Below are 288,358 nucleotides of genomic sequence, written 5' to 3'. Positions count from 1 at the left end.
TAGCACAAGCTTCCAATATAAGCATAGGTAAATAAAATATCTTCCTAAACATTGGAATTGGAGGGGAATTTGAAGATTTTTGTGGCAACACTCATATTTTCTTAATCTCTAGCCAGTACTGCTCTTCCCTCCATATGAACTTTTGAAGTTGTTGCTTTGGGTTACACAGAAAATGTCATCTGGTTGCCCCACTAACCCATTTCTTTGGGTATGTTGGAATGTGTCTCTTCCAACAATGCAGTTTTGTTTTAGTAGGGAACTTGGATAGCCTGGTGAGTAAATAACTTAAATTTCTAGTTTCTGTATAGATCGTATGTAGAACCATGAGACACTTGGACTATGAGCTGGTAAAGCAAAGCAGAGGAGTTAGGAAGAAAACTGAGGAGATACAAAAAGAAGAATGGGACACTAAAGATCAATGTTTCATACTTCGCAATTTTGTCCCTGCTTTGCTGCTAAGTCTGTAGAAAAGAGGTTTCCAGAAAGTTTTCAGAGTACATTAATGTCTACAATACTAACTCCTCTCTCAAATATCTGTTATTAAATATGTGAATGCAAGGTGATATAGTGAAAGTGTGCAGGCTTGGAATAGATAGGTCTGAATTCAAATCCTAGCTCTCTAATATCTGGCACCAAGGCCTTAGGCATCCCTCCCGTTGGCTTACGTGGTGCCTAGTCGTCACACACATGACCCACCTCTGCAACATGAAGTTCAATGTATTTTGTCACCACAACAAGCTCTCCTGCCTTCTAAGTTCTTCAGGATCTAAAACACTATTTTGGATTTGTTTTGCTTTGTTTTGTTTTTTGTTTATTCGTTTGTACTAATGTCTTGAACTTCTTTACACATTGCTGTACTTGCCTGGAAAATAGCTTTTTTTTTCTTTGCTCAATTATTTTCTCTGGGAGGGCAGGAATTATGCTTGTCTCGCTGTCCATGCTAAGGTAACAGACCTTTAATAAATACTCATTGTGCATTTTTCAAGAATACTACTTAACCTCTCAGATCCTCTTTTTTCCTCCTCCGTAAAATATGAATACTAGAAGTAATAGAATTTTTGTGAAAGCTAAAAATGAGATGACTAATACATAAGGCTATCTTGCACATAAAAGGTAATGAAGAAATATTAACTCCCTTTTCCATGCCCTTTTTCCTAAGATGTAAAGCCATGGAAAAGACAAGAAGATAGCAGAGGATTGGGGAGTGGGAATCTCTTTCTCTTTTATGGGCCTCATTATAAAGATTTCATCTAAAGATTATGAAGAAAAATTGGTCATGTCTCCAACATACTTTATTAAAATTTTCTTTTTTCCAATAATGTAAATTCATTTCATTTTTTAAAATAGATTGTGCTTATTCATGCATAATTGTTCCTATATATCCATATAGGTTGTTCATAAATGTAAATGATCAGGCAAGGAGTATGTTTGTGTAATTGACACCACACTACTGAAATTAAACTGTCATATTTACAACTTGCTAGATGGAGAATGAGAAAAGAAAGGGGATAGTGAAGGGAGTTAGCATATAGCAAGAAGCTCTTATTCCTGACCAAGAGGAAACTGTTTTCACCTCAGACTCCTTTCAGAATAATCTTCCTGCAAAAACCTGTGTAAGATGAAACCCTTTCTCCTCTGAGCAATTGAGGGCCCAGGAGCAAAACCCAAAGTGCTAGAAAATCATGTCAGTAGAAAAAGAAACCATTTCAAGATAATAAGTAATTAGGGCTGGCATTTTACAGAGTGTAATTGAGAGATGATACCTCCTTAAAAGCCCCCATTGATTAAAACTCAGTATTTAAAGTGAACTTAGTGAACCCTCATATGCAAAGATTACGAATTTTCCGTAAATAGTGAAAATGGCCCCAAATCAAGAAAGGGAGAGCCTACCACAGACCCATGTGGAAAATGAATATTGAGCAGCAGAGGAAAGGATAAGTAGAATTTGCCAGAGAAGGAAAAGCATTTAAAAAAGTGTCATTTTAACTATACCTGTCCAAGTGTTTATCATTGGTTCCTTAATGAGAGGAATTTGAAATTTACATCAGAAACGTACAGTATATCATTTACATTACATTGCAAATAACTATGCTTAGGTTTACTATATGGTAAAATATCTATGGTTCTCAACTCTTCATTCTCAACTAATTCTTTTATCATCTTAATAGGATTCTAAGATAAAATCTGTTCATGTATTGCTATATTTTTCAAATGGATGGACTATACCTGATCACTGCAGTCAAGGCTTAAGAACCCAGTGGGGGACAACCTGGTAAATAATAACACCAGTAACTTGATTTAATAAAGGTTATTTTTTTCTGGGTATACTTCTGATTAGATTTGCAAATGAAAGAAATAGAGGATATGAAACCATTGTGGCTTCCTAACAGCCCCACGTTCAATTTCTCTCCCATCCCTTCCTTTAATTTATCCTGCACATCATTGACAGATTCAATTTAATTAAATACATATTTATGGGATAAATATGTACTGGGCAGTGTACTGGGCACCGTGGATATAATAATGAATGACAGTTCCTAGCCTCGAATTCTTAGAGTGCCCTTGGGAAACAAACAAAGAAACAGGAAACTAATTTGTGAGTGATAAGCACACATAATGATAGGAGAAGGTTAAGATGCTGTGGGAAGTGCATAAGAGAGACCCCTAAACCAGACTGTTGGATGTAGAGAAAGCTTACCAGAGGAAGTGATTTTTATAATGCACAGCAGTAAAGAACAAAGAGTGGTTGGCCAGGTGCTTGTGGTGAAATATGTTCCCTAAGGGATCACTGGAGATTTGAGATATGAGACAAACAAGGTAAAAATGGGAAAGGTTGTGAAAAACCTTGTAAACCATTTTAGAACCAGAGGGGAGCCATTACTCCACTTAACAATATAATAGAACTTTCCAAGTTACCTATATTTTCAATGAGCCACTTGGTGTTTAGTTTCACTGCTCATCCTGGATCCCCTACCCTGTGAAAGGACCATGAACTAGAAAATGAAGTGGAGAAGGAAAGATTTTCATAAAACTGGGAGCAAGAAGGCCATCCTTGTTGTTGCAGTAATCAAGGAAAGAGATGATGTTGGACAGAACTAAGTCACTGGCAGTGAAGAAGGAGGAAAATAGACAAAGTATAGAGATATTTAGGAAACAGAAACAGCAGAACCTAATGATTTATTAGACATGGTTTTAGGGAGGAAGACTGAGGAGTCAAATATAATGCAAACAAATTTATAGCTCTAGCAACGGAGTGCATGGCGCTACCATTCCCTGCTTACGAGGAATTGTGGGAAGAGAAGATCAATAATTGAATGTTTTACATGTCAAATTTTATGTGTTTTTGTGATAGTCAAGTATAAAAGTCTCATAGACAGTTGGCTATATAAGACTAGACCTCAGGGGAGAGATCTGTGGAAAAGATCTAAATTTGGGAGGTCACAAAGCTTTACATCATCTATGCATTTGTAAGAGTTTGGAAGACTCTATGTCTTTATTCTTCCCATTCCTATTTATATATTCACCTTTCTACTAGATCTCAATGCTTCCCACATGTTCTGGGACCTATCAGTTGTCTATTACCCCGTCTCTTCATCCTCCTCCTCCCTACTGGCTCCTTTCCGTTATCATTTACATATGCTAAAACTTCTCTTAAGCTTACCAACAAGTAAGCAAACAAGCAAAGCCCTTGTCTCCTAGCCACGATCTATAGCCCTCCTTGTTCGAATTGCCTTCACTTCCTCTTTTCAGTTCCTTCTAAACTTTGACTTCTGTCCTTCACTCCCATTTCCATTGCCATTATTCCACCGAAATTACTCTGCCCATTTTTCCACCAAAATTGCACTGCTTGATTTGCTGTGAAATTCAACAACTCTTTTCAGCCCTCATCTTCAGGGCTCTGAGGATCACTTGACACTGTTGACCACTCCCTCCTTCCAGAAGCCCTCTCGAGACTCTCTGGCCAGCTCTTCCGCTTGTCACTGCTCCAAGGTCTCCTTTTACGAGGTTCTTTCCTGTCCCTCAAAGGCTGGTATTTTTCTCTTACTCTATACATATCCCCATGTGATGTGATCTATTCCTGAGGATTATTAATTTGTATTGATGATTCCTAGATCTATATCTCTGGCACACAACTCTCTCGAAGGAGAGTATATGGCAACAAGGTGAGTTCCATTTCCTTCGCTAGGCACTGTCTTGTCTGCAACCCTTTGTAATGCTGTCAGTTCAACTTGTTTATGAACCATTCCATGACACACCACAAGTGAGGACACTTGTGTTCTTTGTTCCCATCTGTTCTCTAATCAAGAATGCCCTACTGCCTTATTCTATTAATTTAGGCCATATGACTCTTTTAAGTACAAGCTCAAAACTTACTTCTCTAGTGGACATTTATCTAACCATTTCTTCCTCTGAACTCCTATCCTACCACTGTATCATCCCCATAGTGCAGGAATAGCAAATAGGTTCCATCTTGAGTGAAAACGCTGATTCACAGGCAAGACCAACTTGGAGTTGAGTGCCAAAGAAGATTCATTCTTCCTCACGTCCATACACAGCAGGAAAGTATCATGAATGGTTATCAATGAGCACAAGAGAGAAGGGGCAGCCTCAAGTCATGCAGTTGCCATCCATATTGTAACTCTTAAGATATGCTAACTTGAATTATTGTTTATCTTGATTGTAAATACCCTGCCCTTACAACCAGATTTTAAATCACAAATTAAACTGATTAAAGACTGGATCTTATTCTTCATATTTCTATGCAAAAAAGTTAATGGTCAATAAATGTTGGAGGAGGAGGAGGAGAAGGAGATGCCAGTAAATTTGAGAAGTAGGAACAAATGTGGCATACAGAAAAAGTAAGCTTCTAAAAAAAAAAATCGATGTCTTATTATCTGTTCTCTAAAGATACATTCCAAAATTAAGTCACCTTACTCTCTACAGACCCAGATGGGATAATAATATTTTTAGAGAACATATTTTCCTTTTGAATCTTATGTAATCTCCCTTTAAAAATCTATCAGTTTTAAAGTATATACTGTGGTTATAATGGCTTCTACAAAACGGTGCATATGGCCTCTATTAAATCTAAAGTCAGGCTCCATTTTTAATATCCCTATTCATTTTCCATTTTAGTAAAACAATAGCTTGAGATGTGGGGTGCATTCAGATTTTAAACATATTTTTGAAGAAATAAAATACGTAGAAAGTGTTATACTAAAACAATGATACAAAAACACATCTATTATTATTTTTCTTAAGGTGTTCTTGAAAGTATTTGCTTGACTGAAATGGGAGAGGACAGGGGCCGGCCCCATGGCCAAGTGGTTAAGTTTGGGCACTCCGCTTCTGTGGCCCAGGGTTTTGCCAGTGCAGACATGGCATTGCTCATCAGGCCATGTTGAGGTGGCGTCTCACATAGTACAACCAAAGGCACTCACAACTAGAATACACAACTATGTACTGGGGGGCTTTGGGGAGAAGAGGAAGAAAAAAAAAAGAGAGAGAGAAGATTGGCAACAGTTGTCAGCTCAGGCACCAGTCTAAAAAAAATGAGAAAGAATAACACCAAGTTTTAAATATAAAAACAATTTTTATAGTAGAAGTGGTAAAATCTAAGTATATTATCTACCACATTGGCTCAGGTGGTGTACATTGTTTTCTACCCCTTTCTTGCTATTTTATAATTAACAGATAAGCAGTCTAATATAAAAGCAACCCTAAAGTTATTTACAACATGCTATTAGAAGCAATATATGTTGTAATACTTTTATAGTGCAATAGTTGGTATTTGGAAAGAATATTTATGAAAGGAACTGTGCCATTTATTCTCAAAAGACATTCACAAAGAAAACAGCAATGTTCAAAATTTTTTCTATTTTCATGACTCGACAAATTCTTAAAATATCTGTCTTTTTCTCAAAAATTAGTAATTAACTAGGAAGAGCATGACTGGCATTAAGTAGATCAGTCTTGCAATTTTTTTTAAAAAATGGATATACTTTTATATTTCTAAAAGAGGTTTTAATAATCTCCTTGTTTGTACTGCCACTGACTAACCTGGGGTTAACAACAGGAGACACTGAGTCATGCCAAAATCTGTAAATAGCTTACGAAATTATTTGGAAGCTAAACTAAGACCCTTGGCCATTAGGTACACTGCGGCTGTCCTTCATCACTTCTAGAACAGGAGGGAGATTTTACAGAGATTTTTTTTTTCGATTATTTAATACAAATTTTAACAATATTCATTATATAGTGATCTCTGGAGAAGATGTGAGGATTCCCATGACATCATGAAGCCTTAAAAGTACGAAAGCAAGAGACAGAAGATGTTGCCTAATGAATTTCAAGGTAATGGAGACTAAATCGATGGAGTAAATAAAATAAAATACAAAAGAAGAATTAGAGTTTTAAAAAAACTTGTATTTCAATAATCTACGCATAAAAGAAACCTTGGGGATTCAGAATATAAATTTGAGAAGATTTCATATCCCATTAAGATCTAAAACAACCTGATATTAGCAGTTTAGCAGCAAATAATTTTGTTTGTTTTAATATGTTCCAGAGTAGGTATAGAAAGTAATATCTTGGATATTATTACTGAACTATATTGTTATCTAGCCTATCTGTCTAAGAAAAGCTACCATGTTCTAGTTGGTAGAATAATAGACTGGGAGGATGTGGTGTTTCTGTAAACAACTGATCATCAGACCCCTTCGATTTTGGTCATTTACTCAGCATTAATTCTCAAAGAAATCACAAGCATTATGTTCTTTCCATTAAGTGATAATAGTGATCTCAAAATACTATTATAAGAATTAATGTGACAGCACATTGCAAACCCCTGAAATGATAGGTTTTATGTAAGACCCAAAATAGTAATAATAAGTTAAAAACCAGAAAATTGCTCTCAAAGGTAAAAAAGACAGGACTTTCTGTATAAAAATAACACCATATTATGCTCTTTGAAGCTGCAAACAATTTGGGAGGGTGAAATTTTATTTTCTCAGCTGTTCCAGTGACACATAATTCTATGAAAAAAAAGTTAGATCTAGATATGAAATAGAGGACACCTGGAGACAGATGAATTGAAAAGATAAATTTGAAATGAATCATTGAGCTAATGCATAAAAGATATGGGTTTAAATGTTTTACTGACGCTTCCCTTGCTAATTGCATTTGTTTCCTGCTGCTGCCCTTATTGTCATGATGTTTTTAATACTAAATCTGTGTGTGTGGAGAATGAGGCCTGTTACCTTTCATGTTTAGATTTCCTGCAGAACGGTGGCCTATATTGAGTTCAGTGGTGAAAAGACTTATGAGAAGGCTGGGCAGTGCCAATGTCCCTATGATTTGCTAAATCACTTCTTATCAGTCTGAGGAACTGTTGATGGACAACCTTGATCTGAGAATCCAGATGTCCTTTCCTCTTCCCTCCCTAAGCTCTCCTGAAGTAGAGCGGTGGTGTGATGATCTATATTATATCTGTAATTAAGGTCTATGGATTCATAGTCAACTCCAAGTCTTAAAGCCATTGTATTTTCCAATTCTGACGTTACAGGAAGGAAAACAAACATCTCACTGTGCCATTAATAAGTATTTGAGAAACCTATGACTTCACTCTATTTTGTACTATTCCAAAGTAGAGCTAAATACTGGAAAGAAAATAATTAGGAAACTGAATGTTTGGGGTAATTTAAATCATTAGCTAACTTGAGACTAAGCACAGAGCTACTTTTCTTTGCATCAGTATAGTTGACAGTCAACTAACATAGTCAGTGTAGCCAATGGCCATTGAAGCCATCTTGTTTATATGGAAGATTGAACTGAGTTTGCACCGATGTCAGAGATCTACTAGAAATTTTAAGGGATAAATAGGTTTAATCTTCATTTTTATCTATTTTTCCTCAAAAATGTCCAAAGTCAGAGGTAGGAAAAAAATATCATTTGTAATAAATGTTTGCAAAAGTTGGATTCTGGTTTGTATGTTTCTGCAATAAGAAATTCATAAACAGAGTTTTTAAATATATTTGTCACTTTCAATTAAGAGAAATATTATGATGATCAAACATGCAAAGAGTTTAGTATATATATCTAAACAATTCTTGCAATTTAACACAGTGAAGCTGTAATTAACATGCTATTCTAATGCCCTGAAAGAGAGAAATCTACCCACACGAAAGGACCCCAAGATTTCTCAAATATTGAACAAGAGAAAGCTAATACTCTAAGCAACTGAGATTTCGTTTTTTATCTTTGTCTTTGTCTCCTTTTGTACTCTGTTCTACACTATATAAATTGGTGCTTACACGAGTAACACTGTGCTGCTACGTAGATTCTGAATCCCACATTTATGAAGTATAATAAACACAAAATGATCTAACTCTAGGAACCAGAAGTTTAGTACGCTTTTCTTTCAGATATGAAAAAAATGTGAAATGGTGCTTTTAAGGACTATAAGCCCAATACTCTGCATATAGTAAATGCTCTATGTGTGCCTACTGTTGATGAAAAAATCTCAAGTATTAATTGATATCTCTCTTAAGACAATACATTCTACGTAGCTGAGAATATATCAGAACCCATATTGTGAATGTTAATATTAATATGATTAGTATATTTATATTATTAGTGTTAATATAAATTGGATAGTATATTAATATTTATTGTTATTGATGTAATATTAGTACAAACACCAAGGAATCTTGAACTGCTTATGTTTGTATCACATAACAACGCCTGGCACACAGTAGGCATTCAGCTGTTACTTAATAACTAAGAAATTGGATGAATTAATTCTTACTAAGGTATCTTATGAAACACGTTTGAAATATGTTCACATATTCAGTAAAATCTTATATTTTGGACTCCATTTACTGTTTTTTATTAATTTGAATGAAAGCTATATTATCAGTCAGAGTCCCAGAAGTAACAGTTGGCACACTTAAATAGGGCCGTTGAGGCAGTTTTTAAAAGGAATTCTTTACACCCCTATCAAAACCAACAAGAGATGATGCAGGACCCTGGACTAGGAAAGCAGAGGGCCTTTACCTCCCAGGGCTGAAGACCAAAGGAAGCAAGTGGTTCCTAGAACCCCGAGAGGGTAAGGATATCCCAAGAGAAGCTGTGGCTTTCAGTACAAGGACACAGTTAACAAGTGGCGGGGAGAGAGCTGGGGAATAAACTCTCTTATTGAACACACCCTGTTTCCACCTTCCAGAGCTCCTGTTGGTACCTCCCATTGGCCAAACCCTACCAGAAGTGAGAAAGCAAGGGCACCTATGGATGCAGACCATAAAGGCCAGCCTCCTGGGGCACGGAGCAGGATGCAGGACCCAACAGGTATCTCAGAGGACCAAGCAGAAAACCTCCAGCACAGCTAGGATGACATTCACTTTGACTCCACATAATAAGGAAAAACGTCGCTTAGCTAATTAACAGTGGTAAAAACAAGACATATACATGATAACTAAAACACTTAAAAAGAAATGATCCTTTAAAGCACCTCTTCCTTCGGAAAGCATTATTCAGGAAAACAAATTCCAACTATAAATCTTTCTTCAAAAATGTAGTAATTGTCTCAGGAAGTTTAACAAGACAACACAGTCTTCATGTAGTTATTATTATCATAAATACAGAAAAGAAATAAAACTGATTTTTTTATAAATTCTCCATAATCCATAAATCTAATTGGCACAGAACTCATATCTCCCTCAATTTATCTGAGTTAGTGAGGTTTTAACATATATCAAAAACGTATAAAAATAATCAGAGGTATTCCTTTTGAAACAGATAGAATTTACCAAAAGATCTATAAAGTTTAGTGGCTTATTATTATGAATACATGTCAAAATTCTTCAGAATTTCTTGTCTGACTTGACTATGCATTACCCTGATTATTTGCTATTACTCCTCAGCATGAACCTTTAGTTACAGAAAAATTTTATTTTATCTTTTATTTTTTTCTCTGCTACCCTCATCCTACATCACACACCTGTTAAGTCACCTGCCTGGATTGATATTCCTGGAACTCTACTCTTTTAAAGCTCATCACTGTCATTCTCCCTATTCCAACCTACACAGATGCCTTTCTTACATGTATTCTGATAGTATTCGCACAACTTCTCATTTGTTTACATTCGCTGGTGAATTGTTCTCCAACTGATTTGTTGTTGTTGTTGTTGTTGTTACATATGTTATTGTCATACGTATATCTTTCACGTATATTGTGTATATTGTTGTTACATGTATTATTAAATCTTCCATCAGACTAGATGTTGCTTTAAGTGAAATGAACAACTCTATTTGTCTTGTACATTCCACCACCTTCAGTTAATGCTCAACTCATAGACACCTCATTTAAACATTGCGTTAACGAGGAAGTCATGCCTGTTTGATTTATTCTTTTATAATGTTGTATATACGTTTCGTCTTAATGTCATAATAGAAGTTTTTGCTAAAAAATCACTTGAAAAACAGAAAACTAAGACATTTTAGATTCATCAGATTAATTATTTAAATAAACATCTTCAAAAGTACTGTGGTCCAATGTAGGAGAGTTATATGATTGCCTATAAGACGGGATTATTTTTTTTTATCCTGATGTGTTTTAGAGATTCCAGGACAAATCATTTTAAGCCCTAAGCGCCCGAATCAAATACCGCTTTCCTGTTTTCTTTCCTTGGTCATTAAATTGTTTTCTAAATTACTTGAGGTATATGGGCTTTAAATATTAAGCAGCCAGTGCAACTTCTCTATATATTAGAACAGTTTGAATTTAGGCACAGCTGTCATGTTTGAAATGTAAGAGCATGATGTCTTTTTACAGCAGGTTTTAAAAGGTCTGTTGTGCTGTTTGTGCCTGGCCACTGGGGAGAGAATCACAGCTGAACCCAGGTGACCCCGTAAATAGAAAGGTTCAAATGGCCAGTTCCCCGCCACTGCTCTGCTCCAGCAGGGACCCTCTCAGAGGCAGCTGATTCTCTCCAGACAGATGAAGGAGGTCCTTGGAAACCAGACGACTGTCCACCAGAATTGACCAGAACAATTCTTTCTTATCCCTTTCTCTGTTCTTAGACTGTCCATATCATCTCTTTACTGGAAATTTTACAAGCTTTCCTTTAAATCGGATTTTAAACAATTTGATTTGTTGAAATATGTGTCTTGAGAAATAAAATGTCAGTAGATATAAAAAAATTAAAAGAAAGAAAGGTTCTACAGACTTGTAAGTTTCGGATATTTTGTACATTATCTTTCTCTCTCGGATATTCACAATGCGTTTAACTTCGTGAAGACTCTAAGGAGATCTGCAATAAAGAAATCTGTCTGACTCAGGTTAACCTTAGTCTTTTCCCAAAATAATTTGAATTTAGGATTCTTTCATTTTCTTCCAGAACTCCTATAAACATATCTTAATATATTCCTGTTTCACAGGACACATTTGGGGAACATTGCCTAAAGCATTTGAAGACTTGACTAATGTTTTATCATATTGAAAATATGGTCCAGATTGAATAACATTTATCAAAGCACGTATCTACATCCCTCCTTCTAATTAAGTATTTTAGTAACTTCTGTTTTTATACCCATATACTTATAATTTTTCTTCAACAAATTAAGAGGTGATAGACAAGAATTACTCTGTTTTTGTTAAAAGGTAAATTTTTTTAAAGACAAAGTCGTACCTCTCACATAAATGTAAAATGAAAACATGCTCAAGATCTTATTTAACTCACTAATTAATGAGGGAACCAGTAAGATGTTGCAGCCAGTTCAAAGAAGAATTCAAAGGATACACATATAAAGGCAATCATGATGCTTAAGTGAATTTACAAGAAGATTGCATCTTCACTAGACACAACTCATTGATTTCTATGAACAGGAATCATTTTGTATTACTAATTTTTCTATGATTTACACAGCTATAAAATAACTCAAAGACAATGAAAGGTGGAGCTAACCTAGAAAAGTGTAGGATACCCAGGAGTAACTTTTTTACCCATTTCTAAGTCTTTCACAACTTCTCCTGGCAATTTTTAATGCAAAATAATCCCATTTAATTTAACCACTGTTGATAAGTGCTTTTTTTTGTATTCATTACCCTTTTTTTTAAAGACCTACATACTTTCTGCTTTCACCTTAGATTACTACTATCTTATTTACTGAGTGATTACTATATATCTAACACTCTGCTAAATGCTTGTATGCAGTATTTCATTTAAACCTTACAAATATGATAGTATTTTATCACCAGATGAGAATACTGAGACTCAGAGTGATTAACTCTTCAAGGTCACATAGAAAATAAAAAACAAAGCTAGACCTCAATCCTGTCTGACTCTAAGGTTCACCCTCCTAACCAATCTGTCAACCTGAACACACTGCTTAAACTATGTCCTTCGAAAGTTAAACAAATTCAGCTGAAGTTTAGCATGGACATCAGTCTTATTAAGCAAAAGTATCTCAACAAGAACCTGAGCACCTATCCATTTCCAGACCTCACCTCTCCCTTGAGGCCGAAACCTATAAAATTCATCTACCTCCTTAACATTTCACCTGGATTTAATGAGCACCTCAAAATTAACTTTTCCTCAGCACCATATCCCATCCAAAGGCAAATTTCAACATCTCCTCTTCCAACATTTATTGCAACGTTGTCTGCTCTTCTTTATCTTTCTGCTGCTCTGGTTAATTCAATCATCATTTCTTACCTTAACTGCTTCAATAACTTCTCTTCCTCCACAGTCATAGCTGGACAATGGAAAAAGAATGGACCAAAACAAAATGCTTTCACAGTTTTCAACTGTCTTAGGTTACTTGTTCACCTTGTCAAGGCAACCAGTCCAAAATGAATGATGAAAAATTTAGTCAAATAATTATTCTGTTGGAGTTATACACCTCCAAATAATAGCTTTTCCCATTGAATAGCATGATTGCTTCTCCAAATAGGTCAAGTCAACTAGTTATCATGTGGAAAGTGAGTCCTCTGAATTTAGGAGCAATGTCTTAGTATCTTTTTATTCCCAACTCCAAACTTAATGCAGAACATATAATAGAGAATCACTAAATGGCATTGAATAAATGGAATGTCATATTAGATGCAGGTCCAGTTGATGGTTTATATTGCCACATGGTACATCCAATCAATTGTATGAATCAACCACTAGTGCCAATGAAAAAGAAAACTCAAGGGCTGATTTAGTTGTTTCTTAGGCAATCAAAAATGTTAAAACCCAACTGGTATGTAATTTTAGATCATTAAAAACATTAATTCACTATATCCAAGAATTGCCACATCTAACTTCCATCCCCTATAATAGAATATTTAAGTATAATGATTTTATTAAATGATGGATGGACTTCAAGGACAGTGGGGGTTGACACACTTTTGGTGAGACTACCTGCTTAAAAATCTGCCTGGATTTTTGCAGGAAAAATTTCTACTTTCATAAAATAATTGACTGTCTTATAGAGATTGAAATGGCTATTTTGATCCATCGACTATACCTTCTAGTATGTTTTCACGAAGGTTCGTAAAATTTTTTTTCAAGATGTTTTGGCATATTACTCAAATCTTCTCAAAAAAGACAAATTATTCACAAAATAGGTATGAACTTACTAATATTATAATGTAAGAAATGATCAATGGGCTCCAAAAATATTTCACAAAAGCACATTGAATGGAGAAACTGAGATAGGAAATCAAGTTAAGACTCAAGCTAATGAGTATTAAGGTCAAGACGTTGAATCCAGGAACAAGGTCATAATGTGGAGCAATAATGAAGAAAAGCTAAGTAGTATTAACACACTGATCTCACGTTCAAAACCAAAAAGCGTAACACATCATGTAACAAATCTGAGTGTACCTTAGGGGTCACAATAGTATGACATGTTGGAAACTAAGATTGCTCTGGACGATCTATATATATGGCTATCCTAAGTATAAAACCAACATGTCAAGATAACACAAGCTAAAGTTACATCTGTAAGAGTCTGCAACCTGTGTGTCTCAGGAGAGCTGATACATTTGTTTGCATCTTCCAAACATCTCAGCTTCAAAATGAGGCCTGCTAGAAAGCAAAAAAATCTAGAAAGATTATTCAAGCCTTGTCACTCATTATCTCCATCTACAAGATCAGAGCCTTGTCCTTCAATCAATCGCTGAAAGTAATTCAATTTATAATAGTGAAGACTACTATTAAAGGCACTAAATGATTGATCTAATAGGCATATATGACCCTAACAACTAAAGTTAACTTTACACAAAATATTTCTTTACTATGTAAAATGAGGCTCAGTTGTACTAAACGAAAACCACCCAACACAAAGTAGTAGAAGTATTATTACTTTTACTTACTTGGCCATTATTATGGGCCAGGCACTCTAGTACATCTATTATCTGTTTTACTTCTCAAAGAAGCCCTACACATATGAGGAAACTAAGGCTCAGAGAGGTTAATAATTTTTCCAAGGTCACATGACTATTAAATGATTACTGAAAGAAATGAATGCAGGTCGAACTGGGACAGTCCAGCAGAAACCAGGATATGTGGTTTCTCTAGGGAAAAAGGCCTCTGTAAACCTCATTTTCATTCTAGTGGATATTATGAGAAATCAAATTATGCCAACTTAGGCCCTTTGAATTTTTATAAATAACAAGATTTTAGGAAGACAGGAAACTACTAAAATGGTTACTTTTTAACTCAATGCAATCATTGCACATGATTGCTCTAAATACAACACTATTTGGCTTGGAATGATGTACTGCATTCTTCATTAAAAGACCCCAGAACCTTCCATGACTATTGTAGTGTCTGGGGACACTCCATCCTCAAGCATCTGCAGCATCCACAGCCATGCCGTCCATTCTCCATTGTCCCTCGTTAACTTCCTCCTTGAGGTGTGTGTCATTGCCTTTTCTCACCAGCAAGAAAGTAAGTATCCAAAAGTAAAGCTAGGGCTCAAACTCATATCCCCAGAACTCAGAATCATAAGTGCTTAATAAATAAGGTTTTAAAGAGTAACCAAAAAACAGAAAAGAAAGAAAAAGTACAGCAAAGAGGAAAAAGTGAGGTAGGGAGGAAGGGAAGGGAGGAGGGAGGCAGGGCCACAGTGGCATTATTCAAAGTTTGTCTTGTGTTGTTAAACCAGTTTTTTAAAAAATAATTTTTCGATAAACGTTTCTAAGAGGCAAGAATCAGTAAAAGCAACTCAGATTTAAAGTTAATAGGTAATGTCAGAGTAATTAATTCTGTGCCATATAGCCTTGCTAGGTACTATAAAGATTTTATCTAAAATGTAAAGAAATGTAAAGATTTAATGTAGAGTATATAATGGCACCAACTCTAATGGGAGAAATGATAATATTTGTAAAAGTAAAAAGAATTGTTCTGTCATTTTAAACTGATTTGTGTGATCTTGGCAGCTTTGAATGAATATACTTTCACTCCAGTTAGCAATTATCTTAAGTGATACATGGAAATTTTTCTAGTTTTAAAAGACTTTTTGAAAGTGAGTCCTGTGTACCTATTTTTAGCTTGATAGCATGCAAAACATGTTGCAAGAAATGCAATGGTCAACCTCTATAACAAGAAGTTACAAATAGAAAAGTATTCTTGATTACAATTTCATTAAAATTTAACATTTAAATGATCACACATAGGTTTTCTGCTTAGATTATGAATCATAATAACTTAGTAAAGACATTTAAAATTTTTATTTTTAATTTTTAACAGTTATATTGAGGAATAAAAATATACAATAAGCTATACATATTTAAAGTGTACACTTTGGTAAGTTTCCCCTTCTGTAAACATCCACAAAATCATCCCCAGAATCAAAATAATTAATATATCTATCACACGCAAAAGTTTCCTCTATCCCCGAGGAATCCCTCTCTCCCACCCCTCCCATACTTCCTCCTCATTCCCTCAGCATTCCTTGTCTTCTTTCTGTCACCATAGATTTGTTTGCATCTTCTAGAATTTTATATAAATGGAATAATACAGTATGCACTCTTTCATGTTCTATCTTCTTTCACTCACCATAACCAATTTGAGATTTTTCCGTGTTGTGGCATACGAATAGTTTAGTTTTTTAATTGCTGAACCGTGTTCCATTGAATGGATATACCATAGTTTGTTTGTTCATTCATCTATGGGTGGCCATTTGCATTTTTCCAATTTCAGGCTATTGAAAATAAAGCTACTATGACCATGCATATACAAATTTTTGTGTGGACATGTATTTTCATTTATCTTGGGTAAATACCTAGGAGTGGTTTGGTTAAGTCATATGATAGGTGTATGATTCACTTCTTAAGAAACTGTCAAACTGTTTTCCAAAATGGTTGAACCATTTTACATTTCCATCAACCGTGTGTGACGGTTTCAACTGCTCTAACATCCTCACTAACATTTGGTATGGTCAGTCTTCTTAACTTTAGCAATTCCATTTAATATGTATGTAATGGTATCTCAGAGTAGTTTTCATTTGTCATTCCCTAATGCTAATCATGTTGACCACCTCTTCATGTACTGATCTTCCATCTTTATATCTTCTTTGGTGAAATGAAGTGTCTGTCCAAATCTTTTACTCCTATTTTTATTGGACTATTTTCTTATTATCGAGTTTAGAGAATTATTTACATATTCTAGATAGAAATTCTTCATCAGATGTGTGCTTTGTAAATATTTTCTCCTAATCTGTGGCTTTTTATTCTTTTAACAATATCTTTCAAAGAGTGCATACTCTTGGTTGTAATGAAGTCCAATTTATCATTTTTCTTTCTTTTATAACTTATACTTTTGGTGTTATATCTAAAATATCTATTCCTAACTCAAGGTCGCAAAGATTTTCTACTATGTTTACTTTAAAAGATTTTATGTTTTGTAGTTTTTATATTTAGGTTCATGATCCATTTTTAGCTAATTTGCATACACAATGGAAGAAAGGGATCAAAGTTCATTTTTTTCCATTGGTATATCCAGTTCTTCTGGCACTGTTTGTAGATATTCTCAGTGTTGTTAATATTTTAAATCATTGTGAGGGGTATAGGTCAATAGTGAAAACTTTCAGTAGATTTTTACATATAAACTTAGAGAATAACATTTTAGCTTATATTTCTTTACTTATCATTCCTTCTATGCTTCCCTGGAAATCAATTTGAAAATGGACAGTAACAAAGTTAGATTAATATTTTCTAAGTAAATATATCTCAAAATACTCAAGAAGTTACAGAGCTCACTATGTTAGATTCCAGATTTAATTGTTAGTGTTAAATCCATAATGTACAAATTAGAAAAAGTAAGAATCAATAATATATGTTTTTTGTACTCTTTATAAAATGGTTAGTCATGGCCGAGTGGTTAAGTTCGTGCACTCTACTTTGATGGTCCACATTTTCGCTGGGTTGGATCCTGGGCACGGACATGGCACCGCTTGTCAGGCCACGCTGAGGCAGCATCCCACATGCCACAACTAGAAGGACCCACAACTAAAATATATACAACTATGTACTGGGGGGATTTGGGGAGAAAAAGAAGAATAAAAATTTTTTTTAAAAAAAATGGTTAACCATGTACTAATTTTTCCTCCAGATCTCCTCTCCCCTTCCTCCTTTCAGTAATGGACTTTCTTCCCAACAGAAACACACAGTCCCTCGAAACAGTGAATGGCAATGTGATGGGATTTGGGCAATAAATTGAGTACAAAGCAACGTGGGCAACTTCCAGATCACATCCTATCACAAAGCTGTTGTTTCCTTTCCCCTTTCTGTTGGCTGATAGAGAAATGGAAACCACATGCAGGGAGGGGTTCCAGGGTGATCTTCAGGAGCGGAGCTCCCCACCTGCCTTTACATGTTACTGCCCCTGAGGTTTAGATCAGACAGCTAACAGTCCATCTCATTTGAGACCTTTGGTCTCTGTTAGATCATCATGGTCTATGTTCTAATACAAAACTTGGTACTGGTTTAACTAATTTAAAATATGTGGAAATAGTGTAATGGTAAGATCAGAAAGCTGGTGACTCTTGTCATGCCACAATAAAAATTTGGCAAAACTGTTACCTATGACAACTCTGGAGACAGACCCTTCATATAAGAAGACCATGGCTCTGTGGGGATGTACTTAGAAACTGTCAGAGTGTTGGTGCTGTTCACTGCCTATGCCGTGTAGCAAGGTACTGAAAAAGAGAGAATGTAAGCAAAAGTTAACTACTTAACATTTCACAAGCAGTGAACCAAAAGAAAGTTCTGCTAAAGAAAATTCTCTGTGAATTTGCTGAGAGCCCAGGAATTTGGGGCAGGGCAGGCTTGGAAAAGCCAACTGCTCTGGACCCCAAACAGCAGGAGATAAGATTACTGCCCTGAACCTTTCCCCAGGGGCTTGGGTTCTCAAACGTGAGCCAGTCACTGGCAACAGCAGATTAAGGATTGCCTCATCACCAATGTCTATTGTTTCAAAGGCCTCAAGGTGACAAGCAGTAAATTGAGAGAAGCAGAATGGTCAAGAACAATGACCAATAAATAAATGACAGCCTGTACATCAAGGAAGAAGACAGGAAGTGATCTTTGACCATAGTGATCCTTAAATGGAACTAACTGGAAGCATTTCACTAAAAGTCTGCACATTGGAGACAAGTGGCATTAAAAAGTGTCCTCCCCTAGGGGCTGATCCCATGGCACAGTGGTTAAGTTCGGTGTACTCTGCTTTGGTGGCCCGAGTTCACGGATTCGGATCCCAGGCACACACCTACACCACTCATCAGTCATGCTGTGGTGGTGACCCGTACATAAAGTGGAAGAAGCTGGCACAGATGTTAGCTCAGGGCTAGTCTTCTTCAAGAGAAAAAAAAAGGATGCCTTCTTGGGGCCACATAGTTTGCACAGTCTGTTTGCTTATAGGGCAGGTTAGGAGGTCAGGGGTCTGCTTTAGGGGTCAATAAATTAACCTCTAAGTCTTTTGCCACTCAGGCTTGTGGTTTCTCTTCTTTATCAATGCAATTCCTTCAAAATTTTGGTAAGAAAAATCTCCTAGAAAGGCAAATCTGGGAGCCCTAGAAGACAATGAAGAAGGTTGTTCCTCACGGATGGTGGATCCAGGGTTTAAACAAGGAACATTCCACATGGTCACAGCAAAGTCTTCACAGTTTCTAACCTACAGAATTTCTCTATTGCTATGGACCAGTGACTTCTGTGTTTTTCCCCATCCTCCATTTTCTAAATGAAAAATTTTATTGGGGCTATTCTGATCCTACTCCACCATTCCTTATTAGTTGTGGCACAGGAGGTAAAAATATATCTTTCTATGTGTCATTGGACATCTGGGAGCCACTTTTGCACCTGTTGGAATGCACAGCATGTCACTCAGAAGCACATCACTTTGAGTTGCATGCAGTTTAATGGATGGGACTTTGTTTTTTCTTACTGTGGGCAAGGATGATGTGGTCTCTGTGGGAAGAAGCATTCACAAGGAAGATTGGGCGGCCGTGGCCATGGATTGGGGCACACAGCCAAAGTCTCGAAGTACTATTCTCCCTTTCTTCCTTTTAACAGTAGAAACTTCCCTTGTGTTTTAGCTAAGCACATGGCTGCTAAGATACAGACTACATTTTCCAGCTTGATTTATATCTATTTCCTTTATTCCTATAAATGTCAAGTTTATTTATTGCACTTAAATACACATTAAGATACCATTCTCAAAGGATGATCAAAGTAGACTGATTAATATATGAAGCTGTTTACAAGGAATGATAGAATGAAGAGTTTAAAAATTATTTGAATAACTCAGGCTGAAGTACCTTCAACAGGTCAAAAGGACAACTGGTTATCTGATAATATTTAACAGGTTCTTTAGAGAATTCTCCATTTAATTCTCTGTGAAGCAGCCACTTTAGTAACATTGCATTGGCTATGATAAATGTGAGAAATGGTCGTATTTCTATAAATAACGGTCACTTAGAGATTTAAAAATTTGTTGCTTTCTCAGCATATCTAAACTAAATCTGGCTTAGTGTGTATGTATGCATATATGTATTTCTATATATTAGCGTTATATATGTACATATATTAGATGTGTGCATACACATACTAGAGTTGTAATTATTTTTTTGAAAGCTAGAAAAATTTTAGCTAGAAAACATGTTAGTATTTGAAAAGATAGTTGATATTTCAATTAAAACAAGAAGTTATTAGAAAAGAGAGAAAAGGCTATTTCAAAATGATTCGTAAGAACTGGCCCAGCGACTAAGATCATATATTCTCCTCATAGCTTTCCTTTTTGGAAATTATTGAATGAATATAATGTTATGTCACAATTAAGAACAGAAAATCATGAAACTAAAATTTAATGTTGCCATTAAAGCAACATTAAGTAGTTTTGGAGTGAGAACAAAGAAGCTGAGAAGATCACATTTGCACAGTTAAGATGGTAATGTTGTGTAACATATCTAAAGTGCAAACGTTGAGCAGCCTGGGGCCCGTGCCTACGAACCAGTGTTATATATTCAGTCTGAGATGAAATAAAGCATTTACTTAGAAAAGAAAAGAAAAAGAACCTGGTATGGACTGTTTTAAAAATGTATAAAATAACAGTAACGAATTTTTAAAATTTTTAAATTGCAGCTAAACAGAAAGAAGAAAATTTTTGCAAAGCCATAATTTTCAGGAGACAAATACATTTTCGTCAACTTTTATATGCAACACGTTCTAAGACTCTTTAAACCCAGGTTGAATGTGGAAGTGTTTTGTGATTTGATGCTATGAAAGCAATTGTTTCATGAACAAAGAAAATAAATCAAGATTACAAAGATAGTGAACTATTAAGGAGATCTGTGATTGAAAAATCCATTTTATTAAATATCACATTATGTTTACTCCTTTGCAGAAATTCTAGATAGAGTATGAAGGACAACATTTCTAAAACGGATTGGGTATTAAATAATTCAAAACCCGAGAGATGTGATCAAACAGATCTCTAGGCATATGTAAGTACCACTGAGGTGAAAGTACCAACTAAAGCAATTAGACTGAAAATTAATGTCTGGAGGTAATCAATGGAAGAACTAGCTGTGCATCTTCATGTCCGCATCATCTTTGCTTATTGCTGTAACTGGGTATCACAGAAAAACCAACTCATTTCTCAAAGACAAGAAAGGAGGCTTCCCTCAATTTAGGCATTCCTAAATTAAATTGGAATCTATAGGAAGTGATTCTACGCTCAGATCTTAAGCTGATTTTTATTAACGTTGCTGGCCAGTAATGAAGATAAATGGCAGGCACATTCCACTTAAGTCAGAAACTACAAATGCAAGGTTGGGACAGTTGGGAGTGATTAATTATATTCTCTCTGCAAGAGTTCATGGGGGACTGGGGTTACCTTCTCCTCTAATCATGCCCCTTCCCCTGACATTAACAGCACTGATGTAGGAGGTGGATATTTGACATTCTCTTCAGCATCCAAATATGACTTACAGACGTAATGAACGCTTCAAGGTGAGACCATCTTGGGCGTGTTCTTTACACTTCATAATGTATACTATATCCACTGGTAAAATTGAAAATCCCAACAGGACCCATTTTAGCAGTCATTTGTATGATTAGGGAATCTCTGTTAACTTCTCACGAATAGCGTTTTTCTGGATAACTGAAGGGTTAAATAGAAAAACCTGTTTTGTTTCAACCTAAGTAGCTGAAAAAATCTTTGTAAAATGCATTAGTCCACTTTACAGCTTTGCTAAGTACAGTATAGTAAAGCTAATTTAATATTTCTTTTATGATTGATGACTGTGTGGTGCCTCGGGGTCAGTATGAATTGTTGTTCAGGTAATAAGCTGTAGTATATTGAGCTCTGAATCTGAACTGACCAGATATTGGTTTATTTCATTGTGCTTCGCTTCTTTCTTCCTAAAGCAGAATACAGAAAAGAAATTCACTGGTGTTATGGTTCTAGTTAGAGCTTTTCACTGTAGATGTATGGCATACATTGTGGTTCCTAGGACAGGTATGGCGTGTAAAACATTAAAAGTTTTCAATGATCCTGCCATATAGTCTCAAATGGACCCTCCCATGACCCTGTTCCTGAATGTGGAAGACTATTATCAGCTCCACTCAATGTACAGGTACCTTAGTGCTCTCAAATTCTCTGAAATTGCCATGATTCCAATCAGTGATGAAATAAGCACAACAGTAATTGGACTGTCAGTGTTGCTAACGACTTCATGGTCAAATTGACAAGCATGACAATTGTGCTCTGAATTCCGATCTTTCAATGAGGAGATAATAATAACAATTTACTGTCAAATTATGCCATCAATATAAAATCATCCTCTATAATAGTGGTACCCAAGTGCAACTCTGCACACCTATATAAGATTTCTCTTCTTATTATTTGGGGAATTTTATATAGAACTTTGGGGAATTTTTCTAGGGGATTTTTGCTAGAACTTCTTCAAGAGATCAGGAGAGGGGCCCATCACTGTTTGTTTTTGTTTTAGGATCTTTTCCCTTTGTTCAGACAAACGAACCACAACTCTACAAAACCTTTGGGGAACAAATATAGAAGCTACATAATGGAATAAGACTGCTCAGGAATACTATTTGCAAGAGCTGAAGGGTCCTTTTTCTCTGCACCATCAAAAATCTAAGACTGGAGATGCCCATGGGAAATTACAGAATGCTGCATGGTAATGGTGATGGGAGATAGGTAAAGGTTATTGCAAATGTTCCCGTAACTTTTCTAACCTAAAGACCCAAAGGCCGTATGCTTTCATTTTGCTAAAGTTTCCACAAAACACAACACACAAAGAGTTGAGAAATTTGGGAAAATATCACTTTTGAAAGAACAAGTAAGTTGCTCCTTTGTTATATCAAGGAAGAAGGTATGGGAACAGGAATGGAGGAACGGACGATGAAAATCATTTGCGGAGCATCTACTCTATGAAGACATTTTGATAGGAACTTTACATATATAACTTAATCCTCCTTTTAGTCATACGAATAATGTAATATTAGCCCCACTTACAGATGAAGAATTTTGAGATTTAATGGTATTGAGCAATCTGCTCAAGATAGTTTTTTATGTGTGAGGAAGATTTGTCCAGAGCTAACATCCATTTCGAATCTTCCTCTTTTTTCGCTTGAGGAAGATTAGCCCTGAGCTAACATCTGTGTCAATCTTCCTCCATTTTGTATGTGGGATGCCTCCACAGCATGGCTGAGGAGTGGAGTAGGTCCATGTTAGGGATCCAAACCTGCGAACCCTGGCCTCAAAAGTGGAGCATGCAGAACTTTAACCACTGGGCCATGGGGCTGACCCCTCAAGAAAACATTTAGGATAGCAACAATAATAGTTATCAATGATTAATATTTATGGAAAGCCTACCATAAGGCAGGCACTGTGCTGAGTCCTTTACATACATTATATAATTTGTTTACATAAATTATATAATTTAATTTCCACACAACCTATTATAGTAATAGAGTAAATGTTCCTCACTTTTTACAGAGGCAGACTGAGGCTCAGAGAGTCCTGACTCCCAATATCAAAGTAAAAGGCAACTGGGATTTCAGTTCAGCTTTGCCTGAGTCCAAAGCCTATTTTCTTTCCACTATGCCATTTAAATGGGGAAATCTACACACCCTGGTTTCCATAAGTATTGGGCAAGCTTTATCGATCCAATTAGGGGGCTGAATTGGAAGTTTTGCCCATCAGTAAAAAAATGGGATTTTCAGAATACATAAGGCACAATTTTAGGCAGTAAAAGAAATACCAAGATGCATACAATGTGGTCTTTGCCTTCTAGGAATTTATGATCTGTAAAATACCTTGAAAAAAGGACTAGAGTGGCAGTTTATGACGTACACCAAATGGCTTCTTATAATAGCAAATACTTATTGCTCACTTGTTCAATGAATGCTGGACATTTGTTTTAAGCTTCATGTGTATTATCTAACTTATCCTGTAAGGAAGCTAGGTAGGTAATATCATTACCCCCCATTTTACACATGTGAACTGAGACACTTCTCTACAACAAAAGCTATGAAGATATTCCGAGGATGAAAAGATCAATTTCTCCTAGGGACATTAGTGAAAGATTTTTGGAAGTGGTAAAGGAGGGGAAACAGAGCTTTGGGTAGGCTTCAAAATGGATAGTGTTTCATACAACAATAAAAATTTTTCAATTTCAATAGCTTGTTAAGTACTTCAGTCACAGTGGGAGTTTATATAGTGGAAAAATTCTGATATCCTTATGTACAAATGGAAAGTAACAAGAATATCGTTTATATAATAATCACTTAAAATCATATATATATATGTGTGTATAGAAAGAGAGAGAGAGACATGAGTTGCTTAAAAACGCAGACATGTTCTGAGAAATGCATCATTAGGTGATTTTGTCCTTGTGTGAACATCATAGAATGTACTTACACAAACCTAGATGGTATAGCCTACTATACTTCTAGGCTATACGGTACTAATCTCATGAGGCCGCTGTCGTATATGTGGTCCATCATTGACCAAAAGATCATTATGCAGCAGACGACTATATATATGTAAAGAGAATAGCCAAAAAATTCCATTTTTGTTTAACTTTTAAAGGAATTATGGGAAAAAAAAAAAACCCTTAATAAAAAGATTGAACTCTTGGTTAACATGACTAAGAAAGAAGTGAGAGGAAGAGAATATAGACAACTTGAAATCATAACAGAGTTAACATCATTTTTCAATGATGCAGAGGGAAATTTGAAGAAGTAGAAATTCCATTATTAGAACTGGGCCATGGGGAAGGGAAATGAATGACAACGGCAATGGAAGGTAAAACTCCAAAACACCACCCTAATTCTAAACAGAGCATCTTTTTTCCCAGAAAATTATGTGGAGTGGAGCTGGGCATGAATCAGGATTACTCTGCTTTGCCTAATGTCTCTTCAGTGAAGAGCTAAGTACTGTATTTCATCTAATCTAAGAAACTGTCAATTGAAAATACACCATTAGTTTAAATTCCAGTAAGAAAGAAAAATTACACTATCATAATCAAACTATGAAAAATACTTGCTTATCATCAATTCTAAGGCCAATGATTTCAATGATGTTAAAATATGAACAAATGAGCAAATTCTAATCAGTGAAATATTACACAATCCAATTCTCAACTAGGTCTTAACCTTAGTCTAGACTGCACATCTATTCTGGATTAATGAAAATCTGGCTATATGACCGGGCATAAATTAAGGCTGGAGAAAGCTAATCAATAATCCACTTTAAAAGGATAATATAGCTAGAAAGAAATAGCAAAGTGTTGTAGAAAGAGCATGGGTTTTGTAATTAAACATACTTGCATTTTAACTCTAGCCTCATGCTGTATTTGTAAGATGAGAAAAATTACTTAATCTCTTAATCTTCAATTATCTAATCTTTAAAATAAGGCTAATATCTGCTGAGTCATCAAGGTTCTTGCAAAGGTTGAATAAAGGCACTCTAGTGTAGCACTGACCACAATTTCCGGCACAAGCAACTGTTCACTAGACAGACCCTCAGTAGAATAAGTGAAGATTTACAGGCTATTAAACCATGTAACCAGGTGAATTGTCAATATTAATATGAAAGGCACAAGGTTATCTCAAATCCCACAAGTAGATGAATTGCCCCTTCCTTCCTCACTGATATCACCATATATTTCTCTATTGATAGCGTACCAAAGTATGAAACCAATGGAAATAAACTTTGAACAAAATAATGAATAACTTTGAAGCTGCCTAACTTCTTGATACACTTGTAAAAATGCATGGATTACCACAAAGGAAAGCAAAAGTGGAGTGTAAAATATTACAATTGATTTAATGAGTTCAAGATTCATGGATAATATTTGGTGTCACAAGTATTTGTAGCCAAAATTTTAACGTATTGGTTTTTCTGAGGAATAATCTGTTGTAAAATGGATTTTGTTTGTTTGCCTGTTTTAATTTGTTCTTCATATCTCTTACAGTTATCGTGATCTTTAGACTTAGATTTTGTTTCTCCCTAAGGATATAATAAATTAAACTTTCTTATACTGTGGCTGATTACATTTGCTTACATTAAATTCATTCTGATCTCTGTTGTACTCTGTTATAGTTTAGAAATGCTCTAGTGGACTTAATTTTTTTCCTTCAGTAGTATATGCTGTCATATTGACTTTTAGCCAATATGAAAAACAAGAAAAGTTTGGAAAAATCAGACCAACAAAATTCAGGAATGTCAGAAACATTAAACAGCCTAATTTCCCTCTCAAAGAAAATGTTTCTATGAAAATAAGGAGGATCATTTCTTGAAGAATCTAGCCTTTTTAAAAAATAAGAGGCGCTGGGGCTGGCCTACTGGCGTAGTGGTTAAGTTCACACGCTCCACTTTGCAGCCCAGGGTTTGTGGGTTCAGATTCCAGGTATAGGCCTAGCGCTGCTCGTCAAGCCATGCTGTGGCTGCATCCCAAATACAACATAGAGGAAGAGTAGCACAGATGTTAGGTCAGGGCTAATCTTCCTCAAGCAAAATAAATAAATAAATAAGAGCCAACAATTTTAAAGAAATACTTTACTTTGGGTCCGGCCTGGTGGCGCAGCAGTTAAGCGCGCACATTTCACTTCGGCGGCCTGGGGTTCACCGGTTCAGATCCCGGGTGTGGACATGGCATTGCTTGGCAAGCCATGCTGTGGTAGGCGTCCCAAGTATAAAGTAGAGCAAGATGGGCACTGATGTTAGCTCAGGGCCAGTCTTCCTCAGCAAAAAGAGGAAGATTGGCAGCAGATGTTAGCTCATGCCTGATCTTCCTCAAAAAAAGGAACAAAAAAAGAAAGAAATGCTTTACCTTCAATTTTATCATTGAAGCAAGGTTCAAATATTGTATTTTATATCATTAAAATTAATAGGCAACTGGAAACTTGAATATATGTTTAAACTTCTAATACTCTTAGGATAAAGCTCACATTGCTGTGATTAGAAATCATATTAGTAATTTTTGTTTGTACAAAGCCAGGTCAATGATAAGCCTAATGGCTACCTCCGGTACTTGTTTAAAACGGACAATTAAAACCAAATTAATCCAAACCAAACAAAGTAGATTACTTGTATTGATAGGCAGTATGGTCTGGGTAATGATTCCATGTAACCACATCCACAACCTTTGTAAGAAATGTGTTGAATTAAAATTAAAGTAACTACCATCAGGCAAAAATCACCTAAAGATTCTATTGCTCAGGATTTTTGTCATAATAATTAAATATTTGACATGTATAAATAAAACTGATATAAAATCTTAAACTCTGAATCTTGGATCCAATATGATATGTTGATCAAAGCAGTGATTTTGAAGGGAACAAAGAAACATTATAAAACTACCCACAAAATTATTCCAGTCTAAACCTGGCTGGACCAAATTTGAGTTTATGAGCCCCATGCCCCCGGATGCATAAGAAAATGAAGATCAGTTACTTGGGGCCTCTTAAACAGGAGATAACCTGAGTTTCTGGGAAATGATTCTCAAGGACCTTGAGGAAATCCAGGGTACAGTTCCTTACTTTATTAAAAAAAAGGCAAAGTCCCCCATGATTGGGAATTATCAGGGGAAGTAGTTGCCTCTCATCTCTGCTAGTTAGTAGCCACGAGTTTTGGCTGGGAGTACTGCTTGGAATAAATCCGAAACTAGTCTTCATCAATTAGGATAACACGTATCTCCTGCAGCAGTCACAGCGTTAAAGGATAGGTGGGCATGTGGTCTAAGATGGTCCAACTGGTTATTTTCTTCTGTGGGCATGAATAAGGAAACATGTAGCCCTAGTTGGTGCTAGTAGGCCTTTCATTCATGCCAACTCATGGCGGAAGGCAGATCCCAAAGTATCAGAGAGAAACAAGACCATCCCCGAATTCTCCTCTACTTTTAAACATTTCTGTTTCATGGCACAATAAATCCCCTTCAGTGTTTAAGCCAATTAGTTGCAAGCTAAAGCGTGCTAACTGAAGCAGGAGGATGGGCTGACCCGTTCATCCAGCACCCGGCTAAAGTCCGTAAGTGTGTTTTCTATTTTCCAAGACAAGAGATAAGAATTACTGACCCAGAACGTGTTGTGCTCTGAGAACGGTGCACCTTCTGATTTTTTATCCCACTGGAAAATTTGGACATATTGAGCTACCTATTTGCGTCCTCTCAGCTTCTGTCACCTAAGCAGACAATCTGCTTTAGGTTATCACATCAAGTTGTTACAACGAAGCAAGTCCCTTTATATCCAAGTAGATCTAGATATATTCTCTTAAAATAGCCATGACTGTCAATTTGGAAGTCGGCCTCCTCACTCCCTCCTCACACTGCTCTCCCCCACCAATGAAAACCTTCGTGCCAAAAGGTGAGCATTCCAGAAAATAACTGAGAATGCATAGCTTAATTCCTTTTCAGCTGAACTACTGAGAAAAATAGAACACCTGGGATTTTGTGCTTTCAGCCACTGCCAATGTTTCAAGGCTATCTGGGCTTACCCAGTTTTCCAAGCAGGAAAGGATGAAGCGAGGGAGAGAAAAGAGAAGAAGCAGACGTAGTCCTGCCTTCCTTGGGGATCACTGAGGTGGCTGATGCAATCTCCAACACAGGAATTCCAAACCAGTGACCAGGGCTGTCTTCCATCCCTCCAACCTCAGATACCGGGGCAGACTGGGAAGCTGTAAGAATCTTCTGATACTCTCAGATGGGGTTGCTGATCCCAAAAAGACAGCCAACAATGAGAAATGTGTGGCTTTATTATTTTGGACAAAAGTTCACATGGATACATAAACAGCCTTTCCTTCAAGCATCCAAAACCTTAGTCCTTCATGTACCTGAAAACCATAAAAAGAAATGTATCCCTCTGTGCTAGTACATAGAAATATAACAGAATGCTAAATTGGAATTTTATTGTGGTGCCAAAATTAACAGATATGAAATTCTAAACCCAGGTGCCAGATGAAGGTATATATTTTAAACATTCAGATAAATATTTAAAACTTGTAATATAACTCAATCACAAAGAGGGTATAAAAGGAGAGAGTTATTCAATTGCTGTGAGCCCCATTTCTCCCCAGGAAGAGATTGGGAGTGGGGGACATCAACTGCTCATCTCAATCTTAGTAAAAGTGGCTTCAAATAGATCACTGGGAAATTTGATCCATGTCTCCTGCAATTGAGGGATACAGGAAACTGTGTCTGACTCTTGCCCTCACACAGAAGCTTCTTCCCCAGTGGGAGAGAAGGACAGTTTGCAGTTACATCAGGCAAAGGGTACATAGTTCCCTTAGGCAAAAAGTAGGCCATACACACAGACGAGAATGGAGGTAGGTCACACTCAGTCCCAACGAAGAAGGGCCACCTAGAGGATGAACAGTCCTTAGCAGAAAGCAGCTGAAACCAGATTCCTAGCAACTGCAGAAAGAGCCAGAGGAGAGAGGATGAAATAAGAATTTCCCAGCACCCTCTTGATGCAACCCCAGACTGATCAGATATCAGTTAGCAAGCTAGAGGAGGACGATCTTGGAAAGAAAGACGATGCTGACCATGTTCATCTTTACCAACAGGTTTCAAGCTGTTACAGGCTCTAGCTGGGGAAAGGAGAAAGGAAAATTTTGAATTTGGGAGTTTTGAATGTTATGTGAGAAATGACATTCACTTTTCAGACTTTGATAATTAAAAGGGTCTCTTGGATCTTTTTTTTACCTAATTCATGGAAATGACCAAGTTTTCAATTGGAGGACTGGGATGGTAAGAACTTTTCTCACTGAGGACATGTTTAAAAGGGATGATGGAAGTCAATATAAAGTTTACTTAATTTTTTTAAATATTACTGAGGATTTTAAAATATATTTGAATGATAAGATCCTCGGGGAGGAGGAAAGATCTCTGTTAAGAACATCTCAGCACTACTAGGAGGCTGAGAGGTAATAGAAGGAAAGGCAGTTAGGAGAAAAAGATTGTTCTTTATCTGACAGGTAAAAAAGCTGCCATCTTTGGAACAGCAGCATCATCCTTACGGCTGATGGTAGAATCTCAATCTGGGCAAGACACAAAGAACTGTAAAGGTGAAAGGCATAAAGAACTCAGCCTTCATAGAGAGAGACACTTATGGAAGGTCTGTTGAATACATGAGCAATCTTCCATATTCAATACCGAAGCTGTTGAAATTTGTTATAATCTAAATGTTTCTTTATATTAATATAATCGGATTTAGTTAACAATGAAACCTCACTAATGCATAAAATAGCACGTTTGTTTACTACTACAAAAGTCTACCATTGTTATCAATATACATTGTACCTCTATAGCTCACGCTCCTTCAAAGAGCTCAAAGCAAAATAATTATCTCAAGTGTTTCTGTTTCTGTGAAGCAGGCAGGAGAGCTTGTTATTATGAAAATAAATAAGCCACACAGATTTGAAATGATTTCCCCAAGTTCACACAATGAATTGGCTCATAGCAGTTAAAATTAACTGCCTCTTTCTTGATTTCTAGCTTAGTACTTAAGAGCATTAGTAGGCCTGTTTACCATTTTTTGTACAATCTTTAAAATGGACAGTCTGCATTCTTTTTCATTAATTCAACAAATATTTATTTGAAACCTACTCTGTCCTGTCCAGGTACTGTGTTAGATGATATCATGAAGTTTTAAAGATTGTAAACTGTCAAAACCAACCATACGTACTAGGAATACTAGTAAATGTGACAAATATCATTAAGTGATTTCATTTTATTACTAATACAAATATTCCAATTTTATGTTTCCTAGGAATGGAAGAAGGGAATATGAAGCCAGGCAAGATCTTGATTGATTCACTTTCAGGTTATTTTCAGCCAACAGAGACCTTATCTCACTGATTTTAAACAACATCAACAAAAATGTTCTATTCTGGATGCTAAGGGCTTATTCTATTTACATTCAAATATTTAATTCTTTATTCAGTTGTGTGGTTTTTCAAAAAGAATATAAACTTTTCAAAAATTTTAGTTGTGTTGCATTGCTCTTGCTTTTTGTCGTTGTTTGCTATACATTATTCTATTTTTATATCACTGTAATCAGCCGAGATGTGATTCTTTCTCTGCTTGTTTTTTTTCTAACCACAAAATAACATTAGCGACAATTAGCTTTAGAACGGATGTATGTAGATGCTGATGGCTCATGTTCTGTGTTAGCTGAACCAGGAACTTTTTATCAACATCGACTGTGTAGCATATAAGTAAAGATGTAAATACATAAATACTTTTAATTGTTCCTTTTTATATGATGTCATAAAAATACCAAATTCATAGACTATGATAGAAAGGCTCATTATGCTGTCTGTGCAACCCAGTGCCACTTCCCCACCTTGACCTCCTCTAATCTCAATGTCTGGAAGCCTGGGCATTACATTTCTTGGAATCCCTTGCCAGTTGGATTCCAGGTTATATTTTGCCAATGAGAGGCACTTGTGAGAGGTTCAAAAGGTGCAAAAGAGAAAGCAGAATTCATATAATTGCTGCTAGGGCAGCAGTGGGTAGAAACGTGGTCTTCAGCACATTTGAGGTTTTGAAGTGACTTCCAAGTGTTTCCTAGTGGTTCACCTACTTTGGTAGTGTAGAAAATTTTGGTAATTACTAGTAGTTTTCCACGGCTTTTGAAATTCCTTGCCCCTTTTTAAGGTAGTGGTGAACCTGAGAGTTGACTGTAATCTTCTATGACCTTTGCTTCTCCAGGCATCCTAGCAATTAGGAAAGCATCTAATGCCCCTTGCTAAATTCTGTCCTGTCTGAAATAATTCAAGTAGTTGCTCTTGCCCAGGTAGGCCCTTCCAAGAAAATACTTACTACTGAAAGTGGTCCTAAAAATAGACCTTGAAAATAAGGAGAATCTGAGATAGCTTGTTTGCCTGGTAAGTTTACAGATAAAATACTCTCTTTGCCATGGTCCAAGGCATTCAAAGATTTTAAAATAATCATTAACTTATCACTTTAGTTGTCTGAAATGAAGTCCCTATTAAACACAAGGATTGTGATACAAAGAGACTGCTATAATAAGACATTTTGTGGTAAATGATGACTAAAAGAACTATGGAGCAGTCTGCCTGCTTCTGACTGAACCACTTCTTTATATAAAGAGAAATTGAAAAGCTCAAGGTTTTAAATTTTAAGCTCAATGCACGATCATAAAACAAAAGAGCTTCCTAAAATTTATCTTATTCTTGTAGCCATGTATTTGAAAACTAGACTCAAAGGCTGATGAGGTGTATTGCAGAATTACAAAGCCCATTGAATTCACAGCCTTGCTTCATAGCTTATGTAAAAGTTTGGGCACTTATTGGGAAAGAACTGGTACTTTTGAGTGGATTCTGATGGATCTGAACCTCCAAATTCCACTGAACCTCCTTGAAGTCAGAAGAGCCCTTCCCCCTCTATTTGAAGAATATGTAAGGGCTATCCTTGAGGGGTTACCTTGCTTGGCCTTACTAATTCTCCACAAGATATGCCCCATCACCTTGCATTGTTTCCAGACACATAACTACACTCAGGTCGCATGAGGGGTTCAAAGTGTGACTTGGGAGGAGATAGCATATCCATCAAAAGAATTGGAAGGTTTTGCTAATTTATATTGGTGGACCCCTGGGGAAGAATGCTACAAATGGATTCTAGGGGGCCTAGTACAGGGAAACAGAAACAAAAGGTTGGATTAAGTCACATTATTAGTGCAATTGCACTTTCCAGATATGGTGGAGTCAAGATGTTTGATGTTTGAGTATACAATTGTGGCTCCCTAGACTACTTGGTCAGTAGACTGAAACCTGGGCTTCATTGTGGCCAAGGCTGAATAAACAGGTGTGAGGATTTCCAGGCACCTCTTTGAGGTATGAAGGTATACAAAGAACGGTAGAAATGCTGCTGCTGATATATCAAGTATGACCTGCTACTCATCTCCCCACTATGTTACCTGGCTGGGCTCTGAGGACATCCCTTCACCAAAGCACTAAGAAACTCTCAGTGAGGCCAAGGATGATTATTGGAAGTCACACCATTTAAATGGACTCCCTAAGTTCGGTGGGGATAGCGGAATCCTGGACAGTAGCAGAGGCCACGTGACTGTGCTTAAGCTTGAAGGCTAGAGACAAGTGGACATGATCCCCCAAGTGGGCAGCATGTTAAAGCAGTCATCAAAATGACTTAAGTCATAGGAATCATTGGTGGAGGCAAATAGATCATAGTGCCCACTGGACTGAAATAGAAACTCTGCCTACTAGCTACTTGATTTTTATACTTTAAAACATCTTGATCTCATTATCAGACTTTTGGCACAATAGAGAGTCATGGCTTCTCACCCAATATCTAGCCTCACAGCCCCTGGAATGAAGAGTATACCAGGTTATTTTGAAGAAGTACTCTGTGTCTTTGCCAAAACAATAAACTCTGAACCTTCCTAGAGATTCCTCAAAGGGACCTGTAGTCATCTGACATTTGAAAGGGATAATTATTAGCCCCTGGAGCTGCCTCCCCACTTCCAAATTTTAAACTAATAGAAGGATGGCACAGATTAATGCCACCAAAAAAGACTAGAAGTATGCAGATGTAGGATTCCTATCATATCCCTATTTAACTGATCTATTTGACCAGGGCTGAAAAATAGATGGCCTTAGAGAAAGAACTGGATTACTGTAAACATAATCAGGAAGTAAATCCAATGGCAGCTGCTTTTCCAAATGTGGCTTCTTTTGGGGAGTAAATCAACACCTCACTGAGATCTGGTATGCAGCTATTGATCAGGCAAATGCTTTTTCAATATGCTATTAGGAAAAAAAACACAGCAAAGAGTTTTGACGTCCCTTAGTAGGGCAGCAATATATCTTCACTCTGCTTTACATCAGGACTAGGCTAATGTCTGCCCTTCTGTCATAATCTAATCCACGGAGCTTGATCATTCAGCCATTGCATAGGACATGTTGTGGATCCATTGCATTGGTTGTGGTGGATTGCATTTTTCAGATGGAAGGAAGTTCTATGTAGGCTTCCCTTAACCTCTGACGAATCCTGTCCAAGACTCTTGGCTTTTTGTTTCAGCAAACACTGTCGTGCGGCTTTTGTTTATGAAAGTTAAGGTCCAGGGCACTAAGACAAGACAAAATAAGCTACGTGATTCTGTTCTACCTTTTTTAAATCAATTTTCCATTTTCTTTTGTAGGCTCAAGAGAGAAATGTTTCAGAGAAACCCCTGGATCTGAGGGAAAGAGATGATGGAGAAAGACTTCTATAGAGAGTGAGGATAGGAATCAGCCACAAGGCACAAAGCGGGGTCTTCAGAAGAAAGCTGGATGCCACAAAGGGAATCCCTGTGGCTTAGAAATCATGATGTCTGCTACTGCTAGGCAGGTGTAACGTCATCCGTTAACCTCCTACATTTGGGGAAATCTCCATACATTGCAGAAATCACAACAGCACACTTAGCTGTTTTTTTCAGCGCTGGATCCAAGGACTAGAACATCACCTAGCACATAATAGGTGCTCTGTGAAAAAAAAAAGACAAATGACTGGATTAGTGGTGCTTTTGGAAATATCCACACGAAGTTTGGTCTGTGCTTGGGATAAAGTATGAGGAGTGAAGACTGCTGAAAAGCACTGATTCAGAGTTCAGAGTAAGAGGGGTAGAGAACAGCACATATTTAGGTGCATGTCCCCCACACCCACTGTAGAATCCTTAGAACGGGAAAGGCATTGGTTTTCCATCAATTATTTGGGATGGAGGCTCATGTGATTGTCTAGGAGTATCAAAGGAAAGGTTGACTTCAAGAAGTCAAAAGACTTGGGGATATTTGGTAACATATAATAGACTCATTTCAGCTAAATCTCATAAATGTGCACTCAGCTGGGGGAGAGTCAGAAATTATAGACCTAGCTATTGTCTGCAAAGACAGACTGCAAAAAGCAAAGGTGCATAGTCTGATTTTAGGCCAAACCAGTGTGCCATTGAAAAGACAAGCCCTACCAGCTGCCTACATATAAATGCCATCTGACGGGCTCTTACATTTTATGCTGGACCCTTGAAAGGAGAGGATCCCACTCCACTAGAGACTGACTCTTGTTATTTGCTGTGGGTACATGAGGCCCCTAAGCACGTCATGAATGGGGCACTAAGTCTGCTCATGCAGGGGCCCAGATGGAGAACTGTGACTATGGGAGCAGTGTTCCCAAGCACACAGATGTTCTGCCTTCTCGTAGCTCTCAGAAGGGCTGTCCACTCAGACGTAGCTCTTATTTTCTCTGTTCTCTGGGGATGCCCAGAGGAGGAGTCACAGAAATGTGGTCCCCAGGCTACAGAAACACCTTGCTTCTTGGATAAGTTAAAAAATACAATGTTGTACAACAAACTTCACTGTAACAAAGGACCAAAACATCCTTTCTGAAGGTTTCCTTTCCAGGAGTCCTAAATTTGTATTTGAATCTTAGTACAGAGTTTGTACTAAATGCTAGCAGACTGGGCAATAACTTTCCCAGTAATGAAACTTAGGTGTGCAAATGGTGAATTTCTTTATTTCTCTACAACTAAACTGAATTTAGTCCTTGAGTACCTTCTGTTGATGGTGGTGAATTTTATGACGAAATCAAGGCTCACTCACTCAAATTAGTAATTAGTACTTTCAAGTGTAAACTCATTCTCTTTTGGGTAATTTTTCTGGCTGTCAGAATGTGTCCCCTTCTCTCTCTCTTTCATTTCTCTCCAGGAGCCATCTAAATTCTGAGTGTGTGTGTGCATAGTGTAGTGGGGGAAGCTGCAGGCATCTTCGTAGGTTTGGGGGAAAGACACTTGGTCTAGAATAGTGCTTTTCAAAGTAGAGGCCTCGGCCAGTGACATCAGAGCCACCCAGATACTAGTGAGAAACGCAAATCCTTGGGCCCCATTCCAGACGCACCGACTGAATCAGAAACTCTGGATGAGGACCCAGGAATCTGTTTTAACAAGGCTTATGGATGATTCCGATGCACATTCACCTTTGAGAAACACTGGGCCAAAGTCATCAGCATCCACCCACCTTGGTTTCTGACGAGACGTATGATCATTGCTGGTCTTTGGTTTCGTGGAACCAGCTCATTGCATGCTTGACTGAAACATACTTCTCTGCTCACAGGCCACCTCTGTGGTCATTCTGTTCTCTCCCTAGATCATAGTGCCTGGTTTGCTCCTCTCTATTTATGTCTCTCAGAGCTTGGAATATTGTTGCATGCTCTTCTCTAGCCATTTCTACTCTACAGCTGAAGTTCCAGGCTCTACACAGCTTCTCTAAAGGGTTGAGGTCTCCCTACTCTATCTTGGATGTGGGGAATTTATCTTTTCCCTGGAACCCCCCAAACATCTGTGGAGTTTTGATGATCCTCAGGATCATCAGGGATTGGTCTTAGGAGAGGGCAGGGTGGAAGGCCAATTCTCGGGCCCCTGAGCCACAACTTATTCCGTTGTTCTCTTCTTTATCTCATTGCTCCTTTTCCTCCACAGTCAGGAAGTTGTTTTGTCTTGGATTGGTTTTTGTCTGTGCTTCCTGTAGAAAGAAAAGAAAAAATCCTGGTTAGGCACATAGATTCTAAACCTACCATTTTTGAAAGGACTCCTGTTCTTTATACAAATCATTTTTTTCTCTAAGCGTGTCCACTGTTGTCATTGGAAACCTTAACTTGCAATTCTATTGGTACTTAAAAATTTGCCAAATCTGTTTTACATTGCAAAACCTTAGCATTGACCAGTTCTCTGCATCCTTGCCTTAATAATCTTCATTTTCTTTAAGACAATCAATGATACCTCTTACTGAACAGAGGAAGATGAAGTATAAGGATGTGTGGAAAAGCAAACAGATTAATTAAAATTTCAAGATATTATCACACCATATCTCCTTTAGAAACACTGGCATATTTACCTGATTCCAATCACTTCACACTAAAATTCTTCTTCTACTAAACTAATTTTCATGAAATACTCTTTTTAGCATATCATTTCCTCCTTGGGTTCTTTCATTCGGTCCCTTTTTAACATAATTTATAGACAATTTTTTACTCTAAAATTTATACTTCCATGCACATGTACAATGCTTGAAAATGAATGAATGAATTCCAAACCATCCGTGACCTGGTCTTGACCCTGTATTAAACACCATTTCTAACATATCACTAACTCCTTTATACTCAGCCTAATTTACATCATAAAGAGATGCATATAAAAACGTAGTCCCCATTTGCCAGCTCAGCCTGACTCCACGATCTAACATCAATTTTTATCTTTGGCAAGGAATATTTAAGCAACATCAAACCAAAGCTCTAGACTCAGAAACAAGTCCCTTTCATGGCCCATTAGGCCCTGTTAAAAGAGAGTTTCTGCTTTATTCTCAAGAATCAGTCCTTACCATATTCCCACTATTTGTTTGGCTATCTTTCTACTGAAACTCAAAGACAACAAAACATTAAGTATTAATAATACTGTTTTAATCCACTGGGATTTTTCATTTTATTGGTACTATTAAAGTGTTTCCATTGACGTTTGAAAAATCAAGTTTTCCTTCATTTACTGTAGTATTAGTACTGTGATATGACACAAAATGTATTCCATTTGTCAGGATTTCACAGAGCTGGAAGACCAAGCCCTCTTTAATAATTTATTCCAACACCTTGGATTCAATAACATAGTCATAGCTAAATTTAGAGTAACTAATCATAATTTATACACTTGCATAATGTAATCTTAGGCTAAAAGCTTTTTTTCATTAAATGTGATATATAAAGGTTACAATGCCAGTTCCTATTTTACATTTCTAATCTTCTGTATTTCGTATTCCACTGCTATGTGAAATTTGTAATATAATGGGGGGAGCTATAATAGTTCTTTAAAATTCCTTGCAGCAGACATAATCAAAGTTTCTACAATTTCGGGTGCTCTGTTTATTTCCAACTCTGGTCCCAGGTATTATAGAGTATTTCATTGTAATGATGCGTCCTCTTCTGTTCTATATCAGACCTCTCAATGCACTTCTGTAGGGGGATTGTGGCAATACAGTGTGCTTCGTGATTACTTTGTGGTTCTCTGTGCCTCCTTTGAAACCCTCTTTTTCTCACTCACTCTCCGTCCTGGCAGCCGTTCAGGTTGGAGAAAGATCCACTTGTTCAAAATTACCCATATAGCCATGCGTTGAATTAGTTATAGAGAAAGGATCTCTGTTAAAATCGAATGACTCCATGATAGCCACATTCTGGTCTCCCGGAGAGCTGCATAGAAAACTAAAGACACAGATTAGCTAACACTCTCTGATAAACATAATCTATAAAATGTACATTCAAATGTTGTGTACCCAATGTATTTCTATTATAGTCATGCTAATTCTTACAGAGTTGCTTTAAGAATCTGAAATAAATATATTACAGTATCAAAAATAATTATAAATAACGACAGATTTTATGTCGCAGAACAACCATTTTTGAGTGTACATATTTTTTAGAGTATTTGTATTCAGTGGATTTTGAAAAGAATCAAGGCTTTTCTTTAAGAATATAAAATACTATGCCTATAGAGAAGCTAATGTGAGTCCATTTTTAACCTACAATGATTTTTACAGCCAAATAATAGGGCTTTGAATATCAGAACTACTATAATTAACCCAGTTGTCAATGAAGGCAGTTTTTCCAGGGCATCCATTCATAGTTTGAAATATTTCTAAATACTCTAGACTTTTGTCATTACTATAGCACTTTAGAAAAGAATACCTACCTGCACCTGGATCTTTTTTTTTTAGTCCACTATTCGAAAACTATTAAAATAATTTCTCGGATGTGTTATAAGAACATAGCATCATGTAACTAATATTGTGACAAGAACTTTTGGAGAAGTTGATGCTTTTTATTCACAAAATCAAAACCACAATTACAGCTCTTCTTTTGTCAACAAAACTCAATTCATTGTCTAACTTAGATCACTGCCTGAACTGACCCAAAGGCCTTTACGCCTATTTAGTATTTCAGCTCCAGGAAAAAAGTACGAAAACGAAAGAACTCACTTAAGTTTAAAAGTAGCAATCAACACATTCAGTAGGCTCACCAGTTCCAGAAAAACTCTTCTAATGATGTTAATTATCAGTTGTACTTCATATACAGTTTATTTACCAAATTATAGACTAATAGGTGGATTTTTTAAAATTCTCTAGAATATAGACAAATATCTCTCCCCTTTTCTTAAAGATAGTTATTTTCTTCAGGTAATTGGCTTTAAAAAATAAATCAAGATGAGATATTTACAGCAGTAAAGTGAAATATATAAAAGTACTAGAGGATACTTTTAAAAGATTATCGTACTTTATACTAAAACGATCTAAGTCTTCCAGTTGTCAGCAAAATCAAAAAGACACTAAGCCTGGCTGAGATAAAGCCTTCTTCATTCTCTGCTGGTGGGAAAGAGCGCTGCTGTTTTTAGCCCACGTTTTGCTCAGGAATGGAGCTGTAATCGATTAGGAAAGGGAGGAGGGAGAGTGTGCGGAGGGGAGAGCAAGGATTCATGTTGCCGGTGCTTGTGCTTCTGGACACACCAACAACCCCACCGGCAGCCTGGCAATACTGTGGTACCTGGGGAAGGTGGCCTGGGTCCCACCCTGGGAGGGATGGGACAGGGTGCCCAGGGAGGTGGCCGGGTTATAGGAGAGCATTCCAGAGAAGGAAGAGAAGAAGGTGCTAATGTGGCAATTACACAAGCATCTAGTTGAGAAATTAGCAAGCAGTTCAGGTTTCAAAAATAAATCCATGCAAACCAACTAAAAGAGCAGTTCAGTTCTGTTAAGTGAACGTAAGAATGTTTTCTTTCACCCCAAGTGTTTAGCATGGTGTGAGAAATCTGTTGATCAAAAGTCCAGTATTATTTTTAAATCAGGAAAGAGAATGTAGTTTGGGTACAGTATGTTCCTGAAAGAGAGAAAAGAGTCTGGCTAAAAGATTTGACCTCTAAACTCTCCCCTTTCCCATGATGCATATGTATAGCATGCAAAACAATGGTGAACATAATTAGGCTGGTGATAATTTTTCCACCTTTATATTCTAAAAGGCACATCAAATCTTTTTGATCATACTAGAGTTAAAATTTATTATTATTTTCTGGCTAAATCTAAGGGTCACCAATCCACATTTAATCTATAAAGGACATGCTTATCATCACAAGGCCTTCTTTACTGCAAAGAGATTTTATGAAAAAAGACTGCATGGAGAGATTAAAATTATTCCCTAAGGACCCCTGACAGTTTTGCTATACTGATTTCCACCACTTTATGAAGTGTATGTCCTCCAGGCAACTTAGCTATGCAGCAGAATTTCCCAGATGCCAGGCTGCAGACTAACATCCTTTGTGGCAAATTTTTACTTATTCACAAAATGTTTATTTCTGATAGGGGCTTGGACTGTCATCATCTGGTACAAACTTGTGGCTCCCCTGCCAGCAGCCTGAGAAGTCCTGGTGGTCAAGCAATAAAAGACAAAGCTCAGTCACCCAGGGCTCAGATGCCTGCTCCTGCAGGGTACCACTCCCTCCTTCCTTGCCCATCATTCTGTCTCCTGTCTCTCCTAAGATTTCCAGGTGCCTCATTCGATATGTATGGTCTAGTATCTGTGCTTTGAGTTTATCCAACATTGATTACAGCTTTACTCTGAGCTAGACACTGCCTAAGGCACAAAGAGACCCATGGTAAATGAGAAATTAGCCCTGGCCTTGAAGAGCTTATAGTAAACTGGGGCTAGTCCAACGCTAACAGATGAGGATGAACTACCCACAGGGAAGGGCCATATAGCACCAGAGCTGGTAGCTTTACCTAGGATTCAATCAAGGCTTCCTGGAGGGGGTGACCTTGAGCTAGTCTTGAAAGATGAAAGCAAGTTAGTCACATAAGGAAAAGTAGGAGGGGCTTTTAGGCCCAGATTACAGCATAAATGAAGGCATCAAAGGTTAGAGTACTGTTATGTTTTCCCTCCTCCCCAAATTCATATGTTGAAGCTCTAGCCCCCAGTATGATTATATTTGGAGATAAGACTTCTAAGAAATAATTAACGTTAAATGAAGTCATAAGGGTAGGATCTTAATCTAACAGGATTAGTGGTCTTATAGGAAGAAGAAGAGAGAGAAACGCCTCTTTCTCTTTCTCTCTCTGCAAGAGCACACACTGAGGAAAGGCCTTGCGAGCACACAGCAAGAAGATGACCATCTACAAGCCAGGAAGAAAGCTTTCACCAGAACCCAAGCATACTGGTACCCTGATCCCCTCCAGCCTCTAGAACCATGAGAAAATAAAGTTCTGTTATTTAAGTGCCCAGTCTACGGCGTTTTCTTATGACAGAGTAGACTAAGGCAAGTACTCTCATGCATTTAGGTTACTTTTTAAAATACATTTATTAGACTATGAAGTTTGGGACCTATAGTGGGTGAGAGGGACTGGAGATGTAAGGACCTGAGAGACAGGAAAAGAAGAGAACAGGGCGTAGAAACAGCTACCACTCCCTATAGAAATTTTGGATAAGGAGACAAGAGAAAAGATCATTCCTAGGGCTCCTGGAAGCATGTCATGAATTTTGGCATCCACAGTGGGGATCCCTTCGTGTCCCTTCTTCATCATTCTGCCTACTGCTTACAGAGGGGCCGACTTCATTCCCTTGAAATGGCTGTCCAGGCCCACTGGAACTCTAATTCACTTCCACCTTGACTTCAAAGCACAAAAACTGGAGAATTTAGGGATTTTTCTCTTGGCCTCCAAAAGCTGTTGCAAAATATGACCATAGCGAATAAAGCTAATGCTGAAAAATCAAAATAATTGACATTATTGAGGTAATAAAAATGCAACAGCTTAAAAACTCCAACTTCTTGAAAAGAGGAATATGTATAGATATATTGATGACAAAGTTGACATAACCAGATTAATTATTGAAGACTGGGAAGGGGGAAGAAATGGATAAAGGAAGCACAATTAATAAACAAGAGCCTCTTTGTTGCTATTTTGATTAATAAACAAAGAGTTATGAATATATCTTAATAATGAAGAGATAACCACTAATAGAATTAAACACAGGATGTCTGCTTTCGAAAGCATTAGAAGATAAAAGTAAACAAAACAGCCTGTAGAACAGAGGCCAATGGTGAGCAAACACCAGATAACAAACTCATCCATCAGACCAACAAAATTAATGAACATAGATTAAATTCTCCTGTTAAAAAGGCAAAATGCATCCAATTAAGTAAAAAATAATCCAATGACATTACTTTTAAGAGAGAGATCTAAAAATAATAATACAAATAATTACAGAAGAAGTGGTAACTTACATAAAGAGGACTAGAAAGCGTTGTTATATATTGCCAAAATCACAAAGAGTAAGAGAAATAATACTACTGAGTACCTAAAGCTGAGGAGCATAAAACATATACAACAAAATTGTTAAAAATATAGGAAATGACATTTTAAACATTCAGCCTTATCCATCTATCTATAGATCATGATAGATAGATATAACAATCTATTATGTTACAGTATATATTATATAAAAATTTTTAGCAAAGTGTTGAAGAAATTCAATACTCACAATTATTGAAAACACGAATAGCATAGAATACGGCATCAATATGATTAAAAATAGTCACTATCATACATTTCTAATGGTTAAACCCAAGGAAGATAGCTATTAAATGTGCAGAAAAAACAATAATGATGTCTAACATCCTTATTAGAAGGCTTTGGTCAATGCTGGAAGACATGACACAGAGCTAAGAGATATAAATACAAGATATCAGGAACAATGATCATTTAAATAAAATGTACAATGGCATCCTGTGGAAAATGTATACAAGTATTTTATTTACTACAAGAGAAAAATACAAAAACAATAGCATGCCCATATGCAGATAATACCAAATGTGGAAATAAAATTGTACAAAGAATTTTACAACTCATTGTAACAAGAATATAAAATTCCAAGTCTCTATTTATTAAAAACACATTTAACGTGTGAAAAACATTACAAATGGGAGAGATAAAGGACTTATATAAAAGACTAAATATTTTACAGATGTCAATTATTCCCAAATTAATTGATAGTTTAATGCTTTTCAAATGAAAATGAAATGTGATTCACAGTAATTTAGCAAAGTAATACTAAACTTTCCCTAGAAGAATAATCAGGTGAGAATAACAAAGAATTTTTTTAAAAAAGAACAATAAGGGGAGTGCTGGCCCCATGGCCTAGTGGTTAAGTTCAGTGTACTCTGCTTTGGTGGCCTGGGTTCAGGTCTTAAATGCAGACCTACACCACATGTCAGTGGCCAAGCTGTGGCAGTGACCCACACACAAAATAGAGGAAGATTGGCACAGATGTTAGCTTAGCTCAGGGTGAATCTTCCTCGGACAAAAGAAAAAAAGGAAGAACAATAAGAGGAAGAAGTAAGTCTTCTCATATAACAAAAGTATTATAAAGCTATAACAATTAAAGTAGCCTGGAACAGATGCAAATACAGGAAGACCTTGCTCAAGGGACAGAAAAAGGTATCCCAAATCAATCAGTGACTATCTTTGGGACACTAGGCTAGTAATTAACGATGGGGTTGGAGATAGAATTGACTTTCAATCTTCACTTCACACTTTTCATCACTAATAATCTGCAACAGACAAGTAGTACATGCAAGGATTAAACCTTTGTTAATTTAAGCCACTGAATTTTAGGGAGTATTGGTTAGCACAGCATAATTTAGCCTACCCAAACTGATAGTCATGCTCCAAGACATAATTTTTCCAGTATATTTTAATGTTGACATAATATAAGCATAGATTTGAAATGTCTTTATCTATCTTAAGTAACAAGGGGCTTCAGTGTCTTATGGAACTAGGATGCCAAATCCTCTGCTGCCAGTAGGTGTCACGATCTACTCTGCACAGTGCAGGCAAAAAAAAAAGGTCTGGGCTTTAGACTTAGGATGAGTTGGGTGCCAAACATATGAAAGCAAAATAAGGGTTCCTTTTCACCAGGAGTTAACTCCAAGTAATAATAATTTTCTTAAAAAAATTAGTTATCATCATCTGTAGAATTGTTAAATTTTGTGTATTGATTTCCCTCAATATGAAAAATTTTTTTAAATGTTTAGTGTCAACGTTTGATTGTCACAGTGAACTTGATACCAGATTACTGAAGCCTTTGTTAAATCTGTTAAGTAATTTATGCACAGTATTCTAAAATTTTAGTACTTGTACATAAAAATATAACCCTTAACAATAATTTCTATTACAAATAACCAGCCTAAAATCCTTTACTTGCCTCCAAACAGGGCCTCAGAGGCAATGGAAACCTACCAAGAATTCCTGGTGGCCTTACTTGTCCTTTAATCTTCTTTGTTCCATCCATGTTCATGTCTGTGCCAAACACTTGTCCCGTAGCCAGTTTGGGTCTGTTACAGTAAATAGAAAGCAATAATGGCAGAAAGAAAATGGATGGTTAAAGTCTGAATGGTGTCCATAATAAACACCTGTGAAACTGCCTTATGAGCGTAGAGGCTACCCTGTAGGCATATTCAGGATACAAATTTACCCTTCTATTTTACAAAATTAGATACAGCCCTTGGGAAAACTTCCTGAAGCCCACTGCTCTATACCAATTAACATCAACGACATCTCTCTGAAGGCAAAGCAGCTGAGAAGCTGTTCCTTCTCAAATACACGTTTTTCTTTCAACCTGATGTGTTTGTCTGAGGTCCTGTTGGTGTTCTGTGGTGATACACACCACAGAAACATTTGCTTTTTGGACTAATTGGATGACTTCGGTTTCCAGACCTCTCAGCTCGACAATTTTTACAAGTGCTAAGTTCAAGTGAAGAAAAATTTCTAAAATTAAAGATAAAAGTTCTGTAAAACATAAAAACTAGACTATAAGTAGCCTTATAGGTTGGAAGAGTTCGTTTTAAACTATGAGCACCTCCTAAAGGCTGCTTCAAAGAACAGAGCCACACCACACCCGTTTTAGGATTAGACATTTAAACAAAGCATAGAAAAAGTCAACAGTGTGGACAACCGTGTACCTTTTTGTTCTTTCCTCCACACATACTTCCTTCCTACTTTTTTTTCTTGCTTGCTTGTTTTTAAGATATTGTAGGCTGTCTCAGAATAAATATAAATTTTTAAAAATAACATCAATTACAGAGAGCTAAGAAATTATATCAGCTGTGGGGTTTGACCCAAAGGAGGACAAAGGTGGAGAAAACATTTAGCGAAGAGGGACACCGTAAAAGCAAATATTTTTAAATGAAAATAAAAGTTGGGAAAATGGTAACTAAGAATACAAAATATTTATTTTTGTCTTCAAACTTCTGCATAAAGATTTAAGAATTTGATTTCTGGAAAAAATATTAATTATGATATAGCTTGTTTAAAATAGATGCAATATTTTGGAGGACCACACGTGTTTTTCACTCTTAGATAGTGAAGATTTTTTAAATGTGGATTTAAAAAAATATTAACTTTGTAAGACAGAAAATAGTAAATATATGTTTTACCTTAATTTTGATAGTATTTCAATTTTTCTCTAGTGATTATAGGAGATGTTGTCGGTAAACTAAACTACAGGACCTACAGAAGAATGCAAAGAGATTTCTAAGGATGTACAACGTGCAACAGCTGAATTGATTTTCATGATTCTTAAAAACAAACAAAAATAAGAAAAAGAACCACGTACCACAGGGGAACGGCTTTAAGATCTTAGCTGGGGTTCGCTTTTCCAGGTTCTGCTGACCAAACTGAAGCATTTCCTGCTTATTCAGATCTGAACAGGTTGCTTTCCTTCAGGCAAGAGCTATCTCAACTCATCGTCTATTCACCACTAGCTCTTGCCAGGCACACCGAGTCAGAACACCTCTCAGGAGACTGCAAGTGTCCAGGCTCCTGGGCATGGTGGTCCTCCCTCCCCATCAGCAGGGCTACTGCCTCATTGCTTCTTTTCCCATAAACTCTACAGTCTGTGCAGACCTGCTCTATAGTCAGCCTGTCCTCCGTGGAGCTAAGGGTAAAAAAAAAAAGATTTGTGGCATCGTATTTTGTCTCACTCTCAGATAAGTTCTCCAGTGTAGACACGATCTTCTATAAAGTTAGCTATTTTTTTTAAAAGAGAAAGTATTTTCGTTATAATTAAAAATAGGCTTTTTCATCCCATATGTTGTTAGTAGTAAGTGGTAACCTACCCTGTTTTACTGTAAGTTAAACTGGATATTCTAAACAGGAGAGCTACATTTCTTAGAACTGATTATCTGGAAATATATCTTCTGGTGAAATGGTGAATGATTTCTATACATTTTTTTTTTTTTTTGGTGATTGGCCCTGAGCTAACATCTGTGCCAATCTTCCTCTACTTTGTATGTGAGTCTCTTCCACAGCATGGCTCGATGAGTAGTGTAGCTCTGTGCCCAGGATCCGAACCTACGAACCTGGGCAACTGAAGCAGAGCACATTGAACTTAACCACTACCATGGGGCCAGCACGCCCTGCGCATCTTTTAAATGGATGCTAATATCCCTTTTAACTCCAAGCTTGAAATCATCAGGTGTATAAAAATCTTTACAAATCCCTATAAGGTGAAGTGATGGTACATTGTTGAAGAACAAGATGATGAAATTCAGTCTCATAAGATGTCAAATGAATAACAGAGGCTTATACTAAGTGAAAGTGAAAAGCAATTGAATGTTCAAAGTGATTCCCAACAGCAGGAGTGTTGATGGGGAAAGTAGTAACGAGCTTCCCCACCAGGAACCTGTCACAATATTTGGGGCAAGGTACAGTAAAAGCACCTATTGATTCACACACATTTATAGGGTGCACCTCCCCCAATGAAGGATGTTTTTTGTAGGACATTTTAGCACACACATACAGTATGACAACAACATCAAAAAAAGTTGAAGATAATTGTACTAAATACCTTAATTACTGAGGTGTTTCTTAGTCATCTACTCCAAATTTCAAGTTTGGATTACCAATATTGTAAATTTATATTTCATTATTGTCTATTGGAAACATGAATCTATCCATATTATATGGATAAGGACTTCATTCTGGATTGTTTTAGCTAGTGTGAATGCAAGTGAACACATTAGGGTGAATACACTCCCATGGATTGCTCCAATAGAATGCGGTAGAACCTTAAAAATGGTTTTCACAACTACTATTATTTTACGATGAGGATAAAGCATTTAGAATTTTTTTTAAAAAGCTGAAAACTACCAGGGCTAAAACAGTGAATTAATTAGATAGAATTAATTAACTAGATAATTTGTGCAGGTGACACTACTTCTCATAGAACATGGAGAATGGGGGGGGGGGCACTTCATTAACTTCAGGGAGGATTGGATTACAATGGAGTCCTAAACTGCTGCCATGGACAGAGGCCTCAGTTGAGACTGAAGTGTATCTCACCCTTGAGAAGGGGTAGGTGACCAACTCAGACCAGAAAAAAGAATCAGCTGTCATCCAGCCTCCAGATAATCACCTAGGGCTCCTTCTTTCCTTTGTTAGGAAAAAAGATTTGTGGCATCTTGATTATCAGGGAATAAGTCACAGATTAAATGTGGACAGAGATAAGTAAGGTCAAGCCACCAGCAGGGTGCAGTGTGGCTTGAGCCTGTCTCAGCTAGGGAGGTTCTTCATCCACTTCTGCAGGGCAGAAAGTAGTCCCAGGATGCATATGGCCATGAGACGTGTGGTATAAACTTGGGAGTAACAACCACTGCTACATAAAAATGTGAGAGGGCAGTGGTTAGAGGAGGTTCTGAGAAGAAGGTTCTTGAAAAAGAAGTCTTAGCGACAGGCTCCAAACTCATCACCCAAGCAAAACTGAGGCAGGGTAGGGTGGCTTATTGAAAACTGGGAGGATTAAGTGAAATTCCACATACTGAACCTAATCCTCCTGCTCAAGAAAGTCTCTAACATGAAAGACAGTGACAGAAATAAACACTGAGAGAAAAGCAACAGAGAGGAAACCGAGGTAATGCAGGGAGCAGAAGAAAACTTTTAAACAATGTATAAAGAGATAAGGGAAGCTCTCACATCCATGAAACAAAAGCGAGGGTCTGTAAAGGAAACCACCAGAGAACAATCAAAAGCTCTTGGAAATAAAAAATATGACCACATCTTCAACAGAAAGGCTAGAAGTAAAAGCTAAAAAATCTCCCAGGAAATGTATTTAAAAGAGAGAGAAAGAAAGTGGTTGGGGGACGGGGGGTGCGGTGGAGAATGAGAGAGGGAAGAAAATTAAGGATCAATCTGCAATGTTCTACATCCAAAACATAGGAGTTCCAGAAAATAAGTAAAACAATTAAACAAGCCAACTTATATCTTCTTCAATTAAAACTTATACTGTCCTATAAACATATGGATAGTGCTTATTTTTGACTGGGAAAAAGGGCTATAAACTACAAGAAGCCATTTTACATCATTTCCACCTTTACAAAAATAACTTGAGGGGAATTTTTGAAGTATAAATAGGTTTTGAATATTTGTTGAGGTAATAATTTGAGAACTGAGAAGAGCAACACACATCCCCACTGGCAAGCATCTCAGAGTGAAATTTTCTTACTGTTAATGATGACTTGCCCTTATCAGGAGATGTGCAAACTCTAGGAGAGGACAGACCGAACTGCCCTGGATGGACAGTTACTTATCAGTTGCCCTGTTCTGTGGATCTTTCTATCAGTTCTGGATGCCAAAAGGCTGTCCCCACGCTCTTGTCTAGATTCCATGTCCTGTTTTTTGTTTGTTTGGTTCTTTTGCATGACTCACTCCTAAAAGTGAACAAACATTCGTTGAGCAATTACTAAGATTATGACCTTGCTCCTATTCTGCAGTTTGGCCATAGTCCACATTCTATCCACATCACGAACCCCTTTTCTCATTAGAAAGCACAAACCTCAGATGCTTTAGTCCTTCTCTTCTTCTGATGTCCAGTTGCGACCATTTGTCCCTGCCTCTGCTTGTCCTTTCCCTCACAGCCCTGATGACCAGACTCCTTAAAGAACTTTTCCCTGAGTTGGAGATATCCCATGTCCTAGTGAGCCTTGGAGAGTTTGAAATGTCATAGGCCTTGGGTAAATGAGTTTTGGAATGCAAATCCATGTTTATCGTTGGCTGCCGTGACAACTTGAGAAGTGAGAATATTCCCACCTCCTGCAAACAGGTTTTTGAAAAACCTTTCTCAAGGATGACTCAAAATAATAGACCTCCCAGAAAGATCACATTGATTTGTGATAATCACTCGGCTCTTTTGAGCTATGTAAAGAATGAATCACAGTGACAGACATTAGAAATTCTGTAATAAATGGGACTATTGTTGACATTTTACATTCACTGTTTAAAAGGAAAACTGTATCTTCCCAGATAGTCCTGCAATATAATTATGAATCATCTATGAATGATTATGGTACATTTAACTGAATATAGTTTTCTCAAATATCTATAGATGAACGTGTTGCCTTTGTAACGGAAAGACAAACACGTTATTTTTAAAATTTTTGGGTAAGTGAAAAAAAGGAGGAAGATTTAATAAGCACTTGGTGGCTTGTTGGTCGTGACACATCACTAAGGTGTGACTTAATTTGAGGTATCAAATAATCATTCCTCTTGTGACAGTTGAATCCACAGCCTTAAAGAATACCGTATATTTATCTAGGACTTCTCTCTAAAGAACTAAACAGGCTTTACTGACATTACTTTCTTATTCCTGTCAGCAGTTTGTGAGGAAAGTGGAATTATTTATGTTCTACAGGTGAGAAAACATGTAAAGAAATTAAATGTCACGTTTAAGATTATTCAGCCAGCCACAGACCTGGGAAGAGAAAGCTGCCCTCCTGGGTCCAAGAAATACTGTATCAACTGCCTCAATTTTCATTGGAGGAAAGGGCACAGTCAGTATAAGTTCAGATACTAAATATGTTTTACTATCCTCTAAACACTGACAGTTGTATTTTAGAACTTTCCAGAAGGCAGATCTTTGCTTTTAAAAGGACACGAGGGCAAAAGTTTGGCACAACTAAACATTACCTAAAACTTCAGTATGATTTGTTTTATTTTCTGAAGATAGGTTTATCTTTAGAAGTAGGCCTTCTGACTTTTAAGTAACCCTAACTGTGTGCTGTTACCCCATAAATACCCATGCTCCTGGTGCAGAAGGCAGATTTCTTGAAAACCATATTTCCTCAAATACAGCTGATCTTTAAGCAGGACTCATGAAATTAACTATTAAAACTTGACTCTGGGAACATAAAGACAGAAAGTGGTGTGAGAAATGACAAAAGTCAGGTTCATGGGAGAAAGGTCCGAAGCAAAATGAGTTTTAGTCCTAGTCTTGCTATTAGCAATTTATGAGATAATTGGAAAACGAATCAGTTTTCCTATTTAAATCAATACATCAACATTGAATATATTGTTTCCTATAAATACTTTTATATTCTCAGATTTGTTTTCATGCACCTTATAATGCCACCAAATCTTGATTACTTTTGTCAGTCTGAAGATTATTTACTCAACCATCACTATCTACATTAGAGATTTTGTACTCTTCTGTAAAATTTGAGCATCCCAAATAAAACTGATTAAAAGCTTTGTTTTTTGTTTTAATTGCAGACAGAACTGGAAGAGGTGAGAGGAGCATTGACTGAGATTCCTGGGTAACTCTGCTCCAAATCCTCCATGGAAATAAGCATATTTAATACACATATGGAGGGGCCCGCCCCGTGGCCGAGTGGTTAAGTTCGCATGCTCCGCTTCGAGGCCCAGGGTTTTGCCGGTTCGGATCCTCGCTGCCAACATGGCACTGCTCATCAGGCCATGCTGAGGTGGCGTCCCACAGGCCACAACTGGAAGGACCTACAACTAGAATATACAACTGTGTATTGAGGGGATTTGGGGAGAAAAGGCAGGAAAAAAAAAAAGATTAGCAACAGTTGTTAGCTCAGGTGGCAATCTAAAAAAAAATACACATATGGATACAATGACCAGCCCCTACTGTACAGTTTACATCAGGCTTTCTTAAGAACTGCTGGTATATTATCTACATTTTGGAGATAAAGAAAAAAAGCCTTAGAAATATTCAGAAACTCTCCCAAGTTCATAGAGCTAGGTCCATGTGAATTCAAATACCTGACTTGTTGAGTATACCCTTTGACCTTCCAGAAAGGGATTCTTGTTTGTGGTGATGTTCCTTGTAATACACGGGCTCCCTGTGAATTACTTCCCTTGTCATGCAAATTTATAACTCATTTACTCACTTATTTGATCCTAAGTACTTCAAGTTACTTACTTGGTTATATTTTCCAAGAACACATTGAGTTTGATTTTCAAACACTAAAGAAAAAAAAAAGGTAAATAGTATCTCCAAACAAGAGTGGATTAAGAAAAGAAAAAGCCAGGTTTTTCTTGTACTGTTGGAACAGATCACGACTTCTCCGGTTGAGAACCAGATGAATGGCTGGCTCGTGCTTAACAGCCAGGTTGCATCAAAGATGTGGAGCTCGAAATGCCAGAATCACACTAAATACTGCGAGAGGATCACACTGAGAAAGCCCCATGAGAACTGAGACCAGCGGAAAGAAAAGCTGAGTTATATCTCCAATCTCACACATACTTTGAAGAACAAAATACCTGAGAGCAATAGTGGACAAATCCTCAGCATCATTAAATTTCTTTTTCTTTTTTTCCAAACTTCCCTTTCATTCCATATAATTGAATTTTCTAAAGTTAAAAGGGACTCCCTAGGGGGCCAGCTCCATGGCAGAGTGGTTGAGTTCGCGCACTCTGCTGCAGCAGCCCAGGGTTTGGATCCTGGGCACGGACATGGCACTGCTCACTAGGCCACGTTGAGGCTGTGTCCCACCTCCCACAACTAGAAGGACCTGCAACTAAAATATACAACTGTGTACGGGGGCGGGGGGGGGGGGGTGGTGGGGAGATAAAGCAGAAAAAAAAAAAAAAAACCAAAAACATTGGCAACAGTTGTTAGCCCAGGTGCCAATTAAAAAAAAAAAAAAAAGCAAAAACGGGACTCCCTAGAATAATGTAAAGATCCTAGGTAAGACTGGGAGTAAGAGAGCCTATGTCCTATCAGCGTTCTCTATGTCTTACCTGGTAGCCCTGTGTACCTCTTCAAGCCTCGGTGTTCCTGTAAAATGAGAGGTTTGCATAGGTCATGTTTAAGTTTCATTTGGAACATTCCATAACTCTGCAAAAGGGATATCATCCAGGGAAGGTCAGCTTTAATACACTAAAGCTAATTGGGGAGAAATTTGCAAGGTGAGGGACACTTCCTAAGGGAGAAGGGACAATCCTAGCTTGCCCTGGAGGTTGGGAGGGAAGGAGGAAGAGCGGAAGAGGTTCAACATCTGGGACGGACGCTTAGCTGGGTGTCAGAGGTAAGCACAAGTGCAGGTCCTGCCTTAGAGCTTGGTGTGGGCAGGGGTGGGACGGGCAGCGTGTCTGCAGATAGAGGACTACTGTTCCACGTTTGCTTCCACAGTGAGGATCCTTTTAGACAAACACTCACATGATGTATTTGTCTGTTTAGCATCTCTTGTTTGAAAAAACACAACGAAACAAAAAATTACTTTGAAATGAATGTTTAAAAAATGAATCATCATGGCATCTACACACATATGAAAACTGGCTACGTGTGCAGGAGACATCATTTATTCAGTCTGTCCACAATGCTTGTGCACATACTCATTTGCAGACCTCTCTGAGCAAATCGGCAGCAGCCCACAGGTGAGAAATCAAGGGATTAGACTGATTTTTGGTGTATGAGCCCGGCCTTAGTTTTTATTATTATTTTTCTTGTGTTTCCTCTCTTGCCCCACTACCTGGTTGTTTCTCTGGGCCACTGTCATGCCCTCCGCTGCCCTGGAGCTCTGCAGGCTGATGGAAAGCTAACCTTCCGACTGGCAATGCTTTGAGCAGAGGCTGAAAATCTGAGAGTTCGGTTACCACTTGCCCAGAGAAAGAAATGTCCCCATTGGATTATTTTAAGTATGGCACAATGGAGGTAAAGCCGGGTTGGGCGCCAAAGTCAACACTAGATCTACATTTATTAACATCAAATGGATGCACAAATTCTCCAGTAACATGATTTTAGACTAGGCTACTCCTTGTGATAAAAGGTTGATTAGCAAGATTTGGCTGACCACAAGCTCAGGTTAAACTCAGGCAAGATTCCAAAGTAATTCACATCTATTGAAGAGTAAGAAGCATGCAAGTTGAACTAAAAAAAAAAAATCTGCAAGTGCTTACTTGTATGATCAAAAACTACTGGAATCAGAGAATTAGTTGACTGACAGGCATCCAAAGCAGATTTTGAAGTCATAATAAGAGTTGAATGTTTAAGGGACCGGATGTTTAAAGCTTCAGGCGAATAATACTAACAAGCAATGGAGTTATTCATGCTAAAATCTGCTCTACCTTTAAATTAATCAGAATGGCAATAAACATCAATGGCTACTGCTGGGAGTGGTGAGGATGGGACTAAGGCCTCATGTCCAGCATCACAGCTTAATTCTGAGGCGTGGAGACAGGATCCATAAATTCTACTTTGGAAATCAACAAACAATATCTCCATATTGCTACGGAATGTTGACTCCTTGAAAAGTAGAATTTATAGATACTCTACTGCAAGGAGAACTTTGAGGCCGATTAGCAATAATGCCACAATAATATCTAGCAAAGGAGAGAAGGAGAAAGATCAAGTTGAGCCTTTGTCTTTAAATTTAATTAATATGACCTTCCTTATTCTTTTGAGAAGAAAATCCAGAAAAATTTTGTTTCATTAAAAAAAGGCCTATGATATTGTTTTAATTAAAATTGAGTAAGTTTCCCTATGAATATTAAATTTTTAAAAGCCTCACCAGCAACAGTACTTTATTAAAAGCTGCATCTCACATGTCAAAGAAATTAGTACTTGATTTTAAGAAATTCATCATCAGGTTCTTAAATGATTAGTATCCTGAAACTCAAATTCAAATGTTAACACTTCAGTTACCAAAGCAGAAAGAGTAAAGTTCATTAACTGCGACAAAGTTCCACGACTTGCAAAGTGTTGAAACGCTTACATAAAACCGTGTAGGTTTTACAGGTAGATAAAAACCGTGTAGATTTTTATCTACCTGTAAAACCTAAAAAAAAAAAAAAAAAGGAAAATAAAAAGGCTCTGGAAAAAATTTACTACCTTGCCAAAATCAATTGCTCCTCATCCCTTGTTCCATTCCACAAATGCTTGTGACCCAAACTTGTAAAGTCTCTCACTTTTTGTGTTCCACTCCAAGTTCGTGCCTTAAAAGGAGGGAGCAAAAATCCTTTACTTGGTGTAAAGTCTATATCGGTCATTTTATCCTGTAGAGAACCCTATTTTCACAGAGAGTTCGGGCTTTTAGGTTCTCTTTCTTTTTTGGGGGGGGTGGTGGTGTTATTTTTGGGGGTGGTGAACCAAGAAAGTCAAAGTCCCTGAAACTGTTTACCAAAAAATGTGAACAGTACCACTAACGGGCAGAAATACATAACGAGAGACTTCAAATAAAACAACACGCACTCTCAAACTCCCAGAGGAGACAAAAGAAAAAACAAAAACACAAAAACGTGGGCTCTTCCCGAACAGCCGCAAAGGTGGGAGAGCTGCGAGCGCCCGGGAGAAGCAGTGGCCTCCGCCCGCCCGGCCCGCAGGTGGCTCAGGGCAAGCGTCTCAGACAACAATGGCCAGGGTGGGCTCTGCCTGCGTCGCTAGTTTGCTGTGTCTGCCCCTGCCCGGAAAAATAATCTATCTCGAAAGAATGATACACAGAAATAGAAGCGTGCCTTAGGCTACCAACGAGGCATTCCCCCCAATGCGTGATCTCTAGCCGATTCCCCATCGCCGCGCAAGATGAACCTGCCACCAATCATCAAGTTCCTGCGCAAGTTATTTTATTTCGCGCAGCCCTTCCACCTGCCGGGGCGGTGCTCCGCGCACCCCGGGCTTCCCTCCGGCGACCCCCCGCGGGCTGCAGCAAAAACGGGGCGCTTGGCGGGGCGGGGGCGGGCGGCTGCCTGGGATCCGGCGGGCTAGCGCCGCAGCTTGGTGGCCTCCGATTGGCCACGACGCGGGCGGGGAGCCTCGGCGGAGGGAGGCGGGGGCGAGGGCGGCGGCGGCGGGAGGGGATAGGAGAGGGAAGCGGGCCGCGCAACCGGGCAGCGCGTGCGGGGAGCGCGGCGGCGGCGGCGGCAGTGGGCTCTGGTGGCGCTCGCGGAGGCCGAGCGGCCGCGGGCGGCGGGGTCGGGGGTGGGGCGGCTCGGGGCGAGGACCGGAGAGCGGGTGCCAGCGCGCAGGCAGCAGGGGCGGCCGCGGTGGCAGCTGCGCGGGACGGAGCTGCGGCGGTAGCAGCCGCGCCGGCCCCTGGCTTCACCCCCGCGCGGCCAAGGCCGGAGAACAGTCTTCAACTCTGCGGGGATCGGAAAGGGGAGCGGAGAAGCGGCTCTCGGCCCCCGCGCGGCGGAGGCGCCGGGCGGCGGGACGGCTGCCCTTTGTGGGCCAGCGCGCACGGCCCGGAGCGCCCTCCCCGCGGCGCTCTCCCGGCGTCTTCGTCGTGCCGAGCGGCCCTGGAGACAGGACCCGGAGGAAGCAAAACCAGGAGCCCAAACCTCGCGTTGCGGAGCTCCTAGGGAGCACCATCAGCTCCACTTCCACCTCCACATCCTACACTGGCCAAGGGCCCCGCCGCCTGCATCCCTCCCGGCTTCTGCTGCGCTTTGGGCCGGAGCGGAGCTGCCTGCGCTGCCACAGCGGCCGCCTACTCACACACACACACACTCGCTACACACACACAGAAGCTCGCTCGCTCGCTCTCACAGACCCTCACACGCACGCCCGCCTTCTCCCCCGCCCCCTCCCCAGCTCCTTGATCTCTCGGTCTGTTTTATTACTCCTGGTGCGAGTCGCGGACTCCGCGGCCCGCTATTTGTCATCAGCTCTCTCTCCATTGGCGGGGAGAGGAGAGCAGCGGAGAAGGGGGTGGGGTGGGGAGGGGAAGGGAGGGGGTGGAAACTGCCTGGAGCCGTTTCTCCGCGCCGCTGTTGGTGCTGCCGCTGCTGCCGCCGCCGCCTCCGGCTCCTCGCTTGGCCCCTCTCCGCCTCCATGTGCCGGATAGTGGGAGCGCCGCGGACCCTGCTGCCGCTGCTGGCGGCCCTGCTCCAGGTACGCGGAGGTCCCCGCGGGCCGGGCCGCGGACGGGGTGGGGCGGGCGGCGCCGGGTCCCTTTGTTCCCCGCGCCGCTGCGGGGCCGGGCTGCGCACCCGGGAAGGGAGGTGCCGCACCGCGCGGCCCGGGGAGCTGCGCAGGCACGAGGCTCGGGCCGGGCGCAGGGGCAGGGCTGCCGGGGCCAGCTGGTCCCCCGCGCCTCTCCTTGCGGGTCCCGAAGGGGCCCATTGCCGTCCCCCTTTGCCCTTCCTGCGGGGTCGGGCGAGCTCGCGTGGGGTGTTTCCAAGCAGCAAAAGGGTGAGGCAGGATAGCACCCCGGTTTTGCAGCTTTCTACGCTTCTCGCCCCTTGCATTGCACTTTGCTCCAATTTTTTTTGTTTATTTCTGTAGGGATGGGTCTTCGAGTTTGCAGTAGAAATTCTCACTCTGGTGTCTTAGTTACGGGACTTGCCTCCACCCCACCCCACCCTGACACCCGCGCGCCTCCCGCTGCTCGAGGGCTCCACTGTCCTATTGTCTTTATCCCAGCACAGAGTTGCCTCCTGTTCTTGTTCTCTTGCCTCGCAATTTTCTGTGTCGGTTCCACCTGAGAGGAAAACCTCGCCCCCTTGCCCCGAAGAGTCTATGCGGCCGGCACCTCCACATCCAGCCCCTGGCCCCGCACGCCTCTTATCCCGCCGGGCGGGGAGAAGTTCCGCTACTCGGCGATTATTCCTCTCCTTCTGTCCGGCTGCCTACGTCCTGCGTGCGCCCTGGGGGCGCCTTCGCCAGGATCCCCCGCACTTTTCATGCCTTCGAGAGAGAGCCAGACGGCCCTTTTCATGGGATCTGTACTAGAGGCTCCTCCGCGGCTGGAAGCACCTGCTCCAGGCAGGTCGCAGGCTCCCTCCCCACTCCACGCCGCTGGTCCCCAGCCCAGCTGATGGCCCAACTTTCCCAAGGCATCCGGTCAGAGGATGCCCCGAGGCCCCTCCTGGCCAGCCAGCAGGATCCCAGGGAGCGACGCCGCGCGCCACAGCCGCGACCCTCTCGCTGGGCGGCTGCCGGGTGGGGGTCCTGAGTCTGCCCTCGCAGGCAGTGGGGTCCCAAAGCGTCTGGCTGCAGAAGAGGGGCGTGTCCGCCCTACTGCGGGACAGGGTCTCCCGGGAAATCCGCCCGAGGGGCTCCCTGCGCACCGCTGGCGGCTGGGGGTGGCCAGCCGGTGGCAGCTCCGAAAAGTGCGGGCGCGGCTCGGAAGTGCCGCTGCGCCGGGGGCGGCTGGGGCAGGGACAGATGGTGCGGATCGCCTCCCTCCGTGGCCTTCCACGGGTCAAAGCCTGGCGCGCTCCGGCTGGGGGGGCCTGCGGGCGCCGGGGGCGGGACGGGGCTGGCGCCCGCGGTCTCTCCGGCTCTCCCCCGCCGCCCCCTAGAGGGGTGTGGGCCGCGGCCGCGCCGAGCCCTGTCCATGGTGCGCGGTGGAGCGGCCCCGGCCGGCCCCGCGCTTCCTCCCCCGGGGTCGTGCTCTCCCACTTTCCGGCTCTCTCTCTCTCGCTGGCTCTTTGGCTGCCGGGGTCCTGCCGTTCCTTTCTCCTTTCTTGGGTTTCTCCTTTTGTTCTTTCGTCTCCTGCTGGCCTTTCTCTTTCCCCTTCCCCCACTCGCCAGTCCTCCCCCTCGGCTCTCTCCTGACTCGGGGGTTTCAAAACTATTAGACTAGACATTTTGGGCCTCCGCAGTTTTGGGGAGTGGATGGAATTTCTTCTAACTTGGGGGAGGAGACCTGCCAGTCACTTGCTAACAAAAGTACCTCCTGTTATAAAACCGCCCTTTATTCTTGAAGCGCACACTCCTCATTCTTTCACCTCCTGTCACTTCTTTTATTGTTTCTTCTTTTAAAATGGGGTTTATTCAAGAGGTTAGGCTGAAGGGGAAGAAGGAAAAAAAAAGAGCTACTTCAAGCGTTTGAAGTTAAGGGGAAGGCAAGAGAACCTCAGGAATCCTGTGGACATCAGATGTTTTCTTTTCTTTTTGCTTTTTAAAACAAAGGAGATGCCATAGATCAAAAAAATCTTATCTTTTAAAACTTTATTTTTTGGATATCAATGAGTGGTCTTACTTATTTACAAACAGCTAATAATACATCCTCAGAGGGTGAGTCCAGCAGTGGGTGGTGTGTTCACTAACTTGATCTGAAAGTAAGTTTTAACTGAATACTGTGCAGTGAAGTTAGGACACGAGGAGACATTTTTTGATCATTAATAAGTGTGGTACTGCTGGAGCGATCTCATTTCCTCTTTTAGTCGTCTGCCTTGAAGTCAGGTGTGAATTTTGTAGGTCATTTTCTTTTTTTCCTTAAGCCTTTTAAGAAATATCATTTATAAACGTCAGATCCTCTGCTTGTCTTTCCCACTGTGTGTTCTTTCTCAGTTTCTTCTAGACCGATGTTATGTTGACTTTTATAAACCTTCGGGAAAGGGGGAATTATAACTTTGTCGTCAACTTGACAGTCCTCTCATTCATGGGTGCAAGTCCAGCAATAACATTGAACGATTTGCAAGGTCATTAGGAGTGGAAGCAGAGCAGTTCATGCAATGTGAGTTTTAGGGTTCCGTGCACCATGTTGATGGTACAACTGAGATTGGAAATGACTGGGCTAATGGTCTGCTTTACACACCAGAACAACAAAGATCTATCTGCAAGGTGAAAATGGCCCCTCTGCAGTCATCTGCTATTAAAAGTCTAGTTCCTTTCAGGCCGGACTAAAGAGCCAAGAGTTCCAGAAAAGAGAATGAGGAGGTTATTAGTGTAGATACAGAGCAACCTTATTTTTTCAGACCAGTTAAAGAAGAATAATTGAATATTCAGAAAGACTTTATGCCTTTAATTAACTGAAGTGGTCCTTGTTTTACTTTGAACTTTCTTTTCACTTTGAGAGATTCTTTACTACTTTGGTTATTCTGTTATCTAGATTTACATAATTTGTCAGTTTTTCGTATTATGGTATTCAGCTTTAGGATTTTCTCTATTCTTCATTTTAACTGGAGATATTAGCATTGTCCTTTATATTAAAGCAAAAAGCGGAATTTGAGCGTAAACTTCCCTGATCAAAGGATATCACAAAGTTATGACAAGGTTTCTTTTTAAATTATACAAGTGATTTCAAATCCTTGCATAGATTTATTATCAGGAAAAAAAAAATCAATGTTACTTTTACTACCTACCCAGTAATTAATAGATTAGAAACCTGTTTTGTTTTTCTAGTTAACATTTTAATTGCATATCCCTATTGTTCTAATTTAAATACACTTGTATGGGTTATGAAGCATCAAGGACATCCCCTTAATGCTGAGAGATATTCTAGATTCTTAGTCTTTTCACATATGCCCTGCTTTCAACCCTGGATGAAGACATATCAAAAAAATGGCATAAACCATGTGTGATTTTCACATATTAGGTATAGACTTTGAAGAGATTCATATTCAACACAGGAAACATACATAAAAAGAAGCTTTGTTTTAGGATGTGGAAAAATCTAGGATACGATAATCATTTTAAATAAACCATGTATGTATTCTCAGTGTCTATTTGATTTTCCTGTGTCTATAATGAGGTCTTGTGAAAGCAAGGAGAATTAACATAGTTGGTGTTCACAGTTTGTTTTATTTATTGGACATAGTTAGGCATATTTTTGTCCTTTTCTTGTCTTCTGGTATGTGGTCTTTACTAATAGATGGTGTATTGCAAACTTGTTAGATGTGATTTGAGAAATAATAATTTTGTGTATCCTAAAATATTTTTCTGGGTGTATTTTGAAAAAGATTATATACGTATATGATGTTTTAGGCTTCAATTGCAAGTTCATAATTTACTTAGAGTGTCTTTTTTGACTTTCATGCCTTCATCCAAAGTCTGCCTTAACCTTCTTCTCAAAGTTCGGACTGAAATTTTTAAGAGGAAATTCTTTGTAGATCGTATTTTTTACACGTAGAAACTAAAGCCTTGGAACAGATTATTTTGGTGACAGTGTATTGGACTAAACTGTTCTTAATTTCCTTTTTCATTAAAAATCTTCAATTCTTAAATCTGTCGTGCCTCATTAAGCTTTAGGGTTATTAATCGGGAAATGTCAAGACTTAAAGCAACAGTTAATCTTGCTTTAAAATGCCTTTAAAAAAAATCCTAAGTAACTCAGATCCTCATCCTGTTTTCAAAGGGATATTCTCAAGTTGGAAGAGTGATTTTTTAAAGAAAAATCAGAGCTGTTATTTAAGAAATTTAAGAAATGTAGTGTTTGTGTGTACACTCTACCATTTTGCACAAGTTAACATTATTCAAATTTGTTCCTTTGGCTCAAATACAAAAAGTAATCAAGTTTAAGCACGACGCAGACTTGTGGTGAATTTTATCAACCATTTAAAAAATGTGATAGATTTGGAATTTGAATTTTGTTATGTGAGTATTTTATATCTGCCTTTAGTACACCTTCTAGAACCTAAGTATTTTCAAGTTCGGTTAAGAACTGTAAGTTGAAACATAATTTGTACCAACAAATTATTAGGCCTCACATTCCTGTTTTTTCCTGCTAAAAACTTATTTTTGTTTTAATTTTAAGCAAATTATGTCAGTTAATTTGAGCAGATGCTGGTCTTTTTGTTTTTAACTAAATGTAGATAAGTTTCAATTAACCCTATTCGTGCTGGGGAAGAGGTATGTACAGATAAATGTTTTAGTGAGAGATGTGTCTTCTACATATATAAAGTTTAAAGTAGGTAGAAGAAGGTGAATTCAGGAGCTAAGTGGAACCTTTTGAAAGATTTGACCTTAAAGATTATGATTTGTATTACAATAGAGTTTTTAAAAGGAAAATTTAGCTTATACATAAATACTGCTCAGTTCTTATGGCTTGTTCCTCTCTTCAGTACTCAGTGCACTTCCTTGTCTGAGCTTCAGACTGTATTTGGCACCCATGCCCTTGGGTTGCACATATGTATGCAATATATATGTTGAAGACTGCTATCCACATGTGTGTCTCGTGCAACATTTATCACAGTTTGGCATGAAGTGTCAGTCCATAGTTAATTGATAACTTTGTGTGTGTCATCCAAAGTGGTTTGGGCACCAAGGGTATAATAACTTTGTTCTGTGCAAATGAGCTGCCCTTATGTAGTGTCAAGGGCAAGAGCTAGTGTCAAGGGCAGGAAGCCTCGGGTTCTAATCTGGTCCAGATGTAGTTTACTCGCTTAAACTCCCCTGACCTCATTTTCCTCAATAGTGAAATCTTGGGCCTGGTCGGAGAAGTTGATCTCTAAGGGACTTTCCAGTTCTGTGCCTCTTGGGGCTGCTTAAAAATATCCCAAATATGCCTCCTTTTCAGAGACTTTGGAATGACTAATTTTTAACCTGAAATGCAAAGATTTTCAGGTACTCAGAGTGGTAGAATGTGACTTTTGAGGGTTATTGACAATAGTTTGTCATATATTATAGGTTAGAAGTCATCTATATTTTTTATATGCTTGACTTTTAAACGTAATCTTTTTTCATTGGCTGTGCTGCTTTTACCACTAATAGTAAACTATTTGGGGGGCAAGGAGGGTTAGACTTAAAGGAAGAGAAGTGTAATACTACTAAGAATAAAATTATTCATTTTATTACTTTTGTTTCTTTGAGAGAAGATAGCCTCGGTGAGAATCATTGAATTGAGTGATATGGGTCGGCATTAGATATATAGCCCTTTGACCCAGCAAGTCCTCCTCTGGTTATTTTTCTACAGATATGTCTGTATTCATGATTCACATAGGGTGTATATAAATATACAGTTGTGTGTCGCTTAACGACAAGGACATGTTCTTAGAAATGCATCGTTAGGGGATTTTGTCATTGTGCAAACATCATAGAGTGTACTTGCACAAAACTAGATGGCATAACTTACTACATACATAAGCTATATGGTGCTAATCTTATGGGACCACCATTGTATATGTGGTGTATCATTGACCAAAACATCCGTATGTGTCACATGACTGTATAAGGGTATGCATTCAAGTATTGTTTATAATTACAAAATATTGTACAGTCAGATTTGAGAGTCCCCTCTGGTGGAATAAGACATTTTAGTTCTAGTTCTAATTCAAGAAATGATTGTTAAAGCACCCAATGTTTTTGGCATAGTCTAGAAAAAGCTACAAAGAAGGACAACAAAATTAATCGGTGGAATTTCAAGGCTTCTGAATGAGGAGAAATTGGATAAAAACCCCAGACAAAAGCTGTAACTGAAGAATAGCAAATCAAGCAGGGTAGAAATAAGATGAAGATGAGCTAAACTAACAGTAGAACATCCTAAAGTTGGGTTGAGAACATCCTCTGGCAGGCTGAGCTATATGTATGTCCAAAGGAAGACTGGCCACATTAATGAGGAGTTAAATATAGTCCTAGTCATGTACTGCTTAATGATGGCGGTATGTAGTGAGAAATGTGTCAAGTGATGTCATCTTTGTGCAAACATCATAGAATGTAGTTACACAAACCTAGATGGTATAGCCTACTACACACTTAGGCTATATGGTCCTAATCTTATGGGACCACCATTGTATATGCAGTCTGTCATAGACCAAGACGTCGTTATGGGGCACGTGACTGCAATAGATAAGTTGCAACGTTGTATCATGGAATGAGCACACTGTGCTGAGTTATCTGTGCCTGAGAGACCATACTAGTTGGTTAAACCATTATGATATTTCTTATATTCTCTTGACTGATTGAATATTTAATTTTTCATCTGTTCTGATAGTGAAAGTGTAGCCTAAAGTGGACCTTATTAGTATCTAGAACTTGAGATACAGAAGAATATTTAGTATAGGAATTTGGATGTTCTGGTCTACTGCCCCAATTAAGTAAAGTGTTTAACTTGAGTTTTTCCCAAGTATCATTGGGAGAATTAGTTGTGTGGTGTTTAAAAGGAGGTGTTAGGGGCTGGACCTGTGGCACAGTGGTTAAGTCCCCACGCTCCGCTTTGGTGGCCCAGGGTTTGTGGGTTCAGATACTAGGCTGCTGGGCACACACCTACACGCTGCTCATCAAGCCGTGCTGTGGCAGCATCCCACATGTAAAATAGAGGAAGACTGGCACAGATGTTAGCTCAGGGACAATCTTCCTCAAGCAAAAGGAGGAAGGTTGGCAACTGAAGTTAGCTCAGGGCCAATCTTCCTTACCAAAAAATTAATGAATGAATGAATGAATTAAAAGGAAGTGCTATTATAAATACAATATGGTATTCATGATAGAATAATTTATAGAGGTGCCTGATCCGTGGTCTGTTCTTAGGTTTTCTTTTACAAAATATACCTACGTATAATAAAAATAAATAAATACTGGAGTAATAGTGCACAGTAGTCCCCCCTTATCCATCGGGAATATGTTCCAAGACCCCCAGGGGATGCCTGAAACCACAGATAGCACTGAACCCCATATAAATTATGTTTTTTCCTATATGTACATACCTATGATAAAGTTTAATTTATGTTATGCACAGTAAGGGATTAACAACAATAAGAATAAAATAGAACAATTATGACAGTATACTGTAATAAAAGTTATCGTAGACCTTAGCAACTTCGGCATATGGTTTTTTTTCTTTCCTTATTAAGTTGAGAACTTTCACGTTTTCACCTAAAGGAAGTGCTTTGGGGCTTCTCTTTGGCATATCCAGATTGCCAGCATCACCACGCTTGTGCTTTGGGGCCATTATTGAGTAAAATAAGGGTTGTTTGAATACAAGCACTGTGCTACCTCAACATCTGATAACCGAGAGGGCTGCTAAGTGACTGATGGGTGGGTAAAGTATATGGCGTGCATACGCTGGTCAAAGGGAGGATTCGTGTCCTGGGCGGGATGGCATGAGGTTTCATCGCACTACTCAGAATGGCACACAGTTTAAAACTTACGACTTGTTTATTTCTGGAATGTTCCATTTAATATTTTCGAACCTCAGTTTAGTTGCCCAAGGGTAACTGAATCCCTTGAAAGGGAAACCACAGATAAGGGGGACACAGATAAGTATACAACATACTTCTATATGTTGTAATTTTAATACTGGTTTTTATGTTAATTTAAAAAATTGACTTGACTATACAGGCATACCTCATTTTATTGCACTTCCCAGATATTGCGTTTTTACAAGACTCTGCACCAGCAAAAGGATTATGGTTCACTGAAGGCTCAGATGATGGTTATCATTTTTTAGTATTTTTTTGAGGAAGATTAGCCCTGCGCTAACATCTGCTGCTGATCCTCCCCTTTTTTGCTGAGGAAGATTGGCCCTGAGCTAACATCCATGCCCATATTCCTCTACTTTTATATGTGGGATACCTGCCACAGCATGGCTTGATAAGCGGTGCATAGGTCTGTACCCGGAATCCAAACCCCAGGCTGCTGAAGTGGAGTGTGCGAACTTAACTGCTACGCCACAGGCCGGCCCCAGCAATAAAGTATTTTTTAATTAAGGTATGTATATTGTTTCTTTAGACATAATGCTAATGCACACTTAATAGACTACAGTGTAGTGTGAATATAACTTTTATACGCATCAGGAAACCAAAAATTCACCTGCCTCGCATCAGGAAACCAAAAATTCACCTGCCTTGTGTTATTGCGATAGTCACTTATTGTGGTGGTCTGGCACTGAAACTGCACTATCTCTGAGGTAGGCCTGTAGTGTACTTATGTACAACTATATATTGTAGTTTTAATATTGTTTTTTGTATTCATTTAAAAAAAATTTTGCTTGACCATCATAATTTAAAACATTTATACTCAGGTTCTCTCCTCCCCCGTTGTGACATTATTTAATGTTTTGGTGGATTAAGGAGCTAGTAAAAAAAAAAGAAGTTAATTAAAGGGGCATATTTTGGAATTTTTATTATTACAGAAATTACTGGAACTGGAAATGTGAAATGACTATTGTTTCCTGATTATTAAAATAAATTATGAGTTTATTCAACTTTCTTCTGTTGCATTAAATGTCAAATTTTTGTATTACTGCATTTGGTAAGGGTCCTAAGGATTGCCCTTTCACTTTTTTCCCACATATGCAGTTCTAAGACATTTTCCAATTTATTTTATTTTTAGTAATTGTCAATGGGTCATTCATCTAACTCGGAGGAGCCCATACACCAGAGAAAACCATTGGAACTTTAGATATTTGCTGCTACCTCTTCAATTCTGTTTTGCAAAGGAATAAGACTAATAGAAAAACTAATAGCTGGTAGTACTTAAGCTTAAAAATGAAAGATTTTTAATTTCAGGGATGGAAACTCACATGTTACCTAAGTTAATCATTTCTGTAACCCTGAGAGATAGGGGGTTTTATTCCCATTTTAGCGATGATGAAACTGGCACTCAGACATTTGGAGTATTAGGAGAACCCAGAGTAAATGGTGTCTGTCAGCCGAGTTGAACTTGACTGTGTAGCATGTGGCTGCCTCCCTCCGCCAGACTGTGGCCCTTTGCATATGCTACTCAGGGAATGAATACCAAATTGGAGAGAAATTTCAGTTCCTGTCTGCTGAGTTGATAAGATTTGTTTAAAGTAGTTAACTTTTGAGTTAATAGTCTCTATTTAATCTTGACCTTAAATATTTTGATATTTTGGCATCTGAAGCCAAAATGTAGTTCTTGGAAAGGATTTTCACTCATTTTTTTTTTTTAATATGTTCTCTTAGAGAAAGAAGAAAAAATCCTAGAGAAATGGTTCATAATGAGTTTTATACTGTTGTTTAAATTGTCTTGATCAACAAATGATAAGACTGATAAGTGCTCAAAAAATAATTCTTTGTGTGTGAGTCTTGGAAGTTAAAGTTCTTCCCAGGAGCCTAGAAACTCTCAGGCTATGCATATTTTTTTTTGAAACTGTGTTTTTTTTCCTTGTTCTTTTCTGTGAACATAAATTCAAGAGATTCCATCACTAAGTTTTGAAATGTTAATGTTTAATGGCACATTTTCCATGTTTGAATTACTTTTTCTCCCACAAATGAAATTATTTAGCATATTTTAAAATATATATGTTCACATCTCAAAAGGACCCACTTCAAGCAGGTTCCTGTGAATGTTTTGTGGCGTGACTGAGGACAGACACTGATTTGTTTGCTGCGCTGAAAGCCTGGAACTATTTTGTTTGTAACTTGACCTATTGTTGGTGGGTGGATACACTTGGCTTGACTATAATCTGTAACAAAATGTCTGTTAGTTGGTTGGGGAGCTATTAAGTGAACTCTGGGATAAATGACTAAAACCCCATTAATTTTATTAAGTTTAAAGGGGATATAATCCGCTCCCTCTGCGTGACATAAATCTTTAATAAACTGGAGACTATGACCACTTTAATTTTTTTTCTTTTGTTGTTTTAGTTGGTTAACACAGTGGTTCAAAGTCTGAAGTTCATTCTTTATGGCTTTCTGGTCCAGAAAATAAAGTGTGTTTTGTGCAGCTAAAATGTTAGCCTTTTGCAGCTCCTTTGGCACCTACCCCCAGTAAAGTCTGTCTGGTCCCAACATCTCCAAGACTGGGTTCTAATGTCCTGCTTCCCCATATTATATTTCAAGGTATTCAAAATTTAAATTTCACACACACATACACACTTCATGGAAGTAACAAATGCATACAGGAAAGTGCACATACAAGTGGTTAGCTTACTTGATGTTCATAATTTGAACATGCTATTCAGTCAGCACCCGGTCAAGACTCAGCATTACCAGTACCCCAGGAGTACCCTCTTCCAATTTTAACCATCTACCAATAGTAACTATTTACTTGACTCTAATAGCATAGATCACTTCTGCTTATTCTTGTTCTTTGTGAAGTTATACACAATATTCCCTTATGTGTCTGGCATCTTTCACTCAATTCATGGAGTCATCCATATACTTGTGTCATATATTTTTTTAACAGTCACAAAATTAAGAAAGACTCATGGACACTATAGAACTATCTGGAAAGTTAAGGAAGTGGGAAATTGCATTTAAAAAAATATTGATTTTTTCCCTGCAGTTCAAGGTCCCTTGCATGTTTATGGTGTCAAGGCATGAAACGCCTTTTGTGGGTTTTCCTACTCAAATATCTTCTGTTGTTCTGGTAGTTTGGCAACATTGCTTCAGCCGAAAGCCGAAGACATTTAGAATTCAGTAAGTTATAGCCTCTCTTTATCAGAAGGAGGGTGGAGGCAAAGAACTAAATATCTTTCTGACTTGAAGTCTTCAGGCAGAAGGCTTGGGTGTTAATAGATTCTAATCTGTTCAGTGATGCTTCTTAATTCCTTCTCTGAGCTTACTAGTGACCCACTTCTCAATGAGGCCCTACCCAGATTTATTTTTAATTTGAAAAAGGTTAAATGGAGAGGTTGTAATATGACAAACTGCTAGTTTTCCAGCTGGTCAGTGCGTCTTTGGGTATAGTTGACCCTCTTTTGTGTTTGTGTAGCTTTTTTAAAGGTCTGAGGTTGCCAGGAAGGATGCAGAGTGCCATCCTTGTCCCAAGGTCTTTCTTTCCAGAGGCCTTTGCTCTCCGTTTATAACGGTTGTTGAGCAGATCTAGATTCCAAATGGAGGGTTCCATGCATAATGATAAAGGCTGAGGAATCAAATTCCGGAGATAACGACCCACCAAGGAGTTGTTTGCTTCACTGCAGCTCAAATTTATTTATGTTCTTAGACGTGGGGACTTTATTTTACGATATTTAGAAAGAGTGGACTCTTTGTGTGGGCTTAGCTTATTGATAGATAATTTGTATTTCACTTGTGTTTCACCCCTACACGTAGTTTTTCTGCCATAAAAGTAATTGTTTACATATCGTGTTTGTGTTTTCGGCATTAAATTTTATTTACGATTCTGTCTTTTCTGTTTGACAGATAACTAAGAACATTTGGGGAGAATATCATAACCATTGATTTAATTTACAAACTGATTTATGTTAAGCACCTTGTAAATGAAGCTGAATTATCCATGATTTAGTATATGGTCCTTCCTTTATTTGAGGCTGTCTCCATGGAGCTGTGTTTAAAAGGGGATAGTAGTATATTTAAATGTAGATAATAATGGATTATCTACAGAGAGCTTATAATATTTTATGGCCTAAAATACAAGCATTTTGGAAAATAGTGGGGTCACTTTTTTTTGGTATTTTCACATATGATGGATACTGTCAGGATTCTGATTCTTTATTTTCCCAAGTTTTGGTTCTTCATACTTAAAATAAATAAATTAAAAAATATATATGTATCGTGTGTTTCTGGAATACTCTTTGGTAGGTGAGCCAAGAGACCGTCCACTTCCAAACACAGTGTTCTCAAACCTCGTGCTATATTCAATTTGACTTGTAGGTTTATATTTTCCACATTTAGATATTTTATTTATCTGAAGTATATTTTTGTACGTGGTGTGAAATAGGGGATCATGCTTTATTTTCTCCCTGAGATTTTATGTACATAGACACCACCATACAAGGATGGCCATCATTTGTCAAATGAAATTTCTGTTTTTCTGAACTAAAGTGCTTCCTTTATTAAGTATAACCTCTCTGTAGATTTTTGGCTCTCCTTCTTTCTCTCTCCACTCATACCGATTTAACTGCTTAGAGAGGCTGTGTGGCACAGTGGTTAAGGATGGGACTCTGGAGCTACATGACTTGTGTTTGTGCCCTGGTTCTGACACTTGGTTGTTGTGTGAACTTGGACAACATATTGATACTTCTGTCTCTCGGTGCCTGTTTGTAAAATGGAGATAATAAATATGATCTACTATGAAGAGTAAATGGGTTAATATATACAAATCACTTAGAGAAGTGCTTTCATATAGTAAGCAAGATATAAGATCTTTAATTGAAGATTTGGGCGGTATAGTCACTACCATTGACACAAACACAATCAAAGGATAATTGAATTATTTGAATAGGTTTGAGTACTTAATATGTGCAAGGCTTTGTTCGCTGGTACAGCCATATAACTCGTAACTCTGCATGGACGACCACCAGTATTCCTTAGACCACCCTTGGAAGCCACAACTGAAGGGCACGTATTTTAACATTTCTTCTTAAATTCTAACAGACGTTGACTAGGCTGATACAATTAGGGAAAGGGATTAATATATATGGAATGTTATTCTGCCAGCAGTTTGATTTGGGAATTACAGGTAATCAAACAGGAGGTTTTCTGGTGTCTTCTGGGTCTGTGTCTTTGCTTCTGTGACTTAATTCTCTAATGTTCTGGTATGGATGCAAGAGTATATGTGTGTATGTGTGTGTTTTGAGACTAGCCTGGAACCAGAGTAAGTTACTCAGTCTGTAAATGCTTTTAACATGGTGATGAGGACCCAGTAGAGAGGAGAAGGTTGAGGGTGATGTTATCATGTTGGTTGATGCCAGCACAGAATCTGCAAAAGCAGAGCGAAAGTAGAGTCATTGTTCTTGTAGATGCTGATGATTTATTGACGATTAGATGCAGGAAATGTTTCTTTTAACTTAGTTTTATTCTATCCTAATAATAGCACATAATTTTTGAATAATTACTATGTGCCAGGCACTGTTCTAAGTACTTTACTTGTATTAACATCTAATTCCCTCCCCCCCAAATTATACTCCTTTTACATATGAGGACACCAAAGCCCAAGTAGCTTAAACTAAGGTGCCCAAAGTTATTTTGTGAAGTGATGGAGCTAGGATTCAAATGGCAGCAGCCTGATGTCACAGCTTGTGTTCCTAGGTTTGATATTTATTTGAATATGGGTAAAAAAATTAAGGCAGGATTAGCGTCCACTTCTGTCTTGTATATGTATGAAATTCGAGCTTCTAAAAAAACTTTTTCATCTGTAAAATATGGTACATGTAAAGGAGTGTATAAAGCATTTATGCACAGTTTAAACAATAATTCAAGGATACAAAATGTGTCAGTATAACTACCAGACAGGTTAAGAAATAGAATATTGCCAGTGCCTTGGAAATCTGCAGAGTACTCTTCCCATTCACCTCCTTCCTCCCAGAGATAAACACTGTCTTCATTTTCCCAGTCACTATTCATTGCTTTTCTTTATAGTTTTATCATTTATAAATGTATATATATAAAGAGAGAAAGAGAAAGAGAGATGTGTTTATATAAATGTATATGTATCATGCATATATGTATAGATGTACCATGCATATTTGTGTATGTCTATGTATTTTTTGTGATTTCCTTCTGCTTAGCATTGTGTCCATAAGAGTGATTCACTTGAGTTGTGTAGCTAGAGTTTGTTCATTTTCACTGCTCTAGGGCATTACATGCTATGAGTATGGTACCGTTTACTTACTCAGTTTATTGTTGATGGCCTTGTGCGTGTGAACATTCCTGTCCATGCCACCTGGGCACTAGTGCCAGGAAACTCTAAGGCTGCATTCACAAACTTTAGCTTGCACAAGAATCACCGGAAATCTTGTTAAACATAGATTCCTACCCCTAGCCCCTGAGCTTCTGATTCAGTAAATCTATGGTGGAGCCTGAGGATTTGCACGTCTAGCCAGCTCCCTGGTGCAGGAATGCTGGTCTGCTCTGGGATATGGACCAAGGAGTAGAATTACTGGACTGCAAACTATGTGCATGTTCACCTAGCTAATGCAAAGGTGTTTTCCAAACTGGTCCACCAGCACCATGTACACATTTTTGCTTTTTCATAATTTTAGTACACGTGTTATAGTCAAACTTTAAAAATTTTAGCAATCTGGTGGACTACATAAGGTATCTCTTTTTGGTTTCACTTTGTATTCTCCTGGTTACTAATAAGGTGGAGATTGTTTTTATATGTGTTTTGGTCTTTTCATCGTCCTTGTGGTGTCTGTATGAACCCAAGCTATTGGATGAAGTTCGTAACTTGTCTGTGCTTTACCTTGCTGTTTGTTGCCCATTCCCTTTGCCTAACATTTTCAGCCATAGCTTGGATGGTGTGTTTCCAAGGATTGTGAGCCTTCTTGAAAGCTGACTCATGTGATTAAATCTTTATTTGCTGAGTTCTTACTATGTATCAGGCCAAGCACTTTACCTACATTGTCTCACGTAAGCCTCACATCAGCCCCACGAGATAGATAGGCATTATCATCATTATCCATTTTACAAATGTCTGAGCAAAGCCTGGCTTAACCCATTCACCCAAAGACACAGCTCCAGGAGGTGACCGTCGGGGCTTGAACAGCCTTTTACTTTCCCGGTATCATCCAGTTCCTGGGAAGTCTGTAAGAATTGGTGCAGTGGGAGCAAGATAATCCCTATTCAAGATTTGGAAGGATTGTAGCCTGGAGGAAGATTTGGACTTGAGAGTGAAGACTTAAAGGATCTCAGTTTCAGGGACTAAACTTTGGCCTTATGAATGGGAAAATCTAACAAGTTGGGCTGAGTTAGGGTAGGCTAATGTGGAAGTAGGCAGTTTCTGTCACTGGTCACGTAGCCTCTTGGTGGTGATTTTAAGAGATGCAAGTAACTGATGGGTTGATGGAATTGCCCTGTTTTTTCTGACCTCAGGCTGGCTTGGCCCAGAACTGTAGTCACAGTAATGCAGAGGTACATGTGACCTTTTGTTCCTAGCACTTGGTTGTCTGCGCTCAGACCTTCAGTGTCCAGCCATCCGAGTGAGCTTGTGGCCCTGCTGGCGGTATAAGGTTGTTATTTGGCCTGGCTTGTTTTTGATCTTTTAGCCTTGACTTTTGAGTATTCAGTAAGACTGAGACTTTGTAAGTAGTTTAGGTGTCTTTGAAGAGACTTAATAACTAGTGCTTCTTATCCATCTAATTTCTGGACAGATAAGATGAAAGAGTCAGCAGATAGAGACACAAATTCAGCCTTTATTACTGACAAAGACAGGGGTGGGGAATGTGACTTAAATATGTTGGATCTCAGAATTAATTCTCCCCTCGCTTCCCATCTTTAACAATGCTGGGTGAGGGCCACTCTCCCACCCAGGGATCCTGCTGTTGTAAATTCACCTACAGCAAAACGATACTTAGACTGTGTAGACGGGCTGGCTCCCAGCTGAAAAGTGGTGATGAAGGGACTGGACTCTGTATGCCCAGTTGTTTCATCCCAACTTGCCAGAGAGGTCGACAGAGGTCAGGAGTGGTATTGCCGGTATAGCTCCCTCTAGATGGAAGTAGGGAATAAGAGTTCCACTAAACCTTCCTCAGATTTTGGATTAACAGTTCGGTTTATGTTCTTGGCCATCAGGTGTGTGCTCATCCAGAACCGTGGCGATCGCCCTCAGAGGGGAAGATGGGCCTCTGTCAGACAGTCTTGCTCCCAACCTTATTAAGTCTTTGAAGATCAATAGCTTTATTTTTTAAAGAATCCTCAAACCTAATGGGGCATGCAAGAGCCTACAAAGTGAGAAAGCAAACCAATCCCGATTCTGGAATAGTTATCCCGGGTGAAATTATGACCCCAGAGCATGTCCTTAAGTGTCCCAGAGACCAGAATAGAAAGCCCTTGCTATCTGAGGGAAGGACTCACAGTGGGTGGAGGAAACCTTAGCCTTTCCCGAATGCTAATCAGACTCAGCCTCTCCTCTATAATCCGTGACCTTTGGCCTAAACACAGAATTCAAAGGGGAAATGATATTGAATATTCTGGGTGAGAAAGGAAGGCACCTCAAGAAAGATGGAGATTGCCACCATGAAATACTTCTGAACCTTCCCCTTGGGGGCAGTATCTCAAATGCCAGCGTTCTGAAAGAAAAACCCAGAATGCGCCCATGGATCCCCTCCCCCCAGGTAAATACAAAGTGCTAAATTTCACCTCCCACTGGGAGCCTCTCCCTGATGAGTTTCGGTTTGCATGCAGCACGTTCGAAAGCTCCTACTTTGCCTTTCCCTGTGAGCCCCTTGAGACTGCCAGCCTGGTACTGTCAGCAGTGTGGGCACTGTCAGGTGGGTGGCTGTGGGACACACTGTCTTGGGAGCAGGTGTTTTCAGTCTCTTGCCGTTTGCAGTAGGGTTGCTTTGACCGAATAAGGCCGTCTGCAAGGGGAGATTTCTCCTTCATTTGTAAAGACCAGTCCAGACCACTTGGTGGAGGCTGACCCTTGAGCCTGTGGTCAAAAGAATCCAAGATGGGCCTTCCTTTGCCTCTGAATGCAGAGCAGGATTAGTGGCAGCCAATTCGGTGCTGTCCTCATAGACTTGTCATTAATAATTTAAAGTGAGAACCTCAATAGGGCTCTTGAATTCGCTGTTGTTTAAAAATAGCAAATATTGTTCTGCTCACTAGTCTTTAGGCAGTAGATTTTTGAAATAATCTCATTTTTCTGTGCCTCGGCTGTCTCTGCTAATTTAGACCTGGGGCCCATGGGCACCTCCAGGAGTTCTGAGCTGCCTCAGACCTTTGCTGAGGCCAAGCTGCAACAGCCCTCACCCCAAAGTGTTCACCATTGGCTAAGGCTGCCGCATGTCCTGACTCTTTTCTGAGATCCTTGGCTGGCAGCCTTTCCTGAGGGCCACTGTCTCTGCTCTAGGCCTCTGTAAACAGCCACTTGCCTGGAGAATAACCACCACAAGTTGTGGTCACACATCAAGATCAAAATACCCTGTGGTTTAGGAATTAAAGCCTCTTGATGTTAAAAGCTACCTGCCCAACTATAAAAACCAGCCACACTGCACAATCCAGGCTGCAAACCACCAAGTTAAGAAACAGGCAGGGCCCAAGTGAAGCCCCCCTTCTGCCCTGCCCGAAGCCCCGGGGCCTCCATGAGTATTTTCCTCCCCAGCATTGGATTGCTTCTTTATTATTTCTCAAGGTCCCCAGAAAGTACACCAAATGCTGAAGTCTCTGACCACACCCAGTAAATAGGACTTCTCCCTGAACCAAGTTCTGAACTGAGTGAAATATAAGCCAGAAGAGTCAACAGTTAGGAAAGGAAAATATCACCATGGTTCTGATAAGGGCTGGGCTGGAGGGCGTGACTTTTGTCTGTTGCTAATATGGAATCCCAGAATTCCACAGACATGCTCACTCACTTGCAGGCAGTGCTGGACCTATCCTCTCCCCACTCCCCCACCCCATGCTGCAGGGGATCTGCAAACTCCCAGCATGGAAAATGAGATCACCATGCTTGTTTTCTGAGGACCTGGGACTCCCAGCTGGGAGGAGTGGGGGACCGGGCTGGGCACCAGCTGCCCAGATTGTTCTTTCGAATTCAGCCTTCAGATCAGTTCAGTCCATCCCTCTTCTCTCTAGGGTAGCAGTTCACAAACTTCTTGGTCTCGGGGCTCTGTTAAAAATTATTGAGTGCCCCAGTGAGCTTTTAGAATGTGGGAAATATTGGTTGAGGTTTAGTATATTCGAAATTAAACTGAGAAAATTATATAATATTCATTTAATTCATTTAAAAATATTAAACCCATTACGTATGTAATGTAAATACCAATTTTTATGAAAAAATAACTTTATTTTCCAAAACAGAGAAACAAAATTAGTGGGAAGAGTCACATTGTACTTTTATAATTTTGCAGATCTCCTTAATGTCTGGCTTAATAAAAAATAGTTGGTTTCCAGTAGCTGCTTCTGCATTTACTCTGTTAAGGTTTCACACATCACCCAGCCCCTGGAAAACTCCACTTTACACTTGTGAGAGAATGAAAGTGAAAAGGCAAATGACGTTATTATATTATGAAAATAGTTTTGCCTTTCAGAGGATCTTGGGCTCCCCCAGGGGTCCTGCGACTACACTTTGAGAACCACCATTCAGGGTATCACTGACAGGTGGAGTGGAAAGAGGTAAGAGTATTAGGGTTAGCAGAGTTCCTTTCACATAGAAAGAAGCTTCAGGAGGGAAAGAAGCATTCCTCCCCTACAGGTTACACGGTAAAACTGTCCATGCCAGACTTAAATCACGCATGGTAGCCATGGGTGGAAAAGATGCTGGTCTTCAGCCCCTGAGTTGAAACTGGCACTGCTGATATAGCACTGTAACCCCTGTATTAGCATGAGGGCTCTGGATTTACTTCTTTACTCCTTAACCTATTAGAACACCAGTGGACAGGGTACTGCTTCCAGAGCGAGTTCAGGAATGGAATGGCTTTGAACTCTGGTGTTATCGACAATGGCCTCTGTTCACTGCAGCACATTTCTGGAAGCTGTGCTGTGAATGTTATTTTCTCACAAGAATCATGGTGTAATTGGGTTGGATTTATCTTATCAAGGACTCGGATAAATCATCACTATGTCCAGCTATTCAAATTCAATCAGAGTTATATCAGAGTTATGGGAACTGTAAACATTCTAACAGTTTTTAAGAAGTGAAACCATGCTCCAGGTTTTAGGAAACAGGCCTAATTGTACGTGAATACAAGGGCGTCTGGAGTATAGAAGATGCACAAAGAGTCTGTTACAGATTGCAATTATTCTTTCATCAGTATCACCTACTGAAAATTAATATAGTCGCCATGATATGTATTTACAGACAATTTTCCTTGTGTGCTTGCAGAAGATTTGGGGGTGGTGGTGAAGCTTTGATGTGGGTGACTTAGAAAACAAGGTGTTGGGGCCAGCCCGGTGGCACAGCAGTTAAGTTTGCATGTTCTGCTTTGGCGCCCTGGGGTTCGCCGGTTCGGATCTCGGGTGTGGACATGGCACCTCTTGGCAAGCCATGCTGTGGCAGGCGTCCCACATATAAAGTAGAGGAAGATGGGCATGAATGTTAACTCAGGGCTCGTCTTCCTCAGCAAAAGGAAGGAGGATTGGCAGCAGATGTTAGTTCAGGGCTAATCTTCCTTAAAAACAAAAAAGCAAAAAAAGCAAGATGTTTATGAAGGCTTGGCCTGATGTTTTTTCCTATAATTTTTTCCATAGTAAACAGAAAGTTTGAAATTATTTTATTAACATATATCATATCACAATTATATTTGAGAATCATAGTTTAGGAAAAAATTCCCAATAGCAGCAGATAGATTTGTAAGTTGGTCTTAATTCATATAGGACAATTTCCAGGCCTTTTCCAGTTACATAGCATGTATCAGTGCATGTGGATGCTTCCTAATGGTTGTTTTCATGACTAAGTAGTGGTTAAGGGTGGTCCCCAGAGCCATTCAGTGCTGGTTTGAATACCATCCCTAATTTGAGCAGCTAAATGACCTAGGGCAATTTCTTTTCAGTTTGCTTCCTTGCCTGGAAAATAGCACCAATAATAGTACCTACCTCATAGGGTTGTTGTGAGGATTGTTGAGATGTAATGCACAGAAAGCATTGTGGCACAGTTTCTAGCACATCGTAAGCACTCAATAAATATTAGCAATCACCGATCTTCAGGGTATTTAGTTAAGTGAGTTCCGAAGTTGATTATAAACACAGTCTGATGCTAAATACTATACTATTGATGACATTTTGAATGCTGTATATAAGCATGTTGCAGTCTAGTGAATATAATAAGTTGGCAGGGCAAAAATCATCTAAGCAAGGATTGGCCATCTCTATTGGAGTTGCCTTAGGCACTTCTGGAACTTCTAATGGCAGTTTAATTGCCTAACTGCCTGAGCCACTATCTCATGATAGTGTTGTACTTTTACAAGCCAAGTCAGTGTGTAGGTGTGTTGTTGCTGTCCATTGCATTAAACATCCAGGACGCTTACTCGTAAACTCCTGCCTATCTTTTGGGACTTCACTCCACAAAGCCTTGATGCCTAGGAAGGCTTCTCTCCTGTGGGCTGAGGGGATGGGGGATGGCACAGATCTCTGTGGACGTCACTTGATGTATGTTCCTATATGGTCCTAAGCTTTCATAGCTTCAACTCCTGAGAAGTTGGCACAGTAAAGCACATTTTGTATGTGGAACTCACATTTTTGTCCATCAAGCTGTTTTGTTGTGGTGCTGTCTTCTAGCTCAGAGTGCAATTTCAGCAGAGTAGTCAGGTTCCTGGGCCAGCACTGATGCTATTATTTGACTATTCTCTTCATTGCTTGATTAAAAGAAATGAAAATCAGAATAATAAAAGTACTGATACTAGAGATGTTCAAGGATCCATTCTAATAATATAGTCGAAGCAAAGATGGGAATCACTAGGTAGGTCACGGGGGGCAAACTGTGGCCTCTGTGAGGTGTTCTTCGCACCTAAGCTGCTCTGGATTGTATTGAGAGGGCAAGAAAGAGTTAAAGAACTAGTTCAAAACGCCGTGCTCTCCCTCCACGATAGTACGTGACAAAGCAAAAATATCAAAGTGCAGGGTTAAGCTTGGGCACATTTTAAGCGTGTTTCCGGGGATATGAAACTCAAAGTGTCATCAGTGGCATGACTGACACAGAGAAAAATCTTTAAAGAGTAGCAGTAGCTCTTGAATAATCTTCTTAACATAGCCTCCAACATCATGGGTGGAATCCTGTGAAATGTAGAGAATCTGGCAAATGTAATTGTATGCTGATAAATTGGACTAAAAAATAAAAAATTAGTCATGCAGAATTGGTCTTGAACAGTTCCATTATTCTATTACCATGTACCTCACGGACCACTTTAAAAATGTCTTGACTAATTGTTTATATTTAAATATATTTACTTATATCATTTGGGAGACGTAACCACGTAATAAGAGTATTGCCATAGTGTGACCCCTTCCTCTACCACCACTTCCCCTTAGCCTCACAAATCACAGAGAGAGGAAGTCCGCTTGTTTTCCTTTGTACATGTTTGTGAATGAATTTTTATTTTTTGTCATCTTGGTTTCTTTTCAGTATTCCTACTTCACAAAATTCTTTAAAATATTTCTGAAGTACTCATGTAGCAAAGAGATAAAAGTCTCCACGACATCCATATCATAAGAGCAGCTAACTCTTGACTTGCCGTGAATCAGGTTTTATTTTGAAGCCCTTTATATGCCTCACAGCAATCGCATGAGGCCGGTACTCTATTATTATTATTATTAGAGAGGAAGAAGCGGAGGCCCTGATGAAGTTGTGTAGCTTGTCAAGGTCACACAGGTAGTAAGGAACGGAGACAGGATTTAAACCTAAGTAGATTGGCTCCAGATGCCTCAGTCTTAACCACTGCTCACATTCCTCTCTTTATTTCCGTAAGGAATGAGGGGAGCAACATATTATAAAGTGAAAGGGGGTTTTTAGCTTGTTGACTGCGTTTGACAATCTATTTCACAGTACTCTAATTGTTACTAGATTCCCACCATAGAATATCTGGAAGGGAAAAAAGGAAGAGATCAATGCTTTCGGGAAAATGCCCAACTGCTTAAATTGAAGAGATTATAATAACTCATAGAGCCTAGGTTTTAGCTAGGCAGTCTTCAGAGCCAGAAAAGTCAAGATTCTTTCAGGTTTGGGCTGCTTTTAGATGTGAAATTTTTAGCCAATAATCATAAATGATCATGATCAGGAAGAAGACAGAGAGGCGAGGAGCTTGAAGAGTCCTCTGTGGCTTCAATAGAATATTTAAGGGCTCAGATTTAGGAGTGACTTGGAGGAAACTGGAAAGCAGAGCCAGTGACCAAGGATGTCTATAAAAAAAGAAACATGATAACAGGACCCTAAAAGAGTAGTGGACTCAAGGCCTTAAAGCTCACAGTACTGAGACTATGGAAAAATTTTAACAAGAACAAAAAGCGATGTGGCCGTGAGTTCAGAACCAGAACAGATAGACTGATCCTAGCAGGCAAGCAGAACCCCTCAACTCCTATTACACTTCTGTCCCTTTTAGACGAGGAGGTCGATCCTCAGCCTGGGAAGAGTAGAGCAAATACTTGTAAGAGGAAATTGAAACTCAAGATAGGTGAGCTGATTGTGTGAGAGTGCGGAACAGCACTAAATGAGTTCCGATCCACTGGCCAGATGAATTTCGTCCTGGTGGGCCGAGAGGACTTGCTGACCCCTTGGCTTGTAATCTCTGAAGAATAGTGGAGAAGAGAAGAATTACTAAAGCACTGGGGCTGGGACAATGTTCCAGTAAAAGGCACACTCAAAAAAATCAAGAAGGTGTAGTTTTCAAGGAAAAGAGACAGCCCCATGCTGACCTGGGGCCAAATTCTCAAACCAGTCATTACAAAAGGCTAGCTTGCTATTTCAATTTTCAGATGTGCACAGTAACTAGGAGACAGCATGGAATTGTTAAGAACGGAAAAAATAATTTTCTTTATTCCTTTTTGTTATTACTAAGTTATTCAACTTGAAGACTAGAGCAGAAAGGTTGGTATGCCGGATCTGGCGTTCAGAAAGGTTTGGGGAGATGGAGATACGGCAGGATGTGTGGCCACCATGGGCTGCACTGTCACTTGCTAAATAAACCGATTTAGTCATCACATCTCTTAAGATTCTATTTTAGTGAGTCTTGGGTTGGGACGCAGGAATCTGAATTTTAGACAGATGTCCCCGATGACTTGTTATGGCGAGCAAGTTTGGGAACTCACTAGGCTGTATGGCAGACATGCCACAAGTAGGATTCATGTTGTCATCATAGTATTAATACTACTGTTACTGATAGCTGATACATTGAATAAGCATGTATTAGACTCTCTCTTGAGTGCTTTACGCGTATGATCTCATTTAATCCTCGCACCTGCCCTATGAGTGGTACTGTTTTTATTATACATATTGTATTGCTCACATGGGGAAACTGTGGCTTCTCTCAGGTCTCACAGATAGTAAGTGATGGACAGGATTCAAGCTCAGACAGTCTGGCATGTGGAAAGTCTGTGCTCCAAGCAACTCCATGGGCAGCCCATCTTGAGAGTCTGGTTTATGGCTCTGGGTCGGCGGGAAGGGCGATGTCTGGGCTTGTGTCACACCTTGTCTTTGGCATCCGAGTAGCATCTTTATAAAGTCATTGGGGTGTCTCATTACACTTTCTTGATGCAGAAAGCTGGGCGGAATGACTAAATCTCGATGGAATTATTAATTTATAGAGATCAAATCTTGGAGAGTCCAATGTAATTGCTGTCCCTTGGGGCCCCAAATCAGCAGCAGAGATACTGGAAGCCATGACTTAACGGTTGCCTGGTAAAATCGATCAGGGCTGTTTGGGTTGACGACAAGCTCAATATAAATCAACAGGGCCTTTGTCCATGCTGTACCTTCTGCCTGGAATGCCCTTTTCCACTTCCTCTCTTTCTCCTGGCAAAGTTTTAATCATCTTTAAAGACAGAACCTAAATGTCACTTCAGCTATGGAGGCTTCTTTGATTTCTGCAGGCAGATTTATCCTCCCATTCTTTCTGCTTCTTTAGCACTTTGTTCCTGACATTATAATTTTGCGATTATCTTAGTTTGTGCCACCGATGTCACTCAGCTGGAAACATGGGGAAGGCATGATTTCCTCCCTCCCTCTCTTTCACTGTGAGTCCCTGCCCTCACCGAGCCCTATCAGTTTTAACTGTCTGCATATTGATACAATCTGCCCCTTCTTCGTTCCTGCAGCCCCAGCCTGATTCAAGTCTGTGTCCTAACTTGTCCCCCAGCTGTCACTTGTCACACCCCCACACACACACAAACATTTCCCGCGAAGCATCAGAGAATTCTCTATCAAACACAATCTGTCTGTGCTTAAAATCTGTGCCTGGCTCCTCACAGCCAATAGGATAACCCCAAGCCCCCAACCATCTATGATCTAACCTCATCTAACTCTCCAGCCTCAACTTTTGACTTCCTGCCTTGCTTTTTGCACTCCAGTGACACTGAACTCATTGTAATTCCCCAGGCAGTGTGCTGTTTCTTGCTGCCTTGTTCCAGCTCAAGCACTGCCCGCCTGGGATGGCTTCCCCGCCAACCCCCACCGCCTGGCTACTCCTGGGTTCTGCTTGGGAGGCCCCCAGACTCCTGCCCTGGGCTCTCCTCATGCCCTCTGTGTCTCTCTATCTCCCGCTCGCTACTTTCTATTGCAATCACTTGTCTATTTTGCTCCCACAGTAGGCCTTGAACTTCTTAAAGGCAGAGGCCATGTCTTGTTCTGTTTCCAGTGGCAAATGGACACTCAGTACATGTTTCTTGAAAGAATCACATTGTAATTATTTATTCTACTTGGAAAGCCCATAGAGTTAGAACCTTGCTCTTCCTCGTTCTGGATGTGAGGTCTTAAGTATTTCACTGCACGTCTGAGGGAGACTCTATTTGCTCATTTACAAAATGTGGATGATTTCACCCCCTTCAAGGGGCTATTGTGAGAATTAAGGGAGACAGCAATATCTTATAAAACTTAACACACTATTCAGGGGATCCACAGGCGACAGTCCTGATGCCTATGAATGTTTTTCACTTTTTTTTTTTGTTGAGGAAGAACTGAGCTAATGTCTGTTGCCAGTCTTCCTCTTTTTTTATTTTGCCTGAGAAAGATTAGCCCTGAGCTAAGATCCATGCCAATCTTCTATTTTGTGTGTGGGTTGCCACCATAGCATGGCTGAGGTTTGGTGTACATCCGCATCCGGTGTCTGAACCTATGGACTTGGGCCGCCCAAGTGGAGCACGCTGGACTTAACTACTATGCCACGGGGCCGGTCCCTGTTTTTCACATTTTTCAGTGCTTAAATGCTTAAATGAAAAATCAGAGGAAGAAGAGTTTTGACACTTGAAAATGAAATGAAATTCAAATTTCGGTGTCCATAAATAAAGTTTTCTTTGAACGGAGCCACGTTCATTTATTTCCATTGTCTGTGACTTCCTTTGCACTGCAACGGCAGAGTTGAGTCATTTCAACAGAAGTCCTATGGCCTGCCAAGCCTCCAATATTTACTCTCTGATCCTTTACAGGAAAGTGTTCACTGACCCTTACAGTATTCAAATATTAAGAAAATGCCTGTGATTCACAACCTGCTTCTTGCACCACAGGGAACTTCCTGAGGGGAGGGTTCCTTTCTTTGAACTTCTGGAGCCTCATCCTGGGCCTGGCAGACTAATCAGTTAATGTGAGGGCTGAGCCATGGTGGCAGGGTTTTGGTTTTCTGAAGAGGCGGATGCTCCAATAAGTGTTGGGTAGACTGTTTGAAGAGATGATGAGCTTCCCAGTGGTAGGGGTGCCAAAGGGTAGGTGGACACCTCTTTTTCGTGGGTTGCTGTAGAACAGTGTGTCTCACCCTTGGCCTGGTCAACATTTGGGCTAGATAATTCTCTGTGGTGGGGGTTGTCCTGTGCATTGTGCGACGGTTGGCAGCATCCCCGGCCTCTAGCCAATAGAAGCCATTAGGACCTACCTCCCACTTGCGACAACCAAAAATGTGTCCAGACATTGTCAGATGTTCCCTACTGGGCAAAACCACCCTGGGTTGAGACCAGTGATGTAGAACGTTCAAGTATCAGCTATGGGTTAGACTAGAGAACTTTCAACGTCCAAAAAGCTGTAGCCATCAGAGGCTTCAGGAGGGGAGTCAGCTTCCCTGGGGGGTTCTTGTCACCAGTTCTGTGGTCTCCCACAATCTCAGACCTAGTAGCAGCCCCAGCCTTGTAGGGTTGCATCAGATGAGATACCCATGCACCTGCGTGGTGCTTGACACGAAGTAAGCCTGCCGTATCTCCAATTTGGAGATTCTGTTCGTTACAATGCTTCTTGTTCGTTTTTTAAACAAGTTAGTTTTGTCATTTTTGGACTGAATGTTAAAAGAGGAAATTAATAATAAATTAATAGGGAGAAATACCTATTTTAATAATTTGAGGGAGCCTTTTTTAAGAAAATGCATTATAGAGGAATAATAGCATGTTATTTTGTGGATCTATTTTGTCTTGGGGAAGAACGATTTAGAGAAGTTTGAGCTGTTGAAAACAAACTTGAAAGTCTCCTAAAGGAATACATGGCCCCCGTGGGTATTTAATATTGGTAGCCAGTGTGTTAGAGATGTGCTTTACAAACATGGTTTCAGGAATTCTCACAGCCACCCTGTGCAGGGGGTCCCCTTTCCTAGATGAGGAAAATGAGCAGAGAGGTTGAGGAAGGGCTGGCACGCTGAGGGCAGACATTCCCTTTTCTGAAATAAGGTGGAGGCGGAAACTCAGGAGTAAACATTCACAGTAGACCGATGGTCTTGACGCGACTTGAAATCCCGTGCCTGTGGGTCTGGGTGGGGAGCTTGCTGCTTCTTATTCCCTTACCTTAGGGTAGATCCCCTGGAAAATAAGACAGGAGTAGTGGAGTTAAAGCAAAGATTACAGTGTTCCTGTCGTCTTGAGACTGTGTTGGTCTCTGGGTGCTTACCCATAACACTGCACGACGCCCTAACCCGAGTGCTCAGGTTGGAATGTGACCCCTTTTTACTGCATGCCTCCCCTTGTTTGCCTCTGACCTGCTGCCCCTGCAGAGCTCTGTTCCCACCTCCCCCCGGGGTCGGGGGGGGGGGGGAACCCTGCCACAGCCTCCCTCTGTAGAAGCCTGGACTGGAGGTGAAGAGGCCCACCCTTGACCTATCCTTGGGACACAGATTTGCAACACATTAGTCCCTTTTAAATGGTGAACTGGGGCGTTCCTTTATTTGTTTCAGTTCGTGAAAAGCAAAAGCTTTCACTTACTGAGTGCTTGCTCCATGCCAGGCCCGGGGTCAGTGCCTGGGTATTTACAGCTGGCCAGTATCAAAATATTGCCTAGTGGCCCAAACTTGATGCATGTCGGCAGCCCAACTTCTCACTTCTCAGTTAGTGCCTAATATTTTTTCTTTCTCAATATGGACTATGTGGAGCATACAGGATATATAGGGAATAATATAGTTTGCCCATGTGCCTATGCACATCTCCACGTTTTACCATTGACTTTTGATTCTTTTTGAAAGAAATGAATTACTACAAATAAGATCAAAGCCGCCTGTACAATCCTTCGTGACACCTGTGCTATCTCGCCCTCCCCTGGCATAGCCACTATCCTGCTTTTGGTGTTTATCACTACCTTGTCTGTTTTTGTATTCTTACTACATATGTGTCAATAATGTTACATTATCTTTCCTATTTAAACTTTATGTCTAAAAATGAAGTCATCTATCATGCTTTTTATTTTTATCTTTTTGCAAGATTCATACCACAGTGTACTTTGTCTTGAATCTGAAATTGGAGTGTTGTCAAAATTGATTTCTGAACTTACTAAAAATGACAGTCATCCTAGGTTGATTTATAATTAAGTTTCTCTTTCAACCTTGCATGGAAGTTAAAGAAATTGACTTTTTGTTTGTTTGTTTTGAGATGTAATCCTTTCCGGTCAGTGTAGCTCCAGTTCTTCCTTCTTTTTTTTTTTTGCTTTTTGCTGAGGAAGATTCGCTCTGAGCTAACATCTGTTGCCAATCCTTCTTTTTTTGTATGTGAGCCACCACCACAGCTTGCCACTGGTGCATGAGTGGTATAGGTCTGTGCCCAGGAACCAGGCCTGGGCTGCCAAAGCGGAGCACGCCAAACTTAACCACTAGGCCACCGGGGCTGGCCTTCCAGTTCTTCCATTTTAGTGTTATGGAGAGTTCCTTTCTTTTCCTGTGTGAAGATACATTAGTCCATTCTTCTATTGATGGGCATTAGGTAATCTCCAGGTCTTGCTGTTGTCCATGCTGCAGTGAACGTTCCTGCACGTGTTGACTGGAGCACTCGGGAGAGTTTTGCTAGGAATACACCTACCATATAGGATATGTCCACATTCACCTTTACTAGAGCTTTCCAAATTTCACTTTCATGTGACTGTACCAGCTTCCACGAACCGCTGTATAAGGGGTGGCTTGGTCTGTATCCTTGACTTGATACACCCCTTTCTTGTACATAACACACTTAAAACTGTTTGCTAATTTGATTGGTCTGAACTAATATCTATGTTGCTCCTAATACTTTTTTGAGATTAAATACCATGTGATATTTAACAAAGTCCAAATTTACTTTTTTCTTTACTTTCTTAGATCTGAGAAGAACAGTTGAAATATTAGATTAGTCTGAATTTTTGTAACTGTACTACTTGCAAAACTTCACACACGTAATCCAGGTAGTCCTTTAATTGCAAAGCTACACTGTATTACTGCGTTCGGACAGCTTGAGGTCTTTCTATTTCTGGGGCTTCCCTTTCTCCTTCCTCCCAATTTCTGCTTCTCCTCACCAGCGCAGACTGCTCCTAATGCTGGCCCTGCAGCTATGAACTCCATCCCTTTGGCAGCCTCTGCCCACTCTTCCTCCTCCTGTATTTGTTTATTGTTTGTTTGTTTGTTTTTGAGGAAGATTAGCCCTGAGCTAACATCTGCTGCCAGTCCTCCGCTTTTTGCTGAGGAAGACTGGCCCTGAGCTAACACCCATGCCCATCTTCCTCTACTTTATATGTGGGATGCCTACCACAGCATGGCTTGCCAAGTGGTGCCATGCCTGCACCCGGGATCCGAACTGGCAAACCGTGGGCCCCCGAAGCAGAAAGTGCACACTTAACCACTGTGCCACTGGGCCAGCCCCCCTCCTCCTGTATTTGGATCCTCAACAGTGCAGGGTGAAGTTTCCTGTAATTAATGTAAATGCTGCACGAAGGCTATTGAGGGCTAATCGTCCTGTGATGATGTCAGTACGGCTGGAAGAAGTAGCGAAAGGAACTTGGAGGGGTAGCTGTATCGTACTTGGTATAAGTGAGTTTTAAGCACCCTGGTAGTTAACTGTGTATGTGATGATAGAGAGGAAGATGGCAAGAGATAGTTACTTGCTAATTTTTAAGTATAAAAAGGAAACATGATTGTATTAATCTTTATTTATATTTTTAATGGATTCTGCCCTTCAAATTAGAGAAATATATACTTTTGGTTGATTAATTTTACTTGGTATGAAATACTCTATATCCCGCACCTAAGTATATTGCAATTTTGTTGTTTAGTTAATAGGCTGTATTCAAACTTCGTAGTCAGAGACTTAGATGAGTATATAAAAATCTATAAACTTAAATGTATACATTTTTCTTGAAAAGTTAAGCTAGTGATGGTGATTTGCGGAGCCTAAAAACTATTTGGCTGTCCCCTACCCCCTGGGTCCACTTGATCATTCTTCAGTCACAGTGACCATTTTGATGGAAATGTTCAGCCCTCAGAAGAACCTAGAATGTGTATTATTTAGATTTTCCTGGACAAGACAAGTGGGATTTGTTTCTTCTACTTCAGTTATCAAAAAGTTTAACCCTTTGCCCTCTACATTCTAGTTGTAACCATTCGGAAACAAAGGAGTTGTTTGTACAAGATAGTTGAAAAAAATGAGGCTTTATGCCAAGTGGAATGTTTCTCGGTTGAAGGAGGTAGCAATCATCGCACACATTTCTTTTCTTGTGTTGCAGGCATCTGTAGAGGCTTCTGGTGAAATCGCATTATGCAAGACTGGATTTCCTGAAGATGTTTACAGTGCAGTCTTATCACAGGATGTGCATGAAGGACAGCCTCTTCTCAATGGTACTATCTCCAAAGATGTATTTGTACATAGTGTCTATGCGCTTGAAACAAATTAGCTATTAAAAAGTCTCTAAATCATCTCTACTGTATAACCAGTATGAATTTTTCACAATCACTATAATGAGACTGTGGGGCCTTTATTTTAGGATTACAGAGAAGCTCATGAATCTCTTATGCACATAACTGGAAGGCTCCTGATCTCTTGAAAATTTTAGATTTCTTTTATTTTTAATTTACGGTAGAAATCATTGCAGAACTAATTTTTTAATTTTTTTGCATGCATCGTGCTTATTTTGAAGAATGTTATTTACCGAAGTCAGATTCTAATGGTTTTAAAAATTATTTACAGTGACAATCCACTTTGGGCTTTGAATTAAAGAAATTGCTATAATATTATCTTTACAAAACATGTACAACTTTGATATTTAGCTAAATTATAATGAACAGATTTGGCAGGTAAAGTCTTGAGACAGGAGCTTAAAATCCGTATTTTTGTTATGACATTGTTTATAGGAATTACTACATAGCTAATTTAGTTGTAACATATGTGAATTTCAAATATAGACTCATCTCCTATTTAAATATGGATCAAGTTCATTATAGTTATCATATGAAAATCCTTGCCAATAAGTCTAGATAAAATCCGAAATAAAATGAGTATCAAAAGCAAAATTGAAAGCCCCTTCCTTTACCTCTAATTGAAAGCAAATGAAATTTTGGTTAGTAGTATTTTCATGGACTTATTTATCATTACACAAAATGTCATTGAAATGGGAAAGCAAGAAGAATTGATTAGTAAGTTGTATTTAAATTTGAATTCCTCACAAATCGGGCATATCTCTGAGGCTGTTTTAGAGAGCTGCTTTTAGAAAATCTGTGCAACCTCAACTAATTAATTTACCCAGGGCTCTACCACACAGCCTTAACTGAAGTGTTTCTGCAGCACTGACAAGCCTTAGTGGTACAATACTTAAGAATACCATAGCCAGAGGCCTTCAAAATGTAAATGGCCTCTTAGCTGCTATGGTTCTTTGGTGCAGGTTATCATTTTCTTTTCATTTCTATTGTAGTTGGCGTTTGCTCATACCTGTGTGATCTCGCTGAAGTTGATTTTTTTTTAAGACATCTTCCTGTGCCTCATTACATGGTATTTTAATGAGTAAATGTTAAATCGACGTTTGCTGGTCTGTCTTAACACTGAATTGCTGTCTCATCTAGTGTGTAATACTTGACATGATAGAGGTTGAATTCAAATCAAAGTGTATAAATTTGGTTTAACTTAATATGAGTCTTGGAATTCTACTGTACGTTTGTCATTTTTTTAATCTGTAAATAATTATGTGGCATCCTAGGATCTGTGTGACTTGTAAATATTATTTTAATACTGAAAAAATATATTGATACAATTCTATAGAATAATTCAGACAGATAAAAAATGTCAGAGAAATTTGTTGCATTTTTGCCATTTATTTTTGAGATTCATTTTTCAATGGATAATTCCTTCTAGTCTCTTTTCCTAAAACTTTGTTGAAATTTGCTGGTTACAAATAAACACATGGTCTGTCACTAGAATCCATTGATTTAAGTCGAAATACGTTGGCATGTTGAATAGTTTTGGAAATGAAAGCATGTTTTCAATTATTAGCTAATGGTCATGACAGTGAAGTTGGGCATAGCTACTTGCCAGTCCCTTTTTTAGTATAACCTAGAAGCTTGGGATTTTGCTAGATCAGTAAATGTGAAAGATTGACAATACTTCTGACTTTGTGCTTTAACCATCACATGCTCAGAGAAGTGTGTATGGTAGTCTCTGGTAGGATTTCTACAGTCTTGATGTGCCAAGTTCTTACCGTTATCTTTCAGCCTTTTTTTAAAACTATTTCTCTCATGATACATCATTACTTTTTTTCTTTATCATCCATAGAATATATTAAAAGATACCAGCATCTTAAAGCATAAAACATTAAGTTCAAAATATTGATTAGTAGAAAAGAATATTTTTAGGGGAAGGAAGAAAACTTACACAGGCTTTTGTGAAACATCGGCATTCCTTTTTACAAGAATGTTGTCACCGGCTATGTTTCTTTTGGGGAACAGTTACTTAGAAGAATTCTAGATTTTTACCTTTCATAGGTTTTTGGAGTTATTAGTGGGACGATAATCCAAAGGTGCGCTGAACCCAGATATCATGCCATAATTATGTTTATGAATTCTGTGTACTGGAGTAAGTCCATTCACCTTATATTACTAGAACGGAAAGGATCTCTTGCTAGGCCGGCCTTGATGATTACTTTTGCCATGGTTTTGTGATTTATAGTGTTTAAAGAAAGGAGTAGTTGTACATAAGATATAGGCAACAGTTTTCCAAGACAGTTGCCTCATGGCAACTTCTGCCATATTAAAGTTGACTTTTGAATCCAAGAGCCTGTTGAAATCATAATTCCTAACTCTGGATGCTTCCCTTAATTTCCCACTGATGACATTTGGGGAGAGAAGGACAGTAGTCACTAATATGTGTAGTATGGTTTCATAGGATGCATCCCTGGCGCACTAGACCTTGTATAAAAGTTTAACATTTTGGCGTAGAGGTGGCATGAAGGCTGATTATTTTTCAGACAGGTAAGCCACATAATCTTTGTCAAGGTGCTTGAAAAACATTAAGCCTTAGATGGAGATGAAAGGTGGTATTAGTCATGTTAGAAAAGCTACGTAGAAGAATCATGAAATGTAAAAGCTGGACTGTAGTATAGAGAGCATTCCCTTCGCCTTGTCCCTCTTTTGCTTTTTGCTGGTGTAATGAATATTATAGAGGGAGTGGACCCAATGAACTGGTTATATCTTTTCTGGTTTTTATAAGTATGCTTTTTATAAAGTCGTAAAGAGGGCAAATGCATTTTGTGATCAACCTTTACATTTCATGTTATATCATGTTGAATATTTCCACTCTTTTGAAAATAGTTCAGTATTTAAAAAGTGGCTATATAGGCCTTTGTTCCATTTTGTTAACAAAATTAGATTTTGCTTAACTGTGCCTCTATTTTTGCACTTACAGGTTGTTTCCAATTTTTCTGTCTTATATATAGTGCTGCTATGGAGATTCTTTTTTAGACAACTTTGATTTTTCTTTAGGGTTATTTTCTTTGAGGATTTGTGTTCAAAAGTGGAATTACTAGGCCAAAGGGAATGTAGAGTATGACTGTTTTTTTTTCTCATTTTGTAAGGCTCTTCTTTACAGGGCTAAAAGTATGTTAGTTCTTTTCTGCATCCTCATTACCATTTAATTTTATAATGTTTTTCATTTTCCTATTTCCCCTCAGGTGAAAAACATTCTTTTTTATCCTGTGGTATTCTCTCTGTTTGCCTTTCTAAGTGAAGATTTTTATATGTTGATTTTTATATTTTTATATGTCACTTTTAATATGTTGAGGTAGTCATTTTTATTTTGCATTTTTCTATTCTGTTTTAAAAGCATTTATTGCCAACCCCCTCATTTTACAGATAAGCAAATTGGAGCTCAGAGAGATTAGAGGCTCTTCCTATGATTAGATGGCTTTTTAGATTGTTAGCTACAGATCTGGAATTAGAAACCCGTTTTCCTAGTTCCTAGTTTAGCGTTGCTGATGGTGGTGATGGAAAACCCTATGGAATAACGCAGGGAAGAGCGGGGAGTAATGGGAGCTAGCCCCACTGTCCAGGTGTCATGTGACAGGTTTATCTCAGAGCTGGCCTTCTTTCTTCCCCACTTATCACCATGCCTTGGGTGTTACTAGACGTATGTGGGAATTGGTGAGTATAAAGCAAACACAAATGCCTATAGTTAAAAAATATCTTTCAGTTATCGTTACCACGAGTACTTTGCACATACCTGTTTACAAGCAGAAAAATGTAGGGCTTTGGAAAATAATATTTAGTCTTTAATATTTAACTTATGCTCCACTGAACTACAAAAATCTCTTGTGGTCTCACATTGCTTGAAAAGAAAACAATTGCAATCCTAAATTTTCATTCTGTCGCCAGCCGTGTACCTGATGCTAGGAAATAACAACCACGCCATGACACTGCAGAGGGGATCCAGGCTGCTTTTAGTGTGCACGTCAAGAGTGATTTTCCTGTGTGTTTTGCATGGGTGCTCTGCATGCTTAGACGTTTCCCTAAGTAAACTCCTCCAACTCTGGTCAACGTAAATAGCAACCTGCAATTACCGAGAATGTCTTCAGTAATCCATTCACACTCACCAACTCTGGGCAGCGCATGATGATTATTTTCAACTAGATGGAATTTGATTTAGATTAGTTTACTTACTGCTGGAGGCTTGTCTGCAATAACCGGCTCGGAGGAAGCTGTAGGATGGGATCTGTAGATATAACAGTACTGAAATATTTTTTATTAGTTTAGTAGGACTGTACAACTACATTACTGTTTTAATCATATGAGTACTTTCCGATGGCCTGTACTACTAAATTGGGAAGCTGTATGTATTTTAAGCAGTTCTGCTGTGTTCCAGGCTTGTCTTAATTTGTTATGAAACCTTGGCTTTTGTTTTAATTTATTTATTTTCATTTTGATACATCTTTCTTTTGTTATTGAATGTGTAAACGTTTTCAAATGTTTGAAAGGTAGGTTTATAAACATCTTGTTTATAAAATCAGCCAGCCCATTGAACTTTACTGATTTCCAATTGATTGTGGGAAAAGGCAGGAATTGTTGAGATTGTTCTCTTGGATATTGATGACAAGCTCTAAGGAGTTACAAATGAAACTTGCAGCCGTGTGGATTCTCAGGGTACAGGACTTTTTTTATACCTTGTGGAGGTTAGGTTTTTTTTAAGAGCAATTAAGTGTATAATAAGGTCAACATGAGAACTAAGAAGTTTCATCCTTATTTTCATTGTAATCGTGTGGACTTTATTTAGTACTTGGGATTTTTTATATCCCTTTTGATATATTTTAGGTCTGGCTTTCTTAGTGTAGTGCTGCAAACCAAGAGACACCAGTTTGGGTGGTCCCTTTGTTTTAAGTTCTTTTGCAGTTATTCAGAGCCTTCAGTGATCTGGAGTAGCTGAGGTCTGCTCTTTCACAAACTAGCAACCAGATCTGCGTCAAGGGAAGTAAGTCACGGTTCACATATGCAAACCTATTGGCAAGCAGGCACCCGAATGGTTTAAAATCTGTCCTTCTAAGATTAGAGAGCCCCTTTCTCTGTCCTTTTAGGCTCTTTAGTAAGCATCAAGTGGGTAGTAGAAAGTAAACACAATAAAAAGGTAAAATTTACTGTGCGTTACATGGTATAAATGCTATGGAGGAAAATAAAGCAGAGAAGGGAAATAGGGAGAACATGTAGTTCTGCAGTTTTAAATAAGGGAGGCATCATTGCATAGGAGACATCTGAAGAAGAACTGATGGTGGTGGTGGTCCAAAAGCTATAGATATCTGGGGCAGGACCATTCAAAATAGAGCACACAGCAAACGCAAGCGTCCTGAGGCAGGAATATGTCTGGAATGTTGAAGGAGCAGCAAGGAGACTGGTGTGATGATAGTGGAGAGAGGAGGGGGCAGAGTAGGAGGGGATACGGTCAGATGAGACTAGAGCAGTACCAGGCTGTGTGGTGTGGGGCCTTGCAGACCACTGTAAGGACTTTGGCTTTGACTATGAGGCAGTAAAAAGCTACTGGAGGGCTTCCAGCAGAGGAAAGACATGATCTGACTGACAAAATAGTATCCTTTTGGCTGTTGAGTTGAGAAAAAAACAAAGGGGATAAAGGGGAAAAAGAGACCAGTTAGGAGGCTAGTGAGAGAAGATGGTGGCTTGGAACAAGGTGGGAGCAGCAGAACTAGGAGAAGGGTTCAGATGCTGAATATTTAAAAAATAATTTGTTGAAGTGAAATTCACATAACATGAAATTGACCCCTTTAAAGTGAACCATTCAACGGATTTTAGTACGTTTCAGTATTTTTTAAATCTAGTTCCAAATCATTTTCATCAGTTCAAAGTAAAACCCCTTATTCGTTAAGCATTTTCTCCCCAATCTTCCCTCCCTCCCTCCAGTTCCACAAACCTTTTGTGTCTTGCTTCTTTCACCTTAGCATAACATATGGAGGTTCGTCCATACTGTGACACGTATCAGTACTTCATTCCTTGTTATGTGAATAGTATTGTATTGTATGTTTATATGTATGTGCATAGTTTACAATTTGTCAACTATTTCTTTACCCATTTATTAGTTGATGGACACTTGGGATGTTTTCACCTTTTGGCTATTGTGAATAGTGCTGGTATGAACATGTGTACACATGTACTTTTTTGAATACCTGTTTTCAGTTCTTTTGAGTATATATCTGGGAGTGGAACTGAGGGGTCATATGGTAATTCTATGTTTGACTTTTTGAGGAACTGCTGACCTGTTTTTCACAGCTGCTGAACCAGTTTGCATTCCCACTAGCAATATACAAGGGTTCTAATTTCTCTACATCCTCACCAAAACTTGTTATTTTCCATTTATTTTGATGGTAGCCATCCCAGCAGGTGTGAAGTGGTACCTCTTTGTGGTTTTCATTTGCATTTCCCTGGTGACTAATGATGTTGAGTATCTTTTGAGGTGTATCATTCGTATCTATCTTCTTTGGAGAAATGTCTGTTCAAGTCTTTTGTGCATTTTTTAATTGGATTGTTTGTTTTTTGTTTTTGAGCTGTAAGAGTTTTTTATGTATTCTGGCTACTAGACCCTTATCAGATATATGATTTGCAAATATTTTCTCCCATTATCTAGGTTGTCTTTTCACTTTCTTGATGATGTCCTTCTATGCACAAAAGTTTTTAACTGTGATGAAGTCCAGTTTATCTATTTTTTCTCTTGTTGCTCTTGCTTTTGGTGTCATGTCGAAGAATCCATTGCAAAATCTAAGCTCGTAAAGATTTACGCCTATGTTTTCTTCTAAGATATTTATGGTTTTAGCTCTTATATTTAGATCACTGACCTGTTTTGAGTTAATTTTTGTATGTGGTGTGAGACAGAGCCCAACTTTTTTCTCTGAATATGTTTTAACAATAGAGCTGACAGGATTTGATGGTTGGATGAGTGGTGTGGAAAAAGAGGAACCAAGGATGACTCCATGATATTTTGTCTGAACACTGGGAAGCATGTTAGTCACTGCGATGGGGAAGATTGGGACCTTGGTTTGTATCTTTGGAGATGAATATCAGAGATGTCAAGGAGACATTTAGATATGGGTTTGAGGTTCAGTGGAGTGGGTTGGGCTGCAGAGTAGGGAGTGCTAAGTGTATAAACAGTAACTAAAGCCATGCCCCAGGGCAAAATCACTAAGGAGCTGAGTGTGAGGAGGAGAAAACAAAAGAAAGAAAAGAAATCGTTTTATATTGAGCCTTTGAGCACTCTGGTGTTAGGAAGTCAGGATTAAGAGGAGGAATGGACACTGACCAGGGAGGTTGATGAAAAATCAGTAGGGTGTGGTATCTTTGGAGGCAAGTGAGGGAGTGTTTCAAAGGGAGGGAGTGCTCATCTGTGCCAAATGCTACTGAAGGGCCAACTCAGATGAGGACTGAGAATTCGCCATTGATTTCACAACATGGAGGTAACTGGTGTCTTTATCTTGGGTGTGTTCAACTGTCAGGTGGAGGAGGCAAGCTGGATACAAGTTGAGTTCTTTAAAAAGGAAGAAGAGAAATTGGGTGGTAGTTGGAGAGTGAGGCAGGGTCAACTGAGGATATTTTTTAAAGATGGGAGTAGAGATGTTTGCATGATGATGGCAAAGAGTCCAGTAGGGAAGGAAAAAGTGATGATGCAGAAGAGAGGAGATAATTGCTAGGACAATATCATGGAGCAGACTAGAAAAATGGGATCAGGAGCTGGCCCCGTGGCCGAGTGGTTAAGTTCGCTTGCTCTGCTGCAAGCGGCCCAGGGTTTCGTTGGTTGGAATCCTGGGCACGGACGTGGCACTGCTCATCAAACCACGCTGAGGCAGCATCCCACATGCCACAACTAGAAGGACCCACAACTAAGAATATACATCTATGTACCGAGGGGCTTTGGGGAGAAAAAGGAAAAAAAAAAAGAAAAATGGGATCAAATGGGACTTAAAAATCTGTATTTATGACACGCTCCACAGATGTTCTTATGTACCTGCATTTGGGAACCACTCTAACACATTTTGTTGAGTCACTCCTAAAATGGTTTAAATCCTTCATTTTGGCTTGCTGATTTTGAGAAGGTTTTTTCTGCAGAAATGGCAGATAGGTAAAAATGAAACCCTTGTGGTTTTCGATGATGTACACAGTGTTTTCATTGCTGTAGCATCCTTGACAGATGGCTATCCAGTTTCTGCAGGAACACCACTGCCACTTTCTCCCCCCGTTTGAGGAGGAGCTCACTCCCTTACAAAGTCTGCTCCGTCTTTGGAGAGCTCTAACTGTTAAAAAGTCATTTCTTAAAAAGTTTAACTGGAGCATATGTTCCTAAAATTTTTACCCACTGGTGCCTGTTTCATCTTTTGGCACCACACAGACCAGCAAGTATATTCTCTCCTGCTCCGAGGTCATTCGTTTCATCATTTTTCATTAAACAAGTATTTTGGAGCATTTGTCCTATGCCAGGCCTTTTTCAAGAAATGCGGCAACGGTGGTCAACAAGGCAAGCAAATCCCTGTAGAAGGAACTTCTGTTTAGAGATCCTTCAAATACCTAAACGTAATCACCTGGGTTCCTTGAATCTTCTCTGCTGCAGGCTAAACATCAAACGATTTGTTCGGTGGTGTTCGAGCATTCTGGTTTACTCATTTCTTTCAAATAGAAGAAACTGAACTCCTGCCATCTGTGTCCTGCCCACGCTGCAGAGGCCCTCTTCTTGCCTTTGATGTGGGACGGTGCTTCTAATGCAGCCCAGGGTGGAATTGGCATTGTTTACTGCTGCATTGTTCGGTTGGCTCCTGTTATGACTGTGGTTAACTAAAACCCCTGGGTGTTTTTTGGAGGAACTGCTTACCATCTTGCACTTGTAAAATTGATTTTTTGAACTCAAATGTTAGACTTGTCAGTTGATTTTTTCAAAAAGGCCCTATCTTCAACACCATCTGGAGACCCCGCTGGCAGCCCAAATGTAGAATGGCCCCAGGAATCAATGCTGGTACTTATTTTAAATCCTCACATGAACAACAGGGTGTATGATAACATCTACAAGTTTTAGATGACATGAGCCATCAAATTGATAGAGTAAACCTCACCCACACGCACCCACACACATTCCTTCATTAAATGACCGAAAAGTGGTGGTTGATAAGTTTCAGTCTACAGCAACTTCAAGACACACATTAAGACTATATTTCAACTCAAGACCTATGATTTTCATAAAATAGGATTTCTTAACATCAGGGAATGGAGAAAAGGCCTGTTGTAGATATATGAAGGTATAAATAACAGGAGATTTAGATTATCCCAGTTACTACTGTTTCAGATTCCTGCTGACAAATGAATTTCATTCATTTTAACAAAAAATAAAAATTATCTATTTTCAGGAATGCATCTATCTTAATAAAGCACACCTATAGCTACTACAAAGTCTCCATTTCATCTTGACGACTTTTATGTCGATAGATAGTTGTCCTTTAAACTGACAGAACATAGAACAGAGATGAATCCTTCATGGTGTTTAGAAGTATGAGCATTATTCTTTTTTTTTGGCTTTCAGTGACTGTGTGTTTTGAATGGTGTCTCTGTCAGAGTCTAAAGTTTGTTTCTTTAATTGTTCCTTGTTGATTCTTTTATAGATCATCCCGGTTGGAATCTGCTCACTTATATAAAGGGAAGGTCACTGATGTCTTGATCTATTATTTTTTCTTCTTCACTGTGGACTAGGTTCCTTTTATGGATGTTTACTTGGCTGTTATTTTGAAGATAAATGTCTTTTAGGCTTTTTGTCCGAACGGAATCATCTCTGGTGCTAATATTCATACTCTGTATTTTGTCAAGAGTGTAATTGAGATTGCCAACCACTTCTGAAGACGTGTGTCTCTACACCAAGATGTGCCTCCTCCGTGCCACACTTGAGGAGCCAGTCACTTTGTGACAGTGCGTCATTTCGCCTCGGTTTCAGATTTTCAGTAGTCTGAGGAATTGTCCCTTTACCCATATGAATCATCAGATTTTAATTGCTCTGCCTTTTAAATGGACTGTTACATGATTCTGTGCTGTTTACATGCTTTTATTCTTTCCAGTTTAACTTTTGTCCCTAGTCTTTGTATTAAAAAGTGCAGGAAATAACTCTTGCAAAGTTCTCTTAACTATCTTTTTTGAAGGATGCTTGAGAGCTGCCCTGGGAGAGTTTGTTAAAATGCAGATTCCTGGAACTCGGGGCAGATTTTAAGATCTGGGTCCCAAGAACATGAGTTTTTCCAGGTGACTCTGATAAAGGTGGTCTTCCCCCAAACTTACATAGTTGGCCTTAGGTATTTCCTTGACAGAAACACAGATCATGTGCAGTTATGTTTCCTCTGGGTTTAGATAGTCAAACCCTCTTCATCCAGACGGATTTTTGGAGGTGGTATGCAGTCGTGCACCACATAACGTTTTGGTCAAGAATGGACCACATTATATGACGGGGGTCCCATGACATTAGTACCAGATAGCCTAGGTGTGTAGTAGGCCGTACCATCTAGGTTTGTGTAAGCGCTCTCTATGATGCTCGCGCAAGGATGAAATCGCCTAACAACGCATTTCTCCGAATGTGTTCCTGTCATTAGCGACGCACAACTGTATTTTGGAGGTTGTGTATTACCTCTTCTTTCTTGCCTTTTTATGTAGAAGCCTACTTTCTGTCTTTGTTTCGAAGCTATTGCCATCATCCAAAATAGATATTGGTGAATATTATGTCAATGATTGATCAGAACATATCAACACTATTATTACATTTTTGTTTATTTTTAAACATCTGAATATTATTTCACCAGATGCTCAAATAAAGCCACCAGTAAGTTCTCAAATAAGTGCTAATAAATTGAGACTAAGACTCTTCCCTTACCTGGTAGAAAAAAAAAAAAGAAATTACAGCAAGGAAAATGGCCCATAAGTTCTCCTTACAATTAATTGCTGTGGCTGAAATCTCTTCGTTCCTGGCCCCTTCATTTACCTGCTGTCACTGTGATCTAACCAAGAGCATTTCTGTGAGAGGGGCCCTATACGTTTTCCTCTGACGTCAACTGACCTTCTTGATGTTCTCCTTTCATATTGATGCTTGACTTTATTTAGCAGTTTGTCGAATTACACTTTCAAACCCTGCAGATAAGGGCCAGTTCATTATTACTTTGTCTTTCATTTCAGAAGTTCACTTTGAATTAAGTATTCTCAGATTAGCAGATATTTTGAATTTAAGAAAATGTTGATATGGAAATTCTCAGAGTCTAGGGAGAATTTGTGTTCTGTTAAATTCCTTCAACAAATATTCATTTTCTGTTGTGTGTAAGGATGTCACTGTGCATTGTCTTGGAAAATGCCAGTGCCCAGCTAACACTTATTACTTGTGGTAGTAGAGAAAATAGTTGTAATTTGTGGTAATCATTTAAATTATAAATATTTCTTTGCAGAATTTCTGTGTGGTTTTAAAGGCCAAAAATAAAGTGCCACCGTAATGAACTGATCAGAGAAAAATCTCAGCAGAGCTGAATATTTGTTCTTCTAATTCCTTTGTGCAATTAAATCCTGCAGATTTTCACATTATGCATATGTGTAATTATTCCTTCAGTTCAGTCACTTAGATCTGCTATGGCATCTTTTGTTGACTTGTCATCTATTCTGTCAATGTAGAAGACATTTATTAAAGCATCTTGTTGCATTTACATTGTAGGAAAATGGTCCCTTACCGGGTAATCTCACACAGACTATTCAAACTGATAAAGCCCCAGTATGGTATTGTCACTCCACTAATGATTAGCAAATTAGTAGATAGCATGAATTCTCAACCCGAATTAGTGCCCCATTCTCAGAGGTTTAGTAGTTTTATATTTAAATGTTCTAAGTGTTTAACCCATCACAAATTATAATTTATTATTTTCCAGGCAACCTTTTAAATAAACTAGGCAATTAAGAATAGCTGCATCCTTTGTTTTGCTGATTATTAATATACGATGTCTGGTGGGCACATCATGGGTGTTTCAGCAATGCTACATTGAAATTTGTAGAAACCTTACTTTTGGCATTCAGATTGGTTGTTTGTAATTGCGTGTTATATTTGCATAGCATTTTATGCTTCTTGAGCAATTTCATGAATTTTATTTTAGCTGCCCCAAACTGTGAGTCAAGTAGGATGGGGGTGGGGAACATTCCTATTTTCACACAATGAAACTGAGCTCACAGAGGTGAAGTGATTCACTTGGAATCATAAGATTAATAAGTGGCTGAATGTGGTCTGGATGTTGTTTTCTGATTTCTGGCCACTGTGCAGAGTCCTTTCCCTCTAGCCCACTAGGTCAGCACTTCTCATAAAGGCTGCTTCTGATGGAGCATTTGGTACAATTTCCGCTTTCTCACAACCCCGCATGCCAAAACTCACTTGTCTGGGGTTTTAAAATCCTTGTTGCCAGTCAAGGTACACGTTCATTTTCCCATCCTTTTTTTCAAGAATGATCACAAAACCTTGCTCGCTTTCCTTGACATTCTAGTAAGTGTACCGAGAGTTCTTCTCAGTTCTCTGGTCCTGTTGCTCCCCCTTTTTGGACACTGATGGATTCCCAACAACTTTTAGTTCTGTCTTTTGTTGTTGTTTTCTTGGAGGAGCAAGTTGTTTGTATCATTATACTACCTAGCATACTTTAAGCCATGAATGTTTTCTACTTAAGAAATGGAAATTTATTTCTCTGGAAGATGATAGAAGAAAAAGGTAGCCTTCATGAAGCAGCACCTCAGTTTTGCCAGATCCAGTGGCCAACAGTTAATTGGGCACAGATGAATCCACAGAGATGAGTCCTCTGTTTGCCCCAGAATACTAGGTGTTAAGATCTAACATATGAGAGCACTAGAAAGCAACAGAAGACTCCACATAAACAATAAATTTCATGGTTCTATCATGATAATGGATATTTTTTGTTTATCAATTGAGAAACAAAATGTGTTTATGTGTTGTATGTGCCAGGTCCTTAATAGAAATTATCTTTAGTCTTTAAAATGCGTCCTGCAAAAATGGTAATCCTGTGATACAGTTCAGGAAATTTAGATGTAAACAGTTTTAAAGTGATTTACCCAAGGCATACCATTAGCAAGTGGTGGCACAGGAGTTGAAGCCAGGTCTGTGGGATTTCCACTCCTGTGCTCTTCTTGATGTACTATGCTGTCTCCATAGGGTGTGCCTGAAAATTCCGGTAAGTGAGGGACCAGATCCAGCAGGGATGACTTATTGGAGAAGGAATTGAGCTGTACTTTGGAGAATGGCAGTTTGGGTAGATAAGGAGGGGAGATAGATAAGGAGTGTGTGTGAGGTCAGATTGACATGCAAGGAAGATTTTTACTGGAGACTCCTCCCAAAAGATGTAAACTAGTGGGACCAAGTCTTGATCCTTGAGTGCCATAGGGAAGGATTGAATTGGCTGATGGGGTGGGAGTCTTCTAGAGCTGGGAAGGAAGCAATAATGGATTCTGGAGAGGACAAAATGGATGACGCTGACTTTAAAGGCAGTACATAGTAGGTGAGTAACGTTTTGTGTGTAATCACTTGTGTAATGAACTTCATGGAGGCCTCCCCTGAGATCCCCCCCTCAGTTAGTATTTGGTATTTACTCCTGGCAGCCCCATGCAGTCCATAGCTTTGGGAGATGCTTAATCCACCTCTGTTTCTAGGGAAGAGGCATCGTAGTCCTATTCCTCTGACTGCAGTGGAACCCTTTGGACCAAGGAGGTCAAGTTTAGGGAGATGTCTATGTCTTTCGCCCCCTCATTCTTCCAGCCTCCACCTCCTGCATTCTCTCCCTCCCTCATTGGAGATAAAGAATCAAATACTCTCAAGAGTTCTTGTCAGTCATCACTTCTAGGCAGAGTGGAGAGAAACCTGGCCCTTGATGCAATTACTGAACTGCTGAATTAATATAATCCTGAGCTTTTCCTATCGCTGGGCTTTCGGTCATGTTGGTTGATAAGCCCCATCGATTGTGTGGGGGACCATGAGATGAGTTTTCTGTTCCATGTGGTGAGTTTCATCCTAACTGATAGTGGGTCTTACTGAAGGTCTTAGTGAGGATGAGAGCATAGGCTTCCTAACTTCGGGGGAATGAGAAGCTGGTTTACATGGTTATGGCCAGAAAGGGGAGGTATTAAGGTAGAGACATGAAAGGTGTTGCTTTGATCGGGGGCCTCTGCTTTTCTGCTATGGTCCCAAGATGGCAGTCAGCTCTGTGAGGTGGGACTGTGTCACTTATTTACTCAGGACACCCAGTTCCTAGCACAATGCCTGACAAGTGCTGGCCTTAATACTAGTTGATAGATTAAATGAATGAATGAATGTGAGCAAAAGTTGGGAGATTCACTGAGAAATAGGAAATGAGGTCAAGGAGTGTATTGTGGGAGTAGTGTGGAGATTTTTAAAAAATGTGGTTAGTGGGGCTGGCCTGATGGCGCAGCAGTTAAGTTCTCATGTTCCGCTTCCGCACCCTGGGGTTCGCTGGTTTGGATGCTGGGTGCGGACATGGCACCGCTTGGCAAGCCATGCTGTGGTAGGCATCCCACATATAAAGTAGAGGAAGATGGGCACAGATGTTAGCTCAGGGCCAGTCTTCCTCAGCAAAGAGAGGAGGATTGGCAGCAGTTAGCTCAGGGCTAATCTTCCTCAAAAAAAAAAATTGTAGTTAGTAAGTAATTTAGAAGGATGGAAATGGCATGCTAGCTTGTGAATTGTGCAAAGTATTTGGGTGAAAGGAAAATTTAACTAAGCTGTTAGGGTCGCACTGTTTCAGGCCATAAAAACTTGCTTTGGGAACAGTTTCTTCTCTACTTTATCTTTAATTTTTTTTTTCTCTAAATGGACCAATTTTTTTCTAAATTTCTTCCAAAATATTTTGACTCTCTTGTAAGAATATATTGTAAGATGGAGAGTACAGAAGAAAAATTAAGGGCTTTTTCTAGGTCAGTTCTTCCTGGAAAATCACCATGGCAGCGATTGATGTGCTGTGTGATGGTTCTATCAAGGTGTTCCCGTAACCTGCCTGGATGTGAAGGAAGGAGGGGTCATTAAAAACCCACAGAGTGTTTGCACAGGGACCTCGCTATGATCATCTTTACTTCTGTGGCATCTTTTCTTACAGAGTTGGGATGCGAAAGTCATTCAGAGTGTTAGATTTTTAAAAATTGACAGAAAAATCACTCTGCGAGAAACTTTTTTTCCTTTAGTTCTGTCTTAATCCATTCAGACTGCTATAACAGCATATTATAGACTGGGTGGCTTATAAACAGGAATTTATTTCTCACTCTTCGGAGGCTGGGAAATCCGAGATCAAGGCTCCGCTGATTGAGCTGAGATGATGATGATCAAGGCCTGCTTCCTGGTTCATAAACAGCCATCTTCTCACGATGTCCTCACAAGGTGGGAGCAGTGAGGGAGCTCACCAGGGTCTCTTTTATAAGGAAAGTAATCCCATCATGGGGGCTCCACCCTGTTAACCTAATCACCTCTCAAAGGCCCCACCTCCAAATACCGTGACATCAGGGAATAGATTTCAACATATAAATTTTGGGGAGACACAAACATTCAGTCTATAGTAAGTTCCTAATAGAAAATAGAACTTTGGGTATTTTTTTATGACATTATATAACCCTAGATTTGTGAAAAGAGCAGAAGAAACTTAAAAGGAAATTATCACTTTAAAATGCTTTAGAACTTAGAATATTTTATCTGAGCTTTTTTGTGTAGGTCATTCTATCAACAAATTATATGGTATAACTGGTCCGAAATGACATTTGCTTTCTCAGATTTTTGGAAGTATTTTTTGGTTATATGTCTAGTTAGGAGGAAATGGTGTAAAGAACTGTTTTTAAAAATAAAGTTTCCATCGGATGAGTGTGTGTGCTCATATATGTGTCTGATTTTAAATTTTTAATTAACTCTTGAAGAGGGCTCATCAAAATTTGGATTACTGAAGTCTCAGCCTCCATGGAAATGTAATCCTTTTACTGTTCTAGACTGCTTTCAAAGAGGGGTTATTGCTTTCACAGTCTAACTCCACTTTGGAAAGTCTTGGCAGCATTACAGCTCCTTGAGCTCCAAGGAGGTAACACAGTTTTAGATTTCACTCGCTGGGGACAGAGCCCAAATCCTCTCTACCAGGGCTCCCTGGAGGAGGCTGGCTCAACTGCTCTGCTCACGTCGTGATGCTCTTCATTTTCTCAGGACCTTTACCAATTCATTCTACCTTATAGACCCCAGCTAGGCTCGGTGTGGTTACTTCACAGGGGTCCTGTTTGGCATGGGTGTGTACCCATGTCTGTTAGAGCAGTGGTTTTCAAATTGTTATGCCTGGGAAACATTATCAGAAATAAGTTTTACATCACAATCCTGTCATTTATTTATGTATATTTCACGAGACAATAATATACTTTACCCTTGAGTGTGATGTACTCCATTTTCCATTCCATTCTAAATTTTACTAATAATCTGTTGATGTCTGCACTTTGGAAAGCATTGCATTCGCTCCACGTTCTAGGATGGAGGAAGTACTCAGCCCAGAGTCTCCCTAAGTGTTTCTGTCAGTTCTCCAGCAGAAATGGACCTCCGATGACTGGCCATGACCTCCCCCTGCTCACACTCTGTTACTGTTAACGTAATTACAAAATGATCATAATGCTTCTGACTGGTATTTATTGAACACTGTGTACCAAATAGGAAGGCGTTTCATGTGAGTTAGTACCTCTATGCCTCACAATCACGTGTTGGGTGTGAGCAGTCTGACTGTATATCTGTTTTACAAATGAACAGAGAGGTCATTATTCTGCCAAGAAAATAGCAGAGCAGGAACACTGTGCTTAATGCCACATTATTCCAAAAATTCTGTTTGTGACCTAATAACACTTTTCTTATGCAGTTCTGGATGCCCTAATAATGGATACTAAGATAGGTATATAAATTACAATTACTGCCATGTAAAGTAGAGTTATCCTTCAGTTTTTATGAGTTAATAATTTGTATTTTCCGAGTTGTGGCCAGGATTAGAGTGTAAGTGATATTCATCTGTTTTGCAAATTATAAACTGGATTTTCATTAAGGAAAATAAAGTTTTGATATTTCATCTGTGGTTATGTGTACGGAAGACATCAAAGCGGACTTCTTTCAAATATTTTTTGATAATTACCACAATTAAAGCATATTTGCTTAAGTTGTAGATAGGTTTTTATAAGCAGGTAGTTACGTTTTGTTTGTGAGTTAAAATTTTTACAGTTGTGATTTAAAACTATCAAGCTGATGGAAGTTAAATTTTTTTGAGAGAAAAATAACTTAGCATTAGGAATATGTCAACTTTGGACTCAATGATGTTTTGAAAGGCAAATTATAATTTTCACGGGAGTAGCTATTAACCAGATCACACAAAGGCAATTCTAAGGTCTGTTTGCATATATAAGGGACAAAAATTGCGTAATGTATGATGCCTAAGTGTTTTGAGTGGACTGGGATAAATCTGAAACCTGTGTGTAAAAGTCTGAGGTCATTAGAGATTATGGGTGTGACATTGTTGGTTGCATCTGAAATTAATTTGCAAATTTACTTACAAATATAAGCAAAACAGCAATTGAGGTAGGCTTTGTACCACTGCTGTATCTGCCAGAACCTAATAAATTGTATGCGTTGAATGTGTGGCAAAGCTTATGCCATTTTTTGTGTTTTTGTGTCCTTCTGTGGGAGGTAGCCTTATTAATAATGAAGTTAATGCTAAACCCAGTGTTCACCTAGCCCCGTAATTCATGGATGCCATTGAAACACATTAAAATAAAACTTTGGCTGTTAGAGTTTAACAGTCAAGCTTCTTTGGAGGATAGCCAAATATACAAGAAATAAATATACCTACATCTGATATATTTTTTAGGTCCACACTTATTATGTAGCACACATAGAATTCTTGATGCATAATCTATGAAATTACATAAGTGATAAGATTATGAGATTTATCATACTTTAAAAAGTTTTTGAGAATGTAATGACATATCCTATTGTGGCCTATTAATTCACTCTAATTTTACATTTGATTACTGAAAAACTGACAAGGAATTTCATGATAAAATTTTTCAAGTATATCAAAAGTGTGATAACAAGTTGTCATAAACTCCACTGAGTTGTTAGTGGCATCAGACCATAGTTTTTACTATTTCCTTTAGTCATGTGTCCTGGGAACCTTGGAGGTGTCCCAGGATTCCTGCCAACTAGAGATCCATCATTTCTTTATCTTTCCGTTTGTTATCTAAAATATTTGTCACTGAGCATTCTTTTAGGATTGTAAGTTAATAGGTATTAGTTTAGATTTGCAAAATAATTAACCACCATCATCCTTGGCCAGCCTCACTCATGCACTCTGATGCCTAAGCACATAGAGCTTTGCAATGTTAACCATACAATAGCCAAGTTCGTAAGTATATATAAAATAAAAGAGGAGATGCCACACACTTTTGTTCCTTTGTGAAAGAATTGTCTAATTGCATTTGTACTGAAATAGCCTTGAAGGACTTGTATACATTAGGGCAATTCTACCTCTACCCATAATAAACCCGACTTTTTTCAGATCTAATTGTATTAACGTAGAGAGAGAGAGAGAGAAAGAGCAGTAATTTTTTTGATTTTTGGCATGGCTTAAAATGCTGTACTGTAATCGGCCTTGATGCCCTGTGAACAGATTATTTTATTATTAAAAAGTGGAGTGAGCATTGTTTTAATATTAAATTAAATCTTGTGTGTTTTTGAATAGGTAAATTGCTTTGACCATTGCTCACTGTGAAGAGAGTAGCTTGCCTTCTCCTGACAAGGCCTTGCACTGACGGCTGCTTCCCACACTTCAGATAGGGCTAGAATAACTTGTCGCTATGGCTACCAGCATTTGAATTTGCTGTTATTAGAGGGAAGTTTATAAATTCCCAAGCCACTGAGAAGTTGAATCCATCAACTCAATCCCTAACTGCTCCTCTGGGAGCTGGGCAAAAGCCCTGGAGCTTTTAGGATTATTTCCCCCAGATCAGGATTGGGTGACTTGACAAGCTTTTTTCTTTCTTTACAAAAGAAGATGATTTAATAAGTAATGCAATACTTACTTTTTTGTTTTGTAGTAATACAATTCTTCTCCAAGCTATATTCCATACTGGAATTCTTTATACAAAGCAGATATCATTTCTGTCTCCTGTTTAAGAACTCACCATGGGCGTACATGGGCCTACAGTGCCTTCAGAAAAAGTCCAGCCACCTGGGCCTAACATGCAAGGCCTTGGGATCTGACCCTGGAGCGCCTCTGTGGTTTCTTTGCCCCTTGGCCCTTGTGGACATTTTGGGCCTAAGTCATATGGAACTCTTACTGATGTGTCCTGGCTGCACCGTTTGATCACATTGCCGTATCTTGTCCTGTGCTGATCTGTCTCTGTAGCCTTCTGGCCCCCTCTGTCCAACTTTCAATTCTAGAAGTCGCTTTTCCCTACTCACCTGGCAGTTCTGCCTGGAACTGTCCAGAACTGCCTGGCAGTTCTGTGTCTCATTCACATCTCTATCTCCTGTGCCAAGCACAGCACACTCAATAATGTTTGAAATCCATCATGGATATCACTCACTCATTCTCTTTTTTTAAGAGATTAGAAAAGTGGAGAGATTTACCCAATGTTAAGATTTTTTTTTGAAGGTAGTTATTTGTAGACGAGAGATTAAAAGCCCTTTGACTGTATTTTATATTGATGCAAATGTATCAGATTTGCTTGAGTTCTAAATGCTGTGTTAGGCGCTCTAGATGTGTTAGCTTAATTATCATAACAATTAATTGGGATAGATTTTTGTATACATTTTAAAGGAATTGAGAAAACAGATTCAGAAAAACTAGGGAAAGTGCACAAGCACTCAGCCTAATAAATGGAAAATTCCGTGTTTTTTTAAAGGCTATGTGCCGTCTTTCTAAGGCTGGATTATATACTGTCCTGTATTTTAAAGAAATGATTCGTTTTGACTTTTTCAGAGTTTTATTATATAGTCATATTACCTCCCCCAATTATTCTATTTAATATGTTATTTCCTATACGTATTCAAGGACAATATATAGTTGAGCAAATAGTCATTTTTCTCAGGATGATGGCAATCTTCAAAATAAAAATATTTGTACAGTTTTTAAAGCATATGTATCTGGGTGTTTCCTATAGAATAACATTATATGACCTTTTAACAATCTCATTTTTATTAAATGTTTCCCTGTTTTTCTTTAAATGGGAACCATTGTCCTGTCAATCTGAGCAGTTCAAAGTGTTAGACAATGCTGTTGACCATAGATGCCATCTCTTTTCCTGTAAACATACTATACTTCAAATAAGTTTTCCATACTGTTTTCAGTTCAAAATTAAACAAAATGATGAGACCATCTTGCATATCTCCTACACCCAAATATTTCTTAAATGTAAATGTATGTATTTTGTAAGCAGGAGCTGTGAGCTGTAGGTCTTAAATGATACCCCAGATTTAGCCCCTTTAATTTCATTCAAATACTGAGGACAGTGGCCTCTATCTTACACGCTTAAGATGAATAAATGAGTTAATATCAATAACGTGCTTAGAACAATGCCCAGTGCATAGTAAATGCTAAATAAATGTTCATTATGAGGATTAGGATGTTTTTCTTTTACCACCTCCTTTTCAACATGAAGCATCTGCAGAAATCAAGTTACATGTAATGTTTACATTTAATAAATGAATATATTAGGATAGATAAGTCCATTCTTATAAAACAAGTATTTGGATTCAGTTCCTTATTCATTTCCCTCAATATATTTCCACTTAATCCTAGCCCCCCTTTTAAGAAGAAAATTAATTAAAAAAATGTTTTCTTGCCGTCTTACTCCTTTCCATCTCCTGTCTTCCTTGGAATCACTGTTGGCAGATATTAGTTTTTGCATTCAGTGTATTAATTGAATGGCAGCAGCTCCTTTATTCATTCTAGGTACTTTGTAAATATTGGTTAAATGAATCAATGGCTGTGCAGTAAAGGGTTTCTGGCTTCCTGACCTTCAGAGGAAGGAACTTAAAGAGTTTTCGTATACTTCATGTACTGGAACATAAATATTATTAAAGTGATTTTCTTCCCCCCTCCCTCCTCAACTAAAAGTCCTTAATATCTGTGTCACAGCTATGGCATTCTCCTAATAAAGTAGACATATTAGAATCTAAATCCCAGGCAATTTTTAAAGTAACTCATATTTCTATCTAATGCTGTTTTCAAATTATCTTAAAATTTCAGAAGCAACCCAGTGAATAGGCAGTAATACTGAAACTGAGGAGCATAGCAACTCTCTAAGATCGTGCAGAGCACAACCCTTCGGTGGCTGAAGCAGGATCCGGATTGCATTCAAGTTCGAATTCAGTCCCTGGCCTGGATTTCCACCCTCCCCTGAACTACAACCAATTACTGTATTTCTTTAAGTGAGTCATACTTTAATCATCATTAGTCAGTGAGGTTGAAAAGACTTAAGAAATATCAGTGAGATTAATGTAGTGATTTAATACTAAACCATTGTCTTCCTCTGTTTTAAATACCTAAATATGGAAGTAGTAATGGAAGAGTAGTAATAGTGAGTAAATATGGTAGTAGATCAGCGTCCTTAACCCTTTGAATTTGCAAGAGAAGGTACAGCAGCTTGGGGGAAATGTTCCCTTGGCTGAGGTTTAGAAAATCAACTAGGTTTTCCTTTTCTTTGTTTTGAGACCAAGAACTCTTTGAAAGTGTAGAGATGGACACCAACGAAATTTGGAAACAACATGCTTGGCCTGTTTTCTGAAAACCAGGATAAAGGGGTATGGTTTCTCTTTTTCCGAGATTAAAGCCTGCTGTAAATTTTGGCAGCGATATTTTACTGTAATAAGATCAGTTCGCAGCGTATTCAAGCTTATTTTGAATGAAAATTGAGTTTGACTAAAGAAAATCATGTCCTTCCAAATGAAAATGAGCAGATGTACAAAATGAACCTCAACATTAATCTTGGGTTTACCCCTCCCTCCATGCATCATTTCACAGTAATACTGAAAGTGACAAGGTGGTGGGGGTACTGCTGGATATTCAGAGTTAAAAAAATGTCACTACAGACATATTTTGGTGGTTTCAAGGGAACAACTGTATTAAGGAGATGAAATTGCCTTTCTGTGTAGAAATATGCAAAGAAAATATTCCTCTTTTTAAAGTCATTTTACCTTTAATGTATTATGTCTTTTTTAAAACTGAGAAATCTTTGAATTTAACACAAGTTTTATCTCCCTGCCTGTTCTCTAACTGAATGCTGTCTGTTATTTTAATCGTGTTGATCTACTACCTAGTGTAAAATGCTGCTCTGTGGCTTCCCCAGAACAAAAGTGCTTTCTGTTCTTCCTTCTTCTGTGAACCGGCCTTCCCATCATGCATGGTCCTGCAAACAGTTAGGGGTTTAATACGGGCTGATCAATACATGCAGAACCCTTTCTTTAGTGAGATCAATACAGTGTAATGAGTCTGTCTTCCAGTTCCCTTTCAAGCATCACTGCTGGGCTAGGAAGGTGTCTGTTTTTCTGTTCTAAAGCATGATCAAAATTATGTTTGAGGTTTTTTCTTATTACCCAGGATGGTGCAAAGCTTTTGAGCCCCCTCCAGACAAGTTCCACAATCCTCGCTCCCAAGGCCATCCAAAAACATGTGCTCTGTAATAATGAAGAAGGAGGGAAGAGAAATCATGTGATTCAAGAAGGAAAAATTGAGCATCAGCAAAATACTGCTTCAGTTACTATCTGGGAGTTAATCACATAAGGTGATTGCTGCTAAATGGTTTTGAATAAAATCCTTCATTTTATGAAAATATGTCCACAGGTTCACAGAGTGCTTGTGAAAACTATATGGATAATCATAGCATTGGAGAGGCGGTCTGTCAACTGTAATTTTTACATATTAACATTTGAATGCAGCAGGAATAAAATAGATTGGAATGTGTTGCACTTTCCTTCTGAGTTTTTATGCTTTGTTCAAGACTTGCTCTTAGACTTTCGAATAGTTTTCATCTTAGCTTTAAAAATGTTTATATATTTGGAGTAGTATCTTTGAGTATTTGGGATATCAGTTTTCTAACACTTGCATCAAGATAGGCAGAACTGAGACCTGAAAATTGATCCCTTATATAAGTGCTGAAACACAATCTGTCACCTTGTTGGCCATTAAGTCTTACGAACTTTCATTATGACCTAAAAATGCCCTAAGACTGTTTTTGCTGGAGAAGTTTATCTCAGTAAGATTGTTCCATTTATTAGAGATTACTTGCTTTTAATATAAGACAGTTAAATAATTAATATGAGGCCTATTGGAGAATTTCTATTTTCTAGTTTTTGTTTTAGGAAGTGTTGTAAGACAATGTTTATATTCTTCCTCAAGGAAGAAGTACATGGCTTACAGTGTGCGGAAAGAGTTGTGTTTAAGAAAGTTCAGAGAAATCACTTAGAAGGTGTTGACTTAGTTTATTTCTCAGTGTTTTATAATTAAACATCTTAATACTGTTTTCAGTTAACCATAAGATGGAGGACTAGAATTCTGGACTTGGAAGGAATTATGCAGATGGCCTAGGTCCCCCTCCTTCCATGGAGTCCATTAATTTAAAAAAACCCAAAACACAACTTAGCAAATTTAATTTATGTTGACTTTCCTAATAGAGTAAGATGAGATGGTTGAAATACTCTCAGTAATAGGAGGCAGTGTAAGAAGAGTAGGAAATCAAAAACATACTTGGAGAAAAGGCAGCACCTTTGAGCACCTGGTGTGTATAAATACTCTAGTGCAAATGTGGAGAGGAACAGTTTTGCTTTCTGTGAGCTTTTTGTCAAATAGTGAAGCTGAGCACAAATAGAGAGAGTCAAAGAATTAGGGGATCCTTGAAGAAGTGATTGCTTGTGTCTGCGGTAGAAGTTGGAAAAGGCTTCCTGGAGACATGGCATTTGAGCTTGGTTATGGGGCCCAGCCTGGTGGCGCAGTGGTTAAGTGCTCACGTTCCACTTCAGCGGCCCGGGGTTCACCGGTTCGGATCCTGGGTGTGGACATGGCACCGCTTGGCAAGCCATGCTGTGGTAGGCGTCCCACATGTAAAGTAGAGCAAGATGGGCACGGATATTAGCTCAGGGCCAGTCTTCCTCAGCAAAAAGAGGAGGATTGGCAGCAGATGTTAGCTCAGGTCTAATCTTCCTCAAAAACAAAAAAAATAGGCATGAATTAGGTGAAACTACCTGGGATTTTCTGCTTGGCATTTGTTGGGTATGGGGGTCCCAGGAAAAGAAAGGAGCCTAAGTATTTCAGGATGTAAGGATAAGTAACTAGAAGATTGCTGGTAACACTAACTGAAATAGGGAAGCACCAAGACCAAATTTCAAGAGTAGGAAGGGAAGACGAACTTCCTCTTCCAGCCCTGTAGTTGTAGCTCTGCTGAGCGAAGTTGTACGGTCCCTGTCCCCCCTTGGCTGTACATCTTTGCACATATCACTCTTAGCCTTCTTGCCTTCTCCCTCCCACTCTGCCCTGCTAACTTTTCTGCTTGTGATTTTTCACAAAACCCAGGTCAAGTGTCGCAGGTTTGTATACAGCCGCTGGAACAGGTGCTCCATGTGCCCAGTTAAACCTTTTATGGTTTATCACACGAATGTGAGTGTGGCTTTATTTTGTGGCACTTCAGTGACCTTGTTTTTCTTGGTAACCCTAATCCCGGGTGCACAGTCAATACTCAGTAGATTTCTGTTGGATTAGTGAAAGAGGATAAAGAATTCTGATTGTTGGAAAGATAACTGAGGGGAGGACATCCAACAGCTGCAGCTTGGGTTTACCTAGAGTTGGGGAAGAGGTTCGAGAATCTAATCTATCTAGTTATAGTTGGCATGCAGCTTTGAAGCCAGAATCTAGAGAAGAGAAGAGAATGCCAGGGACCGAATTGTGGGGCCCAGGGTGGTGCTGAAGGAGGTTAGGGGGAAAATCAGTATGACATAAGCTAAGGACAAAGAAAATCTGAAGAGTTAAGGAATGACCAAGGAGTTAAAATATTGCAGGGAGGCCAAGAAAAATGAGACATAATGAAAAGGTTGCAGTTTTGGTGATGGACAGTCTTTGAGGCCCTTGAGAGTAGTTTAAATAGAGTGGTTAAGATGAAACTATGTGTTTCTTTAAGAAAACATTCACATGTTTTCACATGTCATTTGTAATGATGTGCTGGACAATTTAGTTTATTTAGGTGTTTTCTATTGACCCTTCAACCCTGAGTGGCTAAGGATTTTTTGTGGTCGTTTTTAGTTGATTGACAGCTGGTTGTTGAGTAAAACATATTCCAAGTACTGGATACTTCTGTGAAACTGCACAGAATAACATTAATGTTTCACCATGGTTTCCATGTATTTCTCTGTTTGTCCTTGACTTGTAATGAGCCTAATAGCTATAAGCTGTCTTAGTGGCAGTGGGTAGAGTCAGATTCCATGAGTAAAAGTTTACACCTGTGGCCAGAGGGGCTTTCCTCTTGAGAAGGGCTGAAATCCTTGCCAAACATTTAATCTTCTAATCAGGAAATTGCTATCAAAGGAAATAAAAAAAACAACAAGACAACTTCTTGATAGTCTGGGTGATATCTGTGTCTAGGAATAACTGGGACATGTTGTGTCTGAGTATTTCTTCAATACTGGTCTTTCACCCCTAAGTTTACAATTTAGGACAGGATAGATGCAGTTGATGAAGTCCCGCAGGTTTTCTCTCTGGCTTGGGCATCAATTATGCCTTCCTTTTATGTCTATCTGTCTTATGTTACTGCTCATCTATCTTCTTTGTTATGGTCATGTCTTGTCTTCTAAATACACACAGGCCATCTAGCCATGTGCCATTGGATGAAATATCCATTTTGCTCGTAAACAGGCACATATTTGTTTTATAGCTATGACTGTGTAGGAGCAAAACTTTTGGGGAAACCTACATGATGTCTATCACTTACGTATCAAAATACATATCTTTTTCTATTATTGAATATTCTGTAATTTTTTTTCCTCAAGTTCTCAACTGGTCATATTTTAAGGTAACCAATCGAGACAAATGCATTAAGGAGAGGAAGTTTAAGAAATATGTTGGGCGTACCAGCATGATATGTCATCTAAAAATGATTGGGACCTATACGCATACTACACACATGTGTCTGTGTCTCTTGTTCCAGTTGTGTGTGCGTGTGTGTGTGAGAGATATAATTTAGCAAAGTACTTAGGGATAATTAAAAAGAGTGATTTTTGTTCACTTAGTTCATGAATTAGGTAATATACAAATTTGGCTGTGTGAAACAGGAACTAGAAATAGCAATAACTTAAGAAAGAAGTTTATTTCTCTCACATGTAACCATTTGGAAGTTGGCATTCGGGGAAGGTAGGATGGCATTGCTCCATGAAGGCGTGCAGAGATCCAGCCTCTTCACTGTTATTGTTTTGCCTTCCTACAGTATTACCATCATTTGCAGTCCAAGGTGACTAACGGTCAAGTTCACAGTCCAAGCAGCTGAAAGCCAGAGAATGCCCCTTCTTTTTAAAGTCATGATCTGGAAGTTGCACATATCACTTACCCTGGCATCCCATTGGCCAGAGGTTTCTTATGAGGCACAGCAACCTGAAGAAAGGCAAGGACATGAACTCTTTATTCTGAACTGCAGTGTGGCCAGTGTGCAGTGTGGAAGAAGGTGAAAATGAATATTGGGTTACGGTTTCTGTCCCAGAACACAATGGAGTTGATGTAGATAAATAGCAGAAATGTAATTTTCTATGTTTAGATTATTATAGATCATTTATTGAACGTTCACTCAATATTAAGGCCTTATTGAATGCTTTATAAATTATGCATAAGACATCTCCTTCATTTGGAAAACTTGATGATCTCAAATTCCAGAACTTACTTTCTGAGGACTTTTGTTGTGTGGTAGATGGCATTTAATTACTGGTGGCGATCCATTTGTTTCCTAGCAGGTTAGGGATGGTCTGTGTCTGATTACTTCTTGAATACTGTCCTATTCATTCATTCATATCAATTTTTTATTAAGCTCTCTTAAGCAGAGGTCATGTGCCAGGCACCACATGAGATATAAAATGAATTGGACACAAATTCTAGCCTTAAGGCTTTTACAGTTGAGTGTACACCCCTCTGGAAAACTGGCCTTGAGGATGCTGGCTGTACCTGGTGAAAATCACAGGGAAAATTGTCCCAAAGTCTCTTCCTCTTCATTCCCTCAGCGTGTGCGCTGTACCATGTTCCCTGAATATAATCCGCTTTGGACCTGGTTGCTATTGTGGGAAACTTTTTGAAGGTTCAAATTCCTTATGTTCCTTAGATGATTATTATTTTTTTGCTGAGGAAGATTAGCCCTAAGCTAACATCTGTGCCAGTCTTCTTCCATTTTGTATGTGGGTCGCTGCCACAGCATGGCTGCCTATGAGTGGTGTAGGTCCATGCCTGGGAACTGAACCCAGGCTGCTGAAGCAGAGCGTCCCAAACTTAACCACTGGGCCATGGGGCTGACCCTCCCTTAGATTATTTTTTGTTTTTGAATTTTCTAATGGGTTACAAATTTGCTACCACTGTAGCCAGTTGGTCATTTTAGGGAGCAAGGAAAATAACATTTTTAACGTCGATTTAATTATTGACTTTTCAGGATTTGGAAAGTGTTTTTCTTTTTTTTAACATAACAAAATATTCTTTGAGCTCGTATTCTTTCCTTTCTTAAGCAATTCAGATTTAAAATTTTCCCATTTAATAAGACTGTAACTTCTGGACTTTTTATAATGAACAATCTTAAGAAATAAAAGGCTGGTTTTAATACAAATTAATGGAATACATCTAACTCTTAAGGTATACTGGCTAAGTCTCCCTTAGGTGCACTGTTTGGGTTTTATTCTTAAAATCTCAAACACAGCAAAACCTGATGTGGCCTTCATATTCCTCACAAACTGAAGTCAGCACACACACACACAAATCCCTCATCAAACTTTAAATGCATTTTGAAAAACAACAACAAAGAACGCTGGTTCGCCTAGTTTTGTCTTTGTTTTTGTCACTCTCTTTAATGAGAACTTTGAAGCTTGTTCTTTTTAACAGTGTTCTTTTGAAATAGGTTGACTATTTTCTTTGGTTATGTTAGAACAGTGAGGACCAATATTGATATTATTAAAAGTCATATGTAATGGAAGATGGAGCACTTTGCTTGGCTGTAAATATGCCTCAGTACATTGGTGGCAAAATCATCATTTGTTCCTAATCCCTTTTTTACTATTGCACTTCTGTCCTTTCATTTCTTACTCTTCTTTCAACCTCACTCTACTCTCTGTCCTTTAACATAGAAATATGTGAATACTAATTATCATATAGACAGCTCTTGAAAGATTCTGTTTTATGGTATGGATAGAGTCATATCATTAAGAAAAAACAAAACTCAACAGAGAAAAACCACAAAGGAAAATGTCCGCATTACCCTAAACTTGGCAGGAGGGCGGATAAGATTTAAATAAAGATGGAGATAATGTATCACTATTCTTTGCTTTTATTTTTAATAATTTAAGTCAAATGCAGTGCTTAGGTTGGGACATGAGAAAGCTGTTAAAGTTTTCCCAGGGTTGTGCATATTATTTAGGTGACAGGCAGCCCAACCTACTAGAAAGAGTAATTGTCTAGAGGTCAGGAAACTTGGGTTTCAGGGTCAGCTCAGCTACTAACTTCAGTGTAACCCTTTTACAGTAGTGTTAATATCGCTGGGAGTCTGTTTTCTCATTTGTAAAATGTAGGGCTTGCACTGTGTGATTACTAAATTCCTCTGAGGTCTGTGATTATCATTTTACTGGTTACTTTTATCTTAAAAACAACACAAAATAAAACAAACAGTCAACATTTTTTAAAGCCATGTTCTACAAAATCAGGATTTGTGCACACATCTGTGTACATTTTACCTTAAGGCTACATACCTTTCTTGGAAGTTTAAACCCCTCATGAATAAATTTGGTGACGTCATGATGTTAAGCTCTAGTCCATAAGTTATAGCTTGGGGCCTCTTTCTACTGTATTCTAGGAGCCCTTACATAAAATCACTGTGAAGAAGCTGTTGGTGTGAGCTTGGTGCCAGCAGCCCTGCCAGTTGTGTATCCTCTACGAGTGAGCAGCCAAGTCTCCAGCCTGGAAGGGATATTTCTGACCTGCTGGTTGTGAACATTTGTTGCAGTCGTATATTTTTCCTTTAGCTATATTCCCCTCGGATCACTTGTCTGGCCATATGGATTGAGTTTACTTAATTTGAAGTTGGTTTTTCCAGTCTCAATTAATCTTATTTAGGCCAGTTTGGTTTTTACAAGTTGGTGAATGTACTTCTCTTTGTATGTCATTGCTTCCCCTTTTGGTGGTAGCAATCAATTTTAATTTGAAGGGAATATTAAATGTAAGTATGAAAAAAATGAGTAACATAAACAAGCCACTTCTCAAACTTCAAAATTTAGAAGATTTATTTCAAATACATTGTAATTTGTGAGGGAGGGAGAGTACAAAAACCAGATTGCCAGCCCAATTGTGGGAGATGAAGCTGGTTAATGAGCCCTATACCGCCTACAAAATTTGAGTAATCTAGTTTATAAAAGGATGAAATACTGCTTTTCCCTCTTCATTCCTAAGACAGGTACTTATTACATAAAACAAACAGATATTCCCTTAGAGTATGCCTGTGTTAACTCTTTTGGGCATCTCAGTTACCTTTATAAGGTCTAGTTTGGTTCATGAAGTCAAGAATTCATACTTCGAATCCTTCAAACATTGAGTGTCTATTGTGTCACACTGATTTTGTGCTCAGGATGAAAGACAAACAGGGAAAGGCTGTGAAATCTATTAACTAATGAAAGTTGTTTGGAAAAGTGTGAAACATTTAGTCTTGTTATGGATTGGTTTGTTGTGTGTGTGTGTGTGTGAGGAAGATTGGCCCTGAGCTAACATCTGTTGCCGGTCTTCCTCTTTTTGCTTGAGTAAGATTGTCACTGTGCTAACGTCTTTGCCAGTCTTCCTCTATTTTGTGTGGGACGCCACCACAGTGTGGCTTGACGAGCAATGCTAGGTCGGCGCCTGGGATCCAAACCAGAGAACCCCAGGCTGCTGAAGCGAAGTGCACAAACTTAACCACTATGCCACTGGGCCATCCCCTGGATTGGTTTTATATAAAAACCTGGAAGGTCAATGACCTTTAGTATCATCTCATTTAATCCTCTGCTCCTTTGGGAGGTTTTTCTAAAATAGGCACATGCATGGCCATTCATTTAAAATCTTACGGAGAAATGGAACACACGTCCTACTGAAATAGTTATTTCCTTGAGAAATTTTACTTTGTACTAAGCTAAAATCCGTGTAGTGTGAACCAAAATGGTTCATAAAAGGGCATTTAAAATAATACATGGCGTTTGATCGGAAAATAAGGTAAAGCAGTTAGTAAAATTTAAAACATCATGCAAATATATCTATTATCACCTTTATTCTTATAGATGCTCAGCTTTCAAAGTTATCTATTCCAAGAATTCTTTAATTATTAAACTCTATCGATGAGTAGTCTCTAACAAGTCATTCTTTTTAGCCTAGCAATTGCAGGTCATTTAGATTAAAAAATAGGTAAAATTTTAAAAAATTTGCCTAGTGAAGACTTTAGCAGGAGTTTCTCAACCTTGGCACTATTGACATTTTGGGCCAGATAATTTTTTCATGTGTGTGACTGTCTTGGGCATTGGATGGTGTTTAGCAACATCCCTGACCTCTAACCATTAAATCCCCCAGGTGTGACCAAAAATATCTCCAAAGATTGCCCAATGTTCCCTGAGGGCAAACTCACCTAGGGTTGAGAACCACTGCATTAAATAACAATTTTTGTCACCATTTAACGAGAGAAATGTTGAAATAAAGGACAAACCCTCTCAAGGAAGGATAGTGTGGGAAACAAGCTGACCTAATAAAAATGCAATGTTAAAATTTTATGAGATTTATTGAGTTTGCTTGTTTTCTTGATACGTGTATGACAGATCTAGACCAGATCGTACAAGGTGAAGTGGAGTTCAGATGTCCCACTTCTTCTGTCACTTAAAAACAGTCGTAAAAATTCTAATTCACATAAGCATGGTTGTATAAGTGGCGGAAGTAATAATTTTAACATCAGTTAGTTGACTTTAGAATATTCTGGGAACGCTGGCCAATAAATTGGTTGCGGTGGTTCTGGTGTGGTTCTAATAAGGCTATATACCGGCTCTTTGTTGATCATCAAGATTGTGTAACCAGGGGCCATGATATCAGGAAATTCTCTGAGAAAGATACCAAGTGGGGAGCTTTGTCACCAGCCAGTAGGAAAGCCTGGCCTGTGTTTGAGAATCCTTAGGGGTTGACTAATTTGATTTCCTCTTCCCAGTCACTGATGAGGGGTGAAGCGTTCAGCCCCAGAAGAGCATGGTGAGTCACACTGAGGACACTGCTGCATCTTTCAGTTGGGAGGGTCTGAAGAATAGGGCAGGAATTAAAAAAGTTATGACTCATGCCCCTTTCCCACAAGGCTTTTCTTGTGGAAGTGATCCCTGTGGTACCTTGTGAGTAGGGGAATCTTTGCCAGGAATTTCCCATAAAATCTTTCAGCCATAACTCCCACCCAGGAGCCAGCACTTTAAGTAACCCCTCTTCTTTCCAGGATATCACTTTGGTTCCTGGGCTTCAAAGAAAGGCTGAAGACTCCTGGCACTCCAAGGTTCTTGAATCAGTGATTAACAGGCAAGATTTATTCTCCAGGAGTGAGAATCTGGGGGGTTTCCCCTCCCTCTTTGATATCACTGAATCACCGCTTAGGACCCCGTGTTATTCTTAAAGATTTGTCATCTCCCTTGGGTGGGGTGGGCAGGAAAATGGTTGAGAACCACTGGGGCCTAAACGTTTTTGACAAACAGAAGCTAAACCTTAATACTGTTCATTGTAAGATGTTTTTCGAATATTTGTTTTCCATTATGAAGGCAGTGTACAATTTAGATAGAGAGTATTACATTGATTTTTTTAAGAAGATCGACGGATTGAGCCAAAGGTGGCAATGCGCCTAAGGTCATGGCAGATTAATAACAGATTCAAGACCTCAAAATTTAGAGGCACCATAACTAAAACCTCTCTTCACGTAGTAAATTAAGTATTTTACTGACGCCATATCCAGATAATGTCAATGTTGAACTACAGTTTGATACGTGAGTCATTATTAAAAACCATTTTTGACAGCAACATGGCATAGAAGTTAAAGGAGAAGAACACAATTTAAATGAAAATAAAGCCTATTTTATTGCTCATCCATTGTCAATTAAATTTAGAAATAAATTCATAGAAAAGCTTAAGTAATCCAGATGCGAAATATTGAATCACTTATATTTTTCTTACTGAATTCATGTTTCTGTACTAATGTTGGAGGATCAGTGGAAAAAATAATTGTTAGTATGTACATACAAGCTTGGAATAAATTGGGAATATTGTAGGATCCAGTTCTCTTGTTCCACCTAACATCTTAATTGTTGGGGCGGAGGACGGCACTTCTCAGTACTGTGAAGTCTGACTTCTTTCCAAATGACTGCTCTTGCTTTTCATAGTCTTTTGCTTTTTTCCTTTTCAAGATACTGTCATTTTTCCTTAGGTTTTGAAAAAGGAAAATGCATATCTTCATTCTGCTTCCTTGGAGTTTGTATAAATTACACAGTCTTTTATGGAGGATAACTTTATATACACGAAGAGTCATCATCACAAGCTTGAAGGAATATAGAGCAGTCGTAGTCCATATTCCCTGTCCTTTCTTCATAGCTGTTTCTGAGATGTTTTTAAAAACCTTGCTCATTTTGTACAGTATTCTGAGGAAGAGGATCTGTGTAAATGCCTACAGTAGAAATGTTTCAGCCCCAATAGCTCTGAAGTTCTTTCTAATGTCTAAATTTAAATCATTCATCTTTCATTTATGCCTAATCTCACTCTTGCTCGCCTTCCCTTCTCAGGCAGCAGGGAATACTTATGCCACATCTTTGGTGAACATATGCCTTTTTTTAATCTTTTTTCTTTTCCTTTTCCTAGCTCATCACAGTATTTTGACACTTCTGCATTCCAGACAATTAACTATGTATATATTTAAATGTTCTGCTCAGTATGGTAGCCAGTAGCCACATGTGGCTATGGAGCATTCATAATCTAGCTACTCCGGATTTTGAAGACTGAGTACAAAAAAAAGAAAGTAAAAGTCTCCTTTATTTTATATTGATTACATATTGAAATGATAATATTTTAGGTATGTTGAGTTAAATAAAATATACTGTTAAAATTAATTTCACTCATTTCTTTTTACCATTTGAAACTGGCTACTGGAAACTTTAAAAATTACACGTGCAGCTCACATATTTCCGTTGGGCAGTGCTGATCCAGAAGCTGTAGAGTTTGTTTGCCCCTTGGGACCCAGATTCAGTATTTTACTGAAGGCCTGATAAATATAATATTGCGTTGAAAGAACATTACTATCTGCATAGCCTATGAATACTCCCTGTACTTTTACCCATTCCTCTAGTGTTCTTAAATTTTAGCAAAAAAAGATGTATATATTAAAAAATTTTTTTATTCCACAAATTTGGCTTCCTTGATTGTCTTCCCTGTGTTGTCTCTTCTTTTCTTCTTTCAGAGAAGTAGTGGACACTCTTTCCATGGCTGTCCCTTGCTTGATGGCTGTGCCTTGCTCGATGGCTGTGCCTTGCTGGCTTGCCAGCCAGGAGAGATATGGGGTCTCAGAGTGTGGCTTTGATCTGCAGGTTTCAGTTCCTTTTTTTTTGGATCTGCTTGTTAGAATTTGTAAATCTGCTACTTTGAATGCAAGCAAGGATCCTCAGGAAGCTTTTTTTTTCTTTTTCTTTTACGGTAAATCCTGAGTTATCAATTAGAAGACATTTATAAGACGTCACATACTTTACTTCATGGAAGTAGAGGTTATTGGATAGTAAAAGATGACCCAATGAGCACTCCAGTGTAGTCTTAAGAAACTTTTTTTTTCCAATTCAAACCAGCCTGTTGATTTCTTTCAAGAGTGTTTGAAGCTTCAGTGAAATTTTACAGAAACTTCACAACCTTTTGCTGAATCCATCACCTCTGTGCCTCCTTCAGAGGAACTGGGTCTGGCCTTTACACTGGCCATTTGGCGTCCTCTCTGCTGAGAGCAGCATGGAATGCTTTTCTGCTCCTTAAGATCGTGGTGTGGAATTCTGCAGGTGGAGGTATCGCTAACCCATTTCAGGACAGGGAGGGCACAAAGTCAGAAGGTTTTTATTCTGGATCAGGGAATTTGTCTGTGACCGTGGAGCTGAAATATGAAACAAACCAGCTCTGGAGACGTAGCGCCTTGCATTTATAGTAGAAGAGATTAGACAAGTGGTTGGGTAGTGACACAGACATGATTCATGCTCTATCTACTGATGACGAAACTTTCCAAATACTTTCAGGGTACTGATAATACATTTCTTAAATGCTAAATATATCTAACTCTGAACAGTTAATTGTCTGTCAGCCTCACTGTCTGTTACCCTTAAATGCTAAGGTCAAACTGTCCTTCTAGTTGTGTAGATATAAAAATGCCTGTGTGCAGCAGAGGCCAGGAAAGAAAATACGTAAAAAATAAGTGTACACTTGTAAAACTTGGTTAGCTAAAAATTTTGAAAGTAATCATTGTAAATGCAGTTAAGCTATTTATCTTTTATTCTTATTATTTCACTCTTGTTCAGTTTGGAACAGAAATGATTCTGGTCATTTGGAACACAACTTTAGATCTGGAAAAGAAACTTTGAATCGTCTGTTTCAAGCTCTTAATCTTTGCGTGTTGCATTTTAGTAAACTGGGTTTAAGATGGTAAATGGCTTCTTTCAAGTCTTCATGCTAATGGATAGCATAGGTTAAACCAAAATTTGAATTTTTGATATTTCATTTCAGTGTTCTTTCTGCCTGCATTTGACTCTTCCCACTCAACAAGTTTCCGGCTGAACAGGACATCTGGGAACTCAGTGTTTTTAATTTCAAAGAAACAACACCTGCCTCTCTGATTCTCGGTTACTTTATTTATAAAATGATAGGTATTGATTAGATGATTCTTGAGATTATTTTCAGTCACCCAAATTATAGCACAGAGTTATTCCTTTTGTTACTGTGGACTGTGTTATTACCTCAAATACATGTGTTTCCAATCTTCAGAAAAGCCACTTCTATTTCAAGGTTGCATTAAGCAACATTCAAAATCCAGATGAAACCAAAGAGTAAAGAAGGAACATGAGACTCTGTTGCTGGAGTCGGGAGGAGGGACACATGGACACGTGTGTGTGCGACTCACACGCATTGACATGTCTCCATCTAGGTCAGCAGGCGGGCTCCAGGAGGGAGGGTGAGGCCGAGGCCAAGCCGCTGAGGCTTTGAGATTTGATAATAGAGGCCCTGTCTGTTGTTTTCTTCCCTGGCGGTGTCTGTCTGGGCTGTTTCCAAGGCCTGTAAGTAGGCCAGGCCAGCCACTGAAGGTCAGCCTTGGGAGTTGATAGGAGAGTTGATAAGAACCTTCTTTCCCTTTACAACACTAAGCAAGAAGGCCCACCTTCCGTGGCTCTGTGCAGACTGTGGGATAGGCTTGTTCTTTCTTTATCATCCTCTTTAATTTCTGTGCCATACTAACCCAATTCAGCTTGATTTACCTCAAGTCCTGCTGATTCTGTGAAATGGACCATGGAGACAGTGGGGCTTGGTGAAGAAAACTCACAATTTGGAGAAGAACGATTTGGGTTGTACAGCCAGCTTTGTCCTGTGCAGCTGTATACCCGTGGCCAAGGCTGGCCATCTCTCTCTGGCCTCAGTTTCAAGTGCAGCCTACATGAGCATAGGCATCTTTCTGCTTTGGACTCTTGTTGCAGTCCATGACACGTTCACTTTAGCACTTTGTTGTGTGTTTCTTTCTTTCATCACTGTCCTTCTTTTGACAGCAGAGAGGCATCCTCAGTCTACCTTTAGCTCCTCCATAGGATGTATATTCCTGGTCCCTCTTCTGATAGCTCCCACTATTGCTTGGGTGGGTTGGCCCACTAGCTTGCAGAGCACGTTCATTGTTTTAGGATTGGGGAACAAAGGCAAAAGTTATTCTCAAGAAATAATTGACGCAGTGAAAGAATGTGGCTGATAGAGGGTCCCATGCAGGGAAATGCTATTTTATGTTAGTCTTTGGCTGGAACTAAAACAAAGCAGAATTAACCAGAAGACAATGCTACATGGTGGAGACAACAGCAGAGGCCCTCATGTGTAAGCAGTACATTGTGAGTGTATTCTCATTTCGTATGTTAACATGGGCAACACCATGTTCTTAATTCAGAAAGAGAATAAACTCCTAAGTGTGTCAGGTTTATTGCCTTTTGCTTCTTATCTCAAAAAAGGACACCATATGGCCCTGTATTTGTATATTCTTGCCATGACAATTCCTTCTGTCAAAAATGATTTTCTCCAGAAGTATGGTATGTAAATTCTTGGCTGATCATTCAAAAAAGGAAGGGAATAGCATTTGTTAACCAGCATTTTGTAAAATACTGTTTTGGCATATGAAAGAGGAATTAACAACCCCCCTCTAAGTGTTGACACTATGTGCTTTTAATGATACTAAGAATACATAATTTTGTAACCGTCGAAAAAGCTTTCTTCCTGATCTTCTGGTTATCTAGACATGGAAGGCTTTTTTTCAGTTTCATATTCCACAGTAGTAGGAAAAAGTGTCAAAGCGATTTTGACATCAGTTATTTGTGAAATCCCTTTGAAGCTAAGACTTTGTTCTATCTTGAATGGTAGCGAAATTTGCAAGCACAAGTCATTCCCCAGTTTTTGAGAATAACAGTCCGAAGTATCTTGTTTGTATGGTCATTCCACGTCTAGCTCTTCATATTGTTTCGTTTATTGTTATAATACTTAGAAGGACCCTTGGCCGAAGAGTTCCACTTTAAGTTTTCATTATGCTCCATGAAGCTTCTCCTTAAATCCTTCATGAACTGTGTGAGGAGAAGGCAAACATTACTCCTTACTTCTAAAAATGGAGGGTTATCGGAATTCCCCCTCTTAAAGTTAGATGGCAGTTGGTTTTTTGTCTGTAAATTGATAAAACTTTTTTTTCTGTCCTAACAGTGTTAAAAATTGAAAGAAAAGAAAAAGGCTACTTAAGGTCACAGACCAGTCTACCAAAAATGTATTTATTTGGCAGCATAGGAATCTTGTCTTTATGGGAAATTTTCTCAATTTGTAATAGGCGTTTCAAGAATGAACTTCTCTTTTGCTCCTTATTAGCTCCAGTAATAGGAGTTTGTAGATACAGTATTTATATCTTAAGCAGTCTCTCGTCCCGTGGTGGCCATGGTTCAGATGCCAGCTTAATAAGATTAATCCTGCTGCTTTTATACTGGAGAAGGTGCTGTCGTGTTGTGAAAGTATATATTTAATGTTTAACATGAACAAAGCCTGTTGAGGTAAGACTGGGCTTGCGTTTCATTATTCTGCGTTTCTTGACTAGTCAGGCAAATGGAACCCTACAGACTAGGAAGAGAGTGAAGCTTTTTTATTTGTTTAGACATTACTCCTGCTTCTAGTTAAGGTGAAGAAAATTTGGGAAAAGCTGTTCTTTTCGGTGACCTTGTGTTATTAAAAGTACCTCTAATACTTTTACAAAAGAGTTTAGATCAATAGAAAATGGCTAGTGAAAACCTTCTGCTAAGTCATCTGCTAATGCAGAATATTATCATAGAATATGCTAGAGTTGGTAATTTTGTAATTGAGGTGTGTGTATATTGGATGTGCACGAATGCATTTTGAGGACTTAGGATAAACTGGGTTTTCTGAAATTCCTCACTGGTTGGGCTCTGTGTTTGACTGTTAAAGGGACACAAATGCGTCTTTGAGCAGCTGCTTGATTAAAAGCTGAGCCCCAGTCTGTCAGAGTGAGTTGGAATTGGCCAGGACTCAAGAGGATGTGATTGCATCTCATCCGTTTGCTTTCTCAACAGATGGGTCTATTTCTTTGAATATTTGCAGGTTGTCCTTTAGCGATGACTCGATAAACCAATGACTTTAGATTCCATTGACCAGAAAGAGTTAATGATGCTTTCAGTAGAATCTGATGTTTCCCATAGTAGTTTTTAAATTTGTGGATCAAATAAGCAACTGAGAGTTTTCAGCACTTTTTCAGATCTTTGGAACTTGTCTCAAAAGCCTGATCCAAGGAAAATGAGGCCATTTATCTTTCCAGGGGTTTCTATGCCCTCTCAACACCCATGTGTTAATGGGATAAGTAAGAGTGGTTTTCGCTTCTTGAAACCTGCAGGCTATCAAATGGAGGGGGAAAAAAACGGAAAGGTTACTGCTTCCTCTGTCTACCAGGTTTTATTATGGAAACTGTTAGCCAGATAATTGGGTTTAATTTGTAACAGAGGGGAAGATTTGTATTGTAAACAAGAAAGTTCTTTGAAGATAAATCTTGTCAGTAGCTGTTGGAAGGATGCTGGAAGGAGCTTTGATTGTTTTTTTTTTCTTTTAATGGCCTGGAGTGGGAGGGTGTTTTTCTTTCTTTCTTTTTTCCCCTCCCCTTTTCTTCCTTTTTGCTAGACTACAAAGTGTTAGTGGGGCTAGAAGGTGATAATTACTAGTCTTCACCTGATTTTTTTTTTTGCAAGCTGGCTAATTAAAATGCATAAAACCTTTCACTTTTTTCCCAAAGGGAAACATATTTCTTTTGACAGCTGCCTTTTTGACCTTCTGCACTGCTCCCTGCCACCCTCTTTGTTTCATTGACTGCTTCTTTATGCAGTTGAGAAGAGCTCTGATACGCTTCTTTGTAACTCTTAAATATTAGGGGAATGAGTCCTACTTGTAAATGCAAGGTTTACAGCATTCATATTATATTCCTATTAAGTCATTTATTCCGTTCTTCTATGTTTTTACATTGGGCTGCTTCTTATTTAGTCTTGTGTCATTCTAGTGCCCTAAAGGTAATAGCGTTCCTACAGTCTTCTGTATTACAATATATCACTGATTCAATGGTTTCTGTTTTAATATGCATACACATTTCTCCTTCCGTCCTTTAATATCACACCAAGAATCAATAAGTTTTCAACATTTTAAAGTTGATGTCTGTGGGTATTGGGTATGGGCTGTTGTAGATCTAAGTTCAGCTTTTAGTTTTAGGTGCCTTTCTGCAGGTAATACATTATTCTTGATGAACTTTGATTTTATAGTCTAAAATGATGCTAGGTTTTTACAAGACATTGTAACAGGAAATGTACTATCGTAGTACATTCTAGTTTTGCCTGCTTTTAATTGTCAAACTTACGGGGTCTTGCAGTTTTACCATTTTCAGGTTTTTCATAATTTAAGAAAATGTATGTCATGGAATTGGTAATGAATACTTTGTGTGTGTGTGTGTGTTTTCTAATTAGTGCCCTATTGGGTTGCCTCTTCATACATAATTTTGATTTTTGTGCTTATGTACAAAATAATTTTAACTAAACATTTGTGTAACTAGATAAACCATACAGAAATAATCTCATGCTACCTGTGATATAAATAATATAATTAGAGATGTTAAAGTAAAATTAATAAATGATTTTATGGACTTGAATTTGATTTTTTTAAATGCTGATGTATAAGATATTGACCATTATATAGGAAAATAATTTTTAAAAGAATTTAGTTAAACTTCGTTTTAGTTTAATTAGCTTAGTTTTAATTTAGTTTAGTTTAAGTTAAGCCAGAAAAAAAGTCTGTTAAATGGGATAGATGCTCTGAAACTCAGAAACAGATGAGTAACTCGTCTTGTGGGCTTCCTCACTGTTTAGTAGATTTAAAAAAAAAATCAGGGGCCGGCCCCATGGCCGAGTGGTTAAGTTCTCGCAGGCTCCGCTTCGGTGGCCCAGAGTTTCAAGGGTTCAAATCCTGGGCGCGGACATGGCACTGCTCGTCAGGCCACGCTGGGGCAGCGTCCCACATGCCACAACTAGAGGGACCCACAGCTATGTACCGGGGGGCTTTGGGAGAACAAGGAAAGCTAAAATCTTAAAAAAAATCACATCTGTAATTTATAATTATAGTGGATAATTTCTATAGATAGTTTTTTTTCTTTCTCAGATGAAAAAATATGTTCAAACCATCTATCTAGGAGGAAAATACTGTGTAAATTGATGCTCATAAGATACATATAATACTTTCCTGCCCCACATTTACAAATGGTGACTGGCTGCTGGCAGGAAATAAAAAGTTGAAGAATCTGACATTCAAAATCTCAGATCAGAGAACTGTGAGTAAGCCCTGTGAGTGAAGTAATATCATGAGAATATTATTGAAGAGAGTATATTCTACTCATTTCTCATCTACTATAACTTATAGTTATGGCTTTTACAGTAAATCCTCAATTAACTAATCTGCATAGTGGGGTGGTTTTTTTCTGGTTGATTAAGTCATGTGAGGGGTTAACTAGGAATCCGTTTATATTCAAGTTTTATTTTTAAACTTTATAAAAATCTATTGGGATACTTTGGCTGTTATAACACCATTAATGGATGTATATTTTTAATTAAGGACTGTGTGTTGACCTGGGTGATTATTTTTCTGAATTTGAATTTTCATTTTAGAATTCTGTGATGCAGGCCATGCCCCAGATGTTAGAGGAGAGTGAAAAAGGTTTATTGAATGACTGATAAAAATTTGTTATGTTGTGAGATTGGACTTTTCTTCTAAGATTGGAGTAAGAAAGTAATATTTTTAAAACTTTACATGTATATAATTGATGAGCTATGATTACTTAAGACTTTATCTTATGAAAAGCCTATTTTGAAAAGGATAGAAGAAATTTGGAAGTATTCCAGAACTCTCTAAAATTCATACTTAATAATTTGCTTCATTCAGATTTTTTTGATTGGCATGTGATCCCTGTGTTGTGTTCTGAAATATCTGAAATCATAACATCTTGATAGAGTGTGCTCTATTTTTGAATTATTTTAAATAGTAACTTTAAAATTTGCATTAATTGAAAAGTACCTTGTCATAACATTTGCTTTGTGTCATGAAAGGTTATCTATATTTGGAAGTAACATTTTGGTAAAAGGAAGATTATGGAATATTTATGAACTTTCTCTCTCACAGATTCGTAGGTTATTAGAACAGGATGGAACTTTAGAGCTTTTCAACCACAGCCTTCTCAGTTTACAGCTGAAGGAGATGAGGTCTAGAGAGATTAAATGACTTGCCCAAGGACACACAGCTGACGAGCAGTACAAGAAGGACTGTAACCCTGGACTCCTGGCTCCAGGTCAAGTATTTTACCGTGGAAAATTCTCTCCAATAAACAAAAGATCATGGTGTGGAGCTGGAAGGGAGTGCATTTTATTTTAAGTATACTTCATTATGGTGAATTAGTTTTTGCATCTCTATATATGTTTAGGTAGTTAAATTTTTTCCGATTAAATTATGTTTAATTCAATTTGAATTAACTGAAAGAATGAGAATAATTTTCCTTGAATGGGGATAATTTTACTGATTCTCATGACCCAATTTATTTAGGACCCAAAGCTCCTTAATAACACCTCCCTAAAATAATGCAGAGAACTAGGGATACTGTCTAAAACACTTAGCCTAAATTTTTGGATTACTTCATGTTTTCTTTTTAAAAAGACACTTGAAGCAGGATGAAAATTAAAAATTATCTGTTTATGACTCAATTTTAAAATACTGACAATTGTAGTCTCAACTTCCATGTAACCAATTTTCTGGTATTGAACAAATACCTGTGCACTTTTAATAAATTTTATTTTAGTTAATTTCTTCATAAGCAAATGCTTTGGGAACCTTTTAATGACTATATATGGTAAATATTTTCACAGTCATAAAGTTTGTACAGAACCAACAACAGAAACTGTTGATAACATTATTTATCGGCTTCTGTCATTATAAATCTGTTTATGTAACCAAAATCCATAATATAACCAACTGGAATTAACACTGATTGTTTTCTTGGAGGGGCAGACAGGAAAGTCACAGTCAGTTGGCATCAAGAAGATGCTGCAAGAGCTCAGTGCCGTTGGCCACAGCTCCGTAGAGTTTACCAGAAAAAGTGCTGCTCCAACTTCTCCTGGGCTATTGGTATTTACAAGGTGAAGCCTGTTTTCATGTAATAGAGCCAAAGATGTTTTTTTTAACTGCATTTTAAAATCCTATTGACTTTTTTTTGGTGTGTATAAGTATATGATAATAAGAGTTTATCAATTGGACTTAAGACCCTTACATCAATTCATCTGTTTCTTGTCTGGCTATTTACTGAGTACCTACCTACTACAAGTAGCTACTATTAAGTAACTGGTGAAAACAGGGTGTTCTTTCCACGCAAATAATGTTTTGATGATTATAATCAGCTTTGCTATATTTATGTATTTTACCTGACTTCAAATTTGCGCTTTAAATTTTTTTATAATCTGAAAATCAGTTTCAATTGCAGTGTTAGGGATTCTTAGATATTTAACATTGCTCACTATGTACTAATAGCATGTTTTTTCTTTTTCTTTTATTTATTTTTTGAGGAAGATTAGCCCTGAGCTAACTGCTGCCAATCCTCCTGTTTTTTCTGAGGAAGACTGGCCCTAAGCTAACATCCAGGCCCATCTTCCTCTACTTTATATGTGGGACACCTACCACAGCATGGCTTGCCAAGTAGTGCCATGTCTGCACCTGAGATCCAAACCAGCAAATGGCAGGGGGCTGCCAAAGCGGAACGTGCGCACTTGGCCGCTGTGCCGGTCCCATAATAGCGTACTTTTATACTTTACCTTTCCTTCCGATTTCCATTTCAGTTTCTCAGATAAGTACTTTGGGGCCACTACCCCACCCCTTGCCACCTCGCCCACAAATTAGTTAAAAAAAAAGGTGTCTAATGACAATAATTTCCTCTAAAACACAAGATAAATTTTAGGATTTTCTATTTGGTTTACATTAAGTGCCTAAGCTCTCGACTTAAAAAAAAAAAAGTAAGGGAGTAATTTGTATATTTATTAAAAAATAATCTGCTCTGCAATTTCTCTTCCCCATGGTCCCAACTGCTGTCATTCTCTGTTGGATACTCAGTGTGGAAATGGGCCTCTCGTCCTGCTGAGATCCACTGCCTTGACTGCAGGACGGAACATATAGAAGCAGAAAGCAGGGGTATTGTTGGTCTATGGTACTGTGCTCTGTGTTTCTAGTTAAAACAAACAAAACACTTCAAGGAATGATTCTGCAGAGATGGATCAGAATATCCAGACTGTGCTTGAAATGTTCATTTCTTACTTCTTCAGGCACTTTGCTGTCGGTCAATTCCAAACACTTGGGGTTGTATTTCTCCATTTAATAAAGTAAAAAAACAACATTTTTTCCTACTAAAATTCACTGATCGTTTCTTGGTTTACGGAAAACATAACAGTTTCCCCCAAAGAGAGGGAGGACCCACTCGCTTTTGCTCTCTCTTTGAACTGGAAGACTAGGACACAGGCCAATTTCATAGTAGAGGTGGCTTTTGCACCATGGTAAGGGCAGGTCGACTTGCGGCCGTTTCTTTACAAATGGCCCTGAGAACTGCGAACATGCTTTAGCTTCTCACTTGCACATCCATCGCTGGTTCCCTCTTAAACAGTTTGAGAACTAGGAAGATTTGTAGGTAGAAATGGAGAGGGCAGAGAAAACCTGAAGCAGTGCACAAGTGGCTAATTTTGGCTTTAATCGAATATTCATCATGCCCAAAGTAGGGGGCCTTGTAGGGTAATTTCTTTACTTTCATGTATTTGGAATCCTTCTCAAGCAATCCAGGAAATTAGAGACCCTCTCATGCTTAGGGCAGATTTTTGTAATCTATTGTGTGCTTCAAGCTATGCAATTTAGTTTCCTGGATTCCAGAAAAGTTTATTCTTGTACTTTAATCAATTCTTTCTCTTTTTAAAACTCTAAATCCCCAAGAACTACTATTTCAGGCAAACATAACACTTTGCTCAAATCAAATTGCACATAAATATTAAATAAGCTGGGTGAGACTAAATTCCCAAACGTGATATGGTGTATTTGTTTATAAGTCACAGGTGTGGGTACAGCCAAGTCTCCAGGTGGCTTTTGGAGAAACGTAAATTAATAGGGTGCTGTTAAAAGAAATGCATAGAGATGCAGATGACTTTGAAAGGCAGGAAAATTTACCACTAACTTTATTATGGTAGAAAATTAAGTTGTGGGTTGTCAGGAGGGCTGCATAAACAGCTACAGGGGTCATATGACTCTGCTAGGCAGGTAGAGGTATGAGCACAGTTTAAAATTGTGGCAGATGAGAAGATCTGGAATACCCTGGAACAAAAGTTTGGACATATAAAATACTAAGTGGGAAGCAAACTCCCAAGGTATTCTAGGTACGGTGGAACTGGAAAGTTATTTAAACCATTAATGTTAATTGTAGTCATAGCAGTAGATGTGTTAGAGGTTAAGTGTGTTTTACATTCCCAAACCATCCAGTGGTCAGTTCTCCACTGAGGGGTCCTAGCATGTGTGTGTTGAGATCAGGTATGAAGTTCAATGTGATGAGTAATGTGATACTAATACTCAACAAATTTTACACAATTTCCCTTTTTTAAAGCATTCATTTGAGTCAGTTCCCATTTACTCCCCTTCCTCGTATTAGTCTCACTCACCTGCATTCAGACCTTTGTGCTCAGTGGGACAGACATGGGTAAAGTTTCAGCTGGTGAGTTGGCATATATCATTGCCATGTGGTGGCCTGTCGTGAGTTATCTTCTCAACTTTGCTGTCATAACTGTTGAGATCCTAATGATTGTATTTCTTTAAGTTCCAACAAATTTTAGATTTTATTAGAAATTTCTTCAGACTTTAGGAATATGTGTACGTGAGTGACGTTGGATTGTCTCATGGTTGAAAAATCCACCAAGCTAGAATGAAGATACAGAGAAGTTGCGCCATGTACTAGGTTTGCGGAACCTTGAGACCCCTCTGACTTGCTCACATATACCATGGTAGTCTAGCATAGCTTATTAGTAAGGGTTCTCTGGAGAAACAGAACCCATAGGAGATACATAAATATCTGTCATATCTTATCTCTATCTATCTATCTATCTGATTTATTAGAAGGAATTGACTCATGTGTTATGGGGGCTGACAGGTTCCGGGATCTGCAGCGTGAGTAAACAAGCTGGGGACCCAGAATTGCTGAGGGTGTAGTGCTAGTCCAAAGCCCCACGGCTCAAGACCCAGGAAAAGTCAGTGTCTCAGTGTAAGTCCAAAGGCAGGAGAAAGCCAGCGTTCCAGTTTGAAGGCAGCCAGGGAGGAGGAATTCTCTTTTACTCAGGGGAGGGTCAGCCTTTTTGTTCTATTCAAGTCTTCAACTGATTAGATGAGGTCCACCCACACTAGGGAGGGTCATATGCTTTACTCAGTCTACCTATTTAAGTGTCCTTCTCAAGCCAAAAACACCCTCCTAGAAACACCCAGATTAATGTTTGACCTAATGCCTGGGTACCCTATGGCCTAATCAAGTTGACACATAAAATTAACCATCACACATGGTTTCTATACAGTGCCCAGGATAGTACTTTACAAATATCAGTGCTCAATAAATATTGGAGGGATAGATGGATGAATGATGGATGGATGGATGGATAAATGAACGAATGTTAATCACAAAAGTTAAAGTATCGTAGGTTTCCATTTTGTAAATCTGGAAATACTTCTGTTTTTCTTGGTTAGAAAGCCAAAATTTTACAGATGATTGTTTGAAATATAGCATTTATTGACCTTTGTACTTAACATATGAGCTAAGCTGAAGGTTATTACTACCTTTGAATGTACTCAGAAATATTTGAAAGGATCTAAACATTTTTCTTCTCTGAAATTACACGTCTTTTTACTTGCTATTTGCTTTCTTTAATAACACACTGCCTTTCAATTTCTCTTCTAGTTCCATGGCTTCTTTTTTCTTATCTAGTTGGTATTCAATATTTATGTTTAATTTTGTCTTTATTTATCTTTATTTATATTTAATATTTATCTTCTCTTCACCCTAATTCATTTTGGCTTTGACTTAATAAACTTCTTTCTAGTGGCTTCTTGTAAACTGCTTTTATTTTTACTGTGTAGATAATAACTTTTCAGATTTTAATTGATGTGAAAGGTGTTCACTGAAATCTTATAACTGACAGCAACCTTATTAGTGTGACTATAAACATAAAAGGAGATACAATATAAATATTTTGAAAATTAATCATATATTCTATAAATAACTTGACTTTATTTTCTCTTACTCTAGTATTTTCACTGTAGAATTATAAAGTTCTCTTACCCTGCATTCCTTTTAGTTTCTAGAAGATAGATACTGCCAGTATTTAGTGGACATGGTTAATGTCAAACAATGCTCAATATTCAAAATAGAGACTTTATGGAACATAACTACCATGAATAACAAAAATCAACATTAATTTTTTTCTTTTCTCAAAAATTGCATTTCACTGTACATTTGTGCCTCCCCTCCCCGCCTTGTTTTTCGGTGAGGAAGATTGGCCCTTGAGCTAACATCTGTTGCCAATCTTCCTCTTTTTGCTTGAGGAAGGTTGTTGCTGGGCTAATATCTGTGCCAGTCTTCTTCTATTTTGTATGTGGGATGCTGCCATAGCATGTCTTGATCACTGATGTGTAGTCCACACCTCGGATTTGAACCCTTGAGCCCCAGGCTGCCGAAGCAGAGCCCTCGAACTTAATCACTACACCACCAGGCTGGCTCCTGTGCCTTTTTTCTTAATGGTGTATTTTGAATATTTTCTTGTGCTATAAAATATTCTTCAGGATTTTTTTAATGTCTGTGTAACGATACCCCATACAGATATGCTGTCAGTTTATTTAATGAAAGTCCTTTTATAGAACACTTACTAACCTCCCCCAAGTTTTTGCTATTATATGAAATTCTAGAATAGACATCCTTATAGCTTAATCTTTATCACGTCCACGATTATTTCCTTAGGATAAATTTTCTGCAAATATTATTTTTGGAACACAGGATATTCAAGTTGAGACTTTGCTACTTGCAAGATTTCTTTGTGATCTTTCTAATATGTTCTTTTCTGAATGAAAGGAAATTAACGGAAAACTATTTTTATCAAATTTCAAAAACTTTTATAGGAATATGAAAAAATTATGAAAGTTATTTTTATCTTTTATTTTAGTGGACATTTATAGCAGATTCGTTTTAGTGTATTTAAGTTGGAGGGCAGTGTGGCTTAGATTTGGAGAGAAGTGCAGGTTTGATAAGAAGGCACTTGCAGGAACTGTTAGGGCTTTTAGTTCCACCTTGTCTTTTTATTGATAAAGTTGTAGACTGGTTTGAATATTTTATTGTGAATGGAATTTTTTGAAAAGAACAAAACTACACAGCTTTAGTTTCTTCTGAATGTTATAACGCATGGGTATGGAGGAGAACTGAAGGCAGTTCACTTCCATTTCCAACCCCTCTTTGGTTTTTTCCCCCTAGTTTTGTTTGAGATATCTAAGTTCAGGAAACACGAATCACGCATCTATTCTTTGTAGACACAGGTGCAGAAGTGAAGAAGGGGTCCCATTCCCTTCCATCCCGCAAGTCAGAGCAGGTACACGTGGACCCTCTGCTACAGGGCGATCTTGCCTCAGCCTCAGGAGGGAGCTAAGCAGGATGCGCTGGAATACAGAGGTCGGAGCAGGAGCAAGTATTACTTTGTGCTGTGAGAATTGGAGGCTGAAAGAGGCGGCATGTGCGCTAGACATTGAAAGATGACTTATGTTCATGGGAAAAATTATCTCATGCTATAAATTTGCATGCTTCTACTACATTGGCAGGTTTTAATTTTGCATATGATCTTTTTCAAGTAGGGAGCGTATCTAGCTTATCATTTATTTTAAGCATTGCTGCTACAAGAGAGCAAATGTTGATTTATGCTATTTAATTCTTATTTACAAAGTACACGCGGCATTTCATAGTTTCTACATTTCCTCATAACAAAGTCTTTGGTTTGTTTCTGCAGTGTCTTTTTGATCATAAATTATTGAATACATAATATTAGATTGTGTCGATATATTTTAATTTGTTAACATTCTCCCCTAAGGTGATCATTTTGGATTTTGTTCCACTTTTTGATTGTTACAGACAATGCCAAATGAACAACTTAATGCTCATATATTTTTTTATTTCTTTGGGGGGTATTTTTATTGCATATATTCCTAAGAGTGGAATTACTTTAAACTACTTTATTGCTTTTGTTGTGTATTTTCATATTGCTTTCCAAAAATGTGTTGCTAATTAATAGTATTCCCTACAATAGTTACCCCATGATTGTGTATTATGTGTGGTATTAAAAAAAGGAATCCAAGGGCCAGCCCAGTGGCATAGTGGTTAAGTTCAAATGTGTGCTCCTCTTTGGCGGCCTGGGGTTTGCAGGTTTGGATACTGGGTACGGACCTACCCACTGCTCATCAAGTTATGCAGTGGCAGTGTCCCACATATAAAATAGAGGAAGATTGGCACAGATGTTAGCTCAGGGCCAATCTTCATCACCAAAAAAGAAAAAAAAAAGAATCCTGTTTTCCTAGTGGTCATAAAATGGCATCTCATAGTTGCTTTAATTTATATGTCTTTGATTACTAGCAAGGATCAGTCTTTTTCTAATAGTATTTAGTTTTGGAATTTTGTCATGTGTAAAATCATTATTCAGAATTTTTACCCAAATACTTGCATAAGAGCTTTTTCTTTGCCACAAATAATTTCATTCCATCTTTTATGGAATTATTCCAAGTTAAATGTTTTTTGGTATGTAAAATTTAAGTCCTGTAATGTATACCTTTATAGACCCAGTATTGTAAGGAATAGCACTTCATGTTATTGGGTTTTCACTTGAATCCAGACTTTAAGGAATAAAAACATGTCTGAACAACCCTCATAATGACCTGTGAAAGAAGCAGGGCTAATATAACATGCGTAATTCCCAAATAGTTTATTTTCTGACGTTGGAATGCACCCAGTTATTCACGGTAAGAACGGCTCATGCCTCTTACCAATTCATTCATCTCTCTTCTGTGTTATTGTACCTCATATATACTCTCCATTGTGGAACTTAATCACAGTACATTGTAATTCTTGTTTAAGTGCCTATGTTCTCTCTTCTGGATGCTTCCTAAGAAGTGGAAACCCATAAGAAAATTCTTTTTTCAATTCATCATGCCTAACACATAGCAGGGCAGTCACTCCTAAGTTTGTTTATTCATTCAGCAAGCATTTATTGGACGTCTGAGTGCTGTCTTAAGCTTTATTGGGCATGGAGCATATTAACATGACAAAGCCCTGGTCCCTGAAGTCTGGCCCGATCATTTAAGGGGATAGAAACCTGGGTCCCTGGGTAACTGACAGAGTGTGAAGTCTGATTTTAGAGCTCGGAATCATCTTTAAGCACTAAAAAATAGGAGTTGAGACACCTTATTAAAGCAACAATGGTCAGGCATTATTGGAAAAAATATGTAATAACGTGTTATAAATTCTTTAAAGGTTATTTTCCCAAACAATATATTTTTAGTTAAGTTGGCCTGACCAACTATAAATCCCCACCCTCATTCATTAAAAACTTTAAGTCACAGAAATGTAGTATTTAGAGTCGTTAGATACCTTAGAAATCATCTATTTAAGCTCTTTCTTCGACAGTTGAGGAAACAGAATTCCAAAGCAGTCGTGACTTTTCTCAGGCTAGTGGAGGTTTTTTCGAAAAGAAAATATTTCAAAAGTGTAGAAGGATATATTTCTTCATAAGTATGAAATATGATGAACTTTATGCACTTCTTAGCACATTTGAGCCTAAGAGTTTTTAATCAGATCCAAGAATAATTTAGATCCGCTCTTGGTGGGCTGTGAGGGTGTGCTCAGTTGGTCTTGAGGGCAGTCTGTGTTCACACACTGTCCCATTTCTCTTCACCCTATACGTCCCCCCAAAAAGGCTTCATGGATCTGGGAACTGTGATATTTCGTAGGTTTGTATGTTCTTTGCTTTTTAAAAAGCGAGATTGAAATTTACTTTTGGGGGTTACTGATGGTCTTCTTTGTGACAAAGACATGCACAAGTTACCACTGGGTTTTGAGTTTTAGTTTTCAGTATTATATATCATATGGAAAGGAATGAAATAGAATATACTAAGGCAATGATATTAATCATGCAACTGGCTGGCTTAACAGTGTTTTTCACAATGTTTTAGTTGAACTTTATGGTCAAATGTTTTATTGTTTTTGACAACAGTCCAATGTTTTGTTTTGTTTTCTTTTCTTTTTGACTTTGCTTAGACTTTAAAAGATAAAGACATATTTATCTTAATCACACCAGACAAAGCTAACATAGTGGCCTCAATATGGGATTAGAGTGGTGTAAAGGGCAGAAAGAAACCTTTGAAATTCTATATTATCTATTCACTGAAGTCCAAAAACTTAGTTAAAACTCCCAGCTTATTACTTTATGACATGGGAACACTTTGAGTTAAGATGAGGGGTCAGGGGCAAGAAACTCCGCTTAGCATCTTCTGACGAGCTTTGTTTTTGATCTGTGTCAGAAGTTTTAATGCTCAAGTGCTTTTTAGAGGAGTATTTGATTTCCCTGAAATGCCAAATTTTTATGTATATATATATATATATTTTTTTTTTCCTGGAAAAGGGGGTTCATCGCATCGTCAACTGTGTACTAAAAGGTGTTCTTGAGCAAAAAGAAGATGAAGAGAACCCATTGCTCCAAACTTTGATGCAGTATCTGTTAATCATGGTAACTTATGAAATGGCAAAGAACTCTGTTGTTGCTGTCTTTTTGAACAAGTTCTCCGAATGACAGAGGTTAGGGTTCAGTGTTAATACATTTGTGATTTGCTCAATAATATGAAAAGTATTACAGTTCATCAATCGTCCTTGGAAAAGGCATATAACTTAGATGAGGGAGGTGGCGTAGGCCTGAGTATTGACTGATTCTACTTGATTGTCAGGAAAATTGTTTTTTAATGGACCGCATCCTTCACTGTTGAAACGAGGAGGATAGATGTGAAGATTTCTGATTCTGTCTTTCTCCTATGACTTCATTCATTCTATGGAATGTAAATAAAATTAGAAATAAATACTAGATATGTGATTTGATACCACGCCTGAATTATGGATTTTATCTTTCTGTGCTTTCCTCAAAGATACAGTCTCTAACAAAACAATATTATATATTAGGATTTTCAACTGCTTAGTTTTTGTGAGGCTTTTACAATTTTCATGCCTTTTTTCACTCTTCTGTTCAATATTTTATTCCTATTTCTTGAAATAGGGCCATTGAAGGAATTTTGATAATTGGATTGAGTGCAGTTTAATTACATTGGACTTCCAAGTGGTGACGACCGATATTTGTGTCCCAACTGTTCTTCTGACTTATTTATGTTTCATCTTCTAATAACCATTTCAAATTTATACACACAAAAAAATTCCCTCCATAAAAAAGGCAAAGATTATACCACAACTGGCACTAACTGTTGTTGGTTTGGTGTCATGGTCAACAATTTTTCTGACTTTCCCACAGTGTTCTTTCCTTGGCCTTGGAGAAAAAGAAACAATGTTGGGCTGAGAAAATTAGACATTCTAGAACCCCTTGGAAATGAAGGGTTAACTTTTGGTTAGTGGGGATGTTATGGGCTGAATTTATGCCCCCCAGTTTATACGTTGAAGTCCTAACCCACAATACCTCAAAACATGGCTGAATTTGGAAAGAGGGTCTTTACACAGGTAATTTAGTATAAAAGAAGTCATCAGGGTGGGTCCTAATCCAATGTGACCTGAGTCTTTATAAGAAGAGATTAGGACACAGACATACCCGGAGGGAAGACCATGTGAAGACGTGGGGAGAAGACTTGGCCAGCTACAAGTCCAGGAGAGAGGCCTCAGAAGAAACCAGCCCTGCCAACACCTTGATCTCAGACTTGAGCCTCTAGAACTGTGAGGAAATCAATTCCGGTTGTTTAAGCCATCCAATCTGTGGTGCTATGTTATGGCAGGCCAAGCAAACTAATATCGGGGGCCTTGTTTAAAGAGTGATTGAAATAGCTCAGTTAATCAAAGGAAAGAAAGAATCTATCGTTTTTCTTCAGGAAACAAAGTTTTTATTAATGTCACTTCCTCATAATCCCTTTGAGGGTGTCTTGCAACCATCGGTATTTTGTTAATTAATTTTCCAATAGCAGCTTCTTCAAACAGCAGATCAATAGGTTGCCTTGAAAGTATCTTTTTCTGTGAAGCTTCGGGAAACCTATACTTTGAAAAATAATTTGAGTTCATCATGAGAATTGATTGCTTCGTTCCTGTCAAAATGCTGTTTTATCTGCTTTGATAGTAAAAGAAATTAGGGGTTTTTTTCACCACTTTGAAAAACATACTGAAAAAATTGTGAAATGTTTGCCAGACAGACTGAAGGACAAAGTCTTCTGGCTAACAAAGAAATTGAAGAACAGTGAGGGGAAATAAGGGAAAGTGGAGAAAGTACAGTTTTATCACCTCTGCTCTCAATTTGGTTTATGATCCCTAATGTCAATTTCCAGCAGGGAAAAAAAAAGAACCCAAACTTCTTTGCAATCATATAGAGATTACAGAAACCAGTACTCTTAAATTTACTTTCTTCTTTTGGCTTCATATCAGAGTTTATCTAGATCTTTTCATTTTTACAACTTTGTCCTGGAAAATATGGGAAAGTCAGTCTATGCAATTAAATGCAAAATCAATGTAAACTGCCCAAAGGACTAGCATATCGGGAATTAGCTTGTAGAGACAAATGCTTTTTCGGTCTTCTTGTGATTCTACCTCTATTGGATGTAGAAATTTAAGGCTTAATCTCTATTATCTCAGTGCTCTAGTTGTAGGCAGAGTGAAAAGGATGCTTTTTTTTTCCTTCCCCAAACCAGAAAGATACATGTTACGTTAGAAATATTGTCCTAGCTGCTGGGTATTTTTAGGCCATGATAGATAAACATTCTCCAGTACAATAAAAGAAAATTTGTTTTTCACCCCGAAGTTATATTTTAGCTTTCTTTAAATTCTTATCCACCATAAGAGAGGAAGGAGAAAAGCAATTACAGCATTTCCAAGAGTTTGCTGGAATGCAGTAGAAGATACTCTAATAAATGGACACACGGATTATGTTTGACTTTTGTAGGTGAAGGAGAAATGTCCTCTTTGGGGGGAAGGCTGTGGGTGGCACCTAAGCAGATATTTGTAGAGTCTACCGAGGTGGCAGCTATCAAGTCAACTACATTGCTAGTCGCTGGTATGACCTTGGGAAGATGGGTCAGTCATTTCTGGCCTTCAGTTGCTCTTCAATGGTGACACGAAGGAGGCGGGGGAGATTTTTGTTCTTTCCTTTAAGGGACCTCACAATTATCGCCCAGTACACAAATCCCTATGTCAGTTAACACCACACATTTGCCACTGTTCTTCAAATTGCCTTAGACGTTATTGAGATTAGTGTGATATGCGTGTGTTTAAAAGCATGCTGGATTCAAAGTAGTTTTTTCATTATGCATTACCTTAGTCAACAGATGCTAAAAGAACAATTATTAACATGTGGGGGGGAGTCCACAGAGTTCTGTGTTTTCGTGTAGTTTTGTTTTGTTTATAAATGGAAAATTAGTGCTTATATTCAGAAAGTAAAGGAGCAGCCATACTAATTGATCTCCAAGACACTGACAGCTATGGCATTCAATAATTTTTTGAAGCATGCTAACTACACTTTAGTTTTCTCATCACCGAAACCTGAAAGATTTACTAAAAGGATATAATCAAAGAGTTTATAAAAGCACAATTGATGGTGGGTGTTGAAGGTTCTCTGCCAAACATAGATCTGAAGTGTGGAGAGTTCTATTAGGACAGGAATCAGCTCTGTCTTGTTTCCTGCTGTATTTCTGGAACCTTTCATATACTATACCTTTAGGTAGGATGGGCCTGATAAATATTTATTGCTGAATGAATCTCTTACAATGTATCTCTTAGAATAAGACCTGGTAAGAGAACTAACCATAACTTCAGCTAGCTATAGTATGACTCTATTTGTAGACTGTCAATTGTTTTTGAAACTTTTTGGGAAAAAGAGATTTGCCAAACTAGATCTACCTATATAGAGAGAGACACAATAGCCATTTAACAATTTCCTTACGTCTTGGAAATGATGATGTCTATAATAATAACTATAATGTGAAGATTATATAATTATAATGTTAAGCAATGTATGCAATTGGTTATCCTTTCTAAGTTGTGACTGATATTGTTTGATGTTTACGTGGTAATTATTGTCTGGAAGGACTTTCATTGTATTCCTGACTCCTTTATTTGAGGTCCTAAATCTTTTTTCCAGAAAGTTATCAGTTCGTAGTGTCCTTATCTGGCTTACAGTCAAAAAAGTTTGTTTGGCATTTAAAAGCTTTTACACAGCTTGTTTCTAGCTATTGTTTAATATGTAACAGTCTTCTGAAGCGTAGATAGCTCGAATGGCAAGTAAAGGGAACATACTTCTGATCTGTGTTCAAACTCTGTTCCTTTCTCTTTTCTTTTCCATATACATTCAGTTATGAGAAAGAACAAATGAATAAAACTAAGTCATAGGCGTGTAGGTTTTTATTTGTTTACAAAGCTCTTTTAGAATAGTTATTTTGTAAATTATTAAGTATATAATAATCTATGTATTAATTTATCTAAATCAGCTTGGTTTCCTTTTGAATTTGCACTGTAGTCTTTACCTGACGTCCATCATAAAACTCATGTTTTGTCTCATGGCACACTGTATCTGCTTCCGCTCGTCTTTCACTTACACTGCTTTGTGTCCTGGTTGTCTTTTGGTTAGCACAGACAGCCCCCAGTTTAGAAACACTTGACTTGCTGGGGAGGTAGCTGCCATGGAAAACTCCCCCAGGCCTGTAGGAACACTTCCCCACCGCTGGGGGAGCTCTCGGCGCTGGAAACCTTTACTGCTCTATCTGCCTAGTTTGAGAGGTACCCAGACCCCTCTAGGACAGAGCTGCACCCAGGACATTTCCACCCCTCATGACTGTCAGTGTCCCCATGCCTTCACGTTTGTGAGATGGAAGACAGTGTTATGAGGTTCCATGCGCCCTGAATTCACTCTGCTGTCGGTTAGAAAGGATTCTCTGAGCTACTTTGAAGATGTCCCCATGATTTTCCATTTAGTTTGGAAAAATTTGTGGTTCAAGTGTCAGATTTATAAATTAACTTTTAAACTCATTGGCATGTTCGGGGTTTCTTATGTATGTCTTATTTCTGATACTAGATTTTCTGTCTCGTTGTAGAAGGACAGTAGCTTAAGAGTGCCTATTGTGATTTTTGTTTACATGCTCAGTAATATAGTTCATTTTTTATATAGCAGCTTATTCCCCCCAAAAAAGAAAAAATTATACTTTAATCTGATGTGAAACAGCCTCTTTTTTCTTTAACCTATTTTTTGTCAATTTAGCTTTATAAATTAGTTGCTTCTCACCCATTGAGCCTAATGAATCAAGGTAGTATTTAATTTTCTTTGACTTACTGTCTAGTTTAATATTTCCACCAAGCAGCTTAGTTACCAAGGAGTCATCTTTCCATTTTGACAAATCAAGTATATCTATTGAGGAACTTGGGTTTGTAAACTTTAAATTTTACCCTCTCTGAGGGGTGAAAAAAAGATGAGGAGACGAATAACAAATCTGATTCTCTGTAGCCTGGATTTGCCTTCCCTTTTGTGTAACACAGCCATAATTTCTGTCCCAGGGCTCCCATGATGAAAGTTTGTTCAGCATTATTTTCTGTTTTGTTTTCAAGATCGGAGCAAAGGAGAATATGTATTTCAACAGAAGATGATGATAGTTACATGGTCTTGCCACACTTTTTAAAATATAACAATATTATCTCAAAAGAATATGTGTTTGGGTATTGAGGTATTTGAGGTGTAGAAAGAAGAATTATTTTTTTCTTCTTAACCGAACGTAATAAAAAGATTGGATGAAGACAGTCCCAGGAGTGAAAACCAAATGTGTGGAAACGGAGTCGTTGTAGGAGAGCACGGTGCCTGTGGTGTTCAGACTCTGTGGTCTGTTTGTATTGGCATGCTGGCATGTAGAGAGGGCATTTTCAAATACCCTGGCATGTGACAGAGCGAGAAGGTGCTTTTAGTCCTCTAGCCCAGTTAGTGTATTTGTCAGAACATGTGCTTTTGCTTTCTTCAGGCAGGCTAGTTGTGTTTACCTCATTCCACCTTTGTCCCTCTCGTGGCGTGGGGAGAACCCCTTTATGCTTTGCCATGCTTCTCTTCACACAGATGTGCAATGCTTTTTTGTGCTCTGCATCCAACTTGCCTTTCATCCTGCCTTTTGTATCTTTTGCAAGGAAATTGATCTCATAAAGAACGCTATCAAATTCATCAACTGGCAAAAGATATCATTTCAAAGTATAAGGAAGAGACATAAAAAAGGATGCAATCGTAAGCTTGACTGTTTCAACAGAGCTGCTTAGTAGAAAATATTAAATCTGTCTGCACGCCATTAAATCACTCTGGGCATAACTAGCCAAAGAATTTCACAATGTGGATAACCTCCAGCCCTCTGACTGTATGCAAAGTAGGAGGCCTGAATAAGAGCATTGTGTTCTAAAACCTTAAGCTGGAGGGAGACTAAAAAGCCCAATCTCACTGGTTATTTTGGACATTCAAATGCTGTCTAAGAGAAAAGAGCTCATTATGACTCAGTTCCGTTAATTAGACGTAAATTACCATCTTTTGTCTGATACAAAAGAAGGTAAAGGGAACTCTGCAAGACCAGAGGATACAGAAATTCTAATGAGATGAGAGCATGGGCTGGGAAACGGACTGAATACAAGGAGCCATTCAACTTGAGGCAAGCCCCTAGTGTGGCTTGTGTATGAGCAAGAAGCAAAAACATACATTTGTAATTGTCCAGATTCATATACTATTTAGAACCATGGGCAGTGTCCCCACAGAGCTTATAGGATCCTGATTTTGACAGGATGTGAGGCTGACCCAGGAAATTTACTCTTCTTTTCTGTTGCTTGATTACACTCTGAAGATTTTTGTTATGTACACAGTCTGTTCTCAGTGGGAGATGAAAGGCCTCGAACGTGATTGAATGATAAGTAAATGGACCTTTTACTCAAAAAACAATAAAGGCTTAAGAGATAGAGGAAATAAGCAAAATTTGACTAGGAGACTTAAGGAATTAAACAGAAGTAGAGGAATTGTTGAAGCATAACAATAACCGAAGAATTACAGAATTCTGACCTTGGGAAGGACTGTAGGGTATTTCTGGAACTGAAAAGCTCCTTCATTAGGCTAGAAAAATAGTAACCCCATTAATCCTTTCTTTAGAAATGTTGAAACATATTTTCTTAATTGCATCAACTTCTCAATTGCAAACCAGGTTGTACCAGAGTAAATTTAGCCCCACTGTTTCTGCCTGCTAGGAAGTTGAACTTTCCCCTTGTGTTAGGCAGAAATTAACATGGTCTCAGAGGTCTTCCAGTCTGGTCACTAACTGTTGTTAGTTTCTAAAACAAGTTTATAATACAGTGCTGAACATGCTTCCAGGTGGATAGTATTCTTCTTCGCCTTTTGAGAAGATGTGTGCAGTAGGAGTTTCTAACCCGTGTCCTATGGCATTGGCTGTCATGTTAGTAGTTCACATGATCAAATACTAATTTCATAGGAAGTTATAATATTAGAAGTAATTAATCAGTTCATCATTCAGCACATTAAGCATGTATTCAGTCCCAAATACAGTGGTATAAACTAGGGGTTCATGGATTACTATGACATCAGTGCTGGGAAAAGGGATAGAGGATACAGGACCAAATTTAGAAGAAAGTTCCCTCAGAAGTTCAACTTTGAGACGCCCATGAACATGACAACATCAGTCAATGCCAAGCAGATCACTGAACATGGTTTTCTGAAGATGGAGGTTAAGTCTGGGCCAAGAGGTCCAGATCTAGGATCCACCAGTAGAGAGTTGGTTGTTGATAATGTAATAGTGGATAAAATCACGAGGGAGTGAGAAGAAAAAAATGATGGACCAGGAAATTAAGATTTAAGGGGCAGGTGGGAAATTAGGAGGCTGAAATGGAAAATCAAGCCTATTCAGAGAAGCAGAGCAGAACAAGTAGAATGCAGTGCTGTGATTGCAACTGTTGGGGCCCAGGACAGGCTGTCCCCAAATATTCCACAATGGCATATTGATTATTTCGAATTAAAGTCACTTGAGAAGCAGCCAGTATAAGAAGGGCGCTCTGACCCTCCTTTGTCTCTCTGAATGCAGGAAATAAATCTCCCACTGAAAGGTGCTCTCCCAGCATCCTTATGACCAGAGCTAAGGAATTCAAGGCTGAGAAGCCTGTTTAAACAGCCCTTGTTACTTTTACTAATTTACTACCTCAAGCCTAAACTCTGCTTAAATGCCTCACTAATTACATATCCCAAACCTGAGTTTCTTTGTCCTGTCAATTCCTCACGAGTTTATTATTTCTTTGTGTGAAAAGATACATAAACTGCCTGCTTTGTTTACTCTCGGAGCATCATTTTTTTTCCATGATCTCCTGTGTGCGTGCATTAAATTGGTTTTTCTCCTGTTAGTCTGGTCTTGTGTCAATTTTATTATTAGTCCACCCATAAGAATAAAAGAAGAGCAGAGGCAGGAATTTCCCCCTCCCCCACGCTAGGTAGGGGAGTATCTTTTCTCAATATGCTTGAGTTATATGGAGTGCATGTGTCTGTCAGTAAGTGTGAGGGGTGTGTGTATGTGTGTGTGAGAGATAGAGAGAGAGAAAGAGACAGAGGATGACTGCCAAGTAGAACTGAGAAGTACAAGTTAAGGCCTGGGGAGGAAAATGACCATTTTTTTGTTCTCATTTTTTTGAGTAAGATTAGCCCTAAGCTAACATCTACTGCCAGTGTTCCTCTTTTTGCTCAGGAATGCTGGCCCTGAGCTAACATCTGTGCCCATCTTCCTCTATTTTATGTGGGATGCCTGCCACAGCATGGCTTGACAAGCCGTGTGTAGGTGTGCACCCAGGATTCAAACTAGTGAACCCTGGGCCTCTGAAGCGGAACGTGTGAACTTAACCACTGCACCACTGGGCCGGCCCCAGGAAAATGACCATTTTTGAACAAGTTTATGATCTGTATAAAAGGAATGTGTAAAGAGAGAAGTTGAGTAAAGGAAGGTGGTGCTTACCTATGCCTCTAGGTGAAGTCAGGGTCAAGGACACAGTTGGAAGGCCAGCCCCTAACAGGAGTAGGACTTCCAGCTGGAGTCCTGGAGTTAGGAATAGATGTGAATAGGCATAGCTTGGAGGTAGAAGAGTGAAGAATTGGACTTTGACCATGGCTGATGGCCTCCATCTTCCCAGTAGAGTAGGAGATGAAGTCATCTGTAGGTTGGGCCAGAGGCTAGTGAAGGCTCAGTGTAGTTCCTGAAGGAATGGGAGAAAGAGGTGTAACGAGGACAACAAAAAATTCATGGCTGCTGGTTACCCAATTAGGACTCAAGGCATGCATTGGAAGAGATGCACAGCTGCAAGATTTCTCTCCAGAAACTCTCAGCTTCCTGCATCTGGATGAGAGATGGTGCTTTGCTAGTTTGACCCCAGTTTTGAAGTTTTCCTGGGTGGACGACGTTGAAGAAACAGGCCAAAATGGATTAAACGGTTGGTTAGCTGGCTAGTAAGCTAGGAGGTTTGGCTTGGGGCTTAGATATGTTGACCCCGATGGTGTGTGTTTGTGTGTTTTGCAGAGCCCTATTGCTTCCCAGTACCCTTCCTTCTCTGTGAAACAGTGTTGAAACTAGTGTTCCTCCCCATATGGCTTGGAGAAACTGGGCAAACAAGGAGATTCTCTAGCCATTTCTCAGATGCCTGACAAGATGAAGAAACAAAAAGCAACTCCTGAAATGGTGACTCTTACAGTTATTCTTCGGTACTCTTGAAGCTCCCTGTAAAAACCAAACAATAAAGAAGCAATGACAAATGGAGCAAGAATATCTCTTTCCTGCTGTGTTTGAGCTCAGTGACTTTTGCAGAACCTGCCCCATTGGTGTCCTTAGGATCCTGAGTAAGGGATTGAATTTTGTCTTCAGTGTTGCTTGCTGGTTTTCAGGCGACAAAAATGGTAGGCACTGCTTCTGAGTGATATTTATAAAAGCTCAGTGGCTAATAGGTGTCCAGAGAATTAAATAAATAGGACTCACTTATGCTAGCCGCTAGCAATGAGTCATGTGCTGTTGGTATTTGGTAATTTGAATTTGTCAGACAAAAGTCTCCATGGCTGATTTGCTTACTGGCTACCCAGGACGGGCTTCGGATTACGTGTGAACCAAGCTGGAGACAGCTCTCTAAACTCTGCAAAATTGCTCTCTGCTGAACTCTGCAAGGCAGATGTGGAATTAACTAAACCAAAAGAGGTACCTCCCCATCCCCGTGTGAAAATGCCAATGTGAGGGTTGACTGCAAAGCCGACCTAGTGTGTCTGACTTTAGCACAGGGTTTGCCAACTCTGACTTTGTGATATCGGTGCCTGTTTCCGTTTGCCTCAAAGAAAAACATGGCCTTAGTTCATTTGACTATAGCGAGTGTATGTATACTTTCAATCAGCCTTAAAATTTACCATGTCTTTTAGGAATGAGAGAACATATTGAAATGAAGGTATGAGGGATTGGTGAGTAAACCTTGGCCTGAAAATAAGGAAAATCTGGGTTCTAGTTCTTGTTCAGCAACTAACAAACCTTGTGACCTTGGGCAAGTCACATACCTCTGGGGTCTCAGTTTTCACAGCCATAAAATGATCTTTAAGTTCTTTCCCAGCTCCTAATAATTCATAATCCTTTACGTTGTGTTTGAAAGATTTTTAAAACAATTTTTTTTTCTTGCTGTTTTCTCCTCAGGCCAGTGTGGCCCAGCTTTTTTCCTGGTACAACAATGCTTATGCTCAAACTAGAATATCCAGGTTTCTGTTGGATCCAAGCCCTTCCTTTTCAAATTCTTCTATGTACCATGTGACTTTTGGCTTTTCGTCTATTCATTAGCACCTCCAGTAGAGGTGGGCAGGGACAATAAAATATGAAATTTAGGCAAGGTTCTGCTGCAGGCTCAGCCCTGATGCTCAAAATGAGTTTCTTGGGGGATGTTATCTTTAGTTACTTAATTATACTATCTATGTCTCCAGGAGCTAATTGAGGGAATGGCTCTGCAAACAGATCAACAGCAAGAAACGTGTTTTACCAGGCCTTCTCCCTGAGGAAGTCCACAGGCAGGAAATTTAATATCAGCATTCTTTTCTGCTCGGTTGGCATAAATTGTTACTTGCTTTTAGGCTGCTCACAAAGTATTTTTAGACCCCTTTAGTTTAGTTTACTCTGAAGAAGAACAACAAACCCTGCTCCTGTGGTCATAGACCAGGGTGGGAAAGAACCTTAGAGTTGGTGCAGACCAGCCCTCCACCGCTGCTGAAAACTCCCCTTAAGATAGAATGTTCACTCTTGCCTATGGGTGTTGACAGTATTTCTCTTGTTCTTTTTCCTTGTGTCCTAAGTAATGAAAAATCTTTAAGTGTATTTTCATTAGATTCAAGAAACTAAAGCTTAAGTACAATTAGGAAAACAACCATTTAAGGAACAGCTGTGTGGTCATAAAACAATGTGTGTAACACACCATTTTATAATCTAATATAAAATAGGATTAATGGGATGGTGAGAATTGCTTTGTGAATCTTTGAGCAATTTGTAGGAAAAAAATGTAAATTAATTTCTAGATGGGGGTGCCTATTAAAATCTTTAGTGTGACAAAAGTACTTAATAGGAATTTGATCCACTTTGGCTAGTATGCATCAAACCATGTAATGAAGTTCCCAGAGAAGAAATGTGACCATGCCTGTAAGTATTCATTACCACTTTAAAAACTTTTTAAAGACCCTGGGGGTGGTGTGATCCTTATAATAATAAGTAGAAAATATTTGGATCAGTCACTTGGTTACAATAAGCTTGTCAGTAGTTCATAGCAAGATTTTACTAGACTATGGTAAGCTCATGGTCAAATTGGATTTGACCATGGTATTTGAGGATCTGATATGGAAAAAGGTGCTATTCAAGAGATGACAATGAAGAAAATGCTAAACTCTTGTTTTCTTACTTACTTGTGCTATGTGTTTTTATCAAATGAAATACCCGTTCTAAAATGTTTCACCTTTGCAAACATTATTCAGATATATTTCATTACCTTAATGCTAAATTCTATGTGACGTTCAAAAGCCACTAAGCTAACCATTTAACTATGCCAACATGTGCTGATGCTTGCAGCAGAGAAAATAATTAATTTTACAAATGCAGTGTAATCATTATTCAGGAAAGTCTTATGAACGATCCTAAGCCAGATGGTATTTTCCCCATGAAGCATTGTTACACATGATAGGTGAAATAATGCGATTAATGTTGTACTTCACTCATATAATGGAGAAAATTAACTTTTGTGGGATGACCTAAGAAATAAGATTTATAATATTGAAGCTTGCAAAATGTTAGCAGATAAAATATTACAACTAGTTTGGAAAACAGTTTAAAAATAGCCCGTTTCTGAGGAATTCCTGTAATTTTAAAACGTCTCCTAAAAGTTAATTTTAATAACCAAGTATAAGCTATTTGCTTTTTAAAAAACTTGTTTAAAATGGTTCTACTCTGGGCTTCAACAGTAAATGCATCAATGAATATTTATTTTGACTAGTACTTTATGAGGTGCTTCAGGACATAAGATGGGACCTGTCCTAAAGGAATGAAATATACTTGGGGAGAATCACTAACTTAAGTAAACAATTAAAAAGCAATTAAATGCTAAATTGTTAGAGTTAAAGGAATCCAGAAAAGGAGAGATTTTCCTTGACCTAGATGGACACATAGCATCTTGGGCTGGATCTAGAATGATGAGACTATGTTGTTGAGACTACTGTGGTTAAACCTCACAGTAGCCTTTTCTCAATGAGGAGGCCCAGGCTCAGGGCTTCATCATTGACCCTTGATCCCAAAGTTACTTACTGGGCTGCTTTGGGGTAAGAAGACATTCAAGGTGGAAGGAAGACTTGACTAAAAGGCATGGAGGTAGGCAGAGCTGTGCTTTCCAGGGGTTAGTAGGTGCTAAGTTTATAAGAAATCTCTGCATTACTAGAAATCTGATTTCGGTAGGAAGCCTGACCTTTTTGATTAGTATTGTTAAATATTTTTCTTTGTATTTCAAGGTGTGTAATATCGTAGGTGCTCTGTAGTATGCTTGGTAATTAGCTGATTGAGCGAAGGAGAATTTCATCTTTCCCAATTTACTGTATCATACTGAAATTAGGTTAGTCATTGGGTTAAATTTTAGTATGAGCCTAATTTCACAAATCAGTCATAAATATTATATGAACAGCATCACTCTAAACTGTCAAAACTTATGATAATTTGTTTCAGTATTCTTTGATAATTAAAGATTAAAATGCAGATTTGTTTGGGTTTGTTTTTTTTTAAGTATTTCCTTTTCCTCTGTTGTCTTGTGCTGTGTTGCATTTTGAAAGACCTAATTATTCAATTCATGGGATATCGTCTAACAACTTCAAACTTTAGAAAGTGAGGCGTCTTTACAGCAGAAACCAGCCAATTAAAACTGCAAACTTGTGTTTTAACATAACTTCAGTGGAATTTTAATTTCTGTTTGAACAGAATAGGAGATATTTCAAGTGGCTTTGTTAAGTATGAAATGAAAACAGATTCTGTATTCTGGTATTATTCCTGGTTTTCAGACTATCCTCTGTGTTTGTGTTAGATTTCAGGTGGTGACCTTCCAGATTCATGCTAATTTCTCTTTGGCCTTAGAACAAGTGTCTTTTGGTTTTTGCTTTGCCCTCAGGTCTTGTCTTTCCTCCACCTTCTGGTAAATTAATTACCAGAATATTCTTTTTTCTCTCTTGAATATCAGCTCTGCATCCCCTTCTTGAGGAATCTGTCACAGTCGCTGATAGCTCTTCAGGGTCCCTGAATGAGACTCTGGGTAATGTCACTCTAGAGAATTTCGGTTTGTGTGTTAGATGTAGGAAGATATTTTTCTGACCTCATATTTCCCCTTTCTAACATTTTTATTTTTTATTACTTATGAAATAATGGAGCAGTTTTGAGAAATCAGTTAAGTCCCTATGATCATATGACATATGTTCTCTGGGAAAAAAAAAATCATTTTTTAATAAGGCCACCCACTATTTAAAGTCTCTGTCGTACATAGGGCATTGCCCTAAAAATGTAGAGCTGTGGTTTCGGGATAGTGGCCCACTTAACAGAGCTCTTCCTTTTCAAGGACATGTCATCTTGACTCTGACTTGAGAACAGGACCAGAATTGGGAATCTTTATCGTTTTAAACCATTAACCAGAACATCCTTTCTTTTCTTTTCTTTCTTTAAATACATTGATCCTGCAAAGGAAAAAACATTCATTGAGATTATGAAACTTTAAACTGCGATTTCTTAAAAAGCAAAATCATTTGCATCAAAGGAAAGGACACAGCTGTGGAATCACAAATAATTGAAGAGACCCAAATACAGCTGAATATGTGTTTTGATTGTACACAGATAGGACTCAGACCCACATAAGATTGGAAATAATGTAAACCTTCTGCTGTGCTCTCCTATAAAATGTTATTTTCTGGATATATTGCTATATTTTAGGAATTAATGGTGAAATTAAAGAAAGGAATAGAAAGAATGATTCGAGAGCAAGGATTTTTATAATCGAGAGCAAAGATAAAGAATACTGCTCGCCCCTATCCATAGATGAAGAGGAAGAGAATTACTTTTTAACTGCAGCTTTATTTTGAGAAGTTAAGCTAAACATAGGAAGGAGTCTTAGACAATTTAGATAGCTAAATGTTAGACTATTTAAATTATTTATTTAGCAAATATTTGTTGGGCACTTACTAAGTTGCTAGATGCAAAGATAAATAAAAAACATTCCTGTGGGCTTAAGAACCTGTAAGTCCATTAGTAAAACCAGGTAAGTAAATAATGACAGTTCAAGGTGGGTTCTAGTCTCTGATTAGTGTGTGGAGGAATGATGTTATTGATGTCCGGAGGAAAAGTCCCACTGTAAGTTATCACAGATTTGATTGTTCAACTCAGCGTGAAATAAGCATGCTCACCACGGAAGAGTGAGCAGTGTGCTTTGTATGCATAAAAGGTGGGGATTAAACTGCCAGGGGGAAGGGCATAGAAAGCTTTTGATGTATTGACATGTTTGTATTGACAGGGTCTTGAAAGACAAATAGGAGTTTTTCAGCTGGAGAAAAGTATTTCAGGCAGAAAGATTCCATGTGCAAACGCCTGGGTGCTTGAAAGAACACGGTCTGGGGAGGAAGAATTTAGTGTAGTCGGGTATTAGATGTGGGGGAGGGAAGCATCGGAGGTGAGGCAGGCAGATAAGATTAGGAAGTACTTTGTCCTGAAGTTGGAGATATCATCGTTTCACTCCCTTGTCCCAGCATCCCAGTTAGTCACCAGTGATGGCCTCTACCACTTAAACTTGTCTTTAGTACCCCAACCCTCTACCTTCCCCATTGCTGAAGTGCAGATACCCCTCTTTTTTCGAGACATTAATGAATCAAGAAATCCATTAATGATTCTCCATCTTCATTTATATGTGGACATCACTACTTTCCTTGTATGAATTGAATAAGTGTAGTGTTTGCCCAAGACAGAGAGGGAGCTTAGATGATCTGGAAAGTTCTTCCAGCTCTGGAGAATCCTTTCAGTTAGTCTAGAGAGTTCCGGGGCACGGAATGGGTCTCAGAAAGCACATTTCAGTATTTATGAAAACTCTGTTTTCATGTCAAGTGGAAATGCAAAAGGAATGTAGTATGTCCTATACGCAAGGAAAATTTTCAAGAAGTAAGGCTATATGCTTTGGCATTGATGTCTCCTAGTGTAAAGCATACATCCAACTTTGGTGTTTTCTGAACACAGGCTTATCATCTTAAACATCATAACCAAGTACTGCTTCCTTGCAATGGCCACAGATTTTATTTACTGTGTAGAATTTTACAAAGCTTCCACTTTAGAGAAGAAGAATAAATGTTAGTGTTAACCATTGTTCCTTTTCTTTTAGAACAGGATAAATGTTTGTAATTTCTTTTATTTTTTCTGTTGATTTTTGGAGGGAGTTAAAAATCATGATCTTTCTGAATTTTCAGACAGTGTCGATAGAATGTCGATAGAATGCTTTCATCTAATATAAGCAGGAATTTTTGGATGTTCTTGTATTGGTGATTTCCTTTATTAAGGGACTTCTTCAAATCTTGTTTTAATTTCTGGCTTGATAACATCTTCCTTTATAAGTTTTCATTTTATTCATTTTGAAAAGTCTGTAAATTTCTAATGTAATTCATTCATTTAATGCTTGTTTCAAAGATTATGATGACTTCTGCTATTATAAACAAGCAGAATAGTATGCTGTTACTCACTTGTTGGTTTTCACCAGTTTTAACATATTTAAAACAGCAAACAGTGTGGCCAGTGTACTAGAAAACAATAATTGTCTAAAATAGGAAAGATAAAATGAATATTTATTGCCAGTTTGGCTATTTGATGCAAATAGCACTCAGGTTTCATTCTCCAAGTAGAAGAGGAATAGATGCTTCTTTAGATGATGATGACTGATGATTACGGTACTGATGGTACTGATAATGGCAAACCTTTATTGAGGGCAAGAGACAGATACTGTGTAGAGTTCTTCTCGTGCATTTTCTCATTTAATTTTCACATTTCTTCGCTTTTTATCTGGCAGAGATTGACAAACATGTTTGGGTATAATTTTGTGAGAAATCTGATGAACTCATCAATGCATTCCCTAAAAACAGTGCTTCTCAAGCCTGAGAAATAAAAGAGCTTCTTTCAGTGAAGATTTCAATTATATCATGCTAGTTATAAACATGCAAAATATGAAACTAGTTAAACCTTTCTTATCATACATCTCATATAATCGTAAAAGCAAAGTAACTTTAAACATACACCAAAAGCTAAAAAGCCATTAAAATTGGAATTAGTGTTAATGATGATGATGGTGAAACTAATGTTGTTACAAAGTATATCTGTGTTATGCTAGTGGGTTCAGTATTCTCATGTATTCATGAGTCATATGACAGCCAATCTTCCTCGCTACTTTCCTTAATCAGACTCTCTTAAAACTTCATACAGCGTGTTGTGGCATCATTTGACCTTTGCTTGGCAAAAGACTATCATTACATATTAAGTCCACCTTTCCATGATTGCTTTGTACCTCTTGGTACATGTGGACACAAGTGGACATTAAATACACTTGTTAACTTTAAAGATAACCGTGTGAATAAAAGCCAAAATTTACTTTTAAAAAATCCTGTAGTGAGAGAATTTGTAGTTTCCCTGAATTCCTTGGCCACATCTCCCTGCCTCCCCCTTCCCCCAACATGCTAATGAAATTAAAACAGTGGAACTAAAAAGATAATGAATGGCTAAGCTCTTCATGTGCACTTTCTCACTGAATTTTGCAGCAGCCTTGGGAGCTAGGTAGTCTTGTTATCTGTCTTTTGTAAAGAAGGGACACTGAACCTTGGGCCTATTAAGTAAATGCATCCTAAGGTCACATGACTAGTCGAGAATCAAACTGATTTTGAACCTAGGTCGTCTCACTCCAGAGTCTGTAATACTGCCCCCCTTTCCCCCCACAGGAGCTTTGTTTCTTCACCAATTCTGTAAATATGTAAAATGTACCTTCCAGTGCACCAGATACCAGGCCAAGTGCTTCTCGTATATTATAATCTTGACAGCCTCATTGGAATGATACTATCGTCTGCCTTTAGTGAGCTCGGAAGGCTTAGGGTCACTCGTTAGTAATGGTCACCTTTCCAACTTAGAGGATAGAAGCATTTAAAGACTTGTAAGAGACAGCTTTAAAAGCAGAATTTAAGATAGTACCTTTATTTTCTAGAGCTTCAGGAGTTTGATTTATATTTTTGAAAATAAGGCAATCAACTAAGAGATCCAATATTTATATTGATTTTTTAAAAATAAAACTTAAAAAAGGTATCATTAGAAAACGGGCCTGTTAAGCCTCTTAAAGCCCTCCATTGTATGTGAACCTTGACAAAGGATATGAAATAAATGCGTTGTGAAATGAAGTTCTCTACATTAAAAACATTTTTGGTCAGCAAATTTTGTGGCGAATTTATCGATGTAGTAAATATTTCATTTACTAATAGGGCTATTTGGGAGAAGATTTGTTTACACTAGAGAACTGAAGGAAATGTAATCCAAATTACAGGCATAATGATTCTCATTGATATTCTTACAGTACCCTCTGGCTTACGTGCATCCATAAAATGATTATTTTTTTGAAAAAACACTCTGTGTAACCATCTATGGAATTTATGTGAGATAATTGACAATTAGTATACAGATAGCTCAGACAGTATTAGGAACTCTAGGTGAGTGTGTGTATGTGAGTCTATGTGTATGTGTATATAGATGGACAAGTACACACAGAACCATGAGTGTAACCCATGAATTCAGCTGAGGGTTTATATGCTTTTGGGCATTGATGGATTTTTGTTTTGAATTTAGGATACCATTCATTTGTTCAAATACTACTTTGCATAGAGCAGAAATTATTGCCTTGGGCATGAATAATTCTTTAAAGTCTTTTAATTGATTACTTTTGTTTGAAGAATAACACATTGTAAAAGTAAATGTATCATAAAGTTCACAAAGTCTTTCTGTGTTACGTGCAAATGTTTCATGGAAAATTGTCGGTTTGTTTTGTTTTTCGTCTCTCTCATTTGGATATGACCTTCTACTCTGTCTTATGACTCAGAACTCTTTATTGGTTACTTGCTAAATCCAGGAGGAAGAGGATGGTTAACTAGAGGGACAGAGTCCCTGACCCGGTGGAACTAGTGGGTCAAACAGACAAGTGATAAGTCCAGGATCTCAAATTGGTGGTGGTAAGGATGGAGAAGACTCGTGCCAGGTGGAGTCTTCAAGGTTGAGCAGACCTTTGTCAGGTGGGATGAAGGCGTTGGAAAGGAAAGAGAGAGCCACATGAATGCAGATGCTGCTCAGAAGCTGGAAGGCATGCAGTAAGGCAGACACATAAGGCTAGTGTGGGGACAGGTGGGTCATTAGCTTCAATAGGCAAAGGGCTATTTATATCATTTAAGGGTGATTCAACCAAGGAGCCTGGGGCAAACCCACAGTGAAGAGAGGTAGAAGAATGAGACTGATAAGGAAAAGGTACAGAAGTGGGAAAGGAACAGGAGAGAGTGATAACCCAAGAGCTAGGCTTGGGGGATGCAGGTTGAAGGCAGAGGGAATAAGGGATCCACAATGTCAAATGTTGCTGTTTCTTTCAAGACAAATACTCTACAGAGCCATTGACTTTAGCCATTAAGAGGTCATTGGTGGCTTTATCGAGAGCAATATCATTCCTATTGTCTATTGAATTTCTAGGATCTTAGAACAGGAATCAAATGATAAGAAATCTCATAAACCTAATCATTTTTTCTAATGACGGTAGAACTACTGTAGGCATCATTATTGCCACCCTTAGGGTTCACAGTGTCATCCCTGAGTGTGAAAAGGAGCCAAATTGCGGGCTACTTGGGGGAGCGAGGGGGAAGCAAGCGTAACTCAAGCTACTTCAAGGAAATGGTCAGTGTACATAGGCTCATCTAGAATATTTAAGTGACAGGATTTATCTTAAGTAGCTTATAAACAAAATTACTTGGGTTGGTTGCTGATTCAGAAAATGCATGCTGGCTTGTCAGAATGCCAGTGGTTTTTTAATTATTTAGCAATAAAAAAGGTTTAATTCTTTCCCTGCTTTTGGGCTAATGGGAAGATAGAGGTGGAGGAGGGGAGGGCAGATCTGGCAGTCCCAGGAAGGCTGAGGTCCGGTCGGCCTCCTGTCCTCAGTGTTCTGTTGTGAAGGCATGATGATGGAGTGACAGTTACGGACAGACCTCCCTCCTGTCTGCAGTCTCTCTCCTTCTTACATTCACTCACACTTGCCCTTGTTCACTTCCTACTTCATCCTCCAAGGAGCAGAGTGACCTTCCAGCTTGTGAGCACCTGCGTTTTTGCTAACACTTTCAGTCTGTCCCTTTAGGAATCAGGAGATACATATTTTCCCAACTTTGTCTTCTTACTTAAAGGAAGGGGAAAAAAAAATAGAGAGGGAGGAGGGCGGGAGCAAAAATTGGCAGAAAACCTTGAAAGAAAATGAGTTTGACAGATTTGTTCGGTTCTGGATTTCTGTCTTCCTGTTTCCTAAATCTGTCAGAAAATCTAAGGCCCTGCCCCCACGATGAATAAAATCCCTAAGGCCACTGTCTGAGAAGAGGGGAGATGCACATCATTTTCTCTCCCCATTATCAGAGGAAGATCCATGCAGACAGAACCAAGACACAAATCATTATCTTCAAATTATTGGTGGGAAATCAAATTAATGCTTGAGGCTTTAAAATGGGTGGGCTAATGTGGAGGAGAAAAAATAATTGAAAAACAGAATGTCTCATGAATAATAAATAAGTAAAATCTAGTTGTAATTTAATCCGAATCCTACCACTAATGGATTGCTGGTGATTAGCAATGTGGTGTGCTTTTTTATCATTTCCTGATATTTTGCCTCTCTACCTGTGCTGTCTCTCCTAAAACATTTATCTTAAGACATTGAATGACTTGTTTACACTTTGTTGTCTCCAGTTAGGCCATGAGCTCTGGGAAAGAAGGGGCCAGGTGTACTGCATTCTCCGTGTGCAACTCACAGTAGGTGTTCCAGAAGGCTCCAGCGTGCATCAGAGAAAGTCAAGCAGTTTTTATTTGGCAGAGATTGTGTGATCTAGTGAGGGGTCCAACTGTGGAATGGAGGCTAGACTGGTGGTGTTCTCTTCTCAGATGTACTGGCTCAGCTCTTGGCTCTCTGCCTTCTCTCCTCGGCTTCTTTCTGGGCTGGTTGATTGCAGTCTCCTGCTCCCTGATGGAAGGAGCATCTGGCTCAGAGTCAGTGAAACCCCAGTGCAAATCCTGCCTCCCCTTCACCCTTGAAGAACCTTAGCAAGATTTACTCACTTTTCCCAGGCTTAGCAATTAAATTGGGTAATTATAATCTACCTTGTCAGGTTATAATATGACTCAAATAAGATAATAACTATGAAAGCACTTTATAAATTATGAAGGCGGTAGTTGTAATTGGGTCTATAAGAGGGCAGAACAATAGCTGCAAATACTCTACTTCCTGTGCAACATTTCCTCTTGCCAAGGTGCCTCATATAGAGAAGGTTATATATGTGAGTTTAGTAAGAATTGTCTTGTCCTGCAGAATTGTTGCCTGCTTCAAAACCATGTCCCCAAACCACACCCCGATTTCCCCCCATCTCTGTTCCTTTGCATATTGAGTTAGCTGTCTGGCTGTTCGCCATGATTCTTATTCTCCTGATCTAGCCCTGCCTATTGGGCTCTTTGTGGCTGTCAATGCTGTGGAGGCGTTAAGGGAGACCTTCATTTTTTTGCATTATTTTCTGTTGGGAGGCTGCTTGTGTCACATTTTTTATAGAGTTCCCAGGGGAACGGAACCTTGAGCATTGTTCAAGGTTGGGTCGAAGGCCAGGCAACTAGTTCTAAGATGCATCCAGATAAATTGAAGAGTCAGCACTGAATACACCTCAGGCTCATTATGGTGGTGACTCTATCCCCACATAAAACGTGGTGCATGCCTTCGTGTGCCTCACGTTCTGGTGGAGCAGCTAATTCCTCTGTGTGTGCTGTCATACCGCGGATCAAATAAAGCTGTGGGAGCCCGTGGACTGGGTACTGATGCTCTACAGGTGAGAGATCAAAGGTGATCTTTAGTCTCAAGATCCCAGGGAGGAGTGCTTAAGGTAAGCCACCTGAAAGAGGCTAATAAGCTGCTCTGGGAAGAAGCGTTAAAGTGAGTTGGTTGTCACTGAGTCTCTTAGTTCTGGACACTTGAAACTTGGAATGAAAATAATGGGGTTACTGGGGCCAGCCGGTGGCGTAGCAGTTAAGTTTGCACGCTCCGGTTTGGTGGTCCAGGGTTCGCCAGTTCGGATCCCTGGTGCGGACCTACCCACTGCTTACCAAGCCATGCCGTGGCAGGCATTCCCCATATAAAACAGAGGAAGATGGGCATGGATGTTAGCTCAGGGCCGATTTTCCTCACCAAAAAGAGGAGGGTTGGCAGCAGATGTTAGATCAGGGCTAATTTTCTTTAAAAAAAAATGGGGTTACTATTACAGAAGGAGTACAAAATGAGGAGGGTAGTTCCTCTGGGAAGAATGAAGTTCAATATCCACAGTGTGGAAGTAATATTGGACATTCAGAATAAAATTGATTCTTTTTTCCACTTAAAGAGTAATCATATAGAACTTTTCAAATTGTTGCCTCAAGATAGTTTGAAGCATGTCAAATTCTAGATTAACAAGACACGCAAAAGGTTAGTATTACAGTGTTATCAAATTTCCAAAATTGACAGTACTGTAATATAAAGATATATATAAAACTTTTTGCGTAAATTCTGAAATAATGTGCATGTCCCCAAATAAAAAATGTGTCAAGATTACTGTAATTTCAAAGTGGTTGAACTGAATGAATTTTTATGATGGCTCTACTTCATATGGTAAGTGGAAATATCCTCAGTCATTTGTCAGGCTCAGCCTTGGAATTAAGGGAGAATCCAGGAATATGCCCCTTGTGTAATATGTGACAATTCTGTGCCTCTCTGTTCTCCAAAAATAGCAAAAGAGAGAAAGAATAAGGATGGTTTATTATATGGTAGGGAATGACTTGTTCTTTTCGTAATCTAAGTTTCTTATGTTATTAAATAGATTTCAGGTTGAGTGGCTTTTCATCCACATAGCGCCTATCAGGTTGTGTCAAATTAGTCACTAGTTAATGGAATAGCATGGGATCTAGTTCACCATGATGAGTTAGCTTTTGGCTCAGCAGCTCTTCTTTAGCTAGAGGGCATTTCTTGTCAGCCTTCTTAAGACCAAGTTTCCTCTTAAAACTGCTAGTCCTGATTGATGGTAGCTGATCTTATTCTCTTCATGTATGAGCATTAGGTGTCCTAACCTTGCCACAAGGCTTAATGAAGCTATTTTGGTCATGCTGTTAACACTTCTGCTTTTAATATCGAGTGTCTGCATTATCTACTGTATGAGTAAATTCAGTTTATTTTTAATTTGTTGATAAGTTTTGTACTGGTTAGGAACGTTTATCTGTGTGTTCCTTCTCAGAATGTTCAAAGAGTTCTTGATAGTGACATTATGAGTGTTTGTGTGTGTGCATTGGTTAATTTCACTTACTTAGAGCTTCAGAAATGCATACTGACTACTTATCGCTTGGACTCTCTGGAACATTCCTTGTATTTATAAATAACCATTATGCATGCTAATAATGTTGAGACCTTATAGTTAGCCACTCTGATATTTTTATTCCCTCTTTTACGCATAGCTTTCAAAATTTGAAACACTGTTTGAAATGTTTGGGGATCAGAGACCTTCTCTTTGCCCTCCAGGTCTGCTCTCTGCCCCAGGAGGCTGACTTGTGTGGACTACATCAGTGGGCGTCTTTGCCCTCTTGTTTCTGGGTGAATTTAGCCAGTGAAATCCTTGGCAGAGATTGGAGGAAGGGAGGAGAAGTGAATCAGGACTTTTATTACTCTTTCTTCCTGTGGAGTGGCTGTAGACTAGTCTTAGACTAAATGTAGTATTTATACTACATTTTCGGTTTTATTCAGCTTTATTTTGGTAATTCCTTCCACTGCATTATGAGCATCAATTTCAAGATCCCTGAAACTTGAAACTCAGGAATAATTTTTATTTCAACAATCCATCATTTCATAAATGAGCAAATTGGGGACCATAGAAGGTGGTGAGCCAAACTTATGAATATTACAGCTTGACTCTCAGGGGCATTTAGTACTTTTGACCATAGTCTTGAACAGAAAGTAAATTATTTTACTTTGGGGAGAAGCTGCTTTATAGAGCTTGATAGGATGTGAATATCATTAGTCAAGAAAGTAAAACTAGATAAGAAATACTATTTAAAGAATTACTCATTTGGAAATAACCCAAATGTACATCAACTGTTGAATGGATACATAAAATGTGGTATATCTATCTAATATAATGTTATTTACCCATAAAAAGGAATGAAGTACTGATATATGCTACAACATGGATGCACCTTGAAAACGTTATGCTAAGTGAAAGAAGCCAGGCACAAAGGACCACATATTATTTGATTCTATTTATATGAAGTATCCAGAATAGGTAAATCTGTAGAGACAGAAAGTAGACCATTGGATGCCTAAGTTTGGGTGGTAGGGAATTGCAGTTGAGGTGGAAAGCGAGGTGATGGCTATGGGAGGATATCTTTTTGGGTAAAAAAATGTTCTAAAATTGATTGTGGTAATGGATGTACAACTCTGTGAATATTCTAAAAGTTATTGAATTGTATACTTGAAATGGGTGAATTGCATTGTATGTGAATTATATCTCAATAAAAGTGTTAAAAATTGGTGTCATTAGAAATAGACAAAAAAGAAACAAAACCAAAACCACAGAAATATACATGGCATAATCATATGAGTTTACAAAAATTTGCTTTCAGATTCTCTGAATTTTTAAAATAAATTTCTGATTATTACTATTACCAGGAAGTATACAAATCTATTTGTTAGTACATTTTCTAGAGTTTGTTTTTCCCTCCAGTTTATGAAGTTTTGTTTTTATAGGTTTATTTGTTTATGAGGAGAAAGATCCAAGTAGAAAACTAAATTGCTCTCATGTTCTTATTTTAGGGCGTTTATTTCAAGTGTTACTTGAAATTTACTTTTGATTTTTATATTTGTGGGATTTGCCAGTTCTTTCATATTGGAGGAGCATATATATAAATGCTGCAAGAATTGAGTCTTCTGCTGAGTGCTAAATGTGCTCATATTGTGGATTTCAGATTCTGACAGTAAACATTTTTGTAACTTACAGATTAAAATTTTTTTCCCTCTGATCCAGTGGTAAAACTTATCCTTTGTACGATTCACATTCAACTTGACTACAATAGAAATCGTTATTCAAACAGTAGAGTAGTACCAGCTTTTCAGTGGCACCTAAACTGAAAAGAGAATTAGTGAAATGGTTTTAATTACATGCTTGTCTGTTTGATAGACAGTAAGAAAAGGAGAGTTTTGCCTTTGAAAAGTGAAAGGGGTCTATTTGGAAAAGGGAGTTGTCAATACACTTCCATGCATTGCTCTCAAGAATTATTCTGAAAATTGTTGATGCATTAAACATAAGAGCCTTTGTTCGAACTCTCACTCTAAAGGTGGCAACCTTAAAATCTAAAAATACTCTCATTAAAAACCCAAGTTTTACTTTAATAATGCAGAATCGGTGTTTCTCTTTATGAAATATCTGCATTTTTGAAGTTCTGTAAAACAGATCTTTAGTTTTGAAGTTAAAATTGTTTTATATTTAGTAAGTTTCTGCTAAGGCTAAGTCAGTCTCTTCTTTTCCCTGTGTGCAATTGAAATACGCTGTCCAGTTCAAGCCAGTTGAGTTGTAGTTTTTCAGACAAATATTTTGAATTTAAGAATAATTCTTTTAAAGGCAGTGATTAAGTACTTTTCAAATGGTTGTTATCAGAGAGAGTTGTGGCATAAATTGACATGAAAATACTCAAACATAGCAGGCTCTCAAATATTTGATGAACAAATAGGGAAGAAGGGGGATGTAACCCGAGTTATATAACCCTCCACCCCCACTGTAACCGGAAAGCCCCAAGATGCCTTCTTTGTCAGATTTGCTACTATCTGAGTAAGTAAGCATCAGAGCCTAGGGAGAGTGAAATTTAATTTTGTGATCTTCTTCAAACCCCTAGCATTTAAGTCTGGCATTGCCCGTAAGAAATAAATGGTGGTGGTTGTCCTGATCTTTTTGAGTTATTAATCACCTCATAACCCAGGGGATCACTGAGGTCTTCTCTACCTCTAAGACACCCTTGCTTATAGTCTTCTGCAGAACTTGTTATTGGAGAATTAGGCAGGATGATGATGTTGATGATGATGAATTAGGCACGATGATGCTAATGATGATGATGACGACAATGGTAGAGAAGAAGAGGTCGATGTAATATTTCTTATAATGTCAGCACCCTAGGCAAACAAGGAACCAATTCTATAGCAAGTGATCGTGGGTTTCCTTAGAGGTTGACAATGACTGGATTATCAGTGTAGCCAGCATTCTTAGCACTTGAGCCAGTGTCTGAGAATGTAGGATAGTAATCCTCTTCCATATTAGGAAACAGAAGCATTTATGCTTGAAAATAGCAGTCCTTTTTAGAAAGACTCCTCTATTACATTTGCTCTCGAATGGATTCTTCTTAAGATATAACCCAAGTGCCTTTTGGTAAGACATCTTCTGTAATTAAAATATTGTTTTGGATATTCCTTAATCAGCCTACTACCTGCATCCTGATATATAGATGCTATGTTGTGTAGATCATCAGTTCTGAAGCCTAATAGAACTGGGACCCTGGCTTAGATCTTGGCTTAGATCTTGGCACCTCTCTGAACAATGAAGTGTCAACAAGAGATAAACTCCTTGGTGACTGAATTTCTGGCTTGGCATCCAAGAGCTCCCTTTATTAGAGGGACTGAGGAGTGTTGAAGTGAGCTGTAAACTGGGGTGGCCACTGTAATTTATAGTTCTTTAGTAGCCACCAAGCATAGCACTCGAATTGTAGTACAACTTCATCTGTGATGTTCTTGGATATGAGAAATCTTACTATGGTAGGCAGCTGCTGGGAAGGGAGGGACCTGAAAATTTATGGTTCTTCCAGAGGACAAGCTGAGGGACCAGGAAGCAGCAAAGGCAGGTTTATCATGAAGCTAAGGAAGCTGAAAGTTCAAGGCCTCTCACTTTCAGGCCCAGAGGGATGGGATTTGCTGGGAGTTATTTCAGTGTCCTAGGAGGGAAGGAGAAGCCAGGTTGTCATCTGGAAACATTTCTAGTAAATTGCCTGAAGAGATCTCAGAAGGAGACCTGAATCTCTCAAGGCTCCAGTTATTTTGGTGATTTATTTTCTCATTTTAAGTAAATATCCACTTTGGTTAAATAGGGCTCCAGGTTGCTGAATATTTTGACTTGGTTACCACATTCATTTGTGTTTTTCCTTTTCTTCAAACTACCTCAGAACTCAGGGAGGTGGACGGTTACATTTATCCCTATCTTTTAGTCTCTCTGTTTTCTTCCTTCCTTCCCTCCCTCCTTCTTTCTCTCCTTCCTTCTTCCCTCTCTCCGGCCCTTCTTCCTTCCTCCCCTCCTTCCTTCTTTCCCTCCCTCACTTCTCTCTTCTTATTTTGGCCTTCTGTTCTTTCTTCGTCACATTCTGGTATATCCCCATATGCTCTGGCTTTGCTTCCTGGAAAAATACCAGTTTAGGAAGCCAGTGAAAGAAAAGGGATGAGGAGAAACTGTCCTGATTCCTAGAGATTGCTTCCATGCAGATACCATATTCAGAGATGGGGTTCCTTTTGAGACAAGAGAAAGAAAATCCCCCTCCACCCCCCTTTAAGGAATTCATAGTTTTAAGAGATTTCCAGATGTTTCTCACCCACACATGTCTGGAGAAATAAATGAAGGACAGCATATATTTTAACTTGTTTTGGCTATTAACACCTCTCAGGCAGGCAATAAATATTATATTACTTTTCCCTTGTCTAAGTTGATCTTAATGATAGAACAAATTTGGGCTGTTGTATGCAATATACTGCGCCGCTAGTGATTTTTGAAGATTGTAGAACATAGATGGGTACCACTAATAATGTGAAGCTCCTTTAGGAAGAAAAGGTAGGAAAGCCTGTTAATACTTTTTGAAGCATGAAAGAGGATACTCTTGTCTACAAATCCCAGGGACATGTAGCTCAAATGGTGTGAAGTTTTACATATGCACAGTTATGCTCTCAGATCTATCCCAACCAAGAAAATTTGTCTCAGTACACATCCTACTGGAGACCATTACGGGTTCAAGCTTCACTTTATGGCTTCCTGAAGCTAGAGGCCTCCTGCTGGCATTTAGTTTTGCATGGAGATGAGAAAGGAGCCCCTGTGAAAAGTTTTTATTAGGATGTGTTAATGATGTTTTAGTGCTGGGTACAATGGGTAAGAGAGATCTACTGTAGTGGTGGGTGTGTGCCACCATAAATAACTTGCCAGATTTCCCCATTTGTCTTTGCTCCAGATGAGAAAGACTGCTTCTCCTCCCATCTCCCCAAACAATGTGATATTCTTTGGCCCTCAGTCAATGTCCTTCCTCCTCAGTTGGTTATTCTCTCCTTTGCCCACTTTTCTTTTTTTTTTAAACACCAAATAGTGTCTATGTTACGGTAGTGATGAGATGTTCAGTAAGATGGTTGGGTTTCAAAATGCAAGAGAAGTAGTAGAAACATTGCCGTTGCCCTACAATAGTTTGGAGGGGGGGGGTGGTGATTTTTTTCAAGTACTTTTTAATGAAACAAACAGAAATTTACAAAGCTATATGCTTTTATTTTTTTAAAATCACCATGAAAATGACTTAAGAGGGCCATACACTGCTACTTAAATCTAACGTTTAACTAGCTGCTTTTTAAAGTCCTGCTTATTTTTTTATGATATTATAATATAGTTTTAACAATTTGGGAGCCTGTTAGGCTTTTATGAGGCATGTATTTCACAATTTGTGATGTTTCGTTCTGTTTTTCTTAATGTGTACCATTAAAATTTGGAAAGTTTTCACATACGCAACCCCCTGATTTCATGTTAATGTGGGGAATATTTGCATTATCAGCTCAGTTGCGTGATGTGGATTACTTGATTTACAGTATCAGAGGCTGTTTTAAAAATAGTTTTATAATTTAAAAAAAAATCTGGAAATTATATAACAGTTTTAGTCTGTAGAATGGTATAAAAATAATGAAGGCACACAAAACTGAGACTGTTGTTGACTCAAGTCGAATATATTAGATTATAAGTTGTGGTCAATTAGTTGAATAAGTTACGTGTTTTCTGTTGGAAAAGTTGATAGATCCTTTCATTTAGTGGACTGGTGCATGAATAGTTGCCAATAGTTTACCCTATTACATTATATTCTCTTCCTTTTGAAATAATTTTAGCCACTTTTTAAATTTTAAAGAGAAATGGATAAATAGCTAGAAAAAATATTAAATGTCTCACAAGTTTGTTGCAAGAAACAAGGCCATTTGTTGCAGCTGTTTGTAAAATTTAAAGACAGGAACAAACCAAGTGACTGTGAGTTGGGACTGGTTGAGTAGATTATAGCACATCCATGCAAGGAAGCACTATGGAGCTGTAAAAAGGAATGTGGGCTTCTATAAACTGCTGTGGATAAAATGTGAAGTGAAAACAGCCCAGCCGAGGGAAGTGTACTCAAACGAATAGTGCTACTGTTCATCTAAAGGGAAGTGTCTTTTGGATTTAACTCTGGAAGCATGTCCATATTTTATATAAGTATAAAACAAAACCAGTAAAATGAAGACAACTGTTTAAGATGAAACAAATAAACCTTGTTGTGTATCTAGCTGCTGGGTACAACCAGTCACACAGAGAAGAATCATTTCACGTGATGCTAAGACTCAGAAATTTCATTGTACATCCTTAGTCGGATATACTCTGAGATCTAAAAACAGAGACAATGAAATTTTAAACTTTCTCACAATCGTATTTGGTAGTAGTGTTAGCTTTGAAAACTGTTGCGTGGGGGTTTTTGGGATAAAGCAAGTGACTAACCATGTTTTGAGTGGGAGAAAGAAGGTAGAAGTGTAAGATCAATAAGATTGTAAAAAATCCCGACATTCGAGAATTTGAATGAGAAGTATCAAAATGAGTTTATTTAAAAAATACTGATTTCTTATATTTCTCCTTTGAAAATGCCTGGAAACAGTAACCATGTAGTAGCAATGAGTACCCCAGAAGTCTGTATTGAGGTTCACTGGAAGGAACCAGAGCTCTTTGAATAAATGGCTGATTCCACATCTGTGCAAGAAGTATAGAGATGACCTCGAATATCATGTTGCCCTACCATACAGTGACATAGCTATTGACGATTACTAGTCCTATCAAAAGGTGTCCCCAGGCTGGGTCAACTTGGGCATTAACAAGGTTAATATCTGCAGTGGGGAAAAAAAAAAAAAAAAGCTAACCCATGTTGGTCACTGTTTTGAAAATGGTTAAATAAAGGGAAATCATAAAGTATTTATCTTGTTTTTTCTGTAATGACTCTGTTTTGCAGTAATCCTATGTATGAATAGATGATGAAAGTAAGGCCCTTTTTATAGGAGTATTGCAGCAAATAAATGAAAAAGGAATTATAGAAAGCAACGATCACCATTTTGCATCTCATTGAAATAGTGGATCTAGGCAATGATTACTAATGACTAAAAGAAAGAAAATATGTTATGTCCCCCTGATAGGAATACACAACCTCGTCTATGAATTTGTTTGCCCCCCCATCCCCCTCAAAATAAGCCTGGATCTAATTAAGCTTCTAGATCTGGCAACTTAGAAGAAATACAAAGGGCAGAGGATCATGTTACATGACATTATAGAATTACAATCAGCAAAATCTAGATTGTGGGAAAATACTGTAGCACAAATGATCCAGTTTCTTCAACAACAGCAAAAAAAATTGAAAGGAAAAAGGGGATGAAGAACCTATAAAGTAAAGGAGACTGTTCAGCTAATCTTATTGGAATCTGATTCAAACGAATGTATATGTGTGTGAGCAGGTTTATAACATACATACATATTACATATATAAAATATATATGAAACACATGTATACATGCATATGTATATATGCATACATACACATATATGTGACAGTCAGAGAAATTTGATTACTGACTGAATATTTGGTAATTTTAATGAATTATCATTCACTTTTAGGGGTGATAGGTATTATTATCTTAAAAAGTGTTTAATACTTAACGTTAAAAAAATACTTAACATTAAAAAAAGCTAACTTGCCTGATTATGAGTGAAGTCAGTGACTAATTTTTAGAGTTTTCAGCATTACATAGTGTATCAGTTGGCTAGGGCTTTCAGAACAAAATACCACAGACTGGGTTGCTTACACAGCAGAAGCTTACTTTCTCACAGTTCTAGGGGCCGGAAGTCCAAGATGAAGGTGTTGGCAGGTTTTATTTCTGCTGAGGCCTGTCTCCTTGGCTTGCAGGTGCCCTCCTTCTTGCTGTGTCCTCACATGGTCTTTCCTCTGTGTACGTGCATACCTGTGTGCAAATTTCCTCTGCTTATAAGAACACCAGCCATACTGGGTTAGAGCCTACCCATATGACCTCATTTTATCTTAATTACCTCTGTAAAGATCTTATCTTCAAATATAGTCACATTCTAAGGTAATGAGGATCAGAGTTTCAACATGTGAGCATGGAGATGCCAAAATTCAGCCCATAACACACCAAATATAATTTTTCAGTGATCTGAAGGAGAGAGGTTAATTTTTTAAACTTGAAAAAACAAGTCAGCTGGTTTCAATGAACTATTCCTTGACGTTGAGCAAGCGGACGCGCCCAGAGGATGTCTGTCCACTTGGCCATGGCCTGTATTTTCACTTTCAGTCCTTTGACAGTTTCTGCTTTGTTTCCATGCTGCTTTCCTTCTCTTTTCTTTTGATGCATGGGCAACACTGAAGTCAGAGCATTATTTAATAACTTTAAAACACTTCTCTAGAGTCTTTGGAATTTCTCTCTCTTTCCAAACAAATAGGAGTAAGACCTTGTAGAGAAGCAAACCATTAAATATGATGTTAGCTTTTCATTTAAATTAACTTAAGAAAAGAGGTTCTTCAGCGTTAACTTCTCTATGCTTTTCAATGACAGTGTACACTGAGAAGTTTGAATTTAATTTTTCATTTGCTGTTATAGCCTAAATATAAACTAAAATTCAAGTAATGATTTCTCTTCCTTTATATGTTTACTTACAAGTTTGATACACATATTGATACCATGTCTTCTGTTAGTTATACTTCCCTTACGCAAATTACTTTCCATGTGTAATAAATTGAAAATGGAAATTATGACTCTTCTAATTACTTTTTCATTTCTTCATTTTTCCTTTTGGAGAAGTATTGTAGTGCTGGGAGAGAGAAATAATTTTCCTCATAAAACATCTTATGATGGAAAAACAATGCTTTTAACTTTAGATTTTTTATGATGCCATGATGCCAAACAATTATCATTAATTGTGTTAGGGCTAAACAGTCATATGAAAAATGGCATCTACAGTGGTGGTCCTATAAGATTTAGTACCATATAGCCTACATGTGTAGTAAGCTACATCATCTAGTTTTGTGTAAGTACACTCTATGATGTTCACACAAGGATGCATTTCTAAGAACGTATCCCTGTCGTCAAGCAACGCATGACTGCAGTTCGTTCTCCTGTACATATAGAGGCATTCCTAACAAGCCTCCCTGAATGTGTGCTGGAAAACTCACTCATAAAAAGTCTTGTGTCAACAGCAGGGCAATTCTGCAGTTAGTAGGAAGCATTTTTGAATATGGTTCATTTGCAGCAAAGTAGCAAATTATTTTGTTTGTATTAAAAATATTGGCACTAAATATCTTAAGTTTTAAAAGTCAAGCACCCCTGCTAGGTGTTAGAATGATGCTAACATAGACTCTATCATTTTATATGCAAATCCCTTGTTTTACTTTGCAGACTGCATTTCTTAGGATGAGTGGACGTTTTTAGTGTCAAGCCTGGTGATATTACTGACTGTAGAGATAACGTCATCCTATTAATTATGCAGGGGTTATTTTTTAGTGCATTTGGTATCTTCCCAAGGTCATTGTTACTCCTAATCAAAATGTCCAGTTTTACCACATGTTAAAGTTTTGAAAGATCTTTTCCCGGTGTCACGTTAGCTATACTTTAGTTTCCACTACTATGAAACAGAGGTAGCCTGTGTACCCTGATGTATTAGGAAATCTATCTGATGAAAGCTTCTATGAGCAAAAGAAATATTAATAAAAATTTAATAGAATGCTTAGAAAGACCTAACCTCTGCATTAGTATCTTTTAAAAGCTGCCTCAAGAAAAACATTCATAGAAAATTTTCATAGTTATCTATTTTTTTTAATAATCTGCCTAAGATTTAGAGTTGGGAAAGGAAAATTGATTGACTTGAGTGTTTTCAGTTCTTAGTATGAGTTAATTAGGAATACACCTGGTTAGGGAGGTGTGTGTTTTTTAAAAAAGCAAAAACTGGATTTTTCCTTTGTGTAGTCTTTATCAAGTCTGAACTAACTTAGTGATCATAGATGAAAGGAAATAAACTTTTTTTTTTTAAAGTATCCTCTTGAGCTAAAACTTATGGCTATCTTAGGAATTTTCTAGGCTGTACTTCTCCTTTACAAGAAGAGAGCTTTCAAGCATCCCCAGAGGCCTCTCCTTGTCAAGTGGACCATCTGGGGGTGGGAATGGGAGAGCTATTTCGGTGCCAGATGAGTCCCTACAGAGCAACAAAAGTGAAAAAGACATTATATCTCCTCTCTGGAGTCAGCTCGTTCCTCCTTTAAACATTTTTAAATAGAAAAAACTTCACTGAAATATGGTAAGTATTAGGGAAGTACCTCCTTGAAAGCTAGAGCTGCAGCCTATTAACTCTGGTCTAAGTTACTTAACCTCTGTGAGTCTTGATTTCCTTATCAGTAAGGGGATAAAGTGACATGACAGGAATTGTTTTAAGAATTGGATGAATAGAAAGTGACCGCTTTAGTACCTGAGACTCTGAGAGGTAGTACTTAATAAATGGCAGCAGCTACTTATGTGGGTGTACAAGGGTTGGAGGGGGTAAAACTAAGAATGTCCAATTTTACTAAGGCCTATAACAGTACAGTATTCTGTCAGCAATCATGAAATCTCTGTGTTGTCATTTCACCCTATGCCATTAATTTAATATACAAGCACTATTTATGATAATATGCTAATTATATCATTATTAATATTGTTATCTCTGTCACCTATTGCCAAAATAATGCTGCATAACAAACCACTCCAAAACTCAGTGCCTAAAACAGCAGTCTTTACTTTTGTTCATGCATTGGTGGGCTGGGTAGGGCTCTGCTGATCCAGATTGGGCTTGGATACAAGCTACAGACTAAGTTTAGGTCTGCTCCACATTCCCTTCATCCTTCTTGACTCAGTGGATAGCCAGCACACGTTCCTTTGCATGGTGATGGCATCCTCCAAGAAAGCAAGCCCCACGTGCCAGCACATTTCCAAGCCCAACATCAATGGAAGGGGAAAGTATGTTCTGCCCGTAGCGGGAGGAGGAAGCTAGTGAATATTTGCTGTACAATGATTCAAGCTATTAAAACAATTAGCATCATCATCATCATTATTAATTGCATCCAGGTTAAACTATATTGAAAGTTTCTAAAACCAGTGACCAGGTCTGCAGGATGTGGCTGAGAGGATTTTTGTTGTTGGTAGTGGTGGTGCTTTGCTTTTTGACATTGAATATGCATGTGGCCTTGTCATAGATACGATTCAGGATGAGTTAATCTAGCCACTGAGCTTCATATGGTTTGTCAGTACACCATGCCGGACGAACAAACACATGGAAACACTTTAACGCACACTGGTGCTTCCCTGGTATCATTAGTACTCTAGTCTAGCTAGAATGTTTTCTCCCTGTTTTATCAATCTGCTTTATTCGATCTGCTTTTCCTTCAGTGCTACCACAGTGTATATTTGTACTGTGCATTTCATCTCTGTGGGAAGAGTTTCACCTCTCACAGAAGGTAGAGTTTCAGGAGCGTGGTTAGCATCGTAACAGGTGAATTGGAAATAGCTGTATAGCAACTCGCAACTGTTGCTTCACTTCAAGGACCACATGCCCCGGCCCGTTTTTGTGTCGTCCTCACAGAGGAGGCTTTTGAAACACATTCACCTCGCTGGCTGCATTTGCCACTCGCTGCTTGTGAGTGCTTATTTTTTCACACTTTTCCTTTTCCCTCCACATGACCTCAAGCAAATCAATCAGAAGTCCTCTGGTTGAAAACTTTTCTGATACGTGATGTGACACCAGCAGAATCTGGTAAAAAATTACTGTGTATTCCCCTGAATGTGCAGTAACTAGGAGTATCGTATGGGTTTGGGGAATGAAACAGAGCCTAAATAGACCTTTGTGGCTGCCGTGGACTTCGTGCTGAAGTGCAACAAGTAGACGGGCAAGATTTGTCCTCCTGCTTGCATGCAGATGGCATTGTCGGGTTTCTTTTTTTTCATATAGAAGTGGGAGGAGAGGGCTGTCTCAGCTGCCATTGATGAAAATCAAACTCCCAGTGTCTGATGGCAGGCTGCTATTTCACGCTCTGTCGTCTTTGTTTCAGCAGAAATTCCGTTTGTTGTTTTTGCTGGCAGTGTTTGCCTATTTTGAAGTGGAAAGACTGCTGCCTTTAGTTAGGGGTTCAGCGTTCTTTGCTTACATTCAAATTCGTGTCATGGTTATGGTGCTTCAGATTTATGAAATAGAAACACCTTCACGTAGTCTGGGAAATAGCATCATGGGTAATATCGTAGTCTTGAGGAAATGCCAAAAAACTTTAATGTCGGTCTCCGGGTACCCGCTTTGTATGCTTGGGGGGGCATTTGACCTATATTACATTATCAAATACAGTTATTCTTTATAGCAACCAGAATCATTATTTATCACTGTGTGAGGTACATTTTTGCAGGATTGTTTCTATGTTTACCTTTAACATAATAAAATCTCTGTCCATAATTTCAAGTGAAAACAGATCGATGAAGCAAAGAGGTAATGGGAAATTTCATTTCAGCTCCCCTCCCCTTTTATTTTTAGCATTTAACACTAAATGAAAGTTAAAATATATCGCAATTCAGACTTATCAAGGCCTTATTCTTCATATGGAAATGATCTGTTTGTGTCGGTGTAAAATCTGTTAACATAAGAGCTTGAATAATCAGATAAAAACTTACTTTTTCCTTTCATGAAACCCAATGAACTGAAGTCTATCACAGCTTTAGAAGGCAAGTTGTTTCCTTTATTTTAAAAAGGTGATCGTAACTACTGCAACGTTTTGGTGGCTGAGCGCTTGGCAGGCCAGTCTTACTCTCTGGTCTTAAAGCATCTTGAGATGTAAAATGAAGAGTATTTTGATATGTTTTCTTGCTCAGCCATGAATATAGACAACCAAGGCTTTCTATGATAAATATCTAACTTTCATCAGCATCTCATTTCTCCTTGGCTTCTAGCAAGCTTCTAGGTATTTAAATCTCTTAGTGCTTTTTTTTGTAACTTGCTTCTCCTACAGCTGAGAATCCCCTTCCAGTGGAAGTGATGGCAATCTGTTTGTGAACTGCCGGGAGCATGGCAGATCACAAGGCCATGCATCTGAAGTGTAAAGGAGTCCCTCTAGGAATCATATCAAATACAATCATTTGGTTTCTAGCACATCCCAGTAATGCATGATTCTTGAAATTCACTCTTTCTTTTCCAACCCTCCACTAGATTTCACAAAAGTAATATTGTGCGCCTGCCTTCAGGCTGCTTTAAAATTTACTTCTACTTAATCAGTCATGGTTCCTGTCACTTTCATCTGTTACTCCAGTTGAACAAAAGTGAAATGTTAAATGCAAAATTATGGTTTTTGTTTTGAGTGAAGTTCATTGGAAAGTCCAAACAATTTTTTTAAAGATTGTTTATTAAAGTTAGAATAGGTAGCAGATCTAAAAGTCTATCAAAATGTCCATTCATTTCTTTTAGTTTTTTTATTGACTAGGTTGCAAATTGATGGTCAAATTACATCAATTTTATTCTGCTCTGTGACAATATTTCATAGAACATCTCTTACCTAGGATGCATTCTGTAAATTTGCAGAGCATTTTCCTCAGCACTGAGTCTTATATTATAACTTAATTTGATTCAGTGATGTAAGATTTTCCTCTAAATTATGGGTTATGTTTACATCCCTTCCCACCTGAATCACTTTATGTCAAAAATTCTTATTTTTTTAGTTTCTGACCACATCTTTGCATATATTCTTAATGTTTACTATAGCATAGCTATCAACATTTTTTTTAAAGAAATAACTCTCTATTTTAATCAGCTATTAAATGGACTCTCCCAGTGCATTTTTATCTTCCAGTTTTCTTCCAAAAATTCCATTCCCCATTAAAGAAGTTATGTGCAAATTTATTAAAGTTGCCTAAATTTCCTAGTCATATAGGGGATGGTCACAAATTACTAGATGCTAGTAAGCTATTTCCTGGAGTTGCTCAGTAATGCACCATTTTAAATTATGTAGAATATAAAATATTTATAAGTCTCTCAAACTGTCATTTAAGGAGCAGTAGCCATCTTAGAAAGGTGGACGCTTGACTCAACCCCTTTTGAAACGATGTGTCAGCTTCATTGTACTTGATTACCCTAAATAGTGTATTCTGAATAGCTGTGATGGAATGTTTTCTTAATTAGTAGAAATTATAATTATGAGCAGTTATTGTATTCTGTATTGTTGTGGGTCCTGTGAGACCATGAATGTCTCTAGACTCCAGAACATGCTCTGAACTTTGCTTTTCATTTTTGAAATTCAAATTCTAAATTCCCTTAACTGCTTCTTTCTGCTTGTTACCTTTGTTCATTCAGGAAGCATATATTAAGAGCCTGTTATGTTCCAGGCCTGAACGGAGCACCAGAGCCCCTAAAGGAATAATACACAGCTTTGCCCTTCAATTTGGAAAAATATGTACTCAAGCATGTTAAATATGTGAGTGAGTGCTCTGAGAGAAGTATTTAAGGGTTACAGTTAGAACACAAATGTGGAGGAGGGCTGTATCTGCCAGGGCTCCCTAAAAGAAGTGACCCTCAAAAGACGCACAGCCACTTCCAGAGTGCTGAAGGAAGGGCATTCCACTCAGATGGACCAGCACGAATAAGGCAGAGGAAGCCGGAAACAGGCTGATGTGTTGGAGAAACTGTGAGCAAGTGGATATGATTGGAGTGGAGTTCACTAACAAGGCATGATGACAGAGTTGACTTTAGGCCATGGCCACATTGTCAAGGACAGGTGGAGCACTTCAAAGAGTACGTCTTTATTCACTAATCAATGGAGAGCGATTACTAGATTTAAGCTTGATCAGCTTTGAGTTTTAGAAAGACTTATTTATTCGCTGTAGGGGGCATAAATTTGGTGAGCGCAACAAAGGCAAAGTGTGTCAGCTAGGAAGCTATTGTTGGATACCCGATGAGGGGTGTGAGGATCTGTGTGCTGGGAGAAGCAGAGAGGATGGATTCAGGTGACGTTAAGGGAGTAAAGTCTACAGGGTGGGGAGACCAGTTGGATGAGGCAGGAGTCTGAGATTATCATACTTGTAGCTGGGTGATTGGTGGGTGGTGGTATCATTCTTCAAGGTAAGGATGTAGGAGAACCCAGGTTGGGAGGCATGAAAATGCTAATTTTCCGTTTGAACAGAGTTAATTGTAAATTTGAGCTCTGTCCACAGGGAATGGTCATGTAAGCACTTAAATCTGTGCCTCTGAATCTTAAGAAAGGGTTTGGCATTAAAGATTTAAGCCATAATGAAATAATGAATAATTAAATTTAAGCCATAATGAAATTAAAATGGCTGTTGTTTGCTGAAAACATTCTATGTGCTGGGCCCTGTGCTAGATGACTTTATGTATATATTATATATATATACGTGTGTGTGTATATATATATGTGTGTGCGCACACCCATATAGTCTTTTTAAATCTTTAGTGTAACTCTAGAAACAAGATATTATTGTCTTTACTTTATTAAAGAGTAACTAAGTTTTAGAGAGGTAAGAAAACTTGTGTAAGCTTCCACATCTAATAGTTGGCAAGTCCAGCATTTGAAGGCAAACATTTCATTAAAATAATGTTCACTATCTTTTCCATTTTTGTTTTTAGTAGTGTTTTAGGAAGAACGGGAAGCAAGGTATAGAAGTGGTGACAGGCTAAGTGTGCAGTTAGACCTGGATTTGAAAGCCTATAGGAGTGTCCTACAGACAATATTGGAATGTTGGTAGATTTGATTTTATCTTATTGGCAGTAGGAATCGTTGAAAGTATTTAGCAAGATGATTATAAAAAAAGAGTTGAATTCAAATGAAGCATACAAAATGGACCAGTGGAAGGGGATGTAATATTAATGGTCTTTTGATTGTAAGTAACAGAAACCAACTTAAGCAAAAGGGATTGTTTATTAGAAGACTACCGGGAAAATCATGCAGAAACGAAGTAAGAGGTTACCAGCCAAGAAGTGGAGCAGCTTGTGGAATTTCCCTTCCAGAGTATAGCTGGAAATTAATACACTGTCAGCAGGTCCCTGTATTTCTATATATATGTTCAAAATTCCCGGAGGCTGAGAAAGAGATGAGTGGTCCAGACAGGGTGGGTTCTTTACCACTGATCCTATGAGTTGAGATCACTCACTTGTGAACACAGCATCATCCAGCTCCTTCAGGTCTCTTGTCCAACTTTTGACCATAGAGAAACCATTTCTTCTATCTTTATTTGTTAACCTGAAATGAAAATGATGTTTTTCAAAGATGAGGATCATAAGAATAGTGCTGGTGGGATATTTATTTCATGAGGAGAAGCCATAAAGTTTGAAGAGAAACAAGATGTAAGGAAAGCTCAGTGCCATCAGCCACAAAAGAACCTGTTTAATTGCCCTTAAAATTCACAAGTGTCTCTCTGACTGGCTTATTTACTTGGCATAATACCCTCAAGATCCACCCATGTTGTTGCAAATGGCACAATTTTGTCTTTCTTATGGCTGAGTAGTATTCCGTTGTATATATATACCACATCTTCTTTATCCGGTCTTCAGCCTATAGGCGCTTGGCTTGCTTCCATGTCTTGGCCATTGTGAATAGTGCTTCAATGAACATAGGGATGCATAAATCTTTTTGTATTGTTGATTTCATGTTCATTGCATAAATACCGAGTATTGGGATAGCTGGATCATATGGTGTTTCTATTGTCAATTTTTTGAGAAATGTCCATACTATTTTTCATAGTGGCTGCACCAGTTTGCATTCCCACCAGCAGGATATGAGGGTTCCCTTTTCTTCACATTCTCTCCAACATTTGCTATTTCTTGTCTTGTTAATTATAGCCATTCTGGCGGGTGTGAGGCGATATCTCATTGTAGTTGTGATTTGCATTTCCCTAATAATTAGTGATGTTGAACATCTTTTCATGTACCTGTTGGCCGTATGTCTATCTTCTTTGAAAAAATGTCTGTTCATATCCTCTGCCCATTTTTTAATCAGTTTGTTTGTTTTTCGTTGTTAAGTTGTATGAGTTCTTTATGTATTTTGGAAATTAACCCCTTGTTAGATACATGATTTGCAAATATTTTCTCCCAGTTGATGGGTTGTCTTTTCATTTTGTTCATGGTTTCCCTTTGCCTTGCACAAGCTTTTTAGTCTGCTATAGTTACATTTGTTTATTTTTTCTTTCCTTTGCCTCAATAAACATGGTATTTGAAAAGATGCTGCTAAGACTGATGTCAAAGATTGTGCTACCTATGTTTTCTTCTAAGAGTTTTATGGGTTCAGCTCTTACCTTCAAGTCTTTAATCCATTTTGAGTTAATTTTTGAGTATGGTGTAAGATAATGGTCTACTTTCATTCTTTTGCCCATGGCCGTCCAGTTTTCCCAGCACTATTTATTGAAGAGAGTTTCCTTTCTTCATTGTATGTTCTTGGCTCCTTTGTCAAAGATTAGCTGTCTGTAGATGTGTGGTTTTATTTCTGGGCTTTCAGTTCTGTTCCATTGATCTGTCTGTTTTTGTACCAGTACCATACTGTTTTGATTACTATAGCTTTGTAGTATATTTTGAAGTCAGGCCTTGTGATGCTTCCAGCTTTGTTCTTTTTTCTGAGGATTGCTTTGGCTATTTGGGGTCTTTTGTTGTTCCATATAAATTTTAGGATTCTTTGTTCTGTTTCTTTGAAGAATGTCATTAGGATTCTGAGTGGAATTTCATTGAGTCTGTAGATTGCTTTAGGTAATATGGACATTTGAACTATGTTTATTCTTCCAATCCATGAGCATGGAATCTCTTTCCATTTCTTTATGTCTTCTTCAATTTCCTTCCACAATGTCTTATAGTTTTCAGTGTATAGGTCTTTCACCTCCTTGGTTAAATTTATTCCTAGGTATTTTATTCTTTTTGTTGCTATTGTAAGTGGGATTGTATTTTTGACTTCTCTTTCTGCCAGTTCATTATTAGTGTATAGAAATGAAACTGATTTTTGTATGTTGATTTGTACCCTGCAACCAAACACATTATGATTTCACTCATATGTGGAAGATAAACAAACACATGGATAAGGAGAACAGATTAGTGGTTACCAGAGAAGAAGGGGGGGGGAGCGAAAGGCGTAAAGGGGCACATATGTATGGTGACTGATAAAAACTAAACTGTTGTTGGTGAACGCAATGCAGTCTGCACAGAAACTGATATATAATAATGTACACCTGAAATTTGTGCAGTGTTATAAGCCAATATGACCTCAATAAAATAATTTTTTAAAAAATCACAAGTATCCATCACCTTCTCCAAATCAAACCTGTTTTTCAGATAACCACGTTTTATCTCCTCAGTAGACAGAAGCTCTGTCCTTCCTTCCAAATTCGTATGTCAGGTCTCATTTCTTGCTAGAAGTTACTAGTTCTGGTTACTCTGTGTTTAATTAGTATTCTTCTTTAATGGAAAATTATAAAATGCTTTTATTTCTAGACTTCAAACAGAAAGAAAGCTAAAATTAAACTTTTAAAAACAATTTCCTGTAATAACTTGTTTTATCTGTGCAAATGTTCCTTAATTTTTCTTAAACATTGTGTGTGCCTGTGTGTGTGTGTGCAGGTGTATTGTTCACTGCTGTATCCGTAAGGCTCATAACAGTGCCAAGCACATAGTAGGTCCTCAATAAGTAACAGTTGAATGAATGAATGATTTTATAAGACATGTTAAAGTGAGTGACTTATCTACTTATCTTTTTTTTTTTTAAGATTTTATTTTTTCCCTTTTTCTCCCCAAAGCCCCCCGGTACATAGTTGTATATTCTTCTTTGTGGGTCCTTCTAGTTGTGGCATGTGGGACGCTGCCTCAGCGTGGTTTGATGAGCAGTGCCATGTCCGCGCTCAGGATTCGAACCAACGAAACACTGGGCCACCTGCAGCAGAGCGCGCGAACTTAACCACTCGGCCACAGGGCCAGCCCCTTGTCTACTTATCTTAACGTGAAAAATAAAACAGAATTTTTCACAGTTTAAGATTAGTAAGTGCTTCAAGAGTGTAATGTCAGACCATCAGTGTAGATACACCAGCTATAGTACGGTTCTGTAAAGAGTGGACTTATGTACTAAAGAGATCTCCTTAGATGTCATCCAATGTAGGTTAATCATGGAATTATTAAATAACCTCTAAACTAGAATACTCTTAAAGTAAAACAAAGCATTATCTCAGTAATTCCAATGCCAATTTATTGGGTATTATAAAAGCAGAAAACCTTGTCTATGAATAAACAGAAAAAAAGTCGGTTGTTCTAAATATAGTATAATGTACACAATTTTAAGTTTCCTTTATACAGATAGCCACAAAAATTTACCAATAAAATATAAAGAGTGCATATATTGTTAATAAAAAGTGCTTAGCAAAATAGCAAAAATTTAGGACCATTTAAAGGGAAAATCATTTCTTGGCGTAAATTCATTTCTTTCATCAATAAATTATATTTTAAAACTTTCAGCTATAAGATGAATAAGGTGTAAGGATTTAATATACAGCATGGTGACAATAGTTGATAACACTGTATTGTATAATTGAAATTTAGTATGAGAGTAAAACTTAAATGTTTTATATATATGTAGCGAGAGAGAGAGGTGAGGTGACAGATGAATTAATTAACTAGGTGGGAGGAATCTTCACAATGTCTATCAAATCATCATGTACATTTTAAATATCTTACAATTTTATTTGTCAACTATAGCTCAATGAAGCTGAAAAAATTATATTTAAATGAAGTCAAGGTAAATTCTTAAGGTAGTTGGAAACATTTCAGTGGACTGGTACACTTTTGTGGATTCCTTTTCAGAAAATAAGTTTATATTTTCATTGATTTCGTTCATTCTAACTGTTATTGGGAACTTTATAAGTTGTTTATGAATGACAAGGAAATATGTCAAGTGTAAGATTGGTGAAAGTGCCCGATGGGCAGCACTTAGCACATAACCCCTCCATCGATTTGGGAACAGGTGTAAAAGTGATAGAGGCAGGTCCGTGCTTCTCTAATGCTTCTGAATTCTGTTCAGAGTGATTCATCTATGAGGAGGAGGGAAAGAGGTAGATTGATCTCCAGGCTAATTCTACTCTTAATCTCTTTGAGCCTGCGAACGGTGTTGCATGCACTGCTGTGGCATTTTTTTCCTGTTGTCATGGACACTTATCCATTGAAAACACACAGCCGCCTGCTGACTGTCCATTTTTTTGCATTGCCTCGTGAGTCTTGTTTCTGATTGAGGCTTTGATTAAAGTAGAAAGTACTCAGTAGAAATCCGTTCTTCTTATTTCACACAAAACTCGATGGGTGATTCCAGTGAGAAATTAAATGAATTGTGATTTTTTTCCGAAAAGTCAAAAATATTTATGAAGCCCAGGTGCCTATGGATACCTTATTTTAAGAGATTTTCATTTCAGAAAATCACTTTTATAAACATGCTGATCGAAACATTGTTTCAAGAATGTAACAAATGATAAAGATTTCATTATTTTATAAGTGTATAATTTAGTGTGGTTCCTATGGGAAAGATATTTTTATTCATAAAGATGTTAATTCATGGCTCATGTTTTTACTCTCAACTTATGCTTAGTGTGGACTCCTCTCTGGTTACTGGAAGGCAGTGAAGCATTTTTGAAAATCATACCAGGCTTCGGAATCACACAGTCATGTTCAAATACTAGTTCCACCACTGTGTGACCTTGGACCTGGTACTTATCTCCCTGTGAGTTGTTTTTCTTTGTTTGTTTTTGCTGTTATTTTTTCTTCTCATGTCTAAAATGACATCTCCCTATTAGAGTTGTTCTCAGGGATTAAATGAGATGGTATATGTAGTGTGTCTGGCATTATCACTGATGCAGTGGAACAAAGCTCTTTCAATATGAGAATAATGAACTAGAATCCTTGCTTGTTCCTCTTTCACTCTACAGTACTGTGAGTCTCCAGAGGTCTGGGACTGGAGTTATCTGTCACTCTTGCTCTTCTGCGTTTAACGTTGTTGCACTTAGTAGGGCAATATTTACTGTAGTGAGGGTTTGCAAAATTCTGCATCAAAGCTCAGCTAGACTCCATTGGTTCAGCTTCCACTTTATCCTGATGTCTCTGCTTTTGCGTCTGATATTTTTCAAGCAGTTGCCAGTTTTGCTACCTGTGCATAATTTTGTGTCTGACGCCTCTGTGAACAGGAGGTAAAATGAAGAGTTTTTGTGTTGAATGCACATTGTGGAAACACAGCTTTTATCAGGGCACTGACCTAAGAAAATTAAGATGCTCTATGCATCATGAAATTTTAGCTCCTTGGAAGTGGGTTAATTATTTTGCTGATGTGGTGGACCTCTCGCCATTGGCATAAAGTTTTTGGAGTACCCCCTTATCAGAAATCGTAATTTACCTTCTGCTTATGTGAAGGCGGTTTTGTAACTGTTAAAAGTGCTATATAGCTATAAGACAGTGGTGCTATTACTATCTTGATCAGACAGGAAAGCTGATGTAGTTCCCTTTGCTGAAGAGCAGTGTCTCAGCTGTAAAGCAAAGCAAGCGGAAAGGACCACAGCCTGCCGCATACTTGCTTCCATAGTTTACTCCAAGGCCCTGTGCACAAATGCTCGGTCAACTTGCAAGAAGCATCACTGGTGCCAACTGAGAAAACAGTTATTTATTCTTAAGCTATTAAAGCACCACTTTAAGGTATTATCACAATAAAAACTATTTAAAACGTATATTTGTGTTCAAGTAGTCGGAAAGAGATTTTCTTCTCTTTTTGGCCTTGTCAGTCACTTGTTGCCAATATCAGAGCACGCATTATCATCAGAACATAGTTTAGAAGACATTGATTCATTATTGGTTGTCTAATACTCTCTTCTTGAACCGTAAATGTTGACCTATCTTGCTTGACTTTGCTTTCTTTGTATTTACAGTATCACTGTAAAATACCAAGATTTGTTTCAAAGTCACACAAGACTCTAGATTTTATGGAATTGCTTATCCTTACAACTAGTAGAATTAGAAGAAAATTATCCTTACAAATTAGTGGTGAGAACTTGACTTGACAAAAAAATACGTGATATAGACTGTGAAACCCTTGGTGTTGGTAGAGCAGAAAATAGGTAATTATAACAAGCCATAAACTAAATGTGAGCTAGAAACTTATGATTATTTGTAGTTCATTTTGTCCCTAATAATGGCAGTTTGTTCTCTGTGACAGTTATGGGACCTAGGGCAGGTTGCCTAAACTCCCCAAGCCATAATTAATTCACTTGTAAAATGGAAATATGAGTTGCTGCCTACTCAGGCTGGAGTGAGTTGTGAGGATCAAATATGATCATGTCTATGAAATCCCTGAGATATCAACACCAGTCTCCAAATCCAAGAGCAGATTGGAAGGAGCGCAGGAAGAATGCATCCAAGGAAAGAGTACCAACGTGCCCGTGCGCGCTGACCTCAGACACCTGACATCCCATGTATCGTATGTCCCCACTTTTCCCTACCTTGCAGAATCCTCAGATGTTAGAAAAGTGGATCACACAAGAGGCCAGGTAAGATGGGTTATGGGCTTACCAGAGGCCACTTCCAATGGCTATGGAAAGGAGAGAAATGAAGGAACTTTTCAGGACATGAGACCCAAGGCATAAATCTAGTAAAGGATTAAGCAAGGGACCAAGAGCCTAAAGGACAACTCATAGAGGCCACTGCCCTGACTCTGTACAATACCAAAGATGCAACACGCATTGCTCAGTTATTGTTAAAACTTCCAAAGAGTTTTAAGCTCACAAGAAATTGCCAAATCTGCACAGGAGTTACAAAAGCTGCAAAGTACTTTACATTCAATAGGTACTCAAATGTTGTTCTTTTGGCAATAATTTACACAGCATTGGAGCCTAAGGAATTTAGTTTTGTACGTTTTACATTTGAAAAAGGTAGTAGCAAGTTAGAATATGGTGCAGAGGGAAAAAATCAAATTACCAGGGGCTGGACCTATGGCATAGTGGTTAAGTTCTGCATGCTTTATTTCGGTGGCCTGGGTTCATGGGTTCAGTTCCCGGGCACAGACCTACACCACTCATCAGCCATGCTATGGTGGCAGTCCACATAGAAAATAGAGGAAGATTGGCATGGATCTTAGCTCAGGGTAAATCTTCCACAGCAAAAAAACAAATTACCAGAGGCCCATGAGTAAACAAACTAATAAATTTAATAAGGAGGAAAGAAAGATGAGGGCTGACATCAGTATATTTTTTAAATCTCTTTTTAAAGAGATATCTGCATATAAGATGGCTGTCAGATGTTTTGTGTCAATAAGACAACTAAATAAAATAATCTCAGCAGGAAGATTTTAGATTGGACATGACTTTCTCCCGGAAAGATTTCACCTCATTCCTGTGACTTCAGCCAGGCAAATGATTTGTGTGTCTGCCTATAATTGGAGTAGGCACTCCTCCAGGTAAGGTCGATGTGGAAGTTTATGAATCCTCTACACCTAGTCCAATGTCAGCCAATCAGAAAATGCACAATTCGTGTATTTTTTAATGCTAAATTATATCAGCAGTTCTAAAAAGCAATCTTTCATAAAACTGTTTCTTCCTTCAAATTTAGCCTATTTTTCCCTCCATCTTTCTACTGGCCAACTAGACTCAAAACATTGGAATCCTTTCTGCTCCTTACTTTTCCTCCATAGCCATTTCTCATCCTCACATCTAATTAATTATAAGTTCCTATGGACTCTTTGAATATAAATTTCTTCTTTGGGGATTCCTGTTGCCATCCCTCTGGCGCAGATACTGAGTTCATGCTCAAACATTAACCTCTTCAGTGCTTGGCCAGGCTTTGGGTTTTCATTCATAATCCCAGCCTGTATGTTTAAATTTGGCCACTTGTCCCAAAACACTACTTGCAATTCCCTGCCCCAAAACTTTCAGCATCTGTCTTCCCAGTCTTTGCAAGTCTTCTATGGTGTGTCCATATTAAATTTGTCTTCCACTGTATCCCTGTATGAACTCTGTATTTTAAGCAGTGGCTGGCTTTCGCCTTTCCTTGGACGCGTCATCTGCCTTCTTTCCTCTGTGTTATTCCTCCTCTTTACTAGAACTCTATTCCTATTCTCACCTCTCAAAATCCTCCAGGGTTCAGCATAGTCCCGGAATATTTCTGTAGACTTTCTCATTGGTTCCTACAATATTCTTCTGCTAGACTAAACTATTTAGCATATGGTATGAACTGAAAAGTTAATTGTTGAAAGGGGAATGTTTAAGAACAAGACAACATCCGACAAGCCATTGTTAAAAGCAGTTCTGCCTTCATGTGGGAAGCCTTTCTGAAATCTCATAAAGTTTCTTGGTGAGTGTAATGTCTGTAAAAACCTGGGAGAAAAAGCAGTCTTGAAGAATCTTGTCTCTCCTCATCAGCAAAATCATTTTCAGGCATGTTTTGCACTGAGAGCATCTTTCATTTTACATGGAGTATATTTCTTTAATTAAAAAATTTTGTATTTTAACAAATCTTCTCAGATACACTCTTTTTGACCTTTAATCTTGGATTCATACCCAATTTAGAGTGTGTACCAACAACCCCTTGCCAGTCTTAATTGTCTTATAAGCTTCTGGGTACTCAGAACACATTTATTATTGACTTTTCATCCAGGTTCCTTCTTTAGAGAAAGCTTGGAGAGCTACAGATGGTTTTACTTACCAAATTGGTAAGTAACAGGTGATGGATAGTTTCTAGCTGAAAAACTAGATAGAACATGCATCTCAAGATAATCAAAAGGGAGATATTTGTCCCAATAGAAATGCTGTTTTACCGCCTAAGAATTTATTCTTAGGTTGTATTTTGTTTTACAAACAGACAAAAGGACCAGCAGAGCTCAGGAAGGTTTTGTGTTGCTCCGAGGTTGGGGGCAAGAATTTGAAAGGGATCAGTGAATCAGATGTAATATGGGCTCTGTTTGAGCCACCCAATCTCTGTTTTGCTGACGGTCAGTATTCTAGTTATAAAAAGCTGCATAGGCATTTCCGTCAGCTTGAAAGAACTTTATCCCTGTTTTCATTCTGACATACCTATTATGACTTTGTTCACTAAGCAGAAGGAATTATGGGGAATGGAAACTCAATGGCATGTTTTTTATTAAAGAGCTATGTGCATATCTTCACAGAGAAATTAAAGAACCAAGCAGAATCGTATGTTTTCCTTTCAGGTAACAAAAATTGCCTTATTCATTTCCTCTAACAGTGGTTTAGTTAAATTGGAAAATAAAGCAGCATAAAATGAGAAGGCTTACATACAAAGCTTATTTTTATATTTTAAATCAAGAATTCAGTGATTCTATGAATTTATTATTCTAAAGTCAAACTAACACACAATCACAAACAAAAAACTGCCCAAATATATTCTGTGGAGGTACAGATAGTTTAAAAAGAAATTGTTTAAAAGCTATATTTCTCCTTTGCCTTCTTTAGAGTTGTAGGTTTGGGAACTACACATTTATATTTTAAAATAAGGTACATGTTTTCAAATCCAGCTGGTGATAATTTGCAACAAGCTATATTTGTCCGTTTCTGTGTATAGTAGGTATAATCTTGCAAACTGCAGGTAAATTAAATTTTACAAACCAAATATTTTTGTGGCAAACTTTGTACTTTTTGTGGTACTCTATTTAATCATGTCATTAAATATCAACTTCAACCTTTGAATGTCTTAGCCTGATTTCCTTAATCCCCACTCGATAGATCTTCATCTTAACTCATATAAATTGCTAAAGAAATTTTGAGATGAAACTGTGCCTTCCTTGATAGTGGAATACTTGCTCCATTCACTTGTATGTTTCTGGCTTCTCTGACATACCTGTCTAGTTGAAGGCCATATGTGTCCAGGCATGGAAAGGAATAAAAAAGCAGAATATCATGTAACTACGAAAATGAACCTTACAATATGAAAAACATTATTAATGTCTCTTTAAATTTTAGTTCCAGATGTCTATACTTTCATAAATCTAATTTACTTTAAGTGGGATTAACCTGTATTTAGTTGCCTAAATGTGTTTAAGATTAAGAAAGTGTCACTACTTCTCTCTTTTTTAGGATTTACTTTGAGCTTAGATTTTCCTAAAAATAAAGTGAAACTTAGAAGTCCTTGACTATGAGTCATCTTTAAATAAGAGGTCTATGCTAGCATAAAGTAACTGAAAATCTGAAAAATGAAGGTTAACCTCATTAATTTTGTAAAAATTTGCCAAACATCAAGGGATTTGATACTACCTGGAAAAACAATAAGATATTCAACAAAGTTGCTTGTTTTAAAGTCTAAACTGTAATCCATGAAAGAATTATCAAAAGGTAGTTTGTGCATATAAAATAGGCTGTTAAAGAAAATGACTTTGAACCTCAGAAAAAGAATGCTACTCGTTAGAAACCAAAACTTGCAAGAGAATGTTTATGTATGTCTGTTATGATAAGAACTGAATAGGGAGTATCTCTTTTGTAAAAAATACTGAGTTTATTTTATCAGAAACTTTTAAAAGAAAATATCTCATGTAAAGCAGCATCTTTAAAGCACATTAAACGAGCATCCTTTTTGTCCTAACTTCAACCCAAAACAGAGTCGTATTGGTTTTCTTGCCATGTCTCCCAAGAAACTTTATAGGTCTTCAGTTTATCTTTTCTGAAGAGCATCTGTCCCATCAAAACTGTAAACTTAAGAGAAATTGTGAATTGTCTCCTTAGTTGTCTTGAATGCATGTTTTTATTTTCCAGAGTTATGACTGTTTTGTAATCCTTACTAAATGGTTCTAAAGAACTGTTCTGAAGGCGTATGTTCTAAAGAAGTTTCAGTTCTACGTTTTCTCGTTGCCATGCATTATTTTTAAAGGGGGTGAGGCACAGAATTTGGAACTTGTCCTGGTAGCATCCTTTGATCCTCAAGGCTCTATACTCATTGTGACATCATCATAGTGAAATGACTGAAATCTGTTTCATGCAAAGAAGGTGACTGGTGTATTCAAACAGAATAGCTTGAGCTTCTTTTGCTTTTTGTGATGACGTACAAATTTTAGCGAAAGAACTTAAATTATAAATAAATTACAACTCATTAATGTCAATGTGGTTTGTTAATCTATTGAAAACAAGAATGACCATTGAATAATTGCACTGATTTTGATCACTGAAGCTACTCTCTAATTCCATGGAATGTGGTATTTGGATTATAACTTCGCTTTGGGATTTATAGCTTTTTAAAAACTAGAGAAAAATACATTTAAAACAATTTTATTCCCATAGGAGTTCTCCTTTGCTTTTTTTGTCCCAGAGAAGCCATTATTTTTTACTTAAAACCTGTTCAACATCAATAAAAACAAACCCAAAAAACTTGAGTGCAACGTTCAGTGGTGATATTCACTCACGAACATCAGATTTTAGGCTATGTGTATGCATATTTTTAGTGCTGTAAAAGATGCTAGCAGTCATTGAGTGAGACCCCCTCAATTTGGTGTCGTCAGTGGAACCACAACCAGAACTGAGTTTACCGGCTTGTAATCCACTTCTCTTTTATTTTTTACACCAAACAAGAAAAAACTGATAAAAATCTCATGGTCAGTGCCATTTCTTCCTATTCAGAGAAATGTACACTGTGTCAGACTAGTTGAGGGTGTGGTTCAATTGAGTAAATTATTAGTGTTTTATTGAGGATTCCTTATAAAATATGAGAGTTGACCTTTATAGAAGCAGGTGCTTTTTAGTATCTTTTAGCTTTATTAATCATTCATCTCATTAGATGGTGAAGTTACTTCAGTACCATACTCCAAATTAAAGTGCATATTTAGTGCCCCTGTTAGTTGAACTGTAATTAACAAGGTGTGCTTATTATGTAATGAATCTGATTTTTCTAGATGACTTGTAGAACCTATTTGTTTATAATTTCATCTTGAATATTATATTGCATATTTTTGAATAATTCTTGTATTTAAAAAGTGCCACTAATGGTCTTTCTCATATTAGTAGGTCTAACCCCTGGGCTCTGGAAAAGGAGAAATGCTAACTAAGCCTTTTTATAAAAAATACAGTGGCATTTAAATTTTAATGCTTAATCCTCCTATCAGATATGCGTGTTACACACACACACTGCCCCTAACTTCTGTGAACCAATTCATGTGCATCAGTAATTAGATCTTTAGTTTGTGTCCCTGTTGACATTTGTTCTTTCAGCCTAATGGTTTTCAATCTACTTGGAGACTGCTTTTCTCAATAAGAGACTTTAGCCCATAAAAATCCCTCCCCTAACAAAGGTAAGATGCCCAAAAACACCTTGCTAAACAATTTGCCCTAGAAAAAAATCCTCCACAAATACTCATGCTTAACAAAGGTGTTGAGAGAGGAGCAATTGTGCAGATGCAGGTTCCACTCTTTATATAATCATGAAGCCACCACCTTGCCGCCTGTCACCTATCCCCATACAGCCTATTGGGATCCTCTCGTCCTTCTATGCTCAGATCAAAAGCCAGCTGCCATTTCCATCACATCTTCAGTGATTCCCTTTCTTCTGTCAAGCGTAATTATCAAGAGCTTTGCTTTAGCCCATCTTGTTATATATTGTTTTACCTTACTGTTAGTTATTGAAGGCCCTTCCTCCTCAATTTAAACTTCTAGAGATCAGAGACCTTGACATCTCCATCTCTATATTCACCTTAAATGGTAGACTAAGAATCATTTGGTTAATTTTCATTAAGTATGGGCAGTTCAACAAGAAATAGAAATTTCCCTTGGTCCTGAAATATAGTGGGTGCTTCCCAACAACTTCGGGCATCAGTGCCACCACTTTCAATGTGACCAGGCAACTTACACATTGAAAGTTGTAATGTCCGTGGCCTTTGGGTTCTGTATGTGTAAAGGTGGGAAACTATTGTATGAGCAACAAAAAAAGTACGTGAAAGTACTTTGATCATTGTAGGTGATTTCCAAATGACATATTATATCACAAGCATTCTGAACTCTGAACTCCTGACTTAGAAATAGTAGTAATGAGAGTAATAGTTGAATACTTTACTATGTTCAGAGTATAGTTCTAAACACTTCACTTTTATACGTAGATAGATGGATTCACACATACGTAGAAAACAAGGTACTGTGAAATTATTACCTAGTGCTGTTGGATCTGAGGAAGTGGGTGCAATCTCCAACATTGCCTTTAGTTTTCTTATATTAAGAGTCACCCTACGCATGTTCTCATTGAAGCAGAGTTAGAATTGATGGTTGAGATACTGAGCCCACAAGTTTCTTCATACTGATCCTTACAAGTCCCAATTTTGAGACAATGCATAGATGAATGAACACTGGCTCAACACTAGACTGTTGTTGCTGTTGGCCTTGTGCATGGCTACTAAGTAGCTAGTTGGAATTTATTCATTCCTCCTGCAAGTTTTCAAATTCCAGTGTTGTTGGAGACACTGTGCGGTACAGTAGAGCACAGATTCTGGGTGATGTGTGGCATCCCAGCCATGACTAATGTTCTGGTCGTTAGACCAATGACTAGATTGCAAACATCAAAATAACTTTGTTTGCTGCCTCTCTACTTGCTTAGCTCTTATGAAAATGCATAATATGCTACACGCCTCCCCTATGCATTCTGTGATTTGCATTACTCATCTCTAGTCAAACCAGCTAATAAATAAAAAGAGAGTCTCACATTCTTTTTATTCATTACCTGGTTTGACTGGAAAAACTCAACTCTAATTGTCCGTTGAATACCAGTGACATGGAAAGAAAAGAGAGAAAGGAAGTTGGAAAAATTAGGGAAAGGTAACTTTAAACATAAAGCCTGTAAAAGACCAAAGTAAACCTAATCATCTTTTCTGTGGACAGCTGATTTCATCCCCTGCCTGGTTTTCCAAGTTTTCTTGCTTCCTTTTCTCTTTTATTCTTTCCTCTCTTCTCTTCTGCATTGTGTAATATTTCAAATAGACAGAAAAAGACATGGGGCAGGAATCAATTTGGCTTGTTGGAGGTCTCATAAGACAGCCTACATGACTGCAGCGAGCTAGAAGAGAAAAGGAAAATGAGGTTGCAGCACCAAGGGCCTTGTTAAGGATTTTGATCTCCGTGTGATAAGGAAGCCCTTCAGCATGATCTAATTCATGTTTTTAAAAGGATAGTATAGGTGTCATGCAGAGTACAAGGGACAGACCAGTTAGAGGCCCTCGCCATGATTCAGCCCGGATGATGGCTGTTGATAGGATGGTATCTGTGAAAGTCATGAGAAATGGCCATACTGGGGATATATTTTGGAAACAGAGTTGACAGGACTTTCAAATTCATTACATTTGGACTAAGAAAGGAGTCAGGCTCAACTCTTAGACTTGTAGCCTGAGCATTTGGATGAGGAGTGAGACTGTTTACCATGGAGTTTGTTGTTGGCAGGAGGGGGTGAATCAAGAGTTGGCTTTGGCACCTGTTCAATTTGAGTTGCCTGTTAGGTATCTAAGTGGAGATGGCAAGTAGGCAGTTGGATTTAGGAGTCTAGAGCTCAGGGGCGCGGTGAAGGTTTATACATATGTGTTCAACATTCATCTTTGTACAGGTGGTTTTTAAAGCCTTGAGGCTGGTTGAAATCACCTCGGATGAGGATGTTGAGAAGTGAAGGACTTGGGCTGAAACTTAAGGCATCGTGCAGAGATGGAGGAGTGGCCAGTGGGACCAGGAGAAATGGAAAAACGTTCCATGAAATTAATTTCATTTGGAGTGTGTTAGGTTCTGATTGTTGATTTGGTTGGCTATTCTTAGCGTTAGATTTTCTGATATCTAATGGTGTAGAGATTTCGGGCTCCTTATAGGGAGATCTTTTTTTATCTCACTTTCTGCCCTTGCACACACCCAGCCTCAGCCACAGCCACAGCTCCATTCCTTGGTGTCACATGGCATCCTGGATCCTGTACCCTACTTCCTCTCACCTTCAGGCTCCTTTACCCTGCAGAAATTGAACTTCCAGTTGCCCCTGCTTGCTTTCTGTCTAAGCAGCAATTTACATTAAGTTCATTTCTGGTCCACAGGGATACTCATCTTGTTTTTGAGCCTGCCTACGTTTTGTCTTACTTTGTTTTAACTCTTTATAATTTTTTATTATTGCCATGTATTTGGAACAAGGTAGTACATCAAAAATATGGACCCACTGTGCCATGCCATGCTATCTGGAGTCTCCTTCATACCTTGCCTTTCTGTCTGTTCTTGGTTTTTATATTCTTGCTTTTTAAAAAGTAGGGTTTTTGTAGATGAAAAATTCACATTTAATAGGTCTTTCATCATTTCTGTTAGATGTGTATTTCTTTTGTCGGTCTTTCCATTATTTAAATATGTTGTTTTACTTCATTTTTATGCCTCTGGAAGTCAAATGTCTTAAGTTAATTTTTTTTTAAATAGATTTTTAGTGTATTATATTAAAGCAGTGGTATTGCTGAGGCTTTTAGGCAAAAAGGTATGATTCAGACTAGTCTGCTTATTGCATCTACTTAACAGGACAGGATAAGGATATTGTTTTAGCCTAACTCGATTTATTGCAGCTAATACATACAGATTGGGAAATGGTAAATTGGAAGCAAATAGTATGTGCATAGAATACTTAGACTGACATCATCTTGGTTAATGTAATGAAAATATTTTAATACATGCTTGTGTATTTACATGGAGTAAATTAAATGTGCAAAATCTTTGTCTCTGAAATTTAGAGACACTTTGCCCCTTCATAAGTATACGTAAGAGGTGGACTAAGAGTGCTACGGTGACATTCAGGAAGGGTCGGTGAGATTAATGCTCCTAGACAGAACACTCAGGCACCTAAGATGTTTCCAGATAAATCACACGATGTGCAGTGTACATGAGATGGCCATAATGTTATAGTGTCTGACAATTAATCTCATTCACGTTGATATAATTAATGAGAATGGCGAAGTGGAAGTGTAACCATTTCTCCAAGAGGAAATGTCAACCTATTAACAAGGCTAAGGCTTATTATTGTCAGTTAAAGCAGCAGATTTTTGCCCAGGAATTCAGACTGCTGAGTTGGTGTGTTCACAGAGGTAGATGCTCATTTTGGGCTGTAACAGAGAGAGGAAGCACTTCTGAAGGGGATTTTTTGTTTGATTTTTGGTGTTCATTTGTTTTAAACCAATGACAGCATTTTGAAATGATTGCAGTTGTGGACCCCGTAATAAAAATTTAGTAAGCATAAAATATTTCTAAATATAAATAAGTAATTGATATTTAGAGAGTGTTACTCAGTTTAAGTATTTATACATTAGTGTAAAATCCAGTGATCTTTTTTTTTTTAAGATTGGCACCTGAGCTAACAACTGTTGCCAATCTATTTTTTTCTCTCTGCTTTTTCTCCCCAAATCCCCCCAGTACATAGTTGTACATTTTAGTTGTGGGTCCCTCCTAGTTGTGGCACATGGGACACTGCCTCAACGTGGCCTGATGAGTGGTGCCATGTCCGCACCCAGGATCCGAACTAGCGAAACCCTGGGCCGCTGCAGCGGAGCGCAAAAACTTAACTCCAATAATCTTTAAATGTCCCTTTATTGCTGTTATGTTAATACATTAAAGATAAGAGCTTGTTTTGTTATTACATGTCAGATTACTTGCCCTTGTTTTCCTTGTGATTATATGTGGTAGCGTGGGTTGAATTGGATCTGAGAAATACTATCTATTTAGGTTGTTGGAAGAATACTTTTATGCTACTAGAACAGCTTTCTGGAGTATATAGTAATTCTTTAAAAAGTGGGAAAGTGATGTACTGAGACAATAACAATAAGATGGACTGAGAGACCATGTTTTTTTCCAGATTATGTGGTGATTTTTCCTAAGTAATACATTAATTGATTTATATTAGAATTTGTTAATTGCTTTTACTACTTAAATTTTTTTGGCAACTTAGGGATTTTATGTAATTCCTTTGAATCACTTCATTAGCTTTAGGAAAGAAATAGTAACATTGATGAAATTTTTATGAATTCCTGCATATAGTGGATACTTAATACACATCATGTTGCTAACGTTCAGAAAATGTAGGCAGCCTTTTGAAATAACACATGTAATATTGGGGGGTTTCATATTGCTTTCGTTACATTTTTACAGTTTGCTTTCTGTAGAAAGTCCAACTTCGCTATTTACAAAGTTCTTTCCAATGACCAGTGAGCTGGTGTATCTTTTGAGGGGACTGGCAGTAATAAGTGGGAATTTAGCTTTTAAACTGTGAATTATATATTATTACAGCAAATTTCTAGAGCTGTTTTTTATACGTTGTTATTTCTTCGTATATGACCGTGATCTTTTTCTCCTAATAACGAGTAAAAGAATAAATAATTTTTAAATTGTTTTATGTGTTTAGGGTAAAATGTTACCCTGTTTTGTAACTTTACTGTCAGCAAATGGTTTGGGATTTAATAGTTTACTAGTTGAACAGACTTTAATTTCAGTTAACATGATCTCTTGTAATACTATAGGGCTAATTTGCTTAATGAACATTTTGTTCTATGTACCTCTGTCTTTTCTTGAAGTTTAATAAAACATAGAACGTGGTTGTGTTCCTTGGTGTGCCCAAGTCTTAGTATGGGAGGCATTCTGGGGAGCCATTCATTCTTTCTGGTTTCTATGGCACATTTTGAAGCCACATTGTCGAAATTGGTTTAAATCGACACAAGATAGTTTAGTTTTGTTTTTCTTTTTCTAGTGGTGTTTTTGGAAACTCCAGTTAGCAAGAATTTCTGTTTTTAGTAAAATTTATTATGAAAACTCACTTTTCTTTAAAAATTCACAAAACCCTGTCACAATAATTAGGAATTAGGATTCCTTCTTTGTTGACATAAGTAACCTGAAATATGAAGCTAACTAAATTGCATCAAATTTCAGAGACTAATAACCGTACAGTGGGGAAAAGGAGCTTCAACACAGCCTGTGCTCAGTCAGAGTAATTTAATTAGAGGTAGTGGTATTTCAATGTAATTTGTTAATGGGCACATTCTGCAAAAAAGAGAATAATTCTGCCTGAGCACTAATAATTTTATATACTTTTAGCTGAATTCTGTCAAAAGAAAGGGTTTTCATTGAATTTCATGCCATAGAGCTGCCCGGAGGAAGAATATCAATGAAGTGAGGAACAGCTTACAATTTTTTGAGTTATTAGAATGCATACAAGACAGAATGCAATAATCTTATTGCTTTTCCAATAGTTTAATATATAAAATTGTATGCATAGCATTATTGGACTATTGAAAATTTAAATTTCATATTTTTGATGTCATAGTCATTCTTTTATATGATCCCTACTGCTTGTTTTGATTTTTTTCATTCATACCAAAGAACAATATCATAGTTCTTTCTTTCATTTTTGGCAACTTGTATACAGATGTTAATTAAATATTACATGACTTTCCCTGGAAAAGAAATGAAATAACAGCTTTGTTAATAGATTTCATAATATTTTAGAGAACATTATAATAAAACCTTTTTCCCTTGGTAGGGAAATACCAAGAGCTTTAGGAATAAGAAATATTTTATTTTATGACTTTAATCTCTGATGAGTTTGGTTTCCCTTTATTTCACTTCATAGACACTTCATCCTAGTTCTACTGCCTTGAGAGGGTTTCAGGTCACTCGTGTTGAGGTCTTATCAGACGTGATAGTCTGGGATGGGCTGTAGTAACAGTTGCCACCAGTCTTCTGTGCCTAATACAAAGAAACATCAATTTCTCCTTCCTGTGAAGTCCATTGTGGAAGCAGGTGACTCTGGGACAGCTCACTATTGAGTGGCTCATTCATCCTAGTAGGTTTCAATTTTATATTACCTCCATTTAACACGTTCTTTCATAATTGTCACTGCAGAAAAAGAGTTTAAATGCTTGTGTTGGGAAGTGATATGTGTCACTTCAATCCCCAGATTTTATTGGCCAAAGCAAACCACATGGTCATGCCAAAGGTCAAGGGAGAAGAGAGCTGTCATCTTTCTGAATGTCTAAGAAGGACAAAAAGACCTGAAAATATTGGTGACCATTAGTAATGCCTACCTAAGCCTTAATATTTCAGCAGTATGGCAAAACATATCACTGTTTCCCAGCCAGAATGCCAAGAACGGGGTCCCACTGTGCTACAGATACTCATGGGTGAACTTTTTTACAGTGTTAAAAATGCAAAGGCATTTTAATAATATAACAGTTCAATAAATTAACTCACGAGAGTTAAAATTATATTTGAATGCTGTTTTATGGCTTTCTCTAAAATCTTCCTGAAAGTTTTTATTATTTTTATTATTTTCTGTTTTGCTGAGTACAACTTGCATAGACTCAAGACTTCACATGGCATCTCCCCAGCTCTTCTTGTTGACCAAGAACCCACCCATGGAGCAAGCACCAAAATGTCCCCTTTCCCACTGAATCCCTCCAGTTATCTGATCATTACTTCTGTATCAATGTATTTATCATAAAGGAAGATTTTATGCAAGTATTAATTTTATTATTCTTTCAATTTAATGTGCTTGTATTTTTTTCTCATAGTTTTCACTATTCTAAAATAGAAGGTATGTATAAATTTTATCTTTTTATGCTTTTGTCAGGTACCAGAGAATCATTGATATTGTTAATTTTCTCAAATTATTTCTTCTTCCCTCCCTTGTTTTCTTTTTTCCCTCTCTTTCTTCTTTTGCTTCTTTTACTTCTTTCCTGTTGGATTTTAATATTAACAATTAGTCAAAGTCTTACTCTTGGTGGAAATTAATAACTTTTGCATGTTTTTTTTAGAATTAAAGTGTCTATATTATGTTAAATTTATATAGGATTTTAGAAACAAATTTCTTAGAATTAAATTAGTTGGTTTTTCTGAACATAAAATTTAATAAATTACTAAAGAGGACTGTAGGTTCCAGGGATTGGTTTTTTCATAGTATTTTTTGATTATCAAGAAATATAAATAATGACTGTATTTTGTACATTTTTTAGACTTTTAATTATTAAATTAAGTGAAAATGAATATTCACTATTCTAATTTGGAAAATGAATATTCAATATTCTAATTTGGATTACACTACCTTTAATTTTTCAAGTTTTTCACATGCTTTATTTTAAAGTATTGTAAAAATGCAGAAGACCTTAAATGTATATTTTATATATATTTATACATATTGTATAGCATATATTATTTTTATATTATATTACTACATAATATTACTTACATAGTGCATTATTTATATATAATATATATTATATTACTAATTAGATAGTCTAATAATGATTCCCTCAAATTGGAATTGGTGTGTCCTTGTCATTAATCTCACATGTGGTCTAAATGTTTTCTTTACTGTGAAAATGATGAAATGAACTACATGCAAGACAAATTTTGTGACCACCATACCCCAAAACAGCCATTTTAGGCAGAAGAAATTTTGGACTCTAATAGGCAGAAAGTAGAAAAATTCCCTTATGAGATTGAGTACAGCACTATATGATCAAGTTCTAAAAGCCATTTATAAGATTTCACATTTACTGCTTTAAGCCAAAATGCCTCACACAAATGCAAAATTCCTTATTTTACCTCCTTATCTGTTTTACCATCCCATCAATGGTGTACTGGGCACCAAAGAAGTAGTAGTAGAAGAAATAGAAAAGGAACCCGTTTTGAATAATACACTCAGGAGAGGTAGCGATGGCATGTCACCCATCATAGTGACAGCACTAATCAAAAAGACTATTAAATCAGAAAAGTCATCATTGTGTGTGGATGACTTTATGGCATTAATAAATGTTAGTAATAGTGGTTAGAATCCTTGAAGAGCATTATTTATTCTGAAAAAAAAAATACCACAAAAGAAACTTGTAAGTTATATCAAGGAAACAAATGAATACCTTAAAACAAGATGTTAAGCAAACAGTACAGGAGGCTGATGCTCTGGCCTTGACGGCATGAAGGTATAAAGGTTATAAGTGGTATGAAGATATAAACATCGAGAGTTAAATCTGAGAGCCCTGGGACTCTGTTAGTTTTACTCACATCAAAGCTCTTGTATGTAAAAGTTTGCTTATAAATCTTAAATCCACATAAATTCATATTATGAAAATAAATGGCTAGAGCGTTATGCAAGGGGAAGGGATTAGAATAGCATATTTGCTGATATCTACCAAAGTGCACAAGCTGTCCAAAGGACTTTTTTTCCAAGAGTTTATTAGTAGCTAATAGAAAAATGGATTGTGAGTGTGTTTGAATGCTCTTCACCGTAGATTTGTTGGAGGAGAGTTATTCGCTTGAAAAAATAGCTTACTTAACTGACATTTTGGAGCACCTGAATGATCTTAATGGGAAACTGCAAAGGCCATGTAAAAAAATACTACGTATACTGACAGAATTTATGGATTTGAGGCAAAAATTCAACTTTGGACGAGGGATAAAAATGATTCATTTGTGATATTTAGTTGATGTTATATTTTAAATCCTGAAGAAAAATTATTAAGACTATTAGAGCAAACCTGTGCAGGTTTGAAGTAAGGTTTTATTATTATTTTAAAATACTTAATATGAAAAAATTTGAAAAGTTTTGCATTTCCACAAGGAATTTCACCATTGTATTTGCTAATGTAAGAAAAGGAAGGACCATGAAATTTAATCAGTGTATCCCCGGTGGTTCATGACAAGAAAGAGCTTTCTTTCAATCAGAGAAAAGGTGATGGATTCTTTGCTACCATTTCCTACCACTAACTTTGTGAATAAAGTTCTCATTGAGGAGAATTATCAAGAATTTGATATCTCAATCATAAAATTTGTTATAAAAAGTAGGTTCCAGGAAAAAATGCTCAAATTTGTCGTTAAAGATTTTTTAAATATTTTATTTGGAAGTTTTGTGTATATTGAATAGTCAGTATGTTTCCTAAAACTTTATATTTCATTTTTCTAATCAAAATTATATGCTATAAAGAAAACATAATGACTTTTATTGCCATGGCCCATTTGGGCATTCCCAAACTCTCTCTAGCGTATTCCATTGATCATGTGTGAACAGGATGGTAGGCCCTGGAAGGCTGCTCAGTTGTTCTAGGAAAAATTGTTCCTCAAGTTAAAACTCAGAAAGACCCTGGAGGGGCTGGCCTGGTGGTGCAGCGGTTAAGTTTGCACGTTCCGCTTCTCGGCGGCCTGGGGTTTGCTGGTTCGGATCCCAGGTGGGGACACTGTACCGCTTGGCACACCATGCTGTGATAGGCATCCCACGTATAAAGTAGAGGAAGATGGGCACGATGTTAACTCAGGGCCAGGCTTCCTCAGCAAAAAAGAGGAGGACTGGCAGTAGTTAGCTCAGGGCTAATCTTCCTCAAAAAAAAAAAAGAAAGAAAGAAAGGACCTGGAGTGTTGAAAGAATATCTAAGATTTTTCAGATTTATGAGCAAACTTGGACTTGGTAACCATTCTACATTGGAATCTGTAAATTAAAAACCTGTGAAACACTTACTGTTGAGACAGCTCCTCTCCCCCCTCCCATTTCTTCATTAACAAATATTGCTCTGTGTCTATGGAAGGAGAACTTCTGTTAACACTGTGAAACCATTTCTGCTTTTCCAATATGCCTTTAAAAATAACAATGTGGAAAAAACAATAAAAAGTCAAAAGCAATTTTAGGCACAAAAATATTTTACAGTGCTCTCTTATAATTGTTTCTAAATATGGTGTGATGTTTCATTTGAGAAAAAATTATAAACCGTATGTGTGTATTTGTACATTTTCATTCCTATGGCTTATGTAGTGCTATTAGCTGCTAATACATTTAATATACAAGATCGGTGGTTTCCTGTTAATATTTTATAAGGATATTATGGTTTTATGGTTAACATTAATTTGAGGTATCGCTTTAAGAGTCAAAAAGTACTTTAAGATAATTATTTCTCTGATGTTTAATTTTGTATTAATCATGTTAAAGTTTTATGTAGGTTAGAAGACAGTAACTACATATTATGGATGCAAACTATGCGATAGGTCTGATAATGAATTTCTTGTTAATATGATGTTTTCAGCCACATTTTGTATAGAGTTGTTTTAAATTTGAATAGTCCAGTGGATCAAGCCTGTTTTTTCAGTTGTATAAGGAAACTAATTCCTTTCCTCTATGTTATAAAATTCTAGAGTTTCTACTTTGAGTTATCTGAGCACTTAAGCAAAACTAATGTTTTAACGTAAGGAAGACTGTTCTGTCAGAAAAATATTTCCAGTTAAGTTTCTTGATTATTTAAAAATATTAGAATTTCAACTTTATTACATCTATCTGATAAAATATTATGACTTGTGTGAAACATTACTCAATATCTCCAAACTGAGGGTATTTATGTAAAGTTGTTGATTTGCTTATATTATCCAGCTCCAACGAATAGCAACTTGAGGCAATTCGCTGGAACTCATATTTGCAAGAGACTGAGAATGTTGACAGCTATCCATTCCTTTCAAACATCTAATCACATAGCAGGTTAAACCATCACCTGTAAGGCGGGGTTTTTGTTGTTAATAAGACTTTACTTTTTATTTTTTTTGAGGAAGATTAGCCCTGAGCTGACATCTGTTACCAATCCTCCTCTTTTTGCTGAGGAATATTGGCCCTGTGGTAACGTCTGTGCCACCTTCCTCTTTTTTATACGTGGGACACCTGCCACAGGATGGCTTGATAAGTGGTGTGTAGGTCTGCGCCTGGGATCCAAACAGGGGAACCCTGTGCCACTGAAGTGGACCACATGAACCTAACTGCTATGCCAATGGACCAGTCCCAATAGACTTTATTTTTAGACCAGTTCTAGGTTTACAGAAAAACTGAGCACAAAGTACGAGATTTCCATATCCTTCCAACCCCCAAAGTTTTCCGTATTATTAACATCTTGCATTAGTGTGACACATTTGTTACAATGAATAATGACATATTGTTGGTAACTAAAGTCCATGGTTTACATTAAGATTCACACTTTGTGTTGTGCAGTTCTATGAGTTTTGACAAATGCGTAATGTCATGTATCCACCATTATAGTATCATACAGAATAGCTTCACTGCTGAGGATGTATTTCAGTTTAAGATAAATTTATCATCACCTTTTCTTGAAAACCCATATATTAAAAATGTTAAAACTGCTTCTTTTTTTGGAAAATATAAGTTGAAAATCCTGTTCATTGTGTTGTTCAGAGTTCTTCACCTACATCCACTAGGAAAATGTTTTCATAACAGGAACAGCTTAGTTTCGGTGAACTAGATACTCCTGCTCACAAGAGTCAGATGTCTATGATGTTTGCCTATTTTGCTCGTCTTCAAAGTTAAATTTTAAATCCAATTTTAATAATTATAATATAAACCATGGTCCTTGGATATCTCCTTATCCCTTCCAAATGGCTTCTGTTTACTCTCCTTTTTATGTTTAACTGGTTCTTTTGGTATATGTATTTTGTCATAGTCCTTGTGGAAACCTTTTGAAAAGCTATCAATTATAAATATAATCTATAAATTATGAATATAATATATATATTATAGTTATATATTCTATAACTAATGTTCTGTAACATAGCAGTGTTCCACTTTTTTCCCCAACTTCTATGTTTTTGTAAAAAAATCCTCTTGAGTAAGTTTCAGTGCTTGGTCTTAGGGCCAAAGTGAATCTTGTCAAATTTGAGAAAATATTTCTAGCTACATCTAAGTCATAAGTTCACAAAACAGCAGGCAACAAATGTTGACCCATGGTTAATAAGTGGAATTCATGTGTTACCCATTGTATTAGTTTGCTGGGGCTGCCATAACAGAATACTACAGACTAGGCGGCTTAAACAGCAGGAATCTATTTTCTCACAGTTCTGGAGGCTGAAAGTCCAAGATCAAGGTGTCAGCAGATTTGGTTTCTCTTGAGACCTTTCTCCTTGGCTTGCAGATGGCCGCCTTCCTGCTGTGTCCTCTGTGTGTATGCACATCTATGCCCAAATTTCCTCTTCATATAGGGACACCAGTCATATTCGATGAGAACCCATCCATATAAGCTCATTTAACCTTAATTACCTCATTAAAGACCATATCTCCAAATACCCTTATATTCTAAGGTACTAGGAGTTAGGACTTCAACATCGGAATTTCGAGGAACCCAGTTCACTCCGTAACATTGAAATTAGTAAGCTTTTTAATTTGTGTGACTTGAAAACATCAAAACGTGATTACCGTTGATTGAGCATACCACTGCAAGCCAGGCCCTGTACATGCATTAACTCACAACCCCAGGACGAAGTCAGGACCAAGGTTTCACCACGAAGAACTTTTTCAGTTGGCAGTTGACTTATTTTCAGTTAAGGTGTTAATTCCACTGGTTAAATGCACAGAGGGAATCATGTAATACAAAACATTTCTTTAAACCTGAATAATGCCAAAAACGTTGTTTGTTTTAATAGAGAGCAAATAAGAATTAGGATTTGTTTAAAAAACCCAGAAGAATTTAATAACAGGTATATTAAATCAATTCATATTGGTTATAGGTTAGAGGCAGAGGTGATAGCAAAACTAATTGATTTCAAATAACTGACCTTTACGCAATTTCTTCCAAAGTGTTTTCTCCAGTGTCCGATTTCCGCAGTCAGCCACTTCTCAGTCATAGGATGTGCAGTGACTCTTTGTAGGAAAAGGCACATTTTTTTTCCCTCTTTGTCAATGCATTTTTTCAAAGTCCTCTTTTTTCCCTCCCTGCATCATTCTGACACCTGAATCCAAATAGGTAGCTGAGTAGCAGATTAACAGAATAGTCAGAGCAACAGTGGGCGTGAGTTTTCCTCTTCCACCTGCCACACTCTCACCTTACCGTAGGGGGCTCCCACTGTATCCCCTCTGTAGGACATTGGGCTCTACTCCAATTTAAGAACTCCATTTTAATAAGCTATTTGTTTTGGTACTCTCAGAGATCTGAATGTTGCATTATTCTCTTCACAAGCATTTGTCAAGCCTCCTTGTTATCTCTTTACTTTTATTGTTTATTAAAAGTTTAGGTTTCAATAGCTTGAGGCATGAGGTTTGTTAGATTCCTTTGGGCTTTGTGGGGAAGAGAACCACCAGGAGTCAAACAGCCACAGGCATAGAGTTTTCTCTCTGTATAACTGAAGTAGTGACTCCTACCTCGGGAGGTTATTGTTGAGGTTAAAGTCGATAACATAATCCTAAGTGTGGTGTCCAATGCCTGACACTCAACAAACGTTAATTCATTTTCTTTCACTACCAACAACCTACTACAAAGCCAAAATATTTGAAGACCCTCTTTTTTTTTTCATTGTTACCGAATGTTGCTACTGCAGGCTGGGCATACTTCTAAGTTTCCAGTCTGTTTTCCAGTTTTTTGAAAAGTTGTGAGACATTAAGCTATATACAATTGACGTATGGATAATTAATGAACTGCTGGTTGTTATAGGAAACCAAAGAATCAAGACTCAGTGTCAGGAAGCCAAAATGAGTTTACTGTCTGCTTACGAAGAGAAAATCTAGTCACATGAAACCATTAATAGTAGACATTATTTATTATTATTATAGTAAAAATAAAGTACTAATATATATATTTCTGTGGACAGGAAATGCAAAACAGATACAGTGAAAATAAAAAATTCAGAGCCTTCCCAAATGAGGGCATAGGCTGCCATCTTCCAAAGGATATCGCAGTGGACTCTTACCCCAAATGATGGCCTGGCTTTGGGGCTGTGGCATGGAGATTGGGGTGGGGAGGCATTCCAAAAACGGTGATGAGCGTGGAGTGGGCTGCAAGTCATTATAATTTATAATGACTGAGGAATCTGTCTGACTGGGCAGAATATGTTTTAGAAGAAGATGTAAGCAAAACTGAAGAGACTCAGTGAGCAGGCTGAGAGAGCACTGTAGAGCAGGTGAGAGAGTTTACTTATGGTGGTGCAGATACCAAGCAGGGAGGAGACCTGACCGAACAGCAGAGGCTTAGTCTAGGAGTGAGTGCGCAATGACCTGGAGCACAGGGCCATCGAGCAGGCAGATGCCACAGTCCAGGTGTGACTTGATAAGGATTAACGCTGCAGTAGTAAGAGTGAACCAGAATGTGTGGAAGAGTGTATAATTTTCTGATCCAGATTATATGTTTTTAAGTATCGTGAATACCTTTTATGATATAAAAGGTACTTTTCATACAGAGAGAGAGTAAAAGTCTTTCATTTTGATTTCTCAGCAGGATTCTCAAAAACAATTTTACTTTTCATTTTGTTGTCTTGAATAAAAGACAAGCAGTAGATGGCATTGTTCTGTAGAAAAGGTTCCCATTTTTCACTTTCAAATCACACGGCAAGTAAGATGGGGTAATTAAGTATCTTTTGCGATGCTTCTACTCCAAAGACAAATATTTTGGTTTAACATAATTCAGTGTGAGATACAGCTTTTATTTTCATTGTGAAATGTTTGAAAGATGAAGGATGATATATGTGGGAATATGTGGGAAATAATATATTCAGTATTTTATTACCATTAGCACGGATTTTTACAGTTACTGAGGGAAATAAGCATGCATGTTATTTGTCTGTGGTCTGCTGCACATCTCAGTGAATTTATATTAATGAAACAAAATAGCTGTCACCTATTTGTGTGTGGGTTGGGAGTTCGAAAAAGTTTACTCAGATCCTTGAAAAATGCAAAAGGTATATATGATTCTATTTTGTAATGTCTACCTATTAATTGCATTCCACAATGTATTCTGTGTAATTGTGGTCAAGACATAACATCACATGTTTACAGAAAAGAAAATTGCTTTTTCTTTGATCCCTTTATGCTATTCCCATAGAATTTTTTGGCAAAAAGAATGGTTTCGGATTTCAAAGGAAATAATCTTCCTTAGAGAGTATTTTTATTATTTTATAATTGTATTTAGAACCTGTCTAGTGCTCCATGTCTAAGGACGTAGTTGAACTTTTGTTTTGCTGTCCTATGAGACTTAAGCTGATTGACGTTGCTTTTATTTTTTTCCAATTTTAAGTCATTACATGTAAGATAGAGATAATTAAGATACTGAAATCTTTTTAGTTCTAAAGATATGGATTTTTTAGTTAAAATTTATTTTGAAATACACCTTTATTTTCATTTGTTTGAAATTTATAAAATTGTTATAAGCACCATAAGGACTAGAAATTGCAAATTATTCACCTTTTAGTTACCATAAAGTCGTATAATTCTAGAGCATAGTGGGCATTCAACATTGATAAATGTTAATTGCTTTCTTCCTTTAAGCATTTATTCAAAAGATTAGATGTTAAAACTATGTGCCAGGAACTGTGCAGGGTATATAAGATAGCTAAGAAAATTCACCCGGAAGTACCTCTCACCGTGAGTGTCAGGCATGGCTATAAAGCTGTGGTAGCAGAGCTCAGATTGCTACACAAAGACTGAGAACAAGGGATCTGTTCTACCTTCAGTGACTTTGGAGCTGGGTCCTGAAGGATGAGTAGGAGTTTGTTAGGGAGTGGTAGGCAATATCAGTGAGAGGCATGGGAGGAAGAGCAGGTATACCCGAAGGCCCAGGATCCAGGGGAATGTGAAGGAAAAGGGAAGGCTTTGGAACAAGGGGATGCTAGGGAACAACTCAGAACCACAGTCTGGTATTCTCTAGTATGAGAATTCCTTTAATAACGCAAAAATGAGACTTTTGCATTTCATGTTATTGTATTTTATCCTTTAACCTAGCAGCATATAGATTTAGATGTTGAGTGATTTTTTCCTTTGTAGGATAGTTGGACTTATACATTTATTATCTTTTACAGTAAAGTTTAGCAACTGCAATGGCAAAAGGAAAGTACAGTATGAAAGCAGTGAGCCGGCAGATTTTAAGGTGGATGAAGATGGCATGGTATATGCTGTGAGAAGCTTTCCCCTCTCCTCTGAGCATGCGAAGTTCCTGATATATGCCCAAGACAAAGAGACTCAGGAAAAGTGGCAAGTAGCAGTAAAATTGAGCCTCAAGCCAACCTTGCCAGAGGATTCATTGAAGGTAAGTATCCAAATATGGCTTTGGAGTTACATTTAAAAATCATTTTTACAGTGTAACTAAATACGTATTTTACTTTATGTCACATTGATGCATGGCCAATATTTCAATTATCAACTTCAGTCACTTCAGTAGTATTTTGTTGTGCCTTTAATCTTATAAGATATTTAGACTAAATATATTTAAAGCAATCTGAAATTGTATTTGAAAGGTTTGTTTATACTTTGAGATTTATAACTTAATTTAAATTAGAAGTTGTTGTTTGTTTTAGATTTCTTAGAAGCTTCACAAGCTGTTAAATATAACCACAAAATAAACAAGTCTATGCAAGATGTCACCAGTCAAATTTATTAGCTGGGAAGCACAAATTTACAGTAGTAAGAGGAAAGCATTTCTGGCTCAGAGTATTGGGCTTTTGTCTTGTCCCTTAATAATCAAATTGGGGAGTATGAATTATTTATACCATGGACAAGACTTTTAGGAATGATGTACTCCCTCTGGTGGAAGCTACTATGAGCCAAGATAAAATAAAGTATGTTTCCAACCGAGTACAGTTTGATTAAATTCAACAACCATTTACTGAGTGCTTATTTTGTGTAAGTCACTATATTGGGAATTTTTAATAAGATACAATAACTTCTCCAGTAAAGATAATGTAATAATAACATTACAGTAAGGATAACATTATTAGTTTCTGAATATTCTAGTTCTTTGAGTTAATCTAAACAAACGTGAGGGCTCCATACCCATATGTTCTGAAGTTCATGCTTTTATGAACTATGACTATTACATTTTGTATATTTATTGTACTGTGAAAGATAGGAATACACACATTCATTTCTGGTATTTCACTGTAAATGTGATATACACACCCATAATCAAATATGAGTAAATGTATCCAATGAAAAGATATCATTTTTCTCTTATCCCAATGCTGGATGTTCATTATGTGAAATGTAATTTGTCGATCTGTTAAGCGTTAAGGGGAATCATGTCATTTGGGTACTATAAAGTGAGGAACTGGTAACTAATCGAGGGAAAAGATGTTTTTGTTGTGGTTGCTGGTTCGCTGTGTTCCAGCAAACTAGCTTGGGTGTTTGCACTGAAGCAGCAAGGGCTAATGGCTGAAATGTCTACAGATATAGGGAGAAACAGAAGAAAATGTTGACATCCAGCAGAGATTAATACCCAATGTGCAAAGTGGGTCATCTGCAGCATCCATCATGGCTGACATAGGTTTAGAATAATTACAGCATTAATTCTGTGGGATTTAATAGGGTCATAAATATTTGAGACATTCCTTAGCAGTATGTATTAAACTTCTCTTGGAATTCAAATTATATTTTAGCACATCAAGATCTAAATTTAATGTACAGTAGCACGTTACCTGAACTGTGGTTTAAACTAATGAGAAATATATAAAAGGGTACTATTAAATTTTGCTCAATATTAACTACTATCTAAGATGGTTTATGGAAACTGCAAATAGTTTACACAGCTGTGCCACATAATAAATTGTTTGGAATTCAGTTTTTCAATGAGCAGCGTAACCCCAAAATTTTATGGTGTGTTCTCTCATTTTAATGGGGGGACAAGGAAAGGGCTTCCAGACTTATTTTCTTGTTCATAAATGAACTTTCAGGTGTCCATTGATATTGATATGCTTTCAGGAAATTGTTTTTCCTAGAACTCAGGAATGTCTTTTTATATTTTCATGCCAAGGAATCACAAGAAATTGAAGAGATAGTATTCCCAAGGCAATCGACTAAGCACAATGGCCATCTACAAAGGCAGAAGAGAGACTGGGTTATCCCTCCAATCAACTTGCCGGAAAACTCCAGAGGCCCTTTTCCTCAAGAGCTCGTCAGGGTAGGGTGGCACAATCTGAATTGTCTCTGTGGCATGTGTTAAGTGTATGTTCAAAATGCTTTTGTCTATTTTTTCACAAGGTAGAGTTTGTGACATTTGTACTGAAAATATGTTTTTGAGTAGATAAAATGTGTGCGGTGTTATAGAAAGCCTCTGCTTGTTTTTTTTGTTAGATTATTTGTAGGTAGAGCGGGTCCTATAGGGTAGGGTGGCACAATCTGAATTGTCTCTGTGGCATGTGTTAAGTGTATGTTCAAAATGCTTTTGTCTATTTTTTCACAAGGTAGAGTTTGTGACAAATATGTTTTTGAGTAGATGAAATGTGTACGGTGTTATAGAGAGCCTCTGCTTGTTTTTTCACTGTGTGAGTCCACCATGCATTCACAGCCCACAACACCACACCTTAGCTTCCTTCCCTGAAAGCTGCCCTCCTTGAAGATCTTTGCCCTCTGCAGATAACTTTTGGCCCAAAGGAAAAATAAAGGGGCAATCATTGCTAAAAATGCCAGTACCAAGTGCATTTGAGAGTTTTTTAAAGAAAAAAAAAATGACCTCTGATACCATTAACAGAATCCCTGGGGCTGTGCAAAAACATAGGCTTTCAAATCTGACAAGTAAGTTTTTTTTCAGTTACTCTAAATGCATACCATCAGACACAGAGAAAAAATTACAGATGTTTCTACATGTTTAGTAAAATTAGCAACCCGTTATTTATTGCAAAAGGAAAATAAGACAAAGTCACTGTATTCCCGTTTATTAGACAGTAAATGTTTCTGTATATGATTATTTTCACATTCCAATGCATACTTACCGAAAGCTGTATTTTTTAATAGTCATTGATTCGTGTTGTATATTCTGTTCTAATGCATATTATAATTCAGTTTAACAATGAGTGGCATAACCCCCAAATAAAGGTGTTTTCTATTTGCCTGTTTTGATGGAGAATGAGAAATTGCCTCAACTTAGGAAAAAAATAAACTAGATTCTATTACTAGATTAAGTGTATTTACCTAGTACATAACTATCTCTTATTCTCACCTCTAAGTAGTGTTGCCCAATTGTCCCTTTCCCTGTGTGGTTCTTCCTCCTTCCTGTCGTTAGCCTGTTCCTATGACTGCTCATCTATAACCTTACTTTTCCTGGGCATTGTTGAATTTGGAGGAAGAGGCAGTGAGCCTATAATGGGTATAATTTTTGAGAGTATGGAAATATATTTTAAAATCATTTCTCGTTTGCTTTGTTGTTAATAAAGAATTAGGGGTGGTAGTTGCCACCTTAAAATGATATGGAAAGCTGTGGTTGTGATGAATATGTCAATACAATCCAAGTACAAAAATCTGACTTCTGGGCTCGGCCATAATCTTCGGGTCCCCATGTGAGGCTATTTCACACCATGGTTAGACAATTATTTCCTATCTTAACTGATGCCCAAAGGTAAGCAATTTTTATTTTCATTAAATTGAACACCTGTTACTGGGTTAAATATTCTAACCTACGAATTCCCAAGATAGAATTTGATTCTGTTTAAAAACTGACACTCCTTCATTTTGACTTTTTGCACTGCTCCTGGTGAGTGTTCTTTTAGATGTTAACATTGCCCCCAGTCTTTCTGGTGATAGGTGACATCTCTTTTTTGAAGCCCATCACCAAGAAGCAAGGAGGAGGAACAGGGCTGGGAAAGTGTCAGTGGTTTTCTGGGAAGAAATGGTGTAAGTTTGTAACTGAAAAAGGGCAAGCGGTGTGGCATGAAATCTGATAATGAGCTCATTTAGTCTCTCGTTTAATGTGATTGTCTTCTTGATCCACAGATCAGGTCTGATAGAGATAAAAACCTTTCACTGAGGTATAGTGTGACTGGGCCGGGAGCTGACCAGCCTCCAACTGGTATCTTCATTATCAACCCCATCTCAGGTCAGCTGTCAGTGACCAAGCCTCTGGATCGAGAGCTGATAGCCCGGTTTCATGTAAGATTTCAACCGGCTGACAATTCTGTGTATTAATACTCTTCTAAATGTGTGCAGAGTTTAATATTTGCCTCTCATAACAGTCTCAAAGCTTTGATGCTGAGAGTTTTAACACTAGAAATGATCTTGTAGCCTTTTCAATTTATTGTAATAATTTTATTGTTTATGTAGAATTGATAATGCTCATGGTGAAAAAAAAACAGTACCAAAGAAGAAAGCAAAATTGCCTAAAATCTCTTTACATGTGAATGTGGCTAAGATTATGAGAACAAATTTACACGAAGGGGGTCAAAAGTGTTGAGTATAAATTATGTAGAGATCACAAAACTTTTAATGACTGCATGGTATTCCATTGAAGGTACAGACTATAATTTTAATAACTGTTTCTTACTAATGGGCATCTGCGCTTGCCTGCTTTATCTGTTCCTGCTGGTCTGATTAAATAGAGTCCTAGAAAGTGAATAGCACATTTTTATTTTGTTATTTCTTGGCAGTATCCCTTCTAGAAAGAAATGCCATTTTAATACTCCTACCAGAAATTGAGATTTTCCTTTCCCTCATAACCCTGCCAACACTTGGTTTCATCCATCTGCAGTCTGAGCAGTCTTTCTTAGATATATTATCTAGTTATATTTCTTATGTTAATTTTTATGTTCTTTATTATTCTATTTTATTCATTTTCTTGTTGAGTTATAATAACTTTTTGTATATAGTTATATGTTCCTATTTTTTAATATATGTATATATTTGAAGCTAGTTTTCCCAATTTAAAAATAATATTGTAGTGAGTATTTTAAAACTCAAGAATTACCTAGTATTAAAATATAAATTCCAGGAGGCATTTTCTTTCCTTTGTTTCTAGCCATGCTTGCACATTTTCCTCAAACAAGATTTCACCAATTTTTTTGATGAGTTTAATATAGAAACCTCAATTGATCTTTATTACTTCTCCAATTTCTACTTGAATAACTAAAACTTTTAATGAAAGTATCATTTTCTTTTAGAAAAGAATATATACACATTGTAAAAACTTTTCAATAATAGAAAAAGAAAACTTTTCAAATAATGCAGTATTAATTAGAAAGTAAGAATGATTTGTAGTCCCAGGACATAAAACTAACCTTTTTCTGTTTTTTAAACATTTTGGTGATGTACTGTAAGATGTCTCTCTATGCATAGATTCATAAATATATTCTTTTGAAATTGGGATCTTTCTCTGAAACCAGCTTTTTTCACTTAGTAATCATAAGATTTAGCATCTTTCCATGTCACTAAATCATTATTTATTTATGCCATCATGTTTGATTGCTCCAAATTATTCTGTTGAATGAATGTAACATAATCTTAACGAATTATTTATTGGTAGATATTTGGGTAATTTAGTTTTTTATTTTGTTTTGCATCTATAAATAATCTGGCGATGAAAATCTCTCTGTACATTTTCTCGTTATAGCCATGAAGTAAATTCCTGAAACTAGAATTATTTTGATAAATACAGTGAAATTGCTCTCTAGAATGGTTGCATGGTATTGCACTACCTGCCCACTATGTAAGAGACATACCTACTCCACACCATTATCAATCCCAGGCATTATTTATTTATTGCCAGTATTACTTGTAAAAAATTTATCTTGATGTTTTAAGTTGTGTAAGTTGAATATCCAAAGTGAATTCCCTATTCCAGTCTTATGCTGAATTTTCTTTTGAATTGTTTCTTTCTCTTACTCTTATTAAGAACCGTTTATCTAGTAACATGCTTGATTTGTTACATATTTTCTCCTTCTGTTGTTTATTTTTAAACTTTGTCAGTAACTTTTACCCCACTATAACCTATAGTTTTTGCATTGTAAAATTTGATTTTTTAAAAATTTTTTAAAAATTTCATCATGTGTTCTGGTCTTAGAGATGGTTATAAAAGCGTTCCCTACTCCAAGATGCTTGCCTCCCCAATTTTATCTCTTGTATTTATTTTTTCTGCATCTAAATTTTTAAGCTCTGTAGAGTTTCTTTTAGTAAAAGGAGAGAGGGATAAAGATCCACTTTGTTTTTCCTTTATGGCCCCCAGTTGTCCCACATGTTGAATTAGTATTCCCGTTGATTTATCATCTCTACCATCATTCAAAACTTTTTTATTCCACGTAAGCACGTGTTTGTTTTTAGATTCTTATTTTGCCCATTCATATATTTGTTGAAGTTTTGCACCTATGCAAACTTTAAGAATTATTGAAGTTTTGGAAATTATTGAAATATTGATATGTGGCAGAGCAACACCTACCTAGATCTAGCAGATAAATAAGCATATGAGAAATTTAAAATGTTCCAGTTCTGCATATTACTCAACACTCCCTCTTCCCAAAGGCCTTAATGGTTTTATCTACCAATGCTTTTAAAATCCTTGTAGAAAATGTAATTCTGATGCTTTTCATATTGTTCTAAAAACATAAAGAAGTAAAATTTTCAAACTTCTCACAAAGACATCACATTAATAGGGAAACTTGATAAAGATAGCACACAGTAGATCAGCGTCTAATGAGACTATCTCTAATTTATAAGTGTAAATAATATCAACACAGAAAGTTCTCAATATCTCTACCTATATGAATTCTCACTATCTGAACTCGTGTGGTTAAAACTCAGGAAGTAAATATTTTCCGGTCAGTTTTTGTGTGAATTCTTGCTCTCCAGATTCTCATTACTTGCACATAAAAGAATGATACCCCTCAAAAACTAAAATTATAGAATTGTGAGAATGTTTCAGTATTAATAATCTATTAATGTAATATAATATATTAAGTCAAGAGAAAAAAAGAAGTCAAGAAAAAAAAACGATTATTTCCATAGGTGTTAAAAATGAAATAATAAAATTTACTATATTTCGTGTGTTAAATAACCTCTGAATTTATAAAAAAGGGATATATTGATGCTTCTTTAACTTGATAAAGCATATCCAACAGAAACCAACAGCCAGCATCATACTTAACAGGAAAACCATAGAAGCATTGCTGTTGAAAAGAAACAATTCAATGGAATGCTACACAGCCATTGAAAAGAGTGAAATGGGTCTTATGTGTTGGATGAAAAGATTTTGAAGATTCTGACAAGAATAGCTAAGTGATTATACTTGTTTAGAAAGAAAAGAAAAGATAAAATTTCTAGAAAAACACCTATAAAACTGAGAATTCAGGCCTGGGAGAGGGACATATACTGATGTACTTAGAACATTTATGAGCGTATATTTTTTATATAGTTATATTTATATACCTATATATTTATATATAATATATTTATATATTTTTATATATATAATTATATATAGTTATATTTATGTATTATATATACATTTGTGAGTGTATATCCTTTTATATTTATATATTTATACTTATATATTTATATATATTTGTAGATCCTTTTAACATTTATGAGCACTTTTTACAATTAAAACAAAAAACCTAGTATCAAAATTCCTACGCACACCTTATTCTTTCTAGATTCTCTTCTGTTCTCTCGATTTCTGTGACTACTCTGTGCCAGTGCCACTTTTTTAATTAGCCTGACTCATATGTACTGATTTAGTGAAAGGCATTTGGGAGCTGGACAGAACTGGCTTTGGATGTGGGCTCTATCAGCAGACGGAGCTAAGGCACTTAGCCTTTCTTAAGGTCGATTCCTCACCTTCAAATGCAGATCATTTCTCCCTCACTCTTTAGTATATGGATTAAATGAGTTAAAATCCATAAAGCTCTGAGCGCGATGCCTAACAGATAGTAAGTAGTGGCTTTTTGCTAGTTTTTTTCTACCCTAATTACATGGAATTTGGCTCACTTATGTTTTGATGGGAAGAATAGCTTTTATTTTTCAGTATCTCAGTCCATCCTTGCTATTTTGGTAGCATGGTGATTGCATATTTTCCTTTCTCGCTCAAGACGTAAATCTGGTACTACATAGTTTTGTTTTCCGATTACTTGCAGTTGAGGGCACATGCAGTGGATATTAATGGAAATCAAGTGGAGAACCCCATTGACATTGTCATCAATGTCATTGATATGAATGATAACAGACCGGAGTTCTTACACCAGGTTTGGAATGGGACAGTTCCTGAGGGATCAAAGCCTGGTAAGTTTGAAGATAATAATTTGGAAATGACTTCAGGAAAAGCGGTATTATCCTGAGCTGTTATATAAGAAGAGGAGAAATCGTATGAGCTTTTTGATGTCATTTTCTTTCATTCCTAATGCTTTTAGGGAAAAAGCAAAGTAACTTAGGAAAAAACTGATTGAAGAGAGAAAACATAACCATATCACTCTACTGCCCACAATAACTTTTCCCACCCCTGCAAAAATATACACTTCAGTCTCTGATTCTATACTATAGAATCTATAGGATCCTTTCATTCTGCTGTGGTTGATGTAGTCAGTGCAGCTAGAAAGTGAGCTCCTGAGGACCAGGGACTTTCTGTTCATAAAGTACAGATTTTATCGTATTAGTTGTAGCAGCAACTAAAACTCAACTGGAGAGTCTTAAAATGCTTGTTGTTCCCGGGACCATGCAGTGAGTGAGGGAAAAGCTGGGAAGGGCCGTGGTGCCAGCTGTGATGATGCCCTCTCTTGCAACACTGGATGTTTATGTTCAAGATGACCCTATTGTCTTCTGCAGCTCTTGCTGTTACACTAGTGTCATGGAAAGTGACCCAGCCTAGAAACAGCAGTTGCCAATAGCCTCTCACCATTGTGAAGGGATGTTTGACTAAGATTTTAGATTCTTGTCCTGAAGCACTGTAGACTTCAGTCAGAGGAGAATAGCAAGGCTAGAAAGGCTTATTGAGTTTGAAAAACTAGTGGAGAAGAAAATCAGTTGGTATAGACGTGATAAAAGGAAGTGTTTCACCAACCTTCCTGAGATGATTTGGTGGTTAGAGAGATTTAATGAGCTATCTTATATTTTTTTATATTTAAAAAAGCTTCAACATTTCAAACTGTGCTACATGTTTTTTGTCATCTATACCAGTTTATATACCTCCCTTATGCATAAGCCAATTGATAAATATTACCAGCTGTGCCTTAAACGGATAGTTTTCTTGGTCCAGATACACTTGGCGGTATCCTCAGAAAGAAGTGAGATGAGGGTAGGGGCCTGCTGGAGTGGGAGGACAGGCCTGTGCAGGAAGTTCAACCATCTGTGGCTCCTTCTCAGTCGCATTTTCAGAGTAGCTTTCTTTGGTATTTTAAAATACTGTGAAAATCAAAATCAAAATACTGTAAAATCAAAGTATGTTAAACATATCCTTACAAAACACGAGTCTTATGCACATATTCTAAACATAAATGAACAGACTTTTTTTGCCTGGGGAAGTTTTTTGGTTTTTTAAAATTATTTATTTTCTTTTTCCCTCTGTTAGTTCTAACTTTGTTAAAAGTACTGCTTTACCAAAAAAAGTCCAAAATAAACCATTAAACATATATTTACTATGCATTTGACCATGCATTTCCATAAAGCCTCTCATGAATAAAAGACTCTCAATGATCACGAGAAGTAGACATTTCATGAATGCATTTCCTGTGGTCATTCTGTATGGTTGAAAACATCCTTCTAGACAAGGTTTGATAATGTTATGAATCTTGAGTTAAACTGCCTTCTAATCAATATTTCGGTTCAAGATTCTGACACCTGCGTTTTGTTTTAACTGGTCATTCATTCATTTGTCCATTCATTCATACAACAACTGTTAGAGAGCACGTGCTGTGGGCCAGGCACTGTTCCAGCACTGTGGGTACAGCGATGACCAGCTAGTTCCTGCCCTCTCGGAGCCTAAATTCTAATAGGGGAGGAAAATAAAAGGCAAGCAAGCCGGTAAATATGCAATAAAGCTCGGAAAAACTTAAAGATAGAGGAATGGCGCATAATCAAAGAGTGTCTTCTTTAGAGGGACAAGCTCTGAAAAGAGATTTGAATAATGTGGCCAAACCTCAGTTAATTCGGGGGCAAAAATGTACCATGTAGAGGGGACAACAGCTGTAAAGGCTCTAGTAGAACCGAGCTTAGAATACTCACGAAGAAGGTAAGCCGGAGATGGAAGATTTTGTAATCCAGGTCTTATGAATACCCCACAGGAAAACCATCTTATACAGTAACTACTTTTCTTTCTACTCCTAAATTACACAGTTTGTCTAGCTAGTTTGAATTTATTTGATCCTAATGCTTTGTAGATTTCCTTTCCAAAATATCTAATAAGTTGAAGTCCCTGAGACTGTTACAGTGTTCTTGTAATCTCCTGGGAAATAGTGAACCACAATGCCAAACCCCTATTCCATGTACCGAAACAGTAATGCATGGAATCACTCCTTATGACCTGAGTCAATGGAGTGTGCATCATTATGCACACAGCTTACTTTCAGAAAGTGACTTAGGCACTGGAGAGAATCTTGCTCAGCATGTCATTTTAGGCGTTATCGCATAATGGGGAAAAAAAATATGGCAGAGGGAAGGAATCAGTAGCCATAAAATATGTTTCTAATGGCATCTGTATTATTATTTGCATCTTATATAAGTGAAGGCCTGAAGTGATCCTTTCTTTGAATCATATAGTTAATTTGTCTTCTAAGTTATGGAAAAATTGAGTCTTTATAAATGTATAAATTTTTTATCATTTTCTTTTTCAAGTATCTAAACCATGTTTTATATTTTTTAAAGTGAGGACTGCTCTTGAATCAAATCTAAGTGACTAAATGTATGTTTTGAAAGTTAAGCAAGATTGATGGAAAAGGTAACTGTACCTTCTATTGAGGGGACCCTGAAGTGAAGGGTGACCATTCATTTTCCGTGTGTACTGTGTCTAGGAACATATGTGATGACGGTCACTGCCATTGATGCTGATGATCCAAATGCCCTAAATGGGATGCTGAGGTACAGAATCCTGTCCCAGGCTCCAAGCACCCCTTCGCCCAACATGTTTACAATCAACAATGAGACTGGTGATATTATCACAGTGGCAGCTGGACTTGATAGAGAGGTAAGCCAAGCCAATACTGTATTTTAATTTGTTTGTAATCTTAAAGGTACACAGCATCACATGAAATTTATTTAGGGGTAAAAATATGTCCATAATATTATTCGAATATTAATTTTCATTAAGAAATCTGTTGTGCTGTTTTCTATGGAATTTCAAATTGGTTAAATGATATATGTATACTGGATAAACCATTGCTAGTCTGTGTAATATTTAGTGTGATACTTGACTAAGTTAGATACTATCTAATTTTTTAAATTCTTGGCATTTTCTCAGCTTTCCCTTATATTCAAAGGTTTATGTGAGGAATTAAGTTAAAAATCACGCCCAAACAATATTTGCATAGATTTAGGATAATTTTTAACATTCATATTTTTATGAGACTACAAATAACAGGTGTGGTTAAGTTTTTTGCAGCCCTGTGGATAGCCTGATTTAGTACAAAGGATTTTATCTCCTTTATTAAAAATTGCCCCTTAACTCTAAGATTAGCTTATTTAACAGATTTGAACACTAGGAACTGCATTAATTCTACTGACAAGCCTTTAAAGTTATGAATGCTGAGAAACACACTTCAGGTGTAATATTTGTTGAAAAGACATAAAATGTTGATGTTATTGAAATATTATGTGGTATTAAAGTGTGAGAGGGAATGGATATTTCAGTTAATTCCAGATGTGTCATCTTCCTTTGACAGACCTCAGCCCACCGTGTGCACCTACACACATCTGTGTTTTGTTCATGTGATTTCTTCTACCAGGAGTGCCTTACACTTTTTTCTCGATCTTGAACCTTCCAGTTCTTCATGTTCCATTTCAAGCCCTGCTTTTATTCTTTCCTGAAAACGCCAGCCTTAATGAATTTTTTACACCCTTTTTCTATTCTGTTCTGACCATTTTCTTAGAGATTCTCAAGGTCATTATTGACCATCCGTTAACATCGTGTGAGTGAATTATCAAAGTGCCAACTCATAGAGATTCGTGCATTGTAGATTTCTGGCTGCTCCAGCTTTTATATTAATGGAACCTCAGATTATGTGTGTCAAAAGGAAGCATCATACCTATCATAATAAATATTATTGATAAGGACTTTAGGAGTTGGTTTTTATGATGCTTTATTTGCCTTAGTAGCATTCACTTGGATTGGATCGAAGAAAACATTACTAGTGCAATTAATTATATACACAAGATAGTGCTGAGAAGTACTTTGATGAAGTAATATGAGCCAATCAAGATTGCTTTATTCACAACTGAGCTGAGAGCCTTACTTAGGAGTTAGATGTATGCCTATTACATTAGACCTATTAACTTCCAGTATCAACGGTTCTTTTTCTAGGAATGTTTTGCTTCAGAGACTGTTGAAGTTTAGTTTTTACAATAGGACTTGTAGTTCAGTGATATCTGGAACATGTGTGTCTTTTCACCTCTTCCAGTACTCTATGAAATGCTATTCTTAAATGCTAATAAACTTATCACAAATGCCTTATTTTATATGAGAATATGGGATGTTTTTTAATATTCTCTCTTGAATGCCACATTGCTCACACACTAAGGTATAGCTCATCTCCCAATCCTAATATTTCTCTTTCATTCACAATCTCATTGTGAGATACAGACACAGGGCTTTATCTTGTTTTCATACAGTAATATTCCTATCACATTTAGCCTGGCTGTTTTATGACAAGAAAGAGATGCAGAGAATTAAAGATAGTTTTTCTAAAGCAGACCAACCATATTTTAAAATCAAAGAGACTGTATTTAGTTCAGAGGCTGAAAGTCTGAAGTCAGACCATAATCGTGGTTAAGTATATCTTGCAGTGGACAGAAGCAGCTATGCACTACCCCCTGATGAAATGAATGTGGAAATGGATTTGAAACCATAGAATCCTGGGTGAGACAGAATATGAGAAATAGCTTCTTGACAGTGAAATTATTAAACACAACAATGAGTTACCAGGGAAAATTATGGAAAACCTTCCTTTTCTGAAAGTCATTTAATACAGAAAAAATGTATCTATCTCGGATGGTTTATGGTAATTCTGCCTGAGGCTGGGGATAAATTACTCTGACTTCTTCAGGCCTCTTGCAGGCTTGAGATTCTCTTATTTCTATTAGAATTCATAGTTTTCTTTCTGTCAAAAGTAATTTCAGTTGTCGTTCTCCTAGGATATATGACGCCTTTAACTGATTGAATTCCTAATCATTGAAATGCTTACTGAGATTCAGCTTTTTATTTTCCTTTAATCTCCAAATTTAAGAATATCAGTTCTATAGGTTTTCCAGACCTAAAGCTGTACTCACCACACATCCCAGTCTTCAGTTTTTTATCTCTGCCTGATTCTTGTTACATTACTTAGTGGTATTTATTCCTGGCATTTTCTTCTTTTCTCCACTCAATCTTTATGTCTGTCTCCTGCTGTCTTCGGTCCAGACAACCACTGACTTGCACTCTGCTTCACTAGGTTTGAATTCTGACTCTGCCTGTTATGGGCTATCTGACCTTCATTGTATTAACCTGAAACCCCAGCTCCCACGTCTGTAAATGGGGATAATAAAATTACCAACCTCATGGGTGGTTGTAAGGAGTGTGTAACACAAGGCAGAAAGTACTCAGCACTGCGCCTAACAAATATTAGCTATTGTTTTTCCCATTGCCATCATGAATCCAGACTCAGCATCTACTGGGTGAGCATTATCACTTTTCTTCCTCATCATAATTTTTCTCATGCCAAAGAAAGAATTATACTTTCTGTTTTCCAAACCTAATAATCCCTTTACTTGTGTCCTCAACTCTGTGTTCTATCCTTGAAGGAGTGTTCTATTTTCTGTTGTCTCAGTATTCCCTTTTCTACAGGCTCCTTCTTACAAACCCCAAAGCTTCCTTCATAATCTGCAAACATGCTGAGTCTCCCCTATGGTAAAATGGCTCTCCGCGACCCATGGGATGAAGTCAGAGCTCTTAACGTGGAATTCTAGACCTTCTAGGACCTTGATGCCAAAGCTTTCTTTAGCCTTCATTCCCAGAATTCCTTGCCTCCTGCTTATGAGCAAATGTTGCCCAACCATTCGTACAACTGCATGCAGTTCCTTGTTCAAATCTGAGATTTTATATTCTTCTGTTCCTCTCATTCCCTCTGCTGGAAGATTCCTTTCCCATCTCTCTACTGCAAGCTAATCCTTACTCTCTGACAGCCAGTCCTCCCCCCTCCCCTTGTGCCCACAGTAGTCTGTGCATCCTCTAGATACACAAAGACAGTGTTACGTAGATGTTGCATCTGCGTTCTTGCTCCCAATACTCAGTGAAGCCGATGTGTTCTTCCTCTTTTCACCCTGAACAGGAACCCTGAAGAAGTGTTCAAGTTATGAGATTTTCTCTTTGTTTCAACACTAGACTTGTCGAAAGGGAAGCCTCTCCTAACTGCTCAACTCCCACTCCTTCCTCTTCTCCCTGAAACCTGGCTTTCCGCCTGCTTCCCCCCATTCAAGATGCACACATGCACATACTCTGACTTTCTTGGAAGGCATTAATAGAGTGAGCAATTAATGTTGCATATTCTGGGCTCAGAGACGCCTGGCTTCAGATCTTGTCTCTGCCATAAGGCTGGCTGTCAATGGACAAGCTTCCTTGCCTCCCCAAGCCTTGGTTTCCTCATCTGTAAAATGGGGATTAAAAGAAATCCACCTGCCTTATAGGATTATTCTGAGGACTAAACGAGATAATGTATCGTGCTTAGCACTATGCCTGGCACATACTTAATGCTCAATTTCAATGCATGTTAATTGTTGTTTTTTATTATCAAGCCCCTTAGAACACTGTCAGCTTACAATAAGCTTTCAGAAAAATTTTAGACTACAAACTTACAATTTAGGTAGTACTGTCAGCCCCATTTCACAGAGGAGGGAACTGGGACTTAGCATTTAAGAATTTGAACAGACACACAAACCTATCCTTCCCTTCTAAGTTCTCATGACATTATTACTTAATTGTCCATCCCCTAATCCAATGCATCCAAAAGCAAACCTGTCATCCCCCTAAATTCCTGATGAATTTCCTATTTCACGTGACCAGTGCCACCTTCTCCTAGGATCCTGGACTCCTTGCCTTTGCCATGCACTGCTCTCAGTCCATCCCTGATCTGTTTAGTCATCAAGTTCCTCTCAGTTTATCCTCAAATGCCTCTTGCTTTCATTCCTCCCTCCAGGATTTGAGCACTGGTTCAGATGCCCCATTAAAGATTCCTTGCACCCATCACTTCTTCCTACTCTTACTACAGTCACATGTCCATTTGGTTCCATGATCCATTAACATCCACCTCCATCACTTAATGACAGCAAGGCCACCTCAGGTTTTGTGCATTATTTTAATCCAAGTGACTGCTACGTTGTCTGGCATCTAGTAGACATTCATTAAGTGTTTGACAAATGAATGACTGAATGTCCTCCCTTCTTCATTCACATCCATCCCTCTAGTTCAGTGTTTCAAAAGTGTTGTACACAGGTAGAATGATTTTAGCTGATACCCATAGGGAAGCTTCTAGAGAAAACCAAAGACCACAAGTCTTTTAGATGCTATTCCATCAAGTAGAGACTGCCAGAGTACAAGGATTGTATTGTGTTTATGTTTACAGTTATATTTATGGCAAGTGATGTTAATTTTCCACTTATGGTACTTTTATAATAAATTAGGTTTTTTAAAAGGGAGTTAATGTCAAGATAAATAGTAAGTGACTCATGGTATAGAAATATGAGGATATGGCAGAATTGGGAAGATGGTATATGAATCACTGTAGTTTGGGAAACGGTGAGCGAGTTTTTATCCTCAGTGTATGTTTTAATGAATAAATGATAGCTAGCCATGTAAACAAGAAGATAGTTTTTCCCAGACTGAAATGATTTTTATAGTGTAATCCAAGACCCAAGGTTTCTCATCCATTCATGCATCCAACCACAACTTCAAAAGCATTTATTGCTTGCTTGCTCTGTGTTCAGGCAGGATGCTACATACCAGTGACACACAAACATTGACAACGCAAGGGCCCTGGGGAGGGGTATGTGTTTGTGTGTACCCTAGTTGGCGGTGGGGGTAAAAATCACCCTGGTTGAGAACCACTGGTCTAGGCAGAGGATGGCGTAGGGACATGGCAGGCATTTGAAGATAAATACAAAAAGCTCAAGGTATGGGATAAGTGAATGGAAGGTGAGAGAGAGGTGGTAAGATAAGCGAGTCACCGAGATGGAAGGATTGAGAGCCAGGAGATGAGTTGAGATTTTCTCCTTTCTAGAACAGGAAGTGAGGAAATGTTTTTAGGCAGAGTCTTCTTGATCAGATATGGGACTATGAGGATGGGAAGGCAAGTCTAACTGTCGGTCATTCACAACCAGATGCCCAGTGGCTAAATTAGGCAAGAAGCTCTAAATAGTTTGGTTGCCTAAAACATAGGCTGTCATGTCTTCTTTACTAAATGTAAGAGCACTTTACCAGCTAGGCATTTGAAAATGGAGATTACATTGTTTACCAGGTTGGTATTTTTTTCTTTGAGGAGACATTGTATTTTAGAAATAACTATGTTCTTTTGTAACTTAAAGATTTTAAGACTAGCTTGAAACAATAGGAAATTTCGAGTATTAGCTTCTGATCTCAGTATCTCAGCTCTGTGGAAAATTGTTTATATCATGCTTATACAATCTTACAGATCTTTGTAGAGTAGACATTAACAAAGAGCTGTATCTCTGTATAATATTTGTGTGGGTTTTTTAATCTTTAAAGAACACTCCAATTTTTTTTAAATGTTCATCTGTTTCTGCAAATAGCAGCATAACAAAAGTGGCATTTCAAAGTCATAACAAATTTTTATTTTCATGATTTTCAGCTGAGAGGCTGAACTGAGTGCCCTACAAAATTCTCTCCCTAACTATGAGAGCATTAAGCTGAAATGACATTGTCGGATTGGGAGAGGAAATCATTGAGAAATATTTTAGCTTACGTAAGCATTGTGTTGAAGCATTATGGGTTAAGAAAAATGAAAATGGCTCAGTCAGCACTATTACTTTGTTTCATTTTTTTATTCAAAAAAGTGTGCTATTTTCTCTTTTAAAAAGACAAAAAAATCTAAAATAAATAACTGCTGGAGGTTGGCTTTTGGGTGGACAGAGACTTAAAATCGAATGTGTGAGGTTTGGCTTTCCCCCCTCCTCCTTTCTTTTTCCTCGCCCTTCCCACGAACAACTAAATCAAAAGCTACAATTTGTGTCTGTTCTATGCAAGCTCCAGAGATCCCTGAAGAACGGCCATTCATAATGTTGGCTATATTTAGAATCAGCGAAAACTGCACTTGGCAGTGACAGTTTATTTTTATAGGAAGAAGTGAGTTTTGTTGTTCAGAATGGTTTAACATTTATGAAGATGATTTCTATTTTTCATCTGTGCCAGTTTCCACAGAGATTTCAAATGATTTTAGATACTCATTTTGGTTAGGTTGTCCTAACATAAAATTTGGTCAGCTAGTGCTATAGACTTCTCGAACAATCTCAAGATTTTCTCTTAGGTACATTGTAGCTTAATTTGGCTCTCCTTTGAACAATTCAATCTGGAATTTAAAACCTATGATGCCTATTTGATAATAATCATCTACCTGCAAAGGTATCCATATCCATGATAGATATGTGGACACAATGACTGTTATGCACAAATGCCAATCCGTTGAGTATGTGACTATTAAATACCTTAAGGATATAAACATAAACCCTTTAATTAGACTTTTACTTCATCTAAGAATATATCTCTTATATAGTTGTGAATATTATGTACGAATGGGAATTGGGGAAAATATTGTTTCAACCCTGTTATAAAAGAATGTGTAATAAGATATAAAAGGAAAGCATATACACTGTGAATTGTATAGGCTTTCTTCTCCCTCTCAAGACTCTTCATTGTCTTTAGTATCCTAAACTGGGTAGAAAGTAACATATGAGCAAGTAAACACAAACCAAATGACTTGAATGCTTGACCACAATGTTGTGAAGTTCAGAATAAAGAGAAAAGTTGAAACCAGATGGAAGTTTCAATTTAGCGGTGAATTTCACACATCTGCAATGCATTCCTTTCCCAGGCAGAGGTGAAAACAGTTAAATCTCTCTAGACAAGGACCAGACCTGTGCTTCACGAGTTAAAGTAAACTCCACTTGGGAAATTTCAAGTAATGTTAATCAGAATGAATGATGCTGTACTCTCCGTGTGTAATAAAGAGCCATTTACCGAACAACTGTTATGTCTTCTTGAGGAATCAGTGTCATTGAAGTTGTTATCTTTATGTCTTTTTAGAAAGTGCAACAGTATACGCTAATAATTCAAGCTACGGACATGGAAGGCAATCCCACATATGGCCTTTCAAACACAGCCACGGCTGTCATCACGGTGACAGATGTCAATGACAATCCTCCAGAGTTTACTGCCATGACAGTAAGTACAGACTGTCACTCACAGAACTTAAGATCTGTGGTCCATTACGGAGAAGTTTTGTCATGAATAATAAATGTGTTAAATAGGAGTGGAACTTGCTTAACCTAATTGTAGAGTGGCCACTGACTCAGACGTTATCTGTCACTCAAACCAGGGTTTTAAATAAGGCACCAAAGTAATTTGTTTACTCGTAGTCTCCAAATCCACCGAGAAAGTTGTGGAACTGTGCTGCCTGGAAGAAATGTCCCAAAAAGACTTTGTGCTGTTATAACAAAATATTTATAAATATTTTCAGCTACATGAATTACGTGACTGATTTATGCTACTTCGTCAGCATATAGTTATTTTCTCTTGAGTAAAATTATTTCTCTCAGACAAGGCCTTTCCTCCGACCCACTGCTAATCACACAGATATTCACAAACGGACAGTAATTTGAATATTAATGAAACTATAACAATTTGGAAAAAAATTTGACTGCTGAAAAACATGGTAGTATTTTTAAAGTCAAACATAAATGCTGTGATTACCTGCATTATGGATCTCCTCATTTAGTGTAGATAATAAAGATTTAATGGGACAGTAAATCTGGTCACCGGGGTCCTCAAGACACGCTGTCCTTCAGCGTTCCACATCACTCCTCTGACCGGGGTCTGTCTTTCTTACAGTTCTACGGTGAAGTCCCTGAAAACAGAATAGATGTCATAGTAGCTAATCTAACTGTGACCGATAAGGATCAGCCACACACGCCGGCCTGGAACGCAGCGTACAGAATCAGCGGTGGGGATCCCACGGGGCGCTTTGCCATTCAGACTGACCCGAACAGCAACGATGGCTTAGTCACCGTGGTGAAAGTAAGTGCATTGTTCTCTCTGATGGCCACTCTGCAGTGACCAGTATATGTCCCCTACCCCCTTAGTCTGTTATTGAATCTTAGCACTTTTTTCTTTCAAACATCTTTAAATCTGGAATTAATATATTTTGGGGAGTCACATTTGCTATTTTTTAGTAAATGTTGAGGCTGAGGCCAACTTAGATGTTCTCAATCTGTCCCTGGAATATGACTGTTTTTAAGTCAGTTTGGACAGTTTTAACAACCTGAAGGCAGGATGACCATCAGTGATGTTTACTGTCAGTGTAGTTGTGCCTTAGTGATATATCACATCCTGAAGTTTTGATCGACTTGCCATGTCGAGAGGAATTTGATCACTAATTGATTAAGAAGGATGCCCCAGACCAGTAGTCTCATGTCAACAGGTCACTATTAGAATGTTGGCTCAGGAAACAAACCAGGAAATATCACAAAAGAAAAATGGAATGAGCAGGAAAGAAGAGGGCCTACGCTTTTAAAAGGTTTTGAATTTACATTGCTGTTGTTAAATGCTGTTTTCAAGACTTTAAGAAATTGGTTCTTCTGATCTTTAATCGTCAAAAAATAAAAAACTGAGTGCTGGAAGCAAGGGGGACATTAACTTTGAGTGTAATAAAGACATAACCATAAAGTAACAGCTCTTTAAAGTGAACATCTCTTCCTTTTAGACGCCCAGGGAAGAGATTTCCTTCCTTGCCTTCAGTCCCAACACTCTTGATTTGTAAGTGAATCCAAATGTTGGCCTGATAGAAAGGTGCACTGACGTGTCAGTTGTCAAGAATTTTATGTGTGCATGAGTAGAATGGTGATTTCCCTCATGAGGTGGGGGTTGGGAATTCTCTGAATGAATACAGCGTAATGATCAAGAGCACAGGCCCCAGAGCCCCCAGCGTCTGTGTTCAAATCCCAGCTCTGCTCGTGGTAGTGGTGTGACCATGGCAAGTTGTTTAACCTCTCTAAGCCTCATGCAAAAAGTGTGGATGGTAGCAGGAGCCAAGTCATAGCGTTGCTGTGAGGGATAAATAAGCTTAACGCACTTTAAAGGATTTAGAACTGTGCGTACCACTTAGCATAAATAAATGTTACGTCAGGGATGTTTCATGTGGCTAATGAAATCACTCAAAAGAATTCTTTCTTATTTTCTGGCTTCTTTAGTGTCTTGTTTAAAATAATTGAGAAAGAGAAGTTGAATTGGAGATTTTAGAGGGAGAGAAAAAAAGCTATGTATCTGTGAAGATTTGAGGAGATGTTCTAGGTTGAGAAGCCAGTGCGGTTTGTGCTCATGAGGCGGCTTTCTCATTCGCTTCAGCTCTTCATCATTCTTAGACTACCCATGATGGCATGAGAGCTCTCCAAGCTCTTTTTTCATACTATTATGGACAGTGATGCTTATCTGTGCCTCCTCTAGGAGGTGGGCAAGGGAAATTCAGAGTCAATGTCCAGTCTGGTCATTGATTCCTGGTAACCTTTCTGTTGATGGTAGGATTCAGCAGAACTTTGGAAGCTGATAGTTACATTACGGGTTATTTGTTCATTCCTTTGTCTAGAGTGTTGGTCTTAGATTTGGGATTTATTTAGACTAGTAAAATACCCAAAATTATTTTGGAAAACAGACAGAATTTTGGTTTGCTAAGTAAGGAAAAAACATGCACAAAACTCTTCTACCTATAAACACTATCGTTTTTAAAAAGTGTGTGTGTATATGTGTGCACTTTAAAACGTGTACTTCAAATTATGAATGATACTTTTAAATAGAATGTGTTTAGCTTTATGAAAAAAATCACATTTTCTAGTTTTTGTTTAGTCCATTTCATCACAGACTGGTAAAATCTTTCCTGGTTGAGGCATGGTCCTTGTACCAGCGTTTAAGAGTACAATCTGGACCATCGTGTTCTCACTTGACCTCAGATTATTTTGTATTTTTGTTCAACAATGCTGTTCTTAAGAATAACTAAGGTTTTAGATTTAGCTAAATAAATGCAGTCAGTGCAATAGTAATATGCATTGTTTTGTGAACATAAGTCTTCAAAGTACCCAGGATTTATAAATCTCTTATATAAATGGGTTTAATTGTGATAAATATTTCAATCATTGACCATGCTAATGCATGTTTTCCAGAAATTCAAGAGGAACCTAGGGTGCTGGGAATGAAAAATTAATGTTTTAGAAATAGAGCTGATAGGAGAATAAACTGCAGAATGCAAATATTCTTATTTCCTGCAAAAATATAATTTCCTTTCTTTTAAATTTTTCTAGCCAATCGACTTTGAAACAAATAGGATGTTTGTCCTTACTGTCGCTGCAGAAAATCAAGTGCCATTAGCCAAGGGTATTCAGCACCCACCTCAGTCCACTGCCACTGTGTCTGTTACAGTTATTGACGTGAACGAAAACCCTTATTTTGCCCCAAATCCCAAGATCATTCGCCAAGAAGAAGGCCTTCATGCCGGCACCATGTTAACAACGTTTACTGCTCAGGACCCAGATCGATATATGCAGCAAAATATTAGGTATCAAATGACATTTATGGTGTTTTTCTAATTTACATGATGTCCTATACTGTGCATAAAATATATTTACTGTTTGAGTGAGAACTTTTTTCACTGGAAGCAAAACTACTTATTACCAAATTATTTTTAATTCTTCGATGAACCTTCTTTTCAGTAGATCAATGAGTACATTGGTTAGGAAATATAAGAATGGATCATGTCTTATTTGAAGAAAAAATGTTTTCTGCCCCCTTTTCTTTTTTTTTTATATTTAAGAATAATTCAGCCTGTGCTTTTATACCAAGCATCACAGAAAGTTTCTACTGTGAATAAATAGGGGACTCTCAGAAGCTTATAACATGTATCTCTTCTCCACTCATCAGAAAAAGAAAACTCACGCCAAAACCAAGATATCAGCTAATTATTTTCATCCCTTACCTGTACAGTAGTTATAGGACTTACAAAACATATCTGTAAAGATTTCTCGCCTCAGCAAAATCTAATTTATCCTTCTTGATGAGGGAGTAGATAGTTAGCAGAGCATACCCCACACGACCATTTTCCATTGCTGGTGATGATAATTTTTTAAATTAGCTCATATTTTATTTAATTTCTTCCAGAACTGCTGCTAACAGATAACTGCATATCTTCTCCATTTCTCTAGACATTGAAATCAAGATAGATAGATAGCAAATTAATAGATGTATTAAACTCCTACAACTTTTTACCTCTCAAAATATAGGATATTTTTTCCAATCTGTATATTGGTTATCCAAGCTTGAAAATCTCACCCTCAGCCCGGTTGAAAAAGGAGTTGAAGCTGATCAGTCTACTGATAGAGATAATCTGCTTCAGATGGCCTCTGCTGTGGGACCTCCCTTGATAGGCGTAGTTCTGAGGCTTGACCCTGTGTGGGAGATACTAGTAGGAATGGGATTATGGGGGTCTCCTCGCTGTGACGTCATCTCCACCATGATAAGGTGGTAAATATTTTAAGCGTTTTCTGTGATAGAAAATTCCACTTCTCTTATAATTTCTCTAATATCCTATACATTAGGGCTACTGCTTACTTAGAAGGTAAATTTGAGCTATTTTATCTGCACTATTACTATTCATTGAAATAGACAACAGCTTGAAACAAAATCTGTCAAATCCACCATAGCCCACTGCACAGAAACGGGGCTCCTAGTCTTTCCCCTCAAACACCTGTCTAATGTTTCCTGCGTGCCCGCCCACACTCAACCTTTATGTGCCTCCCAGAATCACCGTCACAGAAATACTTTTCCATGTGAAAGCTGTATATCCAGCCATTATCTAAAAAAAATACAAGTTAATGAGCTGGTTGCATTTGAAATTAGACTGAAAAATATGTTTTAGTTTTTTAAAGTTTTATATCAAAAGAATTAACATACTGTACTTTCATTTTTTAGATACACAAAATTATCTGATCCTGCCAATTGGCTAAAAATAGATCCTGTGAATGGGCAAATAACTACAATTGCTGTTTTGGACAGAGAATCGCCAAATGTGAAAAACAATATATATAATGCTACTTTCCTTGCTTCTGACAATGGTACGTAATTAAATATAGTCACTGTATTATCCTGTGTGTTGTTAGAGTATAGCCTCATCATGCATGCATCATCAGGAAATGAGGTTTTCTATGAAACTCAATTGTCTAGAAAATGGATATCTATTACTCTAAGGCCCAACTTCTACTTTCCTTTTCCACTGGGTTTTCTATGACATGTTCCCTGTCTTCTGTAATGAATGTTCCCAATGTCCATACACCCTCCTTAGTAGCCTCATATTGTGATGACAAGCCTTTGTGGGTTTTCTGCCCTCCTCTGCGTCAGTGCCTCATTACTGCAGGGTGAGTCCGTCCTCAATGGCCCCAGACACTCTGGGATTTTTTTTTGGAGGAAGATTAGCTCTGAGCTAAATCTGACTCCAGTCCTCTTCTTTTTTTGCTGAGGAAGATTGGCCATGAGCTAACATCCATGGCCATCTTCCTCCACTTTATATGTGGGATGCCTGCCACAGTCTGGCTTGATAATCAGTGTGTAGGTCCACACCCGGGATCTGAACTGGTGAACCCTGGGCTGCTGAAGCAGAGCATGCAAACCCAACCACTGTGCTACTGGGCTAGCCCCAGACACTGTGTTTTTTGAGTTGGTCCTTTTATTTCTTCTGATCTGTCAATTTGCTGCCATCTGTTTTTCTGTCTCTAGCACTTTTCCTCTTTCTAATTCTCTGCCTCTAGTCTGCCATGGGCTAGGAAACTTAATTTTGTGCATAAATGGAGATCTGTGAGAACACAAGCTTTGGTATGTTAGTTTTGGCCCTTTTTTTTTTGTTGTTCTGGGTCTCTGCTAGATTCTAAATGGTTGAGATGAATAGATAGCCCAATTGTTTTAGTTATTTAAGACAAATATGACTTATGTAAATCTGGTGGTGGGTCTGTTTTGCTCTGTTGGCTCTCAGTACGACGTGTGTTTCCGAGTACAGGCTCTCGAGCTCTCCCTGACCCCCTGGGTGCAGACTCCATCTCTACCACTGCCTAACTGTAGAATTGGCAACAAAGTTTTAAATCTGATGGTGGCAGTACCTGACTCAGGGTGTATTAAGGAAGATAAAATGGCTGTACACATAAAGCTTTTAAAGCAGTGTCTGGCACAAACTCAACACTCAAATAAATATTTCTCTGGTGTGTTAATAGTTTCAAAACTGAATCACAAGCATATTTTAAAATCATTTTAGTGTTAGACTATGAATGTTAACATCTAATAAAAATCGCAGGCTTCAATTTGGTGGTCAAGATATGCAGCTTGAAAAATGTTGCCTATCAACACTTGTGATAAGAACAGTTTCCATGAACCTTTCACAATCATGTATAATAAGATTCAGTGAGATCATTATCTGTCATAAATCTACGTGGTGACAGGGCTAAAGCAATATTTCCTGTCTTTTCTAATGTGGGACCTACTCAAATATTTAGGGTTGACGCTCGGGAGAAACAGCTTCTGCCATTTCTGCCACTGCACATCAGAGCACAGCGTTAGTGGCTGTTTCATGCTGCCTCGCCGTATGTAAGGAGTAGCTTTCCTCTGCAGTGGAACCTAAAGTAATATATCTTGCACCAGTATGTTGAGATTTAAAGAGCTATAAAATTATATGTATGCATGTTTGTTGTGAGTTACAACCAAATTTTTCGTTCACCAAGGTGGATTGTTTCCTAATTGAAGGGGTGTTTGATGTGAGAGAGGAGTAAGCGCTTAAATCTGTGGAGCTGTGATGCTTTGCATATGCGCTCAGCTTTAAATCATGAGGCTGGGTCTGGAGCCCTGGTTCTACTCCTTAATGTTTGGGCAAGGCCTTCGTCTCTCTGTGCCTTAGTTTCATTATTGATAAGTTGTTTTTGCTGCTTGCCTATTCTATAAAGTTGTTAAGAGAGTCAAGTAATATTAAATGTGATAATAAGTGTGAAAATTCCTCATACTATGGAGTATCATAGCAATCACTGTGGTATTAGAAAATTGTTAACAGCCACCTTATGTCTCCACCTTAACTCTCCCTGCTCTCAGAGCCATCCGTATTCCTCAGAGAGGTCCATGGAGGTTTCTCTTTGTCCCCTTCTCAAGAATGTGTGTGTGCTCCTTTCTAGTTCTGTGTTCTTGGGCAGGTCACTTACACCTCTGGGTCTTGGTATGCAACCTTTTTTAGAAAATATTTATATTTCTATCATAGTATAATATATATAAATTATATAATTAGTTAAATATTATAGTTATGTAATAACATAACATTTCTATTATATATATTTAGTATGTATATTTATGTATAATTTATAATATATCAGAGGCCAAATCACCAGACTAAATAATCACAAGAAGTGGTAGAGAGCACATTTGGTAGTGGAATGAGAATGGGTTTGGGGTCAGGCAGACCAACCTTAAGTAGCAACGCCATCACTTACAAGAGTGTGTGACCATGAACAGTTTATAGAGATTTAGGTTCCTTGTTTATTTAAACCTACTGCCTAGGATTACAATGAAATAATGTATATAGAGAAACCTGTTCCACTCTCAGGGAGGGAGTTGGTTGATCAACACAGATCATTTCTCTTCTCCACGGCATTCCTTCCCCAGATGAGGTCTATGGGTCTGCATTAGTTGTCTGTAGCCTGTTTCAAGTTTTTGTAGCTGTGTTTGAGCTTTAAAAGCATTTTTCTGTTCTTTCATGCACATGTCTTGGTTTTCCATCAAAAGAGTAGAGTCCGCAAGATCATGAGCCTGGTGTTCTGCTTCTCTCACATTCCCTGCAGTGCCTAGAGCAGCATGTTGTGCACGGGGCCCAGAGTAACGGACGGCGAGGGCAGGAAAGGTGCAGAGCCAGCTCGGCAGGGGCACGCATGGTCGCCGTGCTCAGCTCCTGCACACCAGCAGTGGCAGCTCAAGGTCATCCTAGAAAGGAAGCAAGAAGTGGCCTTGTTCCGAAAACAGTCTGCCCTGATGCTGTGGCAACTAGATTTTTCCAAAGTTATGCAATGATAAGGGCAAGAAGGCTAGAAGCTTTGAGAATTTCACTGTCATTGAGACTCATGGGAGAGAATTGTTTAGCATCAATTTGTGATTTTTCTCCCTTTTAAGGAATTCCTCCTATGAGTGGAACAGGAACGCTGCAGATCTATTTACTTGATATTAATGACAATGCCCCTCAAGTGTTACCTCAAGAGGCAGAGACATGTGAAACTCCAGACCCCAATTCAATTAACATCACCGCACTTGATTATGACATTGATCCAAATGCTGGACCATTTGCTTTTGATCTCCCTTTGTCTCCGTTGAATATTAAGAAAAATTGGACCATCACTCGGCTTAATGGTAAGAAGAGATTAATTATTTGAATATGTGTGCAGTTGAGAAGTTCTGAAGCCTGTTATTAAAAGTTAATTGTAGGTCCTTTATAATCTTATTAAATATATTTTAAAAGCTACTTAAAGTTTAAATAAGATATTGAAAGCCCTTAAAACCAAAAGAGTCTTCACAGCACAGCATAGTTATAGTCTGCTTCATATATACTGTTAGGTAGTAAATACGTTCTAGAAAATGCTATGTGTTTTTTACTGTATTAGGTATTAGTTATCAAACTATATTTTTTGCTTTTTCATATAGGTGATTTTGCTCAGCTTAATTTAAAGATAAAATTTCTTGAAGCTGGCATATATGAAGTTCCAATCATAATCACAGATTCTGGGAATCCTCCCAAATCAAATATTTCCATCCTTCGCGTGAAGGTTTGCCAGTGTGACTCCAACGGGGACTGCACAGACGTGGATAGAATCGTGGGTGCGGGGCTTGGCACGGGTGCCATCATTGCCATCCTGCTTTGCATCATCATCCTGCTCAGTAAGTGCTTTCATTGGTTCTTAGATTTTCCCTTTTCGCTTCTAGGATGTTTAGCAAAGTAACTTGGTGCTGTTATCTTTCAAAGTAATTTAACAACTCTTTTCAACCTCTGAGCCTCTTGCCAATCACATATGGGACAGCCAAGTCCACTTCAGAATGAAAAGAGCCTGAGCATTGTTTCAAACATTCACATGTTTGCAGCAAACCCGGCCTGCATACCTCTCCCATGCCGTTGCAATTTTCTGATGCTGATGGCTTGGGGAGCAGTAGCAAACTCTTTTCATAGAAAAATGTTAGACAGTCCTAAGTTTGAACACTTCTCTTATGATTTGAGTATGAATTTATGACACGTAGTTGATGATTTAGGAAAATAAGTATATTGCTTTCCTTCACTTTCCTTCATATAAAGCGCACTCAGCAACCTGCTCCAGTCATGCAAGGATCAAGGTAATTGTTTCTGAAGGGCTGCATAAAATAGTGAGAGACTGTACTTCATACAGCACATTTGATAATAGAAATGATTACACAGCTCAATAAATTGTCTGTCTTTAGAGCAAGTCTCGATTAAGGAATTGCTCCTTTTTAAGATACTTTGCAGTCTTTGGTTCAGTGGAATGCAAGAAATTAACCACTAGAAAGTACTTTAGGAACCACTTCTAAGCATGCAGGTTAAAAGGATAAATTGCCAGGGCCCTGTGTTTTATTGTGGAATAGCGGCAGGACTTAGTTTATTGTGCAATCATGTTATGCACCAATCACTTTCTTGAAAATGTTGGCCATTTCTTTTATGTTTTCTCCATTTACAAGTGTTTTGGTAATTTAGAATTCTGTTCCTTTATTCTAAGCAATTACTATAGAAGCCTGAGCATTTTTTACTTCCTGTGTGGAGACTACTTTGACTATAATTTGAAACCTGCATGCTATACTAATAATCCACTTGCTAGATTTAGCCCTGGAACAATGGCAAATGAGATCATGTATCTGGCTTTAAAACGAGGATATTTACTTTTATGGCCAATAATAAAAGTGTGCTCAAATAGGAGTCATTAAATCTTTAACTTCAGGATGTAAACTGATACCCCCAGATTTTAGAGAGAATGCATTCCTAGATGTGCACTTAGGGATATGTTTCAATTTCAGCTAAAATGTGGCATATATGTCAACCTTATCGAGAAAGACTTAGATATGATGGATTATGGCGTGAAGAAATGACTGTAGCATTTTGAAGGAAAATGAATTGGTGCTGATTTTAACATCAAACCTCTGGAAAATTTGTGGTTCTAGACCTGGCCCAAAAGTGTAAGGCATGAAAGCCTAATGTTATTTCCGTGCTCGAACTAATCCCCTTGCCTTCGTACCTGAAACATGCAGTTTATTATGAACAGGAATGCAGAATAGTGCAATAGGAAAACACCAGCCTTTGGGGGCCAAAAACACTCAACAGTTGATCCAATTCCAATTTACTACCAAAGTCATCTTGGCCAACACCTATCCCCCCTTGAGAAGTCCCCCTTGAGAAGTAGCGTTCTCTGATTTGGGGAGCATAATGGTGACCAAGCTGAATAAAAGAGCAATTAAATAACAAGTAACAAGTTAATTTGCTGTGTGTTGTTTTAGCATTTACGGGAGTATCCTATCCTCTAGCAAGCCAAAGTGAAAGATAAAAATAGTTACTGTCCCCATTTGTCGATGAAGAAACTGAGGACAGTGTTCACCCAGTGAGTTCACAGGGTACCAGGGACTGGAAGCCAGTTCTCTCACTCTAAACCCAGTACTCAGACTCCTGTTTTTTCTTCTCTCTCTTAATGTGAGGCCAGAAACAGATAACAGAGTGGCATATGCACTACAAGTTTTTGACCCATATAAGTATGTTATTAGTGTTGAAGACTGTGATTGTATAAGTCAAATTTTAAAAATTACAATATAGTGATTTTTTCACTCTTTTCCTACCTAGTCCTCGTTCTAATGTTTGTGGTATGGATGAAACGCCGGGATAAAGAACGCCAGGCCAAGCAACTTTTAATTGATCCAGAAGATGATGTAAGAGATAATATTTTAAAATATGATGAAGAAGGTGGAGGAGAGGAAGACCAGGTGAGCAATATTTTAAATCTTTAAGTGAAATTTTATGATCATATCATCTAAATGGTAGGAAAATGTTAATGCAAGCAGTAAGAAAATGGTGTCAAATTTCCTTTCTGCTATCACATTATCAAACGCTTGGTGAATTCTTTCCAATGTTTGCTGCGCATTTCTTCAATGTTTTTTAAAGTGCCAAATGTCATTGTATTTATTTTGTAAGAAAATCATTAAATTGCTTCAAGAAGCCCAGGATTTAAACCTAATTCCAATTATATTTGTACTAATAGAAATGTTTTTCTTTACAGTTTTTCATTATTGGATATCCGAAATATAAGTAAAAGTCTTTCTGCATTGAGATTTAGATATTTATATGTATGGCAGAAAAAGCACTAGACTATTCATTCCACAAGCATTTCCCAAGCACATTCAATATTCCAAGCACTATTTTAATCATCGAGGATACAGACGTGGGCAGAGCCAACGAATGTCTACCCTCAATGGTCTTACATTCTTGAGAAATATTTGAAGTTGGAGACAATATCTAGTTCATCTTTGTATCCCTAGTGTCTGTTCTGGTGCCTGGCTCATAGTAGTTGCTCGATAAATGTTGAAGCTCCATCTGGCTGTAAAATAACATGAGCTTCTGTGTCACTGTGTATGTAAGGAACTGCGTATCTGTTCAAAGATAAGAATGACCAATAGTTGGGAAACAAAGATCTTTATCTACTTGGAAGCAACAATTTAGGTAATATCATAGTTAACATTTATAAGATCTGTACTGCATACCAGGCATTCTGCAAAGGATATTAAGTGCTGTTATCTCTTAAATCTTTGAAACTTGTGGTATACTTGAATGTCTTCACTTTTGTCATAGAAGACAGACACTAGGGATGGTTGGAGTCTACACACTCATACGACTAGCAAGTGATAGATGCAGGATTTAAATCCAGGGCTGTCTGATGTCACAGCCTAAACTAACACTCTGATACAATTCCTCTTGAAATTATCTGGACCATATTAATGAAATTCTTGAGAAATCGCTAGGACAGGTATTTCTTAGATACATTTGATAGTTATGTCATTTCTACTAAGTAATGGAAATGTCACAATAGTAGTCAGAAAAAGAACTCACAGTTAGTGGGTCTTAGACCATTTTCAGTAAATTCCAGTGTACTCTGTCTTAAGTATAGATGTAGACATTATTGATAGGACTGTTAACTTGAATAAACACGAATTTTTGTGAACATACTTTCTCCTTCCCTTCTTTACTCCTTTGAGGAAATAATATATCACTTTTTGTTTTACAAAGCACACTCACTTCCACTGTTGTGTTTAATCTTTGTGGCAGCCTGTTATGGTTTTTCATTTTCTATTTGCAGCAAATTGCATGGTTCAGTCTCAGAGTTTGTCCTGGCAGAGCCAGAACTCAAGCCCAGCTTCCAGCTTCCATGCTTGGGTAACAATATTCCTCAACTCTCTCATTTAGAAGAGAACCGTGTTTAAAATCTGTTGAAAACTTGACTTGTGTGTAAAGCTGTTTTGAATACTGACTAATTAAAGTGGCTCTATAAATACACCCCAGGGTTTCTTGCTTATAAATATCTTTGGATATTAAAATTCATGTTTAGCTTAATCCTTCATTAATCTGTCCTTTCACTTGCCTGAGCTATGTTCAAGATCAGCAAACGTACATTGATCACATTCTCTCATAAATCTTTTCGGTATTTTATTTTTCATGACATTCTGCATAATTTTCTAGACATAAACCTAAACCCAACTCAAAGAAGCTGCAGTGAAAATAGTAATAACTGGAAGACCACTGGTCATAAGTGGATGCTTCACAGAATGGGAGGCCTAGAGTCAAGAACCACGATGATTCTCAGAATCTGAGAGTCTGGTCCAGGGCACTCGATGTCTCCTGATTGGGCTCTTTCTCCTCCCCTCCCACCAATCCCTTTAAGAAATTGTTTAATGAGGTTTTATTGTTGTAGTTATTTTAAGAAAGTCTTACTTCCTGTATTGACTTCATCCACTTAGATGCATTCTTGAAATCAGATGGTCAAATTTATCTAAGATTTATTGAAATTATCATAATAAATCTTCAACCTCTTCTTTTCTTGATCTCTAAAGTTTTCTTTGCCCCTAGATAAACTCGTGCACGTAAATGTGTTGCTTCCTACCCACTTCCCTGAAAGTCCAAAGATTTTTCTGGAACTTTCTCTGTATTGTCCTCTGTGGCTAATTTCTTTATTTAGTACGAGTCTTCCTGTGGCATCTTTTTGTAGCCCCTTGGTTCTTTGATGGCATTTTAGTCTAGGTCAAGAGCTTTCACCCATCTCTGATCCTCTGTTATGATTTCTATTTGCGGTTCTCATATAAAAAATTGTGACAAAATTACATAATGGGTGTTTTTTTCTAATTTTTACCTCACAATAGCGGAATAAAATATGCAGTATAGGAATGCTACATCAAGAGTTCTGTCTCCTCTACCTCTGAAGTGAAATCCATTCACCCATCTCCCTCACCAAGGCCGCTACCTCAATTAGTTCAGAATCATCACTGTCCTGCAAGAGCGTCCTAGTGAGTGTCCTGTCTCTGGTTTCATACCCCCATCCGTTCTTCAGAAATTGCCAAATCTAGGCTTCCTTAGCATGGCAGATCCTTGGCCCTTTGGTGTACCGCCTCGTGCACTAGGTAAAGGCCTGTGCAGAAGAGTTGGTGGTGGGTGCAGACTCCCTCAGGATGTGAATCCATCAAGCTGTTCACTCCTGGCCACTAAAGTTTCCCTCAGAATCGGGATGTTTTGTCCTTTTACCATTTAATGACAGATTCCTTTCTTCTTCCGCCCACTCCTCTTCTGGGTCTTCTTTCTCCTAGAAAGGGCTTGTCATTGTCTGTATTTTCGTTCAGTTAGACCTCACTATGTTCTCAGCCGTCTTATGGTTTCAAAATTCTGTGATTTGGTAACTTTTTTGTTCTTGGCAGTAGAGTGTGAATAATCATCTCATGATTTTCTATATCCCAGCCAGCAGCAGAAGGCTTCCTCCGGGTCTAAGAATGTAACCACCGGACATGTCAACAAAGAACATTTCCAGAACCCCAGAAGCTTCCCTTGTACCCCTTGCCAGCCAGTGTCAAAAGTAATCAGTAATTTTTGTTTCTATCACCACAAATTAGCATTATCTGGTTTGGGATTTTCTTATTCAAATGGATGTCATACAGTAGGTGTTTTTCCTGTCTGGCTTCCTTTACTCAACATTATATCCGTGAGATTCATCCATGCTATATTTAGGAGTAGTTCATTTTTGTCATTGCTGAGTAGTATTCCATTGTAAGAATTAACCATATCTTATCTATCCTTCTACTACACTTGGATATTTGAGTTGATCCAGTTGAGTTATTATGAATAAAACTGCTATGAACATTGTTGTGCATTTTCTTGGTACATGTGCAGGGGTTGAATTTCTAGGCTCTAAAACGTGCCTATGTACAGCTTTAGTACAATCCTGCCAGTTTTCCAAAGTGATCGTCCCCGTTTCTACCTCCCCTTGCCACAGCAATGTATGAAAGTTCCAATTCTCCTTCATCCTCACTGGCGATGTGATTTTCTTCAGTCTTTTAAAATTTTAGCCACTCTGGTGATGTACATCTTATTATGATTTAATTGAGAGGCTCCTACTGACTGACTGACCATTTTGCTGTCTTCCTTGTGAAGTTTCTGTTCAGCTTATTTGTCGGCTTTCCTATTGAGTCATCGGCTCTTTTTTTATTGATTTGTTGGAGGTCCTTATATATTATGGATATCAGTTCTGTCAGATAAATGTTTGTAAATATTCTCTCCCGTTCTATAGCTTGCTTTTTTATTCTCTTAATGATCTCTTAGGATCCACAGAAGATTTTAATTTTAGTGGAATCCAATTTATCAATTTTTTCCACTGTGGTTAGAGCATTTATATCCTATTTAAGAAAACTTTGTCTACCCTGAGGTAAAGAATCCTCCTTGCCAAAAAAATCTTCATGTTGTCTTCTTGAAGCTTTATGGTTTTACCTATCACATTAAATCTGTGATCCATCTATGGTTTTACCTATCATATCATATCTATTTAATACCTGTCATATTAAATCCAGAGTAATGGATTATTCATCTGTATAAGATATGGATCAGAGTTTTTTGTTTGTTTGTTTTATATATATCCAGCACTGTTTACTAAAAAGATAACCCTTCTTCACTGCATTGTAGTGGTTCGTTTGTCATAAAGCAGGTGGTTATGTACGTGTGGGGCTGTGGTTGGCTTCCTCACTCTATATGTTGTCCTACTTGCTCATTTGTCTATTCTTGGGCCAATACCACACTGCTTTCATTGCTATCACTTTTTAATATGTCTTCATATTTGTTTGAATAAATTCTCCAACTGAACTCATCAAGAGTTTTTTTTCAACATTTTTGGTGGATTTTATCATTTACTTTATTTTTCCTTAAGAAAGATACACCATTTATTTAGTACTCTTACTTTCTAAGTGAATTTATTCCAAACACCTCTCCATTTTCTAAATAAGATTTTATTGCTTTAAATCTTAACATCATGGTCAGTTCCTGAGAAGTTCAGTTTTGTGAAATACACTGTATTCTATTTTCCATAATTCACATGTGGCTCCCTGTTAGAAATTCTATTTCTTTCTAGTGTGCATTAAGCATTTTTGGCAACAGAATGTGGTTCATACTTTTTTATTAGTTTTTTTGAAGGTATTCTCTCTTTACAAGAGTGGGCCTTGGAAATGGAATTGATGCCATCTTAAGTTCTAGACAAATTTTAGTCGATTTTTATTTCATTTGGCTGGTATTTTATGGAGCATGTGGATGGAGATTGTGCCATAGGAAGCAGACACAGCTTGCCATAATCAGGCAGTGGTCTGCTTGGTGTCTCAGTTGGACAGTCTTAAAGAATCACCAGCTTTAAAGGATGGGTAGGTCTCAGAGGTCAGTCTAGGTGGTTGGTGGCTGTGGTTACAGGCAAAGGCAGGTCTGCAGCCACTGGCTGTCCGAGCGTGGCCATACTGCCTAGCCTACAGCTGGCTCAGCCAAGATTCCTATTTTTCCTGCCAAGCAAAAGTATCCTTCTTTAGGAGCTAACTTAGAAAGAAAGCAAAGCAGAGCAGTCATTTACAAAGGTAGCCCTTATCTTCCCTGCTGTTGATGAGCATCTCTATTTGTTTAAGTTCTGTGCCAAAACACCGGGTGCTAGTTTCTTTAACAAAATACCGAAAAGGGGCCTAAGAAAAGAAGAACAAAACAAACACCTCTGTATCTTTTTTCTTGTTCTGTGGATGGTAGACTTTTACCAGTGCTTGTGGATATTCCACTCTGGTTTGGATGGATTGTCAGGAGACTAGATTGGACCCCTATTTGAAACTAGCATTAGATGTGTTCTGAACAGAAGCATTATTTCCTCACAGGACTGTTGGCAGTTGGACAGACACTTCTGTGTAATGTCCAGTCTCTTTTCAGAGGGCGAGCTTCCTTCTTTATCTGCTTCGCTGCCATAATCAGCAGGGCTTTTGGTAGTTATCAAGTCATGTTTAATTACCCTCATTAGTAAATGTCCTTCCGTGCCCTTTTGGCCAGTGAGGCTGGTTGCAGATACTGTATCCCTTTTAATGATCTTTGCTTCCAGTTCCTTCCGTATCAGTGTCACTAATAAAATCAAGGTGAGTGTACAATATAGCTGATAGCAGCTTATTTTTTCTGGAACCGTCCCCTTTTAGCCCCAGGATAGGAAACAGAAACTGTTAGCTTCCTGCTCTTTAAAGCTTAGACTTAATTACGATTGCTCTTATATTAAACAAACATTTAGGGAGTGTGTATTATGTTTACAACGCTCACTGTTGCTCTCCTTAACAACCTCTACCTAAATCACTTACATTATGCAGCTTCATCCTCCATAATAACAAAAGCTATAGTTTGGTGTACCCTACATGTTATGATGCCCTGTACTAAGTGCTTTATATCCATTATTTGATTTGACCCTCCCTAAGTACAGCAAAGTAGGTACATGCTGTTAGAAAGTAGTGAAGTGGGGATTAAATCCTGGCCCAACCGAGTCCAAAGAAGCTGGTGTGTTTACCATATCCTGTAGCATCCTTGGCAAAGAGCAGGCTCAACTAGGCAATTAAGGCAGTGCCTTTCAGAATGTCATTTGAATTTATCAGTGAAGGCTATCCCTTCCTGGAAGTAGGCCCTCAGACATACAGCAGCTTCCTCTGCTCTTAAAATTGGACTTGGAAGATTTTCCATTCCCAGGGCCTTGTGGGAACTCTGGGTCTATGAGAGGTGATGCTGCTGTTCTTGTGGGAGGCTTCACAAATCGCAATCAGTGGACCCTGGAGTTCTTTGGACCATGGCCAGTGGTTCAAGGGAGCAATGGCAGCAAGAAGTGGGCAGGACTTGTCTCCACAGGCAGAGTCAACTCATTTGAGATTAAAGCTGAGGCTGGTCAGAGCCAGACATGACAGAAAGTGTGAACGGCTACATAAAGACTCCACATCATTTCTCTCTTGATCAATCTCGGGTTCTTGGCCCTTATTATCCACTGTGTTCCAGACCTGTCTTCTGTTTCTTCTATTACTCGCTGCTGCTGCAGTGACTAAATTTTCTTCTCTCAGTCTCTTTGGACAGACAAGGCCCAGCACCTCTTGGGCTCGGTAGATTTCACATTCCAGGACTGTGAGGACTCTCTCTGAATTCCCAAATTTGGTTTTATGTTTTAAAGACTTGCTCGGGGCTGGGCTCTTTTGCAGCAGAGATGGTTCTGAGTTCTCAAAGAAAGTCACTGATACCAACCCTGATGGTTGGTGGGCTTGTCTGAAAGCTGGATTGGCTGTCACTTTAAAGTCACAGTTCATACACTGGGGGTCTGTGTTTTATTTAGCTTGTAGAGCTTAAAAATTGAAAAACATCACGTAAATTTTGGATCTCCCAATCCTCTCAAAACATGGAAACATCTAGAAACATGACCTGCATTATGACCTGACAGGCATTGTTAGAAACTAAAAAGAAGCTTCCTCTTTAAGCAAGGCAAGCATGTTCCAGTAATTGCATTTTTTTTCATTTTTTTCGTACCAGGCCAGCTTTATTGATTTACATTATCAGCCTATCCTTTATAGATAACTATTTTTGCAGACTCTGATTCAATTATATAATAATTACTAGGCTTTAGATTAAGAAAAATAGATTTCTATGAGTAAGAGGTCCTATAGCGCTCTGAAACCAGGGAGTAATTTTCTATAGTACTGGTTTAAAGACAAGAGAAAGCCATAAATATACCTAACCAGATGGATTAGTTAAAATAGGTGAGCTGCTGTAATAAACCCTAAAATTTCAGTGAACTAAGCCTAATTGAAATGTCTTTCTTGCTTGCTTAGCAATAATTGGGTTTCTAGTCATGGGAGTTTGGGGAGGGGAGAGGAGATCTCCACTCCACACAGTCATTCAGGGACCCAGAGTGCCAGTGGCTCTTCCGTCTGCCACATATGGCTTCCAAGGTCACCCCAGCCCTGCATACATGCAATCTCTGAATGAAAAAAAGGCAGGGAGGATGATTTGTGGGAGATTTTTATGGACCACGCCTGGAAATGACACGCATCACTTCCGCTTTTGGAAGTGGGTTCTGAAACCAGCTGGAAGTCTCTACCTCACCCTGGTTGGGTACTTGAGTTTCGAGAATCTTCTGAGGTTCTGTGAGAACAGATTTTACCCACCCATGGTAGGTTGCTAGATCATGTGTATTGTTCTGACACATCCAGGTATGCCAGAAGGACGTGGGTCCCTGGACACAGAGAAGACACAGGAGGTGCAGCAACTCATGAGAATGGGACACTATATCACTGTATGGGTGTGAGAAGCAGTCTGTTAAGGCTCACCAAAAACCAGGCAGGGCAGCATTCCGTTACCCGGGGATGCTTCCAGTCCTCCCTGGGACGCGGAAGTCTTCTTGATCAGGCCCAGCCCTTGCACATGTAAGGAATCACATATAATTCCAATCACCCCTCTGCTTTGCATTTTTAACTGCTATAGGATTGAACTTCCTGTACGTCTGTAGTTAAGCCATGCTCTTTCATACTTTTGTGGCTTAGAACATGGCCTTTACCTGCTTAATTCCAGTTAGTCACCAAGATTCATCTCAAGACATCTTCTCTTGGGGTCCCAGGCTGAGTCAAGTGATTCTGTTCTGTGCTCTTACAACGTCTCATGTCTACCTCTATTTTGAGCTGTTGTCTTCAGCCCTGGTCTTGACCTTAAATCCTGTGAGGGCAGGGACTTGTCATATTCATTTTTTATTGCAATATCTAGGACAGTTGGCACCTGGCAGACACTCATAGAACATTTGCGCATTGGGCCATCTTCCCGAATCTCTTAGTTTGCAAGTCTATCCGTAGGGTTAATTGAACCACTACATCTCTGATAACTTTACTTTTATTTTTTGAAATCTCTGATTTCAGGAAATGATGATAGCATTCATTACATACTTGTTCTGTGTCAGGCACTGTGCTACATTCTTAGTTTTCATGTCTCTTATCATCTTCCCAACAACCCTAGGCAGTAGATACTGCTATTAGTCCAGTCTTCACAGCCAGGTCCATGTGACTTGAGAGGCCAAGCTCTTATGCACTGTGCTGGAGGTCATAAGGTAGATGTTTTATTTAGTCTTTCTGATCTATAGCAGGCAGGTATTGCTGGGTAGGACCAGCAAGTCTGGGCACTTAGCCATGGCTTATTAGATGTCCACTGGTAATCTGGCTTTAAAGCAGGCAAAGGGTAAGACCCAACTAATTGGTTAAACATAGCTTGCAAAATTGAGCACATTTTGACATTATGATAAAGTTAGAATCTGGAGAAGCAATCTGAGCAGCCAAGTTATTTAAAAAAAAATCTGAGTATGCAATCTGGGCAACAGGAACTAAAATCTAAAATCCAGGCTGGATGCCTAGAGAGAGGGATGAGGCACAGGTACAAGAAAGCCACTTGAGACCAAACCAGTCACTTTCCTGAGTGAGGGATCTCTGCTTGAGCCAGAGGGTCTCTCTGGACCTCCTGCCAGTCTCAGGACCCGCCTCACTATGGGCAGCCATGCTTGACCCTCTGACTCAAGCCGAGAATGAAGCTGTATAATTTAACCATGGTATATTTGATTCTTTGAAATAATTGTTTTAGAAAATCATTCTGCTTTATAAGCAAACTAACAGATGACTGAATCTGGACATAACTGTGGAGACCACTTTCAACATTTTTATTGTTGGCTAAAGCACACTCTGTGAATTATGTTCCCAAGTGGTTCGTCCGTTAATACCCACCTGCAAACACTAGTGTATATTAGTTATTGAAAGAGTGACACTGATTTCACAAGAGGAGAGTTTCACCAGGGACTGAGTTAGCACATTGTCATCCCCATTTTGCACACTGTTCTCAAAATGCTTATGGCCAAGTGACACACGTTGGTGGGCTACAGACAGCATATATCCTGAACTGGTCTGTGCCCATTCCCTACTGAGTATTAAATATTTTTAATATGCACATGATTTGCACAGCATTCTTTATTTGCTATTCCTGTCACTCGTGTGGTTGACCACAACATTTTACATAATTTATTTTAATAGTCATTCTTCCTGAATAATCGTAAGTTTATTACATTTAGGTTAGAAGAATAGAAAGTTATCAATATCCCAGTAATAACAGTGATAAAGATTTGAATGCCAAATATATGTTAACACTATGCCAGAAAAAAAGAAGCTAAGATTCTAAGTGGTGTATGCCAAAGTTCTACCAGCTAGCCAATTCTACCAACTACCTGTTTTTATAAATAAACTTGTATTGGAATGCAGCCATGCACCATGCCCGTTGTTTACATATTGTCTGTGGCTACATTTACACTACAGCTGCAGCAGAGTTGAGCTCTTGTGACAGAGACTGTGTGGCCCAAAAAGCCTAAAATATTTACTCTCTGGTCCTCACCGAAAATGTTTTTTGATCCTTGCTATAAACTTACGCCATTAATGGAGTCCTCATCAGCGTTTTTTGTCCAAAAGTTGGAAATACTCTTAATGTTAGCACAGGAAGTTTACATAATCTGCCCAAGGTCACCCAGTTAGATGGTGTTGGAGCCAGGATTTGAATCAAGGCACTCTAGTTTCGGAATCCATCTTCTTAAATCACAATACTATGCTCCTTTGCTGTATTGAGTTTATGTATAAATGTCTCTTAGAACAAGGAATATATCTCTTTAGGAAATTCCAAAACAATGTGACGTAAACTAGTGAGGAATTTTGATGCCCATTCACCATATTCCCAACCAAATAGTGCCATTTCTTTATTCCTTATTTTTAGGTTTCCTCCAAGATAGAATAATAGGTCATGCTAAGACAGAAGGACCTTGATCTTGTCTGAGTGGTGACATTTTTACTTTTTGTAAGGACAAGTTGGAGGTTGGGATGAGAACGTGGAACTGAAGACGCGTTTAAATGGCTAACTTTTTTGTCTCCCAAGACAGTACTTGAAAGAGTTAAGAAATGTGCTCATCTTTATAGGGCAATGAGTGAGTTACCTGGAAAGAATGGGAAATTACAAACCTGAGGATAAAAAAATAAATTTCAGATTTTAGAAGAAACATCATCTTTCTGAAGCGCTCTTGCTCTGCTAGATCCCAAAGGCTCTGTGCAGCCGGGTCCTCACTTCTTCCAGGAGCCCCTCTCTCACAGCTACAAACACCTTCACTCTCCATAGTTTTTGTAGTAGTTTATATATTATATTAAGCTTTCATTGCTTTTAAATGTGTCCTTTTAAAAGACATTACACCAAAAGCTCTCTGAGGGCAGTGACTGAGTCTATGACCCAAGAGACTCTTCGGAAAGTATTTGTTGAATCATATCTAATTGAATTGTATTTGCTGCATTTTTCCAAAAGAAAATGCCATAATTTTACAATGGGCAGAGAGATGTGATGAAATTTCAACAGTACTAGTTTCTGAAGCCGAACCATAATTTTGCACCAAGGAATGAACCTTCAGCTCATTCATAATTTTGAAAACAGAATTTTAAAAGAATTTTAAAAGAAGCTTTGACAGGCAGCATTCGCAGTAAACCGTGGAAGCAGAAATAATAAATGTGCTTACTCTTCATGGGGACTCCGCTACCTCCCTTGTGGGAAGTGGCAAACTAGCTATCCAGTGTGATTAAAATTGGAATGGAGGTCCTTCATCTGTCCCCAAGTTATTTCATCTATATTAGGTTTATGATTCAAACCACAAAAGCTTTTAGCAAATCTTTTGTTTTGGGGACTTTAATAATCCATAAGATCTGCTTAGTTTTCCACATCATTTCGCCTGTGTAGATAGTTACCATCATAACTATATTTTGCTGGAAAGAGAATCAGGTCGTAATGTAATTTACATAAAGCTTGCAAGGGTATTTGACTTACTTGTCGGCAGCTGTGTGGTTATGTGTTGACACCTTATCACTATTTTATGCAATTATTTTAATGCCAGGAGCGATAGAGGGTGAGATAATAATGCTCTTCTCTTCCACCTTCGTTCCTTTTTTGTTTCTGTCTGAAGAGTTTCTTGCCTTTGCCATAGCTCTTTTCCACATTATCTTTCTTTTTTTCCTTCAGAATTTTGTGCATTTACTTTCATGTTAGTATTTTTACTTCTCTCAGTCACTCAGTCTTGAGACATAAAAAAATGTTTACTTTATCTATATGGGCATTTTAAAGTTGCTTGCCTCTGCTACCATAAAAGGAAAATTCTCCACTTACGCCAGCCCTTGCTCAGGAGATAGCAAAGCTGGCTGTTGTTTCATCACTGGCTCTCACCAGGGGAGGCTGATAAAGACCATGAACTTTGAATACCCTCCCCATTCCCTTGTGCCTGACCCTTGTTAGACCTAAGCAAAGACTCCTTCCTGACTAAAAATCCATGGGGCTTGTTTTCACCAACTGTGCACAGACCAGAGTACTACATCTCAGTGCCTCGTTAGCATAACCACCTTGAACTCCCCTTCTGGCACTTAAAACTCCTTATGTCTACCCCCTCAGCAAACTATTTGGTACATTTCTTCACTGGCCCTGACAACAAGATGCAGCTTTTTTGTTTTTTTATTTCGCTTGCTCTGGTTGGTCTCTGTTTTATCCTTCCACACTGCTTAACTGAGGCCATGACCTTGGGCAAATCATTAACCTCTGTGAGCTGTGGTAATCAATGGAATGGAACAACACCCACAACACCCACTTGGAAGGATTTTTGCTTGCAGTCTATAAGCTATCACATGAGAAACCACCAAGTGTAATTTCTGACACAAGATGGGCACTAGGTACGAGTCAGTTTCCTTCTTTCACACTCTCAGAGCTGAAAATGGCATCGGGCACCCAGTAGACACTCCTTAAATACTTGTGAAACAGTAAATGAATGCTTTCATTACTCTCTAAAACAGACTTAATTGCACAATTCTATAGCCTCTACCAGCAATGTAGCTTTCTGAAATATTTGCCTGGGATTCCAGAATTTCAATTTATACCAATGCAGCATTTTACTTTATTTAAGGTAGATTTGTAGTATCATTTTCTGAACCAATTATAAATCATTGCAAGTCAGTGAAATTTAACAAGAAAAACCAAAACCAGAGGTTTAGCTGCTAACTTCTTACTAACTCTCCCAGAACTGTATCACCCTTAAGAAACTTTAAATGATAGACAGGAAAAAAGTACTTTCAGTTACTTGCAATGTTAATATTCTAAAAACCCTAATTCTGTGCCTACTTCTTATGGTTATTGCCAAAATAACACACACTTCAAACTTTAGTTGAAACAGGATTTTCCTTGGCCTTCATTTGAAAATTAGATTTCTTTGGGAGGTTAACGTGGTAAAGGTTGACAGTCAAAGGAGGATTTTCAGATCCACTTTTTCTCTAAAGGGTTTTAGGAACCAAATAAAGACTTCTTCTTGGATTGTTTCTTTATAATCTTTAGAAGTAAGGCCATGAACCCAATGATCTTGAGAATGTTTTTGGTCTCTGTAATTCTCTTTATAATTCTCATGCTACATGTTGTAATTTGTGTGTTTAAGTAAAGCATTATGGGATTGTAAAGATGTATAATTTAGGAGGTTTGCATAGAGTGACCCTTTATCAAAAGGCTTAAAATTGGGTCCTCAGGTCGGGACTTCTGCCATGGAACACAGATGGATGTGGGCAGAAAAGCCCATCCCTGTGCACTCAGGGCGCTCAGATTGTTACAGCCCATATTTGCAATAAACAAGGAGAAAGCATCACAGAGAAACTTCAAGCTTTGTGTTTGAACCCAGTTTCTAGCTTCCTATAGATCAGTTGTCTTCTGCCTCTTTTTTAGATAGCAGCATAACTGAGGAACATGACATGTTTCCATCATTATTGGGGGACTCACCATGGCAATGAGTCTCAACAATGGGACCAAGTGTCTTTCCCTCCCTCCCCATTGTGAATTACTCCATGGAGTGTAATATGACCCAAAACACATTCCTTGAATTGGTTGCTCTTTTGAACCTCTGGCATGACTATCATCACTGAAACTTCAACACATTTTTTTAATGAGCGCTTTCTTTGGGCCTGAAATATTGATGGTGGAAAGGACTAAACCAGGACCACAGATGTTTTAAGACTATTCTTGTTCACTGATTCTTCAGATAGTAGGAAAAGGTGGTCAAAAGACAGATAGAAAGCTATGAGTTAATATTGCTGTTATATGTATATACTAACAGGGAAGCAGACCAGGTGGAGATGCTGTCCTTTTCCAAAGGGGACAGCTGCTATCAGCTGTAACAAATTTTTACATCAGAATTTAAGCTCTGTTTTGTCAGACTTCCTTTTTTCAGGTGAAATATCGCTGTGTCTAAATGTTGGCAACTTATGAGAAAATGTTTTAAATCTCGCTGGCCAATCAAAATGCATTTACGTTTGTCACCTGTGGATATCGTGGGAGTGAGAAATCAGGGTGGACGGGTTCCTTCCTGGGAAGGAAGAGCATGAGCAGAGCCCCCGTGCCTCTTTTGTCTCAAGTTATGTTGAAGACATTCCTCTGTATTCTCAGACAGAATTATCATATCGTATACTGAGGACTGTTGAGGGGTATGTCACCAGGTAAAAGACAGTCCCTAAACCTAAGATTCAATTACTTAATTTCATGTAATTCAGACTTCCAATAAAGCGTTGTACACCCTCAGCATAAAAATATTTATTAACTGTCATAGGCATACTTACGATCTGTTTTCCTCTTTCTACAAAAAGCTTCGTTCATCGTCAAAAGGCACTCTTGGGCTTTTCCCCACTCTATTAAGCTTGGTAGTCATGCAATTACACATGGCCTGAGAAAACATGCTTTTAGTGTGTAAGCATCCAAAAGTCTCTAGATAAATCCCTCTTTTTATTTTGTATAACACTAAAATTTCAAAGGCTTTCACTTCTGTTATATCATTGTACGCCTTTGCTGTAAGATATTCTCTAAATAACTCATGAACACTATAAAATTTAAACTGGAGCACATTTGTGCAAGATCAAGATGTTTTCCCTCAAGTTTTGTATGTATGCTCTGAAATCATCTATCCTGACAAGAGGAAACAGCATTCTCAGGCCTTTGCTCATGCTGTTGATTCTTCCAGAACCATCCTTTCTCCCTGGCCCGTGTATTGTTCAAGGTTCAAACCGAATGCCAGCTTTCTCTCTCTGAGTGTTATACTTTGCAGTAGACCAAGTTTACTTCCCACGCTGGCTTGTCCTACTCTTAGTGTACCTGCCTCACCTCCCATATCACCTGTACACTCCTCAGAGCAGGAGCTGTCCCTCAGTGCCCTCACCGGTTAGGTGAGCTGAATCTCTTGGTAGGGTGTTGTTTAGGGCAGTGTCGTCAGGATGAGGGTGTCCCAACGAGCAAAGAGTTAACTTTTAGATCAACACTTTGAAGTCAGACACACCTGATTTTGATTCCCAGCCTCACATCACATACCCGCTGTGTGATCTGGGGCAAGTTACTCAACCAACCTCTCTGAGTATGTTTCTTCTTCTAAAAAAGATGATGCTAAAACATTCTTCATGGGTTTGTTAGAAAGCATCAGTGAGAAGACACTTATCAAGAGGCTGGTATAGTACGTGGTGCTTAGTGGGTCTGAAGGTCAGTGTCCTTTCTCTCCTTTGTCTCTTTTGTTGTTAATCATTCCTCACATTCCTGTGCCTCCACACTCATCTATCTAGTTTGTTGCTCTCTAAATCCAGCTCTGTAGTCAGACTTGACTCACTCTCCTAGATGACTGAGCAAAGAATGAGGCTTTAAAGTCTAAAGCATTTGGAGTCAGGGTCTGCCTGTGTCTTAGTAGATCGGACACCATTGACTAGTTATTTGGGCTATTTGAGACTCAGTCTCCTCAACTCTTAAAATGGGGGTAATAAAACTTAATATCACGCAGTGCTGTTCAGAGGATTCAATGAGCGAACATATGTAAAGCACTTAGAATGTTGCCACACATGGTGAATATTCAAGCGTTGAATAAATCAAAGCCACGATAGAAATCCGACAAATGGTTTTAAGCTGGTTTTAGACAAAGGAATGAAGCCTGAACTATAAAGAATACCAGAAAATCTATACTTTCTGTAAATATCAACATTAAATTAGAGATTTTTGGTTCAACTGGGGATGTGACATTTTATATCACTGAAATTTAGGGTTTTGAAAACTATGAAGTATTTGCCCAAACCTAAAATTTTGATGCATTTCCTCATTACGGTTGGTTTCTTTTACATTCCTATGTAGCTGGCTGATGTTAAAGCTGAAAATAGTTCTGAGGGCCCAACCTGTGCCCCGAGCATCCTCCTTCACAAGTTCTCTGCCTATCTGAGAGTGGACAGGCTGTTTTTCCAAGACATTCCCACAGGTCTGCCCTGGAAGGGAAACCATTCTCCCTGGCCTAGCACTCCTGGGCCAGAGTTGAAAACATTTTCTATAAAGGACCAGTTAGTGAGGCTTTTTGGGCCACATACAGTCTCTGTGGCATATTCTTCTTCTTTGTTGTTATTGTTTGTCTTTTTGTTTGTTTACTTTTGGTGAGGAAGATTGGCCCTGAGCTAACATCTGTGCCCATCTTCCTCTATTGTGCGACGCCTGCCACAACATGGCTTGATAAGCTATGTGTAGATCTGTGCTGGGATCCGAATCGGCGAACCTCAGGCCAGCAAGGCAGAGCATGTGAACTTAACTGCTACATCACCAAGCTGGCCCATTGTTGGTGTTTTAAATAACCCTTTAAAAATGTTTTCCAACTCTCGACCACTACAGGGAGGGAAGAATGAAGAGTGGCTTTGAAACCCTGATGAACTAATGCCTTCCTTTAAGGAAAAGGAAAATGTGCCTGCATCGTTTTTTTTTCTTTTTAATATGAAAAACACTATAGGGGAGGGAAGTTTTCCTCCACCCTTTTAGCGTCCCTGGCTGGGTCTGAAAATTAAACTGACCAAGACAGATTAACAGGAGAAAAGCATGTGCATTTTATTGAACTTTTACATGTACATGGGAGCCTTCGCAAGAGAATGAAGACCCGAAGAAATGACCAGAGCAGGAAGATTTTATGCTTTCTAGAAAAAGAACCAATAAATTTGTGAAGAACTGACAAGAGAAAGGGGTTGAGGTAGAGATAGTAAATGATGGAGGAGTAACTAGGAAGACGGGTTAGTTTAACAAGGTTTGTGCAGAGTTCTTGGTCCCAAAGTCCCCGTCTCCAGTGATGAGAATGTCTTCCATCCTCTGGGTACAAACAGGGCCATGTCACAAGGAAGTTTTATGACCTCTTTCAGGGAAGAAGGGAGAGGGTGGGGGGACTCAGTGACCTTCCTGCTTCTGCTGCTTTTAATTCCTTCAACTTAAGATGTTTAACATGCAAGAGTGCCAAAGTTTAGGGCGGTATGTCCTGAACCCCATTAAGTTAGTAGCTTTGCTTCGATGATACAACTATATTTTCCAGTTGGTTTTTCAGTCATATCCTGGTGGGACCTCGTCTCATTGCTGTTTTCCATTGGAAACTGATGAAGAACATAGTAAAGCAGATGGAGCACAGACTGTAGATATGAAAAACACAGAAGAAAGAGCTGTGTGAAAGAAATATTTAATCATAACAGGAAAAACTCATAGTGGCAACTTTTCCATTATGTTAAATTTCACTCATTTCTGTGCATTCTGGGTATGTGTTTAAAAGCGAAGGTGGTAATTTTCCATCTTTATGCCCATCTACCATGGGTTTTTGATTTTGTCTTTTTCAGGACTATGACTTGAGCCAGCTGCAGCAGCCTGATACTGTAGAACCTGATGCCATCAAGCCTGTAGGAATCCGACGACTGGATGAGAGACCTATTCACGCCGAGCCCCAGTACCCCGTCCGATCTGCAGCCCCGCACCCTGGGGACATCGGGGACTTTATTAATGAGGTGCAAAGAGAGACTCACTTTCTTTATAAAGGCTTTTATTTTATGATAATGGCTAGCTGTATGTAGACCACAAGTTGCTTGGAATACAGCTATGCAGTACATTAATAACACACTTGTTTTTCTTACGTTTATCTTTGTGTGAAAGCCACTGTGGCTTCAGTAACAGAGAACAGATTTAATTGCTTTGATCAGCCAAAAAGAGATCTATCAATTAATATTCTCATTTGTAAAGGACATTCACATATATTATCAGTATTAGTCATACTATCTCCAAAAGGACTTTTCCCTGGATTACAAGTAATAAACAGACTAACAATATTATAGTGTATTCTAATTTCATTTATTAGCACTGATGAATGTAATCAGAGTTCACTTTCATTTTCCCCACACTGTATCCTTTGAATCCCACAAATGGTGAGAATTCAAGTGCCTACCCAATGGCTAGAGTTCCATCAAATGAGATTAGTAGGAAGAGCAGCTAAATTAAATATTGTGTAAGTGATTTAAATACTTGTCTAGTTGAGGAGTTTTAAGAGCTTCTGTAAGAGGCAGCGAATTCTTTGTTGAATATAACAGATATGATTTTCACTGTCAAAATTATTATGGCGTTCTTTTATTTCATTACTGACCGAGAGTTATGCTACATTTAATGCTTAAGTTTTGAAGTAAAATGGCTGCTTTTGATCATGTTTTACCGCAGTTCTCCTTTAGAATTTTTATTGTATGTGTAAGAGAGCAATACATACTGATATTGATTGTGAATATGTGGCAGGACTCATGTCTCTGGCCATAGCTTCCTGCTCAGTATCTCCAAGATCGGAATTGGGCTCAGTGCATCAAAGAGTGGAATGCTTCTGCCCTATACATTGCCTTCAGTTGTGTGCTGATAAAACTCTCATTTCCTAGGCTTCCTTGAAATAGTGGTATGTTATGTATACATATTCAGTCTACCTTAGGTTTTTAGATGCTCTTGTAGTTTGTAGGCAGCCAGCCCTAGTGATCTAGTTGTTAAGATTGGGCGTTCTAAGCACCGTGGCCCAAGTTCATTTCCCGGTCAGGGAACCACACCACCCGTCTATCAGTTCTCATACTGTGGCTTCTGTGTTTTGCTGTGATGCTGAAAGCTGTGCCACCGGGATTTCAAATACCAGTGGGGTCACCCATGGGGGACGGGTTTCAGTGGAGCTTCAAGACTAAGACAGACTAGGAAGAAGGACCTGGCCACCCACTTTGCAAAAAATTGGCCATGAGAACCCTATGAATAGCAGCCGAGCACTGTCTGCTGCAGCGCCAGAAGGTGAGAGGATGGCGCAAAAGGACCAGGCAGGGTTCTGCTCTGCTGTGCACAGGGTCACTGGGAGTGAGAATCAGCTTTTTATAGAAAACATTTTGAAGCAGAGTTAAAATATTTACCTCTCTTTACAAATATTCGTTACTGTCTATTCCTAAAATACATGCTGCTTTCTGAACGTATGTATTCACTTTTGTTAATTAGGTAATAGGTATTAAATATACAAAACAAGGCCCTGAATTTTCCAGTTTATTTTTAATGTTGGCCTAGTTAGGAGAATATGCAGGACTTCATATATATGACTAGATTGTTTTGAGTATATAAAATTGCCTGATGATTTTACTTCTAACTTAGCTTTTGTCATCGTGAGAAATTGTTTAGTTTTTCCTGTGGTGGTCAGGTTTCAAGATATAGCAAATCTTTTGAATGTAGGTATCGGATCTGGACTTTTTTAAAACAAGAGTTCTAGCTTCAGTGTAATTCAGCAAATCCTTAACTGTTTCTGCCCATCCCTGAAGTGTCAGTACTCTGTCGGATTCCATCTCATTCATGACACTCTTCTCAGTGATAAAGTTCAAGCACTAAGCAGCATTTATAAAGCTGTTTGTAATCTGATTCCTGCCCTCTTCCCCCACCACCTTCCCTTCCCGCACTGCAGCCCCACTCAGCTGTTTGCACTTCCTCGAGAGCATCACAGTTTTGACTATAAAGTAACTCAGCAAAGCATTTAGCTTCTTGACCCTCAGTGAGACATCCACATAGCCTTCAGATTCGGCCCAAACATCCCCTCCTCCTTGAAGTCTTCTTTGATCTCTCTGGGAGGGTTAACAGGACCTCTCCTCTCTCAGAGCCCTCACCACTGGGATGTAACTGTCAATACTTCTCTCTCCCGGGTGAGCAGGTACGTTCTCTCCAGGACAGGGGCTATTTCCTGTTCATCTTTGTGTAACCTAAGCATCTAATATGTTGCCTAGCTCTTAGATTCTGCTGTTTTTAGAAATCCAGATACTGCAGCAGGTGTGTAGGGCATGAAGCTATGAGCACCGCCAGTTTTTCAGCTGATGGGATTCACTGGGGCCCAAGTCATGAGCCTTTCACTCTACTCGTGCTGATTACATTCAGAAAATGAGGACATTGGTTGTTCTAAGTTATATTTTAGTGTGTGCTTTGTGGTTGAGTGTTTGTGTGTTTGTCTTTGTATCGATGTGTGTGTTCATTCATCCTTTTCACAGGGACTAGATTTTCTTCAGTGCAGAGAAGGGTATCTAGTTGATAAGGTTCCATCACCTGCCCTTTCTAATGCCACAGTAGAAAGGGTTATAGTGGAATTTCCATTTGGAATTTCCTTTCCCTAAAACAGCGCCCAAGTACACAGCCTAAAAAGCGGCTCAACACCATAAAAGACGTGTCAATACTTATATGAAAAACTGAGCCAAACAACTGATTTGCAAATTAACTTCTAGAATACAATCAATTCATAATTTGAGGGTTGTCTGCATTTTTTAAAAAATGGCTCATTTTTATATCATCTTGATTGGTTTAGTATCATTCATTCAGCAAATAACTACTGAATGTCAATTGTGTGTACATAGCTGTGCTAGTAATATGTAGATAAGAAAATGTGTTAAACCTAGATTCTCTTTGTGTGTGCTCGTGTGCTGGCATGAGCAGTGTCCCAGGCAAACATTCTAGTCTCTGAAATGACAGAGACCTCTGCTTGTAGTTCTCAGGCTAAGCCTGTAATTCCATGCTGGTGCCTGTTCCCATGCTTTTCTTCCTGCCTGGAATGCCCTTTCCCCCTTTTCTAGATGTTAGTTCCTTCATTATGTCTTTACCAGCCACAAAGGGTCAGGCACTCAGAGAATGGGGTGGGCACCCTCCATTGGCATCCCATCCTATCCAGGACTCACCTCTCTTTACAACTCCTGTCCTGAAGTTCCCTTCTGCCTCCCCTCTGAGCCCCCACATAGACCAGGAGAAAAGGATGGTGTGGGGCACACTGGTTTGGTAAGTACATAAATGGATGAAAGGATCACATTTGGAAATCATTCCCAAAATGGCTACTGAATCCATGACACTGAACGTGATTGTAAGAAAGAGGAATATAGAGGAGAAGGGGGGCCGAAAATCTATACATAGAAATGTCCTACATTTGGACACAGGAAGAAAGTCTAGGGAGGTTAAGATGTCACAGAAAACAACTGAAAGAGGGTCCAGGGATGTGATGGTCAGCTCTACGGGAAAATTCACAGGGATGAAATTGTCAAAAGGCCCAAGTCAGAGATACATTGAAACACACTGTATAGATTCTTCCATCTAAGACATCCATTGATATTTGTTCAATATCTTTCTATAACTGGACAGGTAAAAGTAAATACATATAAAGTTGTAAAAACAGTTGAAGGCACCTAGAAAGAGCTCAAGCACATTTTATAAATACATTTAAAAATGCAAACAGATTTCTTTCTCTCCACGTCTTATTTGATTTAGCATAGAACCAAATGTTCCCAAGAAAGAATAATATAGTAGTGATTATAATTGGGGTGTTTTTATAGATATAAGGAAAAGGTAAGCTTATAAGAACATTTTCTATGTTTGTTTATTTAAATAATGAATGAATGTTGCCTTGAATCTCAAAGATAATAACTTATTTCCAGTCTGATACGTAGAGTAAAACAAATCAAACATTTTTGAATTTAAACTACAGAATTTCATTCTATTTTGAGGTGTTTAAACATGACCTTTAGAGGATAAAAAGTTGAAACAAATTCATTTAATCTCAGCCCAACAGGAGATATTAGCACACCTCCAATAGCTTTATTAATCCTGTATATTTCTTTATCTCAGAAATATGAAAACCAAGGGCACACTTCTATTAAAAGATCGACTTTTGATTAGAATCATTTAAAAACTTATGGAGGGTGCTTCTAGAATAAGTTGCTTGAAACTACTAAAGTTTAAGACTTTTGCCTTTTTTCTCCTATTAATAAATTTAATTTGTCCTCTTTAAAATATCTCTATCCACTCTCACAGAAGTTGAGGGTTTGTGTTCAAATCCACCTGCCTCACTTAACAGCTCTGTTACTCTGTGCAAGGTCAAGGTCCTTGGAGTTAACCTCTTGGATTTCTAGTTTTCTTATTTATAAAATGGGGATAATAGTAGAACCTGCTTTTAGATTGCAGTGAGGACTAAATAATATAATCCACATAAAGTATTTGGTATAGTGCCTGTCACATAGTAAAATCTCTTAATTATGATCAGTATCATATTAATTATTATTACAAGTTGCTTTTCAGGAGTAAAAACTTTCTACTTTCTTCTAACTGTAAATAAAACAAATAAAAACCTCTCCTTCCAAACAAATTGCTTTCAGTAAAATGAAATTCCCAGAAAGGGAGGTAGTAATGTTGGCATTGATAAGACACAGAATGACACTGTAGTGTAAATATGGTATAGCTTTGTGTCCACGCATGTTTAAACCTAAATCCTAGCTTCTTCTGAAAGGAATAGATGCAAATATGAACAAGATACTGAGGTGAAAAACTAAGCCGGGGCAGCAGTACAAAGTTACCTTCTAGAACACCTGCTGGATGTCGGGCGCTGTGTTGGACAGCAGGAGATGACGTGAAGACAGACAGCCTCTGCAGGGAGGGATGTCACAATCTAGTGTAACCCAAACTTGGCAATAAAAGTAAAGGGGACCAGAGAGACCACAGGAATTTCTCCAGGTTGTGATTGGGGGAAAAGTCCCTGCAGCGGAAGTGACTTTTGAGTGTGTGTGTGAGGAAGATTGGCCCTGAGCTAACATCTGTTGCCAGTCTTGCTCTTTTTGCTTGAGGAATATTATTGCTGAGCTAACGTCTATGCCAATCTTCCTCTATTTTATGTGGGATGCCGCCATAGCATGGCTTGATGAGCCATGTTAGGTCTGTGCCTAGGATCCAAACCTGCGAACCCTGAGCTGCTGAAGCAGAGCATGCAAACTTAACCACTACACCACCAGGGCGGCCCCAGAAGTGACATTTTTAATGGTCTTTAAATGATGCATGGATGGATGGATAGATATTAATCAGAAGAAAACATTTGAGAGGGGACATTTCAAACAAAGGGAATCACATTTCAGCTTGCAGGAAATGAATGTGCAAATAACCCAGAGATACACAAGAACATGACATTTTTAAATTTGGGGGGATTTTGGTGACTAATTCAGTTGTTGTGGTTGCTGGAGTTGAGAATAGTTGAAATGGAAAAGGTGGGTGAAAAGCCCAGGTTCACTGAGTGCTCCTCTAAAGAGTTTTGACCTTATCCTGTAGGTTCCCCGAACATTGGGCATTTGAGTAACGCCCTTCTAGTTTTTTCCAGGTCTGCACACCTGTTATTTACTTCAACTTTTAATCAATTTTTAACTTAGTTTTTCTAGTGAAGGGAATAGTTTTAAAGTGCCCTTCTACCAATTAAAAATCATCTTGCGTTTTCCCAGAAACCTCTTCCTTTATTTGCGAAACACTGCGATAGGTGACAGAGAGCAATCAGAGAGTTTTACTTGGGGAGTGACCTCAAATAATGTCTGAGAGACAAACCAATGGTAGTTTGTAGGAAAGAAGCAGGAATAGTGCTGGGGACAGGGAAACCAGTTCGAGAGGCTTTTGCTGTGGTCCAGGCAGGATACCGGGAGAACCTGAACTAAGGCTGTGGCACTGAGACAGTAGAAGACAGAATGTCAGGGAATCAGTAGGACGCCTTTCCTCTTATATCCCTCATGTGTTCCCTCTCTGAAGAATCTGGGTTTTTATAGTCCCTATAAAAACATGTTTCCACCCATAAAGCATAGGATCAGAAGTCTATAAATACAATCTCAGCAAGAATTCAGCCAGAGCCACAGCTTTTTCATTTTCTACAGAGGTGCCTCAAACTATAGAAAATAGTTCAGATTTATCCAGAGTTCAAGATCTGCCTCTGCAGGAAATGTGAAACAAGCGCATACTCATCTCGATTTAGTCAAACATAGGTCAAGAAAGAGAAACACATGCAGTTAGTGTGTAAATTTGGTAACAGTACATTATGCATCATGTGAAATGGTGTCCACACCTAAGAATAAAGGAAGCTCCTAGGGGAGGACCAGGAGGTTTTGTGGCCCACTGAATTTCTACACTCACTCTGGTTGCATGCCTGTCACTGTCACTTTCTCAGGACTTGGCTGTGATCTTTTTAGGATTACCAAAATAGTACCCAGAATTTATATAGTGCCTCTTCCAGAGAGTCATATTTTATTCTTCGATAAAAATCAGTGCTATCCAAGTGGAAGGGACATAAAGTACTTAACCTTCAGCCTAGAAAGATGGCTTGCCTAAGAATTCTTGAAAAGTTCAGTGGGTTTTGCCCTTTCGTAATTGTTGAAACCTGAGGACAGTGTGCACTGCTTTAGCATAGCACGGTGATCTCTAATGGATTTCATGGCCTTAACCTCTTTTTTAAAAAAGAAAGGAAGAGAACATAGATTCAAAAAGTACCAGGATGATCAGAAAGACAAGGCAAGAGCTAAAAAAATTAAAAAGAAATGAGTATTTCTTGAGACTCTCAATAGAACTAGATTGCCACCAGCATTATATTTATTTTAAGGAATTGAATTAGGGGCTTAGATAGTCGATGAAGAGTCTCAAGTCCTACCAGACAGCTTCAAGCCTTTATTCCTAAGTCACAGTAAACACAGCCATCACTTTCCTCGCCACTGAATCCAGACACACTTGATGCCCACCATTGACTCTTTACTACTAATTTTAGTTTTAAATTTCCGTATTTCCAGTTCGTTGCTGACACTGTAAGGATTGGGCAGGGCTCTGCGTGGATTACCACTTTAAATTTGAATTGTGATAAAGCAGATGACCTGAACACAGTGACCTTGGCCATTGTCTCTGTTGTCTGTATAATAAAGCTGTTTTACTTAAGGCCATAATGAAAACAATATTTGTCTTCAGAGGCCCATTCTCCTTATCAGGAATTTCCTTGATTTTTCTTGATTTTCTTTCAGATCTTTCTTGGGTCCAGTTCTTGTATGGAGCCAAGTTAGACAGTGCTGAATTAAAGGAATCACCTATTGCATAAATTTGTAGTTGCTAGACTTTGTAGGGAAAAGGAAAGAGGAGCACATGCTGACTTGTGAATATAAACTCCATGAGGGCAGGCATTGGATCTTGCTTATTCATAGCTGTGTCCCCACGCTAAGCAGAATACATTACAATATAGATACTCAACAAATATGTCTTGAATTGAATGAATAAATGCAAACAAAATGAATGAAGATGCATTCTTTGGCTTTTGCTAAGTGAAGGCTACAGAACCAGTGACTCCGAAGTTTTCTTGGCTTACAACAACAAAGGTTTACTTCTTGCTCAAGTTATATGTTAACTGTAGGCCGGCAGGGGCCTGGTTCTTGATCCACATCTCTTCTGTATTTCAGGATCCAGGCAGAAGGAAAACTCCCATTTGGGGCAGGCCGTTCTCCTGGGAGACGGGGAGTGGAGAGGGAGCTGGTGGAAATGCATTAGATAGATCCCTTAAAGAGTCTCATCTACACTGCTGCTTACATTTCACAGCCAAGGCCAGTCACAGAACCAAGCCTGACAATGGGTTGGGGAAGGAAACTCTGTCTGTAGGGAGGCACTTGTGGTAGGATGGGCATGTGATCCACTGACGGGGAAAGGACAGTGAGTCACTGAGGACGAGAACACAATCTACCACAGAAAGGAACTATGAATGTTGAGAAATTGTAGTTTGTGATTCTCAGTCTCAACAAAATTGCCCTGTAGCTTATTCTATAAATGTGATAAAGAAAATCAACAAATACAGGATAAAGAGAACAGATAAGTGGTGACCAGAGGAGAGAAAGGAGTTTGGGCTTGGGTGAAAGGGGTAAAGGGGCACATATGTATGGTGACAGACAAAAATTAGACTACTGGTGGTGAGCATGATGAAGTCTATTCAGAAACTTATAACAAATAATGTACACCCTAAATTACGCAATGTTATAAACTATAATGATCTCAATAAAATTACTGGGGGAGGGGGGAACAGAAAATCCTATCTAAAATTATTTATGTTTTGTGTATTGAAGTAGTTTGCTGAAGACTGGCTTTGCTTTGTTTTGTGTAAGCATTTCTGGATTGTAAGTAGTATAACCTGACATGAGGAAAAGTGGTGTTTAATTAAATGGTTAGGATTCTTGGTAAGAGAGATGTGAGGATGGGAAAACTGGTAGTGTGTACGTTTCTCTTTTGTTTTTTATTAAAGTCAAGTGGCTGCCCTTTTGGTTGTTAAAATATTATCTTCACGTTTATTTTTCTTTTTTCAAATTCCAAAGCATGAAATTTTTCTCTAAACTTTAAAAGTTTCTTTTTTTTTTTTTTTAACTAACATTCATTGAGCTCTAACATGGGCCAGACCCTGTGATGAGCCCTTGGGTCCTTTATTCCATTCGGTCTTTGTAATGATCTTATTATTATTGTTACAGTTGCAGATAAGGAAACGAAGCTTATAGAATAGCTGAGGTCCCACAGCTAATACTGTGTAGAGCTGAGGTGTCAGAGTCTGATCTCGTAACCACTACACATACCGACTCTTACCTTAATTTTCATGCTCTTTTTCCCTCTTGCTCCTCTGTAAACATGAAAGAATGGATAGGTGAACACATACTGAAAAAAAAAAAAAACTCACATATCTGTACTCATAAAATACATGTGGATCAGAAGGATTGATCTAAAATGGGACAGTCTATGATTTCTTGGATAAGTGAACCCACCATAAGCCCACCAGCATTTAAAAAGCAGAGTTGTGGAAAAAGAGAATGATTGTTTGGAGACTAGTGTTGGTATATCTTGGAGTACTAAACTGGAACTGGGAAAAAAATTAGAGAAAACACCAAAAGGACCTAATACGGAATCCTTAAATGTTTTGTAGTGCATAATTATGAATTGGCTGCATACTTGAATTATATATTAAAAAACACCTTTTTGCTCTTTAAGACTTGAATTAAGTTTATAGACAATAATTTCTTTGGTTCTTATTTTTTAAATTCTTTTTAAGAGCCATGTATGCACATGTTACTTTAGATTGCCAGGATGCCCGCCACCCCCAAATTTACAACTGTAAAAACTACAACTGTATAGATATTGGATTATGACTTTTATAACACCTGTGGGATCTAGAAGTCACTCTATTCTTAAAAAGTATTATCTGATCACAATTTATCAATTAATTTCACATTTTGTGTTCTGTTAAGATGATTAATTAAATGATTTAATGAGTAACTTACCTTAAATTTTAATCACCTCTGGCCTGTCTTCATTTTTCCTTTGATATCCCTCCAAAGTTAGGTCCAATTCAATGCTACTTCCTCCTTGAACTCCTAGCTCTCTGTGCTAGTCTGACTTTTTTCCAGCATCTTGATGACTTTTTTATAGACTTCATAGTTTTGTTACCTTTTATCATTTATTTCATGTTATAGTAAGGCCTATTATGCTAGATTGTAAACTTGTAGAGCAAGGACCATATGGCACTTGTTTGTATGTCCCTCTCTTGGCCTTGCATGTAATTCCTGGTTGACCTGTGATTGTCAATATCCTTTGACTCTGACCCTGGATAGATTAGGCTCCACATATCGCATGATTTCATAGCCCTCTGTATTATTTCATGTAACTTATCCCACCAGTAATTACTCACTCAAAAGTGGTCTTGCCCAGTGCACTGCTGGACAGATACATTAGCAGACTTCACTTAAGCTCCTCCCTTCTCAGCTTCAAGCAGTTGACCATTCATTTCTGCCACCTGTCAAACACGTTCTCCCTTTAGCCCCTGCCCACTGCATGCCTTGGCCTCACTGAACTAGACTCCTTAGGATTCCTTCTTTGCAGAGGAAAGACATAAATTAATTTTTGTCTAACTTTCAAATATGGTGATAACTCCAATTTCTGTAGCTTGAAAATGTTGTGGTCTGCAAGTGGAAACTTACAAACAAGTGTTTGATCCCATGGAACCACTAGGATCTGCTTGTGGATTTGCAAATTGTAACCCTCTCTTCATTCTTTCTCTGTGTTTCCAAATTGTAGGGCCTTAAAGCTGCTGACAACGATCCCACAGCTCCACCCTATGACTCCCTCTTAGTCTTTGACTATGAAGGCAGCGGCTCCACCGCCGGGTCCTTGAGCTCCCTTAATTCCTCAAGTAGTGGTGGCGAGCAGGACTATGACTACCTGAACGACTGGGGGCCGCGCTTCAAGAAACTCGCCGACATGTATGGTGGAGGTGACGACTGAACTTCAGGGTGAACTTGGTTTTTGGACAAGTACAAACAATTTCAACTGATATTCCCAAAAAGCATTCAGAAGCTAGGCTTTAACTTTGTAGTCTACTAGCACAGTGCTTGCTGGAGGCTTTGGCATAGGCTGCAAACCAATTTGGGCTCAGAGGGAATATCAGTGATCTAATACTGTTTGGAAAAACACTGAGCTCAGTTACACTTGAATTTTACAGTACAGAAGCACTGGGATTTTATGTGCCTTTTTGTACCTTTTTCAGATTGGAATTAGTTTTCTGTTTAAGGCTTTAATGGTACTGATTTCTGAAATGATAAGTAAAAGACAAAATATTTTGTGGTGGGAGCAGTAAGTTAAACCATGATATGCTTCAAACACGCTTTTGTTACATTGCATTTGCTTTTATTGAAACACGGAATTAAACAAACAGACAAAAACTCATGGAGCAATTTTATTATCTTGGGGGATGAGACCATGAGATTGGACAATGTATATTACTTCTAGTTTTAGACTTTAGATTTTTTTTTCACTAAAATCTTAAAACTTATGCAGCTGGTTGCAAATAAAGGGAGTTTTCATATCACCAATTTGTAGCAAAATTGAATTTTTTCATAAAATAGAATGTTAGACACATTTTGGTCTTAATCCATGTACACTTTTTTATTTACTGTATTTTTTCCACTTCACTGTAAAAATGGTATGTGTACATAATGTTTTATTGGCATAGTCTATGGAGAAGTGCAGAAACTTCAGAACATGTGTATGTATTATTTGGACTATGGATTCAGGTTTTTTGCATGTTTATATCTTTCGTTATGGATAAAGTATTTACAAAGCAAAGTGACATTTGATTCAATTGTTGAGCTGTAGTTAGAATACTCAATTTTTAATTTTTTAATTTTTTTTATTTTTTATTTTCTTTTTTGTTTGGGGAGGGAGAAAAGTTCTTAGCACAAATGTTTTACATAATTTGTACCAAAAAAAAAAAAAGGAAAGAAAAGAAAAGAAAGGGGTGGCCTGATACTGGTGGCACTACTAAGTGTGTGTTTTTAAAAAAAAATGAAAAAAAAAAGCTTTTAAACTGGAGAGACTTCTGACAACAGCTTTGCCTCTGTATTGTGTACCAGAATATAAATGATACACCTCTGACCCCAGCGTTCTGAATAAAATGCTAATTTTGGATCTGGTGACTGGTTTGAACTTTTTTTTTCTACTTGAGCTGCTGTGAATGTTGCAAAAATCCCAAGTATTTGAGTTCCGTTGAGAACAACAGTACAAAAGTATGTATTTGTTCTTGTACTCTTTACCATTGAAACCCTTAGCATGGCAGCCGTGTCCAGGGAGCGACAGAGAGATCGTTGTGAAACTTATCATCATAGAAGGAAACACCCTATACTGATGGTGGTATACCAGTCACATCCCTAACTTCAGTGAACTTTGTGTCATTTTTAATATCACCTATGTTTTCATCCCTTTATACTCAAGCTTATGGTTATGCTAATTCTAATTGGTCTTTCTCATTAGAGCGCCAGCCTAAGTGAAACCTCAGTAAAAAGTTATACGACTGGCCCTGGAAACTGCAGTGGACACCTGGGATTCATTGAAGCCGTTATTTTATGTACTCAGTGAAATACACTATGGTCGACTGACTTCCATTCATTGACTTGACCGTTTCTTTCTAGCTTCATTGAAGTATAATTAGCAAATAAATATTATACAGTATTTAAAGTGTATGTACAACGTGATAGTATGTATACATTATGATTGATTTCCACAATCAAGTTACTTGACACATCCATCATCTCACATAGTTACCTTTGTGTGTGTATGTGGTGAGAATACTTAAGACCTATTCTCAGCAAATTTCAAGTACACAGTTAAGTATTAGCCTGATAGAGACAGTCACAGAGGACCAAAAAAGGGAAAGGATCTTATTAAATTTTGTACAATTGTTTACGTATCTTACTATGATTTCATAAGTGAGTTTTAAGAGACTTGAAAGATTTCCCACTGTATTTTTCTATTTGCTTCCTGATTATCACACCACATATTCTTATACTGTACACTTTGAAAAACACTTATACCATATACCTCCTCTAATTACCACCATGTGTTTTTGCTTAACATAAGGATTATTTTATATTAGACAGGGAAATATACTTTTCCGTTGATTCATTCTCCGTAAGCAATACTTTCTTGTTACTTTTCTAATCATTAAATGCCAGAGCTTGCCTCTGGGAATTTCCATAATGAAACTTACTAAATTTGCTAATTGGAATAGTCTTTTCTAAAATAGATTCTTAGACTGCATCTCTATGCTGCTGTACATCCAAATGAAAACTGAACTTTTTAAATTCAAACATCACAGCATTTAAAATTTGCATCATTTAGGTGAATATTCTTCCAATTATTTTCTTATGGTTAATGTACAGTCACAGACTATATCTAATATATGCATATAAACTTTAAGCATTTTATGTGTTCACAATCAGCAAATGTAAACATTAATATTTTTCAAAACTTCCCCTTTTTTGAAGAAGTAATACATGACTATATTTCCTTTGTGAAAATACTTTAAAAAAAGAACAGGAAACCAATAAAAAGTGGAAGCCCCTAGTCCTGCTGCAAGAGGAACTTGTGTTAACTGGTGTGTAATGTCTAGTCTTTTCCAATAAGCATTTTTATGTACACATTTCCATAAAGATTTGTTTTGTTTCCAAAAAAGTGGAACTGTTAATTATACATTTTCTGTAACTTGCCTTTTTCACTAAGCATGTGTCTTAAAAATGTTTCCATATTAGTATATATGTACATCTACCTCATTCTTTTTAATTGCTACATAGTGTTCCATAATATAGACATACAGTTAATTTAACCATTTCTAAGTAATCTGTTGTTTCCAATTTTTTCACTACTAAAAACAATGTTACAGTTAACATCCTTGTGCACGTCTTGTTGCATGGAAGTATTTCTCTAAATGAGATGCTTGGAGATGGGATTCCTGGATTAAAGAATGTGGAGAAAAGTTAATTAAATATGGCTGAAATTATAAATATTTTAACATTACTTCAAAGTGCCTTTTAGCTAAAAGAAGATGAGCTTTTCTAAAAGCCAGCGACTTCCTCCTTTGGCAAAAGGATCTTATGCAGCTCAAAATAGTAACCACAAAATGTAAGACAATCTAGTCAAGGCCTTATTCTTTTTTCTTTGGAAGTTAGCCTTTGAGTCAGACCACAGTACTAGTTTCAAGTACTCTGTAAAATGACTGTATCCGTGGGAGGTAATAAAACCTTGAAAACTATATTTATGGATGTGGTTTATGGACCCCATCCAGAAACATGTTTTCCTAGATCATTCCTGGTGATTTGGATCTCTTCTGCAACATTGCCAGTAACAACATGCACACAGAGTGCTAGAATCTCTGTGAAATGGGTTATTTTCTATGATAAAATTATTTGCATTTTAAATTTTAATGAGACATGGCCAACTTGCCCTAATTAAAGACAATACCAGTTGACGCTCCCACCAACATTGTATACAAAAATTTATAGACTCCATCCTCAATAATCTAGAACGTTGCATGTGTTTAGAAGTTTTGCCAATATGATGGGCGACAGAAGATACCTCATGCTAACTGTGACGTTCTTGGTTACTAATGAGACAGATTGGTGATTTTTTCTTATATTTATTAGCCTTTTGTGGTTTTTTGAATTGTCTATTTTCATTTCCCTATTGAATTATTTGGCTTTTTCCAATTAATTAGTAACAACTCCTTAATACATTTTTTCCTGGTCTTTTGCTAATCTTTTAAATTTGTCTATGATATTTTGTCTTACTGAACTTTTTGTTTTATGTGGTTTACTCTGTCAGTATTTTCAACTGTAGATTTTCGAGGTTTTTCCACCTCCAACTTATAAAATTATCCTATTTTTTTCCTGTTTTTTATTGTTTTGTATTTACTTAGCGCTGTAGTTCACCTGGGAATTATTGTGTATGAGGTAGAAATCTAACTTTTAAAAAAACTTCTAAATATAAGATCTATTTTCCAAACACCACTTGTTAAAAAGTACAACCTTAACCCAATCATATGAAATACGACCTTTATCACATACACAATTCCCATAGAAGTGTATGTTTGTTTCTGGATCATTTATCCTGTCCCACTGATCTTTTATTTAATTCCTGCGTAATACTTGATTGTTAGACTAGAATATGATTATGATAATTCACACCCCACACTTTTTTTTCTTAGTCAAATTTTTTTCTATTCTTTTTCACATTTTCTCTTGTGCATAAAATTTAGGAACATTTTGTCAAGTTCCATAACAAATTTTCTTGGAAATTTTGTTGAGTTGTGAAAGTTAATAGTTTCATCTATTATCCTATCCTCTACTATAACATGTCTCTCACTTTTCAGATCATATATACACTTTCATAGAGTTTCAGTAAACATCTCATTTTATTACACTATAATTTTCATAACTATTATCAGTGGGATCTGCTTTTTGCAGCATTTTTTCGAATGATTCTTTTACTGCTGTATTGGAAATTTATCCACGTTTATTTATTTATCTTGTTTCTGTCTTATTTCACTTTTGTATTAGCTCTAATAGCTTTTTGGTGATTCTCTTGGATTTTTCTGACAGTTAATCGTGACTGCAAACAATGACAGGGTTTTTTCCCCCACATCTTTTCAAGATTAATTTCCTGTCTAGTTAGCAGTAATGTTGACCAAAAGCATTTTATTGTTTCTAACTATAGTAGGAAGGCTTTGTATATTTCACCGTTATTATAACATTTACCATAGGTATAGATATATTTCATAGTGTACCTAGTTGATCGTGAGACTTTATGAGTGTACATGTTGAATTTTAAAAAATTTTTTTCTTCATCTCTGTAGATGATTATATATTAATCAATTAACATAGTGAATTATGCCATTAGATTTTCTAATATTGAATCAATCTTTTTAGAATAAACCCTACTTGGTCATAATATTATTTTTTTAACAGGCTGATACGTTTGATTTGCTGTTATTTTATTTCGGGATTTTGAATTATATGTGTTTTTCTTGTACTTTTCTATTTTTTCACTCTTCTTGCTCAATTTTAGTCTATTTATCTTGGTCTCAAAAAGAATTAAGAAGGCTGTCATTTTTTTAATGCTTTGGAATCGTTTATATAAACTGGGTTTATCTAGTCATAAAAATTTGTTAGAGTTCTACAATTCTAATATTGTGAGGATAAGTTTTCCTATAGGAATTGATGTATTCAGGCGTTATACTTCTTTTTGACCAATTTTCACAATTTACATCTTCCTGAAGAATTGTCTATTTCATTTAGTGTTTAAAATTTTTTTATTATTATTTTAAAGATTGGTACCTGAGCTAACAAATGTTGCCAATTTTGTTCTTTTGTTTTACTTGTGGGTTCTTCTAATTGTGGTATGTGGGATGCCGCTTCACTGTGGCCTGATGAGCAGTGCCGTGTCCGCATCCAGGATCCAAAGCGGTGAAACCCTGGGCCACGAAGCGGAGCGCAGGAACTTAACCACTCAGCCACAGTGCTAGCCCCTAAAAAATTTATTGATAGAAAGTTGCATAGAGTATTTTAAAAATCTGTTTAAACTTTATTTTTTTTATTTTACTTTTTGCCTTTTTTCTTGAGCAGAGTATTTAAAAGTGTCTATTTATTGTTCTGTTGAGTTAGTTTTTGATTTGTTGATGTAGAATATTTATTCACTTGATTATAGGGTACACATTTTTCTAAACCCGTTGCTTTTGTTTTTCAAATACCCAGTGTTTTACTTATTTTTGACGTACCAGTTTCTGAGAGAGGTTTACTTATATTTCTCACCAGCGTTTTAGATTTGTGTATTTCCAGGCCATGCTGATATGTGCTTAAAACTATTCTATCTTCTAGTTTGGATTGTAGCTTTTATCAGTAGGAAATATCTTGCTTAGCAACTTTCAGTGCTTTTGGCTCTAAATTCCATTTTGACTAATATTATATTTATACAGCCATATCTATCTTCCTTTTTTTTTTGATTTTGGTATTTGCCTGATATAGTTTGGTTCATCTCTTGGTTGTTAAGGACTTTTGAATAATTTTGCTTTTTACCTCTTTGTAAACAACATCTATGTTTAAAATTTTTATCTCACGGCCATTTTCAAACAGGCACTAAAACAGAAGATCGTCCAAAACATCAGTCTTTATAATGACTTGGTTTTTACAATTCCTTGTCTTTGCAACCAGTAATCTCCAGTCATGTATTTTTAGAGGTGACCTCAGTGAACCGGGCATGCGAGGAGATGCTCTCACTGATTGCTCACACTGTCCAGGATCTCTCCAGACCACCAGCCTGTGTGCTGGCCTCAATGCTATAAAAGCAGAAAAGGCATGAAAAAGCCAGGTGTCTTTCCTCTCTCACTTTTACCTCATACCTTTACAGTTGTTCATTTAAAATCCACTACAGTTTTTCCTCACTGGGAGAATAAAAGTATCATTTTCATAGCAAAAGTAAAACTAAAGACTTTTCAGTTTCATTCTATCCTGAACTTCACTTTTTTGACTCATCTGAGATGATAGTGAGATATTATAAATATCTGACGGCTGTCTTACTACCATGTGCTCAACAAAAAAAGCAAACCAACAAAGAAGAACCATCCTTTCTGGAAAACTATCTGTTGATTGACCCCCTTTAAGAAGGCGTTTGGAGGGGAAAGCAGCAAAACCATTTCTCTTTTTCTTGATGCAGCAAATTCAGTCCTTCTATAGATAACTACTTTTTGATCATTAGCTCTTCTGTAAGGTTGGTAATAAAAGCTCATATGTCACCACTCTTTTCTGTTTGTTAGCCAGTCTAGTTAGGAGTTCAGTGGGTGGGAAAAGAGGTGCTGCTGCAGCAGCTAAAATGAGGTTAGGGGAAATTATTTGTAAATTTCAAGTAAGTCGGATTTCCTTAATTTCTCTTATAACAGATGATTGTTCTAACTATAGGTGCAATTGAAAGTTTGAGAATATATTTGTTTTAATAAAACATAAGTCCACATAAGAATATATACTGATTATTTTAAGTGCCTATTCTTAGCTATGGAATGGGGGTGATGGGGTGGAACAGGTCTCTTAACTAGAAACATTTTTGTGATTAGAAACATGATGGACAGATATTTTTGAGATATTCTATTCCTCTAAACCAATATATATTTAATATATTGGATTCATGTACTCAGTTTTTTAAAGTTAGAACATGTTGACCTCAAGAGTAATTCTTAAAAGTATTTATATGTTTGGGAATGCCTGATAAATTTAATTACTAAATGGATGTCAGCCAGCTTCTACAGTAATTTGTTTCTTGATCTTTCTCTGCAACTACCATACTTAGACCAAGAAATCTCAAGTTTAAGAATGTTGACCTTTATTTTGTACATAAATACATATACATTTATCAGTGATAGTTTATTTTTTCAGTTTTTACTTTGTGGGGAAGATAGTTTGCATACTACCATTTTAGAGTTTGCTGCTTTTTTCTAATAGGGTTTTTGATTGTGTGTGGTAAAGACATTTATTGTAGTAACATCTGGGGTCAGAGGAGAAATATGGCTGTATTAGATGAGAATATTTTCTTGCTTTGTTTATTTTAATTTTAAATGGCTTTATATTTGGAGAGCTACTTGAGACTGTATTTTAATAATGTTTTTCTTGTTTCATTAGATTTTTTTTTTTATCTTTCTGTTTTAACTCCATCTTGATCTTTAAGTATCAATAAAGGCATCAACAACCATGGTCTGAAAGAAACTTCCCTTTGTCCCAGGGTTTTTTCACCTTCTATGCTTAGTTCATATCACTCCACTGGGATCACTGCAACCTTCAGAGTAATTCACTGAATCAGTACTCTATCTTCCCAGGCCCTGTATGAACATCACACATGTAAGTTGACTTCTTTTGTGCTGAGAGGAAACATGGCCTCATACAGTGTATTGAACCAGACCGTTGCTAGTCTCAAGTAAACCCATACACACACACATTCAACATCATGGATAGATTTTCATAATACTGAGTTCTTTCTATGTGCAAACACACTATTCTATTCACTTGGCACATTAGCTCATTTAATCCTTACAGTAATTACCTGATTTAATTACTTCTAGTAGACATTACTTTTTCCCATAATTTAATGATTCTAAGATCAAGAAGCATCATACAATTATTAAGTGAGTCCCAGCCTGGTGGCATGGTGCTGTAGTCGTGTGAAAACTTCACATTGACACAACATTAAAGCATAGCATCAGAGCGTCTTTGAGTCTATGAAATATGCAGTAAGGTATATAAGGTCGCTTTTCTTTCCCCCAGTTTCTTTAGGGGGAGAGGCACAGCAGAAGTTATGTGACTTGTCCAATAACACTCAGCTAATAAGTGGCAGAGCCAAGATTTAAGCCCAACAGTCTGGCTCCTGAACTCACACTTATCTCTATCACTCAGCTGCAGCAGGCACTGCGTGAAAAAGCACAGGGCTGAGTGTAAAAGGAGAAAGCAGCTCTATTGCACAGTATCACTGATATGTTAGGGGGCACCATAGGGGACTGCCGTTTTTGGGTGTCAAGACAATCTAATATCTTTAATTTACATTCCTAACTTAAAATTCTAAGTTAATTCAACTTAAATTTTAAAAATAAATTGTAACAAGGAAACGTACATATCCTATGAAACTCTGAGCACATTAGTGAGGATTCATGTGGTGGGGGGGGGGGGGGAATCAGAGATCCCAGGATGAGAGGCAAAATTTGTTAAATTTCATAATTTCTTATACTCACTAAGTCCTTTCTCTCACTGCTTACAAGACTGGTACATTCCTAGCATTCTTATCCATCAGTCTCTCCCTGGTCCCAGGCAGACAATGCTGCACCCTGTTGACCCAGGACTTAGAAAGCTGCTCAAAGCATCCTGCCGCTATCAGCCGCTATCAACAGTCTTTCTTCAAATGTGCAACGAGACCCGCCTGCCGTCTCTGGTCCGAACATTTCATTGTCTAATTGTAAGCTGAACAATTCTGAAATCAAAGTAACATTTCCAGGCTCTCTGGGAACATTTAGTCTGCTAGCAGAACTCATTTTCTTCTCCACTAAGAAAGATGAATCTTTTATTCTGTTTCTTTATCCAACATAGCTGGTTTGTTTTTCCAATACCCTAACTTTTGGCCTTCCGGAACAGCCTTAAGAGCCTTAAGAAGAATTAAACTTTACCAGAATGCACAGATTGGCATATTTTTCCCTGGGTTCCAGTTCCACTTTGGCCCTTTAATGCCTGCATAGGCTCTGATAATTTGTTTGATCTCTCGGTGTCCTTGTCTGTAATGAGGGGTGCATCACAGGGCTGTTATGAGGACAGTGTTTGTGACCTGGAACATAGTAAGCACTCCATAAAAATTAGCTATTGTTATCTATGGTTCTTAAGATATGGTCATATTTATCTCATACACATATGTCCATTATAATTTACAAAATAAGAAAATGTTTTTAGTCACAAAAATGTTTTAGTCGCAAAAACCTTTTTCACTTTAATTCAGTGTAATCTCTTATTGTTTCAAAGATTACTGACTGACAAGGTTCAGCCAGAACTTTCATAAGAACTTTACAATTCTATAATACATATTCTTTTTACCCTTTCAGTGTATACACTTACCCTGGTGAGAGACTTCATTTTACCTCTTAAAGATGAAAAAAATCTCAGTGCTAGTTTCCTGCACTCTATATTTTAAACTCTTTTGCCATTATTAAGAGCAGTATTAAGTATGTTTTATATAATGTAGTGGGACTGGGACCTAGTCAAGTTTATTGGAGTAAAATAAAACATGATTTCAGGCCCCATGACCAGAAAGCTTCAACACCTGTCACCTTTGTTTCCTTAATCACCAACTCTGGAACAACATCCAAGTATATCCAGGAAACTTGGAACTACGGAAATTCTAAAAATTGATTAAATTGCCTGGAAATGATAGATCCTAAAGAGATCAAACTTTATTACTTTGGAGATTTTCCTTGTGGACTCTGGCATGAAAAGTGCAGACTTCATAACTGAGCTATGTGAGCAGAATCATCCATTTTAGCTTGGCTCACCTAATTCTAAATACACGTTCTAATATTTCCCTTCTTAAGAGTACTATTCCTCTTAAACTCTTGGACTGCGTGTATAGGAATCTTTCAAAAATTAGGTCATCAAGTAACATTAAACTTTAATAACTGGATGTAAATATATAGATGGCAATATATCAAATTTCTTTTTGTTAATCATGATTACATTCTTTACAAGAGCTTAATGCCAGTATCACCTAGTTTATTAAATCACTCAGCACAACTGAAGAATGTCAAATGAGATCACTGATGTGAAGACATTTTATATACTAGAAAGGGCTGTATAAATGTTAGGCTTCAAATATTGAATTAATAACTTGGAAAAGTGAATGGCATATGTATCATCAAAAAGATACTACTTAGATTGAAGCCTCATTTGTGTCTCTCTCTTATATACTGAAAGGTAGTACTTAGCTATCCCAGCACTTACTGATTTTACAACCCAGAGAGATAGGAAAGAGCTTGTTCTTTTTTTCCAGGATTTGTTTGCTTGATGGCTTTTATTTTTCTCAAATAATTCATTGTAATCGTGACTTCTTAGTGGTGGGATAAAACGATTAAATGGTGTGATGAAACAATTTCTTGTCCTTTGATGGATACTGTCTTTTACTGTTTCTGCATGTTAAGATGATTCTTCTATTGTCAAACCATAATTCTAATATGACCACACATGTCCTCGAGGAAACGCGCAATATGTAAATAAATCATGGCGATCCTGAAGAATGGAGGAGCCACAATCTGAGCCAAGGAGACAGAAGTCACTTATTAGTCTCAAGGTAGAAACAGCAAGGCTCCTCAGATGAGCATTAAATAAAACTATTTTCTAAGTCAAACACAAAAATGCCAAAGAGAGAGCAAGTGTTCTTTTAACAAAAAAATACAGCCAAAGAGGTAGAGAGACTTAATGCAGACTGGTGGAGTTATTGGCTGGTGGTTCTTGAACATACCTACACATTAGAATTCCTGAAGATCTTTAAAAAAATACTGATGCCTGGGGGCCGGCCCGGTGGCACAGCAATTAAGTGCACACGTTCTGCTTCGGGGGCCGGGGTTAGCCGATTCAGATCCCTAGTCCAGACATGGCACCGCTTGGCAAGCCATGCTGTGTCAGCGGTCCCACATATAAAATAGAGGAAGATAGGCATGGATGTTAGCTCAGGGCTGGTCTTCTTCAGCAAAAAAGGAGGAGGATTGGCAGCAGATGTTAGCTCAGGGCGAATCTTCCTCAACAACAAAAAAAAATAAATAAAAAAAGAAAAGAAACATATACTGATGCCTGGCTCCCAGCCAAAATACCCAAAGCCACAATCTGAGCAAATGAACCTGCCATGAAGAATCACCCAAGCAAAGTCCCATCGGACTGAAAGACTTGGTAACGATGTAGAAGAACACTAATTGAGAACCAGGATGGGTTTCAAAGGAAGCAGATTCTGAGATGACTGGCATGCAGAAAGCTTATCAGGGAGGGCTTTTGGAATTGATGTTCATGGAAGGGAAGGGAAAGAAGCTGTTTTAGGTGGAAGGAGAGGATGAGCTGCCATTCGGTCTCAGTGAAGACCTCAGCTGACACCTCAGGCTACTATAAAGCTACTGTGGTCCTTCATGGATGCTCCAAATTGAGGCGAGGGTACCACAACTATATAGCCCCATGTAGACGAGTCACTGGTTGCATGCTGCCCTAGGAGCATTTTTGACCTTGGGTGAGTGAGTGGGCCCTCTTCAACGAAGGTAATCTTGGAAAGGGCTATCAGCAGCGCTGTCCGCCAGCAGCATTCTTAGCAACTGGGGGAGTACATTCTTCAGTTCTCACAAAGGTTCTGGGAGGCACACCACAGTGAATGCTTATTAATTTTTTTTAACCTTGGTAACTTAGCCATTTTATTTTGTAGTGTAGTAAAAACAAAATTAAACCATCCAGTATAAGAATCCCTCTTACAGAAAAGACATGTTTGTTTAGGAAGATAGCTTCTCAGGGTTGAGACTGACTACAAAAAAGAGGTGACTAGAGTGCAACTTTTGAAATGCACAGGAATGAGGGTGAAGGGGAGAGGGAAGAGCATAGAGGTAAAGATGAGAGAAGATACAATTAAACAGCATTGAAGAAAGATTAAGATGAAGGACATCAGATATTCCATTTCGGTTGGTTTGCACTGTTGCATATAAACTACCTCCTCCTTTTCCACCATATGAGACATGTACGAGGGCTTGGGGGATTTTGCTTTGTTTTTTGTTATATTGTGTATTTCTGGTGTTTTGTGGAATTCAGGTAAAGATTCAGCAGAAATATTGGTGCAGTAGAGGGTGACAGACTAAAATAGAAGGAATGGAGCTCTTAAGGACACCAAAACTCCAAGAAACACCTAAACTTGCGATGATTTTATGACACCCAGTCTTTGCCCACAGTGATTAGTTCATATATGGAGGGCTAGTGTGCTTGCTTTGGTGACTGCAAGGAAGAAAATGTAGGGAAACTCACACGGCCCTAATGTACAGCCAAATTGGGAAGAGAGGAAGACCAAGAAATAAAGGGGGTGGACATGCAGGATGCACTCTCGAAAAGGTGCAGAAAGAAAGAAAAGTCATCTGATTTTTTTGACTTGACTATCTAGATTATACATTTTCTTGATTAACTGAAGTACTGGCTATTCAATTTATGTCAAAAAAACCTTAAAATGTAGTTCCCATATCTTGGCTCCCAGCTAATCCTACCATTGTGTTGTACATACCATAGATCTTTTAGATAAATAGTGAACAGAATTTTAAGAGAAAATTAGATCAGATGGTTGAGTGTATAGACTATTTTCATGTTATCCAATGGTACATATCAATGATTACTGGCTAAAACACTAAAAAAGTATGTTAAAAATAACAAAAATATAAATTAGCCTAATGTCATAATAATGAGAACAATCATTTATTTTAACATATCTTATACTTATTGATGTGCTTTAAATAAGTTATTTCACTCGATCCAAATATCAATCCATCTTACAACTGAGTAAACTAACATTTAAAAAATTAAGCAAGTTACCTAAAATCACATTGTGGATTACAGAGTTTGGAGGAAAACTCAGGCACATCTATTTCTAAAATTTCATCTTTTTAACCACGACATATTCTTTTAAATAAGTTTTCATTTTAATTATAATAAATATTCATAAAAACTGGTTTTTATCTCCAATAAAGCAAAATATCAGACTTCATTTGTAAATTTTGCATGTTCTGGTAAGATGTCAACCTTTTAATATATTTGAAAGTTGACCTTATAATTTCAATGCAGTTAATGTTCCCAGCAAAGAGAAATAAAATGTGGGATTTCAGGATGTTAGTTATCCTAACACAAAATTCACTCTGTATTTAGAATGTGAATGAATGCAACTATTCAACTTCCACTTTTTCTTTGTACCAGCACATTAAATTGACATTAATAAAGGTTTCCTTTTAAATTAGAATATCTTTAAAAATTGAGAGTATTTTATTACTTTGCATAAAGTTAATATATCAGCCTCCTACCCTAAGTTTTTTACAGGCCAGAAAGAAATAACTGAAGTAGTTCAAAAAGAGGGAAGAGGAGATAAGAAAGAAAAATATATAATCTATGAAAGAATGAGTGAGGAATAGAATGTTCTGCTTATTAGAAGAACTTTGTACACAGCCAGACTCATGGAATCAGGGATGCTGTATCGTTTAATGGAAAGGCAAGGGTTTTGGAGGTAGAAGGCCTGAGTTAATATCCCAGAATTAATTGCCAGTTATTAATGACATGGCCACATATGAACCACACAAACTCCGTCAGCATTGGCCTCTTTATCTGTACCATGGGCGTAATAACAATGCCTGTCGTGTACTTAATTAAAAAGACTATTATGAGAGGCAAAGGGAAAAGGTATATGAAAGATCTTTGTAGAATGTAAATGTATATAAATATTACTTTTGATCTTTTAACCTTGACTGGTGATTATCGCAGCAGTTGCTCATTATGAATAAGCCTACAAACTGAGCCTACAACTTCAGCTCCGTTTTTCATGATCAAGAAAAAGTGAAATTAAAAACATAAAACTAAAAATATCTGACCTTCCCCAGATGATCTATTTTCTGCCAATATTACAGTTGTGTTTATAGTACAGCAGAATAATATAGTCATTCATATAAATTAAAGAGTTCAGGCTTTAGTGCAGAGTTCTTAAAAGGGTTTTGTTAAATTTAACATTTTAATTGGGAATAAAAGAGTGTTTTTCAATCCTTAAGAGACAAATCTTGTGGTGCAAGAAACTACAAAGCATTAGGGAAACACATTCCACTTTGTGCTTTAACCTGGAAAGATACATAGTCATTGAACAATAGCTATAGATCGAGCCTCTGTACTGTGCTGAGCACCATGCCAGGCATGAATCTACAAAGGTAATTAAGACTTGTGCTCTGCCCTCAACAACCTTCTGTTCTAATATGGAGATAAAGTCATACGACTAGCCACCACATGAGGTGATAAATGCACAGCAGAAATGGGCCTGATTCCACTGGAATTTGTTTTTTATTTGGTGAGGAAGATTGGACCTGAGTTAACAATTGTTGCCAATCTTCCTCCTTTGGCTAATATCTGTGCCAATCTTCCTCTATTTTCTATATGGGACACTGCTACAGCGTGGCTTGATAAGTGGTGTGTAGGTCTGTGCCTGAGATCTGAACCTTTAAACCCCAGGCTACCAAAGCAGAATGTGCAAACTTAACCACTATGTCACAGGGCCAGCCCCACCACTAGAACTTTTGAAAGGAATATATGTCTCCATATTGAATTATCTCTTCATCATGACAATACTTAATATGAGTGTGGAAGGATAAGTTTCTCAACCCAAAGTGGATAAAAAGAACATTCTAGAAGGGAACAACATAACCAAAAACATCAAGGTGTGATTGCAACGCACATTTTGGGAATGATCGAGTCAATTGGGAGAACTGCAATATAGGGTGGGTGGCAACCAATTAGGCTTGCTTGAAGTGGGGTCAAGTTCAGATAATGCTCAGCCCTGAACAGCATGCTACAGAACTTAATTATGCCTTGGGTTATGAAAATCTGTGGAAGGTGGAATGAAGGGAAGATATTACCAGATTTGGTTTTTTGAGTAGTTACACTGGTAGTTTCATGGAGTCTGCAGAGCCCAGGTAAAATCTTCAGAGGTCCTAGGTACTGAAAATATGATGGTGAATTTGCCATATGTAAAGAAATAACAACAACATCAAATTGTAAAAGTAAATGCAAAGAAATCTGACCATGTTCTGATTTTTCTCATAAGGATTATTTCAACATTCTTTTGAAATGTTAACTATGAAATCATTTCAATTGCTTCCCCATCTTCCCATATGCTAACATGTAGTCCAGCACAGAGAGAGTGAATAGCAGCTGGTTAAAGTTACAGCAGGGAGAGAGGCTAGAGGTCTACTGCAAGAGTCCAAACAAGAGGTAATGAAGTCACAGATGCTTGGCTTTGGCTATGGGGCTGGAAAAAATGGATAGCCTAAACGGATTTAGGAACAGCCCCAATATGATTTGAATGGATCAATTCGTGGATAAAATAAAATAAACAAACCAAGGAAACAATTCATGAGTAGGGGTTAATGGTGGTTGACGGAGAGAGAAAAAAACTAGTTAACATTCAGTTTACCAGATTTACCAGATTTTCAGACTGGTGATTGAGATGACAGGCATTCCTATTAGTCTAGGTAGTAAGGTAAAAGTGTATTTTAAAATAGCACAATATCAAAATGCTCTTGCAAACCAACCAACCAACCAGTGGTATCCAGTAGGGAGTTAGTCCCTCCCTATTGCTGTCTACTGAAGAAAAAGTAGAAAGAGAAAGCCACAAAAAAAGAATGTTGAAATCCTTACTACTAATTCAAGAAAAATGAAATCCTAAAGCCAAGACAACATTGTAATCCACCTCTGTGGACAGTATTGGGATTTGAGGGCACAAGTCCAACTGATCACTGAATTCCACGGGCTTAGAACAAGATCACACATAAGAACTTGCTTCCAGTGCAGATATGACTCTGTTCCAGACTCTTGCACCAAAAAAATAAATAAAATAAAGCAGAAAAACACAAAAATCTGGCATCGGTTCATGGACAAAATGCCTTTCTGGGAGCTGTGGGATGCAGCACCATATGCCAAGGAACCTGAGAGGAATCTTAACCACCTGTACATCAGGTAATAGGCAAACAGATTTTAGTCCTGTCTGTGGACCCCACAGTGACCTGTAAACTGACTCCAGCCCTTCTCTGCCATGATCTGGGAGCCCTTGGAAAACACTGTCTTAGACAATCACCCATGGGCAAGAGAGTCTTTGTGGAAGTCCAGGTTTTCAGAGAAGAAATTCCAGCACACCACTGAAGCAAAAAATTATGAGTTTGCAGGCATTGGAGTGGGTAAGAGGAGCATCCTGACTTTACCCATAACACCCCTCCTTCAAGGCAGCACAGCTTAGGGCCAAGAGAGATATTCTTGACCAGTGACTTGTTCTGCAGAAGGAAGGAAAAGCGTATGAGTAAGCTTTCCCAGCTGTTGAGCTGTGCACGACACAGCCATAGGGTTCATTTCTAACTCCATCTAGGCTAGTAAATTATGAGCTACCTTAACTAGGAAGCAGGAAGAGCAGCAGATAGGACTCTCAGAAGGCATTTAAGGAATGTAGATCCTACTAATTGCATCGGACTCATCAAGAAGCCCACCCATGTGCTGCTGGGAACACTTCACCTGCAGATCCACCCAGCTTGGCCCATGGGCACCCTCAGCTCTCTGCACGCCTCACCCACACTTCCCTATCCTGTAGCTGGCTCCCTGTGAGCACTCCCAACAGTAGCAGTGAGAGTAAGCTTTGGCAAATGGCCAGTGAGCATGCGTAGAAAGCCAGCTTGAACCTGCAAACCAGAGAGAGACCACAAACTTGAGCTTTAGTGCTCACCTTTGGCAAAACAAGAGAGGCTGTCAGCACTCATCCTGCAGTGTTGCAGGATCCAGAGAAAGCAAATAAGCTCAAGAATTCTGCCACATGAGGGAGTAAAAAGTGTGGAGCAGATGGATCCATAGGAAGTCTGAGATAACATCTGAATTTCTAGCAGGACTGATGGAAGGTATCACTCTCCTGAAGGCAGTTAGTAAAGATTGGAGGAAGGGAACACTACTTCAAATGTGAAGACAGCAACCCAAAGCTTCAAGGAATGTGAAAAATCAAGGTAACATGACACCACCAAAGAATCACAATAATCTTTTGGTAACTGAACCCAAAGACATGGAGACCTGCAACTAATCCAAAAAAAAAATTCAAAATAGTTGTTTTAAGGAAACTCAATGAGCTATAAGAAAACACAAAAAGATAATTCAACAAAATCAGGAAAACAATATATAAACAAAATGAGATGTTCAACAAAGAGAGAGAAATCATAAAAAAAGAACCAAACAGAAATTCTGAAACTGAACAATACAATAAATGAAATGAAAACTGCAATAGAGAGTATCAACATCAGACTTGATCAGGCAGAAGAAAGAACCTGTGAGACTGAAGACAGGAACTTTGAAATTATTTAGACAGAGGAGAACAAAGAAAAAAGAATGAGAAAGAGTGAAGAAAGCCAACATGACCTATGGGATACCATCAAAAGAATCATTTTGCAAGTTATTGGGTTTCCAGAGGAGAAGAGAGACAGAAAGAGGCAGAAGGCTTATTTAAAGAAATAATGGCTGAGAACTTCCCAAATCTGGTGATAGATTTAGGTATCTAAGTTCATGAAGCTCATAAGTCACCAAACGAAATCAACTTGAAGAAATCTTCTCCAAGACACATTATAATAAAACTATAATAAACTATATAAAACTATAAATTATATATATAACTATATATAAAACTATAAACTATAAACAAAAGACAAAGAGAGAATCTTAAAAGCAGCAAGAGAAAAAAAGTTTGTAACTTCCAAGGGAACCTCCATAAGGTAGATTTCTCAGCAGAAGTCTCACAGGCCAGGGGAGAGGGAGATGATATATTCAAAACGCTAAAAAAAAAAAATTTTTTTTGACTTAAAATACCTTATACAGGAGAGATTTCCTTCAAAAGTGAAGGAGAGATAAAGACTTTCCCAGACAAACAGGAGCTGAGGGAGTTCATCACCACTAGACCTGCCTTATAAGAAATGCTGAAAGGAGTTCTTCAAGCTAAAACGAAAGGAAACTAATTAGTAACATGAAAACATATGAAAATATACAACACACCGGTAAAGGTAAGTATATAGTCACGTTCTGAATACCATGATATTGTAATTTGGTGGAGCGTTAACCACTCAGCTCTAGTATAAATGTTAAAGGACAAGAGTGTTAAAAATAATTATGCCTACAATAATTTTGGAATGAATACACGATACAAAAAGAGGTATATGGTGACATCAAAACATAAAAGGAAGGGAGTAAAAGGTGGAGTTTTTATATGAGATCCAAGGTAAGCTGTTGTCAGAGGAAAATAGATCGTTACATCTATAAGATGTCTTATGAAAACCTCATAGTCATCACAAAGTAAAAAAACCCATAGTAGATCTGCAAAAGATAAAGAGAAGGGAATCAAAGTATACCACCGTGGGAAATCGTCAATTTACAAAGGAAGGCAGCAAGAGAGTGAAACGGGGTACCTGAGGGTTACTGTAGATACATAGATGAAGACAGTGGGGGTTGAAGCCAGGTACCTGAGGGTTACTGTAGATATTCAATGAGAATGTGACTGCCTTTCACAATCTGCTGTTTTCTTGTTTAACCAGAGGGGTGACTCAGAGGTTGAGAGGATTTGTGAGCTCGTTTTGCAGAATAAAAAGAAACCTTCAGGGAGGTTGTAATCACCAGATGACCAGCCCCCAGCTGCCCTTGAAGCTCAGAAGTCAGATTGCCCAAGGACTTCTCTGGAGTGAGAGATTACCCCTTTGTTTCTCTAAAACTCCTCCTGTCAAGCCCCTTAGCTCTACAGAAACCCTGCTTTCTTCTCTCGTTAAGGTGGATTTGAGAGAACCCATCTTCCCACCTTCTCATTTTGGCCAGTTTGAATAAAACATTTCTCCATCTCCAAGCACGGATGGCTCAGTGATTGGCTTACTGAGCATTAGGCACGAGAACATGGAGTTAAGAGGTTCAGCATCAAGAGGAAGAAAGGAACAAGGGAACTAGAAAACAGCCAGAACACAGTTAACAAGATGGCAGTAGTAAGTCCTCACTTATCAATAATTGCTCAAAATGAAAACGGATTGAATTCTTCAATCAAAAGACATAGAATAGAGTGGCTGGATGGATATAAAACAAGACTCAACTGGACACTGCCTAAAAGAGACTCACTTCAGCTTTAAGGATATACACAGGCTCAAGTGAAGGGATGAAAGAGTATATTCCACGTAAGAGGGAGCCGAGCAGGCAGAATTAGCTGTGCTTAAACCAAATAAAATAGGCATTAGGACAAAAAAAGTAACAAGAGACAAAGAAGGTCGTTAGACAATGATAACGGAGTCAATACATCAAGAGTATTGAAGTTGTAAATTGTAAATATATATGCACCCCAAATCAGAACACCTGATATAATATATTATATCAGTATATTAAACAAATACTAACAGATCAAAAGGAAGAAATAGGCAACAATAAATATAGTAGGGAACTTCAATACCCCACTTTCAACAATGGATAGATAACCCAGACAGAAAATCAACAAGGAAAGATTGGACTCGGACCACACTGTAGACCAAATGGACCTAACAGACATATACAGAACATTCCATCCAACAGTAGCAGAATATACATTTTTCTCAAGTGCACATGGAATACTTATCTATGATAGATCATATGATACGTCACAAAACAAGTCTTAGCAAATTTAAAATAATTAAAATCATACTATCTTTTTTCAACCACAATGATATGAAAGTAGAAGTCAATAAAAAATCATTAAAACAGACAGTAGAAGGGTGGTTACCGGGGGCTAAGGGGTTGGGGAAATGGGAGATGTTGGTCAAAATGTACAAACTTCCTATTATAAGATGAATAAATTCTGGGGATCTAAGGTACAGCATGGTGGTTATAGTTGATAACACTATACTATATACTGGAAAGTCGTTAAGAGAGTAAACCTTAAAAGTTCTCACCAAACAAAAAGAAATGATGGTGGGGCTGGCCCAGTGGCATAGTGGTTAAGTTCACACATTCCACTTCAGCAGCCCAGGGTACACAGATTTGGATCCTGGGTGTGGACCTACACACTGCTCGTCAAGCCATGTGGTGGCAGCATCCCACATACAAAATAGAGGAAGATTGGCACTGATATTAGCTCAGAGACAATCTTCCTCAAGCGAAAAGAGGAAGATTGGCAACAGATGTTAGCTCAGGGCAAATCTTCCTCACTACAAAAAAAGAAGAGAAATGATGGAGATGTTAGCTTGCACTAGGGTGGTAATCATTTTCCAGTATGTAAATATATCAAATCAACACATTGTACACTTTAAACATATACAATATTATATGTCAATTATATCTCAAAAAAGCTGGAAAATAAACTAAACCAAATAAAATAAAATAGTTCTAATAAAGTCTTGTGGTCAATGACCAAAGAAAGCATATTTGTAGGACTGTTTCATTGTATTTTAATGTTAATAGGATGGTTCAGCACTTAATGGGATTATGTTTTGCCTAATAGATGTATTATGAAAATCATTGTACGGCCCTTTAAGGGAGACGTTGGTTTAGAAAATAACTGATCTTTAGGGTAGGAAAGTGATACGAGGCTAAAATTGGAAAGGGTCCCTGAAAGACAATCCAATAGTATCAAAGAGACAATAGACCACTCTGATTCCCGTAGAAAAAGAAATCTATTCCTCCTGGTTGCGGTAATGGAACCTTCACTAGCTTGAAAGGAAATCTGTACATCAAAGCATAAATGGCCCTCAGATTGCTCTGGGAATCATGTCAGAAGGCGATGGGGAGTTAACTGACAGAAGCTACTGGCTTCCTTGATGGACACAGACGCAGACAGCAGCATAAACCAGACCTAAAGTGGAAGTAGGCAGAATGAAGAAAAGAAACGGACCTTACAATACACATATGTGTGTGCATGTGTGCTTTAGCACACCTGACGTAAGTAATGCAAATGGTATTAATAGAGGAATCCCAATATTTTTGGTGTATTTTATCCTATTATGTGGTTCTTTATTACAATGAAAAGGATGTAGGCAGGCCAGTCTCTCCCTTACACAATTGTGTAAGAAATACTTTAACTGTGTGTATTAGCTAACAATATCCTCTCTTTCTTTATTAACATTATCTCAATGAAACTATTCAATGGATCCCAAATAGGTCAAGCTCTTCAATTAAAGCTACCTAAAATTATCCAGTACTTGCTTTTACATTGTGGCATCAAAGTCAACAAGTTCTCGTATATTCTTATCTGGATTTGTAAAGACTTAGTTAAGAATAACTTCAAATTTCTAAGAAAATATACAATGAGGTATAATGCTAAGTCTTACACACTTCTAGCTGCTTTTCCTGAAACATCCCTTGACCCATCAGTCAGTTTCAAAACTCAGTGACTTTGGGCATCCAAAATAGATTAAAGTTACAAGATGTTTAACTTCTCAAAGTAAAAGCCACTATGTTGGATCCCAAGACTTATCTTTTCTTCTAAGGTAATGAATATTTATCTGTCTTTCTCTGTCCCTCTCTCTCTTCTTTTTCTAACGTAAGAATGGAATTAAGCAAATTCAAACAGATAACTAGTTATTGTAACAGAATCACCATATTCACAAAATGCTATAGATTTCAGGAATGATATATGTTTTGATTTATTTAGGTCATGAGAATGTCTAAGCAATTATTAGTTCACAATGTGCTTGCACATTTTTTAGATTAATAGTTGAAAGTGAAGAGAATCTATTTCCATAAAGGCCAGAGTATACGGATTTGCTGGATTTACTCTTGATCAACATATTCTTCTGATTAAATAGAGAAATTCCCTTTATATATGAAGTTGACATTAGATACAGAAGGAGGACATGGATTTTTGTGTAAGTAGTTTCCTTAACACTATCACCAGTTTCCCTCATGTTTAACGGTATATGTCAAAAAGAAGAATAGATTATGTTTGAGGTGCAGGCTTTTCATTTTCTTTCTACAAAAATCCTGGTCCTCACAGAGCTTACACCTTTGACCTTGGCTTCATCAACACCATGATCTCAGCAATTCATCTATCATCCCTGCCTTTTGACCTAATGAGTATGAGCCACATTACATCAGAGAAGAGTTCCAGGATCGACAATTAATATTTTAGAGTTACAACCAAATATGAACTTATGTGCTTGCGTTTTCAGCAATCTTATGGTCTAGTCTCATTTATTTCTAAAATATAAAAGAAACAAGTATACTATGTGATTTGCTACCAAATAGGATTCCAAATGGGCAAATATTATTCATATCTCTGGATAATAAGCAGTAGGATTCCATAGGCACGATTATAAACCAATGCCAATTCTAGCTTTCCCTTAAATAAAACTTTAGATTTATTTGAATTATATCTAATTGATCATTGATAAATACTAAAAATCAATGAATAAAACTGATTGACCTAATATTCCACTTATCTACCTCTTTTGTGAGCCAAAACTTTATGTTAAGTAATTTGAGAGTTAAAATCAAGGCATCTTGTGTTCCCTTCAATGCACCTTGCACCATTTCCATGTTGTGTAACAGGAGCAGCTGTGTTTGTGCAACACAGTTCAGCCTTCAGGCCAGAAGGAATGGGGCTAATCCCAGTTTGCCTCAAAACATGTCATTCATAGCAAATGAGACTTCAGCTCCATCTTGCTCATGTCTCAATGGGAACAACGTAAACGTGGAGTTATTTAATAGCCAATTTCTGTCATATGGATTGAGAAACCAAGGGCACTGGTCTGCACTAGGGACTAACCCAGCGACTGCACAGAGACAGAAATGAGAGAGAATAGCGGGGAAACTTGAGGCAGAAATCCAGTGTTTCCTTCTCTGACATTTTTAAGCATCAACCCTATTGCTCCTGTGGGTCCCGAAAGAGACTGCTGAAGCCTTGTACTCAATTTGACTCTTTACTTAAGACAATTTTCTATCACCTAAAACCAAAGAAGTCCTAAGAAATATAACTTGTAACCAGGAAGTCTCAAAGGGGAATCAAGAATGATTAACCGGTTCATAATCCCCAGAGTCTGGTTTGAGAATATTTTGCAAAAGGAAAAGTAAATTTTATTTAAATGTTTTCTTTATGGACATAATTTTGATCAACTCTCCTAGAAAGATATTAGAAAGATCTCTAGTACACTTTGTCTCTCTTTTACAAGAAGGCCCCCAAATAAATATGCCATTTGAAAAGGGTAAAGTCATATATTATGTCAACAGTTCTCCCAAACAAAGACATGTCATTTTGCATGTGGGGTGGGTGGCATTAATTTCTTAGAAGAAGCAGATTCAAATGAAACATGAATTTGATTCTGGTTCATTTGGGTAAAACAAGATAGTGCCAACCGTGAGACAGAGGCACCATATGGAGATAAATATGGGCAATAAGAAAAAGAGACTAGAGGAAGGTGCATTGCCAAATACCATGACTGTTAATCTGTTTACCAATTGTGTCCTAGATACCTCTAAAAGCCTTTACTTTTTACCTCTGAGTTTTCAGGCTACAGCAAGAAGATGAATATGTATAAATGAGGATAAATGATTCAGCTAAGATTTATTCTGTTAGCTAAGAAAGCCAGAGGCAATTTCATATTTGCATTTTTATCATTACCTCTTAAAATAAGTCTACATAAATTCTAAATTGTCCAGTTGTTTTCCAAGACCTTCTTTTGCATCAAATTTTGAATTAAAATTTACATTTGAAATAATTAAAATCATTTTTCCAGGAAAAGCTTACTTTTTTCCACCTATGGGATTTGATGGAAACTTTAAATTTCTGTTTTTATAATACTTTTCCAAAGACTATGACCATGCAATGAATGTTTTGATTTTTAACTCCAAAGCCAGTGATTCATTAATGTCTGTATTTTAAAAAATACAAAGTGATTTAATGAGACAAGGTAAATGAACTGGTTCATACATCTAGCACAAATAGATCAAACGTCACATAACCAGAAACTCAAAGACAGAATATTTTGTCCCTTAAATTGCTCTGAATAGTTGAGGTGTCTTTATATTTTAATATTTTCACATATTCGTTAAATGCTATTCATTTGCATGTGATTCATATATGTGATCTTCAATCATAGCTAATTCCATTACTTTATAGGGCAACATAGTTTAGAAATCATTATAAACAGAAATCTTGACCTTTTGAACTGGGTTTGAAAATGTTAGGAGAGTTAAAAAATGCTATCGATTCTTAGATCTTTGCTCCAGGAAATTACATTTCAGCTGCTCACTCACTGTTATTTTTATAAAAAAAAAGAAATGGTATTGCTGGTATAATTATGGGATGCACTTCGGAGACTGATATTATTACACAGTGAATAAGGTACTATATAAATTAGAACTTTAGAAACAGGCAAATTTGACGTGTTACTTCAAGAGCACTTACCGGCATAGTACCCTCTCAACATGAATGACTAACTTCCATTATTGTTAATAATATTTTCTCATATAGGCATGTCAGAAAAGGAAACCATTTTCCTTTTATTGGTTGCCATTTCCATGTTTCTGAGTGAGTGCCATCTCTTTGCAGATTGAACTGAAAATGCTGATTTAAATGTGTACTAAATCTCCTCAAAACAAGATGGTGTGCTACTTAAGATTCACTATCACTAGTTTTTAATACTGGAACAAAGACCAAAGACGATGTCTGATGTTGAAATGTTGGTGAGTTACCATTATTTAATCACTGTTCATGTACAGCATAATACTGCTTTCCTGTATTCTGGTAAAGAGTATCTTATGAGACTGCAAAAATTTTTATTGTATCTTTAATAAAGAGTAAACTTCAAATTTTAAGTACCAAGTAACAGGATAAACCAAGCAGAAAGGACCTGTCATCTCAACTTGAAACGTCTTAGACCTAAGGACCTAGAAGAAATGAGATTGGTAGGGTCAAATAAATCCCTACTGGATATCAACTCACGTCAATTTACCATTACATGTAATTCAACATGGAGTACAGCCAACTAAAACCAGCTTGAGGATTGTTGTCCCGAGGACAGAAACTGCTTATCACTTCTTGCATTGAAAAAGATCATTTCTTCAAGGCAAAATTAGTATTAGTGGAAGGCAAGTACGACAGTACAAAGAACAAAATGGAATGTCACTGCAGTGATGGAAATAAGGAAATATTTGCCAAGATTGGAGAGTATTTTTAAAAATAAGGAAAAATTAGATTTTAGGTAACATCACTATTAAAATAACTTTAAGTGAAATGCATGAAAAGCAAACACAAGGTATTGATGAAGCAAAGAGTGAGCAAAATAAAGGTACCAGAAATAAGAATGGGGAGAGAGATTACGGTCTATACCCACAGAGCAGCTTCTTGGTTCTGCAAAATATCTGCAGCTTATTTCTGCTTAAGTTTCTATTTCCTCAACCAGGAAATGCATATATTAATAATCATACATATTTGATAGCATTGTTCTGAGTAGTAAATGAGTTA

At 38.0% G+C, this 288,358-nt stretch overlaps 1 protein-coding gene across 3 annotated transcripts; it reads left to right on the top strand.

Annotated features, from left to right (window-relative positions):
* Positions 1-55,310: 55,310 nt before the first annotated feature.
* On the top strand, positions 55,311-263,743 carry CDH2 (cadherin 2). 3 transcript variants are annotated; one of them, XM_070275608.1, is made up of 17 exons: positions 127,440-127,552; positions 127,951-128,116; positions 128,830-128,957; positions 205,112-205,338; positions 207,058-207,204; positions 209,013-209,168; positions 213,137-213,281; positions 216,002-216,174; positions 223,492-223,629; positions 224,296-224,481; positions 226,755-227,008; positions 228,418-228,560; positions 231,637-231,870; positions 232,162-232,395; positions 234,350-234,489; positions 251,797-251,961; positions 262,355-263,743. In XM_070275608.1, exons 4-17 carry the CDS (start codon positions 205,195-205,197, stop codon positions 262,559-262,561), a joined length of 2,466 nt encoding a protein of 821 aa, XP_070131709.1. In that variant the 5' UTR covers positions 127,440-127,552; positions 127,951-128,116; positions 128,830-128,957; positions 205,112-205,194; the 3' UTR covers positions 262,562-263,743. The 3 variants fall into 3 exon arrangements, with proteins under 3 accessions (XP_023503375.1, XP_070131709.1, XP_070131708.1); XM_023647607.2 differs by lacking the exons at positions 127,440-127,552; positions 127,951-128,116; positions 128,830-128,957 and adding exons at positions 55,311-56,232; positions 86,437-86,548; XM_070275607.1 differs by lacking the exons at positions 127,440-127,552; positions 127,951-128,116; positions 128,830-128,957 and adding an exon at positions 147,156-147,336.
* Positions 263,744-288,358: the final 24,615 nt, after the last annotated feature.

Source organism: Equus caballus, chromosome 8, assembly GCF_041296265.1.
Source record: "Equus caballus isolate H_3958 breed thoroughbred chromosome 8, TB-T2T, whole genome shotgun sequence".
Taxonomy (NCBI): domain Eukaryota; kingdom Metazoa; phylum Chordata; class Mammalia; order Perissodactyla; family Equidae; genus Equus; species Equus caballus.
The sequence above is the reverse complement of the archived record's forward strand: the minus strand, read 5'-3'. Positions and strand labels throughout refer to the sequence as shown.

Bases quoted from the DNA above. Each gene is read 5' to 3' on its own strand.
- CDH2 (XM_023647607.2), top strand. From the start codon at position 56,173: ATGTGCCGGATAGTGGGAGCGCCGCGGACCCTGCTGCCGCTGCTGGCG. The intron at 216,175-223,491 runs GTAAGCCAAGCC...ATGTCTTTTTAG, and splicing joins CAGCTGGACTTGATAGAGAG to AAAGTGCAACAGTATACGCT. The intron at 223,630-224,295 runs GTAAGTACAGAC...TCTTTCTTACAG, and splicing joins CAGAGTTTACTGCCATGACA to TTCTACGGTGAAGTCCCTGA.